This window comes from Notamacropus eugenii, chromosome 5 (genome assembly GCF_028372415.1).
Source record: "Notamacropus eugenii isolate mMacEug1 chromosome 5, mMacEug1.pri_v2, whole genome shotgun sequence".
In the NCBI taxonomy this organism is placed as follows: Eukaryota; Metazoa; Chordata; class Mammalia; order Diprotodontia; family Macropodidae; genus Notamacropus; species Notamacropus eugenii.
Genome location: NC_092876.1, coordinates 361,084,328 through 361,372,685, shown reverse-complemented (window position 1 = coordinate 361,372,685; position 288,358 = coordinate 361,084,328). Strand labels below are relative to the sequence as shown.

General features: G+C 37.8%; 1 protein-coding gene across 15 annotated transcripts; it reads right to left on the bottom strand.

Annotated features, from left to right (window-relative positions):
• Positions 1 to 172,054: 172,054 nt before the first annotated feature.
• On the bottom strand, positions 172,055 to 286,615 carry CD47 (CD47 molecule). 15 transcript variants are annotated; one of them, XM_072614094.1, is made up of 13 exons: positions 286,324 to 286,457; positions 285,714 to 285,816; positions 279,874 to 279,984; positions 275,650 to 275,997; positions 253,538 to 253,627; positions 235,580 to 235,687; positions 231,645 to 231,737; positions 230,232 to 230,324; positions 228,632 to 228,724; positions 223,110 to 223,141; positions 220,440 to 220,464; positions 219,785 to 219,817; positions 217,115 to 217,357 (listed from the first exon to the last, which is right to left on the bottom strand). In XM_072614094.1, the coding sequence occupies exons 4-13, from the start codon at positions 275,882 to 275,884 to the stop codon at positions 217,353 to 217,355; spliced, it is 807 nt and encodes a 268-aa protein (XP_072470195.1). In that variant the 5' UTR covers positions 275,885 to 275,997; positions 279,874 to 279,984; positions 285,714 to 285,816; positions 286,324 to 286,457; the 3' UTR covers positions 217,115 to 217,352. The 15 variants fall into 15 exon arrangements, with proteins under 15 accessions (XP_072470194.1, XP_072470193.1, XP_072470180.1 ...); XM_072614093.1 differs by lacking the exons at positions 217,115 to 217,357; positions 219,785 to 219,817; positions 220,440 to 220,464; positions 279,874 to 279,984 and adding exons at positions 172,055 to 172,160; positions 196,244 to 196,328; positions 282,712 to 283,024 and having other exon boundaries at positions 286,324 to 286,433; XM_072614092.1 differs by lacking the exons at positions 217,115 to 217,357; positions 219,785 to 219,817; positions 220,440 to 220,464 and adding exons at positions 172,055 to 172,160; positions 196,244 to 196,328 and having other exon boundaries at positions 286,324 to 286,405.
• Between the last annotated feature and the right edge of the window lie 1,743 nt (positions 286,616 to 288,358).

Genomic DNA, 288,358 nt, shown 5'->3' with positions numbered 1-288,358 from the left:
TATTTCTTAGCCAGTGACAAGTAGTTTTGATGATGGCTGCTTTATAATACAACTTGAGATCTGGTGTGGCTAGGCCACCTTTCCTAGCATTTCTTTTCATTAATTCCCTTGATATTCTGGATCTGTGTTTTGATTTTTCCCATTAGAGTATGAGCACCTTGAGCACAGATACTATCTTTCTTTTTCTTATTTGTATGCCCTGAACTCGGCACAGTGACTGGCACATAATTGCTTAATAAATGTTTATTGAATTGAATTGAATCCCAGTTTCAAAATTCTGTGATCCTATGACAGAAAAAAAAAGAGACCTGTATATTAGTCTGAGAGACTGAGATGCTAAAATATTAGAAACAAAATGGGAATGAACAAGGCCATGCACCTTGCTGGCACAAGAAAGATCAGTTCATTGTGGAACTATATACAACAAGGAGCAACTTGATCTTATTCCCTACACCCTTACTGGTGTTTTGAGTCTAACTGATTGAGAGCAAAAGAGACCCACTTGGGAGGAGTGTCTTTAGTGACCTGTGGAAAGGGGGAAGAGTTTTCTTGACAGTTGAAGGACTCAGATATGAAATCAATTTGTTTTTTAAAAATAAAAGCAGTCCAATATTTGATATCTTATCAATCAATCAACTAATCAATATTTATTAAGTGACTACTATGTGCCAGGCACTGTGCTAAGTGCTAGGGATATTTTTTTAAAAAGCCAAAAGGCAGTCCCTGCTCTCAAGGAGTTTATAATGTAATGTGGAACCCAATATTCAAATAAATATATACAAAGCAAGCTATATACAGGACAAATGTCAAATTAAAGGAGGGAAGGCACTGGAATTAAGAGGAATTGGGGAAAGTTTTCTGTAGAAGGTGAAATTTTAGTTGGAACTTACAGGAAGCCAGGGTGATCAGCAGCCCAACTGAAGACAAAACATTCCAAGGATGGGAAACAGACTGAGAAAATGCATGGAGCTGAGAGATAGAGTGTCTTGTTTGTGGAAACAGCCAGGAGGCCAGTGTCACTGGATGGAAGAGTATTTGTTTAAGAAAAACATGTAAGAAGATTAGAAAGGTGGGAGGAGAATAGATTATGAAAGGTTTTAAATGTCAAGCAGAGCATTTTATATTTGCTCTTGGAGGCAATAGGAAGCCACTGAAGTTTATTGAGGAGGGAGCTGGGACATGATCAGATCTGCATTTTAGGAAAAATTACTTCAGTAACTGAATGGAGGATGGATTAGAGTGGGGAAAGACTTGAAGCAGGCAAACCCACCAGCAAGCTATTGAAATAATCAAAATGTGAGGTGATAAGGGCCTGCACTAGAGCGGTTGCAGTGTCAGAGGAGAGAAGGGGACACATTGGAGAGATGTTGCAAAGGTGACATCAACAGCCTTGACAACAGCTTACATATGGGGGATAGGTTGCATAAGTTGCAAACCAAAGGAACTGGGAGAATGATGTTGCCCTCTGTTGTAGTAGGGGAAGGGTGAGAAGTGAAGGATGGGGGGAAAGGATGAAGAGGGAAAGATAATGAGTTTTGGACATATTGAATTTAAGATGGTTATTGAACATCCAGGTAGAGATATCTTAAAGGCAGTTGGAGATGTGAGATTGGAGATTAGGGCAAGATAGGTAGATAGATTTGAGAATCATCAGCATAGAGATGGTAATTAAATCCACTAGAGCTGATGAGATCATCAAGTGAAGTAGAATAGAAGGAGAAAGAGAAGTGAGCCCAAGACACAGGCTTGAGGGACACTTAGGCCCTGTCCCTTGAGGGACAGTTAGAGGGGTGATCTGGAGGAGGATCCAGCAAAGGAGAGAGAGAAGGAGCAGTCAGACAGGAAGAAGGGAATGCACAGAGAGTAGTGTCCTGAAAAACTAGATTATCAAGGGAAAGAGAGTGTCAAAAAATAGTGTCAAAAGATGCAAAGAGGTCAAGGAGAATGAGGTCTGAGAAAAAGTCTTTGGATTTGGAAACTAAGAGGTTAGTAACTCTGGAAGGAGTAGTTTTGGTGGAATGAGAAGATTGGAAGCCAGATTGTAAAAGGTTTAGAGTGAAAGGAGTGGAAGTGGAGGCACCTACTGTACAGGGTCTCTTGAGGAGCTGAGCTACAAAGAACAGAGAAGAGAGAAAAACATCTCAGATAAAGATGTTCCCAAAATTTCCCAAGTTGAGGAACGTCAGAAATTTCATGAGGAACTAAAGCTAGATATTGACTCTATTGAGGTTTTCTTTAAGGAGAGCATGATCCAGACAGATTTTGTGAGTGAGCTGTGCATAATTCCTTTTCTGAAATGTTCTGTGGCTTGGGGACTTGGAACCAACTGACAATCCACTGCATTTACGAGAAATGCATTCCTTAGAAGTGTTTCAGAGAATAGGAATGAGCCTAATTATTACAAATATAGTCCTTTGACATTAATAAAGGGAGAGTGATGAGTCTGGAGTCATGAAGACTCATCTTCATGAATTCAGATCTGATCTCAAGCTGTGTGAGCCTGGGCAAGTTATTTAACTCTGTTTGCCTTGGTTTCCCCATCTATAAAATGAACTGGGGAAGGAAATGGCAAACCACTACAATGTCTTTGCCAAGAAAATCCCAAGTAGGATCGCTGAAGAATTGTACATAACTGAAAAATGACAACCAAAAAATGAGGAGAAAGCACAGTCTTGGAATGGTGTTCTTCCTCCTTCATTAACAGTCACAATGCTTCTATGTTGCATGCTAATGACTCATTCTGCCATAACTTTGATAGTTTAGTAGATGATTATGGATTTAAAACTGAAAGGGATCTTTAGAGATCAAGGCCCATCTCTGCATTTGAAAGGTGAGGAAACTGAGGTGCGAAGAGGTTAAGAGATTATTGAGAACTCAAGTGTCTTGCTTTAAAGTCAGCAAAACATTTTACCCCTGTTCAGCCCTGGTACCAATCCTGCGAGGCAGGTGCCATTGAAAAGATGAGAAACTGAAGCTGAGAAAGATTAATGATGTGCCAGGGCCTCAGAGTATTTGAGGTAGGATTTGAACTCAGGTCTTCCTGAGTTCAAGTAAGGCCATCTGTCCAGCCCACCACGAAGCTGTTTGATGATTTGCCCAAAGACGCACAACTGAAGATGAAAGAGTTTGGATCCGAACTGAAGTCATCTGACTCTGATCCCAGCACCCCTTCGCATTTCAGAATGTTGTTTTAAGGATAATTCACTGCTCCAGTGAACTGAATTGGCTTTAATGTGCAACTTTATTCACAAAGCAAGAATTAATTTACTCCGTAAATTAATTATGGAAAATTGTCTAATGGAAGAGCATACTTTTCAGCAAATTAATACTATGTTTGCTGTGTTATATAATATTCTTTTGGAAAGTCATCTGTCACCTCTGTGCCTCACTTTTTCCATTTTTTTAACTAGGCAAATTATACTTTATTATGAGAATGAGAAATAAAAATAACACAAACCCTAAACAATTATTAAACTCAAAAATCCAACAGAAAATGTAAATATTTGTTTTAATTTTTTTCCTCTATTCATTTTTCTCTATTTGGCACTAAAAGCCCCAATAGTTGTGTAGTTTGTGGTATTATCTCTATTTTACAAAAGTAGTAGTAGAGGATTCAAAGGTTAAATGATTTGCTTGGAGTTGCAAATATAAGCAAAAGATCTGAGACTGGAACTCAGGTGTCCTCATTCCCAGTCCAATACTTTATTCATCACACTCGATTTCAGAGAAATGTTTTCTCATCAACAAATTGCCAAGGCTTTATAAGCATGATACATGAAAATTAGGGCAAATGCTTCTATATTTATCCAGAAAGCTGTTTGTAATGATTGAGGTGCTTCCTACTTCCAAGTGAAAGTTATAATACCTCCTCTGATTCAATTCTCTATCCCATTTCATATCTCCTCCTCTTTCAATCCAACTCAGGTCAATTCAATTCAATTCGATCAATTCAATTTATTAAGTATAAGTTTCTCTTGTATACCAAACACAGTGCTAGTCACTGGGGTTGCGAGAAAGATATTACCATCTTTGATCTAAAAGAGTTTGTATTCTATTAGTGAGAAGTTATGTGTTCACAGGTAAACACAAAATATACAAACAATGCAAAGTAATTTTGGAGAGGAAGCATTAACAAGCTGAGGAATCAGGAAAATTGTCTCGTAGAAAGTAGCACTTGAGTTATGCCTTGCACAGAGTCAGGCCAGTTTGGTATAGCCCCAGCACCCAAAGATGCATGTAATAGGCCAAGGCTAATAGTATCAGAGCCTGGGTATTCACTCTTCCTCTACCACTACCAGACATGTGCTAAAGACAGCTTAAACTGGGTCTCAAGAGCCAATTTTAAAAATATTCAAGGTAAGCATTTACACCCTGAAAATCAGCAAGACAAATTAAGGCTTGATTTATTGGTTGTTGATTGTCTAGACTTAAGAAAGAGAGATTATGAATGCATATTAAGTTTAAAAGTGTGCTATTGAAATTTTAATTTTGGAGAGCTGGTTGTTAAATATTTACCAGCACACTCATGATCCCCCAATTCTTGCTGAACTGGTAGAATCAGGTTTATTTCCCTAGTCTTAATTCCTCAATGTTTATTAAGCAATTTAGAGAATATTCTCACTTTATTGGTCCCTTAGATCCAGGGCAATCTTCCGTTTATGTTATAATGGCTCTTTGCCTAAAACTCTATTTAAGTTTGAGACTTTAGGGCTTCTGGACCTTTGACCAGTGCTTAAGTTACCACTCCCACTCACCCACCGTGCTTTCACTCATCTTCTGAATTCCAATGCACTACAGGCATCTTAGAGGGAGACATGAGGAGAGAAAGCATTTCAGGCATGGAGGACAGCCAATGCAAAGTCATGAAGGTGGGAAATAGAAAATGATGTACCAGTAACTCCAAGTAGGTTGATATGGCTAGAACATAGAATGGGTAAAGGAGAGTGATGAGTAATCATATTGGAAAGACAGCTTGGAGCCAGATTGCGAAGGGCTTTCAATATCACCCAGCATAGGCAAAATTTTCATTAAAATATTCTATATTTGTAAAGTTGTTGAGTTTTGTCTGACACTTCCCCCCATTTTGGGTTTTCTTGGCAAAGATATTGGAGTGGTTGGCCATTTCCTTCTCCAGCTCATTTTACAGATGAAGAAACCGAGGCAAACAGTTAAGTTTCTTGCCCAGGGTCACATAGCTTGTCAGTATCTGAGGCCAGATTTGAACTCACAAAGATGTCTTGCTGACTCCCAGCTGGCTCTGCGTACTATGGTGCCATGTAGCTGCCCCTGTATTTATATAGCAAGTTTTTAAATGGTGAATCTGAGGTGCCTATTTTTATATCTATTATATCTCTAATGTTTCTCAAATTATTAAGGATAAGCAACTTGCCAAAAGTCATACCTATGTCAAGAAGCAGAACTTGAATCCAGATCCTCCTGACTTCCAGGCTATTCTAGTGTTAACTCTCTGACACATAGTAGGTGCTTAATAATGTTTGTTGATTAAACTATGTTTAGAGGTGCAATTACCATTTGTTGTTATTTAGTCGTTTCAGTCATGTCTGACTCTTTGTGATCCCATTTGGGGTTTTCTTGGTAAAGATACTGGAGTGGTTTGCCATTTCTTTCTCCAGCTCATTTTATAGATGAGGAAACTAAGGCAAACAGGGTTAAGTAACATGCCCAGTGTCACACAGCTACTACGTCTGAGGCTGGATTTGAACTTAGGTATTCCTGACTGTAGACCCGTTGCTCTATCTAGCAGGCCACCTCACTGCCCTATTTCATTTTACAGAATCACATTTCACAGAAAAGGAAACATACAGAAAAGTTAAAGTGACATGCTCAATGACACATGAATAGTGCTGAATCAAGCTGGCACCTAAAATTCAGATTTTCCAGAACAAGGGCAGCTGCTTTTTCCCTCCACCGCACTTGGTCTGGGTCCCTTTGTAATATATATTCTTTGCCTCTTTCTGAGTTACTGTCAGTACCTTCTATATTGAGTCTGAGATCATGGGATGAATGTGCGCTGATCTTTTTCTTTTTTAAACCAGACTTGTGATTTCATTGGAGAACTCCCAGTGAAGAAACTCCTTCTGCCAAATGCAGATATATACTTGCTTTGCAACTTATATCTTTATCGTTTTGTTGTTTGTCCTTCATTCTCCAAGAGTACCAATGACATCAGGAGGGTGATGTCTTGACTTGAGAGTTGGATTTAAGTGAGGCAGAGTAGAGCAAAGTCATCAGCCTCACTTTCCTCTCCAGAGTCATCTAAGTCCTGTGCAAGATATACATCAAGATGACTAAAAATGACCAGAGTGGCAGGACAAAGAGAAGTTGAGTGACTTGCCCAGGGTCACACAGCCAATATACATCAGGCAGGACTTGATCCCAGGTGTTCCTGAGTCCAAGGATGGCTCTGTATTCACTAGTCCATTTTTGCCCACTTTTAACCTCACTATATTCCATAGTCACAAACTAGACTCTTAGGACACATCCCACTAAAAGTGGGTCAATAGATTCATTTTGGTTACATGACTGAAAATTATCATCTTCATTCCTTAATATCAAATAAATAATCTTTTTTCTGTTGAACCATTATGTATCTTATAATGAAATTATGAGAAATTAACATTAACCATTATGTATCTCAGATTTTGAAGGTCAGATTGCTGTTTCCTAATAGTGATATGTGGATGCTTTTAATAATTGCTTTTTGGGGGTCTGTATTAAGACAGTCTGGATGGTTTTGTTGCATCATCTCCCACATTATGGCATTTAGTTTTGTTCTGTTTGTTTGTTTGTTTGTTTTTGTCATTCTCCTCTGGGAGACTGTAATGACCTCAGTAGCCTTTCCATCTTGTTAAATGAAGAAGCCCCAGGGAAGCTTAGAATCCACAATCATCTCAGCTGAAATAAGAAAAGCCATCCAAGAGTCTGAATATCAACCAACTGCCAGTTACCCAGAATCTTTTCTCCTCTTTCCTCCTTACCCAAACATGAATTAACACCCAAACCCAGGTTCAGGTTCCTCACTCCCTTCCTCTAAATGCTTGCTCCTGCTCAGCTGAAGACCTTATGCAAAACCATAAGAGTCCACCAGTTTGGATGCCCTGTTTCATTTGGGGCACCAGCAAGATGTACCCAATTCCACTACGGCTCAGTGAAGTGTGCCCAATTCAACTGAGGTCCTGGTGAATCTGACCTACTTCCACCATGGTCCTTGACTACCTTTCTTTATCATAAGTATGTCTCCTCAATAAATTGTTTCCTGGTACTGGACTATTGGTCTTCCAAACCTTCCTAAATAGGTACTGAGACAGAAACTTAGTTAAATTAACTCTATATATCCCATCCTTGATATCAGTCACTTTTGTGTATGTAGAATTCATTATTTTTTTTTAACATGTTGATTTTGAGATTTGGACTTTTTTCTTTGTTTTGTTTTTTGCTAAATTTTCCTCTCTTTAGTATTTTTGTGTTTTCCAAATCTATTGGTCTCTCATTTCTTCAGAAAGTCTCCATCAGTGATTCAATTTTCCTACTCTTCTAATTGTGGTTTTAAATTCTGCATTGAGTGCACTATTTTCTACTCTGAGAGCTCTAATTTCTGACCTAAATTCATTCCTAATTTTTGCCTTTTTGAATTTTATTTCTCTTTTGAGCCATACTGAGATTTCTTGTTGTTCAATGGGGAGTGGGAGGGTAGGATCAAGATTTCATCTCTCATCAAACATTATTGCTTCATTTTCCTTCATATTATAATTTACTTTCTCTTTGTGATTTTTCTCATTTTCCCTTCTGAGTTTTAAGAACCTCACTGCTTTTTCTTCTCAGCACTATTTTTGCTCACTCTCTCCCTGGTGCCTCTCTTTTTACTGGATGCATAGATCACTCAAGACTGGACTATAAGGTTGTTTCAGCTTCCTTTCCTTGGATGATATGGGGTTGCCCAGTCTGAATCTCTTCTCTGCATAAATCCCCAGGGTATAGATCTGAACCCAGTTTCCTTTCCCTCTGGTCCAAGTAAGTCTCCCAGGCAAATCCATTTACAGCTGGCTAAACTCCTTACCCTGCTCCAACTTCCTTCAGCTGGGCAGAGGGTATTTCTACTATTTCTTACAACGTGAGGGAGTAGGGATGTGCTGATGATAAACATTTAATAACTGCTCTCCAAAAATGTTCTCATGACATACTTTTAAGTTTAATCTGCATCACTTTCCAGCTCTACAATCAATGAAACAATAAATCAAACACTGATTTGTGACATTTGCCTATTTCTGAGATGTAAATGTTAAACACTGAAAATTTAACAATAGGCTCTATTCCTGTGAGCTGACTCCAGCACACCACCTTGGAGGGAATCTTCCAGTAAAGTCACTTAGTTAAATTAGTCACTTTTTTAGTTACTAAAAAAGTCATTTAATCTCAGGGTTCCCTACCCTAGTGCCAGGCCCCCATCATTTTGTTGTGTTGTCATGTCTTACTGGGTATGACCCCATTTGGGGTTTCTGGGCAAACATACTGGAATGGTCTGTCATTTCCTTCTCCACCTCATTTTACAGATAAGAGAACTGAGACAAAGAGGGTTAAGTGACTTGCCCATGGTCACAAAGCTAGTCTGGATTGGAACTCAGGTCTTCCTAACTCCAGACTCAGTACTCTATCCACTATGCCACCAATTAGCCCCTACCATTGGGGAAAGTAACAATAATGTTGTAAGGATGGTCAACTGTGAAATACTTAGCTACTCTGCTAAAGACAATGAGCCAAATCACTTCCAAAGGAACCTATGATGGAAAACGTCATCCACCTCTAGAGAGAGAACTGATCAGTTTTGAGTGTGGATTGAAGCATACTTTTAAAACATTCTCTAATTTTTTTTTGCAACATGGCTGATATGGAAATGTGCTTTGCATGACTTCACATGTATAATTGATATCATAGTGCTTGTCTTCTAGAAGGGCGGGGGGAATAGGAGAGAAAATTTGAACCTCAAAATATTAACAAATGAATATTAAAAATGCAAGTGGGAAATATTTAATGAAATAAATTTTTAGAAATACTTTAAAAGAAAAAAAAAGAAGTAGAACTCAACACTACCTGATACTCCACCCTTCTTCTCAGAGCCTCAGAGACGAAACTACAGAAATCAACCCTGTAGCACCAGTGTTGGCATCTCTCTGAACTACTGATGCTGGACCAGAGGAAATGGGATAGGACACTGGAACAGGTTACTGTGGAAGTGTGGAGGGACTGTAGGGCACTAAAGCAGAGGGAAAGCACTCAGCATCTAGCTGGGACTAGTTCTCTGCTCAGAAAGTCATTTGGAGCATAGACCTTAGCTGATGAAATGTGAAATGCCCAGTGAGGGAAGAGGCTGAAACACTATGAGGTCCAGCCCCCTAGGAAGCCATAATGAGAAAGGAGGGATACAGAAAATGAGCAATAAGGGAAAATAAATGGGGTGGGTGGAGATTACAATTACCAAATATCTTGAGAAGAAGAAAACTCAAATACCCTGAACTAAACAGATAAATCAACAGGGAAAACATTAACAGCAGAAAGAAATATGGCCTCTAGATCCAATAAACAAGTTCTAGCATCTATGAATACAGTAAAAATAAAGGAAGAGGATCCAATTCTTGATAAGAAAGAAAACCCTATGAAATCTAAGGGGAATGTGGAACCACAATATGCCATTCCTGAGTGGTTTAAAAGAGAAACGAGAATTATGAGGGCAGAATTTATGGCCTGTACATTAAAAATAATTGACAGAAATCCAGTGCCAAGGTGGCAGAGTGAGAAAGGAACCCTCTGAAGCCTTCCCAAATTCCCCTCTAAACAATTAGAAAAATGCTTCAGAACTGATCGGGGATCAGGAAAGTAGTTTATCAGCCTGGCAGGAAATGTCTGTCTCGCTGGGGTAAGAGGGGAACAAGGTCTAAGAGCATCAGTAACTCCCAGCCTCACAACAGGGGGCCTGCAGCAAGCCTCCACACCTGGGCCAATCCTCTAGTGGGAAGCCGCCCTCCTGCAAACTTGTCCCCTAGGCAAGGGAGCAGTCTGTGCAGCTCAGCAATATCCCATCTCAGTGACCCTACCCCCAACATAAGCCACCAGCCAGGCCTCGACCCCATTGCTGACCATTGGTGAAGCCCCACCCAAGGGCTGGCCAACAATAAGACACGTCCCTGGGGTGGGGCAGACAGACACTGTTTCCCTAGTAACCCAGCAGCAGGGTCCCACTCTTGGAGCATTCCATCAACAAGATCCCTCCTCCAGGGCCTCCAGAAAGACTCTGTTACCTTAGCAACCCAGCAGCAAGGCCCCACCCCTGGAGCAAGCCAGCAGCTAAACCCCATGCTCAGGAGAGGCCAAGAGGGAGGCCTCAACCCCCAATAGAGGGAAGGGATGACTTTCTTCCAGACAAAGCAAGCATCTAGACCCTGAAGCCCAGGGTAAGTCAACAGTAAGACTCAGAGCCCCAGCACAAAAGCTTTGGACGGTGAAGAACAGAGGCCAACTCTCAGATAAAAACACTAAGTCACAAAAAAGGGAAGAAAAATTAGCAAAAAAGAAACAAAAAGGGATCTTGACTATAGAAGAGGACAATAGTGTCAAAATGGCTACATGTGAAACCTCAAAGAAAAATGTAATTTGGTCTTAGGCTCTCCAAAAATTCCTGGAAGAGACTAAAAAGGATTTTAAAAAGCAAATTAGAGAAGTAGAGGAAAAAATTAGGAAAAGATATTAGAATAATACAAGAGAATCATGGAAAAAAGTCAATAACAAACAAAAATTTACCAAGGAAAATAACACCCTAAAAAATAGAATTAGTCCAATGGAAAAGGAAGTACAAATAGTCATCGAAGAAAATAATTCTTTATAAATTAGAATTTAACAAGTGGAAACTAATGACTTTATGAAACATCAAGACACAATAAAATGAAATTTAAAAAGTAAAAAAAATAAAATTAAATGTGAAATTTCTTGTTGGAAAAACAACTGACATAGAAAATAGGTCCAAAAGAGATAATTATAAGAATTATCAGACTACTTGAAAGCCAAGATGAAAAAAAAAAAGGCCTGGACAACATCTTTCAAGAAATTATCAAAGAAAACTACACTATTAGAACCAGAGGGCAAAAAAGAAATTTAAAGAATCCACCAATCATTACCTGAAAGAGATCCCAAAATGAAAACTCCCAGGAACATCATAGCCAAATTCCAGAGCTCACAGATCAAAGAGAAGTATTGCAGACAGCCGAAAAGAAACAGTTCAAATATCATGGAGCTACAGTCAGGAATACACAGGATTTGGCAGCTTTCAAATTAAAGAATCAGAAGTCTTGGAATATGATATACCAGGAGGCAAAAGAATTAGGATTACAACCAAGAATCATCTATCCAGCAAAACTGAATATAATCTTTCAGGAGGGAAAATGTATATTTAATGAAATCAAGAACTTTCAGTCATTCCTGATGAAAAGACCAGAACCGAGTAAAAACATGACCTCTAAATATAAGACTTAAGGGAAACATGTTAAGGTAAAGAAACAAGAAAGAGAAAACATAAGAAATTCAATAAGGTTAAACTGTCTGTATTTCTATATGGCAAGGTAATATTTGTAACTCCTCATTACTTTATTACTACAACAGCAATTAGAAGGAGTATATATAGACAGAGGATGTGGGTATAAGGTGACATTGTTGAGATGAAACCATCCCCCCCCCCAAAAAATAAAGAAGTGAGAAAGAAAATTGCACTGGAAGAAGGAGGAGGGAGACTGAATGGAGTAAATTATCCCATATAAAAGAGTCATGAAAGAGCTATTAAAATGGAAGGGGAAAAGAAGGGGAAAAGATGAGCAAAGATTAAACCTTATAATCATCAAAATTGACTCAAAGAGGAAACAACATACAGACTCAGTTGGATATAGAAATCTGTCTTACCCAATAAGGAAGTGAAAAAGGGATGAGGGTAATAAAAGGGAGAGAGGGGACTGATAAAAGGGAGCCACATCAGGGAAGGTGGCGATCAGAAGTAAAACTCTTGGGAGGAAGGAAAGTTCAGGGAGTAAAAGAGAGAGGGCTATAAAAAAGCAAAAAATAGGATGGAAGGAAATACAGTTAATTGTCATAGTTATAAATGTGAATGGGGTGAACTCACCCATAAAACGGAAGTGGATAGCAGAGAGTATTAAAAACCCAAATCCTACAATATGTTGTTTACAAGAAACACATGTAAAGCACAAAAAATACATAGGGTAAAGGTAAGAGGCTGGAGCAGAATCTATCATGCTTTAGCAAAGAAAGCTGAGGTTGCAATCATGATCTCAGATAAGGCAAAAGCAAAAATAGATTTAATTAAAAGAGGTAAAGAAGGAAACTGTATCTTGTTGAAAGGTATCATATACGGTGAAGTCATATCAGTGCTAAATATATGTGTACCAAATGCTATAGCATCTAACTTTTTGAAGAAGTTGAATGAGTTTCAGGAGGAGATAGATTATAAAACTATACTAGTGAGGAATTTTAACTTTCCTCTCTCAGAACTAGATAAATCTAACCAGAAAATAAATAAGAGAGAAGAAGTTAAGGAGATATACTTCTAGAAAAGTTAGATATGACAGATCTCTGGAGAAATTTGAATGGAAATGGAAAGGAATGTATCTTTTTCTCAGCAGCATATGGAACCACACAAAAATTGACCATATATTAGAGCATAAAAACCTCATAACCAAATGCAGAAAGGCAGAAATATTAAATGCATCCTTTTCAGATAATGATGTAATAAAAATTACATGTAATAAAGGGCCATGGCAGGATAGATTAAAAGTTGTTGGAAACTAAATAATTTAATCCTAAAGAATAAGTGGGTCAAATAACAAATCATAGAAACAATAACTTCTTCTAAGAGAATATTAATAATGAGACAGCATACTAAAACTTATGGAATGCAGCAAAAGCAGTTCTTAAGGGAAGTTTTATATCACATAGTACTTACATGAATAAAAGAGAGAAAGAATAAATCATGCATACATGGGCATGCAACTAAAAAAGCTAAAAAAGAACAAATTCATAATCCCCAATTAAATGCCAAATTAAAAATTCTTAAAACCAAATGAGAGATGAATAAAATTGAAATTAAGAAAACTATTGAACTAATAATAAAACTAAGAGGTAGTTTTTATTGGGGGAAAAAGCAATAAAGTACATATGCCTTTGGTTAATCTGATTTAAAAAAAAAGAAAGAAGAAAACCAAATTACCAGTATCAAAAATAAAAAGTGTGAATTCACCACCAATAAAGAAGAAATTAAAACAATAATTAGCCATTTTGCCCAACTGTATGCCAATTAATTAGACAATCAGTGAAATATATAAATATTTATAAAAAAGAAATTGCTCAGATTAACACAAGAAGAAATAAAATACTTAAAAGCACCATTTCAGAAAAAAAGAAACTGAACACACCATCAATGACCTCCCTAAAAAACAATTTCCAGGGCCAGATGGATTCACAAATGAATTCTATCAAACATTTAAAGAACAATTTATTCCAATACGATATAAAGTATTTGGGAAAATAGGCAAAGAAGGAGTCCTACCAAATTGTGCTGATAACCTAAACTGGGAAGAGCCAAAAGAGAGAAAGAAAATTATAGACCAATTTCCCTAATGAATATAGAGGCAAAGATTTTTAATAAAATATTAGCAAAGAGATTATAGAATTTATCACAAGGATGATACATTATGACCAGGCATGATTTATTCCACGAATAGAGGGATGGTTCAATATTAGGAAAACTATCAGCATAGTTGATCACATCAGTAACAAAATTAACAGAAATATGTGATTATCTCAACAGATGCAGAAAAAGCTTTTGACAAAATACAATATCCATTCCTATTAAAAAAACATTAGAGAGAAGAAGAATAAATTGAATCTTCCTTAAAATGATAAGTAGTATCTATCTAAGACCATCAGCAAGCATTATATGTAAGCTGTAAGCATTTCCAATAAGATCAGGGGTGAAAAAAGGATGTCTATTATCACCAGTGTTAATTCAATATTGTATTAGAAATGTTAGCTTTAGCAATAAGAGAAGAAAAAGAAATTTAAGGAATTAGGATAGAAAAAGAAGAAACAAAGCTATCATTCTTTATAGATAATATGATGGGATAATGAGAGAATCCTAGAGAATCAAGTAAAAAACTACTTGAAATAATAAACAACTTTAGTGAAATTGCATGATATAAAATAAACCCACATAAATCACTATCATTTCTACATATTACTAACAAAGCCCAACAGTAAGAGATAGAAAGAAAAATTCCATTTAAAATAACTATAGATACTATAAAATACTTGGGAGTCTACTTGCCAAGACTATACCTTCCAGCAACTATATGAGCACAACTATAAAATTTTTTTTCACACAAATGAAGTCAGATCTAACCAATTGGAACAATATTAATTACTCATGGACAGGACAAACTAAAATAATAAAAATTATAATTCTATCTAAATTAATCTATTTATTAGTGTCATACCAATCAGACTATCAAAAAAGTATTTTATAGAGGTAGAAAAAATAACAAAATTCAAAATTCATATGGAAGAACAAAAGGTCAAAGATATCAAGGGAATCAATGAAAAAATGTAAAAGAAGGTAGCCTAGACATACCAGATCACAAACTGTATTATAAAGTAGTAATTATCAAAATAATCTGGTACTAGTTAAGAAATAAAGTGGTAGATCAGTGGAATAGATTAGTTTTAAATTCTATTATAGTAAATGAACATAGTAATCTAATATATGACAAATCCAAAGATCCAAGTTTTTGGAGCAAAAATTCATTATTAGACAAAAATTGCTGGGAAAACTGGAAAATGCCATGGTAGAATCAACATTTCATATCGTATACCAAGATAAGGTCAAAATGAGTATATGATTTACACATACAGAGTGATACCATCAGCAAATTAAGAGAGCATGGAATAGTTTATCCATCAGATTTATGAATAAGGGAAGAATTTAGGACCAAAAATGTAGAGAATATTACAAAATATAAAATAGGTCATTTAGACTATATAATTCAAAAGTTTTTGCACAAACAAAACCTATGCAACCAAAATTGTAAGGCAAGCAGAAAACTGAGAGGAAAAATTACAACAAATATCTTTGATAAAATCCTCATTCTCAAATATATAGAGAACTGAGTCAAATTTATAAAAATACAAGTAATTTCCTGATTGATAAATGATCAAAATGATGTAAACAGGCAGTTTTCAGACAAAGAAATCAAAGTTATCTCTAGTCATATAAAAATGTTCTAAATCACTATTGATCAGAGAATCGTATATTAACACAACTCTGAGGCACCACATCACATCTTATCAGAGTGTCGAATGGCACAAAAATGGAAAATGTTGAATATTGGGGATGTTGGAAAACTGGGATGCTAATGCACTGTTGGTGGAGTTGGGAACTAATTCAACCATTCTGGAGAGCAATTTGGAACTATGCGCAAAGGGCTATGAACTCATGCATACCCTTTGATCCATCAATACCACTAGTAGGTCTATATCCCAAAGACATCCACAAAAAGGGAAAAGAACCTATTTGTACAAAAATACTTATAGCAGCTCTTTTTGTGATGGTTAAGAATTGGAAATCAAAGAGATGCCCATCAATTGGGGAATGGCTAAGCAAGCTGTGGTATGTGATTGGAATGGAATATTATCACGCTATAAGAAATGACAAGCAAGATGATTTCAAAAAACCTGGAAAGACTTACATGAACTGATGCATAGTGAAATGAACAGAATTAGAAGAATGCTGTATACAGTAACAGCAATGCTGTTCAACAAAGAATTGTGAATGACTTAGCTACTCTGGGTAATACAATGATCTAAGACAATCCCAAAGGACTAATGATGAAGCCTTTCTCTTCCAGAGAAAGAACTGATATTGATTGAATACAGACTGAAGCATACTATTTTTCACATTCTTTCATTTTTTTCTTTTATTCAAGTCTTCTTGTACAAAATGACTAATATGGAAATGCTTTACATAATTGCACATGCATAACCTATATCTAAATAGCTCACTGTCTCAAAGAGGAAGGAGGGAAGGAAGTAAGGAAGGAATAGAATTTGGAACTCAAAACTTTAAGTAGAAATGTTTTTTTTTAATTGACAAAATAGAAAAACTGGAATCCGCAATGGCAAGTCTCACCAAAGAAACAAAAAAGAGAACAATAGATTGAGAATGCAACTACACAAAAGTAAAGAACAGTCTAGAAGAAGAGAAGCAAAAAACAAGAACATTTTTTTTAAATGCAGGATGTGCAGGGACAATTACAATCATAGGTCTTCCAGAAGACCACTACAGGACAAAAACTTTAACGCTAATGTGGAAAATAATTCAAGCAAACTGTTTAGAACTTCTAACACTGAAAATGAAAAACCAATTGAAATAATTCACAAATCACCTACAGAAAAAAAAAGGAAAAAACCCCCAAGGATGCAAAGTCTAAGACATATAGTGGTTAAATTTAATAGTTCAGTTAAAAGCAATACGTTTTGCAAGCAATCAGGAGATAGACTTTCAAATAGAAAGGAAAAGAAATGTGAATAACACAAAACTACATGCACTTGCCAGAAAACACAGGAGAGAAAAAGAGTAACCTGTTCAGAAGATCAATGGAACTCAGGAAGCAGCCCAGGGTGGCCTACCTTACAAATCTAAGCTTAATTATAAATGAAAAAAGATGGGCATTAAATAACAAAGCATTTGAAATATTCTTAGAAAGAAAAACCAGACCAGAAGAGATTATTTGCTTCTCAAAAACCCCAGACAACAGAACTACAGGAAGGATGAACAAATCAGCAGTCAAGGACAACAGCACAAGAACCAGAGCAGAGACACCAAGAGACTTGTTTCGAAACACAGTTATCCTTTCCACATGGCAATTTTGCCCTTCACAGTTTCAATGTATCGTGGGTCAGCATAAGAAATTAAATGGGAATTTTGAGAGAGTTTAGCAAAAGCCACAGACAGCCCACAAAAAAAAAATTTAGAAACTCAGAAATACATCAAATATAGCATTATATAATATAATGCATAATATTTTATTTTTTTAATACCGTAATAATTCAGACTTCTTCTCTGGCACAAAGAGAGGACCAAAAACTTTTATGAGGATTTTCCAGATCCAGGTGGGGGATAACTGTACACACAAAGAGACGTGATTAAAGATGGAAGCCAGATGAATGAAAGTGACAAGGAAGAGATAGGCTTGGGGCATTATGGCCAGAACACCCTGCCTACAGGTGAATCAGTGTTCTCGTTTGTTTGTTTGTTTATGGTGTGTGTATGTGTTTCTAACTTATAAAATGGAAAGGTGAATGAAAGAAGGGGGAGGAAGGAAGGGGATATGTGATGTGTATAGGTTAAATCTAGGTGTCTCAATGACAGGAAAGTCACCCTTGTGATTTCAGTAAGAGAAAAGCCCTGCAGGAGAGGAGGAAAGGGGAAAGGATTGAAAAAGAGGTAGAGGATAAGCAGAAAATCTTGCTTTGGTACTGGGAGGGAGTTCTGCTGATGAAAACTCTAGGCAACCCGCTTCCAACTTAATCATCATTTGTTGATTGATTTATTATCTAGGACCAGCATTGCCCACCTATGTACCTCTTCCTATTGTTAATTTTTTTAGGGTTTTCCCGACCTTACTAACATTGTATCCCCAAAAGATTTATAATTTGCTACCAAATCTCTGCCTCTTTGTAATGATCATCTCTGGACTGTTCCCTGACTCTACAACTCACTCAATATTGTGATTGTAGTAGATGGTCATAAGCACTAGATGAAGATCACAGAAGGGCAAATCACTGAACTTTTCTAAATGTCAGTTTCCTTTTCTGCAAAAAATGGGAAAAATAATAGTTGCGCTTCATAGGATAATTGTGAGGATCAAGTGTAGTAAAAAGTCATCAAGTCCAGCCCCCTCATTTTTCAGATGAGGAAACTGAGGTCCACTGAGATTGAGTGACTTGCCCATTGTCCCAAAGGTAGTTAAAAGAGTTAGAGTCAGAGGTAGGGACTGATACCACATCCTATGATCTCAAGTCTAGTACACTGAAGCCCATTGCTTCCTGGTCAATAAAAGTTTACTGAATTCAATTGAATTGGGGATACTGAGGGTCACTGCTTAGATCCAGATCCTCTCTATGGCATCGGTCAATCTGGGCAGACCTGGAAAGGTTTTATAATTGGATGTTATCTTGCCCTTTAGCTCTGTGGTCAAACAGGGCAAATTCTAGCATCCATTTTAAGTGATCTAAATAGATTACAGGCAGCAGCAGCTGGTGATTAAAGACTGCACTAAAAGGCTGCACAATTCATAGTTATCCCTCTTTCTCATTGCTTCTATCTTTGTTTCCTGATTTAATGAGTCTGTTATAGTACTTTCTATTCCACAAATGCAAACCCTCTGCTGAGAACTTCCATCAGAGGCCTTCTACAAATCTTAGTATATAATGCATCCTTCATTCCCAAGCCATCACTGCAGTAAACAACTCAGGAGTGAGGCTTTCTGGTGCACAGAGGAAGGGGGACAGAGGAGAAAGCCAGTTTGAGAAATTAGCAAGGTCAGTAGTATCATTCCCAAGATAAGAAGGACAGTGACATTTAACTGCGAGAAGGAAGAAAATGGAGTAAAAGTTCAGGAACTATAGGCTGTTACAAGACTGCTTTTATTTCTCCCTCTAAAACATAGCATTTGTAATTAATAAATAACCCACAAGATATAATTATAGACTATCTGAAGTCTTCAAACACTTAATCTCAATATTCCAATTCTAATGCTTTCCTTATAAGTTACACTAATTGATTTCAGTTCCTGTGCATGTTTTAATGATTTTCTTCTTGGGCAGAAAATAGAACTCAAGAATTTCAGAGCCATATGATTATAGTTTTAGATCTGGAAGGGACCTTAACAGTCATTTAGTCCAGTTTTTACAGATTACTAACTGAGGCCCAGAGAGGTAGAGTAATTTGTCCGGGGTTACCTAGGTAGCAAGTAATAGAAGCAGGACTATAACTCTGGTCTTTAAATTTTAAAACTAGGTCACTTTCTACTGTACCATGCCACCTATTGAAGGAAGTGTGATAAAGAACCAGCCTTGGAGTCAGAAAAACCACAGGATGATCTATCTCAATGTAGGAATATTTATAAAATATTTTTCAATATTTCTCAATACAGGAATAATTTTCCTCAATAAGAAGAAAAGTTACAGATGAGTGGCAGATGTCTATCAGTGGATGGAGCTGCCACACTGGAACCTGTGTTCCCCTTCACTCTCAAAAAAGGAATTAAAACCTAACTTGTACTTTCACCATTCTTGAGTCAAAAGAAACTAGGAAGTGAAGTCAGTGAAGTTGCCAAGACCCTCAAACTGTTGAGTAGGAGGCAGGAGCTATGTACTTCTTTGACTTTTGAATATGCCATTACAAAACTTAGAGGATTGAGGAAAACAAGATAAAAAAGTGAGTAGGATGGGGGTGGGAGGTATTCTCCCTCTTCCTACTTAGCAATATTCTAAAAATGCACCCAAAGGGAAGAAAAGCCTTCTGCCCACACTGGCAATGGAATGAGCTATCTGTTCCCTGGAGGTCTACTCTGCCACGTGGTTGGACAGAATGCATAATTCAAATAGACAACAGAGGCATAAGAATTTGGAGTTCTAGCCTTCGAAAACTGAGTAATAGTCCCTCACAAGCTTCTCCTCAGTGAACCTTGAGCCATATTACTTCCTGTTCTCATATATTTGTATTATAAGATCCCTAAAGATGGAAATTTTAAAACTCTGGTAGCTTAGTGAGGAAGATGCTTATGACCAAAGGGACTTCCCAGCACAGTTTAGGGATACTCTTAAGACCAGCTCTTATCCATGGCCCTCTTCCCATTTCCCTCTATACTATTTCATTTGTGAATCTCATCAGCTTCAATGGTTTCAAATATCATCTCTGTGCAAATGATTCTCAAATCTACTTGTCCAAGCTTAACTTCTACCAAACCTCCATTCCTTGAATTTCCAACTGCCCACTGGGCATCTTCTGTCATATCAGCCCCTTCAAATCAACATGCCCAAACCTGAACTTATTACCTTTCCTCTCAAACCCTTCCAATTTTCTCTATTACAATCGATATGAGATATTTATAAAGCACTTAGCACATAGCAGGTGCTTTGTAAATTCTTATTTCCTCCATCCTCACCCCTTGAGGGTACCATCATCCTCACAATCATCCAGGCTTAGAACCTAGAGATCATCGTCAACATCTCATTCCTTTTTGCTCCTCAATTCTAGTCAGTTGACAAGTCTTGCCATTTCAACCTTCACAACATCTCTCATATATGTCCCTTTCTTTCTTCTGACACTGCCTGATGAAGGTCCTCATCACCTCACATCTGGACTATCACAGTTACCTCATGATTGATCTCCCTCCCTTCAAGTCTCTCCCTAGTCCGACTCACTGCACTCAGCTGTCAAACTGAGGTCAACAGGACAGGTCTTATCATGTCATTTCCCATTCAATCAACTCCAATAGCTCTCTGTTACCTCCAAGATTAATTATAAAGTCATCAGTTTAGTTTTGAAAGCTCTTTATACCTTCATGACGCCTACCTACCTTTTCAGTCTTTTTACACCTCATTCCCCTCCACGTACTCTATAATCCAGTTGTCAAGGTCAGGGAACCATAATATTGAGGTTTGGGGTGCTCAGAATCCCAAAATACCAATACCCAAGGTCCTTCCCAAATGAATTCCACCCAAGCCTTCTTTCAGCCAAAGTAAAACTAAGTTCATTAAAGATTAGCCATATTGGGTTGACTCTTAGGAAGCCTCACCATTTGTGATGCTTGTATTGACAAGCTGGCCAGATAGAATCTGAGCCAAGTTGAATTGGAGCACCTTCACGGAGGCAAGATGGATCTTATATACAGAAAGACTGTGGGAGGGATCTGGGGGTGATCTAGAAATCTGAGGTGATGGGAGGAGGGGTTTAGGGAGGGTCTTGAGAAGTTCAAGGAGGATCCCAATGGGACTGGGGAGACAGATCAAGGTGGGAAACTAGTGGAGGCAATCGGGAGATAACAGACAATGGAGGGCTGAGGTGGGAAGCAGGCGGGGGAGAAATTCAGAGGTAACAGATAATGGAGGACAAGGCTAGGTTAAGGGTAGCAGATTTGGGTATAAACAGCCTGATTAAGTGGGAAGATTCTAGGAGAGTTCAAGGAGGTTCCCATCACATTAACAATGGTTTCCTTACTGTTCCTAAGTCAGGACCCCATCTCTTGACTGAGTACTTTCAGGGGTTGTCTCTCATGCCTGGAGTTTTCTTCCACCTGTCTCCTCCTCCTCACTTCCCTGGCATCTTTCAAGTCAGCTAAACTCTCATTTTTTGTGAGAAGCTCCCCTCAATCTTCCTGAATACTAGTGTCTTCCCTCTGAGATTTATCTCAGTTTATTTTGTACATATTTTGTTTGAACATAGTTTGCATGTTGATTTACTGTCCCTGTTAGACCATGGGGTCTTTGACATCAGTGGCTATTTTTTGCCTTTGTTTTTGCTTAGCACAGCGCCTGGCACATAATAGGTACTTAATGAATATTTGTTAACCAACTGTCCCTTCTTGCCATCTATGCTACTAAAATTCATGTCAGAAGTTCTCCCTGGACTCATTTGGCAAAGATACTAGAGTAGTTTACCATTTCCTTCTCCAATTCATTTTACAGATAAGGAAACTGAGGCAAATAGGGCTAAATGACTTGCCCAGAGTCACATAACTAGTAAATGTGTTAGACCAGATTTGAACTCAGGAAGATGAGTCTTCCTGACTTCTGGTCTGACACTTTATCCACTATATCACCTAGCTATCAATTAATTAATTCATCCATTTAAGTGATAAATAGGTGTTTTTATAGACCAAAGAAAACAAAGAAGTTCTAATGAGTGATAATAATAGACACTCCCTTCCTAGAGGTCTATATAACCTTAGTCATGCATAATCATTGTCCTCAATAGGATTCACAATGGGAGTCCCCTCTAAAGTAGCTACTCAGCATGTTTCTCCTCCTAAGATGCATATATATATATAGCATCTCTCATTGATCTGCCTGAATTTCCTATCTGTTTCCAGCAAATAGAATTTTTTCTGTCATGGACTCCAAAAGGAAGTGTTTCAGAGCTCCTGTCTGTGCAGATTGCATTGCAACTCCAACCTCAACCCCATTTCAGTGTCTTCCCTTTGACCTCTGGCCTCACTCCAGGAATCTTTCATGAATCAGGAACACCCTTTATTCCTCACCCATCTAATCAAGCCTTTGCCATTGATACTAAGTTGTGTCAAAGTCAAATTAATTCATAGTTTGATGTAGAGTGCTAGCTTAGCAGGGGAATGTAAGTTCTCTTCTTACATTAGGTTAGTTTCCGTGTCCCTGGCACCTAGCACAGTACCTTGTACACAATAGGTGTTTAATACATGTTTGCTAAGTTGAATTAAATGCATCGAGTTCCTTTCCCCACCAGGATGGCCCTCCTCACCAGCATTGTCTTTCTCAAATTAGCAATTCCAACAAGTCTAGATGCTCAGTACATCCCTACTTCCCATGTTCCTTCGCTATTGCCCCTTCTAGCCTTGGAACTGATCCTATCAAATAAACATTTATTGAGGCTTACTCATTGAAAGTATTTGTTTGGCCAGATGAGTTTCTGGGCAGCTACTAAGGAGCCTCCCAGCTTTAAAAATCCGGATGTTGGTGCTTCTCTCTCTGGTAACTATGGTCAGACAGTTGGATCTGCCTGGTGATCTGTGATGTATGTATTGCTTATGATCAGGCAGCTAGATGCCCTGTCTGTTGATTTTGATTTCTCTGTATTTTCTCTGAAGTTCAGGGTGCTGACTTTTCCCCCTGAACTAAGTGAATGATACATATGCATGATTAAAGTGATTGTTGATCACTCAAAAGAATTAAAAAAAAATAAACATTTATTAAGTGCCTACTATGTATCAGACATTGTGCTAAGCACTAGGAAAGACAGTGTCTGCCCTCAGAACTTATAGTCTAATGGGGGGTGGAGGGAACAACTCACAAAAGGAAGCAGGAAAGGGGGGAGACACAAGGGGGTACCTGGCATGGACAGGGGGCATCTTGCTCTATGGAACTGAAATCAGACAAAGCAGCAGATGCAAAGTGGCATTATCTGAGTGTTCAGTTTCTGCCCTCCCTAAAGGAAGGCTTTGGAAGGAGTTTGCTGCTCCCCCTCCAGCCACCTACTCAGAGAAGAGAGGAGGCTGAGAGAGATGGTGTCGATCAAGGCTTAAGTTAGCAGCATGGTGATGAGATTTGAAGTGATGAAGGGGCATCTTGTTCCATGGAAATATAACCAGGCAGAGTAGCAGACATAAGTGCAATATACAAGCACTAAGTTTGAGATGTGCTTGGAAGAGAATATTGTGCAGCTTCTTTTATCCTGCCCAGACACTTATTCCAGAGACCCTAAGTCTGAAGAAACTTCCAGATCTATTCTAGATCCCAGAAACCTAAAGGAAATGAAAACTCCTCTCTATGAACAAGAAATTATATTGGTTATTGGAAAGAAGCAATTTTTTAGAGAGAGAGATGAAAAGCATTTATTAAGGGCTCATCATATGCCAGGCACTGTATAAGAGGTGGAGATATAAAAACAAGAAAACAAGACAGGCCTGCTCCTAAGGATTCACATACTAACAAGAAGATAAAGCAAAAATGCAGGCTGGAAAGGGGGAGAGGATATTACCCTTAGGGGTCAAACAGTCATTGTGGAAGTAGAGCAGGCTAGAGGGGGAGCCTAGCAGACAGTGACAGCCATCTTATGATACCACTGTTCCAGATAGGCACTCAACAAGTACTAATTCAGGCAATAGCAGGATGAAGATGGAACAGAGCCTGCCATGTAGTGGGAGCTTCATACATACTAATTGGCTGACTGAGGAGCCTCCCTGAAACTACTTGCTTCATGTTCCAAACTTACCTTTGTTTATGAACATTCCCACCTGTACTTCTAGAGTCATCTCTTTTAATATGCAATTGCATTTATTAGGGTTCTAACATAAGATAAGTGGTGTAGTGGATTAGATTCAAGATATACCTGAGTTCAAATCCTACCTCAAATAATTACTGTCTGTGCAACCCTGAGCAAGTCACTTAACCTCTGCTTGTAAAGTGCTTAGCATAGTGTCCAGTACGTAGTAGGTATTCAGTAAATACTTCTTTTCTTCCTTCCCTCATTTTTCTTTCCTTCTTTCCTCCCTTCATTTCCTCCTTCTCTCCTTCTTTCTTTCATTTCATCCTTCCTTTTTTCTACTTTTTTCCTTCCTTCCTTTTTTCTCCATTTTCTCCCCTTTTCTCCTTCCTTCCTTCCTTCCTTCCTTCCTTCCTTCCTTCCTTCCTTCCTTCCTTCCTTCCTTCCTTCCTTCCTTCCTTCCTTCTTTCCTTCCACAATGTAGAAGATGAAGCCTATCAGAAGACTGGCATAGTATTACGTTTGACATAAGGCTTGAACGTGAAAAAGGAGTAAGGCTATAAATAAAAAGAGGATGGGAGAATGGGAAGAGACCTCAATAATGTATGAACCTTATCTCTTTTCTTTTTATCTATTTACCATGAAGTTAAACATTTATATATAAAATAGGGAGATAATCTTTTTCCCTGATCTCATTAGCATACGCAAAGAGAGATACAAAGCATCCTTGTGAGGACAGATAGGTCACACACTCCTGGTTGAGTTTCAGCTGAACTGTAGCTTTTGATGTAGTGGACTGATTTCAAGATAGACCTCAAGTTCAATTTGTGGGTCAATCTACTATCTTGAGTCAAAATCAGCAGAGGAAAGAGAAGTCAGTTGTCTTCTGACCATTTCTGGGAGATGTTAGGGTCATTATGTGTTGCCCTAAAGAATACAAAAGAAAAGTTTTGTAGAATTGTCCTCACTCTTAGGTAGAATAGGTAATAAACAATAAACAATAAAAAAGGTAATAAACAATAGAACGTGCTGAGGATAGTGAAGGGATTTGACAGCAAATCATGAAAAGTAGTTGGAAGAAATCAGAACATTTAGCACAGAGAAGACTTGGTGGAAGGAGGATATTGTTATTATTTTCTATCTTTTTTTAATATTTTAAAACAATCATTATTTATTTTGACATTCTTTTCTTTGTACATTTTGAATTCCAAATTCTCTCTCTCCCTCCCACCCTTCCACCACCCACTGAGAAGACAAGCCAAAATGATATCAATTATGCATGTAAAATCATGCAACGCATTTCCATATTATCTATTTCACAAAAAAGCAGGAAAAATAAAGAAAGTAAGAAAATTGTGCTTCAATTTGCACTCAGACTTCATCAGTTCTCCCTCCAGAAGTGGAGCGCATTTTTTCATCACGACTCCTTTGAAATTGTCTTGGATCATTGTATTGATCAGAAGAACCACTTGGTTCTTCTTTTACAATTGAACACCATTACAACATTGCTGTTACTATACACAGTGGTTTCCTGGTTCTGCTCACTTCACTTTGCATCAGTTCGTTTAGGTGTTTCCATGTTTGTTTTTCTGAAACTAACCCCCTCCTCATTTCTTATAGCACAGTAGTACTTCCATCACAATTACATTTCACTTGTTCAGTCGTTCCCCAACTGATGAACAACCCCTCAATTTTCAAGTCTTAGTCACTACAAAAAGAGTTGCTATAGATACTTTTGTACATATAGATCCTTATTCTTTTTCTTCTATTTCTTTGGGGGACAGAACTGTGGTGGCATTGCTGGATCAACTATATAGTTCTTTGGGCATCATTCCAAATTGTTCTGCAGAATGATTGAACCAGTTCACAACAAAAGTTTATGTCTGTCTATTTTCCCTCATTCTCTCCAGGATTTGTCATTTCTGGTAGGTATGAGGTGGTGCCTGAGAGTTGTTTTGATTTGCATTTCTTTAAATAGTCATGATTTAGAGAATTTTTAATATGACCATAGATTGATTTGTTTTTCTGAAAACTGCCTATTCAATATCTTTGGACTATATGTCAATTGGGAAATGTCTCTTATTTTTATAAATTTGACTCCGTTCTCTATGTATTTGGGAAATGAGGCCTATATAAAAGAAATCTGCCTAAACTTTGATTTTACTTATTGTCGGTAGCTCCTTTTAGCAAAATGTCTTGCTTATCTCTTTTAATTAGGTATGTTTTTGCACTCCCTTTGCCTGAGATCAGGATTTCTACTGCTACCTTTTTTACTTCATCTGAAGCATAATAGATTCTGCTTCAACCCCTTACTTTAACTCTGCATGTGTGTCTTTCTGTTTAAACTGTCTCTTGTAAACAGCATATTGTTGGATTCTGGTTTTTAATCCATTCTGCTATCTGGTTCTGTTTTATAGGTAAGTTTATCCCATTCACATTCGCAATCACATGATTATTAACTTAGTATTTACCTCTAGCCTATTTTTTTCTGTTTATCCTTCTCTCTCTGTTTTTATTTTGTCCCTCATCAAAAGTCTATTTTGCTTCTGTCTACCACCTCCTTTAATTTTCCCTCTCCTTTATGCCCTCCCCCCCTATCTCTTACCACCTTCCTTTCCTATTTGCCTATGGGGTAAGATAGATTTCTATACCCAAATGAGTGTATATCTGTATTCTTCCCTCTTTGAACCAATTCTGATGAGAGTGAGGTTCTAGCATTGCTCATATCCCCCATTTCTCCTTCCTCTATAAAATTTCTTCCCTGAACATCCCTTTGACATGAGAAAATTTCCCCCATTCCACCTCTCCCTTCACTCTTCTCCTCATGCATCCCTCTTTCTTACCCTTTCATTTTTTTATAGATCATTCCTACATAATCAAGTCACATCCATGTCCTCTGTCTATGTAGAATCCTTCTAACTGCTCAACTAGTGATGAAGTTCTTAAGAGTACAATATAATTTTCCTATTTAGGAATGCAAAGAATTTAATTTTATTGAGACTCATGAATATTCTTTCATGTTTACCTTTTTATGCTTCTTATATTAGTCTTAGTCTTATGTTTCAATGCCATATTTTCTATTTAGCTCTGGTCTTTTCATCAAGAATGTTTGAAAATCCTCTATTTCATTGAATGTCAATTTTTCCCCCGAAGGATTATACTCCATTTTGCTGGGCAGGTTTTTCTGGGTTGGAATCCCACCTCTTCTGTCTTCCAGAATCTCATATTCCAAGCCTCCCACTCCTTTTACGTGAAAACCAGTAAATCTTGTGTGATCCTGACTGTGGTTCCATGATATTTGAATGGTTTCTTTTTGGCTATTTGAAGCATTTTCTCTCTGATCTAAGAGTTCTGGAATTTGGCTAAAATATTCCTGGGAGTTTTCATTTAGGACCTCAAAGGAAGTAGTGATAGAGTATTTTAATTTCCATTTTACCCTCTGAGTCTAAGATATTGGAGCAGTTCTCCTTTACAATTTCTTGAAATATGTTGTCTAGGCTTTTTTACTTTGATCATGGTTTTCAGTCTAATAATTCTTACACTATCACTCCTCAATTTATTTTTCAGGTCAGTTGTTTTTCTGATGAGACATATTTTCTTCTGTTTTTTCATCCTTTTGACTTTTTTTCATGATGTTTCGTGGAATCATTAGTTCTACTTGCCCAATTTTATTTTTTAAGGGATTATTTTCTTCATTGAGCTTTTTGTACCTCTTTTTCCCATTTAGCCTTCTGCTTTTTAAGGAGTTATTTTCTTTAGTGATTTTTTTATTCCTCTTTTATCAAGCTATTAATTGTCTTTTCATAATTTTCTTTTATTATTCTTATTTCTTTCCCTAATTTTTCCTCTACCACTTCTATCACTGTCTTCAACTCTTTCAGGAATTCTTGTTGGAGTTGGGTCCAATTAACATTTTTCTCTGAGGTTTTAACAATATTGTCTTCTTCTGAGTTTATGTCTTAATTTTCACTGCCACCATGGTAGCTTATTGTGCCCAAGTTCTCTTGTTTTGCTTGCTCATTTTTTTCTAACCTATTTCTTGACTTTGGATGTTATCTTGAAGTTGAGCTCTGGTTACCTGGAGGTGGGGAGGACCAGGGCCCCTGTTCCTTTGTGACTGATCGCTAGTGCTTCTCTTTACCCTGGAACTGGGATCCAGAACTGCATATGGGCAATAGAGTTGCTAGTCACTGTCATCAGCTGTACCCAATGCCAACAAAGAGCCCCCATAATCTGTTTTTAACAGTTGTCTGCCCTCCTTACCACCTCTGGGCTGAGTTCTATTGAAGTTGCTGCTGCTGCCACCACCTTCATGACTCACGCTTACTGTTGTTACACTCTGAGCCAACTCTCACCCAGGGTATTACAGACCTCTTCTACTGACCTCCTAAGCTGTCTTAGACTGGAAAAATGTCTTCTTCTGACTTTTTGTTGGCTCTGCTACTCCAAAATTGATTTAAGAAATTATTTTACAGTTGTTTAGAAGGTAATTTTGGAAGAGTTCAACTGGCTGTTACCTCTAATCAGCCATCTCCTATTTTCAAATATTTAAAAAATTGATATTTAGAAGGATTGTACACTCCCTGTGGCTTTAGAGGAAGGAACTAGTATAAGGGACCCAGACACACCCTCTCTCCTTCCTGAGTTCCCTTTAAATTGCCAATTAAATATTTGTGGGCAGAGACCCAATGTCTACCCAATATCAGTACATCCGAACCAACAAATCATCTCTGCCCACAAATACAATATTTACCCAAATTACTTATTAGGTACTAGGATCCATCCAACATAGGCTCACCCCATTCTCATGCTCCCTATCCCACACACAAGGCTTCATCCTTGGAGGGCAGGATGTCACAAGGTGCCCAAAGCTCATATTGGTCACTTTCGTACTAATTACTCCCCTCTCATCACAGTTTCAGTGCAAAACCATTGACTCAGACAATTGAATTCTCAGTTGGAAACCCCCTGGTTCTCACAGAGTCACCTCTCAGTCCTACTCGTTGTGCTTTCTGCCAATACCAATGATTGCTCCCTGGCTTTCTTCAAGACGCAGTTCCAATCCCACCTCCTGTAGGAGACTGCTATTGCCTTCTCTTCTCAGACTCCCTTCCATCTACTCTGTATGTATTGTTTTCTCCCCTATAAGAATGTGAGCTCCTCTGAGGACAGGGACCACATTTATACCTTTCTTTTGTATTTCCAGCCCTTAAAACAGTGCCTAATTGTTTTAATGACCTAATAACAAAACATTGTTGTTGTTTGGTCATTTTTGAGTCATATCTGATTCTTCGTGACCCTATTTGGGGTTTTCTTAGCAAAGCTACTGGAGTGGTTTGCCATTCCCTTCTCTAGTTCATTTTACAGATGAAGAAACTAAGGTAAACAAGGTTAAGTGACTTGTCCAGATTTACACAGCTAGTTTCTGAGGTCAGATGTGAACTCAGGAAGTTGAGTTTCCCTGATGTCAGACCTGATACACTCTATCCACCTAGCTGCCCTGCCTTCGGTATAGCAAGTGCTTAATAATGTTTGTTGATTGACTGGCTGACTAACCAAAACTAGTCAAGGAACAATTCACCATTCTTACTCTACCACTGGAGATGAACAGTGGTCAGAGCTATCTGTGTACTGGTTGCATCTTTTTGGGGGCGGAGATGAGTGAAATAAATTACATATTGGCAGCTACAGAATCTTCTCATACAGTTGCTGACAGCTTTATCATAGCTATAGACAATAAGTGTAAGTTACAGAAAGATAGATTTGTGCTCAACGTAAGAAGTGCAAAACAATGAAAAAATAGTATGGATTACCTTGAAAGCAGAGACTTTCATTCTGGGGTTGCTGTGTCTCTGTAACCTTAAAGTCTAATGCAGAGCCTGACACATCGTTGATGCTTACTAAATATTTGTTGATCATGAGGCAGCCTAGTCATAATTAGGGTAGATCAACTGGGACTCTGCCTCAGGGTGCTGAAATTTAGATGCTGCTAAGAGACTTGCAGCCCTTCTGCGGTGGAAAAACAACTAAGACTGGCATCAGACTAGTAAGAGTATTTAATTAAAGCAGCAAGCTACAATATTAGGCTTTTCCCTGCTACTTCATGGTGCTCTGAGACCTTTTCCTCTATTCAGCCGAATTTGTTTTTAAAAGTCTACTTATTTAAAGCATTTTGGGGCATTTTCCCTGGACATATGTTGTATCTTTTGTCTTGGACGCAAAAATCACCAGTGATAGCCCTGTGATGCAATGAGTTTCCTGCCCTCAGCAGCATTCAAACAAAGATAACTTTTCCTGCATCGTAGAGGGGAATGGGGCATCAGGTAGTTGGGTCAGAGAAGACAACATCTGCATTCCTTCTCAACTTTGAAATTCTATGATTCAAAATACATTGCCTTTGACATGGTATTCTCTTAGTGTATGAACTTCTCTTAGTGTATGGACTACATTTATCTCTTCCACATCACTGGAGTTTAGGAGATGTGGTGCCCTTGGAATACAGAAAAGCCATTTGAGATTTTTTGGCCCTCCCTTCAAACCAGAGAAGAATCTGAATTATTATGATATTAAAAGATAAAATGCTGATATTATGTAATACTATACAGGCTTTTATGCATTTCTGAATATCTAAACTTTTTCTATGTTATCTGTTGGCCTTTGCATATTGTCTGCAACTTCCACAAAATTCCCCCCAAATTCCCATTTAATTTGTTATGCTGACCCATGATATATGGAAACCATGATGAGGAAAGTTATAATGTGGAAAGGATAACTGTATCTGTGTTTGATATACGATAGAGCCTTTGGAAGTTCTATTGGTTTAATCAGCCACAATCAGACACACTGTACATTGACCCTGACATCGTGATGTTATCTTGTTTCTCTTTAGTTATGAAGGACAATAATGAGTTCTCTTGGCCAAGTACCTACAATGATTTCCTGTTGCCTCTCAAATCAATTCTAAACTCCCTGACCTAATTTTTAAGACCTAAATGGCACACTGAAGAGTGTGCTGGATCCGGAGTCAGGAAAACCTAATTTCAATTCCAACCTCAGACACTTACTAGCTGTGTGACCTTGGGCAAGTCACTTAACCTCTGTCCTCCCTCAGTTTCCTCATCTGTAAAATGGAATAATAATAGAACCTATCTCTTAGGTATAAAATGAGATAATATTATTAGGAGAAAATACTAATTAATATAATTAGGATAAAATAAAATCATATTTGCAAAGTACTTTGTAAAATCTCACAGTACTACATAAATACAATTATTATTATCATCATTCTGTAATGTGACCCATCTTTGGCCATTCAAACTTATTATTTATTATTATTATTATTAAGTTATTTGGCTTTTTTCCCTTTGTCTAGAATTGCTCCTCTGCCTATCAAAACCTTATTCATGTTTGAAAGCCCAGCTTAACTTCTATCTCCTTTATAAAAGAAGAAAAATTTATGACAGCTCCAACCCTTGTTTATGCTCCATGACTTCCAGTGTGGTGATTATAATTCCTGTGTATATAATCCTTTAAGGTCCAGAGAACATAAATCTAGGACTAGAAGGGAACCTCAGAAGCCTTGTAGTCTAATACTCTCATTTGACATGTGGTGAAAGTAAGGCCCATTGGGGTCAAGGGACTTGGTCAAAATCATACAGACAGTAAACATGAGAGGTGAGGTTTTAATCTAGGTCCATTGACTCCAGAGTCAGAAAATCTTTCCTGTGTATCAATGAAAGCAAGTTTTCACTAGGGTTAAGTTATGGTCCCAAGATGCCATTTGCTTTTCGTTTCCAACAATATTTAAAACCCTTTAGATACATTATCATACAAAGATGTAAGATAAACTAAGAGGTTTGGGGGGAAATCAGTACTGTGTCTACAGACAAAAGTCCAGGTCTTAAATGGCAGAATTGGGTTAGGACCCAAGAGATCTGGATTCTTGTCCCAGGTATCTTTGAAACTTGGGTTAATCATTTTGCTTCTCAAGGTCACATTTTCATCCTCTCTAAAATGAAGAAATTGGGCTATGTGATCTCCAAGGTCCTTCTCAGCCATAAAATTCTACTTTTCTTTTCATGGCTTGGCCATAAACCACATCACTACTGAAACCCACAAGTGCAATAGCTGGCAAATTATGCTGGGTTACTTCTGGAGCCCAGAATCACAAATTTGATTTCTGAAGCAAATGCTCATGGCTCATTGCTTTCCTATTATTCCAGTTTATTCAAAACTTGCCCTGGTACTTATCTATTTGGCTGCATATGGAAGAAAACAGCCACTTTTCCAATAAATAATGAAGGTGAGCAAGACAAGCAAGTGAATGACTTCACTTCTAACAGTGCAGTGACATTCCTACCCTATCCTAATGAGAAAGACAGTCCCCAACTGTGCAAGTGCCCTGCCTGATGATTCCTATGATGTAACCCTATAACCCCACTGGTAGGTATAACCACTTCAAATTCTAAGTCATTAAATATAACAGGTACATTGCAGGCATTGTTCTCATTGACTCCATTTCATGAGAACTTGCCTCTAGCACTGAAAATATGACACCAAACCTCTCACTTGCACCACTGATGTCATTCGGTATTGCTGGTGCCTCCATGTGAGGTGTGAATTTCTCGTCCCTGCAACATCTCATTGGTTGATTCAGAGCCAAATCACACTCCTAAGCTACTTATGGACTTGGTTTTCATTTATTATTTCAGCACATCCTTATGGACTGGCTACTTAGCACAATGCTAAGCAATGGGAGGCAAAAAGGTGAAAGTCTTTGAAAAGGAATGGAGAAGCACAGGAGTCATTTAGTCAACAAGTGTTTATTACTTGTTTTCTATATGCTGGGCACTGTTCTAAGCGTTGGAGATACAAAGAAAGGCAAAAACAGTTTCTCGCCTTAATGGAGACGGTGGTCAGATTTGAATTCAGGTCTTCTTGAGTCTATGGGCAGCTAGGTGGCACAGTGGATAGAGCACTGGTCTTAGGATCAGAAAGACATCTTCATGAGTTCAAATCCAACCTGAAAGATACTTACTATGTGACCCTGGGCAACTCACTTAACCATGTTTGCCTCAGTTTCTCATCTATAATGTACTGAGTACATACAAGATAGATATATAGATATATGCTTATATACATATCTAGTTATTTGTGATTTATCTGTCTAGATATAGATTATTCATGTAAACATAGAAATTGCAAATCTACATAGATATAGATGTATCTACATAGATATAGATATATCTATCTCTGTACTTCTCTACAGTAGATAGAAGTAGATAGAAGGTAATCACAAATATGCAAGCTAGGTGGCTCAAAGGGTAGACTGCTGGGTCTGGAGTCAGGAAGACACACTTCCTGAGTTCAAATCTGACCTCCAATACTTACTTGCTATGTGACCTTGGGCAAGTCACTTAAGTCTGTTTATTCCAGTTTCCTTATCTGTAGAATGAGCTGGAGAAGGAAATGGCAAACCACTCCAGTATCATTGCCAAGAAAACCCCAAATAAGGTCACAAAGAGTTGGACATGACTGAAACAACTGATGAACAGCAACACCAACCATCCCAAAGAAGGTACTAGCAACAGGGGGAATGATGAAAAATCTCCTGTAAAAAGTGGGATTGAAGCTATGCTTTAAAGGGAAATTAAGAGGCAAAGGTGATGAGGAGTGCATTCCAGGCAGATGTGGAGGCTTAGCTAGAGTATCATGTGCAAGGAGCAGTAAGTAGACCAAGCCAGCATACCTGCAGGACAGGGAGGTCAGACAAAAGGAAGCCACTAAGGCACATGTGGACTTGTCATCATAAAGGAATGTCTGTATAGGCACATGGTCCCTAGAGGAAATAATATGACACCAGAGATGGCAGCAGAGCAAGAGAGTGGCAGAACAGCTCAAAAATTCTTGAAACAAAGCCTCTGGCCCAACAGAGGAGCTACTGGAAAATTCTGAGTTTCTGAACCAAGCTTGTGAACAGAAAAAGAATTCCAAAGAGGAGGAACAAACCTGGACTTAACCTTTGGTGATACTATGAGTTACATGAATTATACAGGGAAGGGAGAAAATATGCATTTATTAAGTACGTGCTATGTGCCAGATTCTATGTGCTAGGCACTGCTTTGCCAATATTATCTCATTTAATCCTCATAGCAACCTGGAGAGGTAGCTTCTATTATTATCCCCATTTTACAGACAAGGAAACTTAAGGCAGAGTTTAAGCAAGCTGTCTAGGGTCACACATTTTGCAACTGAGGCAGGATTTGAAATTAAGTCTTTGAAGTCACAGGTCTAAAAACATGAAAAAACACCCAACAATTTTTTTAGAATCTGTAAGACGTAAACAGACTGGGGGTGGGGGTGGCACTGAGCACATTGAGTATGATCCTTTTCCATCAACTTTCTGAGAAACTCAGAGGAATATCATTAAGAGGAATCCAAGGTCCATATTTCCTGGCCCCTGAAGACATAACTACCCCCTGTTGGAAATCTTCCTTCTGTCTGAAGAAGTATGTTGTCATGGAAGTATTGTCTTCCTAAGAGATCATCATCTGAACCCTTCATTTCTGAAACTTAGAGTTACCTATGAGGTAAGTCCAAAGCAGGTGCTGTGTGGAAAAATCTCCTTTCTCTGCCTAGAAGACTAGATTCTGGGATTTCATATATATACATATGTGTGTGTGTGTATATATATATATATATATATATATATATATATACACGTACATATATATATACATACACATGTATATATATGTATATACATGTATATATGCATATATGTCACTTCATGTATACTATTATAATATTTACATATAATATATGTATATAGCATATAGTTATATATTAATAATATAGCATATAATTATATTCCACATATAATTATATTTCATGTAAGTGGAATGTAATATAATGTAATTTCATGTATATATACATACAAACATATAAACAAGTTCATGGACCCCATGTAATTGTAATATAGTTGCATCTATATGAAATATATATGTATATAATTCATGTAATTCTATATGTGCAATATGTATATATTTCCACATAATTCTATATATGTATGTATGTGTGCATACACACACATACATACACAGAATTGCACGGACCCCAGATTAAACATCTAAAGGCTTCCCCCCCCAAGAATCCACGCCCCCTACTCTCACTCACCAATCATCTTGGACCTAGCTCCAATCATAGGGAGCCAGGTGTAGAATATCCCATGTCCTGTCAGCAAGCTGCCAGTGTGTAAGCCAACTCTCTGTGGAGAAGTGCTCTTCAGATACCTCCAGACCGAAGGTCACACCCTGTAATTTCTCCAGATTGATTCAGGGAACTCATCAAGTTATTCAGAGTTTCCCCTGATCAATACCTTTTACATTCATAAAACTTTTAATCAAAACTATAATTTCTTCATGCTAAAGTGTGACCAGCAAATGCCTTTGAAATCTATGGATTGTACATTGAGAGCAGGGGCCACAAAGCGTGTAAACAAGAGCAGAAGCCTGGCTAAGGACAGAGCACCCAGTGGGTTAAAAAGTTGTTCCTCCTCCTTGGCTTAGAAAAGAGAAACCTGGCAGGAGCTGGGGGTATAGGTGTGGGAGTGGCAGGAGGTCAAAAAATGAGCAGTGCTTTCAAGACTGGCTATCATCGAATCACTGACGTGTGGCTCTGCTTCTCTCTGACTTCCATGAAGGATGAGGTCACCCGAGCTCATGAAAATCCAACTTGTGTTTTTTTCAAGACCCATAAAAGGAGGCATTGTGCATGGTCCTAAACAGAGGGGTTGTATGCCCAGGGTCACTGGACAATGTGTTCACATGCCCTCTGGTGGTGAGATTGAACGGCTCGAGCACCGCCTCCTATTAGAGGGGGAACGGGGGTCATGATGTGGGGGACGAATCTGTGGGGGGAGGATGTGTGGCTGAGGGGGTGCCTGCTGAAATGGAAGTTAAAAAGAGCTCAATAGTCAGTGGGGCTCTCTCAATCATTGCTTTGCATAGAGAGTGTGCAAGCACATATTTATAAGCTAAAATCCACCATTATCTTCCTCTCTTAGGATGCAGAGATCCATTACCAGGCTCTGCAGGGGAGAGGAAGACACAAGGAGCTTCTCCGCCAGCAATAACCCAGTGGGAGAGTCAGGACGCCTCTCCAATCTCTTCCTTGCTCTGGCTTGTTCTAGCTGCCAATTTAGGCTTTAAGATAGTATGCAGTAACTAGTGCATACAATACACAAAACCCACATCGGTCCCTGTGACAGCCCCCAGGAGACAGAATGTTGCCTACTCCTTGCAAGTGTGGAATCTTCAGCCTTCTAACAAAACAGGCTCAAGACCTCTTGAGTGGGTCCCTCTTCTGACAACGTAAGTACCTTCTCTTGAGTGTAGTGGTATTACATTGGCAAGTGTGAACTGGAACTCTTTCTACCTGCCCACGGTTTCCAAACTTGCTTTCACTTAGGTAGGCATTCCTCCCACCCTGCCCCAGATTATGTTGTTTCTGAAAATAGCTGCAATTTTCTACTGCAGGAGAAATGATGGGAATGGATTTGATCTAGAAGCTCTGATTGCCTTTACTGTTAAGTACTTGATATTTTGTTGAATGAATTATATACTGGTGGAACTCAGGCAGCCCAAGACTGAAATCTTGTGCATTTATTTCACAGGCTTTTCACCAGAGGTCCTACCAAGGCCTCAGGCCCACACTGAGAGCTGGAAAGATAGCGACCTTGGCAAAGTCCTAAGTCGGGCCTCAGGCACCAGATTCAACACCAAAAGAACTACGAACCCTGGCACCAGGCATGATACAAAGCCAAATGTGTTTCATGTGTTCCTCATTCTTTTGGGATATACTTACAGAGCTGATGCCAAGTTATAGTTCAGTTCAGTCTCTGGGCGCTTAGATCTATGGACTGAGCTCTTTGCTACCAGTACCTGAATCTTCCTAGTGCTTGGAGAGCGAACATTTACATCTATTTGACCTTCCATCACTACAAGTCCCTGGATGATTGAATAGCATTCATCCTAGTGATACTTCTCCAGTTTCATGGAAATCTAATTGATTCCTCCTGTTTCCCTAATTGCCTCCTCCTGTTGCCTCTCTCCATATTAATATTCCCATTCAGTTCAGTCCTGATACTACCCACAATCCCCTTTTCTCTTCAAGCTTCCATTTCCATTGTGTCTTCTTTAATTAATTTCTCCTTAACTTTATCTCTTCTTTTTAATACTCATTCCATTATTTCATGTTCACAGAAACATGAAAATGTCTTTGGTAGACATTCATCCTTGGTTAGCCTATCCACCAGTCCCTTCTCCCCCTAACCCAAATGGATCTGGCAAACAGTGTTAAGTGACTTACTCAAGGTCACACAGCTAATTAGTGTCTGAGGCCAGATTTGAACCCATGAAGATGATTCTTTCTGACTCCACTCTACTCACAGTGACTTGCCAAGGATCATATAGGTAAGTATATATCAGAAATAGGACTTGATCCCAAATCTTCCCAGCTTCAGTCTGTCTTCTACTCCATACTGCTACCATCAACAATAATAATATGTTATTAGTACATATTGTAGTGGTCCTTATGGACTTAACTCCTTCTAAACAATCAGCAAAGATTTTCCAGGATTACTATAACCTCAGTGGTAGCTACTTCCATAGCATGGCACATATCAGAATAATACCATCATATATTGAGAGTCGGGCCACTAGGTGGTAGAGTGGTTAGCACACCAGGCCTAGAGTCAAGAAGTTCAAATCCAGCCGCAGACATTTACTAGCTGTGTGATCCTGAGCAGTTCAGTTAACTCTGTTTGCCTCAGTTTCCTCATCTGTAAAATGAGCTGGAGAAGGGAATGGCAACTCACTCCAGTATCTTTGCCAAGAAAATCCCAAATGAGATTATGAAGAGTCAGACACAACTGAAACAACTGAACAACAGAATATTGAGACCTAGAAGGGACCAAAAAAGGTCATTAGTCCAACCTCCTATATAGTTTTATAGATGAAGAAACTGAGGGTCAAAAAGTCAAGTGACTTACCCAAAGTCACACAGGTTTGGTGACAGAATCAGGATTTGAACTGATATTCTCTGACTCTAAATCTATTCTCCTCCCTCCTGTGTCAAACTGAGTGTAAAAGTGCTAGCAAATTATGAACATTTATAGAAAACCCTGTCTGAGGTCATCAGCAGGGAGGGGAGAAAGAAAATGGAGGAAGTAGGGGCGTAGGAACAGGGAGGAAGGTTGGTAGAGGGAAATGAAGCAAATCCATCCCCAAAGAAGGGGTTAAACATTCGCTGCGTAGAAAGCAGCTTGTTAGCAACTCAATAAGCTGTTTACAGGGGACTACCTTCCCAGTAGTTATTTCTCCAGCACTTCTAAAGAGTGAGAACTGAGTAAGGCTTATCAGCAGCACATGATATTTAATAGATTCTGGGGGAATGAAGGAGTAAATTACAGGAAAATGTAAAGCATAGTAGTGTAAATAGAAGGGATTGTTCTGTTTACTTATAGCAATTCTGCTCTAATGAGGTGGAGCAAAGACATGGTGAGGTCACTGCTAACTTCCTTGAGAGTAAAGTCGCAGATTGGAAGAATCTTTCTGGAGAGCAACCAGGCAAGGTAGACCAAGGCTAGTGAACTGCCCATCCTCTTCGACCCAGTCATCTCACTACGGAGATTATAAACCAAGGATGTAATTAGAAAGAAGGAAAAACCTATTTGTCTGCAGATGTGTGCGTAGCTGAACTATAATGAAATAGCAAATACCACAACACAACCTAAGTGCTAAACCATTGGGGACTGGTTAAAAAGATCATGGTGTATCTCTCCCTCTACAATTTTCCTTTGGCTCCACAGATATGTTTATTTTTAGTTTTCAACATTCACTTCCACAAATTTTAAATTTTCTCCACCTCCCTCCCTTCCCCCTCCCCAAGACGACATGCAATCCAATATAGGCTCTATATATACATTCTTATTAAACATATTTTCACATTAGTCATATTGTATAGAAGAATTAGAATGAATGAGAGGAACCACGAGAAAGAAAAAAACTAGACAAAAAAGGAGAACAAATAACATGCTTCAGTCTGCATTCAGACTCCATAGTTCTTTCTTTGAATGTGGATGGCATTTTCCATCACAAGTCTTTCGGAGTTGTTTTAGGTCTTTGCATTGCTGAGAAGAGCTAAGTCTATCGAAGTCATTCATTGCACAATGAGGCTGTTACTGTGTACAGTGTTCTCCTGGTTCTGCTCGCCTCATTCAGCACCAGTTCATATAAGTCTTTCCAGGTTTTTCTAAAGTCCACCTGCTCTTCATTTCTTATAGCACAACAGTATTGCATTACATTCATATACCACAACTTGTTCAGTCATTCCCCAATTGATGGGCATCACTCTGTTGCTTTATTATATATCTGTGTACATGCTATTATAGACTTCCATAAGCTGTAACAGTAAGCACCCCAACGTACACGGGGGGGGGCCTGCTATCACAGGTTCTTAGATCTGCATTCATAAAAGGAAAGGCAACTTTTGAGGGGTTAACAATCACTTTAATCAAGCACATGTATCAATCTTTTAACCAAGCACATGTATCATTCACCTATTTCAGGGGAGTCAGCACCCCAAACTTCAAAGAAAATGCAGAGAAATTAAAGATCAACAGACATGGCTTCCTCTGTCTGAATTCAACAGACAGTTGCACCCTAATTATATGAACACAGAGAGGGAAACACGACATCTGGGTTCTCAAAATGGGGGGGCTCCTTAGCAGCTTCCCAGAGTTCCCATCTGACACTCAAACCTTGTTACAAAAACTAAACCCCAAAGTAAAACCTCACCCTCAGAGTCTTTATATACTTTTTAGAGCCAGAGGGCATCACATCCCTTGAGAACCAGCGCCTCACTAGAAAATTAACAAAAGGCATGGACCTTCTTACAAATCTTCCCCGGCTAGACTTTGGATGGGAAAGATCCTCCTTAGTCATATTCAAATAGAGGCATTATACTTCTTGATTATATTAAAACAAAAACAGCAAAAGATCCTACTTTACTTGCCATTAGACACCCTCTCACCCCAAATAGTCTGTAAGCTGCCTGAAGAAAAGGATAGTGTCACTCTTACCTTTGTTTCCCCACCACTCAGAAAGGTGGCATTTACTATTGGTTAGAGCATCAGCTGCAAAGTCAATTGCCACCTGGAAACATACTGACCTGTGTTGCCCTAGGCAAATTTCTTAACCTTAGAGCCCCCAGTAGCTTCTTAGTATTATAACTTGTAGGATTCATCTAAGGTGGTAAAGGAAAAATCTCACATAGAGAATGCCTTGAAATAATGCAATTAAAAAGTCTTGATCCCCTTCCCCTTCAAAAAAATCTTAAATGTTTTATATTTAGTAGGTATTTAATAAATGTTTGCTGAATTGGATTCACTGGAGACTAAAGAGATTACAGGAACAAAGATTTAGAGCTCAAAGCCTTCTGAGAGGTCATCTAAGCCAAATTCTTTTTATAGTTGAGAAAAATGAGATGAAATGATTTGCCCAAGGTCACTCAAACAGCAAAAGACAAAACCAGGCTTCAACCTGACATCCTCTGACTCCAAACCCAGTGCTTTTTCTGCTAAACCACACTGAGTCAGTCGGTGAAATAATGCCAAGTCAAAGACTGACTTCAACTTGGGGAGGAGTGAGGAACTGCCCCATGTTCAAGGCATTTTGTAGGTCCACACTTTGAAAACTAGAGTTTACAAGCCCCCACTGGTCCATTTCTTTTTAGTAGTCAGTCGGTCAGCTGACAAAATTAACTCAAAACAAAGGCATTTACAGAGATGGCACTGTAAAAATAATAGCTACAAGACATTTTTCTACTGAACCTGGAGCACACTTGCACAAATAATCAAAATAATAGGAAAAGTAAACACATGTAGAGTATACTGATAGATAAATATGTAGGGAGTACACATGGCTTAGACAATTCATTCATCCAAAATGCAGGACCTCAATATTTTTTCTCTCTTTGTGGTGTCCTCATGCTGTACTCTATTACTCAAGTGAGATGCTCGAATTTATTCCTCCCCACAACTCAATTCTCAATAGCCACAGTCTCTGCATTCACAAACTTTGAGACTTTACCTACTCCTTAGAGAGTGGTTCTTTCTTTTTAAAGGATCACCAAAGGGTGCGGCTTGTCCTTTGGCCAGACAATGGCTAGCTACCTTCTAATTACATCAAATTTAAATGACTTTTTTAATGACATCAAATTTATGACTTTTACAAGTCATAAAATAGCTATTAAAGTATAAATACTTTTAAAATATTTAGTTAATACCTAATGTCTCTATTATTTGCACCTTATATTATGTAATTTCACCTCATATGTAGGGAAATAAATTAATTAAAGGTCCCTTGATCAATACCCACCCTTCTCCAACTCTTCCACCTCCAATCCTCTTCTGTCCCAACTCTATATATGTATATGAATACATAATAAGAAAGATCAGAAAAAGATACATAACAATTTAATAACATATTACAGTTGAGACTTGTGTTTTTAAGCTTTGTCAGAAGATTATTCACAAAATGCAAGAGGAAAAAATGATGGAAGGCTCACTCTACTAGAGCCTAAAAAGTACCTTTGCACAAGCATATATTTCTAAATGGGATTTTTTCTTGGTTGCTGCTTTATTTAAAACATAAGTTAAAAATACAAAATTAAACTTTAAATCCCAAGCATTTTAATTTTTGAATAGTTTAATGGAGAATATATTTGTTTGAACCTCTGGATTTCAGCATCTATTTGAGCTTTCCCCAGGGAAATTTCACATTCAACATTCTAAAAATGTATTTTCCAAAGGCATCGATTTTCCTTAGTAAAACAGAACTTCCCTGAGGCCAGGTATTGTCTCATGTTTCTCTTCGTAGACCTAGAATTTGACACAGAGTAGGCACTTAACCTATGCTTCTTGAATTAATGAGTGAATTTTTCTCCAGCTTCTTCATAGGTTGTTGCTTTTATTTTCTTACTAGGTTCATTTATCCACTCATCCAGTTAATAAAAATATATTAAAAAGTGAATGTGATATTAATCTAATACTAGGTCTGAATATTATCAAACAAAAAACACCAGATTTTTTTCTCACCAACTAATAACTCTAATCTTCCCTGACCACAAACCAATAATGAACATTAATGAGTATCAACTGGAGAGGTTTAAGTAATACAGCCTGCAGTATCAAGGAGAAAAATCACAGGTAAAAGGAGAGAGATTGTGTTGAGCATAAATTATGAACTCTGCCAATGCCTTACTGTGATGATTCATTATCTTGGAGGTGACCCTGGGGTCTCCAAGGATATACAAGCTCTAGAAAGTCTCCAGATGAAGAAAAGTTTCTAATATGGGCCTTTGGGAATTCGTTCAGCTAATTTTGAAGATTCTTATCACTGCAAGCTTAGAAAGCAGGTGATACATTCTCAGGTCACCATAATCATGAAACCATCTACTAGAGTGTAAAAGGGCTTTAATTAGCACCAATCAGTCAGTCACTCAAGCAACAAGTATTTAATAAGCTCTTACTGTGTGCCAGGGGGGCCACCTCTAGTTGTCCTGATCTATATCTTGCCTCTGAACCCAAATGGCTTTGGAGGAGAAAGCAAGTTTGGTGATCTTGCATAGTCCTCCCTCACTTAAATACACTTCACTTGCAAGTCAAGACATCACCTTTCTGTTGCCCTTGATCTTCTTCAAAAACAAAGGATAAACAATGACAAACAATCATGTTATATGGTGGAGACCTCCAAAATGGTACGATTGAGAAAATGCTTCATGAGTTGGATTGTGGAGAGATCAGCTATTTCACTGTCAATAACCTACCTGACCCTGCAGATAAACATTTATCCATGGTACAGTATCTCAATTTGGCACATGAAGGACATGTGCCAAAGCCCTGTACATGGGATTTATAAAGGATAAATTGGAGGTCTTCTCAGAGTGAAGGCACTAACATACAATGGATACTAGAAAAGGTTTCTTGCAGAAGGTAGGGATTCAGTTGAGACCTGAAGGAAGCCAGGGAAGAGAGGAGTTAGAAATAAGGAGGATGAGCATTTCAGGCGTGAGAGATAGCCATCTTCTTGAAGTCGTGGTACTCATTCAGTAACAATAACTCTGTGCCAGGAACTATGTTAAGCACTAGGGATAAAAACGAAAGGCAAAATATAGTTCCTGCTGCCAAGGATCTGAGTCTAATAGGAACCTAACATGCAAATAACAATGTACAAAGAGAATATATATACAGGATAAATTGGGGATACCCAACAGAGGGAAGGCATTAGTGTTAAGTGGAATGAGGAAAGGTTTCTTGCAGAAGTTGGAATTTTAGACTGGGCTTAGAGGAATCCAGGAGGCAGAGAAGGGAGAGAATTCCAGCCATGGGGACAGCCAATTAAAACACTCTAATATTGGAGATGGATTGTCATGTGAAGGGAATAGCCAGGAGGCTGGTGTCACTGAACTAAAGGAAGAGTAGGGTAGGGACAAGATGAGGGGAATCCAGGGAGAGGATACTGGAATGGTAGAAGGGGACCAGATCCCCAAGGGCTTTGGATAGCAAACAGAGGATTTTATATATGATCCTAGGGGTGATACTGGGGTTTATTAAATAAGGGGATGACATAGACTTGTGATTTAGGAAGATCAACTTGGTAATTAAATGAAGAAAGGATACAAGAAAGTATCAAGAAAAGGGTGATCAACAGTGTTGAAGACTTGTGGAAAGCTCAAGGATTGAGAAGAGGCTGTTGGATTTTTCAGTGAAGGGATCACTGGTAACTTCGGAAAGAGCAGCTTCAGTAGTGTAAGGACGTCAGAAATCAGATTGCAGAGAGTTAAAGAGATAGTGAGAGGAGAAGTGGTGGAAACACCTATTATAGGTGGTCTTCTCAAGGATTTTAGTCACACAAAGTGTGTTTGTCCTTCGTTGCCAAAGAAGACCATGCCATCAGAGAAATGATGACATGACTTGCACTTGACTTTGTTTTGAGTGAGGGAGGGCTGTGCAGATCACCAGCCTCACTTCTTCTTCAGAGCCATCTGAATCCAGTGACCAGATATTCATCAGGATGACTGGAGATGACCCAGGATGAGGCAATTGGGGTTAAGTGACTTGCCCAAAGTCGCACAGCTAGTGAGTGTCAAGTGTCTGAGGTGAAATTTGAACTCAGGTCCTCCTGACTCCTGCACTGGTGCTCTATTCACTTTTGGTATTGGTGCTGTATATCATTTAGTCCATTTTATGTGGATTATTATTTGTGAGTAATTTCATCCCTTCTGTTGTGGTCTTAATTTGGGAATAGCATTGGGAACAGAGAAGACCTGGGGCATCTGGTACCATAGATCCTAGATACATTTCATGAATTCCAGTTTCTGTGTCCTGTGGAATCTTTCAGTTGGGGATGATATAAGTACAAAGTAAGAGAGATATGAAATAATTGCTATCACACAGGAAAGGATCAAATGAAAGATTTTTTTTTGAGGAAGGAAAACATAGATGTATTTGTATTCAGTAGGCAAACTTCTAGTAGACAGGGAGAGATTGAAGATTAGTGAGAAATCAGGGACAGCAGTGCGGGGCAAACTTGTAGAGAAGATGGGATGGAATGGATCCCTTGAGCATGTAGAGGGATTAATCTGGATAAGGAGAAGTGTCACCTCTTCATGTGAAATAGGCATGAAGGAGAAGAGAGTAGTAGAAAGTATCAGTGATATGAGATGAGGAGGCAATGAGAGAGTTCTCAGCAAATGCCCTCTTTTTTTTCCCTCCGTGGAATATGAGGCAAGGTTTTCAACTAAAAAGGTGAGCCATTGGATGTTTGACTGAGTTGACATGGTTTTGTGATTTTCTCTGCTTCTTGCAGCAGCAACAGGTAAATTGAAGTGAAGGCAGTAAGTGGTGAGAGTAATACAAAGATTACTGAAATTTGGCAGGTCAAGATAAGTTATAAGATAAGAGAGCAAGGGACCTAAGAGAAGAGAGCAGAATGGAATTGAATTTGTTCAACAAAGGGTCAGGATGGGCAGAGATCAAAGCAGTCAGTGCAGAGGTGATGGTAGACGGGCAGAGGGATGGGAGTTCATGGTGAGGATGAAGAACAGGGTTTCGGATTCCAAGATAGGAGACAGTTGTACTGGCAACAGGTTATGATCATATAAGGAAAGGGAAAAGAAAAGATAACAAGGATTACAAATCTCTTTCAGGAGGTTCTGTAATGTTCCATGGAATTGAGTTAATCAGCACAATGTCATCTACAGAGAGAGGCACCAGGAGCAGGGCTCTTAAACTACAATTTATCAACTTTTAAAATTTTTTGATAATTGGTTTTCTTTGAATTGCCATGCATTTTGTTCTTTGCATTTAAAACATGATTCTGAGAAGAGAAACATAGGCTTTACCAGGTTGCCAGAGAGGTCCATGACACAAAACAAGGCTAAGGATTCTAGAGCTGAACGATCTCACCATCCACAGGGAATCCACCTTTGCCCTAAATTTGGTGCTGGATCTCCTAAAAGCTAGGGGCAGACTGCTTTGGTGAACAAACATCTCTCTGTTTTATGCCTCTTCGGATGATTGTATTCAGTGGGTCATTCAACAAGGTTATTTCTGTTAGAACATCTTCTAAGGCATCTCAAATGCTTTTGATGCATGGATGCAACACTTTACTCTTCAAAGATCTTGCAAGACTGTGTTCTGTTTTGTCAAATCAAATGATTTCTTCTAATCAACTAATAATAAGCACAGAGCTTATATTCTCTACATTTTCCAGGTCATTGTGAAATGATAAAGATGTAATTGAATATTGCTTGCAAAAAAAGGTTGCTTGTTCCCTGATAATACTTTTAGTAAGAATGCCTGCACCTTTTCCCACTTTTGCATCAGAGTTCTCAACTATCATAGTGCATGCTGATTTACTTTTGGAGAGATTTAGCTGCTTCATCCTCCACAACTGATATTGGTGCTTAAACTACAATTATTTTTGTGGGAATCTTTTGGCAAATAATTATCATCAATACTATTATACATGATGATTAAATATTCCATGAAATGATGTTTCTCGTTAACTTGGGTGTAGAATAAAATACATTTCTCCAACTTTTTTTTTCTCCTTTCCAAGAAATACTTATACCGTGCTCATAAGCCCTCCATTCATTTAACCACAACTTCCCTCTTTCTTCTAGCTTCTTTTATGGAAAAATGTCAAGATTTATATGATTCAGGTCCTCCAGCAGAATACCAACAGAGCCTTATTGGTCACTGGAAAAGGATCTCACACACATGAAATTTAAAACACGTACAAAATAAATATAAGGGAATTTGTGGGGAAAAGCATCTAGAAGCTACAAATCCAGGAAAGGCTTTACATAGAGGCAAGAATATGCTGGTAAATGTTTAACAACTGGCTCTGAAAAAATAAATGTACACACAATACACTTTAAATTTAATTTGCATTATTAGCATTAATCTAGACAATCAACAAAACAATAAAACAAGCCCAAAACAATAAAACAGCTGGGATTGTAGTGTTTGCATATTTTTGAGATATAAATTTCACAATGAAAATTTAGCAATGGGCTTTCCTCAACTGGTTTGATCTGACTCTAGCATACCCCTGCATATGGGATCTATCTTTCTTTCTTTCCTTTCCTTCCTTCCTTCCTTCCTTCCTTCCTTCCTTCCTTCCTTCCTTCCTTCCTTCCTTCCTTCCTTCCTCTCTTTCCTTCTTTCTCTCTTTCTTCTCTTTTTCTCTCTCTCTCCCTCTCTCTCTGTCATTCAAAGAAATGGAAATGAGGAAAGAGTATATTCTAGGCATGGGGAACAACCTAGAAATGACAACAGCACAGACATGGGAGATAGAATTATGTGTGTGAGGAACAGCAAGAGCACCAGTTGGGTTGGACTATAGAGTGCATGAAGGACAGTGATATAAATTAAGGTTGGATGTGGAGAGTGAAGCCAGGTAGTGAAGAACTCTAGCTACCAAATATTTGTATATTTGTGATCCTGGATGTACACTTGTTGTCATACTTCTGGAGGTGAATCATATCAATTCTGACATTCTTGCCATGGAGTAAGCCAGAAGAAGGAAGGAAGTTGTGGCTAAAGGAATGGAGGGCTCTTTTTCCACTTGAGTTGATTTCAGGGCATACTGCAGTGTGTGTGTGTGTGTGTGTGTGTGTGTGTGTGTGTGTGTGTGTGTGTGTGTGTGTGTGTGTGTGTGTATACACATACATACAATATACATTTTAGGGCATAGCACGCTTACATAGCAAGTGCTTAATAAAGGCTTTTTGACTGAATCATTTAAGGAAATCTTTTCTCTCATTTTTTTTCTTTCTCATCCATATGACCTTGGGCGAGTTGTTTAACTTCTCTTGTCTTAGTTTCTTTTCAAAATTAGAGGTAGCCGGGGGAGGCTGAATAAAATGAGGCCCCTTCCTGTTCTGACATGATATGATTCCAATTGCTATAGATATTCTCCTTCCTTGTCCTCTATTCTTCTTTCCTGTCCTCCTCTCCCTTTTTTTCCTCTCAGTTGTTCTCTTTTCTGAGAAAGAAATGCATTCCAAGCTAATCCCCCAGATTTTGATCCCCCATTTCATGCAAGATAAGTTCTGGTATGGATTGCACCAGTTCTCTAAGAGCGTAGTTGTGTATTCCTGGGCATTCTCCTGCTTCCTAGTGATCTATGAACTCAGGACATCAATTGTTTTCCCTTTCTGGCTTATCTGTGGTGTTGTTTACAATTTATATTCTTCAGTACTCCAAAGAGCCACGATTTCAATGGTGTTATGAAAATCAAATGAGATAATATATGTACAATAACTCATCAACCTTAAAATGCCATATAAATGTGAAGTTGTAGCAGTGGCAGTGACAACGGTAGCAGTAATGGTGGTTCTGATGAGAGGGTGTAAGGCTGGATTTGGATTCAAAGGACCTGGCTTTGAATCCTGGCTCTGTCACTTCCTATATGACCTTGGACATTTCATTTAACTGTTCTGGGTGTCAATTTTCTCATCTATAAAATAGGGGTGATAGTGCTAGATTATATCACTTATGAGGTCCCCTTCATTTACAAATCTATAATTCTTTGTTAGGAAGAGAAAACAGATTGATCATATAGTAAGAGCAAGAGATGGAAGGTGGATCACCAGAGTGTATCACTCTACCTTATCCTGACAGAAGAAAGGGAGGAAGACCTCTTTATCCATCCCTTCTACTATTATACATGATGATTAAGTATTCCATGAAATAATGTTTCTGGTTCCCTTTAGGTATAGAATGAAATCCATTTCCCCAACTCTTTTTTTTTTTTTTGTCTTTTTCAAGGAGTACTTTTATCTATGAGCACTCCATTCATTTAGCCATAACTCCCCTCTTTCTTCTGACTTCCTTTATGGTAAGAATGTCAAGACTGATGTGATTCATGTCCTCCAGCAGTATGACAACAGTGACTTATTGGTCATTGAACAAGTATCTCATGCACATGAAATTTAAAACTTGCACAAAATAAATATAAGGGAATTCATGGGAAAAAGCACTAGAAGCGAGAAAACTAGGAAAGACTTTACATACAGGCAAGGATATGCTGGTAAATGTTTAACAACTGGATCTCTGAAAAAATAAATGTACACACAACACACTTTTAAATATAATTTGCATTATTCACATTAATCTAGACAATCAACAAAACAATAAAACAAGTCCAAAACAATAAAACTAGCTGGGATTATAGTGTTTGCCTATTTTTGAGTTATAAGTGTTCTATAATGGATGGATTCTCCTGTGACTCCTATGAGACTGCCAAGGGTCAAAGACAAGAGTCACACAGGATAAGCAGGCATAAATATGCTACAATATATATATATAATTACAGAGAACTTCTACAGTGACCTTGTATTGAGATTATTGATCCATTTGAATATTTGAGGGTTTCTTAAAAAATGAATTTATATGTGTACATTGAAACAGCTTAGCATAGTGAACAGTTGGCCAGGAAACCCTGAATTTGCCTCATCTCTCACAATACTAACTGTATGAGTCTCTAAGTCATCCAGGCAACTTTCTAAGACCACCAACTGCAGCCAAGGTGGCAGCCTGCATTGGGCTCTCCCTCTCTCAGCAGAACCATAGGTCCAGTCGCTATCACTTCTCCTTCATCTGGGAACATGTTGTCTACTCTTACGAGGGTAAGGGCCATTTTATTTCTGTCTTTTTATCCCCAGTGCCTATCACAGCTTGCTCATTGATTGATGGGCTTCCTCTATTTCCATCTGCAGTCCCATAGCAGCTGTCATGACTGCAGCAGTCAATGGTCCCAGAGGGATACCTCCTATGCATGACTCCTTGGAGTGAGCTTCCACGTGGATGCAGCCTCTTAAGTCACCCATTAAATCTCCTGCTGACGAGGACTAAGTTGGGGCAGAAAAAGAGCAAAGGCTAAAAGGGGCATAAATCTTAAATGCAGCATAGCTGACTGTCAGGGTTTAAGTCTATCGAAATCTGACAAGCCTACCCTTAGCAGTGGAGTATGGAGAACAATATTGATGGTTTACAACTATTTCAGGGAACAGGTGTTAGGGGCTCATGAATTACTCTGACAAGCATAGCTGGCAGAAACAAAGGCTGGTCCGCAGTCTTTTGGAAATATCAACAATCTATGTTTTGATTCTTTCTGGCATATGGAATTTGTATGAGCAAATCAGGGGTTTACTATTCTGTCTCTCATTTATTACCATTTCTAATGGATTTAGGAAGGGTATAGAAGAGCAAGGCATTCCAGTGAAAAGGAAAGGAATAAACATTGCAATGTAATATTGTAAAATAAGTGATCTAAAAAAAAAAAAAAGTAGTTCCGCCAACATCTGGGAGCAAGAAGGGACATTAAGCCTCAACTTTTAGCTCACCCTCAAAAATATGTCTTATAGTCACCTCACAGATCCAGGCTAAGGGTATGGAGAAGTGGAAAGAATTCAAGATGGATGGTGTAATGGAAAAAAAACTGGGTTGGGAGTTAGTAGACTTGGGTGTGGTTCTTGGATCTGTCCTCAAGTAGTTTTATGACCTTGGGCAATGGGCCATCCTTTCTTTGGACCTTAGTTTTCTCATCTGCAAAATGAGGAACATGTGCTATGCTAGATCGTCTGTACAATCCTTTATAGTTCTGACTTTCTATACACTTTATTGTTATTTGCTCTGGCCTTGATTGAAGGCCATATGGCAAGAAAGAAACCTGGAATCAAGGGATAATAATTGTATTGCACTTTATAAAGTTTATCTAGTTTGATCCTCACAACCACCCTGAGAAGTAGTTGCTATTATTATCTCCATTTTACAGATGAAATCACTGAGGCAGATAGAGGTAAACTGACCTGCCCATGGTCACATAGCTAGTAAGTGTGTAAAGCAGGATTTGAACTTAGCCTTTTTTGACTCTAGATTCAGCACTCCAGAGAGTCATCTTGTTGACTTGGTCATAGAGTTAGAGCTAGAAGGGACCTTGAAGGTCATCTAATCCAACCCTTTCATTTTCCCGATGAGTAAACTAAGGCCCATGGAGGTCAAATGATTTGACCAAGCTCAATCAGGCAGCAAGCACTGGAGGCAAGATATGAACCCAAGTCCTCTGACTGTGGAGGCAACACTCTTTCCATTGTAAAGGGTTATCAAACAAATCCAGGGGTGGGGAACATGAGGCTTGGAGGCCACATGTAGTCCTCTAGTTTCTCTAGTGTGGCTCTTTGGTTAGATTCGATCAGAGTCACATTTGAGGACCTAGAGGACCACATTTGAACTCAAGGCTGCAGATTCCCCACCCCTGGAAACAAATCACTAGAAATGGAGCAGAGAGTACAAAAACAGTAGCTTGGGAGAAAGTACATGTCTAATCTGCTAAATATTTTGTTCCCTTGTATCTCTCCAATACACATATCATGTATTCATTTGAGTTATAGTTACTTGGAGATGTGTCATTTTTCCTTTACTAGATTATAAGCTCTTTGAGGATTGAGACTATCTTTATCTAAACTTTATATCTTCTCCAGCACATCCCACACTGCTTTAGACCCCAGGAGGCACCTAATAAATGTTTGTTGCATTTGTTGAATTAAATTGGTGGTAAGAAAGGGAAGTACATATTGAATCTAATTAAAGAACAACTTATTTTTTAAGGATATTATCATATTAATGATATGCAAATATATTCTACAAACTGCAAATGAGTCTTATCTATTCATTAAAACAGGACTGCACCAGAGAATTCAACACAGCAAACATTTATTAAGTTGCCTACTGGCCGAAGGCACTGTGCTAAGTTCAGAGCAGACCAACATGTGTAGCATCTATGCCCAGAAAGAGCCTAGTTTGATTAATGCCTTGTTCACCAGGTTATCAGTAATGAAAGGATGAAGGCTTTGTTCTGGCACTGAAGGAGTCTCCTATATCGGGTACCAATGTTCCACTGACAACACATTAAAGATGATTGATTCATGGACCCTTTCATATCCCTTGAATTTGGACTTCAAAGGGGATTTCAACAGGTGGAGAGAATAACCAAGAAGCTCAGAGAGAAAGACTATAGGGACCAAGGCTCCCTGGAGTGAAATCCTGAGCATCTGTGAGGCTCCTCCATGGGAAGAAGCACCCGGGGCCCTGGGCAGTGAAAGAGAAAACAGGGAATTCCTGAACAAAATGAGGAATTCTGGGACCAAATCTGAATCAAGAAGGAACTGGAGCCAAGGAGCAGCAAGGGGCAGAGCCACACTGTAGAGGGTAGAGCAAAGGTCTCAAACACACCACCTGCTCCTCAAATCTTTCCAGTTTGGCCTAAAACAGATTTCAGTGTAATTAGAAAATACTTAACAAAAGTACAATACAACAGGTTGTTCAGTCATGATCCTATTTGGGAATTTTCTTGGGAAAGATGGTGGAGTATTTTTTTCTGTTTCCTTCTTCAGCTCATTTCGCAGATGAGGAAACTGAGGAAAACAGGATTAAGGGATTTGTCCAGGGTCACATAGCTAGTAAGTGTTTGAGGCCAGATTTGAACTCAAGAAGATGAGTCTTCCTAACTCCAGACCCAGTACACTATCCACTGTGCCACCTAGCTGCCCTCATGATATAGAGATAATATTAATTTGTGGTTTTCTAAGTCAATATAGGGCTTGTAAGGATCTGTTTTGAGTTCAATACCAGTGCTGTAGAGGAATAGGAATGGGTCACAAGGTCATAGATTTAGAATTGAAAGAAAATTCTACTATTTTCAGGACGAAACAGGTTAAGTAACTATCTGTATGACTATGTGATACAGAAAGATAGCAGAATGTAGATTTGAACTCAAGTCCCCTTCTTAATCTATCATCTATTTCACCTTACCGTGCTGCCTTTGTAACAATGTCCTACTTATTTCCCTCTTCAAAGGAGCCCTAGTACTATAAATAGTTTGTTGATACCATAAATTGCTGGACCTGGAGGCAGGAAGACTCCTTTTCCTGAGTTCAAATCTGGCCTCAGACACTTACTAGCTGTGTGACTCTGGGCAAGTCACCTAACCCCAAATGGAAAGAAAGAAAGAAAGAGAGGAAAAAAGGAAGAAAGAAAGAAAGAAAGAAAGAAAGAAAGAAAGAAAGAAAGAAAGAAAGAGAGGAAAAAAGAAAGAAAGAAAGAAAAAGAAAGAAAGAAAGAAAAAGAGAAAGAAAGAAAAAGAAAAACTGTAAGTTTATAGGGCTACATAGATGCCTGGGCAAGTTGCAATTCATTGGGGAAAAGTTGCCTTCATACCAATCTCAAGCACTTTCTCCTGCAAGAGTCTCAACCTTTAAGTCTATAAACCTGGTGAAATGTATGGGAGCTGGGGAAACTCTGTCACTGTGAATGAGAGTTGTTACAGAATTTCCAGTCCTTGAGGTGGCACAGTAAATAGAGCTCCTGGGCCAGGAGTCAGGACTACTCATCTTCCTGAGTTCAAATCTGGCCTCAGACACTTACTAGCTGTGTGACCCTGGACTGCATCCAAGAACAAAGGATGGACAATAATCACGATTCATAAGCCAGGTGCTGTGCTAAGGCCTGGTCATTCAGCTAGTATGTGTCAGAAGGTACACTTGAGCCTGGGTCTCCCTGACTTTGAGGCCAGCTTGTTCTCCACTATACACAGGTGCCTTGTGATATTTAAAGGCAAAGGAAGTGTCTAGACAAAATGGCATGAAAAATATGAGGTGAAAGATATCACTTTTCACTGGGGAACATTAGTAATTTTTTAGTCAATCTATATAAAGCTACTGAAGGTATATTAAAACCACCTCTCTTGAAAAGCATTCTATGATTAAGAATATTCATTAACTGAGACTGGTGTTCTTTCAATGAATCCTAATTAGTGATTTAATACTGGTTTTGCAACAAATGCCCGATGTCTAATCAAAATGAACAACTCTTGCTTCTAGCTATGGGCCTGGCTGAGTTATTGGCCATGGATTTAGGGTTTTTGCAGGGTTTTTTCTCCCAGTCCACCTGGCAGCTGACACTGCTCAATGTCCTCATCTTTCAGTAATTCCTTTGCACCTATGTGTGATTTTTACTTCATATCAGCTATTAATCTGTCCAAAGCCTTAACTAAGACAAGGCAATGGAGGCTTTGACGCAGAGCACTGAAACAAAGGAGAGTGCTAGAACTTGCACATTTTGTGAAACAAGAGACTTCTGAGCTTAGTATGGATGGCTCATTTCTCTATTTCCCAATCACTCCACCAGCCCAACTTTTGCCCCAAGTGAGTTTCTCCTCAAACTTATCAGTCTCCTTATCAGAGCTTAGTGGACTTTACCACATGTACGCTGGACAGTGTGTACTCCACACATGCACTGGACAATGGTCCTGAAGTGTTATGGGACCTGTGTCTGCCCCTAAAGGTTCAATGTCCCGGGATCTCCTTCCTCTCCCCTCATTTGAATTTGTCTTAAAATGTCCATTTTAAGAGCCCTTTCATACTGCTTTCATTGGACATCCAAATTGGTAGTTATGAAAATCTACCTGCACTTCACAGATTTTCAGTCTAACCAAGCTTGTGCCACAATGAACACTAGGTCAACTTGAAATGCATCTATACTTGTCATCACCTGCTTTAGTATTTCTCATCTTCCCAGTGCTTCTCAAAACAGCCCTGTGAAGTATGCATTTGAGGTTGCCCTCCTCAGCACATCAAATCATCTCTTGGCATTGAAGACCTTTTGACATTAGGATTGCTTCTAAGGCTTCTAAAAATACTGCAGTACCATTGAAATATTCAGATTTGGAACTGTCTTCCCACTTTGCTGACATTTTTGAAAACCTGTCTTTGAATGAGAGAGGAAGTGCTGACAGTAAGTATGATCTGCAGTGATAAAATTGCTTTTCATTGATGAACCCAAGCCACTGGCCTGCAGGTGGAACTGAGAGACAGAGACAGACAGTCAGTCAGAGAAAAACAGACAGACACAGAGACAGAGAAAGAAGAAGCAATACAGACAGAGAAAGTGAGACAGAGACAGAGAGAGAGACAGAGACACACAGAGAGGGAGAGAGACAGTGACAGAAATAGTCAGAGAGTTGGGGGAAAGGAGAAACACTAGCTGGAATGACTCAGGGAGACTGAACATGCTGTGTCTGCTCCTAAAGGAGAGGAGGCTGTCTGGGTACATCTGCACACCTGGCCCAACTCTATGCATGTTTATCATTTTCCCTGGATTGATTGTCCTAAAAAGGAAATATTTGAAACAATACAGTTTAATTCAGTAAATATTTATTAAACCTTCTCTTGCCCAGCACTATTCTGCAGGCCATGGAAGATTCGAAAGAAGAAAGTATTTTTCTCAAGAAATATATAGCTTTATCAGAGCGGTAAGTCATAGATTTGAAGTAGTTTGCAAATAACAGAGCTCTGGACTTAAAATCAGGAAGGCTTGGCTGGCTACCATGCAGGACACAGAGTGAGGGAAGGGAGAAAGAAAGAGGGCGTCTTTAAAGGCAGAGGATCTAGGCTTAAATCCTAACTCTGAGGCTTACCACCTAATTGATCTTGGGCTAATTACTCAATCTCTCTGGTCTTCAGTTTCTTTATCTATAAAATGAGAGATTTAAATTCACTGACCTCTAAGGCCCTACCAGCTCTGAATCTGTGATCTTCTATGATGTTTATAAGTAATTGTATGACACGATCTAGGGTCTTGACTGTGTGTAGTGTTTATGTCAGAGACTCTTAAGACATAAAGAACCCAGACAGACTTCGAGATTTTTTCTCCCTTCTTTTTTTACTTGCAGCCCTCACTCAGGAAATCTGAGAAGTGCTGTATATGATGTCCCCTAATAGACTGAGACCAATTCCCCACTTACAAACACATCACTAGTAAAGAGAAATTTTACTAAAGGAAGGAAAACAAAACAAAGGCCTTCTAATCAATAATCATTGGTCCCTCAAATCCCATCATGCAAATCTGAACCATTTATGGTCCCTAGTACTAGAGTTCCTCTGCTGGATGCCCCTTACTTATTCCTGTTTTTTTCCTCTCCTCTCTTCCCCTCCCTGTCCCCACTTCTTCTTTCAACTCTTCTCCCCTCTTTTCCTTTCTCTCCCCTCCCTTCCTCTCCTCTCCTCTCCTGGGCACTTAAGGACATTGCATTGGTTATCCTGCTTTAGTTACAGATTTACTGTAAGATGTTTTATCTTCCAGTGTCACCTCCTGTGGGTCCTGTATGTAGTAAGTGGTCAATGTTTCAATTCAACTGAATTTTATAAGATGAAGATAAAATCCCCAGCATCTTCTCATTTCTACCTAATGCCATTAACCATCCCTCTTGCTTTTCTCTTTTCTCCTGTCTCCATCCATTCTTTACTATTTAGCACCTACCCCCACCTCATGCCATATATGCCTTTCTGCTATCTGTTCTCTTAAGAGTCTCAATGGGAGATGTAGAAAGGACAAAAATTTCAATATCTGCTACACGTTTAATGGGAGATAAAGGTTTGGAGAAGTCCCCATGTACTAGGACAGTCATTTTTGTGCATATGGTAGCAACCTGTCTTGTCTCATTTGGTTTTCATATCTATTGATTTATCCTTATGTAAAAACAAGGACATATTGCACCTTCTGTCCTGACCCCAGATATCTAAATGGTTAATAATCCAGAATAACTAATGACTTTTTAGAAATTGGGTCAGACTAGCTACCTAAGAAGGGCCTAAGCCTCTGAGAAACCCTAGGAAGGAGATCTATTTTAATTCTAGCAAAAAAAAGTGGAATTTTACTGGGAAAACTTGGAATTTTCCTTGAAGACAAGAATAGTCAATCAGTCTCTCTACAGAAGTGCTTTGCCTCTATCTACACAACTATAGTCGTGGAATGTCAGATTACAATAGAGTGCTAGAATTGGACCCCAGAAGATCTGAGTTCCAATCCTATCTCTGATACTAACCATGTGACTCTGGGCAAGTCACTCACTTCAGTGACCTGTAAGGTCACTTCCAGTTCTAATGATAAAATCTCATGGTCTCCTACTTCTATCCCTTCATTTTCTAGATAAGAAAACTCATCTATAAAATAATAAAAAATAAAAAGATTAAAAATAAAACTGACAAAGGTAAAGTAATTTGCCTAAAGTCACAAAAGTTCATTTATGAGAGACCAAGAAATTAGGTCTCTTGACTCCCCATCCAGTGTATTTTCCATCACATCGCACTACCTCTCAACTTTGAGTGAATTAAATGGTCTGTTCAGTCTAACAGTTATTTGATACTGTATAACATCTATCAAATTGTGATGAAATTTGTATTGGACTGGTCAAACTGCATTGACTAGTTACACCAAGTGGATATCCATACCAATCTAATAAGTATCTACCATTTATTAAACACCTACTATATGCAGCCAAGACCTTTGATTTCACCTTGGCAATATCTCTCAAATATGCTCCCTTCTTTCCTCTGATACTGTCACCACTCTGGTGTAGGCCCTCATCACCTGATTCCTGAACTATTATAACAGCCTGCCTGCCTCAATCTCTCCCCACTATAATCCCTTCTTCATTCAGCTGCTAAAGTGATTTTTCTAAAGCACAGGTTTGATTGTGTTACCTCTCTCCCCCACTCAATAAACTCCAGGGCTTCCCTATTGCCTCTAGGAATAAATACAAAATGCTCTGTTTGGCCTTCAAAGCTCTTGCTAATTTAATACCCTCCTACCTTTCCAGTCTTCTTACACCTTACTCCCCAACACGTACTCTTTGATCCAGGGACACTGGCCTCCTGGCTGTTACATGAATAAGACACTTCATCTCCTGACTTTGGACATTTCCACTGCCTCTCCTCTACATCTGGAACATTCTCCCTCCTTGTCTCTGCCTGCTGGCTTCTCTGACTTTCTTGAAGTCCCAACTAAAATCCCACCTTCTACTGAAAGTCTTTTTAGTGTCTTCCCTCCGTTAATCACTTCCTTTCTATCCTCTTGATAGTACATATTTGTTCGCTTGTTGTACTCCCCATTAGATTGTGAGCTCCTTGAGATCAGGAACTGTCTTTTGCCTGTTTTTGTATCTGCAGCTCTTAGCACAGTGCCAGGCAGAAAGTCAATACTTAATAAATGCTTGTTGACTGACTAACTGATACAAAAGACATTATGCTATGCCACAAAGACAAACTAGAAACGGTCCTCTTCCCTCAAGGAGCTTACATTTTATTAGGGAAACACTATATGTCAACAGATAACTGTCTGGTGCAGATGCAGAAAGATACTTATATGTGTGTGTGTATGTATATGTATGTATGTATACACACATTTGTATGTATGTGTAATAATTTGAGGACGAAGGAGAGAACACACAGCTAAGATCAGGAAAGATTTCCCAAAGGACATAGCACATAAGCAGAGCCTTGAAGGAAGATATGGGTTCTCAGAAGCAGAGGTGGGAAGGGACACATAGAGGACAGTCTTTGCAGAAGCACAGAGGTGGTAAATGTGCTGAGTTGAGGAACACAAAAAGGGTAGTTTGGCTTTAATGTAGAGTGCGTGAAGGGCAGTATAAGCATGGAACACAAAGTTGTTATTAGACTACGAAGAACTTCAAATGCCAAAGTGAGATGTTCATATTTTTATCTAGAAGCAGTAGGGTAGGGCAGCTAGCTTGGCATGTGTCAATATTAGAATAATACTATGATATATTGAGATCTGGGCAGCTAGGTGGTGCAATAGATAGAATGTCAGGCCGGGGGTCAGGAAGACCCAAATCTAGCCTCAGACACTTTTTAGCTGCATGACCCTGGGCAAGTCCCTTAACTCTATTTGCTTCAGTTTCCTCATCTGTAAAATGAGCTGGAGGAGGAAATGGCAAACCACTCTAGTATCTTAGCCAAATGAGGTCACTAAGAGTCATACACAACTGAAACAACTGAAAAATAACAAGAGATGGTAGAATTATAGAGTATTTCTTGAGCAAAAAGTGACATGATCAGACTTGTGCTTTAGGAATATAATATCGGCACTATGTGGAGCATAGATTGGAGACAGAGATTGTTGGCCTGGAGAAAGTCCAATTAGAAGCCTGCTGCGATAACCCAGGGCAGAGGAGAGACAAGAGCCTGAATTAGGGACATATGCAAATAGGGTGAACCATCTTCAAATTTTAAATAAAGCACCCCGGGATTTTTAGCCATCACATGTCACTAAGGCCTTGTCTCTAGCAAGCTAATCTAGCCAGGTGTGTTCAAGGAGTCCGTCAGAAGTACTATTCTCTGCACTAACATAATTACTTGTGACAAGGTTGCTTTGTGCATTATTTGTTGTGGGCTGCAGAATGCCAAGGCCACCCTCATCTCCCCAGTCATTGCACCAGCTCTGGTTTTACACTAGAGTTGCTGCAGCCTGCCTCCCTTCCCTAACATCCCCATTCTTGAGACTCCCCCTCCTTGTCCTCCACTATCTACGTGGCTCATATTGCTGACTTGTAGCCACCAGACAGGCAGCAGAGGATACAAGAGCGTGGTTTCGTTGTTCTTTTCCCCCTCCAGTCTGGCTGCTTCACTGATTTAGCTCAATGCAAATGCCAAGAGCAAGGTCAGTCTTTTTTCAGACCTCACTCTGAATATCAATTGAGTCTTGGAAAGACAGTCTGGTTCCTTTTCTTAGAACTCATACTTGTTTGCTCTTTTTCCCTTCAGTGTCTATTAAGATTGGGGTAGGAAGAGGGGATTGGTCTTTTTGTTTTGTGCTTAAAGTAACAAGTCAAACTATACTGTAAAAGAAAATTTTGGGAAGGAATTACAGGAGAGAATTTGATCCCTTGTGGGACAGCAGGACAGAGAAAAAGAAAAAAAATATTTATATATAATATCATTATGTCTAAAAAATTATCCCGAATTTAATAAATGCCAGAAAAGAGAGAATATTTTCATATACAAAGTAGAACAGAAAAAGAGAATTGTATGTGAAATTGTGGATACCTGTTTGCATTACTTGTTTCTTAAAAAGTGCATGATAACCAAGAGAATGCTGTATACAGTAACAGCAAGTTGTTCAAAGAACAACTAACTGTGAATGACCAAGTTATTCTAAGAATTAGAAATACTCAAAGCAAGGACAAAGGACCTATCAAAGAAGATGCTATCTACCTTTAGATGAAGAGCTGAAAAACAGAAGTGTGCGTAGTATGGTTTTACATATATATATATTTGACATATTTATTTGTATATTGTATATAACATATATTTATAAATCTGTGTTAAATGGCAGCCTTCTCTAGTGAGAGATGAGGAGAGAGGGAGACAGTTCAGAACTTAAAATGTAACAAAAAAATAAATAAAATTAGATAAAAAATGAAAAACATAAAATAAATTCAACATGTGGAAAAGTAACAATATCTTGGTTTTAACATTTTACCTACTTTGGAAAAAGCTGCATGACATTCTTAGACCAATATATTACAATGCAATGATTAAGAGACCTGCTTTATACTCCTGGTTTTGTCACTAAGTGGCTGTGTGACCTTGAGCAAATTACTCGATGCCTCTGGACCCCAGTTTTTGTATTCCTAAAATGTGGGGTTTGACCCAACAGGTTTGGCTCCAGCTTTTACTATATTACTTTAGAATGCAGCTCCAGGGAATGTTGAATAGAAACACTAGGAGGGGTCAAAATGAATTATTCATTCTCACAACTGAGGAAAGAATAGGAGGGCATGAACAGATGTACTGCACTTCACTCAGGGATAGAGTCACTTGTGACCTCCCTTGCCCCCACTTTCCAATGGGGAAGGTTGCAAGTTTCCATATCAGCTCTTGTGGAAGGCATAGGATAACCTCTAGACTCTCCTGGTGTATCTAGCATTTCCAGAAAGAGGGCCTACCCTGCCAGTCATCAGTGCTCAGGAAGGTGATGGGAATAAGAGAACATAGACCAAAGGCAACCAGGTGGTAGCAGCAGTGGCCCTGGAGTCAGGTGGACCTGAGTTCAAATGTGGCCTCAGATACTTACTAGCCATATGACCCTGGATAAGTCACTTATAAACTTGGAAGAAAGAAGAAGAAGAAGAAAAAGAAGAAGAAGAAGAAGAAGAAGGAGAAGAAGAAGAAGAAGGAGGAGGAGATGAAGAAGAAGAAGAGGAAGAAGAAGAGGAGGAGGAAGAAGAGGAGGAAGAAGAGGAGGAAGAGGAAGAGGAGGAAGAAGAGGAGGAAGAAGAAGAGGAAGAAGAAGAGGAGGAAGAAGAGGAGGAAGAAGAAGAAGAACCAGGAAGGTCAATTCAGGATGAAGAATAGTCATAAATGGGCCAAGTTGGCAAGACAGAAACTGCTAGGAAAGATAAATATGTCATTGGGAAATCAGTATAGTGCTGGGTACCCTGTGGGTAATCTATAAGAATTTGTCGACTGCATGACTTACTTTGTTACGTTTATTCTAGCTGTTTAGATGTCTTTTACACTTCAGGCATATATGCACTGCATGGTGTCCCAATGGTGTGGTTTGGAAAAATTTCTCTTTTTCCTCAAAGGATCCTCATTGATGTAGGTTCTCCCTCCATTGTTCTGTATAACCATAAGCTTAAAGTACAGTGGGATCTTGGGTTATCTACAATTCTTAATTGCATGCATGACCATAAAATTGTGCTTAGCGGTAGAATATCTTTTGTGAAAGCCCATTTATTTCCTTCTTGTACTTTTATTAAGGATGCCCTGAACACACACATACATATACATATAGCTAATATTACATAGTACTACTATACGCTAGGCACTGTGAGAAGTGCTTTACAATGCTTTGATTTGATTGTCGTAACAACCTTGGGAGATAACCAGTGCTATTATTATCCCCATTTTATAGATGAGGAAACTCAAGTAAACAGAAGTTAAGTGACTTGCCCAGGGTCACGCAGCTAGCATGTGTCTGAGTATAGAATTTGGTCTCAGGTCTTTCTGATTCCAGGCTGGCACTCTGTGCCACCTAGCTGATATATAATACATGCACACACACATATGTATATATACATAAACACATATGTTGTTCAGTTGTTTCAGTTGTGTCTAACTCTTCATGAACCCATATGCAGTTTTCTAGTAGTGGTTTGCCATTTCCTTCTCCAGTTCATTTTACAGATGATGAAATTGAGGCAAAAAGGGTTAAATGATTTGTCCAGGGTCACACAGCTAGTAAGAGTCTAAGGTCAAATTTGAACTCAAGTCTTTCAGACTCCAGGATCAGTGCTCTTTCTACAACACTATCTGGTTACACATACATACACACACACACCTTCACAAACACACACTCCATTTTCCTGTGTCTGTGCATTGTTCTTCTTCCCATTTCATTCTTAAATGCCCTCGATATGATCTGACTTAGTTGAATCTTTTGCCAAGCTTTCTATAAACTTGTTTTTTTTCCCCTTCCCTCCACTGCCTCTCGCTGTTTTATGAGGCAATATTGCTCATAATTTTCCACCATCGTACTCTGTAAAGCTTTAGAAACAAGTTTATATTCTAAACTGGTTTTGCCCTTGGCTGCCATATCTCTCTGCTTGGCAAGGGGATCAAGTTGTATAATAATGTCTTTAATACACAATAAACAGACCCAACTATCATGTTGCTCAGCAGATCCATTGTGTGGCAACTCTCCAAGATAACACTTGAGTTGAAGTGCTAACTCCCCTAAGAAAATGTCATATTCAGTACACCAGTGTGCATACTTTGTCAAACTTACTGTCCCCAGTAATTATTTTTTACCCAAACCCAGAATTGTCACAATCAATGCACAAGTATTTGTGAAGTACTTTAAGTGATAATAGTACAAAGACAAAGAAAAAAAAACACTCCACCTTCATGGAGTTTACATTCTCTTGGAGAAGACAACATGTATACTTCCTGGCAGTCTCATCACCGTGCTGTCTACTCATCAACCATTATCCTTATCCCCTCCCTCCAGAAACTTGGTTCTGCTGCTGGGTCTGTTGGTCATGAGAGGAGGGCTTTTGCCTTATCTTGTTAGGGCTCAAGCCTCCTCCTTCCTTCCTTCCTTCCTTCCTTCCTTCCTTCCTTCCTTCCTTCCTTCCTTCCTTCCTTCCTTCCTTCCTTCCTTCCTTCCTTCCTTTCTTCCTTTTTGGAGACAATCAGGGTTAAGTGACTAGCTTAAGATCAAATAGCTAGTATCTGAGGCCAACTTGAACTCAAGTCCTCCTGACTCCAGGGTCAATGCTCTATCCGTTGCATTACCTAGCTGCCCCAGATCTCCCCACTTTTTAACACCCTCTGTTTTCATCTTCTCCCATTAGAATATAAGCTTCTTAAAGGCAGGGTCTGTCTTTCTTGCATGTATTTGTATCTCTACAGCTTAATGCCTGACACATAGCAAATATTTAGCAAAGGTTGTCTGTCTAATTATCTGTTTCCCTATCTATCTACCTTCTACCTATCTATCTATCTCTGTCTGTCTGTCTGTCTGTCTGTTTGTCTATCTACCTGTCTGTTTGTTTATCTAACTACTAAAAATCTACCAAAAAAAGGTAATTTTGGAAGACATTGGCAGCTGGAGGGAATCAAGAAAGGACTCAGATAGGATTGGCATTTGAACTGAGTTTCACAGAACTCTCATGCTCTCTCTGTAGTAGATGTTCCAAAATTTTTTCTCTGGTCTTAAACCCCCACTGGCACTCCTCCCAAATCCGTTCACAGCAGTTGACCTTACCTTCCACTTCACTGAGAAAATTGAAGCCTTCTGTAATGAGCTCCCTCATCTCCCCTACTTTATATAACAACACTTTTCTATCTTCCCCTGTTACTACCTCCTTTGCTTCAGCTCCTAAGGAAGAAGTGACCCTCTTTCCAGCCAAGCCTGACCTCTCCACTTGTACCTTTGATCCCAACCTCTTTCATCTCCTCTGGAATCTTACCCAATCACTCTCTTCCTCCCATCTTATACGTCTCTTTATCTACTAGTTCCATCCTTCTGCCTACCAACGTACCCAGGTCTCACCTGATGATAAAAAATAAAGAACCCTCCACCTTGACCCTACCATGACTTTATCCTATCATTCATTATCACCGCTTTCTTTCATTACTATACTAGTAGTAAGAATTATCTACTAATCTCCACCACTTTCTATATTACTCATTCATTTTTCCATTCTTTGGAATCTTGCTTCTAAGCCTAGGCCTCTACTAAAACAACTCGCTCAAAGGTTACTCTTGATCTTTTATGACATTCTCTCTAACCTTATCTTTCTCTGCACTACAGATCACTCTTACTTCCTCAATATTATCTTTCTCCTGCATTGCAGATTCAACCACCTTCTCCTGCTGTGCCCATTTCCTGCCTAATCTCTATCCTTTGAAGGGAAAAAAAGTAGTGAGGTAAGGACTGCTATCTGGCCATCTGACTGTGTCCCTCACGTCTTTATGCTGTACTATTTCCTAACTCTGAAAGAGTAGTGTCCTCCACTCTATGATGACCATTTTCATACCAGGTCATATCCTTCACATCCCAGGGATTCTGAACCTCTGTGGATCATCTTCCAAATACCATTTCCCTCAACCTTCCCATCACTTAATTCTTTATTCTCATCCTCCTCAACCCTTCCACTACAAAATTTCAACTAAACTCTAGCCAGCCCTTCCATTATGCTCTGTGGAATGACTGTTCCCTAGGTAACAAATTTCCCTTCATCCTAAATCTTTTCCTCTCCCACTCCTTCCATCTACTAGCTATTAGTGAAACCTAGCTTCCCTCCCCTGCCAGATGAAACAGCCTCCCTGGCCACTCTTTCCAGCATTGGCTATACCATCACTCTTTCCCCTTGGACCATTGGTTGAAGCTAAGGAATTGGAATCCTCCTCACTTCTTATTGCCCCTTCCAGGTTTTCCTCCTACCTTTGTCACTGTGACTTCTCTACCTTTGAGAATCATGCTATTTATATCTACCACTCAATCAAAATCCTGGTAGCTGTTGTCTACGGACTCCTAGGATACATCCTTTCCTTCCTCAATGGGTTTGGCACATGGCTTATAAATTTTCACTCCTCTACAACTTCTGCCCTTGTACTAGGAGACTTCAACACACACTCACACACATTAACTTTTAACTAGTTGTATGCTGATAAGGTTTATATTACATATATTATATATATATATAATTATATTAACTAGTTATACATTGAGAAGGCTTATATGTTATTATATTACATTATATATGTATATATATATCATGTTACATTACATATATAATATTATATTAACTAGTTATACACTGAAAAGGTTTAATGAAATCCCACATCACAAAATAGGTTAAGAATCCTTGCCTTACTAAGTATTCTTCATGAGTTGCTTTGGTCAAAAAACTAATGACCTTTCATCTAGCCTCTTGATGAACCCCACTCAATCTATGGCATAAGCCCTCCCAGAAACCTTTGAGGCTTGCACAGATCATCCAAAGCTCACACTGGACCAGCACAACCTTTCAGAAGCTCCACTACAAGGAGGTGTTGAAGTTGGATTTACTGGGGGATTGGCTGTTATTGATAGTATTATTGCCTACCTTACAGGAGTATTATGAGGTTTGAAGAAGATCATGGCTCCAATAGTGCTTTGAAAAAGGCATCAAGCGCTGTACCAGGGCAAGGTTATGTCATCATTGCATTAATATCATCCTATCCTAATCTCTGGGAGCTGGGGCGGTACCTGTGATCCCCAGAGAACAGACCCTGATGAAAAAAGGAAGCTGGCAGACAAACTGAAAAAAAACTACTGAAATAATGAGGGCTGAGATTTAAAGGTGCCAGCCCAGCTAGAGAAGTTTAAGGCTTCTAGACAAGAGGTGAAGAAGTAGGACTCTCAGTGCCAGCCAAGGCTTCGAGCAAACAGGCAGTCAGCTGTTGATGCTCCAAGACTTATGGGAAAGTCCAAGACTTGGATGAAGATTTCCAGAAAAAAAGATGCATGAACCTTCAGGTTTTACCTTTTTTCTCCCTTAAAACCACAACCAATTTTTAGGGTTTACGTTTTCTCTCACTTTGCCTTCCAGTTCTTACCTGTGAGAGATCAAGGATAAGAGATTTAAGGCTAGAACAAACTCTCATTTTGGATGTGTTTTTAAGTCTTTTATAAAAAGATTTTACTGAGAAGATATGTATGGCAAGAACAAAAGTACAAACATTTCTCCCCAGTCCTTGGAATCATAGCACACTCTGTCCTCTACCACTTTGGTGTATGAGGAAAGTGGGCTCAAACTCAAAGGAATTTCTACATACCATTTGAGACAGGCAGCTGGGTGGCTCAGAGGTTAGAGTGCTGGGCCTAGAGTCAGGAAAACCTGAGTCTAAATCTCGCTTTAGATACTTACTAGCTGTGTGACCTTGGGAAAGTCACTTAACCTCTGTTTGCCTTAATCTACTGGAAAAGGAAATGGCACAGCAGTTCACCATCTTTGCAAAGAAAACCCCACGGACAGCACTGAATCTGACACAACTCAACAACAACATGGCATGCATCCCACCAAGTTCATTTCCAAATGAGACATAGCCAATGGATGGATGAGTCCACTTCTCTGTTACCCCTGGGCTGAATCAAGCAGATTGCTCTTCAGGGCTTTGGCCACCCTCAGATCTGGGCTTGGCCCTCTGCCAGTCTTGGCCCAGACTCCATTCTGACTTTTTGAAGATCTCAAGGTTGTAGCCATCTCCCATACTTCTGCACCTAAAAGCAGGAGCAATAGACACAGCAGGGAGAAGAAAAACAGTAGGGCTCATTTGAACATATCTAGCAGGAAAAAGAATGCCCTCAACCCAGTAAGCTTCGGTGATTTACTCAAGACCATGCAGAACTAGGATTCAAACTCACCTTCTGATTCCAAAATCAGTGTTCTTGCCATTGTAATACTTGGCACAAGGACAAGGCCATAACGTACATTCTAACTAGGCCCAGTGCTCTTCCTCCTTCTAAAAGAGCTCACTCACTCTCCCCTTTTGCTTCCTAGTGTTGCTCTATGTGAAGCATCCCAGCCATGTGGTCCCAGAAAATTAGGCCCGTCTTCATCACCTTTGAAAATATCAGAGCAGTCACATATGTTTCATCTTTAGAATCACGGATCAATACAAGGTAAATATCTCTATCTGTGGCACAAATGTTCTACTTATAGAAAGGAAGATTTAATTGACAATGCCATATGTAAGAATATAAGCAACAGAATGTAATTTTCAGGGGACTGTAATTCCCTTTTATTTGTGAGGAAGTAAAGGCCCTTGATATTTAAAAACCCAAATCTGTTTCCTTAAGGGATTTTCTTTTTTCCCCTACCACTTATACCTGTCACCTAGTTGCTCCCATTGATTTTTTTTTAAAGAAAAATAGAGCTATTGAAAAACTCACTGCATGGTAGCACATAATTAATGTTTGCCAAGTATTTTGAGATTTTTTTTTGATGAAAAGTGTGAGATGCCACTCATGAGCCCAAAGCACAATTTGCCAAGCAATTGTTAAAGTAAAAAAAAATGTAGAATAAAAGTCAATCTTATCTGAAAGTACTGCAGACATACATTTTTTTAAAAGAAGCCAAGAAATCCTAAGTCCCATTCAATCATGAAAGGATATAATATATCTAGTATCGGTAACAGTACAGGCATAGGTAACCTCACACATCTGCATGGGAGAGAACATTAAGTGGTTCCTCACCAATAGATGATTATGTTGTTCCCTGTGGATTTCATACTCAATTCCTTGGAGGCTACCATATTTAAGGCATTTTATGCAGGAGAGCTGGCTAAGGAGAAGTATATTACATAACAGATGTAATATACATTTACATGCATATAACCTATACATTTATATGCATAAATACTTCAAGGGCTCATAATTTCATCCATGTAGGTGGTCCTTCCACTAATGTACATCACTCAAATCCCAACTCCGCAGTCTTTAGGAGGTAGTTTTATCAAATGCTATCTTAAAAAATATTCATCACCTACTGGCCAACACTCAAAGAATGAACCTCTCCAGAGTAAGACTGGTCCTCAGATGACAGACATATAGTCTATTGCCAACACCATCCTAGAAGCCTTTTGGGCTTGATAGGATTGATTAGGACTTGCATTCTGTTGGCATTGCCTTTAAAAATCCTGCGCACATCTATGCCATCATGAAGCATGAAGGAAGAACTTTAGGCTAGGATATGCATTTGTATAAGTCTGGTAAACTAAATTCTCATTGATAATAGAGATTAAAACCCCATCAAATAAAGCACAAGTGCTTTACTCATAGATGTGCACCCATTCTCCATCCACCCACTCTCTTCAGTTAAAAGAGCTCTAGTAGTATCTCATAGTATATTAGTATGTCACAGTATATCAGAAGTATATAAGCAACACTCTTGTTTAAACTCACTTTAACCAGCTCAGTTACTTGATTTTTAGTCTATAGCAGACTGGCAGCAATAACTAGATGAAGACTGAAAATAGTTAGATAGGCACGCTGACCGTGAATTGGTACCTAATAGTCTGACAGCATAGGAGATGACAGAAAAACTATATTGAGCCAGAAGATCTCCCAAAGCACAACAACAGTATGGGGTCATTTACTATCAATAAAAACAACCCTATGTACTTCAATAGCTCCAAAAGGTATTATAACAATATAATGATTGATGCTTATGATGATGACGCTGAGTCATTGAAGTAAGACTACATTATGCTCATCTTGGGTACACTTTATTCAAGACACAAAGTAAGAGCATAACATATTATGGAAAGCTTTTTTTTGTCAAATGTGGCTAATGTTGAAAAATACTCTTATCAATTAAAGGGATGAGCTTCATTAATCTGGAAAATTCACTTTTATGAAATAGCTGACCATTTTCTAATAATACCAACAGGGATGGTCAGACACAAGTAAGGCAGCTTGTGAACAAGAAGTCATGGAAACTTCATCGCTATTTAGTGAGGATTCCAAGGGAAGTTATATTTCCTTTAACCACTCAGGGAATGTTTAATGGAGAAAGTGAGATTCCAGGAGGTGCTTGAAATGTGGGAAAGAAAGTATGCTAGTGAATCATTGAAGGAGACAAAAGGGCCTTGGAATTGCGCATAAAGATCTTAGAGGTGATCGGTAGGTCAAGGAGAAGTCACCAGTAGGATCTTAAGAAAGACAGCAATGTGATCAAAATTGCAGATGACCTTGTCATGTCTGTGAGTCTAGCCCATGCTAGGCACTTAATAAATACACATAGACTTGACTTATAAGCCTCATTTCTTCTGTTAGTACTTTGAAGAATGGGATCAGAGCTGTAAGTCATCTAGTCTATTTTACGTGAATTATTATTTGTGAGTAATTTAATCCCCTCTATGGTGGGCTTAACTTGGATAAAGCATTGGGAAGGGAGAAGACCTGGGGCCTTTGGTACTACAGATCCCAGATACATTTCATGAATTCCAGCTTCTGTGTCCTGTGGAATCTTTCAGTTGGGGATGATATAAAGTACCATGAATGAAAGCAAGGATTTATTAAACACTTGCTATGTCCCTAGCATTGCACTAGGAGAAGGAAATGGAGAAGGGAAGTACAAAGGAGGATTGCAAAGGTGTGGTGGAAAAAAGGTTAACAGAATTAGAATCATTTAGTTAAAGGAGGTGACAGTAGCAGTCTTGAAGTAGATGAAGGGTTATTTTGGAGGAGAATGGTCAATTGTTCTCCCCTATCTCTGAGGACAGAACAAGTTATATTTCAGGAGTAATATGAGGAATGCTTAACACAGTAAAGTGTTTCTGGAAGAGAAAATCTCCTTTCCTTGGAGACAACAGAAATAAGTTGGGTCTAGTTACAGTTTTCCCTGGAAAAGGGATAATGAACTACACAAACTGCCCTTCAGCTCCAAGACTCTTCACTAGAGAATGAACTTATCATATGCACTTTCAAGAATTTCTTCTTTTTGTTGTACAAACAACAACAAAAGCAGAAGTACTGTAAAACTTATTTCTGTTACCCAGAACTTGACTAAACTGTTGTTCAGTTGTTTTTAGGTTGTGTGTGACTCTTCTTGACCCCATTTGGGGTTTTCTTGGCAAAGATAATGGAATGGTTTGCTACTTCTTTCTTTAGCTCATTTTTACAGATGAGGAAACAAACAGGGTTAAGTGACTCACCCAGGGTCACACATAGTATGATAGTAAGCGTCTGAGGCCAGATTTGAGCTCTCCAAGATGACCCTTCCTGACTCCAAGCCTAGTGTTCTATCTCCTGTGCTACCTAGCTGCTCCATATACCACCTAAACTGATCCTCCAAGGAACTGTACTCCTTCTTCTGCACTTTACCTTCAAGAGAAAAGAGAAATGAGAAATAAAGATCAAGAAAAATAAGTTCCTAACAAGAGTCAACTACAAAACAACCAAGGAAGCAGCAGGTTCTGGGCTCTCTTCTGCTCAGCTCCTCATCCCTTCTCCATCTACAGTGTCTCGCATTGTAGTAGTTCAATGAGAATGAATGTTTCTAATGAAAAGACTGTGCACTTCAAATATTGATGGTTTTCCTGTGCATACTTTCCTGATTATGGGAAGCAAGTAGAGTTGTAATTTTCAGAAAGATCTGCGACAATGAAGATCAAATACATAGCAAGGTATGGTGGATAAAGTATGGAACTTGGAGACAGGAAAACCTGGGTTCAAATCCTACCCCCAGAAATTTACAATGGAACCCTGAACAAATCTCTTAATCATTCTCAGCTTCAGACTCTCTATCTATAAAATGGGTATAATAATAGCACTTATTTCATAGTGAGAATTGAAGAAGATAATGGATATAAAGCACTTTGCAAACTTTAGAGTGCTGTATAAATGTCATCTGCTATTTTTACATCATCCTCAGAGCATTCCTAAGTATTGAAGCTTTATTAGGACCTATTTATCCCTTATCATTCTATTTCTTCCCTTCTATCTTTGTGGTCTCCCTAACTTGATGGCAGAACAATTTCATTCACTTCCATAAAGGAGGAAGAAGCATCCTTTTATTCCTTAATCACAAAGACAAGGATCTCTACTCTCTGGCTAGATGTCTGCATTTCTGTGAAAAGACAAAAAGAGGATAACACAGAAATCTGGAAACAAGGTTGGGAACAGACCACTTCAGACCAAGGAACCAGCCAGCAGCAAGATGCCAGCTGCAACAAAAAGTCTGCCTAATAAGGAAATTAGATGCTGATCATTTCTGGATATGTGCCTGAGATTCTAAATGGGTTTTACAAATAGATGGTGATTGAAGTTGGAAATGTAAATACATTGACTGCACGGAATAAAGGCTGTGCAACATTTTGGACTGAGAATTCAAGTGTTTTTTATTATAGGCACTCAGAAACAGTGTATAGCTTTTTTAATTGCAGCATATGAATTTCTAAAAAGAAAAAAAAAGCATGGGCTCCAGTAGCTACCCTTGGGGACTGAAGCAGGACAAACTTTTCAGAAGGGCTTCTAAAACAGGCTACCTAAGACCAACACTGGAAAAAAGCTTGAGAGAGGGTCTAGGTGCATTTGAAATTTCCCATGTGGTGGCTGGTCTAGGAAAAGTAATTTCAAATTAATAAATTTTAAAATATCAATGGCTTAAAAAATTCCAGTCAGCTGCCTCCCCTGGATATTTCTCTTTGTCTCCCTGAGAGTTAGGAATAAAGGCATTTTAAGCTCTTCTAATATATTTCCACTTGTAAGTATGCATGGAGTGCTTAGTTGCTTCTCCCTCCTGAGTTAGGCCAGAATCCTCAAGCTATTCAGGGATTCAGGCTGGAGAAGATGCTCAATTTCTAATGAGGCTTCAATTCATCTTTGGACTACTTGGGGCCTTTTGAAAACCCATATGATTTTTCACTGGAGATAGCAGGTCATTAATGACAGCATGTCCCTGCTAAATATCACATGAGAGGATTACCTTTTCTCTTCCTCTAACTCCCCCTGTTGTTATAAGTAGGCCTAATAGTGTTTGATTCTTTCTCCGCACAGTGCAAGGCATGGCTTTGCCTGTTAAAAAGTTGGTTTTTTTTTATTCCAGTGGTGACTCTAAAGCCTGGCTCATTGTTGATGAGTAGAATAGCCCCTGGCAATCAAATGCTGATTCACAATAAAAAATAGGATGTCAAAGTTGGAAGAGACTTTAAGATTATTTAATTCAGCTTCCTCATTTTACAGATCAATTAACTGAGACCTAGGGAGGTTAGATGACATGCTCAAGGTCACACAGCTCATTAGCAGGTGGTAGAGTGGACAAGCACCAGATTCAGTCAGGCAACCTGAGCATGTGCCAGGCTCTGCTACCTTATTAACCAGGAGGTATTAGGTAGGATGCTAAAATTCACTCACTGATTTAAAACTGAAAGGGACCTTGGAGGTCATCTATTCTAAACTCTTCATTTTATAGGTGAAGTAACTGCTACCCAGAGGCATCGAGTGACTTACCAAAAGTCACAAATTAACAGCAGGAAAGTCAGAATTTGAATTCAAGTCATCTAACTCTCATTGCAGAGCTCTTTTCTTTGAATCATGCCTCTTCTTCAATTCAACTCAACAGGATCATAGAATTTAAAGATGGAAAATTACATTATCTAGTTCTCTTAGACCAGTCATTTCATTTTACAGATGAATAAATCAAGACCTAGACATATATACACACACATGTATACATACATACATGTGCTATGCATATTCTAGACAGCCACGTCACTTATACAAAGTCACCCAGTTGGCACTGGAATTCAAACCAGGCTCTCTGATGCTTGCTGGGGCACTCTTTTCACTGGACCATGTATCCCCTAATGCCATTCATCAAATATTTATTAAGCACACACTATGTTCAAGGCATTGTGTTAGGGGCTGGGGATTCAAAGGTAGATTATAAAATAGGCTCTTCTTTTAAGGAACTTAAAGTCTAATTCCAGGGCCAAGGGTAGTTGCCCATGCCTGTCATTCCAGCTGCCAGGGAGGCTGAGGCCAATGACTATGTTTGGCTTGGGAATATTAAGCTACAGTGGGTTAGGCCAATTGGATATCTTCGCTCAGTTTAACATGAATATAGTGAACCGTTGGAAGCCTGGGCCACCAGATTACCTAAGGAAAGGCAGCCAATCCAGTTTGGAAACAGAAGGTCAAAGTTTCCTTGCCAATGAGCGTGGTATCTGCTGGTGAGCAGTCCCTATACTGATATGAGATCTGGAGAGGTCCAGTTTTTAAAATTAATAATTACAATCGTACCAACAACAATAATAATTTTTAAAAATCTAATGCTAGGAGAAAATAACAAAGATACAAGGGGAATAGTAAGCTAAGCATGGGAACAATGTGCTATGAGAAATTTAAGAAGATATTGGTCACTTTTGATCAATTTGACATGAGAAAACTTCTTGGAAGAATTCGCCCCAAGCAAATTCCTGGATGAAGGAAGGAGCTTCAGCAGACAGAAAGCAGAGGGAAAGGGCCCATTTCAGACACCAAGGACTACATGAGTAAAGGCAGAGTCAGGTGAGGGAAAGAATGAGAAATGGAATATGTAGAGAGGTCCAGTTTGCCTGGATCATGAGAATAAGTAGTCCAAGAGAAGGATGGAAAGATGGGCTGGAGCCAGATTGGATGGGTAGTGGGGAGTAGAGGGGAGAGGGTTTCAGTACTAAGATAAGGAGTTTATGTTTTACTTGGTAGGAAGTCCTGATCGAGGAGTGACAAGATTAGGGAAGATTACTCCAGTGAATGAGTGAATGATGGATTAGAGAAGGGATAAACTTGTGTCAGGAAGAAGGATTAGGAGGTCCTTTCAAGGAGAGATAAAGACCTTAACCACAGCACTAGAGCAGGAGTAGAGAGAAGGGGATAGATGAAAGAGACTAGATGCTGCCACTAGAATTTATAGGCCTTAGCAACTCCTTGGATCTAGTAGGTGAGGCAGAGGGAAACCCCAAAGTAACTATTAGTTTTGGAGATTGGGAGGGCAGTTGTGCCAACAAAGGAAATAGAAGAGTTTGGAAAAGGGACAACTTTGTGGAAGGAGGTGGGGAGAGGATAGGCTTGGACATATTGATTTTGAAGTTCAGATGGAAATATCCAATGGCTACGGGCAACTCATTCAGCTTTTGTGGCCAGAACCTAAGGTTTCCAATCCCTAGTTTCTTGATCTTTGTATTACATTATACTATTTCTTATATATACATATACTTACATATATATTTATATATCTCTACATATACTGTTCTAATCAACCAATAAACAGACATCTCTGGGGTTTTTATTAATTTGTTTGATGTTTTGGCCTTTACATCAGGGAAATGACATATATGCTATAATTTTCTTTTACTCAAATAATAGAGAAATAAGCTATGCCACATAAGTATATTCTTCCAGAAAAAAATAATTTATTTAATAAATATTTTAGCTATTTCAAATATAGACCACATTTTAGAATGTGGTCTATATTTCTCTGTCTTCTTGTTTCCTGATTATAATTTAATTTATTTTGAAAATTTAGGCCACCCTTACGTACACATCAGTTATTATGCCATCATATCATATAGTGATGCCCTTAGGGGCAATCAAGGTAGATAGCTTGATAATAAGTTGTATGATGTAAGGCATTTTGTCTCTATCTTTAAAAATTCTAGACTGGTTTAATTGCTGATTCATCTGCCTGTGCCCTCTCGCGTAACACTGTCAGTGCTTTAGCCTCCAGTTATGCCCTTTCTCTCTGGGTGAATTCATTATCATTTACATATTTAATTATCATATCTATGCTAATGACTCCCAGATCTATATATCCAGCTCTAGTCTCTCTCCTGAATTCCAGTCCCACATCACAAACTGTCTTTTGGTTATTTTTTAACTCTTTGTCCTATAGACATATTCAACTCAACAGGTTTAGAACAAAATTCATTCTTTCTACCCAAACTCTCCCCTCTTCTAAACTTCGTTATTTCTGTCAAGGGGGTTTCCCATCTCAGATTCATCCTTAATTGCTCAAGTTTCCTCAATGCTAAGTCTTGTCCAGTCTCCATTCCTAATATCTCTTGCATCCCTCTTCTACCCTTCTAGATGAAGCAGCAAGACCCCCTTATGGACAGCCAAGCAAGTCAAACCACTACTTCCACTTCCCTTCTGACCCAAATGGAGACTGTCCATTGCCTCTAACACAAAAGCCTCATTTGTGGCAGCATCCTTGCCCTTACCTGCCTCCAGTCATTCCCCCATAGCCATTATCCAGGGAATCAGCCTTTGTGGAAATGAAAACTAGCAACAGCTTCCATGGATGTTGGAACCATAATGATCTTCATTGGTGACCATAACTATTGAAGACTTGGAAAAGACATTCTATCCCCTCCCCCATCCCAAATCCTTGACACTGGAAAATGGTTCAGCATCAGAAATTAATATGTTTTATTGGTGGAGATAACATTAGAGAAGAAGTATCACCATCTGCTTTACCACCTAACCCTATGGACCACTGGGCCTTTCCAGCTGAAACCACCTATATATCCCCTGTTAGAATGTGAGCTCCTTGAGGAGGAGTCTGTCTTGCTATTCTATTTGTATCTCTAGCTTAGCACAGTACTTTGCACATAGTAAGAGACAAGTAAATATTTTTTTCATTCACTCTCTCCACTCCTGGTGCCTCATATAGCACCTGGCATGTAGCAGGCACTTAGTAAATGCCTATTGACTGAATCTCACAGGCCACTGTCTTAAAGCTTCAGGTCTCCATCACCTCTTGCCTGAACTACTGGGATAGCCTCCCTAATTGGTGCCCACGCCTTAAGATTTTCCTCTCTGCAAGTCCTCCTCCTCACAGCTACCAAGGTGATTTTCATGGAGTCGAAGATCAGAAGAAATCTTAATAACCATCCCAGGGGTGGAGAACCTGCATCCACAAGAGCACATGTGGCCTTCTAGGTACTTTGGTATACCTTTTAACTGAGTCCAAGTTTTACAGAACAAATCCTTTTATTAAGGGCATTTGGGTATTTGTTCTATGAAGTTTGGATTCAGTCAAAGGGCCACATTTGAGGATCTAGAGGGTCACATATGGCCTTAAAACTGCAGGTTTCCCACCCCTGATTCTAGCCCAACTTAAAAATGAAAGGAATTTTCACTATAATATAACCAACTAGTGGTCATCCAACTTCTACACTAAGACCTTCGAGCAGGAACATACAACCTCTCAAAGCAGTTCATTTGACTTTGATGGTTCTAGTTGTTAGGAAGCCTTGCCTAATTTTGCTTCTTTGTAAAAGAGTTATTCCCCTGTCCAGTAAGATCCAGTGGTTTCCAATTGCCTCTACAATCAAATACACACTCCTCTGTTTAGTATTCAAAGCCTTTAACAATTTACTTTTAGCCTACATTTCCAGGTTTATAATACATAGCTTACCTTCACATACTCAATGGCTCAACCCAAGGGGCCTTCTGTCTGCTCCTCACACACAACATTCCGTCTCCCCTCATCCATCTCCATCTTTGCCCAGAGGCTGTTCCGCCATGCCTGGAATGCATTCCCTCCTCAGCTCTGCTTCTTAGAATCTCTGGTTTCTTTTAAAGTTTTGCTTATGTCACCTTCAATCAGAAACTTTTCCTCATTCCCCAGCTGCTAGTGCCTCTCCTGACTCCCCAAAAGTACTTTGTATTTTGCATATACCTAGGTATATGTTGTTTCCACAGCAGCATATAGGGACTGTTTGATTTTGTTATTCTCTGAGCCTAAGGTAATGCCTTCACCTAGCTGATATTTAATAAATGCTTATTGATTAGTTGATTGATTGATTCCATCTTCCCCACCTACTTCTACTGCTCTACCTGCTTCTGATCTGTTACTTTCTATAATTGAAGAAGAAATAGCATACAAGTAACCACACTGTTTAAATCAGCTCAATTCAATTTTACAATAAATCTAAAGACCCCTCTGGTCAGTTTCATGCTTTTGCCTGGAGAAACCTTTAGACTTTGGGTCATCTATTTTCCTCAGGGAGCTTGTGCATTTATTTCTGAGCTCAGAACTATTTCCAGAGTGCTAGGTTTGCCAGGATCATAGAATCAGAGACCTAGAACTAGATCAAACCTGAGAAGCCATCTAGTTGAAACCTCTCATTTTATAGATGAGGAATCTAAGACTGCTCACTGACCTGCCCAAGGTCATTCAGGCAGTAAATGTCAAGGAATGGATTTGAATCCAGCTCCTCAAATTTTGTTGCCCAATTAGAAGGGCATTGTAATAGAATGATTTCATTTTTATACAGAAAGTCTAGGAACTAGGGTAGTAAAATAATCTTATTAACTGCTATTATATAAAAATTTCAGTCACATGGGAAATTAACTTACATGGCACAATTTATTTCTCCATTATAAGGATAAAATGACATTTATAAGATAGGTATTATATATTACATATAATTCTACATTACACATTATAACACATTTTATATATTATACCATGTAATATATTATATGCATGTAGATTATCATACAAATATAAAATAACAAGTTTTCTCTAGACACATGTATTATATATCACTGTTTGTCTATCTAGGAGCAACTAGGTGGAGCAGTGGATAGAGGACTTGATAGGAAGTCAGAAAGATCTGAGTTCAAATCTGATTTCAGACACTTCCTAGCTATATGAACCTCTACAAGTCAATTAACCCTATTTGCCTCAGTTTCCTCATCTATAAAATGAGTTGGAGAAAAAAAAGGCAAACCACTCCAGTATCCCTGCCAAGAAAACTCTAAATGAGGTCACAAAGAGTGAGGCACAACTGAACAATAGTAACATTTTTCTATCTATTCCACTACTATAATTTCATCTAAGTAGATAATCTCTCCATTTCTCTACACATCTTGAAGAACTCTTACTCATATCCTCTTACAAAGTTGTGATCACAAAATTCAGTCAATTTAATATACATTGGTATATTATAGTCAGTGGATAACTGGCTTCAGAGACAGGGAGACTTCAATTCCAAGCTTTCCGGTTAGGCAGTTAGGTAGAAAAATATATAGAATGTATGACCTGGATTCAGGAAGACATGAATTCAAATCCTGCCTCAGACACTTACAAACTTTGGGACCATGATCAAGGCATTTAATATTGGTACTCAGACAACTCTCTAAGACTACTGGCTACACAGTAGTCGCTGAACCATATTGATAGAGGGTATTTCTTCTCCGGGAACTGCATATACTGCCAAAATTGCAGGTGCAAAACATGTAGACAGAGATGAGGATCAAAATGATGTGATGCACAGAAAACTAACATTAGAAGTAAGAAGAAAGATCCTTGTTCAAGTTCTGCTTATGACATACTGACTGTGAACCTGGGCAAGGAATTTATCCTCTCGGAGGCCAGGGGCTGGCAAACTCCTGCCCGTGGGCTAAGTACTGACAACCTGTTTTTGTGTGTCCTGCAAGCTAAGAAGAGTTTTCATGTATTGAAATATGTTAAATGTGTTAAAAAACCTTATTTTAAAATATAAAAACTATAGTTTGCAGGCAGTACAAAAACATACAGTAGGCAAGATTTTGGTAAACTGGAAGTAGTTTGCCAATCCCCTTTTTCCAGCTAGCTCTCTAAGACTAATTTGCACAGAAAATACAGACCTACATTGTTGAAATTTAATAAAATTGATGTAGCTAGACTCCCATGTGTTGCAAGGGGTTATCCCCTATATGTAGCATGGGGGTGTCTTTGTGACTGGAAGGAAGGCAGAGTAGACATCCCTAGCCTCTTCTTCCTTAGTCGAGGTTTTACTTCCTTCTAGGTGGGCAGAGGCTTAGCCACTCTGATCTCAGAGAGAGAGTTTACTGAATTCGAATTATATCTACCTGTTCCTTTAAATATTATTAGTCTAGGGGATGTGAATTTCTAGTTCAAGCTAACTTACGATCACTATTTCAGTATCAAGGAGGGGAGGGGTGGAATATGAATCAGTGAATTGTTTTGGGTCCTCTGGTCAAAGTACCTTTTATTGGCTTTGTCTATAACTCCAAAGAAGCCTTCTTGCAGCACGATTCATAAAAACGGCCCTTGGCAACTTCCAGACTGCCACCTTTTTATCCTGTGAGAATTCTACTGTTGTAAAGGCTCAAACCATGACCAAAGGTCTGTGATTTGGCAGTGTTGCCCACTGTTGCTAATTACCCTAGTCTAGTGCTGCCCTTCTTTGGGAAATGGGAAGGGAGAAATGGATGCCAGGTTCCTGCTCAAGGTCATGTATATGTGTATATACACACATATATGTGTGTGTGTATATATATATATACACGTGTGTGTGTGTGTGTGTGTGTATACACAGCAGGAGGAAGGGAGCCAAGGTTTGGATAAACAGTGAGAATAAGGTGAGAGGTTGAATGAAAAAAAAGAAACCTGAAGAAGAAAAGGCAACAAATGGTGATGGCAGTAACAAAGATCACTAGTGTACTGCTCTATTTAGAAAGCTGGACACTTCTCATGAGGCCATACACAGAGTTTTTCTGTTATTGCAGGGCTGGAACAAGATGAGAGGGAGGAAAGAAACCTGGGAACCAAATCTTCTTGGGTATTTAGCATGGTTCTTTATTGAAAGCAAAATTCTGCTATAGGAAAGAGGAAGGAGGAAATTTTTGCTTGTTTTCCATTAAGGCTGGTAATCATTGTGTCCTTTAGCTTGAATCAATATTGAAACAAAGTGTATGGATACCCTTATTGGGCAAAGATGAGACAGGTGCTTAGAAGTCTTAGATGGCACCCTATTTGCTTTTCGTCTATACAACTAGAAGATACAGGGTGTTTTGGGAAAGGAGGGAAAAAGGCAAAAGTGGAAACAAAATCTCATTCCTTAGGGGATATCTGGAATAATGGAAACAGTGGTGGATTTGGAATCAGAGAACCTGCATTTAAATCTTATCTTGGGAGCAGCTAGGTGGCTCAGTAGATAGGACACTAGCCCTGCAGTCAAGAGGACCTTAGTTCAAATCTGACCTCAGACACTTGCTACTTACTAACTGTGTGGCCCTGGGGGCAAATCACATAACCCCAATTGCCTCAGGCTCCTCCCTGCCCCCTCCCCAAATCCTTTCATATATTTACTAGCTATATGACTCTAGGTAAGTCACTTGAGTACTCTGGGTTTCAGTTTTGTCATTGGAAAAAATTAGGGGATAGGACCCGACCCTCTAGAGCTAGGGTTATTAATCTTTTCTGCGTCACAGATGTCTTTGGCAGGCTAAGGAAGCCCACATTATCCTTCTCAGAATAATGTTTGTAAACACATAAAATATACTGAATTACAAAGAATCAATTATATCAAAATATAATTATAAAAATATTTCTTAAAACCAACAAGTTCACAAACACAATGTTAAGAACCCTTGACCCATCCTGCCCTAAATCTAATCCTCTGGATGGAATAGCTATCATAGGATAGATTTTTATTTTAGTTTTCCAGTTATAGTGGCATAAGACAACTCCTGAACACTAAATCAATGAGTGGACAGTTCATCCCATCCGGTTGTCTTAACAACTAAAATAATTGAAATGTTAAAGTGTCAAATCAGATTGATCATTCTATGCAATCAGTGGGTGGTTGAACCATGAATAGTCAACCCAATCATGCTTAAAAACAAAACTGTGTCAACAAGATGACAAAAATGGCCAGAAGACAAGGGACAAATTTGATCTGTCCCAAAATGTGTTTCGTGCACAAGCTGCCAAACTTTCAGATAGTTAAAAACATCCAAATGAGTTGTGTTTCTTCTAATGTTTGGATTTCACAGATACTTCCATTCTCAAAAATTATTAATTCTCCATTTTTAAATGTTTTGGAAGAGGAAAAGAAGAAAGAGGAAAGAGTGCCCAAAATACAAAAGAGAATGTAGATAATAAAAATGTGCTGAATGAGTAACTGACTGGCTGTATCAATGTTTAGATACATGGAGTCATCTGTGAAGTTAGCTGAGAGGCCATGGGCCAATGATGTCATCATCTCCTCAATTCACCCTTCTGGGTAAACCTGGAGATTCTGATTTACCAAGTTTCTTAAGATGCCCATTTATAATTATGCTGACCCTCGGATCAAAAGGCAATTTGATTGTTTCATACTTGTCTTTGGCATCTACATGGTTAACTGAGCAAGAGGAAAAAAGACATATATTTCAACTTTTTCCCTGTTTGGACTTGACCAATGATTTCACTGGCTTACAGAACTGCAACTGAGGAACTGCCTTTTCTAAGGCAGATCAGCAGTTGTTCAGCAAGTGATAATCCTAAAGAGTTGCCTGGGTCACTGAAAGGGTAAATGACTTTCCCAGAATCATACAGGGATTGTTTATCAGAGATGGGACTTGAACCTCTGTTTTCCTGACTCTGAGGTCAATTCTCTATTCACTAGATAAGTCATACGTTTTGGCTTACAAATGGGGGAAATGGATCTGTGAGGAATTTATGATTTAGTATATACCATCTAATGGAATGGGATGGGATGGTACTATGCCATTTGTGATTTAGCAGATGAATCCTAGGGGACTGTCTGAGTCATAGAGGTTAAGTAACTTGCCCTGAGCCTCAGAAGCTAGATTCGAACTTCCGTCTTCCTGACTCTAAGCCTAGCACTCTACCCTCTAGGCAATGCTCTGTCTGCATTTTAAAGAAAAATCACAGATCTCAAATTATAAACATTTCAGTTCTAATTGGGCATGTCTATCTGGACCCAAGAGGGTGCAGGAACCCAAATGTAGATGATTTTTTTTCTTTTGAACATGCAAAAAGTCTCATAAACATTCATGTTCCTTTTATAAAAAAATCTCTAAAAATTACAGTTAGATAGATTGGTAGCAATGCAGCCTACCCTGTGTGAAGAAAATAGAAATTGATTAGGAAGTGAGAGACTGTGAGAGACTGCAAATGAGTGAAAATAGCACATAAGACATTTCCAGTACAATTTTCCAATACTGATGTGAGTAGATACCACATGGTGTTAGAACTAGATGCATTATCAATACATTTTTATTTAGCTGAAGGGTGATTTCTACAGGGTTTTTTTCTCTTCTTTAAAGAATCCAAGATCTGTTAATGCTAAAATCCATATTAGTGGGACATTCATTTGTACTGCTAATTGTATGAAACCTTAAAAATTCAGTTCCATCCTACAGTGATTACAAACACATCTACTATGTAGCTGAATCCTGAGGAAGAAAGATGGCTATCACCCCCTAGGGAAACAGAAAGTAAATCTTGAAAAGTCATTTTTTTTCTCTGTACAAATTAGGTAAGCTGAGAGCTTGCAAGTGCAGCAAAGTGAGAGCTGGTGGAGGAAAGTGCACTAAATATGCTAGACGGTTAGGAGCATCTAAATATTTTGGCGTATCTGGTCTCCCATAGACATCTGGAACCTTCAGAGAATCATAGTTTGAGAGCTGAAAGAGACTCTTACAGGACATTTAGTTCAAATCCCTTTCCTCCCTATCATCTTATAGATAAGGAAACTGAGACAAAGGTTAAGTGACTTACACAGGGTCACATAGCTAGTGTCTGAAGCAAGATTTGAAGTGTTCTTCCTGACTCTAAGCTTATCATTTTATCCACTGCACATCTGGGTTGCCTTTATATCTTAAAGATAAACTTGGAATGTGGGAGGGGAGGAAATTCCTTTTTGGCCCAATTATAAATTGACAGTTTAAGACACCTGGCAGTTCAGAATTTCCAGATTTACCCAGAAGGGTGAATTGATGAGATGAAGACATCAGTGACATAGCCTGTGGAGTCTCAGCTTGGACCACATATGACTTAATACATATACTGACCTTTAGATTTACTTCTGAAGTCATTTCAAGTCAATTTTCCAAGTCCAAAATAATACAAATCACCAAAGAGTCAACATAATTAAGTTGCTTTAATAAATGAAATTAAAATTGTCTTGATGAGTAGAAATGGTTCAGTTAGAAGAAGCCCTGGATAGGGAGTTACAGAGACCGGGTTTCAACTCTACTGATGTCACTTACTTTTGTAGCCTTGCATAATAATAATAAATATATTTATAAGCATAAATTTTAATAATATATAATTACATTACATTATATGTATATTTATGAATAATCATTTAACCTTAAGAGCATAGCTTTAGGGGTGGAAGGGACCTTAGAGACCAACCAGTCCCACAATCCCAGAAGTTAAGCTTTAGAAGGGACATCAGTTCATCTAGGCCAACCCCTCTATAAAAAGAATCCCCACTATCACATAGCCAACAAGTGGTCTTTCATCCTCTGCTTGAAGACTTCAAGGAGGGGAAGCCCATCAACAACTGAAACTACTGTTGGACAGCTCTAAGTATTAGGAACATTTTCTTGATCTCAGGCATAAATTACTCCCTTCGCTGCTGTTGTCCGTTATTCTTGAAGAGGACCAAAATGATGTCACTATGCTAGAGTCAAATTTCAATGTGTCAGACTGTGGCTGATCAGACCAACATGAGCTTGGAACACTCTACCACAGGTTGGGCATGAATAATCCGTGTGAACATTTGGGGTGGATTCTCTAAATTTGTGTATCCTCTTTTTCCTTTGAGTTGTTTCAGTTCTGCTTTGCTCATAAAGCATAGCACCATCTCTGATGAGGGCATATCATGCTGAGAGTGTCTCCCATGTCACACAATGAATTCCAAAGTTCTTGAGAGCATCCTTGTATTGCCTCTTCTGACCTCCATGTGATCACCTACTCCATGCAAGTTCCCCATGAAATAGTCTTTTTGACAAGCATACATTTTGCATTTGAACAACATGGTAAACCCATCAGAGTTGCGCTCTGAGAAGCAGAGTTTGAATGCCCGGCAGTTTAGTTCTAGTGAGGACTTCAATGTCTGGTATCTTATCCTACCAGCCTTTTGTTACTTCCACTCAAATAGTATAATAACCTCACTTTCATAGATGAGGAAACTGAGAACAAGAAAGGTGAAATAACTTGTTGAAGCTCATATAGGTGATAAGGGGCAGGATTGGGGGTTGAATCTGGGTCCTTTGACTCTAAACTCAAGACCCTTAGCTACTCCTCTCAGGGTGTTCTTGTCCTTATGTAAAATGAGGTTGCTAGACTAGATAAATGACCTCTAACCTTCCTCTCAGCTCTAAAACTTGGAGATGATAATCAAAGCTGCACAGAAAAGCCTCTTCTTCTTGCTTTCTGTATTTCTTTTTGCATGAATTTGTGGCACTCCTGTCCAGCACACGCTCGATCTCCATGAAAAAGAGGTGTTTTCTTTTTTCCTGTTGGAAGTTAATTTAGACATTATTTACTGTACTTGGAATGCAGATGGGAGTCTGCTTGATTATTTCCTATTTGTTCTTTAAAGCCCAACTCAAATGCTATGTCTATCTTGATTACTCCCATTGATAATGATATTTCTTCTCAGATTTTACACGCACTTTCTTTTGTAACTTGTATGTGTAACATGTATAACACACAATAAATACACAAGTGCCTTAGACGGTCGGTATCTGTGAGGGACCATATCTCATATATAATGTTTATCTGTCCCATGACCTAGCACAGTGTCCTTCACACCACAGGTGTTTTACATGTATTTGTTGTATTGAAAAATATCCATGTGGTCAGATTCTGACATACAAGCTAGACAGGCCTTTCCAAATAGGTTTTAAACATGTTTACCTTGGGAAAGTGCTTCTGGGCCCAAAACTAAGTAGGAAGAAAAGATCAAGCTGAATTAATTACATCTGGGAAATTGCACAGGGCTTTTAATGAGTGCAGACTGTTCATTGCTGCAAAGACCCAAAGATCTTGCTCCAATGGATATCATATTACTGTGAATCTTAGGATATCATAACAATGAAAGAATAAAAATTACACTAAGTCAAAGAGTAATGAGAAGATGGGTATGAACAGGCCAACATATTGGTAACAAGTGACATGTTAGTAACAAATGAAGTAATAAAATGAGGAACAAATAAAACAGTGTAGAAGGCATGTTTACTGCCAATCTGTAATAATGGAAAGGGAGAGTCAGTTATGTCTCAAGAATGAGAGACAATAGATGACCAAGTACTACATTGGGACACTCAAGATATTTAAAAATATAAGAGTAAACTTACCAGTTCTTCATATCAATCAGTGAAGAATACTTAGTGTGTTTAAGGACTGAATCAAGCAAAATGCAAAGAGAGGAGACAATATAGAGAATAGACTGCCAACCTGAAACTTATCACATACTGGAGGAAGGCAAGGCACACATTTTTGAAGACTCTAATGTTACAATAGATCTGTGACCTTCTTAGATTTGGATATTCCCTCCAGTGATTCAGATGGCAACCCCTCCATATGTCTACTTTTTAAAAAATGTTTTATTTTTTCCAATTACATGTAAAAATAAATTTTAGCATTCTTTTTTTTTGTTTCAAATTCTCTCCCTCCCTTCCCTATCCCCTTATTTAGAAGGCAAGCAATTTGATACAGATTATACATGTGCAGTCATCAAAAACATATTTCCATATTACTCATGTTGTGAAGAAAAGCACAGATAAAAATGAAAAAAAAAAAACCAAAGTTTTAAAAAACTTCAATTGGCATTCAGACTCCATCAGTTCTTTCTATGGAGGTGGATACAATTTTTCATTATGACATTATAAGACACTAAGAAGTAATAAAAATAGAAAAAATAGAAGAAAATCTGTAACAGCTCATGAGTCCTTAGGAATTGTCTTGGATCTTTGCATTGCTGAGAATAGCTAAGCCATTCACAGTTGATTATTGTACAATATTATTGTTACTATGTACAATGTTCTCCTAATTCTGCTCATTTCACTTTGCATCAGTTTATGTAAGTCTTTCTGAAAGCATCCTGGTCAGCATTTCTTATAGAACAATAGTATTCTATCACAATTAAATGCCAAACTTTGTTCAGCCATTTCCCAATTGATGGGTGTCCGCTCGGTTTCCAATTCTTTGTCACCACAAAAAGAGCTGCTATAAATATTTTTGTACATATAGATCCTTTTCCTTTTTTTAAGCTCTTTGGCATACAGATCTAGCAGTGCTAGTACTGAGTCAAAGGGCATACAGTTTTAGAACTCTTTGGATATAGTTCCAAGTTACTGTCCAGAATGGTTGGATCAGTGTTGTAGCTACCAACAGTGCATGAGTGTCCCAATTTTTCCCATATCCCTCCAACATTTCTTATTTTCCCTTTCTGTCATTTTAACCAAACTCATAGGTATGAGGTGGTACCCTAAAGTTGTTTTAATTTGCATTTCTCTAATCAATAGTAATTTAGAATATTTTTCTCATATGATTACAGTTTTGATTTCTTCATCTAAAAATTACCTGTTCATATCCTTTGAACATTTATCAATTGGGAAATGATTCATATTCCTATAAATTTTACTCAATTTTTTAGACATTTGAGAGATGAGGTGTTCATTGGAAAAACTTGCTATAAAATTCCCCAACCTATTTTCTATTTTCCTTCTAATCTTGGTTGCATTGGTTTGGTTTGTACAAAACCTTTTTAATTTAATGTAGTAAAAATTATCTATTTTACATCCCATAATGCTCCCTATCTTTTGTTTGGCTATAAATTCTTCCTTTATACATTGATCTGATAAGTAAACTATTCCCTGGTTTCCATGTGGTGTTATCTTTTATGTAGATATCTTGAACCCATTTTGACTTTTTCTTGTTACACGATGTGAGGTATAGATCTAGAACTAGTTTCTACCAAACTATTTTCTAGTTTTACTAGCAGTTCTTGTCAGATAGTGAGTTCTTATCTCCAAAACTTGGATATTTGCATTTATCACATACTATATTACTATGGCCATTACTTTCTGTATATTGTGTGTCCAACCTATTCCACTGATCCACCACTCTATTTCTTAGTCAGTACTAGATTGTTTTGGTGATTCCTCTTTGTAATACAGTTTAAGATCTGGTACAGGTAGATCACTGTCCTTTACATTTTTATCATTGATTCCCTTGATATTCTTGATCTTTTGTTCTTCCAGATGAATTTTGCTATTTTTTCAAGTTCTATAAAATAATCTTTGGCAGTTTGATTGGTATGGCACTAAATTAGTAAATTAATCTAAGTTGAATTGCCATTTTTATTATATTGGCTCAGTCTCTGAGCAATTAATATTTCTGCATTTGTTTAGAACTGACTTTATTTGTGTGAAAATCATTCTGTAATTGTGCTCATATAGTTTCTGGGTTTGTCTTGGCATCTTGTCTGAGTATCTCTTCCAGTTGGACTCTGTTAGTAATATATAGAAATGCTGATGGGTTTATTTTATATCCTGCAACTTCATTATTTCAACTAATTTTTTTAGTTATTATCTAGGATTCTCTAAGTATACCATCATATCATCTGCAAAGAGTGGTCATTTTGCTTCCTCCTGGCCCATTCCAGTTCCTTCTTTTCCTTCGCTTTTTGCTATAGCTAACATTTCTAGTATGATATCGAGTAATAGAGGTGATAGTGGGCATCCTTGCTTCACCCCTAATTGTGTTGGAAAGGATCTAGCTTGTCTCCATTATAGATAATGCTTGCTAATGGTTTTTAGATAAATACTACTTATCATCTTAATGAAAGCTCCTATTCTTATGTTTGCTAGTCCTTTTACTAGTAATGAGTGCTATATTTTATCAAAAGCTTTTTCTGCATCTATTGAGATAATCATAAGCTTTTTTTATTGATTTTGTAATTGACAAGGTCAATTATGCTGATAGTTTTCCTAATGCTGAACCAGCCCTACATTCCTTGTGTGATCCTTTTGACATATTATCGTAATCTTCTTGCTAGCATTTTATTTAAAATTTTTGCATTAATTTTCATTAGGGAAATTGACCTAAAGTTTTCTTTTTCTGTTTTTGCTCTTCCTGGTTTAGGTAGAAGAACTATTTTTGTGTCATAAAAGGAATTTGGTAGGACTCTTTCTTTACCTATTTTTCCAAGTAGTTTTTATAGTATTGGAATTGAATCCATCTGATCCTAGGGATTTTTTCTTAGGGAGCACTTTAATGGGTTGTTTAATTTCTTTTTCTAAGATGGGATTAAGTATTCTATTTCCTCTTATGTTAATCTTTGTAAATATTCATCCATTCCACGTAGATTCTCAGATTTATTAACATATAGTTGGACAAAATAGCTCCTAGTAATTGCTTTAATTTCCTCTTCTGAGAGGGGAATGTTGAGGTTGTCCCAGGAGTATAGTTTTACTATTTCTTCCATCAGCTTATTTAACTTTTCCTTTAAGAATTTGGATGCTATACCATTTAGTGCATGTATATTTCATTCTTTTGATTTTTGATTCTGTTTTTGTTTCTTGATACCTCATGGACATCTCTTCTACTTGCTCAATTCAAATTTCTAAGGAAAATTTTCTTCAGTGAACTTTTGAGCCTCAATTTCCATTTGGCTAATTTTCCTTTTAAGGGGGTTATTTTTATTACTGAATTTTTGTGCATCTTTCTCCTTTTTTTGTGCTTTTTAAACCAAGATGTTGGTTCTTTGTTCATGATTGTCTTGCATTACTTTCATTTATTTTCCTATTTTTTCCTTTGCCTCTCTTATTTGGTATTTTAAATCTTTTTTGAGTTCTTCCAGGTATTCTTTTGGGTCCTGACACCAATTTGACTTTTTCTTTGAGGCTTTGTATGTGGCTATTTTGACATTGTTGTCCTCTTCTAAGTTTGTGTTTTGATCTTCCCTCTCACCATAGTAACTTTCTATAACCAGACTCTTTTTTTCTTGTTTGTTTATTTTCCCAGCCTATTTCTTGATTTTTAATTTTATGTTAAAGTTAGGCTGTGTTCCAGGGATAGTGGGGTCACTGTCCCAAGCTTCATTTTTAGTAATGCTGTTTACAGAGTTAATTGTGTGGGGACCTGTAAGTTTTTATTTCTTCCAAGGTGATATGATCTAAGGAGAGGTGTGGTTACTGTTGTCCTGGACTGTGCTCTAGTTTGTGAGCAACCATAACTGTAAGTTCTTATATGTTAGTGCTCCCCTCTCTGGGACTGTGACCTAGACCTGCAATTCAGATCCCTGTATGGACAATGCAACTGAGTACTGCATCCAGTGCCAGAAAAGTATCCCCTGTAATCTTCTTTTGACCAGCTGTCCAGTCCTCTTATAGTCTGTGGGCTAAGAGCTCTGGAAATCGCTGTTGCTAATTCAGTTGCCCCCAAAAGCTTAGGCTGGTTTGCCAGACTCTGTCTGAGCTAGTCTGTACTCAACCAGAATCAACTGTGCTCTACTTTTACCCCAGTCAAAATTCTAAGTGGTCTTAAACTGAAAAATTATCTCACCCCTTTCTTTTGTTGATTCTACCACTCCAGAATTCATTTTCAGGCATTATTTTTTAATTTATTTATTTTTAGTTTTCAGCATTCATTTCCACAAGATTTTGAGTTCCAAATTTTCTCCCCATCTCTCCCCTCCCCCACCCCAAAACATCATGCATTTTGATCACCCCTTCCCCCAATCTGTTCTCCCTTATATCATACCCCTCCTTTCCTTTATCCCCATCTTCTCTCTTTTCTTGAAGGGCAAGATAGATTTCTATTCGCCATTACTTGTATTTCTTATTTCCCAGTTGCATGCAAAAACAATTTTCAAAATTCATTCCTTAAACCTTGAGTTTCAACTTCTCTCCCTTCCTCCCTCCCCACCCATCCCCACTGAGAAGGCAAGCAATTGAATATAGGCTATGTATGTGTAGTTTTGCTAAAGACTTCCATTAATAGTCATGTTATGAAAGACTAATTATATTTCCCTCCATCCTATCCTGCCCTCTATTTATTCTATTCTCTCTTTAGACCTTGTCCCTCCCCTAAAGTGATTACTTCTTATTACTCCCTCCTCCCATTTGCCCTCCCTTCTATCATCCCCCCACCCTACTTACTCCCTTTTCCCTTACTTTCCTGTAGTGTAAGATAGATTTTCCTACCAAATTGAGTGTTCATGTTATTCTCTCCTTAAGCCAAATGTGATGAGAGTAAGCTTCACTTTTTCCCTCTCACCTCCCCCCTTTTCCCCTCCATTGAAAAAGCTTTTTCTTGTTGAGGCATTATTTTAAAGTTGTTTGAAGGGGAATTTGGGAGACCTTAGGAGAGTCACTGCCAGAGTAAACTGCTGTCTTGGTTTCACCACCAAGGCTTCTCCATTCTTCTTTTTAAAATAATTTTAATTTACATTTTCTCTTTCTTATATCACCATAGTATGCATGTATCGCTCCCCTTCTCCCTCCCTAAGAGCTATGCCACATAATAAGTAGTGTTGGTTTGTTTAAAGATGAAAAAAAAAATCAACATAACTGATCAATACATTGAAAAAGCCCCAAAATATGTGCAATGAGTAGCACTTGTGGACCTCCCACCTCTACCAAGCAGTCTCTCTTCATTTCAATCCCACTTGATCTTCATAATTTGGTTACGTTTACTTTTTATTTTTGCTGTATTCTTGTTTTATTTACCTCCTTGTAGTTATTTTGTATTTTGTTTTCTTGGCTGCTCACTTCACTCTACATCAGTCCTTATAAACATTTCCATGCTTCCCTGTATTCATCACACAGATTATTTCTTACAGAGTAGTAATCTTCCATTACATTCATACAACACAATTTGTTTAGTCATTTCCCAATTTGTGGGTATCTACTTTGTTTGCAATTCTTAGCTGTCACAAAAAGTGTTGCTATAACCATTTTGGAGTATATGGGAAGCCTGCCCATTCTTTATCACTCTTATACATGTCCTGTCATAAATTAGTCATAGGAGATTCACACAACATACCAGGGGCCTCTTTTATTTGTTCAATTCTTGCTAGATAAGAGACCAGCCATTCTTTTATTTTTCTGGTCATACATTTCTCTGATAATGTACTTTTCACTGCTCCTTCTGTATAATTACTTAATTGCAATGTGTTATAGCCTGGTCATGCCCACCATAAGTCTTCCCACTGTTCTGTAGGTGATTTTAAACTTTGGTTCTTTCAAGACTATAATCTTTTGTAACTAACACTCTTGCAACTTCACCAAAAGAAGATTCACTGTTAAATTATATGAGTCTTGATCTTAGAGAGAGATGAATTTATTAAAATAACATATATTTGAGTATTCTTCTGGATTCAAAAGAACATTTTAAGTATGGATGCTCCTTTAGTGATATGAATAGTCAGTCCCTCCACAGACACAGATCACAAATTAAGAGACAGTGTGAGTTTGGAGCCAGAGAACTTGAGGTCAAATCCTAGCTTTGCCATTAGCTAGCTGTGTGACCTTGGGCAAGTCTCATCTCTGAGCCTTAGTTTCATTATACATAAAATGAAGCAGATGGATTTGATAACTGCCAAGATCTTTTCCTACTCTAGACCTCTGATCCCGTAAAGATTCCCAGGGTATTGGGTGCATCATGAATAAAAGATCTAGGGAAAACAGGGATAAGAATTCACAGGATGAGAAGATCTGAAAGGGTTGTAACCTGAACACATGGAACCATCAAAATAAGTAAGCTAGTTTGGGATTTTCAGTTTTTGGATATCACTCCTGAAACTTTATTTTCTTTAGCATTGTGCCCTGACCACTTGAGCAAATAAACAGTTCCAAAAAAGGGCATACATTGGGTCTGGTTTTCAGCAATGTTCTTAGGAATATAGAAATAGAATGCTCTTTTAGGAGAGGAGGGTTGATAGTCTTCTTAAGCTTTTTCCCAGACTCTCCAAGAAGACTTCTTAAGCATGAGTAGCCACAGCTATGTATTCCATTCAGACCAGTAAAGTCAAACACTGACCACCAGGCTGCATGCATCCCAAACTAGATCAATTTGTCATTGGGAAATGCTGAAGAAGATAAATAGATATGCAATCAAATATAGATAATATTACATTTTAAAACTAAGTTAATCTGTAACCCACAGGAATTCTTGTGTATGGATCTGCATCCTTTGTTTCCTTCTGAGTTTGACAACACTGCTCTAGATTAAACTCTTTGAGGACAGGGATCAGAGTTTCTTTCTCCTTATTTGCCCCACAGTGTCTAGTAGGGGAATACTCTGCCCACACAGTTCTAGAAGTCTCAGAGGAAGAAGTAGGGGTGGAAGCAAAAGTCTAGTGACCCACAAAAAGAAACTTTCTAGGTCTAGGCTTTTCTATCCCAACTCTATCATATTTACCACTTCCCCCTCTCTAAAGACACAGAAATGGCCATTCTACATTGTACCTCCACCAGCGCCTGTGCTAATTCTGGGGAGGACATTCCATTCTGCAGAGAGTACTTCTCAAATTAGATATGTTATATGAATCTCATGGGGTGTGTGCTGTGAAGACAAGATTGTAAATGCCATGAGAATTTCCTCATTGGGGGAAGACGCTATTTCTTTTTTTGTCTTCTGGTGTTTGGGCCATTAGCAAAAGCTAGGTGGCCCAGTAGATAGAACACAGGGCCTGGAGTGAAGAAGATTTGAGTTCGTCTGGTCTCAGGCACTTTCTAACTTCATGATCCTGGACAAGTTACTTAACCTTAGTTTCCTAATTTATAAAATAGAAGTGCCTACCCACCAAATAAGTATTAAATGAGATAATATTTATAAAAATGCCTTGCAAGTGTTAAAATGTTATATAATGCTATCATTATTATTGCAATATCTTAAACGTAATAGACACTCTAAATATTTGTGGAGTTCAAGTCACAAAGTTGTAGAATTTCAAAGTTGTAAGGGACTTCACTGGCTTTCTAATTCAACCCCTACCTCAACAGAGATACTTGAGAATTGCTTCTGCCTGAGGATATTCAAATATGTTTTTAGTAAAAGGACTATTTGCTTGAACCTTCTGGCTCTGAGTGATCCATTGTATCAGATGATTAATAGCTGCCCTGATATTTCTACAACATGGACCAACAAGTGATCTTTTAACCTTGGCTAGTAGACCTTCCACTCCCTCCTAGGGCAACCTATCCAAGGTTTTTGATAGTTCCAACTGCCTTGATCCTTGATTCATCTGGGTCTTATCCTTGCTTTCCAGATGCATGTTCTCTATGTATTATTTTTTTTAAGTTCTTGGAAAAGGTTTACTTTATTAAACCTATGGGGGCTAGAACCACTGCCTAGTCAACATTTCCAAACTCTCCTTAATCTTTGAGCCAAAAGTACATAAACTGTCTCTTTAAACTAACAACACACACACACACACATACACACACACACACACACACACACACACACGGACTCCAAGCAAATGTTTCAGTAGTAAAGCAAGAAGATTTCCATTCAAAAACAACAACCTGCTAATGTGATTTCCCCAATGATCTTTCCACTGCTGGGGTGCATGACCAAGGAATTATACCAGAGAAGTCCTCAGTGAGAGGGCTGCAGAGAAAAATCATTAAGATGCTCTATATTTCAATAAAATGTTTCTTCCATGACACTTTATATTTGAAGAGATTTTTTTTCTTCATGGATTTCCAAACATTTTACAGACATTAATTAGACTAATCCTCCCATAACCTTTTGAGATTAAGTAGGCTACATTATCATCTCTTATTAACAAATGGACGACCTGAAGACCAAAGAGTTTAAATCACTTGTGTGAGGTAACACAATGAGTCAGTGATGAAGAGGAAAACTGGGACCTGGGACCCTTGATTTCCTATCCACAGCTATTAGCTGCTAGATTTTACTCTTCAGTGTCACTTGGGGCTTTTGTTGGTATTTCTGGAACAAAAACCTTGAAAATTCAGTTCTGTGAAAGAAAGAAGATATGATCTTGTGTCCCCATATTTGCTTTGGAACAAAGGGGAAGGCACATCCAGGTCTGATAATGTGTTTCTGAGGCAAAGCAATCTACAACACAGAAAAAGAAAAAGAATTCCTTTTTTTCAAGAAAGACATTGCTGTTCTTTGCAAGGCTGAATGCCCTTTGAATCTGATTCTAACAGCAAAGCCCAGCCTGCAGAACAGAACGACCCCATTCACTTCAAACTCGAGTATTTTTGCTAAACCTGCTTTGGAGAATTCCCAGCTTTGTTTAATAAATCACCAGGGCTTCTCTGCAAACCACCCAGCAGCTGACCCTAGTTTATCTCTAGAGTATCCTCAATGTTGCCAGGAGAAACAGAACATTCTCACTGAATTAACTACTGCCATGGGATACGAGACTATTTTGCATCTAAAGAAACGCCCTCAAGAAAATGGTTTTTTAAGAAAGAGAGAGCTTTAAGGTGGTTAGATAAACAGAAAGTCTTCCAGTCAGTAAGAGCATGCTTATTTAGCCATAGTCAGGCCTTGACTGCAGTATGCGTCAGTCATGACTCATAAAATGATAAACATTTCACACACTGAAAGTTACAGCGGAGATATTTTCATCTGATTTAAACTGTGTGTGTTTCTTTGTTTTTCCTGATGCTTTCTGCAGCTACGGTGACTCCACTATCAGGTTTCTGAAGAACTTGCTATACTCGGTGTGGACAAGACCAGAGATTCTGGTGAAGGGCCAACGGAAATAAAGACCAGCTGCCATGGGGCCAGAAGTTGAGAGAACCTTAGATATCATCCTAACCCAACGGTTCTCAAAGTATGATTTGAGGACTCCCAGCCCCTTTCAGGAGAAGTCTGTGAGGTCAAAACTCTTTTCATAATAATAATCCTAAGATGTTATTTGCCTGTTAGAATACTCCCTTTTCCAATTATTTTCTAAGGGGCTTGAATCTCTTCATATGCTTCAACCATAACAACACATCACAACAGATTGAATTCAGAAGCAGATATGAGGATCCAGCTGTCTTCTATTAAGCCAGATATTAAAAAATTTTGCAAAAATGTGTAAAACAATGCCATTCTTCTCACTAATTCTATTGTATTTTGGAAAATATGGTTATGTCTTCATAAAAATGTTATTAATGTTAACATGTAATGGATTTATTACTTTTATTTTAAATGGATTAATAAATATTTCAAAAATTTATCAGTTTTAATTTCTAATATAAACAGTAATAGATATAACCCACATAAGCAAAACCTCTTTAGAGTTTTCTTTAAAAGGGTAAAGGGGTCTTGAGGCCAAAAAGTTTGAGAATTGATGACCAAGAGGTTCACAGCCAGGTGGTGAAGTGGACACAGTGCTGGGCCTTGAGTGAAGAAGGCCTAAGTTCAAATGCAGTCCCAGATACTTAGTAGCTGTGTGATCCTGGAAAAGTCATTTAACCATTACCTGCCTCAGTTTCCTCAACTGTAAAATGAAGATGGTCATAGCACCTACCTCACAGGTTGTTGTGAAGATTAAATAAATCATATTTGTAAAGCTCGTGGTATAATGCTTGGCACATAGTAGGTATTTAATAAATCCTTAGGCATATTCGTTTTATTTTATTGTTTTAAAGACTTATTTTCCTTATCTTGTAGGACCTACTCACTGTCCTAATCCCTCTTTGATCAGCACAGGAGGTTTGACCTGTTCCATGATCAGATCTGGGATGGCCTGTCCCTTTTTAGACAACCTAGAGTCCCTGCCTCCACAGTGTTCAGCACATGAATGATGAACTTTCAAACCCCTGAGTGTCTTAGCCAACCGAAGCTCAGAACTCCCAAGCTACAGAGATCCACCAGCTTCAGTCTCTACTGTAGCAGGGATTGCAAAGTAGACTAATATGCCTGATAACCTTCTCATTTCAAATATAAGGAAATGGATGCCAGAAAATCACTGCACCATAGATTTAAAACTGGATAGGAAATGAAAGCTCATTTAGTCCAATACCTTTCATTCTGGGGCAGCTAGGTGGTGCAGTGGATAGAGCAGGAGTCAGGAGGACCTGAGTTCAAATCTCACCTCAGACACTTGACACTCACTAGCTGTGTGACCTTGGGCAAGTCACTTATTTCCAACTGCCTCATCCTGGGTCATCTCCAGTCATCCTGATGAGTTCATCAGGCTTCAGATGGGTCTGAAGGAGAAGTGAGGCCAGTGACCTGCACAGCCCTCCCTCACTCAAAACAAAGTTAAGTACAAGTTGTGTCGTTATTTCTCTGATGGCATGGTCTTTTTCCACAACAAAGGATGAACACACACACACACACACACACACACACACACACACACACACACACACACACACACACACACACACACACACACCTTTCATTTTACAGCAGGGAAAACCAAGGTTCCAAGGTGAAGTACCTTGGAACATACCACTTAGGCAATAACTAGGATATGAATCCAGGTTTTCTGACTCCAAATCGAGTAGAATGGACAGAGGGTGGGGCTTAGAGTCTGAGGACCTGTGTTACATTCACGCTGACACCTACTTTGTGACCAGAGGCAAGTCACCCTCTCTAGGCCTCAGTTTTTTTCATCTGTAAAATAAGAGAGCTGGGACAGATGACCTCAATGATACCTTCAGGGTCCATACTTGAGATTTTTATGATCCTAAATTACACACTGTCATCAGTAACACAAATGAGGACTCAGAGTAATCCTATCATAAGGAACATAAGAGCTATCTCATAAGAACAAGAAATATTGTCCCTGTGTAAGCATGCTTTCAAGTACATCCTACAGCGGGTGGAGTTTACATCAAGGATTTATGAGGTGATCCATAGTGATGGAATACTTTGAGAGCTACTGCCCAGCGAACATTTAAGATTGAAGAAAGCGTGTGACCAAAAAGAGAAAACAGTCTCTGAACTGGTGATTCACAGTGTAAATGGGGATTCACAGGTTTTCACCCTTATTGTATGAGGGTCTTCTTTTTGTTTTTAAACTCTATGAGGATTCAATCACCTCCACTCAGGAGGTGAGTCTTGTGTTTGTATGCACATGGGTAAAAGAATTCCAGAAAGTCTACTGGCTTTTGTTTGTCAGGGACTGTGGGAGTAGCTAAGTCAAAATGGGTAATGCCAGTGATTCATCATAAGACATACTCTAGGCTGGGCTGTTAGTTGCATATTCGATAGAAAGTTTCGGTGAAGCTTTCTCTTTATGCTTAGAACAGGGTTGTCATAACCTCTGTTGGAAATCTAGTGAAACCTATGAATCCCTCCTTGGAATGACACTTTTAAATGCATAAAATAAAACACATAGAGTGACAAAGGAAACCAAAGGCAAATGAAAATAAAGATGTCATTTTCTTCCCATCCAAGTTGACGTACCCCCTTAAATCTATGGACCTCAGATTAAGAAACTGTATGACTTGTGCTCAGCATGTCATTAACAAAGAAGGAGAAATTGGAGGTGGAAAGGAGACAGGTGTGGAAATTTTTTGTGATTTTAGAAAAAGATGAATAATCCTAATATGGTCAACTCCTGTTTGCTATTGTCAGTAAGGAATCACAGATAAAACAAAAGCCTCATTTTACTGGATTAAACTACTTCCAACTCCTTTTATCAGAGCCATTGGCAAGCAGTCAAAATGACCAATTTGTTTTCTAGTCCTGAGAATGTAAGTTACTTGAGAGTAGAAGTCCTTTCTTTTTGTCTTTGTATCTTCAGCCCCTAATATAATACCTAGTGTATGGCAGGCACTTGATAAATGCTTATTGATTCATTGATTGATCGTACAGCTTGTGGTTCAGTATGGTAGATCCTTCCGAGCTGGCACTATGCATTGCCAGCAATTTTTTATTTCCCTTTGTATAACTTGGTCTTCCCCAATAAATGTGCTACTGTTGTCATTGAAATATGTATTCCAGTATCCCTACACCAAAATTTCTACTTTTTCCCCCCTCTTTCATAGCATGTTTATTTTTTAAAATTTATCTTCTTTTTAAATTGTGGAATAAAATAATCATTTCCATAACAAAATATAATAAAAAAAGATGATTACACATGAAATTACAAATCTATTACATACAACTTGCTCTTTCTTTTAAATATAAAGTTATCATGGAAATTTCTTTCCTTCTTCCCTCCTCCCCCTAGAAATGGCTACCATTATACAAACAGGTGTGTGTATGTGTGTGTGTGTAAAATTATTCTCTCTCTCTCTCTCTCTCTCTCTCTCTCTATATATATATATATATATATATACATATATATATATGTATGTATACACGTATACATATATATATATATATATATATATATATATACTTCTATTTATCAATTCTTTCTCTGGATGCAGATAACACCTTTCTTCATATATCCTTCATTTTTAATTGTGTATTTAAGTCACAATGACTTAATTGTTCAAAGTCATTCTTAAAACAGTACTGCTGGGGCAGCTAGGTGGCACAGTAAACACAGCACCAGCCCTGGAGTCAGGAGGACCTGAGTTCAAATTTGACCTCAGACACTTGACACTCACTAGCTGTGTGACCTTGGGCAAGTCACCCAACCCCAATTACCTTGACTTCCCCCATCCAAAAAAAGGAAAGTACTATTGTTGCTACTGTATCTGATGTTCTTTGGTTTCTTCTCACTTTGCTCTTCACCATTTTGTGGGCTCCAGGCTGCATGGCTATGAAGGTACTTAGTAGAGCACACCTGAGAGAGAACAATGCCTCTACACATGCCCCCCTTGACTTCAGACTTGTTCAGAATAAATGTTCATTTTGCTGAAGCAGTTCTTAAACTTTTAGCAACTGACATGCATATTCCCATTCACAACACAGCCCAAAGCTGGTTCCAGGCAATGATCCTCTAGGGACACAGGGTACATCAGGGATGCTGTGCATGTGTCCAGGGGCCCTGCACGGGTAAATAAGGGCTCTCACAACAGCATATATCTCTGCCTTTAATTTAGTCACAACTCAGAGCTGCTGCTGTCTGGCATAGGGATACGGTCCTTTAGATTCAAACAATGCCATTACTAACAGTATTATATTCTGCTTTTATGGAGACAGCTGAATACAGGAATGTTTCACAAGCAAATCAGTTATCATCTGGCTTTTGTTTGTGCCATACTACTGTGCCTGTGGACTTACTGATCTCTGGAGATAAGGTCTGAGGCAATCAGAAAATAAAAGTTTTTTTTAAATGTTTTTCAGGGAAAGATTTTAAGAAATCTAGCATATATCCTTACATAAGCTATGAATTAAGAGGGCAGGAGAAAAAGATTTCCTATGCCTCTAGTTTTCATTTTTGTTCTTTTAGCCTTGTTGAATCTTAGAGTTCTTCTGGAATCTGGAGAATAAGATAGGAAGGTGAGGGTAGCATAGATCACAATGTCTATATCACTTTGGAACTTTAGCGTATGCACTAATTCACATTACATCCTCTTCTTTTGCATGTCTTATGCACGCCATTCCACAGAGAGTCTATCCAATGAGGTGTCTTAGGGGGGTACCAAGGAACCGGGTAACCCAGGCATCTGTTTCTCCCAATTCTTTTTTTAAAATTTATCTTATTTTCAATTCATGGAACAAAATAAACATCTCCCATAACACAATATAGTTAAAAAGATGATTGCCTATGAAACTGCACATCTACTATGTACAGCTTGCTTTTCCCTCTAACTATACAACAAAGTTATTGTGTAAATTTCTTTTTTTTCTTTTTTTCTCTCTAGAGATGGCTACCATTAGACACAAATAGGTGTGCACACACACACATACATACACACACACACACACACACACACACACACACACACACATATATATATATATATATATATATATATATATATATATATAAAATTATTCTACACATACTTCTATCTATCAGTTCTTTCTCTGGATGCTGATAGAATCTCCCTTCATATGTCCTTTATTTTTTTAATTTGTATATTTGTTATAGTCAAAATTACTTAGTCACTCAAAGTCATTCTTAAAACAATATTGTGGTTACCGTATACAATGTTCTCTCGGTTCCTCTTCATAATTTTGTGCAAGTCTTTCCAAACCTTTCTAAGATCACTGAGCTCATTTCTTATAGAACAGTAGCATTCTATCACTCTCTTAATTCTTCATTCGTAACCAGGCCACCTCCTTTCCCAGTCACACACATTATTGATAAAGATTTGAATGCTCTTTTCTGAGCACAAGTCATTGTGGCTAAAGTTCCATAAGCTACTTAACTCCATCATTGGTCTTTCCACTGCCCTGGAGGTAATTGTCCTTTTGATTTTTTTGAGAAATTGATATTTTGTGATTTATAGCCACAAAATATCCCTATTGTGTAAAGGACATGAGATTAGGGGAGTGGGTTATAGCAAGGAATTGAGAATCATGAAAATATGGTGAAATTTTCCAAACGTAATACCACCTGATCTACCACTATTCAATTCTGTCCCAGGAGAATGAAAATTCTTTGAGAGTTCTTTGGACTGTACTATTGCTTTGTGTCTATATTCCCTGTACCTTGTAGGTACTTAGCAGGTACTTATTGAATTGAACTGAATCTCTATCAACTGTCCAAATTACACATATTGATGAACCAATCTAACTGGACTTGAATCCAAGTTGAGTGTGTTAGCCTGTACAACAAATGTTTTTTATTCACTTTGTTTTTCTGTCATTAATAGTTCAATAAGTCTCTTTCAGAAGGTATTCAGCTGCGACTTGGGTCTGTCTCACGTCATTTCCTTGGTAGTTTAGATTTGGTATCAGAATAAATAAGATACTCCTGAGTCATTCAGCAGTTTACAAAAAGAAATTTACTTATGCAAAGCAGGAGATATTCAACAAGCATCTTTAGGGAGGATATCACGTTGATTCAGCTAAACACAAATTCTCAGTGTTAGTCGTGGTGTCTGTCTGCAATCAGCAACTTCAGAGAGAACGGTGGAGATACACTGGGTAGATATCCAGGAGATAGAGAGGATAGAACACTTGACTTAGAATGAGGAAGACCTGAGTTTGAATCCTGGTTTTTTAGTCATTTATTAATTGTGTGATGCTGGCTAAGTCCCTTAACCTCTCTCACTCTGTTGAATGGTACCTACCTTATAGGGTAGTGGTTGAGGACCAAATGAAACAATATAGGTAAAGCACTTCGCAAATTTTAAAGTGCTCTGTAAAAGTATTTGTACTCAAGCCACCTGGAAGCCATGGTAACAACTTAAGCCATTCATCTTAGCCAATCAAATTTCAAGAAGAGTTTCAATCTCCTATGGGAAAGAACTAACCCAACCTAGAAAGGGTAGGAACTTAGAAAAAACTGACTCAGCCTACACGTCAGGGCACCAGAAAATATTGCTATGGCTATACATTTCAAAGTGTCATACAATTAACAATATAATTTGTGAATAGTAACATTTGGAGAATAATAGAAGTAGATATTGATAGTTTGAGAACAAGACATGTGACTTAACAGTTTAGGGAATTCCCAGATTAAAAAAAAAAAACAAACCTCCCTCTACTAGTCAATTAATATATCAGTAAACATTGATTATAACCCTACTGTGTGCCAGCCACTGAGCTAACTGCTAAAGATACAAAAAGAGGCAAAAGGCAAGTCCCTGCCCTCAAGAAGTTTACAGTCCAATGCAAGTTGTCACTTTCTCTACAAGCCTTACAGACTTCTCAAGGTCACTGAGAGGTTAGTTGAATTGTCCATAATTGGGAAAAATCCATGGTGGGACTTGAATCCAGAGTTTCTTGGCTCTATCCATTATACATACTTTAAACTTTACAAAGCACTATTACATGCATTCTCTCATTTGATCCTCAAACAACCCTGTGAGACAAGTACTACAGTTATTATTATTCCCATTTTGCAGATAAGGAAGTTGTGTCAAAGAGGTAAAGTGATTCTGATTATGTATTTAATATCAGTAGCAAGATTTGAACTCAGGTCTCTCCTAACTCCAACTCCATTGCTTTTTCCACTGCTACCATTCACTCTACCCTCCCCACTGAGAGAAAATCATCTTGTTTGGACCCTCTGCTACCCTCCTTCCATGAAACTGGTAAATAACTTATTTAGCATCTCACTTGACATCAATATTTTTCAGATCAATGAATAGCCCTATGTGGCTTAACTAGAACTATCTGTTAATATTCTATAATTTTAAGTGTGCCATAACATACCACAGACCTCATGTACTAGGAGGGCTTTCAAGACTATATTTTGTTCTACTGAGCCAAAGTGGTTTTTAAATCAATAAACAATAGACAGAGTAGGATTTTATATTTTCTAAATGTCTCAGACAGTTTTGGGACCATAAATGTGTGCCCTGCTGTAGAAAATTATCTGTGACAGCCTGCTTGCTATCTCCTCATTTTTCCTTCATGGATATCTTACATGTATGGATCATTTTCATAAAGATTTGGGGAGAAAACAGGCACCTGGATGAATCTTTCCTGATAAATTCTAGGTTGCCTCTTTTCATGTGCAGTAAAAATATGGTCTGTGATTTTTTCCATTCTTTAAGAGTCCCTTTTCTTTAAGAGAGCCACAACTAGGCTGGAGCAATCAGACCTTTGTCTTAGGGTGGAAAATTTCCCAAGAGCAGGAAATTTGTCCCAGGATGAGAAATTAAAAGGTTCTCTGATAAGTGATTTGTTCCTCTAAGGAAGAAAGAAGGGGCAATGCCTAGTGGTAGTTGAACGAACCAGTCATAAGGCAGAGGCTAATCATGGTGCTGGGTAGAGAATTTAGTTATAGCCAAGTTGACCTGATGATGGTGTGGTGAGAATTGGAGCAGCTCTAATTGGGGAAGCAGCTTGATCATTTCTTGAGGTTCCTTAAGCAAAAGTTGAAGGTAGCTGGGACTCAAACTCTGGCCCTGCCTTGGAATGACTAGTGACCTGATTGATGATTTTCTTATCCACACCACCATTTCAGAAGGGTTCCTCATGTTTCACCTCGCTCATGCTTTGACTCAGTCTCCAGAATTCTTTCCTCCTCCTCTTCAACCTCTGTGATCCCATATATAGACTTCCTTGTATTTGTATCCTTGGTACTCAGCACAAGATATTTTATCTTTATCACTTTATACTTAATACTCTATCTGTCTTTCAAACTCTATCCTATCTATCCATCCTATGTCTGTCTTTATCATTTATTTCTGTCCTATATATCATTTATTTCTGTCAGACAGATATATGAGACCAGAGGCCTGGCCCTGGTCCAATAAGTCAATTCCCTTGGTGCCCTCTTGAGGGACCACCTAGCAGTATTTCTAGCATTCTGGGAAAAGTGGGTAATATGGGGATCACAGGCAGGCTGGGGAAAAAAAAAATCCCAGTGTGTGTTGGGGGTGTGGGGAGGAAGGACAGACATCCCAATATAACAGCACCCTAAATTCAGATGGGAAAAAAGAAAATCTTTGAGACACATCAACTTATAATGACTAGTCTTTCCAAAAGAATTTGGCTCTAATGAGATAGCAAATGATGAGACTGTATGATGCAGCAGGTCCAAAACATTGGCTCTAGATTCCCAGGATCTGAGTTTGAATTCTGTCTACAACTTACTACCAGAGTGAGACTGGATAAGTCAATCTGGTTATCCTGTCCTCTGTTTCTTCATTTTCCAAATGAGGGCCTCCTATGAGGAGGGGATAGGGTAGAATTCAATGGGGGTACAGTATGTATCTCAGAAATGCTTGAATTCTCCAGCGTTTGAGTTTTCAGCATCTTCTCAGAGTGATCTACTGAGGGATAGGAGTGGAGTGGAGGACACTACAGAGAAGTGACTCTTCCAGAGAACCATTCCCTATAAAATAACAACAAATTTTAAAGAGTTCAGCAAGTCTAACAAGCACATCAGAAAAGAATGATCAAATATGCAGTGTTCCACACTCATAGTTCTCCACCACTGCAAAGAAGGAAGGACAATACTTTTTTTTTTTCCCTTACAGCTATAATCAACCAAGTGTTTGTGGTCTCAGTCCCATACTAGGTGGATGTGATCACTGAGAAGGAACAGTGCTAGTCTTTCTTTAGAAGTTCTTTCATCATCATAGACTCTCCATTTATTTCATGGACTATCTCCTCTTGGACTTCCTTTATTGATGGTGTCCACTATAGTGCTCCCTACGGGGTTTGCCTTAGGCAAAATTAGAAAGTGTCCTCTTTGTTTCCTTCATATCCTTCCTATCGCTTTTCTTCTTTTTTTAAAAAAAGTTATTTATTTTATTTTTAATTTATCTGATAAAACATTCTTCCTATCTCTTTCCTTCTTGCCAACACTTCTGACCCCACCCCACAATCACTGCTACCTATTCCTTGTCCCATTCCTGATAATTCCTGTTAAAGAGTCAGCCAATTAAAGAGTTTTTCAGAAAAGAGATTTATGATGTGGGTCTTCCTAGGAATATTTCCATTTTGATAGGGTAATTCAGAGGACAAAATAGAAGCCTGTAGACTCCAAGAGTCTATTTATAATTCTGCATGTGCCGCTGCTGCCCCCTGAGAACTATGTCATGTATCCCTTGCACCTTTGACAACAGACCCATGATGATGCCTCATTTTTCTGCTAGCCCAAGAACCAGACAGCTGGAACTTTCTATTGGGTTTTACTGTCCTATTTCCCAGGTTTCCCAGATAGCTCACCATAAAAGCCCCTACAGAAGGATGACTCCTGGGTTTCTTCTTTATAGATTTCCCTCCCCCACTTCATGATGATATCATACCAATGCCTTAGGTCTTTTAAAAATATTCTTTTCATTGTGGTGCATGAACATCATGGAACACTACTGTGCTGTAAAGAAACGATAAATATAATCAGTATAGAGAAGCATGGACAGACTAACATAAACTGATAAAAGAATCAAGAAACCGATCTCCAGATTGAGTACAGCAATTTACATGGATTAAATAAGTCACAAAACGATAACAAAGAAATGAGGTAACATTACAAAGACCAAGAACAGATACGTAAAATGAAATAGGAACACAACAAAGCAGGATCATTACTTATGCAACTTTCTTTTGGAAAGGACAGCTAGTTCTAAGAGAAAAACTAAGACGGCTAGGAAGATTTAACATGCATGGAGTCTCTGCACCAGATCCAATTCAGATGCAAATGAAATACTGAAACTACCATACCTAGCTGCATTTACTTACCAACCAACTTGAATAACAAAATAAACTCAATAAACCTGCTAACCTTTTACTAATACCAAAAAAAAGAATAAAATCTTTAAAACTTAAAAAAAAAAAAAAAAGACCAAGAACAACCTCCAAAGAAGACACAATGACACATATCTCCAGATTCCTTTTTGGAGGTAGAAGATCCATGGTTCTGGAACATTATGTACATCGTCAGATTTTTTTTTTTTTTATGTATCATTTGGTGTGGTTGTTTTTTCTCTTCTTATTTTTGTTTAAAGCAAAAGGGAGCTAGTAAAGGATAGACATGACAAAACACAAGCAATATAAAAAACAAAGATATCAATAAAATATATTCCTCCAAATGGCATTCTTTTAACAAAGCAACAGGGGAAACATATAAGGTGGAATGACTGCAAGGCTAGAGGGCAGAAAAGATGATGGTACAGAAACGGATGGAAAGGATCATGGTTTTACAAGTTGCAATGGTTCTTACATTTTAAACCTTGTCCTTAACACTAACTAGAGGATCTTAGATATCTGCTGCCCAGTCTCCTACACTTTTTGATGGAGAGCCAGATGGTTTCAAAGGCCTTTCCTCCTACATTCCATTTTTTTAGCAGAAAATTCATACACCATACACCCAGTTTTCTTCCCTGCACTCTTCATATATTCTTCTCTTACAAACCCAAGATTGTGTGTTGATCTCACCCCTTCTTTCTTGAAAGGGAAAGAGTTTCCACCTGGAGCTAAATTATAGAGTACCACCTGAGCGTTTGGCCAGAACCATGAAGGGAAGGCTTATTGTATTTACTTCATAAACTACAAAACATGAAGAACTAGTAAACCTAGAGAGAGGCTGAACTGTTTTTTAAAAAAGGGTTTTGTTTTTTATCACATACTGGTTTGAAATGCTGTTCTTCCTTATGTATGGAATGTGCTCCCTACTCTGCTTTGCATCATCTGTCAAGAGGCAGCTCAACCATCCCCTTCTACATGAGGCCTTTCCTGATTCCTTCAGCTGGGAGTGCCTTCCATTCCAAACCTCCTCATTTAACCACTTTTTATTTATATTTAATCTATAGATATTTATATATGTGATGTAGTCAGGGGCAGCCAATAAGCTTCTGGACTTGGAGTTGGGGGAACCTGAAATCTAATCTCGCGGTCAATTGTGTGTGTTCATCCTTCGTTGCTGAAGAAGACCCTGCCATCAGAGAAATAATGACATGACTTGCACTTGACTTTGTTTTGAGTGAGGGAGGGCTGTGCAGGTCACCAGCCTCACTTCTCCTCCACAGCCATCTGAATCCAGTGACCACATATTTATCAAGATGACTGGAGATGACCCAGGATGAGGCAATTGGGGTTAAGTGACTTGCCCAAGGTCACATAGTTAGTGAGTGCCAAGTGTCTGAGGTGAGATTTGAACTCAGGTCCTCCTGACTCCTGCACTGGTGCCTTATCCACTGCACCACCTAGCTGCCCCTGTGGTCAATTACTTACTAAGTAATATGACCCTGACAAGTCATTAAACCTCTCTCAGCTTCTGGGTTTTTTTCTTCCTTTCTTTCTTCCTTCCTTTTTTAATTTATGAACTGTACAGCATAATAAACTAATAAATCTAGACAGAGGATAAGCTGTTAAAAAAAAGGCTTCTTTTCTTTTTTTATCATGTGTTGGTTTGAAATACTGTTGTTCCTTATGCATGCTTTTTTTCTTCCTTCCTGGCAATCAGGGTTAAGTGACCTTCCCAGAATCATGCAAGAAAGTATCTGAGACTAGATCTGAACTCAGGTCCTCCTGATCCTAGAGCTTGTGCTCTATCCACTTCACCACCTCACTACCTCCACCCTCAGTTTCTTCATCTGTAAATTGGGGGTAATGATAGCACCTGCCTCACAAAGTTGTAAAGATCAAATGAGATAATATATATGGAAATATTCTGAAAACTTTAAAGTGCTAGAAAGTCAATAAAGGCAAGTTCTAAGTAAAGGCTTGCTGGTATTTAATATTCTCCAAATATGCAACACGAGTTGGTTATGATTTTCTTTGTACTCATCTGACATTAATTTTTCACTCTTTGGCAACATCTGCAGTCATCTTAGACCAGTGGAATTGGTTGTTTGCCAACTCTCAGGTCCCATATGATCAAAGTCATCATAGCTATTGAGTAATATGCTTTGGATAGCACCAACTGATTCTGAGGTCATGATTGCTACCCCTGCCTTTTTTGCTTCCTCTAAAGCATAATAGTTTCTGCTCCAGCCTCTTATTTAAACTCTCTGTGCATCTTTCTGTTTCAAATGTGCTTATAAACAACATATGATTGGATACTGGTTTCTAATCTATTCTACTGTCTTCTGTTTTATGGCTGAGTTCATCCTATTCACATTCATAGTTAGGATTGCTATGTATTTTCCTCCATCATATTCTCTTCTACTTATTCTCCTCTTCCCCCTCCCCCACTTCCTCTTTAAGAATCTGTTTTCCTTTTGACCACTGCCTCCGTTACTATACCCTCCTTCTTATTCTCCACTCTCCTTTTTTTTTAAAGCCCCCTTTTCTCTTACTTTTCTGCTGGGTAGCATGAATTTCTTTACCTAGTTGTGTATATAAGTATTCTTTCCTCTTTGAACCAGTACAGATGTAAGTGGGGTTCAATTGCTGCCCTTTCCTCCACTGTTCCTTCTATCATATAAACTCTTGAGAATCCCATTTATATGAGGTAATTTCTCCCATTTTTCCTTTCCCTACCCCCCCTTAGTGCATTCCTCTTCCCCACCTTTCCATTCTTCTTGTGAGATCACCCAAACACACCCAGGCTCTCTTAATTAGACTCCCTCAAAGAACCCTGGTGATGATAAAATTCTGAGTGGTGATATGCATCATCTCCCCATATAATAATAAAAATAATTTAACCACAGCCAAGTTCCTGTGTGCAGTCATAGCTACTCCTTTCCTGCCTGGATCTCTGATATGGAACTTTGTAATGGGAGGCACCAGTTCTTGCTTGCAGCACTAGTTCAGGGTTCCCTTAATATCTCTCTGCCTTGGTGTTTCCTGCTGTGGTGCTCCATCTCAGTTCCTTTTCCACCCCTTGGTGTCAGAATGCTCCTGGTCCACTGGTGATACTATGCCATGCTCCTGGACAGTCCCCAGTCTGTCTACAGACCTTTCTGAACTGCCTTGGCCTGGAAAAAGACTCACTTGGAATGTAATCAACTTGGAATGTAATCTAGATGTTTGCTGAGGAGGCATATTAGAGAGAGCTAAGCAAAAACGCTGATTTTTATTCTGCCATTTTGACTGCTCCTGAAGCAATCATTCTTCCCCTCTTCACTTGTATTCTGCAAAGAGGCTTGGGCTCTATCTATAGAGCTCTTTCTATCCAATAGATCCCTCAAAGGATCCATGGATCCTAGATTAAGGTCCTCTATTTTAGAGCTTACATTCTGGTTTTGAAGTTCAACAGCACTGCCACACCTTCATCAAATACTGGAGTAGGAATAGAAGACTTTATAAGTATAATCATTATGTATTTTTAATAAAGAAACTTTTTCATGTAAAAAATTCACATTGGCAATCTGATATTCAGCCCTATAATAAAATGTCACCCATTTCAACCTGATAGCTGTATACTCTAATTTCAGAAAAGTACCCAAGAGCTTCGTATGTAATGAAAGCAGAAAGTAAATTTATAAAAGTTATAACCAATTTCCTAAAGTAGCCATAGATGGGAGTAGGCCTCAATAAAATTGTCAAGTAGATGGAATTTGCCATTGATCAGCTGTCTGACCTTGTGCACATCATTTTCACCTCTCTAGATCAGAGTTCTTCATCTGTATTATGGATTTTGGAGACAATAGACAGAATAATAGAATAGAAAGAAGGAAGAATTTTAAGTTATAAGACCTGAATTCAAATCCATGTTCAGCCACTTACAACTACATGACCTTGGGTAAGTCTTTAACTTCACTGGGCCTCAGTTTCCTCATCTGTAAAATGTGAGGGTCTGACTGGATGACTTCTAAGATCCATTCCAGCCAAAAGTGTTCTGGAGCCAGTTGGTAGATTGTTAAATTTTCAATTTGAGCATTTATACTTTGGAAATTGGCAAACAATACAAATAAGCGCTTGATTTATTACTTTCTTGGTTGTCTAGACTTGGGAAAGCAATGGAGAAAATTTTAATAATGTTGATTAAATTTAAAAGTGTGTCACAGGGCAGAGCTAAGATGGTGGAGTAGAAGGACAGACCTGTAGAAGCTTTCCCTACTAGCCTATAAAATACCTGTAAAAAATGACTCTGGACAAATTCTAGAGAAGCAGAGGCCACAAAATGACAGAGTGAAAGAGATTTCTAGTCCAAGACAGCCTGGAAAGCCAATGGGAAAGGTCTATTGCACTGGGCATGGAGTGCAGTGTAGCCTGTGAAATGCTGCCCATGGAGTGCAGCCCAGCCTTGGCTATGCAGCACCAGTAGGAACAGAACTGGAGCAGAGTCCCTGGCAGCAGCTGCAGTTCCCAGATTGCTCAGCCTGTGAATACCAGACAGCTTCAAAGGTCAGTGAGAAAGCTCTTTCACCTGGGTAAGAAGGGAACGTAGTCTGGCCCCACCAGCAGCAGTAACTGCAGTGGCAGTGTTCATTTTTGGAGCCCTCAGCCTAAAGACCCTGGGGAAATTGAGCAGCTGATCTGGATCTCAACTCTGAGTGACTCTCCTGGGGTGAGGAAGAGTTCTAGCAGTGGAGCTGGTGGAGGCTCTGGAGAGAGAACCCTGCTGGCAGATCCTGGGGGCAGAACAGAGTGCTTGTGGTTGCTCACAGACAAGAGAACAGGCCAGAAGAGGAGTAAACTCCTTGAATGTGCCACCTTGGAGGAACTGAGAACTTACAGGTCCTCAGAGTGTACCTTTCTCTTGACAAAGGACTCAAAAGTCAAGTAACTGACTGGGAAAATGCACAAAAGAGTGGGACAAAATAAGACTATAGAAGATTACTTTCTAAGTGAACAGGTATTTTCTTCCATGCTTTTGGATGAGGAGAAACAATGCATAACATCAGAGGAAGACCTAAAAGTCAGGGCTTCTGCATCCAAAACCTCCAAAAAAATACGCAATGGTCTCAGGCCATGGAAGAGCTCAAAAAGGATTTTGAAAATCAAGTAAGAGAGGTGGAGGAAAAATTGGGAAGAGAAAGGAGAATAATACAAGAAAACCATGAAAAACAAGTCTGCTAAAAGAGACCCAAAAAATGTTGAAGAAAATAACACTTAAAAATAGACTAACTCAAATGACAAAAGAGGTCCAAAAAGCCAATGAGGAGAAGAATGCTTTAAAAAGCAGAATTAGCCAAATGGAAAAGGAGGTTCAAAAGCTCACTGAGGAAAACAGTTCTTTAAAAATTAGAATGGAGCAGATGGAAGCTAATGACTTTATGAGAAACCAAGAAATTACAAAACAAAACCAAAAAAATGAAAAAAATAGAAGACAATGTGACATATCTCATTGGAAAAACAACTAACCTGGAAAATAGATCCAGGAGAGATAATTTAAAAATTATGGGACTACCTCTAAGTCATGATCAAAAAAAGAGTCTAGGCATCATCATTCATGACTTTCAAGCATTCTTGATGAAAAGACCAGAGCTGAATAGAAAGTTTGACTTTCAAACACAGGAATCAAGAGAAGCATGAAAAGGTAAACAGGAATGAGAAATCATAAGGGACTTACTAAAGTTGAACTCTTTATATTCCTACATGGAAAGATAATATTTGTAACTCTTGAAACTTTTCTCAGTATTTCAGTAGTTGGAGGGATTATATACCCACACACACACACACACACACACACACACACACACACAAACACACACACACACACACACACACACATAGACAGAGGGCACAGGGTGAATTGAATAGGAAGGGATGGTATCTAAAAAAATAAAATTAAGGGGTGAAAGAGGAATATATTGGGAGGAGAAAGGGAAGAATGAAATGGGGCAAATTATCTCTCATAAAAGAGGCAAGAAAAAGCTTCTTCAATGGAGGGGAAAAGGGGGGAGGTAAGAGGGAAAAAGTAAAGTTTACTCTCATCACATTTGGCTTAAGGAAGGAATAACATGCACAATCAATTTGGTATGAAAATCTATCTTACACTACAGGAAAGTAGGGGAGAAAGGTATAAGTGGGGTGGGGAGATAATAGAAGGGAGGGTAAATGGGAGGAGGGAGTAATTAAAAGTAAACACTTTTGGGGAGAAACAAGGTCAAAAGGGAGAATAGAATTAATGAGGGGCAGGATAGGATGGAGGGAAATATAGTTAGTCTTACACAACATGACTATTATGGTAGTCTTTAGCAAAACTACACATATATAACCTATATTGAATTGTCTGCCTTCTCAATGGGGATAGGTGGGAAGGGAGGAAGGGAGAGAAGTTGAAACTCAAAGTTTTAGGAACGAATGTTGAGAATTGTTTTTGCATGCAACTGGGAAATCAGAAATACAGGTCATGGGTAATAGAAATCTATCTTGCCCTACAAGAAAAGAGAGAAGATAGGGATAAGGGAAGGGAGGGGTGTGATAGAAGGGAGGGTAGACTGGGGGAAGGGGTAATCAGAATGGATGGTGTTTCAGGGTGGGAGAGGGGAGAGACGGGGAGAAAATTTGGAACTCAAAATCTTGTGGAAATGAATGTTGAAAACTAAAAATAAATAAATAAACATTAAAAAGTTTGAAAAAAGTGTGTCACAGATAGTTAAGAAGCACAGTGTTATCTGGCCTCAAACACTTACTAGCTGTGTGACCCTGGGCAAATTATTTAACCTTGATTGCCTTTTAAAAAATGTGTCAGGTATACATATTTTTCCCTGAGAGCTGATAGTTAAGTATTTGCTAGCATACCCATGTTTCCAGCTCTAAACTTAGGAATTTCTCAGCAGAGAGTGAGAAGACCATGGGACCAGTACTGGGTCCTCTATTTTTTATTTTTGGTTAATTGTTTTTCTTCATTACAAGTGATAGTTCAGTTATATGGGTGGATGTAGGGCAGAAGTTCAGAAATAACTGTGAAGTAAAAACAGAAGTCACCAATAAATCTTATTTTTTTAAAAATAATAACAAATCTTCTCAAGGAAAAGTGTGCTAATGACAAAAAAAATATAAAAAATAAAAAAGAACCTCCAGAAATTTAAGACTTTAAAGTGTAATACTCAGCTATTCCATGAAGATCTAAGACAAATACATGAAGGGAAGAGGGAAAATCGTGAGTGAGTCGTAATTGTCCAAATAAATTCTCTTGTGTTGAAGTCATTACTGGGTCACCAGTCAACTCCATGCATTGGAAGGTATGTGTGCTACTTAGTTCCTAGAAAAGAGAGGATAAGGACTTTTTTCTGTAGACACTGTAAAGGAGAGTACCAAGTACCTTCCCTAGAGATAGCATCGTCTAGGACTGAGAAATAGTTAAGGGCTGAGTTAGGGTAATTTGAGTAAGCAAGTAATTAATTCCAGTGATAAGCTTTCACCAAAGGTCCAAAGCCTGGGAGTCTCAAAGTGCTTTGAGTCACTAGAATAAGGTTTTCGTTATGAAAAGAAGTTTGTAAAGTAAGAGAAGCAAATGGAAGGATAGATAGGCCTCAAGGGTGAAAGATGGTCAAGACCTTTCCTGAGAATAGCAAGGAAAGACCAAGATTAAGTTCAGTTACCAATGATGGTCAAATTTTAGTTGGGAATCTGTGTGTGGCATATCTTTTGTTGTTGTTCAGTCCCTATCACATCTGACTCTTTGTGGCCCCATGGACCACAGTTTGCCAGGTCCTTCTATCCTCCATTATATCTCAAAGTCTGTCCAAGTTCCTGTTCAGGGTGTCCGTAGCACTATCCATCCATTTCATACTCTACCATCCCCTTTTTCTTTTAAGGGAGGAGTATTTTTTTTAATCAACAAACATGAACATTTTCATATACAAAGAACAGAAAAGATGACTAGATATGAAACCAATAACCTCTTATTACGTACAGCTTGTTTTTAAAGTATGTATTCAATTTAGCATAATACTTCATTGCTTTTCTATGTCCTCTTCTGAACTTCCTTCTGCTCTCTTTGGACTTTTAAATGCTTTGTTGATGTTCTCTCTGTTTTCTTCTTTTACCATATCATCATTATTATTATTGCCTAATCTCCTCCTGAAAACTCTCAGTTCCACCTCAACTTCCTCAAATAGAAGCCTTTTTCTGAGGTAGCTGATGGTGCAGTGGATAGAATGCTCATCCTGGACTCAGGAAGACCTGAGCTCCAATCAGGCCTCAGACACATAACTGCTGTGCGACCCTGAGCAAATCATTTAATGTCTGTTTGTCTCTGTTAACTTCAACTGTAAAATGGGGGTCATAATAGCACCTACCTCACAGTTATTGTAAAGATCAAATGCAATTTAAAAACAGCTCTACATAATACCTGGCACATAGTAGGCATTTTATAAATAAATGCTTATTCCTTCCCTCCCTTCTTGTAACAGATAAATATAGTCAAGTGAAAAGAAAAAGAAAATCACACATCATTCTATGTCTCTCATCCATCACTTTGCTGTGAAGAGGTAGGAAACATGATTCATCAGTCTTCTGGAGTCCTGAATGACCAATGCATTGATCCAAGTTCTAAAATCTTATGAAGTTGTTTTTCTTTACAGTATTGTAATCATTGTGTAAATTATTTTCCTGGTTCTAATCACTTCACTCTGTATTATTTTGTATAAGTCTTTCCAGGATTCTCTGAATCCATTCTTGTACTATTTCTTATGGCACATTCAAATACCATAATTTGCTAAGTCATTCCCCAGTTGAGTAGCACACACTTTGTTTCCAAGTCTGCTATTGAACATATTGTACATTTTTGTACACAGAGGTCCTTTCCCTCTGCTTTGATCTTTTTGGAAATATATGTGCCTACTTGGGATATAGCTCCAAATAGTTTTTAATAGCAGTTGGATTAATTCTCAACTCTACCAATAATTCATTAGTGTACTTGGTCTTCCAAATCCCCTCCAACTATTACTTTTTAAAAAATAATTAATTTATTTTAGTTTTCAACATTAACTTCCATAAGATTTTGAGTTTTAAATTTTCTCCCCCTGTCTTCTTCCCTCTTCCCCAAAATAGCATTCAATCTGTTACAGACTCTACTTATACATTCATCTTAAACATATTTTCTCATTAGTCATGATGTAAAGAAGAATTAGAACTAATGGGAGGAGCCACAAGAAAGGAGAAACAAAACAAAATTACAAAAGGAGAGCAAATAGTGTGCTTCCATCTGCATTCAGACACCAAAGTTCTTTTTCTGGATGTGCATAGCATTTTTCCTTGTGAATCTTTTAGAGTTGTCTTAGATCTTTGCATTGCTGAGAAGAGCTAAGTCTTATCAAAGTTGGTCATCATACAATGTGGCTGTTACTCAACTATTACCTCTATCATTTATCTATTGATAATGGTTCCTGTTTTTATATATTTGTATCAATTACCTTTGTATCTTGAATGCTAGATCTTTATCAGAGACTTTTGCTATGAAGATTGTTTTCTGAGTTAGCTGGAAAATTCTCATTGTTTTTATTTTTCTTGTATAAAGCCTTTTCAATTTTATGTAATAAAAATTCTCCATTTTAACTTTCGTGAATATCTTTACACCCTTATTTGGTCAAAATTCTTCCCATAACTATAATTGAGAATATTATCTCCTTCTTGCCTCCTCTAATTAGATTATGTTATGACATTTTATATCTAGGTAATGTACCAATTTAAATCTTATTGTTGTATATGGTATAAGATATTGTCCTAAGTCTAATATTTTCCAGATTCTGCATTCTCTCAGCAGTTTTTGTCAAATGCCCCAACAGTTTTGTCTTTGCCCCAACAGTTGATGCCCAAACACTATGTTATTATGTTCAATTGCTTCTGAGTCTTGCATATTTAATCTGTTCCCTTGATCAACTTTTCTTTTTTTAACTAACATCAAATTGTTTTGAGGATTATTACTTTATAGTTAATATTGTTACTGTTCTCTCTCACTTTATTTTTCATTATTTCCCTTGAGATTCTTGACCTCTTCCTTTTCTAAGTGCTGCAAAGTAATCTTTTGGGAGTTTAATTGGTATGATACTAACTCTGTAAACTAATTTAGATGCTATTTTCATTTAAATTATATTAACACCACCTAACCATAAATAACTAATATTACTCCAAATTTTCCCTTTTATTGCTTTCCTTTATTTCTATAGAGTGTGCATATTTAATTCCTATGATATCTTGATAGATGGATTCTCAGATATTTTAAATATTCTATAATTATTTTTAATGGATTTTTTTTCTTTCTTCCACCTGGGTTTGGTGGAATAAAGTGAATGAATGGCTGATGATTTTATCACTTTATTTTGTATTCTGAAATTTTCTCAAGTTATTATTTGGAAAATTTTCATTTGATTCTCTAGAGATTTCTATCACCTGCAAAAAGCAATACTTTTGTTCCTTATATTTGCCTATACTTACCCCCTCAATTTCTTTTTCTTATCTTATTGCTAGAATTTCTAAAACTATATCAAAAGAGAAATAACAATAGATATTATCTAGTTAACTCTAATCTTATTAGAAAGTCCATTAATATTTTTCCATTCCAGATAATGATAGGCTTTGGTCTTAAATAGGTACTATTTATCATTTGGAAGAAATATTCACTTACTCCTATTTTAAAATTTTTTAAAACAAAAACAAGTCTCTCTGTCTAATTAGATTTTCTCTATGAGCCCTGGTGAACATAAAGTTCTGAGGGGTTACATGTATCATCTCTCCATTATGATTTCTCACTTGTGTTTATCTTTTTATGCTTCTCTTGACTTCTGTGTTTGTATGTCAAAATTTCTGCTCAATTCTAGACTTTTCTTCAGTAATACTTGGAAGTCTTCTATTTCTTTAAAGATCTTTTTTTACCCCAAAGGACTATACTTGGTTTTCCTGGGTAGGTTATTTTGGGTTGTAAGCCTAGACCTTTTACCTTCTGGAATATTGTATCCCACTACTAAAAAGTGGTGGCTGCTAAATCTTATGTGATTCTAATAGTAGTTTCTCACTCGAATTCTTTTTTATTTTTCTGGTTGTTTACAGTATATATTTTTCTTTGACCAGGGAGCTCTAGATTTTGGACATAATATTCCAAGGAGTTTTCAATTCAAGGTTTCTTACAGGAGGCTTTCAGTGGATTCTTTCAATTTCTACTTTGCCCTCTGGTTTCATGATTTCTGGATAATTCTGGGTGATTTATTTTATGATTTCTTGAAATATAATGTCTAAGTTCTTTTTTATTTATTTTTTTTGTTTGTGACTTTCAGGTAGTCCAATGATTCTTATATTAGTTCTTCTCCTGTTTTCTATGTCAATTGTTTTTCCTATGAGATATTTCACATTTTGTTCTAGTTTTCTTTCACTTTATTTTTATTATTTCTTGATGTCTCACAGAATCAGTAACTTCTATTTGGCCAATTCTAATTTTCAAGGAGTTATTTTCTTCAATAAGACTTTGTACCTCCTTTGCTAAGCTATTAGCGCTGTTTTCACATCTTTCTTCCCTAGCTCTTGTCTTTTTTTCCCTTTTCTCTTTTTTAGAACTCTTATTTGGTTTTCAAAATCATTTTTAGCTCCTTCCTTAACTCTTGCTTTAACTTTCCTAGGAATTTTTGTTGGATATATGTACAAGCTGCATTGGTCTAAGAAGGTTTGCTTTTTGGTTTTATGGAATAATTCTCTTCTATGTTTGTTTCTTAAATTTCCCTATCATCATATTATCTTTTCATAATCAATTTCTTTTTATGTGTTTGTTTGCTCATTTTTCCAGCCTACTTCTTGACTTTGGCTTTTGTTTTATTGCTGGGCTCTGCAACATTCTTGGCAGTGGGAGGTCACGGGGGAGAGCAGAGCTGGGAAAATGTCTGTCATGAGCTTTTGTACTCTTATGTCCTCCTGCTATTTTCAAAGTCTTCAGGCTTTCAGTGCTCCCAGAGTAGGACGATCTGGGGGTAGGTCTCTTAATTCCCATCCTGGTCTGAGTTCTGAAAGCTCCTGACCCAGGTTTGGGTCTAATGGCTTATTTCTTACTGGGAGCTTCAGCAGACAGCTGTTTGACTCAGTCACTATTGATCAGATGGGAGGCTCACCAGGTTTAAAGCACTGAACTGTTGGTTTCCCTCTGATCTGGGATTCTGTGCTCTGCTCCTGGGATTAAGGTACCATTTGCTTCTGGAACTTGTTCCTTGATCAATTCACAGCAAGGGCCAATGCTCACTACTACTCATTTCTACTCTGGATCTATGGTCTGGCGCATGGTGGGTCACAGGCTGTCAAGTGGCACCCATTCCTGTGCCCAGAACTTGCTTGGGAATCTCTTTCTGGTCCCTATCTTGGCCCTCTCTCAGTCCCTGGGTAATGAAATGCTCCCCACTATATTTATTGTGGTCTCTTGCCAGTCCCCATCCCTAATTTCTATAGACCTCTCTCAATATCCCTAAATTTTAGTGGGCTGGAAAAAATGACTCACTTCTTTGTTTTCCCCATCAAAATTGCCTGGTGTGGAAGAGCTGAACTCTAATATTTCCTCTCTGCTATTTTGAATCTGTTCTCTCCAAGGCCCTTTATTAATTATAATCATTGTTATAGTCGGAAAAGGATGTATTTATATTTCTGCTTTTCTGAGTTTTGAATGTTTATGCCCACTACAGGGTCAATTTTTTAAAGACCATTCCCAGCTGAGATATATCTAAATTTCTTTTTATCCTAGTTCAGTAATTGCCAGAGATAAATCATATCTCACTTTTCTAAAATTATATTTATGTACCTTAACTTTTTTCTTGTTTGTCTTTTTTGTTGTTGTTAATAAACTGACCTAGTTCTGAAAGGGCTACATTAATGTCTCCAACTATTATAATTTTGCTATCTACTACTCACTATAATTTGATTCACTTTGCTTTAAGTACTTAGGTGCTATGCCATTCAGTACATATATATTACGTAATTGACTTTATTTCATTGTCAATAGTGCCTTTAAATATAATGTGTTTGCCTGGCTTATCTCTTTTAACCATGTCTATTTTTATTGTTGCTTACCTGAGATTACAATTTCCAGCCCTGCTTTTTTTGAATTCTTGTAAAGTTTGAAAAATTCTGCACCAATTTGTCATTTTAACCCTTTGAAAATCTTCATGTGCAAGTTTGTTTCTAGTAAACTAGATGCAGTTGCATTCTGCTTTTTAATCCATCATTTAATTTCATTTTATTAGTGAATTCATATTAATATTAATATTTATTAATAATCAGCCATATTCATCATTATGATCATTAGTTGAATTTTCCCCTCCATCATATCTTATGCTTGTCCTCTGTTGTTGCTCCAACTATCCTCTTTACAAAGAAGAAGTTGGTAACTTTTTTTTAATGTGATCAATACTAGTTCAATGACTAAATAGCTCTGATCCCCTTCCTCTGTCTCTCTTTTATTCAGTCGCCTCATATAGATGGCTGGTTCTCACACTTTCATGCTTTCTTTTTAATACCCCTCTTCATGTTTTACCCCCTGAAGCTGAAATTCATTTTGTGTGTAATATTCCTTCGCTACTTTATCCTCTCTCTTGCTTCCCTGTTGAATTTAATATATTTCTACACCAAACTCTTTGTAAGTATATATGTTCAACCCACCTTTGTCTGGTTCAGAGAAGATAGAAGTTCATAAGATGCCTACTTCTCCCACTTTAATTTTGGTATAATCTTCTTGAATAACCCATTTATAAGAAACAATAATTTCCTCCCTCTCTTCCCTATTTCTTTCTTAGTCTGCTACTTTTTTTCTGTCTCTTTCTAAAAAAAATTCAAGATAAAACAAAATCACTCCCTGGCATAATCAGCAACAAGAATTTATTAAACATCTACTGTGTGCCAGGTACTGTGCTATGTCCTGGGAATACAAAAAAAAGAGGGGAAATAGTCACTGTTCTCAAGAAGCTCATGTCTAATGGGGAAACAACAATGTACAAAGCTATATGGATAAACAAGGCATGTGCAAGATAAATTGGAGGTAGTCTTAGAGGGAAGGAAATAAAATTAAGGAGTGCTGGGAAAGGCTTCTTACAGAAAGTGGGACTTCAGCTGCAGCGAAGTCAGGAGGCAAAAATGAGAAGGGACAGAGATCCAAGCATAGGGGATGAACCAGGCCTCCATGAGTCAGGAAATGGGGTGTCCTGTACCAGGAGCAGCAAGGATGCCTGCCTGTGTCACTGGATCACAGTGTGTGTGGAGGAGGTAAGATGTGGGAAGAAAAGTAGGAAGGGCTGGTTTATGAAAACAGAAGAATTCAAAAAAAAGAGAGGACTTTATATTTGGAGTGAATTGAATAAAGAGGGAGGTGATGTGGTCAGGTCTGCAATTTAGGGAGATCAATTTGACATCTGAGTGGAAGATGGACTAACATGTGGAGGGATATGAGTCAGGGAGACTAATTATTAGACTATATCTATAGTCCAGGTGTGAGGTGATGAGGGCCTGCATCAGGGTGGTGGCAGTGGTAGAAAAGGGAAGGGGGAACATAGGAGGGATGTTAAAAAGGAAAAATCAACCAGATTTGACCATTGATTAGATAGAGGGGAATGAGAGTGAGGAGTCAAGGATGACACTCAGGTTGTAACCCTGGGTGACTGGGAGAATGACAGAACCCTCAAAGGGAACAGGAAAGTTAGGAAAAAGGAGGTGGCAAGGCAGAAGACAGTGAGTTAGGTTTTGGATGTGTTGAGTTTAAGATGTCTATGAGCCTTCCAGTTCAAAATGGCCAATAGGCAGTTGGAGATACAAGACATCCAGCCAAGAACAAAAGAAAACTTACAAGGACGTGAAGAAAAGATGGACAGCTCAGAAAACAATGTGCAGTATTTATTATATAGATTTTCTTAAAATGGAAGTTTATTGCTGTATGTTTTGAATTCTCTCCTATGTTCTGCAGTGCACATAGCAATTTTTTTCTTATTTTGTGTTTCTTATTTTGTGTTTAGTATTTAAGTTTATAATATGTTTCTTTTTCTTGTCTTATTGTGTATTTATGTTTAAAATAAATGAATAAATTAAAAAAAAACCCAGATGTCAGACTGATGTCAGGGCTGAACAAGTGGATCTGAGAGTTATCTGTACAGACATGGTAATTGAATGTGTGGTAGCTGATAAGATCACCAAGAAAAATATTACAGAGATAGGAAAGGGCCAAGGACAGAGTCTTGGGAGATACTCATGGTTAGCAGGTATGACCTAGATGAAGAACAAGCAAAGGAAACTGAGCAATGGTCAGAAGGAGAACCTGGAGAGAGAAGAGTGATGAAAACCTAGAGAAAAGACAGCATCGAGGAGAAAGGGGGATTCAACAGTGTCAGAGGCTGCAGAGAGGGCAAAAAGAATGAGGACTGAGAAAAGCCAGCTAGGCAATTTAGAAATCATTGGGACTGGACTTGTGATTTTAATGGAATAAGACAGTTCCAGATGAATAAATTCCCACAGGTCAACCCCTCCTCTGCTCTTATCCTCTCAATCAGTTTCTTAAAGCACTGACAGGTTAGGTGGCTTACTCAGGAAGGATGTGTGAGAGACAGGACTTAAATCTACATCTCCCTGGTTTTAAGGCCAGCTTTCTGTTTGATTGCTTCTTGGAAGTCTAATGATTCTTAAATTATCTCTCCTCAACCACTTTTCTAAGTCTGTTGTTTTTAATGATAAATATCTTACATATTCTTTTAATTTTAGTTAATTAATTATTAATTAATTTTTTATTAATTTCCCTTTATTATAATATTTCTTGGTGTCTCATGAAATCATTTATTTCTGTTTTTGCTCCATTCTATTTTTCAAGGTTGCTGCTTCTTGGGTAAGGTTTTCTACCTTTTGTTGTGAGCTGTTTATTCTCCTTTCATTTTTTTTTCCTTCAATAGCTCTACTTACACTTTTTATTTCTAAATGTCATTTCTTCTAGCTTGCCTTGAATTCCCTGTTGACAAGCCATTCTTTTCTCCACTACCCTACTTCTATTTGTGGTGGATTCGTTCTCTTTTTCATTCTGTAGATTCATTCTCTTGGGTTTCTCATAGTCCAAAGTATATCCCCATTGTAGTTAGTTATCTTCTGCTTATTTTTCTTTCTAGCCTCAGTTTCCAGATTGAGACTTTGTGCTATGGCCAGGCCCCTCCCCCATTTCTGGACAGAATGGCCAAGGCCCTTTTTTTGGCCCTCTGTGATCTGGATGCTCTTGCTGCTACTGTTCTGGATGGGGTGGCAGGGATTAGGCCTTCTGCCACAATCCTTGGAGTGTGCCTCTATTTTCTGGTAGCCAAGTAAAGGGGTTAGTCCTCGTCTGTCTCTGTCTGTTTCTCCTTGCACAATTTCCAATTGGGATTTGGACCCATTCTCTGCTATAGCCCTGGCAAGCCCCAATTGGATGCCAGAGATGACATTGGTATCAGGCTTCTTGGTACCCTCTCTGCCTAACCCCCCATTCACACCCAATGATTATCCTATCTTTCTCTGGAGATTTGAGTCCTCTGAGGTGCCCACTGTCAGGTCTTCTTTTCTGGTACAATAACCTACTAGGAATTGACTATCCCCTACTGCTGCTCCAACAAACCGTTAGGGTCTGATTAGGCAGCTTGGGAGCTTCACCAGGCTTCTTTCTCCCCCGCATGTACCACCATTCAAACCACCCTCAGGCTTCCCATTTAATGGACCTCTTGTGGGTTTCCACATCCCTTAGAGTATACCTTCTCCAAACTTCAGGAAGAAGAAGCTTATTCATTTTTCTCTTTGGCCTTCTTAATGATTGTTCCATTAGGAGACCATTTAGATGTTTGCTTGAATGTTTGCAGGAGGCCTCGGCTACTCCAGGACCTTTCACATTACCATATTAACTGAAGGGACTTTCAAATCTTAATCCTTATTTTTCCCATCTCTTAGGCTGAGCAGCTAACTAATCTTTTCTTATGTTTACTTTAAAAAATAATGTTTTGGAAAAAATTTTGGATATAGGTACTTAATAGCTCATGTTTACACATTGCTTTAATATTTGTGAAGCACTTTACATATCATCTTATTTCATCCTTACAACAATCCTATGAAAAAGGTACTATTATGATTCCCATTGTATAGATATAGATTATGATCCCCATTGTATAGATAGGGAAACTGAAGTTAAGTGACTTGCCCAGGGTCACATAACTAGTGTCTGAGGTAAGAAGTGAACTCAGGTCTTCTCGACTTCAATTGCATGATACAATCCACTGTACCCCCTAGCTATCCTATGCCTTTTGTCTCTTTTTCTGGGGACAGGCCCACCTCTAACCAAATTACCATTATATATTATCCACCATTGGCCTGATGACTTCTACTGGAAATATACATATAGGATATAACAAATCTTTACAGTGCTGTCCTCAAAAATCCAACCCAATTATATGACAGCAAATGTCACAGCTTTTTCATTAGAAGCATTTTTCTCTCAAAGGAGGTTATAATTAGCTAAAGAGAAAATAATCCATTTTCCCAGCTAAACATGAGTCTGTCACTACAATTCAATGCATTAAAGCTGATAAACTTTTTTCAGTGATCTTACTCATCTCTCAGACCTTCAGTTTGAAAATTCTCATAATCAATGTAAAAAATCCTTAAAAGAACCAACCTAGACTATAAGTCCTATACTAAAAAGGCATTATTCTCACTTAAGGATTAGATAAGAACAAACACATTGGTTATGCCACTGTATGTGTGTGCAGTGCTGTGAGACCCTCATATGAAACGTAATGACAGAAATAATATAGATTATTATGGGGTTGGGAGTTCCCATACCAATGAAATCACAGATCCTAGATAAATTGTTGTTTTGATGTATTAGTATTTCTATAGTACAAGTCTTGGTGGTTATTATCATAATTGAACTGGTCATGAGGCTTATCTGTGTCTTTCAAAGAAGGCAACACTACCAGCCAGATAGAGTTCTTCCTCCAATATAATTGTGGGCCAGAATCATATTAAGCTGATGTATGACAAGCCAATAAAATGGCCACTCTCATTAAGTCTGATATTTATAGCTTTAGCTTGGATGGTACAACACCTCCTCCTGTGAAACATATAACAGGGATGTCAGATTTTCTCTTATGGTATTAGGTAAGTCATTTATTTTCCAATGTTACATAAAGGGGAAAAACCTGGCTTCAGGCCCATGTTCCAAGTGCATTCTGATTGGCTACTCAGCATCCAATAGAAATTTCACTCTAAGCATCCAGAGCCAGGGCAGGAATACACAACACTATGGTCATTAGTAACTTGTGGCTCCAAGTATTCATTGAGTGCCAACAGTTTTCTAGGCACAGCAGAGACGGCAGAGGTTGACAGGGGACTTGGCTAACTTAGAATTTGAAGAACAGCTAATTATCCTAATGATAATGAGAAAAGGGCAATCAAATCAAACCAAGGCATAACAGAGAAGCAGACAACTAACCAGTTTGCTTCTAAGAGGTACTGCATATCCTGCCCCTCCACTAATAAATAACAGACTGCTTTATCTCATCATCTTCTTGGGCAGCATTTCATGTGGCTTAAGCCATTGGCTGTCACAGGACCAAAGAGAATTTACCTCAGCCTCTTAGAACTCCTATGTCCGCATTTCCAAGTTCTTATGCCCAATTTCAAGATTCAGTCCAAAGATCACCTGATTCATGTCAGAAGACTTTCCTCACTCCTCTTGTGGTGGTTACTTCCTATATACCAAGAAATAACTTTGCATTGATTTTGTATGTGTTATATTTATTTCTCTGAGAGCATGTTGTCATTTCCTTTCTTCCTCCCCACCCCCATGAAAATATAAGGTCCACTTATATTTTTTCTTTTTATCTCAAATATCTAGTATAGTTCTTGGCACACAATAGGTGCCTAATATATGTTGATTGAATTGAATCATTTATTTTCCAGTCACACAAACCAGTCACATCAGTGAGAATTATGGCATAAAAATTATGCAACAATTCAATTCATCAAGCATATATTAAATACCTATTATATATAAGCACTGTACTAGGAACTGAAAATACAAAGAAAAATTGAGCCGGCTGGTCCTGAAGTCAGAAGTTGTAGGTTCAAATATTGCCTCTGACATTGAAATACCTGTGTGACTTTGGGCAAATCACTCAATTTCTCTAGGTTCACAGTTTCCTCTTCTATAAAACTAAGAACAGCTAGGTGGCATAGTAGATAGAGTGCCAGAAGACTCATCTTTGTGAGTTCAAATCTGGCCTCAGACACGTACTAGCTGTGTGACCCTAAGCAAGTCCCTTGACCCTGTTTGCCTCAGTTTCCTCATATGTAAAATGAGCTGGAGAAGGGAGTGATAAACCACTCCAGTATCTTTGCCAAGAAAACCCTTAAAGGGGTCATGAAGAGTCAGACATCACTGAAATGACTGAACAAAAAAACAAGACAAAACAAAAAAATCTGGGTGGGTAGGAGGTGTTGGCCTCTGAAGATGGCCTCTGAGTTCCTTTCCAGTCTATGGCTAAAAAAAACAATCCCTGCCTTCAGGACATTTTTTTTTAATCATAGGTGTTCTAAATACCTATCAATAGTATAATCTACTTTGCTCAGATTGAGAAATGGAGGACATGTAGCAGTGACATAACTTCCATAGGTGGGGAACCTGTGGCTTCAAGGCCACATGTGGCCTTCTAGGGCCTTGAGTGTGATCTGTGGACTGAGTCCAAGTTTTATAGAACAAATCTTTTTATTAAGGGGATTTGTTCTGTGAAGTTTAGATTCAGTTAAAGGGCTGTACTTGAGTTTCTAGAGGACCACAAGTGGCCTCTGGGATGCAGAGGTAGAATCAGAAATATAAATGTTGATCAATATTTTATTCAGTTGTTTCCCTTACAGTGATGTCCAGTTTATTTGAGGTAAAGATAATATTTAATTTAAAAATAAAATGTCTAACTCACAGGCATGCAGAATCCAAGGAATTTTGATTTCTTTATCGTGATCAATACTATGGCTGACATCTCCAAAAAATTTTCCTTCTGCTGATTTGTGCTCTACTACTATGTTAAATTAAGTCATCAGTCTCCATTATTCATCATTCATGTCTTATCAGTCTACCTGAGTGCAGCAAAATCAGACATAACTGAATGAGGTAGTTTGTCCTTACAATTTGCCACGGCCACTTGACAAGGTCCTGCCACAGATCATCATTCCTTTGCTCATTAGGCAATTTTTAATACAATGTCATATTGAGACCTACAGAGGTTTTCTTTCATGGTAAATTCTGTACTAAGTGGAAAAATCAAACCTCAGTTTCCTATCCTGATAAAACCAAGGGACTCTTCTAGGGACTAACAAATAGAATGTTATGGACATAATTTGAATATTTAATGAGAAGGGACCTTAAATGTTCCCTAAGGGCAAGTAGGATAGTACAGTAGATGGAGAGCTGAGCCCAGAGTCAAGAAGAGCTGAGTTCAAATTTGGCCTCAGAGACTTACCGTCTGTGTGACACTGAACAAGTCTCTTAATCTCTGTCTGCCTCAGTTTCTTCAGCTGTAAAATGGAGTTAATAATAACACCTACCTCCCAAGGTTGTGTGGATCAAATGAAATAGTATTTGTAAAGCCCTTAACACAATGTCTGGTACATAGTAGGCACTTAATAAATGCTTATTCCTTCTCCCCCACCTAATGGCTTCCAGTTGGATAGAGCCTTGAACTTGGAGTCAGGAAGACCTAAATTCAAATTCTGCCTCAGATACTTGCTAGAATTGTGCAAATAACTTAACCTCTCTCAGTCTCAGTTTCTTCATCTTTAAAATGGGGATAGAAATAGCACCTCCCCAATAGTTCCTCATCTGTAAAATGGGGATAATAATAACACTTCCTCAGTAGTTTCCTCCTCTGTTAAATGGGATAATAATGGCAACAACTGTCACAGAGCTGTTGTGAGGATCAAATGAGATGTTATATGTAAAGTGGCAGATATGTAAATTTTAGAGTGTTACAGAAACTTCAGCTGTTATTACTATCTGATGGAAGTGCCTCTTTTTTCAGATGAAGAAACAGAAGCCTAGAGAAATCTAACAATTTCCCCATGGTCCCTCAGGTAATCTAAGTAGCAGAGACAGGATTAGCATCCTCTGACTCTGCTTCATTGCCTATCCACCCTGACTCGTTATTCCTGAAGACAGCAAAATCTTAACTTTGCTTTGCTCAGTGGGTCAGTCAGTCAAAAACACAGACGTGCTAATGAGGAGATAGGTTTTCACCACTCTCTTTCTCCTGTTGCTAATTATCTCATTCCCAGAATCCATGGCCTTCTGATGCTTTGTCTGTCTCCTGGAGACAGAGATACAAGAAGTTTGCAGTCAGCTCACGTCTCTGGTGTGTGCCCTGGTTGTTCCCCAGAGTCTTTCAGGATTGATTGTTTAATATCTAACAATAATTTAAACACAACTCAATGCATCCTGCACCCCATCACCAGAGTAATCTTCCCCCAATACCTCTTTCACGGCCCTGTTGCCTTTCTTCAAATGTAGAATGGCACCTAGAGGATAAAACCCCAGCACTGGGCCAAGTCTGGTTTTCCACAATCTGGCTCTCCCAAATTATCAAGGATCATCTCCCCAACTATACCATCTGCCTTATGTATGGTGGCATTCTCTCTGTCCAGCGGATGTGCCAAGCTTATCATTTTCTCTGTTTCCAAACCAAATCTTGTCCTTTAAAACCAGCTCCCAGGTAGAACCTCCTCTCTTCTGTTCCAGCCCATCCTGCTCTTCCTAGCTCAGAACAAATACTATGTGTACCACATCATCTGCATTTGCTCGTTCAAGCACTTTTTCCTCCTTTTTTGCTGTTTTATTTTTTGTCTCTTGTCTTACCAAGGAGATTGTAGTTCTTGTAGTATAGACAACATGGTGGCTACAGTACAAGACCCTCACTCAAGAAGTCCTGGGTTTGAATCCTACCTCAGAACTTGTCAGCTGTGAGATCCCAGACATGTCACACCCTCTCTAAACCTCAGTGAACTAATCTCATTAGAATGTCAGCACCTCCTCAGGAGTAGGAATTGTTTCTTTCATCATATTTGTATCTCCAGCAACTGACACAGTGTCTGGCATATGGTAGGCACTTAATAAATGCTGATGGCTTAGCCTTCAAAATATAATTATATTTAGAGTGCTTACCTCAAAATTATATTTAGAATTAAATGAGAAAACATATAATAATTATTGCATAATTATATTACATATGCATTATATGTATATTACATAATAATATAATTAATCAAATAATGAGTATTTAAAATGCTGTTAATAGTAATAGCATTTTTATAACACTTAAGGTTTTCAAAGTATAAATATTATTTTAAATGTTGTTAACAATAATAGCATTTTTATAGCACTTAAGGTTTGCAAAGTATAAATATTATTTCATTTGATCCTTACCACAGCCCCAGAAGAGTTATCATCATTATCTCCATTTTATAGATAAAGAGACTGAAGCAAACAGAGGTTAAGTGACTTGCCCAGGGTCACATATAACAACAACAAAATAATGACATAGAATTTATATGCTTTCTATTATGTATCAGACACTGGGCTAAGCATCATACAAATATTATCTCATTTGAACTTTTTAACAGCCCTCGGAGGTAGGGGCTATTATTATCCCCATTTTACATTCGAGGAAACAGGCAAACAGAGATTAAGTGACTTGCCAGGGCACACAATTAGTAAGTATCTGAGGCCACTCCAGGCCCAACACTCTGTAACGATCGAAAAAGAAGGGAGGCTGAGGCACAAAGTTCTGAATATGTTCAATTTGCTAGTAAAGTGCAAATTTACCAGTAAATAGGATCTCAGCTTCCTCAGCAAAACTAAGACCCCAAATGAGGGGGACAGCTCTCTTTTACAGTTCTGCGGAGTACAGAACAAAGAACAAGACTTTGTAGGTGGGGAACAAATTAGAAAGAGACATCATGAATGGTGAAGTCAATATGATTGGTTACAGAGCTCAGGGAAAGGGAATAATATGATGGTTTGGAAATTGGAAATAAGGGGCTAGCAATAACCACCTTCTTCCCCCTGTCACTAAGAAATATTCACTGTTTGAGTCCACCTGCAAGGTTAGAGATAGTGGACCAGACTTCTTTGGATAACAAACCAGACATCCTTGAAGGATGACTTGGTGGTGTAAAGATACTAGACCAGAGTCACTGGTGTTCATCTGCATCCCTCAAGGATGACAAATTTCCTTTAGGCAAGAATAGAGCAGTGATTAGCAGGACTGGATTTCTAAATTTAACTCATTACAGATTGGTTCAGAGACCACAACTTCAACAGTTAACAGAGAAAGACCAATTGACTATAAATAGGATCAATTTAAAAAAAGATAACAGAATCAATCTGATCATTTCAACTCTATCCATTGGGTCATTTGTGAGTCATTTATTCTAATTATTTTGCTGCCACCAGGCAGTCTACTAGACACAGTTGGCCATTGCACTTCTGGATTTCATTACAGTCTCCAGAAGCTCAGCTTGCTATAAGATCACATCAGCCCTGAAAGGTATATCTTCTGTTTCTGCTGTCCTAGGAGCTCCCTCCCTCCTTCTGAGAGAGTGGCTGGTAAACAGTGAGGTCCTTCCGAATTCTGTGTTTAAGAAGGGCACACAGCGCAGGCTTCTGATCATTTTCCACCAGGTTCCACTTCTCTGGATTTCATAATGTCCCATTCTCTCCTCACTTTTTTCAGCTTGTCCTCTTACCCTTTTCAGAGTCTTCCCCATTAGACTGTCTCCTTGAGAATAGGGACTGTCTTTTGCTTTTTTTTTTTGTATCCTCCATTCTTAGCACAGTGCCTCACACATAGTAATTGCTTAATAAATGTTTATTATTGACTAAAGTTGTTTTTTTATAATGTTGTGCATGTGTAAATTATTCTGCTTCTTCTTATTGTACCCTGCCTCAGTTTATTACTCCCAATGTTATCTGAAATTATCTCTTTTGTCATTTCTTCGGTAATAATAAAATTCTATTTTATTCATATAACATAATTTGTTCATCTATGAATGAACTGCTTTGCTTTTTTCCTTTTAATCCCCTCTTTCAAGATCAGAAAAAAATTTGTTTTGCTTACCTTCCTGGTATCCTTCCATCTGAATGCTCTAACTTCCCTGTTTCCTTGTTGAGAATAATGTATTGCTACACCAAACTCTCTGTGTGTATGTATGTTCAACCTTTCTTTGTCAACAACAGAGAAGAGTGAGGCTCACCTGATACCTGCTTTCCCATCCCTCCTATCATTTATATACTCTTTCTCTCATTAACTTCAATTATGCAAAAAAAAAAAAGATAGTTCTATACCATTCTTCCTTCTTTATACACTACTGCAGCCCTTTTGCTCTCTCTTCTCTTTATTCTCTTCAAACCCACAAAATGGAACCAATTCACAACCAGGACCTCTGTTTTTCTTATTTAATTCCTTCAATAACCTTTGAAGACAATATTGTGAGAAAATACATAACTTTTCCCTCTACTAACATGTTAGCACTACATCATCACATAGCTCCCTTCTAAACTGTTCAAATAAGTTTACCTTTCCATGTTTCTCTTAAGTATTATGGTTTAATTTCTAGGTTCCTACTCAGCTCTGGTCTTTTTTTTATATCAGAAATGCTTCAAAGTTCTTTATTCCACTGGCCCCCACCCCCAATAAAATTTTACTCAGTTTCCTAGATTACATTATTCTTATTAGTAAATCATAAGCTTTTAACCTTTCAGAATATTTTATTCGAAGTTCTCCTCTTCTTTCCAACAGAAGCTTCCAAGTGACTTGGAAGTCTTGTGAGATCCTAATTCTAGTTTCTTGGTATTTGAATTGCTTCTTTCTAGATGTTTGCTGTATTTTTTTACATGGACATTTTGGATTTGAGCTATAACATTCCTAGAACTTTCCCATTTGAAGTTTCTTTGAGGAGGTATTCAGAATTCTATTTATCTTAACTTTGCCCTGTGATTTCGATAAATCTAGGCAGTTTTCATATGATTCCCTGAAAAATGGTGTCAAAATCTATTTTTTTAATCATGGTTTTCAGAGAGTCCAATGACTCAATCATTCCTTGACTTGTTTTTCAGGTCAATTGCTTCTGCTGTAATATATTTTATATTTTTTTAGACTTTTCAGCTTGTTCTAATATTTTTTGCCAGGTTTACCACTTTGTGTTCACAGCTTCTTTTTCTCCTTCCAATTTTTTCCTTCAGAGTTTTTATTTTACGTTATTTTCATCTATTTTTGGATTTCTTGTATGTCCTTGTGAGATATCAACATTTTCCTTTGAGCCTCTGTTTGCTATTATTATGGAGCTACTCACCCCTTCTTTTGAGGGATTTCTAGATTTGCAATAATTTTCAATACTGGTCAGAACTTTATTTGATTTGCTAATCTCTCTAGATCAGTTTCTGAATTGGGATTGCATGTTAGGCCAGGCTCTACCCCTTGTTGTACTATTTGGTGGGGTGCTGGACCCTCCTTGGTCTTGACTTGGATCACCTGGGTTTCCATACATACCTCCTTCTCCTGAGGTTAGTATTCTGCTCCCCATCTTTAGGGTTCAGCATGTTGGATCTTTAGGATCATGTATGGCGTCTCAAGAGAGAGCACTGGGGATCTCAGAGCCCTCGAGTCTCCCTGTCTTGTCCCTCACATAAACTGCAATGGTCCTGCTATAGGTTTCTAACCACCCTTGGGCTTTCTCCATTATTGCTGCATCTGAATACATGGTTTTGGAGGTCACAAATCTTTGACCTATCTTTTGATAGGGAGTCCTCCTTTCCCATTGCCCATGAGTTTCTAGATGCCTTTTTGTGCAGTTTTGGGGTAGAAGCAATCATTTACTACAGCTTCTCATTGGATTTATTAATCACTATTCATTTTGGTGTGATTTTCAAGCATTTTTCTGGAATAGGTAGATGGGAGCAAAGTGGTCTCCCTCTATTCAGTCAGCCATCTTATCCAGCAGTTCTTCCCTGCTACACTTTGTTCTTGCCCTGCTCAAAATCTGACTAATGGGGAACACTTTGCTCCCAGGCTCATATAGCAGTTCTGTATTGCCCTACAACCCTCCAGTACTTGTACAGCTATTTTGTTTGTTCATTTTTCATTCTGCTAATCCCTGGCAAATCTTGCTTTTAAGTTTATTGACAGTTAACATCCCTTCTGTTTGAAAATTTGCTTTGGTGACACCTTGGACACTCACTATTGATAGTTTGCTTTGAATCTGCTTAATTCCATTTCACTGGTGTCAAGCTAGCTCTCTCTTATTTGTTTTGCATTCTGATGAGTTCTTTCAAATATTTAACCAATTCCTCCCTCCCCCTTTCCAGGAAGAGAGAAAGAGAGAGAAAGCACATCAGAATAAAGTCTGTTTTCAACATAGGATAAGAGGAAAGATCTATCAACAGACTGGTTTGGAAATAATAGTTTCCTAGCTCTTTGTGAATCAGGTTTTCCCTATGTGACTTTATCCTTTTTGCTTAAAGGGAATTCCCAGACCTTCAGTCACACTTACTCAAAAGTAAATATGGAAACGTTCAAAAACCAAATATAAACCAGCTGTTTGGAACTTTCCACATCTCTGTTTCCCTGTATCCCTCAGTGTGAATGATCAGATGTTGATTATTTATTACTTCAAAGTCATCTTTCTGTAATTTTGTAAATGTCTTATTTTAGGAAAGTCACTTAAATTCTTCAGGTCTCAATTTCCTCTAATATAAAATGAATGATCTAGATGTGAGTGATCACTGATGTTCCTTTTAGTTCCAACAATCTATGATTCTCTGTGTATACATCTCCACTAAAAAAGCATAAATTCCTTGAAGACAGGTTTCAGGGTTCTCTCTGCCAAAGGTTCTTGACCTCTTGAGTAACAAGTTATCCTATAATAAGAATTCTTCACCAGGGGGTTTGTCAACTTATTGTCATCATTTTTTAATATTTTGATAATTCTATTTCAATATATTGGTTTCATTTGTAATGCAATATACTTTAATTTATGCATTTAAAAAGCTTATTTTGAGAAGAGGTGCACAGGCTTCACTATACTGCCAAGGCGACCTATGATACAGGAAAGGATAAGAGCCTGGGTCCTCCAGCAGAGGTGCCGAAATGGCCTGAAAAAAAATCCCAAGTGAGACTGAACCAGATTAAAATGAAATTGGGAAATGTTTTATGAAATAAATAAAAATACAACACAACACAGTTAATGCTAATTCATGATTTTCTAACTTAAATGCAGCTCTTGGGAATTCTTTCTATTTGAGTTTGATAGTATTTTTCTAGAGGAACTCTAAATTGTTAACAGTCAGAGAAATGGGCAGAGACAGTATTGCGGTGGAAACCACACTGGATTTTAAGTCAGAAAACTTAGGCTCAAAGTCCTGGCTTCTCTGCTTACTGACCATTGACCTTGAACAAGCATTTCATCTTTTTGGGCCTCAGTTTCCTAATCTATGGGGCAGCTAGGTGGCTCAGGGGATAGAGCACCTGAGTGCTCTATCAGCGAGTCAGGGAGACCTGAGTTCAGATGTGACCTTAGATACTTACAAGCTGTGTGACCCAAGGCATGTGGCTTAGCCCTGTTTGCCTCAGTTTCCTCATCTGTAGATTGAGCTGGGGAAGGAAATGGAAAACCACTCCAGTATCTTTGCCAAGAAAACCCCAAATGGGGTCATGAAGAACCACACATGACTGAAATGACTGAACAACAGCAAGAACACGGTCCTTGTCTATAAATTGAGGGGTTTGGGCCTCTAAGGTCCTTTCCAGCTCTATATCCTGAGGCTCTAGGACAGTTGAAATTTGAGAACAAAAACATAAGTGCTTCTCTCAGTAACCCTAAGGAGGCCACACTATGAGACTGCCGGCAATCAATCTATCAAAAGCATTTACTAAGTACTTGTTAGGTGCCAGACACCGTGCTGAGGCCTAGGAATACAAGGACAAAATGAAACGTTCTGTGACCTGAAGTTGTATCTGTACTAATGGGGGGAGAATATGTATAAATCTATATAATAATAATATATATATATGTAAGATATATAGGTATGTGGATTTTATATATATATGTATATAGATATATACATACACACAATATAGGCATGTATATGTGTATATACATGCGTACATGTTTATATACACCCATACATATGTATAGGTATACCCATATACATCTACATATTTGCATATGTATGGAGATGAATGGATAGATAGATAGACAGACAAATGGATAGATAGACTCTTGTGGTGGAATGGTTAAAGATGATCTGAGTTCTGAAAGAAGGAGGCACCAGCAAGGTCCAGAACCACCAAAGTAAGATGATTTTCCTTCTGTTTTCCAAGAGACTTTGTATTAGGCTAGAATTGTATCTGTTTTCCACCCTTCAAATATCTCTAGCATAAGCATATGATTCTTAGGGGTTCAGAATGAATGTTGCCTCCCTGATTATTCCCAAGGCAAAAGGTTTTAGCTTGTACTTGACTGCTTAGTCCATTCCCACCAAATTTCAATTATATAAAAGGCAACATCAAAAGCTAGTAAACTTAATCAAAGAAAGCAGCAAACAGAAACCAGAGAAATTATACAGATTTGAATCGAATAAAGAATGTCTAAGAGTAAATGAGTTCTACACCTGAGAAAGAGGTAAGACATTATCAAACCCAAAAGGTGGGAATGATCTCACCATAGGGAATCCACTCTCATCTTTCTCTAGAATTGCAAGCCTCAGAAATCAAGAGACATATTTGGGACTGGCTTCCCCACATGTCTGTAGCTCCAGGGCTCAATCAGTCTTCCAAAAGTTCCTGCCTCATCTTCCATAACCCTTCTCTGACCAGATCCTTTAAATGTATCTGCAAACAACTCAACTCCACAGGTACATAGCACTATGCTCAGAATTCTCTAAGCCAATTAGAAGTCATGTCTCCTTCTGTATGTGAAGCACAATCAGTCAGTCAACAAATATGTATTAAGTTCCTGCCAAGACAGCAAAACAGAGAAATAAGGAGGGATAAGAATAGGAACAAAAGGATAGTGAGGAAAAATAGGAAGGAGGAAAATACACAATAAATAATTACAGCTTAGAATGTGAATGGGATGAATTTACCCATAAAGTGGAAACTGAAAGCAGATTAAAAAATTTGAATTCAACAATATGTTGCTTTCAGAAAATGCTATAAAAATGAGAGATACACACAAAGATAAAATAAAGGACTGGGGTAGAATTTATTATTTCTTTAAAAGCAGGGTTAGTAATTATGATATCAGGAAAAATTAAACCTAAAATAGATTTAATCAAAAGAGAAAAATAGGGAAACTATACTCTGTGTCCACAATATTATTCAATATTCTTATAGACCATTTAAAATAACTAAACAGTGTAAAATACCTGAGAGCGTACCTACCAAAACAGGTCTAAGGACTACATGAGCATTTTTTATGCAAATAAAGTCAGATCTAAATAATTGAAGTAATATTTGGTGTTCATGGGTGGGTAAAGCCAATTTAATTTTTTAAAAATGAAAATTTTACCTAACTCATCTATTTACTCAATGCCATCTCAATTAAACTACAAAGAAAAGTCTTACTGAGTTAGAAAAAAAATTAGTTAATTTGGAAGAACAAAAGGTCATGAACTTCAAAGAAACCAGGGGAAAAAGAGCTAAAGGAAGCAGATTCAGCAGTATTAGACCTTAAACTATATTATAAGGTAAGAAAATTGTTGAAGTGTAAAATGGATAATTTCAATTATTTTAAATTAAAATTTTATTGTATAAGTAAAACCATGTAGCCAAGACTAAAAGTAATGCAGAAAACTGGGGAAAATCTCATATACAATCTCTCAGATAGGATGAGATTGGATTGGAATATTGCTGTGGTATAGGAAATGATGAGCTGGTTGATTTAGAAAAACAGAGAGACTTGGACTTATGAAGATGCCATCCACTTTCTGAGGAAAAGATGACAAGTAGAAATAAGCTTTTGTGTGTGTGTGCATGTAATATGTGTGTATGTGCATAAATATCTATATCTCTCTCTATATATTTACATGTGTATGTATATCTGTATTTAATTGTAGCCTTCTTTAGGGCAGGAGTGGGAAGGGAGGGGAAAAATAAAGTAAAAAGTTCATGGAAGAGAACAAAAGAAAACCTAGAAAGAAGCAAGGAAAAGCTGGGCAGCTTTGAAAACAGTTTATTATATAGGTTTTCTTGAAATGGAAATTTATTGTTTTATATTGAATCCCCTTTTGTGTTCCTCTGCATACATGGCAATTTTTTTCTTCTTTTCTTTTGTATTTAAGCTTAAAATAGAATTTAGAAAATACAGTAATAATGATAATTGTTTTAAAGCTCCTATCAAGGGCCAGACACTGTGCTAAGAATCTGGGGTAGAAAAAGAGGCAAAGATAGCCTCTGTCTTCAAAGAGCTCACAATCTAATGGGAGAGATAACAATAACCAAATACATAAGATCTATATATATATAGAATGAAGAGGAAATAATTAAGAGAGAAAAGACATTAAATTAAGGGGGATTGGGAAAGTATTCCTGTACAGGATGGCATTTTGGTTGGGATTTAAAGGAAGTCAGTAAGCAGAGATGAGGAGGGAGAGCATTCCAGGTATGAGAAACAGCCAGAGAAAACACCCTGGTTGAGAGATATAGCATCAGGAGGCCAATGTCACTGGGTCAAAGAGTATGTGGTGATCATAAGGTATAAGAAGACTGGAAAAGTAGAAGAAAGCTAGGTTATGAAGTGCCTTGAATTCCAAGCAGAGGGTTTTGTATTTCATCTTGGAGGCAATAAGGAACCATGGGAGATTATTAAATAGAGGGGTGACATGGTCAGATCTATGCTTTGGGATAATCATTTTTGGTGGCTGAATGGGGAATGGATTGGAGTGAAGCAGGCAGATTTACCAGCAGGCTATTTCAATGGTCCAGGTGATACAGTGGTAAAGACATGCCCCAGAGTGGTGACAGAGTCAGAGGAAAACAGGGGACATATTCAAGAGGTGTTGCAAAGGTAAAGTTGACAGTGCTTGACAACAAATTGGATATGAAGGATTAGAGATAGTGAGGACTCAAGAATGAGATCTAGGTTGTGATCCTGAAAGACTGGAAAGATGGTAGTACCCTCTATAGTAATTGGAAAAGTGTGAGGATATGATTTAGGTGGAAAGATAATAAGTTCTTTTTTGAACATATTGAGTTTAGTATGTCTACTGTATATCCAGTGTAAGATGTTGTAAAGGCAGTTGGAGCTGTGAGTTTGGAGGTCAGCAGAGAAGTTGAGGCAGGATAGGTAGATCTGAGAATCATTAATGTAGAGATGGTAATTAAATCCATGGGATCTGCATACAACACAGGGCTTTCTCTCAGAAAGACTGCCTTTCTTGCCTGAGTGGGAACCTATGTTTCATATGCATGATTTACAGGTTCTTTAAAAGAAGTGTACTAGCAGTTAGATCAGGCATGGGGAACCTGTGACCTCCAGGCCACATGTGGCCCTCTAGGTCCTCAAATGCAGCCCTTTGACTGAATACAAACTTTACAGAACAAATTTGTTTGGATTCAGTCAAATGGTCACACTTGAGGACCTAGAGGGCCACATGTAGCCTGGAAGCCGCAGGTTCCCCACTCCTGAGTTAGGGGAATCAGAAAAATTGTCATGTAGAAGGTGGTGCTTGAAATGTCTTGAAAGCAATCAGGGATTCTAAGAGGCAGAAGTAAAGAGGGAATGCATTGCAGGCATGAGACAGTCAGTACCAAGACATGAGAATGGCAGATGTGTGTGCATGTGTGTGTGTGTGTGTGTGTGTGTGTGTGTGTATGTACATAAAAGCCCTTGAGGCAGTATGATTGGGTCACAGAGTATCTGGAGAGAGGTAATATGTAGGGAAACTGAAAAGGCAGATAGAGCCTGGTTATAAAGAGATTTAAATGCCAAAAAAAAAGGAATTTACATTTGATCCCAAAGGTAACTGATGTCTATCAAGTTAGGGAGAAGTATGGCATGATCACACTTCCATTTTAAGAAAATCACTTTGGAATTTTTATATAGGATAGATAAAGTTGAAAAAGAAGTAGGGAAACCAAATAGGAGATTATCAGAATAGTCTAGGCCAGAGGTGCTGAGGGCATAAGCTAAGGGGATGGCTGAGAAAACAGAGAGAAGAGGATATATTTGTGAGATGCTATGGAGATCAAAATGACAAGATTTGCCAACTAATTGGATATACAGTGTAAATGAAAGAAGAGTAAGTGTAACAATGCAGATTATAAACTTGGGTAACCAGAATGACAATACCTTTGCCAGTGATCATCTCAGAAAAGACAGGAGTTTGGAAGGAGAGATGAGTCATTTTTTGTACTGTTGAGTTTGAGATGCTTATGCTAAACCTAGTTCAAAACAATAGACTGTAATTTGGGAATGGCACACAAGAGTATATGGTTAAATCTGAGAGTCAGCAACATTAGAAGTAATCATTAAACCCATGGTAACTAGTAGAACAGTTAGGAATATTGATGTGGTCACCAAGTGGGAGAGTATAGACAGAAAAAAGAGAAGTGGGCCTATGACAGAGTCTTGGGGAGCACCCACAATTAGTAGACATGAATTAGGTGATGAATGAGTAAAGGAGACTGATAAAGAACATCTAGACAGGCAAAAAGAAAACCAAGAGGGAGCATTGTCACAAAAGCCCAAACTGGAGAATATCCAGGAAGAGAGAGTGGTCAACAGTGTCAAATGTATCAGAGGGATCAAGAAAGATGAGGCTTGAGAAGCAGCCATTAGATCTGGCAATTAAGAGATTATTGATGCCTAGAGAGAGCAGTCTTAATTGACTGATGAAGGTGCAAGATAAATTTAAGAGTGCTTAGAAAGGAGTGACAGAATAAGAAGGAAAAACGCGGAATGTAGACGTTTTTGGTTTTTTTAATGGAGCTAAGTGAGAAAGCAAGAAATTCTACAGGATATTAACAAGAGATAGTGGGATCTAATGAAGATTTTTTTAAGGATAATGGGACCTGGATATATTTGTAAGCAGTAGGAAAGTAATTAGTAAACAGAAAAAGATTGAAAATTTGGGAGAAAGAGGGGATGATAGTGGGGGCTACCTCTTCATCAAAGACGGGAGTAAAGGAAGAAATGGTGTGGGATAATGTCAAGAGATTATGAAATAAGGAAGATGGGTTGTGAGAAGAGGAAGAAGAGAAAAAGGGAGTTCTTGGCATAGCGTCTCCATTTTTTTGGTAAAGTGTGAGATAATGTCCTCAACTGATAAGTGGGTGAAAGGAATATCCTGAAAGGCCTGTTGTTCATTCTTCCTTCTCAAAGAGGACCCGTGACAACAGGAAGGTGATGTACTGTCTTGCAAGTGAATTGGATTTAAGTGAGGCAGAGCTGTGCAGTCATCAGCCTCACTCTTTCCTCCAGAGTCACTGGAGTCCAGTAGTAAGATGTAGATCAGGACAAGTGGTGATTTCCACCCACCCCCCTCCCCAGAAGGCCTAAGGAGAAAAGGAAAGATTTGAAATAGTCACTACAATAAATGGAATAGTAAAAGGAATAAAAAGATTGCCTTGCATCGGTGAGGACCCAGTTGAGATTAAATAGCACATATGTGTAGTGTACTCAGTCAGCATGGTTGCATATCTCCCTCCAGCAATATCATGTGAATAGGGTCAGGAGTAACTCAGGTTTAGGGTATAGCAAAGGTTGGACAATAATAGGACAAGCAAGAGATTCAAGAGCAGAGGGTAGTATTATATTTAAGTGGTTCCCTTAAGGTGTCAAGATTAGAAATAAAGAGAAGTATAACCAGCCTAAGGGTGATGGGTCTGGCAAAGTACAAGGTACTGAGGGTTTAGAAGGATCACAGGTTGTGTCAAGGACGAAAAATAGGTTTGAGATGAGTAAAGCATAGAAAGTGATGGAAAGATAGGACACTGTGATCAGATAAAGAAATTTTATGTTTAATGATGGAAGTGAAACAATTATGAACAGTATTAAAGTCAATGGAGTTATCATTCCCTTTTGTCATTAAAATGAATTGGAGGAGTAGGGAACTGAGTGGGAACTTAATAGATTGAGGAACTTGGAGTTAAGGGTATATTGAAATCCTCTAGTATAAGGATAGGTGCTAGGGTATAGAGCGAGACTGCAAGTTGGGCACTGCACTCAGAAGAAGAGAAAGGAAAAGGAGGAGGAGGAAGAGAAAAAGAAACTGTTAGCCACCAGATTCTAGATTGGCTGATAAATTTGGAAAGAGCAAATCTAAAAGATCTAGAATTAGATAGAGATTGGCTACTGAGAGATGGCAGTCAAGGTCCGGGTTGATAGAGGTGATGGGGATCAAGCAGTATTCTGCGGTATAAGATAGGATGCAATCAGTAGTAAAAAGTAAGTCCAGGGATTGAGTCAATGTCTTCTGAGGGAATTCATTAGATAGAAGATCAAAGGGATATGAAAGGAAGAGGTCTAAAGTGAAGGGAAGTGAGAGAGAGTGAGAGAGGGAAAGGAGTTTGCTAATATTCCAGGAATGAGTCCAGCCAGAGTATCAGTGAATGGGAGAAGTTCCAATGATGAAAGCAAGTGAGTAGAAGTTCATCAGTAGATATTTCCCAAACCTCTGGAATTGTATCCCTAAATTGTCTCTCATATTGTACTTGCAGAACTATTTATGTTGACAGAAAGAAGTCAGGTGAAATGTTTTTGGGAAGGAGCAGTACCATTCCCTGGTAATGTTGTGGTACACCTTTAACAATACCTTTGGAATCCTTTCCTGGTGCCACTATTAGAGATTTGGACAAGTTGTCCCTGAGAGGGAGGATACTGACGGAGGAGGTCATTTAAAAGGGCTGTCAGAATAAGACAGACTGGGATGGGAACTCTTAACTCTTCTTCTATCAAAAACCAGAGTGCTGCTAGGTTCCTCTCATGGATAGTTTCTGGCTATTGTCACCCCAGGAACTCAAGAAGCCTACGTTTGTTTCAAATTACAATTGGTGCTACTTCCCAGAGCATTTTCTGGGAACTATCATGGACCCCTAGACTAAGGACAGGTCCCTCTTTGACCTCATCAAGTCGTCTGGCTTCAAGGTAACCAACCCCACCTGTCCACCTGAGTATGTTATATTGCATTCGTCGTCGTGATTGACTAACTCCTGGAGACTCTTGATCACAACTTTTCTTTCTACTGGTATTATCTGGCAGCTAGCCCAGGTATTTACTTATATGGTATGTTTTACTTATTTATAAGTTTTATAAAAATGCTCTGCACATTGATCAACATATGAAGTGTAAAGTTAAACATTTTAATCTAAACATGAAGTCAGACTTGAATAAAATTTTAAGCTTGAGAGCTTTCCTTGCAGTCTCCATAATTATGCAGTTGGAAATTTATTTTGCTCTTTTGGAAGCAATGTGATTCACTGGAGAATTTGGAGGAAAATGTTTAGAATTTGTAATAATAAAATATAATTGGGAGGAACACCAGTCAGTGAAATGAGCATAACTGCACTTTTTGGGGGGAGGCAATTGAGGTTAAGTGACTTTCCCAGGATCACACAACTAATACGTTTTTGAAGTTATTTTTGAACGCAGGTCCTCCTGACTCCAGGGCCAGCACTCTATCCATTGTACCACCTAGCTGCCCTTCACCTGTATGTTAGCCAGAGACAAAACTTCCAACAGGGGTGTTTCCCAGGGAGGGGATGGGATGAGAGAGGGTAAATTTGATTTATATTGATTTGATTTTCCAAAATGAGTAATATGAGGAATTCTGAAAAACACAGGAAATTTTGTATGAACTGATACAGAATGAAATAAACAGAAATGAAAGGGAAAGAAAAAAAATTATATGTGCACACATATGGAAAGAAAAAGAGAGGGGGAGGAGGGGAAGAGAAAGAGAGAAAGAGAGAGAGAGAGAGGGAGAGAGAGAGAGAGAGAGAGAGAGAGAGAGAGAGAGAGAGAGAGAGAGAGAGAGAGAGCAAACCCTGCAAAAATGTCATAAATCCTGTTGTTCCCAAAGAAGAGACGACAAAACATATCTACCTTGACAGAGAGATAGAAGACAATGGTACATAACACTGTCGGATGTAGTCACTGATTGGTTACATTTGCATAACTGTTTTTCTTTATTACGAAGAACAACTTAATTCAGGTTTAGGTGTTGAAGGGGAGTTAAAACAAAAAATACTAATAAAAATTATTTAAAAAATTTTAATATCCATAAACATTTTGATAGATAATTGTCAGCAGCGCTCAAAAGCAAAGGTAGAAGGGGGATGGGGAAACAAACAAGCAAAAACTTGGGTTTCTTTCTAGACTGAAATTTTTCTTATTCTAACAATCCTGTGCCCTAGAGGATATCTGACCATGTCAAAATCAATTCTTGAGCAGTTGGCAACTTATAAATATCTCTCTGGTGTCTTGGAAAATAACACAATTGTATCTATTTTGCAAGCTGCTGAGCAGAAAAATCACTTGTAATTATGAAACGTATTTATGACTTTTGTTTCTGTTCAGTCAAGAAAGGACCAGTGTATGTGTGTATGTGTGTGTGTGCGCACGTGTGTGTGTATGCATACATATAAGAGAAAAACAGAAAAAGGGAAGGAGGAAGAGAGAGAGACAGAGGGGGGGGAGGGAGGGAAGGAGAGACACACAGAGAGAGACAGAGAGAGAGGGAGGAAGAGAGAAACAGAGAGAGAGACACACAGAGAGAGAGAGAGAGAGAGAGAGAGAGAGAGAGAGCATGTGGTGGGAGAGTGGTAAGGAGAAGGAATAACAGAAATTTTGCTTCCTTGTCTGCCTAGTGACAGAAATAGAAACCATTTGATCTGGAAAGCCTGACTATATTTCTCTCAAGTCATTTGTCTATTGCTAAGTGATTTGCACGCTGATGGGGCCACAAGGTCCCTGAACTGCATTCCCAGAAGTTTCTCTTCCCTTCCTTCCCCACCCCTACTTTTACCTCTGTGAATACTGCAATAATTAAAGGAGCAGAGAAAGACAAGAATGACAGAATCTCAAAGTCACAGTCAATCTCAAAGTCATCCTCCTTCTTTGATCTCCTTAAAGATGATCTAGAATTGCCTCACCACTGCCACAAGCAAGAGGTAGACCATTTTTTCTTCCGTCTAAAAAGGAAACCCATTCTTAGGCTTATGAATGTTTCCTTGTGTCTCTATCTGTGCCTTAAATCTCTTCAAGCATGTTGTTATTAAGATGCCAAGTTGCCTAACTTAATTACAGCCTTTATTATGGTATTGAATACTTTAAATGAACTATTTATCACACCTGAGGAGAAGAGCAGCTCTCTCTTAATGTACTGTTCTCAGTAGGCCCTCTATTGATTATCTTCTCTGCTGAATTAATTCCTGGTAATAACCTAGTAAGCAGTCATTAAGTCTAGCTCCTCCTGAGCATCTTGACATGGGTCTAGATAGACTTTCGGTGTTTAAGACAGTCAAGTCTTTTGTCCTTGTGCATAGACCTTGTTTGGTTCAAAGCCTCAAAGTCCCAGATGACTACTGTCTTTGAGACTCCAGGGATTGTGTTGATTCCCAAACTGTAGGAAAGTTTTCCATTTGGTCCAGGAGCTCAGGCAGGAAGGGAAAGAGAAACTACAAGGTCATTGTTTCGGGTTGCTAATGCTGGACTGCAGGGATCACGAGCCTTGAAAACACAACTCCACATCTACCTCAGTGCTCAAGTATATGTGGACAAGCCCAAGCAGGTCCAAGAGCCTTCAGGTCCCAGGGAAGGTGAGGCAAGAAGTTAGAATGGCCAGCTAGGGGAAACAGCATGTTCTAATGGAAACAACCCTATGTCTGAAGTTAGAGAACCTAACAGGAGGAAAGCCCTGCTCTGAGATTTAACAGAGGTTTGGATTTGTTAGCCTCTAAAGTCCCCTTCCAAATCTAGAATCCTATGAACGAAGAAGGATTGCCTTTGGGGAACTCGTTGCCCAGTCTAGCCTACCGAGAATGTGGGATATTTGAGAGCACTTACCCTGTGGGTCCAGACCAGAGATGACTCCATTAAAATAGGTCATAGGTTGAGGTATGGGAGGAGCCAGAGTACTGGAAGTGTGTATGGGTGGAGATGTGCTATACAAATGTAACTTCTCTTTCTCCTTCTCTTCTCATTTTCCCATTCCTTTATGACCATTACCACCATCACCACCACCACCACCACCACCACTACTACTATTATTACTACTACCACTAATAATACTGTTACTACTACTGCTACTGCTGCTATTATTACTACTACCACCACTATTACTACTTCTATTATTAAATGACGGTGCTACTGCTACTATTACTACTACTACTAAACTGTAACTACTGCTACAACTACTATTATTACTACTCCTACTTATATTGCTGACTGCCGCTGCTACTGCTATTACTACTACTACCATTACTAACTGATGCTGCTATGGCTACCATTCCTACTATACCATTCCTACTACTACTAAACTGTTGCAAGTACTGCTACAATTACTACTGATTACTGCTACTGCTACTACTATTACACCTACTACCATTAACTATTACTTCTATTACCAACTGCTGCTGCTGCTGCTAGTACTACCACTAATAAGACTGCAACACTCCTCCTATAACTACTACCTATGTGAAGAAGTATAGACCCTCTTCATGTCTCTGATAGTAACCTGGCTATTTGGAGGATGTGCAAAACGCTCCCAAACTCCTTAGAACCATCTATAGGCTTCTGTAATGATAAACTTTGATGACTTAATAGCTTCCATTTTAAAGTGCTTTAAGGTTTTTTTTATAAAGTGCTTTCTTCTTGCTCTCCCTCACACATGACAACCCTCTCCTATTTCTCTTCATCTCTCAGGTTGCCCAAGTGCCCAGAACGTTCTCCTTCCTCATCTCTACTTCTTAGAATCCCTAGTAAAATCTAGTCCTAGCTCTGGCATTGATATATTTTGTGTGTGTGTATATATGTACAAAACTATTTAGCTTCTCTGAAGATGGATGAAAACATGTTCCTGTCCAATCTCAACTTGGAGTTAATTAATCTAGTTAGGGTTGCTACGGTAGAAGTATTCAAGCATGAAAAGATGTGAGAAGCCAGTGATGAGATTAAAGTTCTCAGTGAGGGAAGGGTAAATCAGGAGAAATGGATAGTGCCAAGTACAAAATTCCCTATGGAGAGTGAAAGTGTTGAAATATCAAAGTAATGAACACGTAATTACGCTGCTTGGGTCTAATCACCCTCCTGGCTTATCAGCCACTGAGAAAGTAACCAACTCCTATGGATAGAGGGAGGAATAAAGAAGGATAGAAAAGGAAGAAAGATGGAAGGCAGTGGTACATGAAATGCATCATTGAGGGGCAATTTGGGTAGTTTCATTGTCAAGAGAAATAGGAAGTCAAAATCCAGAACTATACTCACTTTGTCCTCTCCCTATCTCCTTACATCATAAGAGAGGAATAAGACTTCTAGAACTTACGCTTTCCACTTGTGTGAGATTCAGCAGGTCCAGAAATCCCCAGGTGACAAGTCCTTGCTTGTCTTTTGCAATTTTTCTTCAGGAGTTAGTTTGCAAGCATGAGGGATACATTCTTTTGCCAGTTGTACCTCAGGCTTTTATATAACTACTGTCTCTTCTAATTCAATTTCATCAGTATACCCAGAAGCCAATAGGGCAGGAACACAACACAGAACTGAAGTCTACCACTTTGGTTAAGTTTTCCACTTTAAATCTCTCCTTTTTTTTCTGAACCCTAGACATCAGTGACTTTTTTTGATATACATTTTTCCTAACCCCACAACAAGTAGTTGATGATGTAGACTGAAGGGAAATCCAAAGTGGCCATGCATGAAATTCTGGATTGAGACCCTTGAAGACTGAGAGGCTCCTTGGGGGATAGCCGGGTTGGTATAGAATGCCATTCAGAGGCCACCTTGGTCATTGTGGATCTCATGACAGTATGTTTGACATCTATGAAAGATTAAATAGTCTTTGAATCTGGAATCTCTAAGTTCAAGTTCTTCTTCTGATATATACCAGCTGGCTGACCATGAGCAAATCATTTAACCTCTCAGTGCCCCCACAGCCACTTTCTAAGATGCTAAATTACAGAAAAGTTGCTGATCCGCCATATTTGAAGGAATTCCTACAATAAGAGTTTTATCCACTTGCCAGCTCCCTTATGTCCCCCAAAGTCCAAGATTGTGCTATGTGTTGGAGATGCAAATACACACACACACACAGACCTCAGGAACTTGGGGTCTTGATGACCATTGACCCCTTCCAGATCTCTGTTCACACCCCCTCCCCATGTCTGCACTTCTCTTCTGTGTTCCCTGGGAAATAAATCTGAAACTAGAGTCACGATATTAGCAGGTGATAAGCCCTTGGAATCGTAGGCAGTTCTCAACAACAGCATGTAGATTTTTAAAGTCAGTATGACAGTGTTTCAAGGTCCTGTGGACTTGCATTTTATCAAGCATCTATTTGGAGATTGGGGTAAAACTTTACTAAAAGAACTAAGGCTTTTTTTCCCCTAATAACTGAAATTTACATAACACCTCAAAGATGGCAAAGTGCTCTATGTACACAATCTCAATTGATCCTCAGAGCTGAATGTTCATGTATTGTTCTTCAATAATTAGAGATTATTCTCTAATTTCTCTAATATTCCTATTCTTGTCTGTTACAGACCCCACTATGTTTGACAGGAAGATTTGAACCGAGCTCTTTAAGTTTCACTTGAACCAGGTGAATTCAAAGTACTACAGCCACCACACTAGTTAAAGATGAGGGTGCAAATGATGAAAAAGTGAACAGAGCATTGGTTCTAGGAGATGGTGATGTAACATATTTACTAAAATATTATCCTCCATGGTATATTTCTTACATTTTCCCTTTGGAGAAGAAAATGTCTCCCCATATTTCCTATCAGAAATACTTATCTCTTCCTTGAAACAGCGAGCAAGCAACCATCAGAGCCTCTTCTAAAAAAAGGCAACAAGCCTTTATTAAGTGTTGTGTGTCAGGCACTGACTTGCTGTCCTTTTTACAACAGAGTAAGAGCTAAATTAAAGGGCACTGTTTTGGCCACTAGCTGAGAGAGGGAAAGAGGAGAGAGAACACTTAGTTTCCCACCTCTACTAAAATGTCTCTCACCTACTTCCTCTCTTTATCTCTAGGAGTTAGGGAAGGTAGAGGGAGAAGGAGCACTGACTAGTTGGATCCTTTATGTATATATCTTCAGTCTTCTGGGAAAATGCTGCCAATGAGACAAAACTACAGCAGCTTCTAGGTCCTTTTTCTCTTTTGTGGTTGCTCAGCCATTTCAACTATGTCTGACTCTTTGTGACCCATCTGGTGTTTTCTTGGCAAAGATACTGAAGTGGTTTGTCATTTCCTTCTCCAGCTCATTTTACAGATGAGGAAACTGAGGCAAACAGGGTTAAGTGACTTGCCCAGGGTCACTCAGCTAAGTGTCTGAGGCTGAATTTGAACTCTTATCTTCCTGATCCCAGGCCCGATATCCTATCCACTGTAGCATTTAACTGCCCCTAGTGACAGTTTATCAGGACCTAGATCCTTGATGATTTATACATTCACAAACACACACTTTAGAATGGAAATATAATGTGGGGGGGGGGGAGTATGATATTAAATGAAGAAATTATGCTAGTAAATGCTAATGTCTTTAAACACATATAAGATAGGAAAATGAAACTTAAGAGAGTAAACAAAAAACTGTACACCTCACTTCTGCTATTTTCTCCTTCCTATTTGATATGCAGGAATTCTTTCCTATAAGGATTCTAAGCACTAGGCTAGGTATGGAGTGAGGCCAGGTAGAAAGATAGCATTTTGCATTTATAATCAGAGGACCTGAGTTCAAATACTAGCTTTGTCTCTACCTCTTACATCCTTGGGTGAGTCACTTAACCTCCTTGGGTTTGAATTAAAGGTTTGAACTAAAATACCTCTAAGATCTTTTGTAGCTCTAAATCTAAGATCCCATGGTCCTACATTTTATCCTTCCCTGCCTCCTGTCCCCCTTTCTCCTACTTCTTGCCCTGTAGGACTGAAATTATAATCCCTCTCAAGTCTTGGACACATATAAATTGTATGTTGAAAAACTAAGTACTATATCTTAGGGGTATCTGCTTTTAACCACCTGACTCCCTATTCTTGCATCCCTCCCAAAGGGACCCCTTGAGACCTATGTATAGGCATAACCAAGCCTCAGACCGTTGAAACAGCATGTTCTCTTTGGAAAAAGCAGCCCCTCAGGCAGAGGACACCATTGCTCTGGGGATGTGGTTTTCTAAGCAGGTGATGCTGGCATTGCGACCTATGCTCCGTGAGTTCAGCCTTCGGAGATTATAGAGGAGGAGAATTCAGGAGATCTAATTCACATGGAAAGAACTAACATCCTGGTAATATCTCCTAGGCAAATCTCTATACCTAGGAGGCCACAGGAGATGCTAATGCTGATATATAAATTACCTGGGGCAGAGGGGAGTTGCAAAAGATTCTGCTGCCCTTTTATTTTCCTCTGTATGCCCTTACGCTTCTGTCTGAATTAAATGCTTTGCTATTTGACTTGCTTCCAATATAGTCTGTAAATAGAAAGCAACCTTGCCATAGGATGGGGACTTAGGTTATATTTGCATAATTAAGATTGTCTAAAACATCCTGATGGACCTCAGATAGCTGAGGCTCTATGACTGCAGACGACCTTGAGTTACGTATGCAAAAGAGGGTTTGGACTAGATGATCTCTGAGCTCCCTTTTCAGTTTTAAATCCTATAATCCCTTAAACTGAATTTTTCTGTCACTTTATAAATTTTAATGCCTTCTCACTCTCCTTGTCCTAAGATTGCCTGTATCTGATTTGTCTATTGGGATCCAGGAAAGGTAACATCGTGAAATACCTGACGTTTGTCTTCACAGACCCTAGCCTCCCTCTTTTTGCTCCCATCCTCCATGTCACCTTTTTCTCCCTTATCTCTGTCTACACAGAATCCTAATGCTCCCTCTTCTCTCCTTTCTATCAAAACCTGCTTTCAGGAAGGATCTAATATCAGTCAATTATACCTATTTAAATTGCAGAATTAAATAACTGTATAACCTCTACCAGGGTAACAGAGATTTTCAACTTTCTCTCTAATTGTGGAATAAAAGATTGTCCTCTGTTAAGGACATTTCAATCATCACTGACTGAAGGAAGAGTGTTTTTTCCAGGGCTCTCAACATCATTCTTCGGTAGGCCTTCTCTATCCCTGAATTTCTTCATCTGTAAAGTGAGAGGGTTGGTTTAGATGATTGCTAGAGACACTTCCAGCTCTGACATACTATGTGCATTCACATAATGCTAGCCCTGATGGTAGTCATTAAAATCCCAGTATCGGACAGCAGTAAAAAGAAGCAATTGTCCAGTCAGCTTGATTCAGTCATCCCTAGGCAAGTTCTCTGGTTAGCAGGGATAACTTATATTCCAGTTTAGAGTTTTCTGTCTTTTGTGTTTTCATATATTTTCCATTTGTGCTTCTGGCATCTAACCTATTGAATTGTAGCTTCTCCTTCTGGAAATAGACACTGAATCCTCTCCTTCCTTTGCAAATCTCCACAGTTTCCAGTACATTGCCTGTATTACTGACTGGTAATGATGAGATGGACTATGGGGAATCTCCAAAGAGAATGCATTAAAATGCAAGATGGCCCTCATTTTTTATATTTGTGCCCCCAACTCTTAGTACAGTGCTTGGCACATAGTAGGCAGAAGACATTAGTTCACACACAGCCTATAACACTTAGCTGTGTGGTCCTGGACAAATCACTTTACCTTCTGTCTACTTCGGCTTCCTCATCTCTAAAATAAGGATAGCACCTACCTCCACCCCAACCCCAAGTTGCTGTGAAGTTCAAATACGATAATATTTTTAAAGCACTTAGCATGGTGTCTGCCATATAGTAGTCTCTATATAAATGCCTGCTCCATTCCCTACAGAGTAAACATTTACTACATGTTTTTTCATTCAAGTTAGAAGATAATTCAATTATTTCTACCACCTTGGCAATTTTATGCCCCTACTTCCAGGAACGGGAAGAAGTTCTCCTCCAAAGGTCACTCCGTAGCATCCATGGCCCTCCCCTCTTTATTTATTTTGTGCATCCATCCCAGTTAAGGAAGTGTCCCCTGCAGTGTAGCACCACAGGGTCCACCACCAAGAGTGCAAAAACTACCTCGTATTCCAAATAGCTCCCTAACTCTGGGCCCATAGTTTTCATTTGATTCTCTGTTCAGTGAAATTATATAGAGTTCATTCTTTTCTTTTCTTTTTTTCTTTTCTGACATAAAGCCTAGGACAAATTTCCAGAGCTATTTTACTTTCACTTTAATCTCCATTTTTTCATGGTTTCTTTAAAATTCTATTTTCCAATAAAGTTCTATAATGCTTATTATTCCTCCCCCAGATCTTAAATTGCCTCACCTTAATTCCTTGCATGACTCCTGTATCTGGGCCTTCCAGGCTCCACATCAGGAAGTCATGTCCACATTTTTAAGACTTATCATTATCTACCCAGCTTGAAGATGAACATAAACATGAAGATACCTGCTTTTCAACTCTGATAGCACTTCCCCCAACCAGACAAGTATTTTCCAATCACATGATGGAAATATGGGAGAGATTTTTTTTTTGCTTGTTTCCCTCTCTTCCCACCAGGCAAAAATACAACTTCCAACCAAGCTGGATGTTTTTGGCTATGTCAACCTACAGCAATTTACTTGGTCCAGTTGATCTTATCTATATAGGCTCATCTACTCATAAACCAACAATTACAGAGGTTCTAATTCTGATATACATTCAATTTCAAACTGAAGTGTTTTCTTATAGTATTTATCAGTGACTGACGAAAAGTGAAGTGAGCAGAACCAGGAGAACATTGTACACAGTAACAGCAACACTCTGCAATGATCCACTATGAATCACTTAGCTCTTCTCAGAAATACCCAAGTAATCCAAGATAACTCCAAAAGACTCATAATGGAAAATGCTATCTACCTCCAGAGAAAGAAATGATGGAATCTAAAAGCAGATCAAAGCATATTATTTTTCACTTACTTTATTTTCTCATGGTTCTTTTGTTTCTTTCACATGACTAATATGGAAACATGTTTTACATGATTGCACATATGTAACTTACATCAAATTGCTCACCATCTTAGGGAGGGAAAAGGGAGGAAGAGAGAGAGAAAATTTGGAACTCAAAATTTTATTTAAAAAATGAATGTTAAAAATTGTCTTTGCATGTAATTGGAAAAAAATACTTTTAAAACATTATAAGTTACCAGAGCTATATTTAGGAATTCTAGCACCTGGGACAAATTTAGTTTAATTGAGCTGAGGTGGAAAAAAGAGGAAAGATGAAAAAATGCACCATCTGATTGTCTAATAAACTCTCTTCAGGTCTGTGCTGGCAAATGTTTAACAAATGACTCTCCAGAAGAAGAAATTGTATGCATGACATACTTTTAAGTTTAATCCAAATTGTTAATTATTTCTTCTACTACTTTAGTAAGTCTAGAGAGCCAACAAAATAAGAAATCAAATCCTAATTTGTAGCTTTTATGGTTTCAGGTGCAAATGTTCACATTGAAAATTTAACAAGGGGCTCTCTCAAACCAATTGGATATGGCTCCAGATTTTTACTCTATTTATTTGTTTGTTTGTTTGTTTTTTGCTCTTTTCTGAATCCTGCAATTCACAGTTGTAGAATGCCTAGGCAAAAGCTTCACCCTTACCCTGCTACCACTTCTCAATCCCTCATCTTAATCACCTTAACTCTGTCCCTCTTGATTCCTTATCTTGTTCTGCCTGATGCCTTCTGATACCTCCATTCTATCATTAACAAACTGCCCTTTGTCTTCAACCTCTTCTTCTTTCCATCTTCTTGCACTCACGGATATGTGGCTCACCACTAGACTCCTCTAAAACTGAGCACACCTTTCCTCATGCCCCTTCACACCCTGTGCCAGGAGGAGGGGTAGGTATTCTTTCCCCTCACTGCCACTTCCAGACCCTCTATCACTATCATTCTTCACTTTCTCCTTTGAAGTTCTCTCCATCTGACATCATTTAGATAACAATATGCCAAAGATAACCAACACTTTTGTAGTACTTTTACGTTGACATAGCAGTTTACACACATAACTCATGGCCCCAGGGTCCTCAAAAGCTCTGTGCTCACAAGGACTAGGTCTAATTCTGGGGGCTAACAAATGAGAGCCATTTTTCCTGTTTAGCTCACTATTTTCAGCTTCAGGATTCCAGAAAACTCTCTAAATATAATAAAAATGTAGCATGTAGTTTTCCCCAACTCTTACAGGCAGTCAAGATATTCAATTCATATACGTTACGCTCAGTCATTTTTCAGTCATGTCCAAATGTTTGTTACACAATTTGGGATTTTCTTGGTAAAGATACTTGGAGTGGTTTGACATTTTCTTCTGCAGCTCATTTTATAGGTGAGTAAACTGAGGGAAACAAAGTTAAGTGACTTGCCTTAGGTCACACAACTAATAAATATCTGAGGCTGGATTTGAACTCATGAAAATGAGTCTTCCTGACTCCAGGCCCTGCACTCTATATCCAATGCCCCACCTGGCCACCCATATATGATATGACACAGCTTTTATTTTACCTCAGTGAAAACTCATGAGACACAAAAGACCCATGAATAGATACAGAAATACATGTAGCCCTCAAATGGTTCATTATAATCTCCAAGAAGGGCAAACACATGGTGGTGTTTTGGGGGTGCTGTTCAAGCAACCATCTCCACACGGGACCTACAACTCATAGAAATAGTGGAGAGAGATGCAAAGGTCCTAATTTTCTCACAGCTGGAAGAGCACTCTCCCACATGCCCATGGTCTTTGTCCATTTCTTGATCTCTTTTTCTTCAGACAGAACCAGATTGAGAGAAGCCTTTTCCCCTCTCTAGAGAAGCCAGACCCTATTGGCCAGCTCCTAGAAATATTCTCTCTATCCTACTCTTTCCTTGACCTCCGACCTCATTGACCCTGCTTTCTTATCTTCTCTTTCAGTTTGCTTTCCTCTCCCTCCACCACCTTGAGGACACTGGTTGACAGGTGAGGAGGAGAGAACGTGGAGAGACAGACAGAATATTGTCCTCTTCATGGTCTATATAAAGTAAACCGTGAGACCACCTGTTACATTCTCCCAAATGGCACAGAAATGATGGTCTCTGGATTACAATTGGAAGGAAGGAACACATTCCTCACCTAGGGCATAAAGGGTCTCTGCCCACCTCCACCAAATGTTGGTACCTGGGTAAAAGTCTCAGGTGCCCTGTCTTAATTATAACTCTGTCAGTTAGTAAACATTTGATTTACTTCCAAAAGTTAAAGCCAACAGGCTAGACCGATATGAACTTTTCAGTTCTAAATGATCCAGTTATCCTACATAGATTTCTCTTCTTTCCCTTCTTTTCTTATTCTGTTTGTCTCAATCTTTCTCTCTTCTGCTTTCTCTTTTTTCTCTTCTCTACTACTCTTATTCATTCCTCCCCCCCCATTTTCTTTTTTTCCTCCTCTCCTCCATTATATGCATATAGATGAGACTCTAGAATTGCTTCTGCTTGCCTGTACATTTTATAGTGGGACTATAATACTTGATACAACATAACTATAACTGAATACTTCTTTATGGACTATGACCAAATCAACCATAAGTGGAAGATTTGGACTAAATGATTAACTGAAAACGTTTCAACTCAGAGAGTAGAAATACAACCAACTTCTGATTTTTGTGTGGATTACTGGAATAAGACGAGAGCTAACATCCAGCACAAAATATCCTGCTACAAACTTTCCATTTCCTACGTCCTATGATGAAAGGCAATAATTCTCTGGGATGATAGTGTCATGGGATTTTAGCCATGGAACTCTTTTGTTCTTACAATGTATATATGTGTACATGACCTGCTAGCCCTGATTGCATCATCATTCAAAGCTTTCTGCTCTAAAAGATACAGTGAAGACATGTCTGTACAGAATATCTACCCTTTCATTTGGGCAATGTAATTGAGTGATTTCATTGTGAGGAATTCATCATTACAAGTGTGTGCTTATGAATTACAGAGTCCAATGAAGACCTGTTCCTCTTTCAGTAGCTCTGACTATTGACCTTTCTTTGGTCCCATAACTACTTTCTGCAAATGAAACAGCATTATTTTGAACAGCTAGGTACTTCCATTCTTCAGGCATCTAATTCCTTTGGCAAGATAACTATAGATCACAAAGGAAACCCAAGATGATTCATTGTTCCCTAATAATGATGGATTTTTCCACCCTCATCTGAGTATCTTGACCATCTTCTGTCAGGGCTAAAAGGCAATCTTGAAGCATGAAATTCACCACTTCAAGAACTTTTCTCTCCTCTCAAGAAAAATGCAGAAGTACCTTTTACTAGACTGTTAGAGGAACACCAGAAACCCTCCCCAGGGAGGATGCACAGGTCTGCACAGGTCTCCCCAAGGAGAGAGAACTGGAAGGAAACAAAAGGAGGACTTTCTCCCCCTTTCTAGTGGGGAATAAGTATTATAAACTCTTTGAAGGCAGGTCCTATTTTTGCCTACGTCCCTGCCCACATCTCCTGCCCTTCAATTGCTTGACTGAGTTAGAAAAAAATATATATTGTTTTGGGCCTCAAGATCTATAAACAAAATTGACACAGACATAAATCAACATAATTTTCACTTTTCCAAACCTCTTTGCTCTCTAAACACTCTTCTTTGCTCAGTTAGATAAAGATCTAACAGATTTAAAAATAAAAAGCAAAACTCACATACAAAAATGCAGGCTTTATTTTATTTTATTTTGATTTACTGAGATCTTTTGTTTTTACATCAGTTATTTTAGAACTCGCATCTTTTCCCCCAGTGAAGCTTTACTTGTAACAAAAGAACAAACCTAGAACAACAATAAAACACAAATTAAGTTAAACCAAACTCCAGTGAGCACGATGATGATCAGCATTTCAAGTCCAGAGCTCTTAATCTCTCCAAGAAATGGAGGAAGGAGTCCTTCCTCTTTTCTTCCCTGGATTGAATGATTGATTACACATTTGAATTTCTTAGTGTGCTTTTCCGTTATATCATTGTAGTCATTCTGTGTATTGTTTTCCTGGATCTTCCCTTTGGACTTTTCTTTTTAAGTCTTTAACAAAACAGGTTTTCCTAAACCAGGAATTGAGGCTATGTAACTATCTTCCCTAATTCTAGCTTCTGAGTATTAAGGCATAGTCATTAGTTGGTCTCAGCTACTCCAGAGATCCCTAAGGAGAAAGTCTGTCTTGAAGATAACCAGGTCCTAAATCAGATACTAGATTGTCATGATTGAAATGTTTGGTATAATAGGATTTTGTATAAATTAATTATTCATATTGTAGGAAATCTTATAAATAAATACCATCTCTTTATGCTCATTGCTATTCTAAGTTGTCCACCAGTCATCTCCTTTAGGGGAAAAATAGAAGAATTAATGTGGTACTGAACAGTGATCTGCTTTAATGATTTCAAGGTTTTTATTTGGAGAGGATTTCAATAAACTACTTTAAAAGGAGTAGAGCACAAAAAAAATGTGTGAAGGACTCATATAATTGCTAAAAGGTTGGATCTCTAGGGTTGAAAATCAGCAAAGAGGGGTGAACATTATGAAAAGATTTTAAGTACTATTCAGGAGAAACTAAATAGAAAATCAATCAGAAAAATAAAAAATTCATAAATCCAATTGCTTATAATTGACTGAGAATACTGTATGGAATTTAAAATGTTTGGCTATGGATGGTTCTCTTCCTTGTAATTATGTCTTGTGACAGAAATAAAGCTTTCAGTAAAAAGAACTTTTTTCTTTCATCAAAGGCCCACCAGTGTCCAGAGTGGCTGACAGTTAATGGTGGAACAGATGGACTCTAGACTTGGAATGGGAGATTTAACTGACCTGAGAACTAGGGGTTTCTTTGTCTGAATAGAACACTCCCTTCTGGTGCACAGGTCCACACAGGAAACAAAGTTAACATCCGAAGATTGTCTTTGGAATCAGAGACACTTGGTTCAGATCTTACAACTACCACTCATCACCTTTGTAATTTCTGACAAATCACTTACCCTCATTGAACCTCATGGGCCAGACTAGATGATTTATTTCTAAGGCCACTTCCTGGTCTTAATAGCTAGCTGATCTGACCATTCATTTGATTGAATCTGCAAAGATCTAACCTCAACCACATCCATACCTCTTTTCGGTAACCTAGACAGTGCTAGCCATGGCAATATGAGGAGGTAAGTAAATGTTGAGTGGTATTTTTAAGGTTTATATACTTGAAAATAAAGCTACGCTAAAATCTCTCCTCTTTCCAGAGTTCAGATCAAGGCACATACTTCATTTAATCTTGTGTTCAGAGGGTTACCAGGAAGAATGACTGTTCATAAACCGGTCAGAACCCAAACAAGAGACTAGGACCAAAGAGACAGAGCTGGAAGACCTTTTGAGTTGGCCCAATCACCCTATTTTATGGATGAAGAAAATGAGACCCAGAGGAGTTAAGTGATTTCATCAAGCCAAACACATAGAGGTGGGATTCAAAAATATGTTCTTAGGGTTCAAATTCATCATTCTTTTCATCCCACCATGACTGAAGTGGTAGGAGCTTTAGACCTTTTGTACAAAATTACAAAAGTTTCTAGGAATACCAAATACAAAACCCAGTTCATTTCTGCCCTTAATGGGCTTATAAACCAGTTGGAGAGACAAGACATGTGGTCCTGTATGTGGAGAGATAATAATCCAAAATTGCCTAAGCCTAAAGGTGAATGCTAAGTCCCTTCTACACTTTCCTTCCCATCTCATGGTCCCTATTCCCCCAGACTACCAGAGATCTCTTGCTGCCTCTCTCTGTTCTGTTATGAAGGAAAGTAATCTGACAACCTCATCGCACTAAAGTGGTAATTATTTAATGCATTACCCTTCTCAAGGGCATTTGCCATTTGAAAGAGAGTCATAAGGAGGAGGCCATGCTAAACTCAAAGGATTTGATCTAATTTCAAGTACTGTATAATACTATATGGGAAAATATCTTCAAGGAGGGGTTTTCTGAGTTCTCTTCCAATCAGACAGTGTAAATAGCCACCTATGGCATCTATTTGGAAGGTTGTCACTGAACAGAGATGCTCTAATACTGTCAGCTTCAATACATACAAACATCCTAGGCATTTGAATTCTATTGGGTAGATGGATGTGAGGAGTTGAGGGAATTCTGGTAATGGATGAGTGGAAAATAGGAAGCAAATTTCAATATAATAATACATTAGGACTGGTTACTTAGGAAAACATTGGAATAACTCTGCATTAATATTCCATGATCTTTCTGAAGAAAGCAAGCACTGGGGCCCACTTATCCTGGCATATGTCATCATCCCCTGCCAGAGAAATCTTTCAGTGCTATTCTTATTAAAGCATAAATACCAACAATACCATCCCAAGGCCTGATGAACTACACATAATAAATGCTCATGAACCTGACCTTATTCCACTATGCACAGGAGAATTTCCAAATACCTTTTATCAGCTCTGTAAACTAGGCCTCTTTTCCTAAGCGTGATGAATGAATATATTTCAGGGAGATTCTGGAACTTTTAGCACAATATTTGTTCACAAAACATACTATTGCTGTATATAATTCAAAATATTCATGTCAGCACAAAAATTGAACAGACTTAGAAGAGCTGAGCTATTTTTTCTTTTTCTATCAGGTTGGAATTAGGTTAGTGATTCAAAAGGAAGGTGAATCAATTAAGTCAGTGAGAATGTTTTTACTTGAGACCTAGATTGACACTAAACATATTCTATCTTAGATTTTTTTTTATATCTTCTCTGACCAACTAGACAGTAAGTCCCTTAAAGGTGAAGAATGGACTGTCTTATAAACCTTTATATTCATAGGTAGCTTCTAGTGGGTGCTCAGTAATTGGAGGGAGAAGTGGTAGGGATGATGGGTGAAGAAATATAAATGGAAGGAAATGTGATATTTTCCTATCTACCTATCACCTTGAACTCTCTACATCCACTTATCATGATTTTAACAGTCAGTATCAAATTTGGCACAAATCAAAATAAATGAAAAAGGCTGGGGCAGATGAGGAAGAGCTTCTTATAATCATGGAATGGTATATATAATCATCTTAAGGTCATAGATTTGAGCCAGATGAAACCATAGAGGTCACCTAAGCCAGAGATGACCAACCTAGAGTCACACTGGCCTAATAAGTGGCAGAGCTAGGATTTGAACTCAGATCTGCTGCCCCCAACTCTAGTCCTTTTTTATACTCTATCAAGAGGGTAAAAGACTTGAATTAAAAAAAAAAAAAAGTTGGGGTAGGTAGGTGGTGCAGTGAATAGAGCCCTGGTCCCGGAGTTAAGAGGACCTGAGTTCAAATCTAGCCTCAGACACTTGACACTTTCTAGCCGTGTGACCTTGGGCAAGTCACTTAACCCCAATTGCCTTGTCTTCCCCTGTTCAAGGAAAAAAAAAAAAGCAAAGAAACAAACAGAAAAATCTGTGTTTAAATTCTGCTGCTGGTATTCTGTGACCAAGGGCAAGCCACCTAACTTCTCCGACCATTCTTGGGAGTAAGGGAATAGACAAAGGGTGGTACTCTGGGCCAAGCTGGTAATTTTTCTCATCTGTAAAGCGGAGATTAAAATACCTGTAGTACCTACATCCCAAGGCCATTGTGATCAGGGATGCCATGTACTTTGCAAGCATTAAAAGGCCATAAGAATTTTGGCTACTGCTACCTTCCACCTCCGTTCTTGGGGGAGGGTCCAGCAGAGTTAATGATCAGGTAGACTCCTCCAACTTTCCCTATACCATTTTTCTCTCCCACACCTTTTGAGACTCAGCCATTTGGCCAGAGTCCCAGGGAAAGCTATCGATATAGGCCACCATGTCCTAGAAGTAAAAGAGGGATTTCCCTGGACTCACCTCAGGAAGCTACAGAGAATGTTAGTCCTTTGAGCAAAGCTAGGCTTTTATTTCCCAGTAATTCCAGGGCAAATGACCTAATATGTCTGACAATTTCACATGGGCCAACTTTTCTACAGATATATAACAAGATTCCTCAGAATGGATGAAAAAGGAGGGCACTCTTAGAATAGAATGCCATCCTCTTTAGAATTCCCTTCCTCTGAAAACGTGAAAGGCAACATTGTCTGGCATCTCAGTGGCTCTAAGAATACTGAGCTTTGTTTTCCCAATTGTCTATTTTACAAGAAATAAAACCTGGTTCTTTTTTATAGAGCAGAAGTGGCCCCTCTGCTGCTGTTCTCCTTTCAATTATTTTGAGCACCAACGAAAATACTCTGTCTGAAGGTCAAGAATCGTCCCAAGTTGCTCAAAGGAATTGAATCATGACCTGGCACTAAATTAGAGGGACCCATAGGCTGAGGCTCAGTGTTTTCCATGAGAATTTATACTGTCAAGTGGCCATCTGGAAGGAGTATCATATTTGCCTGTTAACTTAGTTTTAAAAGATGATGATACTCAGAAAAGACAATGTTTCCAGTATCCTTTGAATGTTGTTTAGTATTAATCATGATTGTATCCTTTTTCTCTATCTTCTATTTTTAATAGACAGTTAAGCAACTTTATAAGATTCAGAGTTGATTAGAGGTCACCATCTCCAGCATTTTTACTTTACAGTTGAGGAAACTGAGACTCAAAAAGGTTATGTGCTTGCAATGTATGGGTCACACAGTTATTAAACGTCTGAAGTAACATTTGAACCCAAGTCCAGTGGTTATGTTAAATATGTGGGCTGATTGCGCAGGACCTTGTGAGTTAGTTACTACCCCTTGGTAAGGTTACCATAGATTACAAACTCATGCTCCCTCAGACTTACATAAGAGTATATTTATATAACACTTTACAATTATAAGAGGTCAAAGGATATGAATAGGCAGTTTTTTGGATGAAGAAATTGAAGCTATATATAGTTATATAAAAAATGTTCTAAATCATTAGTGATTAAAGAAATGAAAATTAAAACAACCTTGAGGTACTATTTCATGCCTAGCAGATTGGTTAAAAATGATGGAAGCGACAATGATAAAGCGACAGTGATAAAGCAACAACTGTTGGAGAGCATGTAGAAAAATTGGGACCCTAATTCAATGTTGGTGGAACTGTGAACTGATCCAACTATTTTGGAGGGTAATCTGGAATTATGACCAAAGAGTTATTAAACTACCTGTACCTTTGACCGAGAAATACCACTATTAGGTCTATTTCTTAAGGTGATCAGGGAAAAAGGAAAAGAACCTATATGTTCCAAAACATTAATAGAAGCTCTCTTTGTAATGGCAAAGAACTGGAAAGTCAGAGGATGCCCATCAGTTGGGGAATGGCTAAACAAGTTATGGTATATGAATGTGATGGAATACTACTGTGCTGTAAGAAATGATGAACAGTTTAATTTTAGAAAAACATGGAAAGACTTGCATGGAATAATAAAGAGTGAAATGAGCAGAGTCAAGAGAACATTGTATAGAGTAACAATAATATTGTTCAAAGAGTAATGTGGATGACTTATTCTGAGTACTATAAATATTCAAATAAACTATAAAGGACCTTCAAAGGAAGATATTATCCACCTCTAGAGAAGGAACTGATAAATAGAAGTATGCATAGAATGGTTTTACAGACATACATGTACATACACACATATGTAAAACCATACTATACATAGTATGTGTGTGTGGTGTGTGTGTGTGTGTGTGAAATGATGCCTTTCTCTAGTGTATGGTGGGAAGGGAGGGAGATAGTTGGGAACTTAAAATGTAACAAAAAATAAACTAAAATTTTAAAAAACAATTATAAGAGAGGTAGTCTGGATTAGCGGATAGAGGATCAGTCTTAAAGTCAGGAAGAACTGATTCAGATTTGCCTCAGAAACACTGGCTAAATGAACTTAAATAAGTAGCTTAACCTATCAATATCCAAAGCAGCACTCCAAGACTGTGTTTCAGACGAACTGATGATTGACAACGATAAAGGGAATTACCAAAACTATAGTTCTCCACACTCTCCTCACGGCCCCAAAAGAGAGTGGTAAAGCAATAGGTTTGTCTTTTCTTATACTGAATCAGTTACAGCTAAGCAAATCAAGTCATTAGTTTTTCTGGCTCCACAGTCAGTAAAATGATGGGGTTGGACTAGGTGACCTCAAAGTCATGTCAGAATCAGTCCCTGAATCAACATGGGCAAAAATAGATCCATCCCAGGCTTTCACATGGTTTCTTGACCTCGATCTGGATTAGGAATGTCTACACATATTCTAAAGACTGACTAATTGGCCAACCTATTCATACTACATATGGGTGATGGAAAAAGTAGAACTAAGAAGTTAAATAATTTGTCCTAGTTCACACAACTAATGTTATAACCAGTATTTCAATCAATCAATATTTATCAAGTGCTTATTATATACCAGGAACTGTGCTAAGTTCTAGGAAAACAGAAAGAGACAAAAGACATTTCCTACCCTCAAGGAGCTCACAATTTGATTCCAAATCAGTGCTCATTACGTGTCAGACTAAGGTAAAGTTGGTTTAAAACAAAGAGCAATTCCTTCACTTATTACAGGAGACATACCTGACCTTGTCTGCATAGAGCGTTTCTACTTTGTGGACAGTTCCACTAAGGAAATGAAAGGAAGGGCAGAAGGTAGCTGGATAAATAAAACATCAGAGCAAAAAGGAGTTGGATGCTCATAATCTATCTTTGCCAAATCACAGTGTTTTGATGAATCACTTTACTTTCTGGATGTTACTACTCAAAGAACCAGGATTGGTCATCTAGAGCACCCTCTCCCTTTAGAGTTACCAGTCATATGTGAGGACAAATTCTGATCCTCTGCCTTTTATTTTTATAATTTTTCCATTGAATCACACCTTCTGTTTGCAATACAGTAGGGCAGCAAGGCATAATGAATAGACTGACAGATTTGGAGTCACGACAATGTGGTTTTGAATTCCTACTTCAGGTACCCAATATTGGTATAACCCTGGGTAATTCTCTTAATTTCTCTGGGCCTCAGTTTTCTCACCTGGAAATTTAGAAGAAAAATAACACCAACTTCACAGGGTTTTTGTATGCCAAATGCATTATAAATTTTAAAATGTTATATAAATACCAGCTATCACTGTTATATACATCTAACTGAATGATATTGGAGTACTTTACTATATATTACTATACAATACTATACTATACTATACTCTGTTAGACCTTGAGGGAACTACACATGAAACTAACACAAAGAACCTGGTCTTTCTCCTGCAGTCCAGTCCTGCATCACCAACCACCTAGTGTGCATTTCTAACTGGATATCTTATAAGCATCTTAAGCTCAACAAATCCAAAGAGAGTCCATAATCTTTACCAAAAAAAGATCCATATTTCTTTCTGACCTCTCTAATTCTGTCAGGGCACCACCAACCTCATCTACGTTCTCACTCTTTAAGTCATTCTTGACTTTTCACTTCCCTTTAGGCCATATATCTATTTAGTTGTCAAGTATTGCTGATTCTACCTCCACAAAAGCTCTTCCCTCTGTCACCTTTTCTTTACTCACACAAACCATCACTCTAGTTCAGGATCTCATCAACTCTCATGTAGACTACTGCATTCACATTCTCTCCTCTTCAATTTATCTTCCACATAGCTGCCAGAATACTATTTCTTTCATTTTTTAACTTTTATTTATTTTTTAATTTATGGGATAAAACAAGCATTTCCATAATATAGTATAATAAAAAAGGTTGCACATGAAACTGCACATCTATATAATAAAGTTATCGTGTAAACTTTTTCTTTTTTCTCTTTTTTTCTTGCCCCGACCAGGCTTTGAGATGGCTACCATTAGATACAAATGTGTACATGTATGTGTGCATGTGTAGATATATATGTGTATATGTTTGCGTGTATACATACACATATATACATATATATGTAAAATCATTCTGTACATACGTCTATTTATCAGTTCTTTCTCTGGATGCAGAGAGTGTCTGCCTCCACATGTCTGTTGTAGTTAATTTAGTGAATAGTCAGAATGACTTATTCACTCAAAGTTATTCTTAAAACAACATTACTGCTACTATATACAGCATTCTCTTGGTTCTGCTTGCTTCACTCTGTTATTTCATGCAAGTCTTTCCATGTTTTCCTCTAAATTTTTAAAGTACTAATCTGACCATGTTACTCCCATGTTCAATAAGCATAATTAGTAATAATAATAACTAGCCTTTATATAGTGTTTTAAAGTTTATATAAAGCATATTACAAATATTATGTCATCTGATCCTCATAACATCACTGGGAGGTAGGTGCTATTATTATGCCAATTTTACAGAAATATTGGTTAGGAAACTAAGATAGATAAGAGATTAAAGTAACTTGTTTAGGGTCCAAGCTAGTTAAGTGTCTGAGGTAGGATGTGAACTCTAACCTCCCTGATCTCAGGTTCAGAGCTCAATCTACCATGCTGCCAACTTCTGTTGACTTTAGGATCAAATTCAAACTCCCCTGTTTAAGATATAAATCCCAGCACAACCAAATTAGTACATTAATACCTTTACAACCTAGTTTCAATCTACCTTTCAAACTTGCTGTATGATGCTTTCCTTCGCATACACACTCTGTAGCCTTACCAAACTCCTTCCTGGATGTCCCCATTTCTGCCATTCCATGACCCACTTCCATACTTTTGCCTGGGCTGGCCCTTCCCAATCCTGGAAAGTATCCCTGATCTCCACGTATGTCTCTTAGCTTCCCTAGCTTCTCTCACACCTTAGCTCAGATTCTGGTTACTGTATAAGACCTTTCTCATGCTCCAATTAACAGTATCTCCCCACCAAAAAAAACTGTCTGGTGTGTATTTTGTATAGAGTTCTATGTGTATGAGTTGTTTTGGTAAAGTGTTAGCTTCTAGAGGACATGGACTGATTCTTTCTTGACTTTGTGTATCTACTTACTAGTACATTACCTAGTTTAAGCCTAAGGATTAGTAATTGCCTATTGACTGATTGATTAAATAGTGTACAGTTTTTGACTTATCAATCCTACTAGTGGACTTTTTTTTTATCAGGCCCAAGTTAAATTAGTTTAAGGAGCTTCTGATGAATAACTTGTTCTAGCGATGCAAATCTCTCCTACTTGTAGTCTGAAAGAAGTGTCTGGAGCATTGAGTGGATAAGTGAATTGCTCTGGGTCACACAGCCAGGATGTGAGAAATGGGAATTAAACCTAGTGCCTCCTGATTTTGAGACAACTCTTAATCCACTACCTCACTCTGCTTTTCCAGAGATATATGGCTAAAGGATTCAAAGACAGACATGAAAGTCACATATCTACCAAAGAATTTGCAGACACATTCTTATTTCAGAGTAAGGAACTGGAAATCAAGAGAATGCTCATCAACTGGGGAATAACTCAGGGAAAAATAAAGCAAAGCAAAACTATGGCATCTGATTGAATGGAATATTAATGTGCAGTAAGAAGTGAGAAATTCAGAGAAACTTGGGGAGATCAATATAGACTGGAAAAATAAGAAGAAGAAAAGTCCAACACACCAACTGATTACAACCATGCAAAGAGAAAAGTCAACGAAAGGAAGATAGCTCTGAGTAGAGGAAGAGCAGAGAATAAATAATAGAACATAACTCCTCCTCTACGGCAAAAAGGGAGAGGACTAATAGGAAAGAATGTTGTATCTATGTAGACTTGGAGATGTATGGTCACCCAATCAGATGTTTTTGCTTGATATTTTCTTCATCACAAGGGAGAATTTCATTGATCAGAGGGGATTAAAACAACTAAGTAAAGACGAAAGTATCAATATAAAGATTTTTGTCTTTACGTTTTTTTAATTTTATGTATGATATATAATACACGTTATGTATTATGGTACATGTATTAGATAATAGATCATGATACATCCTATACTATTACATATCGAGTATATATATATATATACGTATGTATACAAGTATATATTAGTATATATAACATACAGTACTGATTCTATATTATGTATTACACACAATATGTGGTATGTGATATAAGATAACATGATATATAATAATATATGTAATATATTATTATAATATACCTAGTACATGCTAGGATGTATATGCTGGTATATATAATACATCATGACATATAGTATACATTGTTACATGTAATATCTAATAATACTGTATAATATAATTGTATATATTGTATTGTATATATATACAATACAATTGTATAATATTGTATAATATAATATTATAATAACATAACATTATATACTATGTTACATGTAATATATAGTTATAATGCTATATATTATATATATTTGGTTTTTAAATTTATTTTATCAAAAAAACTTTTTTAAAAGAAAGAGTAAGCTGGAGAAATGAAGCCAAAATTGAAGCTAGAGACATAAGTATAAACAATGCTAAGTGAGACAAGGCAATAAGCGCTTATTACGTGCCAGGCTAAGCATTGAAGGATCTGACTAAAAGTAATTTAAAAAAAGATAATCCCTGTCCTCAAGGAGCGTACATTCAAATAGAGGAAGACAAACAAAAGGAAGTTGAAAGTCTTCGGGGTAGAGGAAGGTGTCCAAGTGGGGACGAGCTACTAAAGTCTAAAAAGTCCGAAGCAGAACAAGGAGCGCAGTGAAGGTTGACCTTCTTAGAATCTTCCCCCAAAATGGAGGCCCTGGGAGGAACTCATAGTTGGAAGAAGGGGGCCAGAGCGGCAAAAGATAACCCAGGATGAGAAGGCCATGGCCAAAAAGGATGTTTCAAGGTGAAGGCCCCACGTGCTGAGAGAAGTTCGAGGGTGACATAGCAATTAAAGGGCTGGTTTGATGGAAGCTGAGGACCAAGTATGACAGACCATGAAAAACAGGTAACATCTGATTAGCTGAAAAAGCAGGAAGAGGGAGTCCTAGATGGAGGGCACAGCTTTAACAAAAGCATAGAAGTAAGGATATGCATGACATTTCCTTTGACTAAAATGTAAGGGTTTTATTTTTCCTTTTTTCTTTTAAATTGGGGGAGGTATGGGAGGAAGAAAAACAAATACTTATTAGTCAGTCAATCAGTAAACATATGTTAAACACTTTTTGTGTGCCAGGTATCCTAAGTACTGGGGATATAAATAGAGGGAAAAGAGAGTCCCTGCCCTCAAGGACCTGACAATCTAATGGGGAGACAAAATGAAAACAAATACATAGGAAGCAAACTATATGTAGGATAAATAGGAAATAATGAGCAGAAGAATGGTACTGGAATTAAGAGGGGTTGGGGAAGACGTCCTGTATAAGATGGGATTTTAGTTGGGACTTGTTAACTGAAAAATAATGAAAAAAAAATAAATACTACTATGTATTTGAAATTTGGTGAAGAGGCTGGACCTGCCCCTCAGTGAAGGGTTTTCTTTGGGAGTGGTGGAAGATAATATTAGATAATGGCACAGTGGATAGAGTGCTAGACCTGGAATCAGGAAGACTCATTTTTGTAGATTCAAATCTGGCCTTAGACACATACTAGCTAAGCAAGTCACTTAACCCTGTTTGCCTCAGTTTCCTCATCTGTAACATGAATGGAAGAAGGAAATGACAAACTGCTCCAGTGTCTTGGCCAAGAAAACCCCAAATGGGGTTACGAAGATTGGACTTGACTGAAACGACTGAACAACAAAAAATATTGGGTAGAGAAAAATCGATCGCCAAGAATGTTGAAATCCATTCTGATGAGTTTGGACTTTATCTTACAGGTCTATAGAGCTACTAAATTTTCTTGGCAGGGGAGCAACATAAAGCAGTGGTACTTTAGCAAGATCAATCAGAGTAGGGCATAGGGCATAGGGAAGGAAAATGCCAGACTCAAGGATACAAATTAGGAGAAAATTATAATAGGTGACTAGGGTGATGACAGTAGTAGCTTTTTGATTGATAAGAAGATTAAAGAGAGGAGGAGTTAACAGTAATTTCATACTTAAGGACCTGGGATAATGGTTGAACCCCTTATAGAAATGAAAGTTTGGGAAGGCAGAACTGGTTAGGGTGGAAGATAATGAGTCCTGTCTTTGAGGTGATATGAAGACATTCAAGGAGGAAAGCCCAGCAGATTGCTCATTCCAATACTTTCCTATTAGACTTGTGGTTTCAATACTCTATACAACAGTAAATACATTTTTTTAAAAATTTAGCATTTTTATTTAAAGTTTTGAGTTCCAAATCTATCCTTCCTTCCCCTTCTCCCTTTCTTAGATGGTAAACAATCAAATATAGGTTATACATATGCCATTATATGAAACATTTCCATATTAGTACATTTTCAATGAACTATCACCTGATTGCTTATAAACTATAATAAAATCTCATCCTGTTAGCCACACAGGAGGGTTTCCAACAGTGAGGGTTTAGTCTTTTCCTTATGCTCCATTTTTCAATATCCGTCCTGGGCATCTTGAGTTGGCACTTCCTACACTTTAATTTGGTATTCTGGGTCATTTTGATAGCTAAAATCAAGGAACTAACTTTGGCACTGAGCCAGGAAGAGCAATAAAACCCTGACTCACATATTTAATGGCTATGTGACCCTGAACAAAGCACTTCATCTCTCTGTTGTCTCGCTTTCCTTTTCTGTAAAAGGAAGGGGTTAGATCTGATTGCCTCTGGGGTCCCTTCCAGCCCTAAAACTATGGCCCTAAATGTTGCTGGTGGATGAACAGACTCTCTCTCTCTCTCTCTCCACACACACACACACACACACACACGCATTTATATTAGTATGTATACACCTACACATATGTAGACATATATGCATATGCCTACGTGTGTATATATGTGTGTGTGTGTATGTATAGCACAAGACCGCTGTGGTCAATGTAGTTATTATAGTCCATTCCATGGCAAAATAATTGGGTCATGCCTAATAAAATCAGTTTTTCCTGACTTTAGCTACCTCCCAGTAGGGTTGGAAGGCTTCTCAGAGAGTAAATCTGAATACAGACACTATAAGTGAGCAAGTGGCAGAACTAATATTGTTGGAACTCTTACCCCACCATGTTGGAAACTGGGAGCTTCCCCCTTTGTGGGGCTTAAATACATGAATCCTGTTCCCTTGCAAGGATCCATTTATTTTCCATGTTCCCTGGGAGGAGCTCCCCTATGGATATGTGTCAATCTCTGTCTCTTTGTAAAAGAGTAAAAGGAATCAGAAGTGTTTCTAAAATGGGATGAATTGCTGAAGGGTATAGATAGATATCATTGGTTAAAGGTTAGCTTCTCTTTTGGTTCATGCTGTCGGATCCTGCCAAAAACTGGGTTCATGAATGATTAGGAAAGTATCAGAGTGGGGCAAGGTAATTTAGAAGGGTTGGGGTTTGAATTGAGGAATATAAACCAAGAAATCAGGCCAGGTTGTTACCAAGGACTTAATGAGGCAGCATGACATAGTGGATAGGGCACAGAACTTGGATTTAGGAAGACCTGAGTTCAAATTCTGCCTTCGGTACTTATTAGTTGTAGGACACTTAATTTTGCTGTACATTTCCTCTTACCTATAAAATAAGAGAGTTGGCCTTAATAGCCTCTAAGGTTCTTTCCAGATCTAAATTTCTGGTCCTATAACTCAAAAAAATTCTGAACTTTAAGAGAATTGAGACGTATGAGAAAGCCAATTGTCTGAACACAAAATCAGGGGATCACTTGGCAAAAAGCAGCAATGACCACAGAGCACACCATTTAACAAGATCTATTCATCTACCCAAAGTCTAATTTCCTTTTATGACAACTGCAGTCATATCTTGTCCCCTCCTTACACCAACATGCTGATGAAGTTAGCATGAGGTTCACTATGCATCAACTTGACTTAGCTGAGTCTATCAGACATGTGTGAATTTCGTGGTTACAGGATCCTACCACCTGTAATCACCATTAAAAAGAGATTTTTCCCTCTCTTGGGGAGAAACAGAATATATCACAACATATGGGGCAAGATATAATTTCATCCAATTGACTGGGTGGAAATCAACTCTTACTATAGACAGAAAGAAATAATTCATGGCCCAGATGCAACTCAACTCATGTCTTAAATGTCGTTACAGAGCCAGGATTTTAATTCACCTCTCCAGAGATCCTGTTCCATGCTTGCACAGTGTTCATGGTCTCTGCCTAAGATCTGTACCAACTCAGCCTGACCCATCAATCTCTACTCTTACCTAGCCTTCAATGCCTCCAATCCTGCAAGCTAGGTAGCTGCTGCAGTGAGTAGAGCACAGAGACTGGGGATCAGGAAGACCTGAGTTCAAATCTGGTTTCAGACATTTGCATGACCCTGGCCATACCCCTTAACCACTATTTACTTCAGTTTCCCCAAATGTAAAATGGGGATAATAATAGCACCTACCTTGCAGGATTACAGTGAGGATGAAATGAGGTAAAGTTTAGAAAAGCACTTAGGTATTATGTGAATGCATATTCCCTTCTGCTGTGGTACAGCTCCTGCCTGACCTTTTCCCATCTATTTATTGATTGTTCCATCCCTGCTCTCCACTGCCTTTGGCTTTCCAGAATGTGTTGGGGAAACCTCAGATCTAAATGGGCAGGACCAAATACATGAACTTCTCTTGTATTTGGATTATCTCTGCCTTCCAAAGACAGCAAAGAGTTTGATTAAAATGCTCATTGTGTCTTTTGTAATTGGTGATTCCTCTTCTCCTCCTAAAATACAATTTCCCTGTCATCTGAGCTTTTCTCTAATCCCATAGCCCCCTACAGAGCAAATGCAAATTCGACACCTCCTTTACATCTTTGTGTTCAGATCAACTCAACAGGAGCCCGAAGCAAGATGAGAAATGGGTCCAAGATTCTCATCATGATGCAGGTTTCGTATCAAAAATGCACAATCAACCAACTGGAACAGGAAATAATTAATCAGGACATTACAGAACAGTTAAGTATAATTAATGCATACAAAGGGAGGGAAACGTGTGGCTTTGGTTGCTGGAGCAGTTATCTTTTCTTTACAAATTCAATACATGATAAACAAACATCAGAATAATCTTTTAAGTGCTTTTTTTTCCCCTTTCAAATGATTCATGAGCTATTTTTTCTTCCTAGTTCCTAAATATTATTAAACTGGCGTATTAATAACTTCAAATTGATTATCACTTCCCCACCCCTGAAACCATCTCCCTAATAATGAATAAATGGACAATTAAGTAGTTACAATGGGGGAAGTGGATCTGTTTCCATATATGCCAGGGGTGGACATCTCATGACATGCTAGTAATAGAGTGCCACTGAATAAAACCCACATTACTGATCACATATTAATAACAAAATCCATACTATCCAGCACCCTCTCATTCCCTCTATGTTTCAGCCAAACTAACCTACTTGCTTTTCCCCCATGAGTATTCCATCTCCTGCCACCGTATTAAAAATGTCCCTTTTCCTCACTTTCATCCCTTGGTTCTTTCTAAACCCAGTTATAGCACTGGCTTCTTTGGGAAGCATTTCCTGATGCCCTGCCCCACCCCACACCAACTCAGCCCCAGCTGCCAGTTCTTTCTCTCTTCTCAAATTACCTTACATTTATTTTTTGTACCCTCATGTTGTCTCCTCCCAGAATATAACTCCTTGAGGGGAGTGTCTTTATTTCACCTGGGTCTTTGAATCTCCAGGGCCTAGCACAGTCCTTGGCATATGGTAGATACTTAATAAATTCTGGCTAAATGATTGTCTCCTGTGCTTGTGATGCTGCTGGTCCTCCTTCCACCCTGCACAATCCCTAACTTCCTTCAAGGTACCTTCAGGGACCATGCAGCCTCTCCTGGGCCAAATCTACATTCCACTGGCTCTTGCTTTCCTCCTCCTCCCCAAAGTTGTACATACTATAAATACTGTATGGGCAGTTAGGCAGATGGGCCCTGGAGTCAGAAGGATTTGAGTTCAAATCTGATTTCAAACACTTATTAACCACATAAGACTAGGCAAGTCATTTAGCCCCAATTGCCTCAGTTTCCTCAAAAGAAAATGGGTTCCCAAATGGGACTGAACAACAACAAAATATTTCTCCTCAGGACAACATACACTCTTTGAGGAACGGGACTATTTATTTTCTTTGTTTCTCTAATATCTAGTACAGGGTCTGCCACATAGTAGGTGCTCAATAAATACTTATGGAATTAAATCTAGAAGAAAGTTGGGTTATTTCCAAGCTGCTTAAAACCCATTAAAGTTATGAAAACGCCATGTGACTAAAGCCTAGTGCAGAATTATCAGTACCATGTGTTTTCTCTCATCTCTATTTCATGTTCCATGAGCTTTAGAAGAAAAGAGAATTATGAATCTAGGTATCATCATCAATAGCTGCTTTGGTATTGCTATTCAACACAATTCTTCTGTCAGGGAATAGAAATTCATAAAATGAAAAGGGGCAGCAGGGAGCAGCTTTATGCAAGGGCTAGAGAATCCATCATGTTGGATTGATGAAGGGGGTGGGGGAGGGAGGCCTTCCTCCTTTGTGGATCCAGCCAGAATGTTGCCATGCCCTGTATAGCCAGAGAAGGAAGTCTGCTTGGAAGTACACTAGATTAGCATTATTTAGGACTAGGAATTCATCAGAGCAACCACTAAAAGGACAATATTTCTAGTCACCTGTCATAATTTGAAGGGCCTATTCTCAAAAGAGATGGGGATAGAGAATGGAACTATGATTTCATTCACATAGGGAATTCCCAGATAAGGAAATTCCCTCTTCAGGAAACTGGTACCTTCTTAGCAACTAGTTGTTCAGTCATTTCCAACTTTTCTCCACCCCATTTGGGGTTTTCTTGGCAGAAATACAGGAGTGGTTTGCCATTTTCTTCTCCAGCTGCTTTTACAGATGAGGAAACTGACGCAAATAGGGTTAAGTGACTTGCCCAGGGTCACACATCTAATAAAGGTCAAACCAGGCCCAGCACTCTATCCACTGTACCACCAAGGTGCTCCCCAGAGTCATAGAAAATTACCCAAAACACTGAGAGAAGTAGCTGGCCCAGGTCTGTGTCAGAGACTGAACTTGATGCCTAGCTCCAAGGCCAGCTGTATATCCACTATGCCTAGCCATCTCTCTAGACCATTGTAAGTACTATAATTTCTCAAATTAACCTGATAATTAATCAGAACAATATAGCCATTATGGTAGCCTGTGGTGGAAGTATAAATCCTTCTGGTTTCCAAAGTACTGTCCCGTGAACAAATGCCAGAGGAAAAACAATCTGCAGAGCCTTAAAGGACCTAGTGTAAGTGAAACCAGGCCCAAGGAACAAGATGGAAATCTGACTTTGTCTCCATGCCCCTGTGTGACCACATTTGTTTCAACAAATCCGTGTGTTTGTCAATGATGAATGTGTCTGCTTATTGATATAGTGATATCAATACACCTCTCTATTTTATTAGGGTTACCAAACACATGCATATCTGATCATCTGACCAGAATTTTATTTCCTTTTCTGCTTTGTATATCTGTAACATGATTGATCACAACAGCTGAAGCCTCAGTAGGGGAAACACTCTGCTCTGACTTAAATCTGTTTGTATACTTTATATTTCAGATTACATTTTCATTTCCTGGTATGTCATAACCCAGGCACCATGGTGAAATGAATTCATCCCACCACACCACTAAAGAAGTGTGTCTCCTTCACCTGGGATAAGATACCAGAGGAAAAGGGACTTCTGCATATATACTCTTTTATAATAGAACAGAAAATCAGCATCCATCAGTCTCATGCCTTGAGGAATCCAAGCAAGAAGACAGGAATGAAATTCCTATAGGGAATGAGGGTTAAAGTACCTATTTTCCTTTGATTCTTGTCTCCTAAGAGGCAGTTATGTAGTGCAATGGATAAAGTGCTGGGCCTGGACTAAGGAAAACATGAATTTGAGTTTGTTTTCAGATACTAACTGTGTGACTCTGAGCAGGTCCCTTAATGTCTATCTGCCTCAGTTTCCTCAACTATAAAATGGGTGTGAAAGAAGCCTACGGATCTAAGTTGGTACTAGGCATCACCATAAATAGCAACTTTAGTATGGTTATTCAACAGAATTCTACTGGGGATAGGAATTCATAAAATGAATAAGGGTAGCCATTTCTGCATGTCCGGAGAATTCATCATCCTGGAGAGATGGGAGTTGGGAGGACAGAGAACATGTTGTTTCCCTTTGTGGCTCCAGAGTTCATGTTGTGGTGATCTACATTGCCAGAAGAAGCCTCCACCTTCCTCCCAATGTCACTGTAAGGATCAAATAAGACAATACTTGTAAAGTGTGTAGCACAGATTGGTACATAGCAAGTGCTTAATAAATGTTTATTTCCTTCCTCTACCTTCCCAATCCTGTCCCTAGATAGTTGAAAAAAATTTTATTGATAATTTTTGTCTTTTACTCCACAGTTACTTGCAAAATAATTATGCCCCTGTAGAACCCTCCCTTACAACATTAAAAGTCAAAAATCAATTGACACAGCAGCCACATTGAGAGAGTATGCTGTGAGCACATGCACTTGGAGTCCACCACCTTTCATTATTATTCTTCTGAAAACTATCAACCAACAATCATTTACTAAACCCTTACTATATGCCAACCACTATCCTAGATACTGAGGATAAAGACAAAAATGGAACAATTCTTGCTCTCGAGAAACTGACATTCTTTGGAAATGGTTCACTGATATCTGTCTCCCCATGGCTTCTTTATAATAGAGGATTGCCCACCATATTCTGAGATTCATGAGTTGCAATTCTAGGGACTGCAAACCTAAATCCCATCTGTCATTGAGGAATACAATTGAGGACATGGTGACTCACTGGGCAATGGAAAGAAGGTAGGATCTAAAGAAAAAAGATACATCTTAATCTCAACTACCACTTACTATCTGTGTTACTCTGCAAAGCATAATCAAGGGGTGTGTTGGCGAATATTTAACAGCTGGCTCTGAAAACAAATTAATATACCCCTGACACACTTTAAAGTTTAATCTGAATTAGTAACCTTTTCTCCATCATTTTCTTAAGTCTAAATATCAACAAAACAATAAATCAAGCCTTGATTTACAGCATTTGCTGATTTCTGATGAGGTATAAATGTTCATGCTGATGAGGTATAAATGTTCATGCTGAAAATTTAATAATCAATCCTTGGTGCCATTGGGCTGACCCCAGTATATCCTTGTCATAACCTCTCTGGGCCTCAGTTTCCTCATATACAAAAAGAGGTGATTGAAATAGATAGCCTCCAAGGTTCTTTCCAGCTCTAAATGTATGATCCTATTAAATGAGCTCCTTGAGCTGTCAGCTTCCCCAGATCTAATTCTATCCTTGGCAAATATGATCAGTTTGTTTTGTTCTATACCCCAGGAATAATGGAGAAATATTTGCCACTGATTTTGACTATGGAGCCCTAGAGATCATTTATATCCACATTAGTGATACAGGATAGCAACTAGAAGCTGCCATGCTGAATTACTACCAGGGTACAGTCTAGTAATTCATGTATGCCTGAAAATAGTCTGTGTTTGATTGGAGTTAGCTCTGACCCCAGTCACCAGGGCAAAAGTAAGCATATATTCTAGGACACTGAGGGAGCCATCCTAAGCTCAGGAATCAAGATGATAAAAATGACTCAACACAAGCAAGGAGTGTAAAAGTGTTTTTTTATTTATATTCAGTCGGTCTATAAACAATTGTTAGATGCCTGCTATGTGTCCTGTATTGAGTGCAAGGGACACAAAATAAGGCAAAAGTCAGCCCCTGCTATCAAGAAGCATACAGTACAATGGGGCAAACAACATGCAAATGAGTTAAATAGGTATTATCCAGGAGAAGTTCAAGGTAATCAACAGAGAGAAGATGTTACCATTAAGGAGAATCAAAGAAAGGCTTCGTGTAGAAGATGGGATTTTGACTGGGACTTGACGGAAGTCAGGGAAGTCAGGAAGTGAAGAGGAGGAGGGAAGAGTATTCTAGGTAAAGGGTACAGTCAATGAAAATGCCCAGATCCTGGAGACAATGTCAGGCTCAAGGAACAGCAAAGAGGAGGATGGCACTGGATGGCACAGTACATAGAAAGAGATAGGATGGTAAGTTATAAGAAGACTGGTAAGGCAGTAGGGGGCCAAGCTCTGAAGGGCTTTGAATACCAAATGGAGGATTTTATATTTCATCTTGGAAGACATAAGGAGACACTAAAGTTTTTTGACTGGGAGTCAAAAAATAATTTTTATAATTATTAATATAGTATTTCCTATATTATTATGTTAAAAATGTATGTCTACATCTATACATCTATACCTATCTACATACACACATATGTAGTTTACTTGGGTTGCAAGGATATAGTCATCAAACATAGGGCATGGATACATGATGGAAAATTGGACCCATTACCAGTTAGTCATTGGTTACCCATTCCTCCCTCTATTTCTCCATGGAGAGGTTCATCCCCATCTCACAGCATCCATTTCAAGGTGAGGGTCTCACCTGATTGGAGGAGTAAATACCCCTCTTCCTTCTATTGCTTTTATCCCCAAATTCTGAATGGGGGCTGCTTGGGTAATTGTAAAGATAGGGTCTATATGATGAGGTTTGCTTATTTCATTTTTCACCATCTTGTGGAACCTACTCTTCTAGTTAAATTCTTACCATGTCCAACACCCTTAGGGTTCTTACCTGTGAGAAGCAATCAAATTTTAGTGGGAAGTTGCACCAGGGACCAGAAAAAGTCTACCAGGACAGGCCAGCAAGTGATGGTAACATGTTTATAGAAACATATCTAAAGTATCAGAGTTGGAAGCTCTGGCTGTTAGTGACAAGTTAGCATAAATAGACAGTCAGGAGATCTGAATGATGGTGCTGGGGTGAGGAGATCAGATCAGAGGATAGGTTAGGCAAAGGACAGTATGAAATGAGCTTAAGACTCCTTACTGAAGGGAGTGAACCAATACTCAAAGAGAAGTTCCCCTGGATGGAACTTAGGTTGGGTGACAGGAAAAATAGAGGAATAGGTCAGTGATTAAGGTCAAAACTGGAAATGATGAAGCAAGGAACATGAAGATCAGAAGTAATAAAAATATGACTTGTACTATCATAGATTTCTAATGAAAAGCAACTCTCTAATGAAAGAGTCACTGAAAACTTTCCGAGCCCAGATTCTGGAAAGTGTTAGTCTGTGAAGAAACCTGAGGAAAGTCAGGCTCTGTTAGAGTAAAATCTTATTCCTCTGCTCTAGGAATCTATGGACTAAGAGGAAGCTTGAGGCAACATTTAATTCTCAGGGTAAACAGGTAACTCTGCTAGGACCAGGATGAGCACAAACTCTCCCTAATCCTCTGATCTTCAAAGTGCTCTCTGAAAGGCAAAGTTGGGGGATGAGAAGTTCAAAGAGTTGGAAATAGTGCTCCAAATTGAGTCTCTGATACTAGGCACCCCCAGGATGGCAGGATAAAATTCTTGTTTAGTAGGGTAGCCACAAGGAAAAGGCTTCACTCATGTAAGGGCATGGAAGTGAATAGCTGCTTTCTATGTCCAGTCTTCTTGCTAGAGTCCTTTTAGTCTATGAAGACTTTAGTTTAGGATGGCGACAACCTTTCATTAGAACATTAAAGTGTTCTAGACCAACCTCCTCACTTCAAAGATGGGGAAAGTGACAGAGACATTTAATGACTTATTCAAGGTTAGACAGAAAATGGTAGAGCCAGGATTTGAACTCAGATCTTGTAGCTCTAAATTCACTGATTTTTCTCTTATGTGGTTGAGTATTTTTTTTTCCTTCTGTTTGACCATCAATCAAGATTGATATGTTAAAAGCAAGAGAGTTTCAGCTTGGAGGACAGAAAGGATATCCTCCCGAAAATGAACTCTTCTGGTGAACATTTTCATGATAACTTTCTAGTACTGAAACACAGGGAACGTAGTGATAGAATGTAGAATGATCATGGCCTATGGGCTTTAAGCCATAGTTAGGAGTTACAGTAGGCCTTTTAGAGCTTTCTCAAGAAAATATTTCATAGATGTCTATATACTTACATGCTCTATGGTACTAATATTCACCAGAATTCTCAATATGTGATGTTCCAGGTCTGAATAAGTCAAAGAAGTTAGAGGGCAGGGTATTATGTGGATCTCCAAAGTAGAATGTAAAAGTAGGAGAGATCAAAGATCCTACCTCATAGAGATATGCCTCCATATAAAAAATGATGGCCAAATTAAGAATTTAGAGATAATCTAAACTAATCTCATTTTTAATTTAAGTGGTTTCAAATAAGAAAAAAAATTCTCTTCCTGTCCCTTATTGCCCCCACTGGGAGAAAAAAAGGAAAACAAAATTCTTGTAACAAATATATATAGTCAAGAAAAGCAAACACCCATATTAGTCATGTCCAAAAATGTATGTCCATCTCCTGTCAAGAGGTGGATAGCATGTATGTTTCACCATAAGTTCTCTGGAATTTTGATTAGTCATTGCCTTAATGAAAGCTCCCAAGTCTTCCTTTACAATGCTGTTATTGTATAAATGCTTTGCCCAGTTCACTCACTTTTCTCTACATCAGTCTATACGTTTTTCCTTATCTCCAAGATGAGGGAACTATGATTTTACAGAATCTTCATCTTGTTGTTATTTGTCTTTTGTTTTTGAAGAGAACTAATGACATTATGGATGATATCTTGAGTTGTGCCTGAATTGGGTTTAAGTAAGGCAGAGTTTTGCAAAGTTACCAGCTTCACTCTTCCAGAGTCCAGTGGTAGGACAAAAATCAAGATGACTGGCAATGGCCCAGGATACAGTGAGTGACCTTGGCATCTTCAATGTCTGACCAAGCTCTAAATGTTCCACGGTGCCTGCTTCAGCTACCTTCATGGCCACTGGAACAAACTGTTCTCATCTGCCCATTCCATGTTCTCATCCACCCATTCCATAGGGGAAAATCTCTACATCTGGTCATCTCCAGCCATCAACTTGCCACTCCAGATGTTTCTGGAGGAGAGGTTGAGGCTGGTGACTTTGCTCACTTAAATCCAATTCACTTGTAAGTCATGACATCATCTTCCTGATGTCATGGCCCTTTTTGAGAATGAAAGACAACAACATGCTTAGAATCTCAGAGTTGCATGGAAGCTCAGACAGAGTTCTTCTAGTCCAACTCATATATGAACTATTCTACAACATACCCAAGAAATGTCCATACAAACATCTGCTCGAGGATATCTAGTCAGTGGGAGCCCAATACTGCCCAAGGCAGCCCCTTTCACCTTTGAATAGCTCCAATTGTTAGGCAGCTTTTCCTTAAATCAAATCTACCTCTACATAGCTATCACCTATTACTCTAAGATCTTTTCTGTAGCCTGAACAGAACACATCTAATCTCTCCTCCACACATCAGCCCTTCATACTCTTGAAGGGAGTTATGATGTTCCTCCTAATCTTCTCTTCTCCAAGCTAAACATCTCCAGTACCTTCAACTACTCATGACATAGCATGATCTCAATGTTTTGGTTGGCTGGCTTGTTTTTATCAGTCTTGAGCAGCCTTCCTCAGGATGCTCTCTAGCTTATCATTTAAAGTGAAAAATTAACAATAACTGTATCAGCAATATTTATATATATATTGTTTTAAAATTTATAAAACATTTTACAAATATTATCACATTTAATTCTAGTAACAACTCTGAAAGTTAGATGCTATCATTATGCTCACTTTTACAGATGATGAAACTGAGGTCGACAGAGGTTAAGTGTTGCCCAGGGTCACACAGCTAGTAACTGAGTCTGGATTTGAACTTAGATTTTCCTAACTCTAAGTCAAGTTCTGTACTCACCGAGCTACCTAACAGTCAAATGGCACCCAAAACTGAACATCATTTTTCTGATGTGGCCTGACCCAGGGAGGGTTCAGTAGAACTATTACAACAACTCCCAGTACCTAGTTTTTACCACTCCATTCCTCTTTTCATACAAGGTAGCAATTAGCAGAACTAACTCTAAATGTTGTCTCTATTATACCAAAGTGTCTCTTGTGGTAGTTCTGACTCAATAATCTAGTAAGTTTGACTACTTTAGGACAAATTTGTTCAGGTTCATTCCTAGCACACACACACACACACACACACACACACACACAGACACACACACAGACACACACACAGAGGGCACCAAAATTGGAGAATTAGATGACCACAAGTAATGTGATCAGATCCATATTAGTATCATTTATCTAAATTGAAAAAGCTTAGTTTGATTCTAATTTTCTACATAAAGGTTTTCTTTGTAGTGGTAACAGAGGGCATACACAGGAGTTCTGGTCCTACACCAGAACAATAAAGCCTTCATAGCAGTAGGACATGAGAATGGCTCAGTGAGTGGCCCACCCAACTAGGAGGTTAATTGAGAAGCTCACTTTCACTGATTCTCCAAAGAAGTCTCTGTTTTCTTTGTCATTCGACCATATTAAGAAACATATCTGTAATTTCAAGTTCCCATAAAATTGGTTTGCAAAGATTAATGAGATTTTGTTTTTGAGTGTGAGAGAACAGTAGCCTGGATGGTACCCTATGTCAGGGTCCCATGACCACTGACTGGCAGGGTTCTATATCTTCTAACAAAGAGAGACTTAGAAGATTTTATCCAGAATGTAACTGTTGCTGACCTTATGGCACAATATCATCATCACCTAAAGAAAGCATATATCTTTTACCTCCCATTTTCACTGTACACATTTTGCCTATACATAGATGTTTACGTGTTGTCTAGCCCATTAGAATGTGAGTTCATTTAGGGAAGGAAACATGTTTTTGCCTTTCTTTGTATCATTAGCACTTAGCATAAAGTCTGACCCAGAGTAAATGCTTAATAAATGTTTATGTTGATTGACTGAGTGCTTCACCCTGAGGTCTTCAGTAGCTTACTGAATAGTCTTCTCTTCTCACAGCTCAGGAGCATAGACACATGGGTACCCAGAACAGCTATCCAGAGAAAAATCTCCCCAGAGCTGCATTGCTCTGCCACATAGAGATATTGCTTGGCTCTCTTATTCTCCCCCCTGCCAGCATAGTTAGTTCTTCAGAGTGAGGGCTGGCATCAAAACACCAGCCAAGAAGTGTGGGGGTAGCTCTCCTTTTATAGGCTGGCAACAGGAAGCCTCCAAAGGGAACAGAAAGTGATGCTTTAATAGGTGATTGGCAAGAGTTCCTATCTTTCTGCACCAACACATCATCACTTCTCTGCTTTCCTGACTGTGAGAACTTTGGAGTTGTGACCACAGGTTCCAATTCCCCCAAGTCAACAGGAGTTCCTAGCGTTACCTCTCCTTTCTGCAGTGCCGAAATGTCAACCAGGATTACTGAAGAGAATTGGAATAGGAATGGCAACCTGGAATGTGCTAGGTTTGCTTGGGCTCCAAGAGTGAATTTTGGAATTCACCTACCAGAGTAGAGGGAGGGTGTCATCAAGCTGGCATTTGGCAGGAACGGATAAGAAGCTACATTGACGAAGCTAGGCCTGGAGCGATGACTTGGCTGACTAGTTTGTGAAAGGTTTAGGCAGATGAAGAAAAGTATCTTGACTCTCTAATGAGAAACGTGCTCCAGAGACCACAATGAAAAGGAACAGAAGAGGAAGATAGGGTCTGGGGAGAAGTAATCTGATCTGAAGTGGGGAGAAGTGAATGCCAAAAAAATCTCAGCAGAAATTCAGATAGATTAAGAAAGAACCACTGTTTCTCCCTGAAGTAAGAAACAAAAGGACAAAGAGGGATTTCACAGGTGGAAATTGGGCCTAGGTGATGAGATACATGAACTAGGGTGAAATCAAAGTAGTCAAGGGGCCATGGAAAACCACAGAGAGGTCAACAAATTATGCCAACTGAATTTCAATGAATTGCTGTCTTTTAAGAGGTAGCTCAAGACTTTCTAAGCAGACTCCATAGGGAGTGGATTGTTGAATCCCTAAAGAAGCCTTGCCATTTGAAAGAGGTCTGAACCCTGTGGCATTTAAAAAATTCAAGAGACAGCTTCTGGGTAACTTAATCACTTTGTCAATAAGGTTAGCATGTTGGTTAATAAAAAGAGGTCAGTGACACTCTCAAATGGCAAAGACCCTTCTGGTGGTGATGGAGGAGTGGATGTTCCTGAGGGTGGCAATCAACTCTGATTGGTTAACAGTTAATAAGAGAATGAATATTATGATGGAGGGTGGGTTATATTACAATGAGTGTCTTGGGGAACGTGACTTAGATCACCCAAGTCTTGGTCAAAGAGACCTTTCAATTTCCCTATCACCTGTCTGACAAAAGGGAAAATCCATATTTTCCCAGACCTGAGTAAACACAATGAGCAAGAATCCTCCCATTAGACTAAACTTAGAATTTCTTTTACTCTCTGATTAGATCTTAGTCTGGATAAGTATTTGAGCAAGATTTCCCACACTGCGTGATTTCTGGATAAGGAAGTAGAAAAGGGGAAAAACCTTGGTCTCAATGCAATAATTAGTTATTAATATGAGAAATAATCATTCTCTCAGTCAATAAGGGTACTATCTTTATCCCTTTTATCCCAAGAATTCCTAGCATCATATGATGAGGGCAATACATGGGAAAGAGTTCTAAATGTGGGATCAGGAAGACCTGGCTTAAATCATAGTACCCTTCTAATATGGACTGTCACCATTGACAAGTCACTTAGCCTCTCTGAGCCTCAGTTTCCTTATCTATAACATGGGGATTAAAAATAGCACCTACTTCATAGTGTTGTTGTGAGGAGGATCAAATGAGATGGTATCTGTAAAATGCTTTTCATAATATAAATGTCAGTTCTCATGATATAAGTGACATCTCCCAAATTTAGAGTTTTTTCTGTCAGGCTCATCTTTCAGAGATGGAATGAGATCACCAATAACAGGGCATTCTCTTACTTGAGTCCTTAAGACTAAGTGATAATGATTTGGGGCTATTTTTTCAACAAAATGTTACACTGGGGGACCATAGCATTGCTTTATTTGTGCCTTTTCTTCCCAACTTTTCCTTTCTGTCTTTACAATGTATTTTTGAGCAGTGGAAGTGATGCTCCCTCCTTCTTTCTCTGTCCTCACTCACACCACCATGGCTTGGACAAGCTATTGTGCTATTGGAAGCTCTGGGCAGAGCCCACCTGCACCTTGTCCCCACCCACTGAATGAAAGGCCAGCATTCTGTCCTCTGCCAACCAGACAATGAAAGCCATTCCCTCTATAACAGTTCAGGGTTGGCAGGGGCTCTAATATTAGCCACTGGGCACACAGTCACCCACTGGCTCTATTCCCTATGCCATTCCATCTGCTAGGTCAGGAGTATTATGGGAAGAAAACAGCTAACTTACTAGGAAGGTCATCTGGTTCTTGGGGCTGAGTGTAGGAGACATTAGGAAGAATATTGCTATTACTGAGAGTGAGAAGAAAAGGAAAACCCTCCTCCCTCAATCTCCTACTCTAGCTTGGAATTTCTTGGAGAAAAGGTACACCAGCTTTCTGGATCCTCCTGAAGATTCAAGAGAGAAAGAGGAGGGGAGAAGAAAGTTAAGAGAATATATTAAGCACTTATTATGGGCTTGGTGCCAAATATGGAGAAACAAATACAAGGAAGAAAAATGGTGTCTGCCCTCAAGGTGTTTACATTCAGCTACATTCTAGATCAAGGGTGGGGAACCTATGGCGCTGAGCCCACATGAGGCCTTCTAGGTTCTCAAGTGCCACTATTTGACCGAGTCCAAGTTTTATAGAACAAATCTTTTTACTGGGGGATTTGTTCCGTAAAGTTATCCCTCATTTCTGCCTCTTGACATCCTACAGAGTCTTTGAGTTTTATCTGATAAGCTGAAGCTGAAGCTATCAAGGTATACAAATTAGTCAGCAGGACATAGACAGACAGGTGATATGTGTCAAGTTCAAGTCAGGCAATAGCCAGAAGGCTGGAAAAACAGGTAGCAAATTAGATGACAATCAGGTATGGCAAGTAAATATACTTGGAAACATTAAGCATTTATTAGGCATCTACTACATGCAAGGCATTTGCACTGGGTGCTGGGGATGAAAAGAAAAACAAGACACTCCTTACACTCAGGACCTCAAATTCTACTGAACAGCTTTGTTAGAGAGCAGTTGTCTGATGGAGGTTGGTGGCTGATTACTGGCTTTTATCCTCAAAGTTAGATGACAGTCTTAGTTGATACTGCTCACCCAGTTATGACAGGACTTGCCACTATGGATATTTTTTAAGTTTTTGAGATTGAATATAAAGTATCTTTAAGAAATGTTTTATTCCTGCTTTTGTTTCTATGTCAGAGTAATATATTACATATTACAAGTCTCTCCTCCCTAATACACATTTATGTTCTTTAACGTTTTTTATTTATATCCAATTCTTTGTGAACCCTTTTGAGGTTTTCTTGGCAAAGATACAAAAGTGGTTTGTTATTTCCTTTTCAAGTTCATTTTACAGTTGAGGAAACTGAGCCAAACAGGGTAAAGTGACTTACCCAGGGTCACACAGCTAGTGAGTATTTAAACTCAGGAAGAAGAGTCTTCCTGACTCCAGGCTCAGCACCCTGTGCACTGTGCCATCTAGCTGCCCCCTAATACATATACATATCCACTATTTAGGTAGTCCCTAGTACCTTGTAAATTGAGGTTCAATATCAGGATGAAATAAGGCATGGATACTTCATTCAACTATTAATGTAAGAAATGATATGATAGTCATATCACAGAAATGATAGTCAACAAAAATATTCTAGCATTTATCTTGGGTAGATCCTATATCCCCCTCCCCCTATATCTCCATGAGGAAACACATCTGGTCATCATCTGAGGATAAGCTGAAATGGGACATTTACCATGTCTGAAGAGCCCAAATCAACATGGGTTGGTAGTTTAAGATTCATGAGCCTGTGATTCCTGTGGTTCATATAATCCAAGTTAGGAGAGAGGACTATGATAGACCATATATGGGATTTGAATTCAAATATATATCACCTGCATAATGAATTTTCCTCATGTTGAAGTAAAGTTCAGCTATGCTTGTGACCAAAAAATACAAAATGAAATAGAGTACACAGATTGAAACAATGGAGGATTATTAGAAAAAAAGAGTCAAGAGAAAGAAGTCCAGACCTGGATGTCTTTGATGTGGACATAGTCTCTCCTTTTTATTCTTGGGTAGTGATAACTTGAATCAAAACTGATAACTTGGATTAAGAACTTAACCTAATATTTGCCCAGTGAAGTCAGAGATACTGTGCTCTGTTTTTGTTGTGATTGTTCTAGGACAAGCAGTCTCTGTAGTGCCCATCATGCCAAAATGCAAGTTTGAACCTGAGCAACATTTATCTATCAAATATTTTTAAATGGAATTTCTGCGAGTTGAAACACAACTCATCTGTTCTTCTTGTTTGTGGATGATGGAAATTTATTATTCCCATCTCTCAGTTCTCAGCTCTCCATTTCCCTCATGGTGATTCCCAAAACCTATAATTCCATGTTGTTTTATTTGCTTGAGGTTCAAATCTGCAACCTCACAACTGAACTTGATGGAGTGTGGTCTGGCAGTTAAGGCTTGGCTTAGAGAGCTATGAGTCCTGTGGGTTCTGATCTGTGGTCTGCTACTTAATCCTAAAACCTTATTTTAGTCCAAAGCTTTAGCCTCTTCTAACACCACGTTTTGGTTTTTTTTTTTTTTCATTTTTCAGCGCCGCTAAGAAAAAAGAAAGTGTAAGGATTATACATTTGTGCATTTCCCTGATGCTCATCTCCTTGTTCTCCAGGGAGAGGGAGAGAGGTCTTTGTTCCTCTTCTCATCTTGTTTTTACTTCCAGAGGATTCTAATGAAATTAAAATCAGCTGAAAGCTTTGCAAACAGTGCTGATTCATTCTTCCTGGGACTTACACTTGATCAATTAATTAAGCAAGCACCTACTATGCTGGGGATTCAAAGACTAAAATGAAATAGTCCTTGCCTTCAAGAAATATAGTACAGGAAAACTGAGGTAAGAGTATGCATTCACACCTGGGAAGACAGCAGTGAAATCAGGAAAGTCTTCATAGAAGGTGATACTTAAGTAGAATGAATTCACCTTGAAGGAAGAATAGGAGCCTAAATAGTAGAGATATGTTAAGAATATCCTCTTTCTAGAGCTATTTTATACTTATTTGCTTTATATGTATTCTAGATTTACTTATATAGTATGTCCCAAAACTCTCGGTGCATTTTCAACTTATTAAAGAGCTATGTAAGCTAATTACAACTGCACTAAGACTATACACTAAGTATATTTATTTCTTTTCTCTTAGAATGTGAAGTTCTTGCAAGTGCGGATGTTTCATTCATTATATTTGTATCCCCAGTGTCTAATTATAGAGTGTATTCCAGGCAAGGAGAAATGACTTGTGTGAATGAACTGATACTGACTTTGGAAATGACTAATTGTCCACTTTATACAGAACATAAAGCTCATGAAGGGAAAGGGTAGAAATCCTCCTCACAACAACACTATGAAGTAGGTGCTATTTTTAATCCCCATGTTATAGATAAGGAAACTGAGGCTCAGAGAGGCTAAGTGACTTGTCAATGGTGACAGTCCATATTAGAAGGGTACTATGATTTAAGCCAGGTCTTCCTGATCCCACATTTAGAACTCTTCCCTTCTGTAATGCAAGATATACTTCCATACCAAACTGAGTGAGCATGTTATTCCCTCAAGCCAAATGTGAAGAGAATAAGCTTCCTTTTTCCCTCTCACTTTTCTGTTCCACTGAAGAAGCTTTTTCTTGCCTCCTTGATGCATGATAATTTACCCCATTCCATTTCTCCCTTTCTCCTCCCAATATATTCCTCTCTCACCCCTCAATTTTAATTTATTTTTTAAGGTATCATCCCTTCTTATTCAACTCACCCTGTGTCCTGTGTGTGTGTGTGTGTGTGTGTGTGTGTGTGTGTGTGTGTGTGTGTGTGTATAATCCCTCCAACTATGCAAATACTGAGAAAAGTCTCAAGAGTTACAAATATTACCTTTCCACGTAGGAATGTAAACAGTTCAACTTTAGAAAGTCCTTTATGTTTTCTTTTTCCTGTTTGCCTTTTCATGCTTCTCTTGATTCCTGTGTTTGAAAGTCAAATTTTCTCTTCAGTATTGGTCTTTTCATCAAGAATGCTTGAAACTCCTCTATATCATTGAATGATCATTTTTTCCCCTGAAGTATTATACTCAGTTTTGCTGGATAAGTGATTCTTGATTTTAATTCAAGTCCCTTTGACTTCTAGAATATCATATTTCAAGTCCTTAATGTAGAAGCTACCAGATCTTGTGTTATCCTGATTGCATTTCCACATTACTCAAACTGTTTCATTCTGGCTGCTTGCAATATTTACTCCTTGACCTGGGAACTCTGGAATATGGCTACAATATTCCTAGGAGTTTCTCTTTTAGGATCTCTTTCTGATTGGTGGATTCCTTGAATACTTATTTTTCCCTCTAGTTCTAGAATATCAGGGCAGTTTTCCTTGATAATTTCATGAAAGATGATGTCTAGGCTCTTTTATTGATCATGGCTTTCAGGTAGTCCCATAATTTTTAAATTGTGTTTCTTGGATTTATTTTCCATGTCAGTTGCTTTTCCAATGAGATATTTCACATTATCTTCTATTTTTTCATTCTTTTGGTTTTGTTTTATAATTTCTTGGTTTATCATAAAGTCATTGGCTTCCTTCTGTTCCATTCTAATTTTTAAAGAACTATTTTCTTCAGTGAGCTTTTGAACCTCCTTTTCCATTTGGCTAATTCTACTTTTGAAAGCATTCTTCTCCTCATTGGCTCTTTCACCAATTGAATTAGCCCATTTTTAAAGGTGTTATTTTCTTCAGCATTTTTTGGGGTCTCCTTTAGCAAGCTGTTGACTTGCTTTTCATGCTTTTCTTGCATCTCTCTCATTTCTTTTCCCAATTTTTCCTCCACCTCCCTTACTTGATTTCCAAAATTCTTTTTCAGCTCTTCCATGGTCTGAGACCATTGCATATTTATTTTGGAGGTTTTGGATACAGAAGCCTTGACTTCCTGTGATGTTATGCTTTGTTTTTCCTCATCCAAAAGGATGGAAGAAAATACCTGTTCACCAAGAAAGTAACCTCCTATAATCTTATTTTTCTCCCTTTTTTGGGCATTTTCCCAGCCAGTTACCTGACATTTGAGACCTTTGTTGAGAGGAGGGTATATTCTGGAGACCTGTAAGTTCTCAGTTCCTCCAAGGTGGCATAATCAAGGGAGAGGTGTTTGCTCCTTTTCTGACTTGTGCACTGGTCTGGTAGCAACCAAAAACTTTTTTGCCCAGAATCTGCAATTGAATTTCCTCTCCAGAGCCTCTGCCAGCTCCACTGCCAGTGCTCCTCCTCACCCCTGGGTGGAGCTCAGGACTGAGAATCAGATCAGTGGCTCAATTCCCCCAGGTGCTTTAGGGAGAGGTCTCCCAGGGCTGCCACTCAGGGCTGAGATTAGATCAGCTCTTCAATTCCCCCAGGGGCTCTGGGTAGAGAGTTCCAAAAATGGCAGCTGCTGGAGCCCTCCCACTGACCTTTGAAGCTGTCTGTGGTGTTTGTAGGTTGAGGAATCTGGGAACTGCTGCCAGTGGCACCCTGAATCCTGTTTTGGGTCCTCTCCCTGCTGCTCCATGCTGGTTTGTGCTCCATGCTGGTCTGCCTTAACATTTTTCTTGTGAAGAAATTTTATAAAGGAAATTTTTGAAAGACTGGCTGGTCTCCTGAAAATGTTGAATTGGTAGGACTGAATTGCAGCAAAGTCACTGGTGAACATGATTAGAGGTGATCTTTCTCACAGCAAGTAATTATTTATGCCTTTGTTTTATTATTTGTTGGACTGTCAACAAATCATACAGCCAGTAACTTTGTTTCGTTTAAGTCTAAGATATTAGGGGTATGTGTCTATGTATATGTGTATGTTATGTTATGTTATGGAATATTGTCAAGTCATATCATATCATATCGTGTGAAAAAGAGAAACTTTACCTCTTATATGAAAATAATTTTCTCTAATTAAATATTATTTAATAGATTAAATTAATAGATCAGTAGATATATAAATTTCATGTGCTATTACAGTATATTATAATGTAAGAAAATATAATATTTACATAATTAGGTGGTACTGTGGATAGAGTACTAGGTCAGGAATCAAAAGTACCTAAGTTCATCCTGGCCTTACATACTTATGTGACTCTGAGCAAATCACTTAAGCTTTATAAGTCTGTTTCCATAACTATAAAATGGATATAACAATAGCACATATTTCCCAAGGTTGTTGTGAGGATCAATGAGATCTGTAAAGTACTTAGTGTGGTAACAAGTACTTAGTAGGTATTTGGAAAATGTTTGTTTCCTTCCTTCCTTTAAGTCAGGCCTACACAACTTGCCAGTAGGTCGGGGCCCAAATTAAAATAGGCTAAATTTCTTCAGGCTGCAGATAGGCTTTCAGAGGCTCATTTTCCAAGTGAAGGTTAATTAATGACTAAACTATTTTGCAAATAAACCATATCTTTTTAAAAGGTCAATTTCAATTAATATAAATTAATTACACTTATTACTTGAGATTTTTATTTATCATGAAATCACATTAATGTTAAAAAAAAATACTTTGCTGAATGGGACATAATCCAGAAACTGCAATCAGCAAACTCTTCTTTAGGAAGTCACTTTCAGTAAAAGACTTCCTAGCAGCAGCAAATTCTTTAGAAATCTGAAAACTAACTTTAGTAGCTGCTTTATTTCCTAAGTTTCCTTTCTTGAAAAACTGTTGTTCCTCACTGAGATTTTTCAACAATTTGGATGCTTTAACTGGGTTTTCATTGGTGTCCAATTTGCTTAAGTCAGGATGTTTTGATTCAAAATGGAGATGATTGTATTCCTTCAGAATGGCTATTACTTCTCAACAAGAAAGGAAGAATATCACTTATTTGTTTACTTATTTTTAGTCTGGAGCACTAGCTTTTATAAGATTTTGAGTTCTAAATTTACCTTTTCCTCTCCTCCCCCTTTCCCAAGACAGCTTGCAATCTGATATAGGCTGTACATGTACAATCATCTTAAACATATTTCAACATTAGTCATGTTGTAAAAGAAGATTCAGAACAAAAGGGAAAAACCATGAGAAAGAAAAAAAAACAACAAAAGAAAGGGAAAATAGTGTGCTTCAATCTGCATTGAGACTCTATAGCTCTTTCTCTGGATGTGGATAGCATTTTCTACCATGAGTTTTTCATAATTATCTTAGATCATTGCATTGCTGAGAAGAACTAAGACTAACAATGAACATCATCACACAATTTTGTTGTTATTGTGTACAGTGTTCTCCTGGTTCTGCTCACTTCACTCAGCATCAGTTCATGCAAATCTTTCAAGATTTTTCTGAATATCTACCCACTTTCCATCAAGAGATGGAATAATGGAATGAAATAATAGTATTCCATTACATTCATATACCACAACTTGTTCAGTCACTCCCCAGTTTATGGGCATCCCCTCAATTTCTAGCTCTTGACCACCACAAAAAGAGCTGCTATAAATATTTTCGTACATGTGAGGTCTTTTCCCTTTTTTATGACCTGTTTGGGATATAGACCTAATAGTGGTATTATAGAACCAAAATGCACAGTTTTATTTATAGTCAAATTATTCTCCAGAATGGTTGGATCACTTCAAAACTCCACCAACAATGCATTAGTGTTCCAATTTTCCCACATCTTATTCAACATTTATCATTTTCCTGTTTTGTAATGTTAGCCAATCAGATAGCTGTGAGGTGGTTATTTTAATTTGCATTTCTCTAATCAATAGTGATTTAGAGCACTTTTTCATATGACTACAGATAGCTTTAGTTTCTTCATCCTAAAACTGCCTATTCATCTCCTTCTACTATTTATTAATTAGGGAATGACTTATATTCTTATACATTTCAGTTTTCTATATATTTGAGAAATGAGACCTTTATCAGAGACATTTACTGTAAAAAATGTTTCCCAATTTCTTTTTTCCTTCTAATCTTGGTTACATTGTTTTTGTTTGTGCAAAAACTTTTTAATTTAATGTAATCAAAATTTATCTATTTTGCATTTCATAATGTTCTCTATCTCTTGTTTGGTCATAAATTCTTCCCCTTTCCATTGATCTTACAGGTAAACTATTCCTTGCTGTCCTTTGCTTATAGTTTCACCCTTTATGTCTAAATCATGTACCCATTTTGACCTTATCTTACCATGCATACAGTGTAAGATGTTGGTCTATGCCTAGTTTCGGCCATACTTTTTTCCAGTTTTCCCAGCAGTTTTTGTCAAAGAGTGAGTTCTTATCCCAGAAGCTAGAGTCTTTATCAAACAATTATAGAATACTATAGTCATTGATTACTGTGTCTTGTGTACCTAACCTGATCCACCACTCTATTTCTTAGCCAGTACCATATAGTTTTGATGATTGCTGCTTTATAATACAGTTTTAGATCTGTTATCATGAGTCCACCTTCCCTTACATTTCTTTTCATTAATTCCCTTGATATTTTGGACCTTTTCTTCTTCCAAGTGAATTTTGTTATTATTTTTTCTAACTCTATAAAATAATCTTTTGGTAGTTTGATTGGTATGACAAGGCATAATATTTTGTCTCTCATGTAAGTAAACAAGTATCTCTTTGTTCACTCTAGATTAACCACTCTATGTTCTGATTCAATCTTCCATTTCTTTTTATCACCCATTTTACAAAGTCACTCCAAAAACTTTAATGGTAGAACCAAAAAATCTCGACAGCAACTTCTCACATACAAAGAAATGCTAAACTGATTGTCCGACCTTAGAGAGAGAACCAGACATTCATGTAACTTGGAGGATGGCTGCACAGCAAGGGAGCTGCTCATTGCACAGTGGGCATCAGCTGCAGTGAGGTGTAGCTGCACTCACTTTGTCCCTGTTCAACTCTAGTAATGATCGAAAACACAGCAAAAAGATATGGCTCCTCTCAGAGTAGAGGAGAATTGACAATGGTTGGTTGCTGTGGGTCACATGACAAAAAAGAGGGAGTGAGCAGTAGCAACGCACCCACCAAGTTACATGACAGAGACAACAGTGACAGGCAGAAGGCAGATTTAGTGGGGCACAGACAAAGCACTCATTACATCTTAATTTTCTTTTGCGTCCTCTACATTTTCCATGGGCCACCTAAAATCCTTTGGTGAGCTGCAAGTGGCCCACAAGCCATATGGTGCCCAGGCCTACTTTAAATGAATACATTAAATATCTTATACTTCTTTTGATAAATTGGAGTGGGGCTTCAGAGCTAATTGATTAATGAGAGACAATGAGGGATTACAATTTTATCAATTAATTAGGAAATATCCAAGCATACTTCTGGATCACCTTACATCTAATGATAATGAAAGCAATATGGCAATGAGCGCAGTAGCTAGTAGAAAGTGGGCTGATCACCCTACTTAGGCTACATATTGGTATGATTGACCCTAAACTTCTGTTATAGTTGTAATAAGTCATAGAATTTATTGGACCACTGTTTTGTACATTTAGTGTATTCCTTTCACTTTCTGGTACTATGTTGAATTAAATGTTGTTGCTTTCCTTTTGAATTGGTTTTACATTCTCCAACTCCTCTTTAGTGATTTATATATTGAAACTTAAACATCCCAGAATCTGAGTGTTGAAAGAAATCTTGGAAATCATCTGGCCCAATCCCTGCCTGAACAACAAGTCCTTTACAGCATCACCAGTATCACCATCCCTATCCCTTGGTTCAGGCCCTGTGGTGAGAGGAACCTGTTACTCCTTGAAACAGCCCATTCTACTCTGGCTTAGCTCCCATAGTCAGTAAGTTAGTAAGAGTTTTTCATATTAAGCTGAACTATACCTTACAGTAATATGCTTCTAATTCCACCCTCTGGGATCAGGGAAAACAAGCCCAAATCTTCTTTCACATATTGGTCCTTCAAATGCTTGAAGATGAAGACCATGTTCCTCTTTAGTCTTCACTTCTTCTAATGGGGGCCATCTCTAGTCATCCTAATTGATATCTGGCCACTGGACCCAGATGGTTGTGGAGGATAAAGTGAGGCTGGTGACTTTGTACAGCCCTCCCTCACTTAAATCCAGCTCACTTGCAAGTCATGCCATCACCTCCCTGATGTCAAGGTCCTCTTCAGGAATGAAGGACAAAGGACAGTAACAACAATAGTTCTCCAGGTTAAACATTTCCAGTTCCTTCCATTGATTCTTGTCTGGTATGATCACCAGTCTCCTTACCACCTTGCTTATCCTCTGGTGTGGTACCCAAAATGGATTCAATGACTTAGATTAAGTGTAACCAGCAATTATTTTCTGTTCTGGTCAGAAACTCTGAGGGTCTTCCCCTCCCAGATTGAAATCTTAGTGATGGTAAATTGGGTCAGCTTTTGTCTCAGTTCTTACATAGGCCTTAGTCATTGAATGGGTGTGACCTCATATAAACTGAGCCCTGGGAAAGACCTTAATTTAGAAAGGCCAAGATCACCCATTACATCCTGGGCCATCACCAGTCATCTTGACCTTTGTCTTACCAGTAGAACTTCAATGATTATGTGAGGCTGATGACTTTGCACAGCTCTGCCTTATCCAATCCATGTACAAGTGAAGGTCTCTCACCTTCATGATATCATTGATCCTCTTTGAAAATGAAGAATAAATAACCCCAAACTGAACACAATGCTTTGATATGATCTATTCAGAGAAGAAAATGGGTGGTAACATCCACTGTTCTGGATATAATATATTTAGTAGAGCAGGCATATGTTGGTAAATGTTTGACAACTAACTGACTCCAAAATAGCAGGACACACTTTTAAATTTCATATGATTTAAAAACATTTTGTCTACCACTTTCTTAAGCCTAGATAATCAACAAAATAATAAAGGAAATCTCAATTTATAACATTTGCTGATTTTTGGAATATAAATGATCACATTAAAAATGTAAAAATCAGCTTTCTCAGGTGATCTGAGCTGGCTCTAGTACACCCCGATCCTAAGATCAAATTAGCTGATTTTTGACTTTCACTATTGACTCATCTTGAGCTTGTAGGCCCCAAAGATGCTAGATCTTTGTCAAATGAACCGCTTTTCCAGACCTACTTCAACCATCTTAAACTTATGAAGATCAGACTCAAACATTAGTATCAACTAGATTTAATCTCATTTTAGCTCAGCAGTCTATCCTATTGAGATCTTTTCTGCATCCTGTCTGCTCTCCAACGTGACTGACTCCAACTTTCAGCATGACCCACCTATGTAGTATCTTTTAATACAAAGTCTTTAGAGACTTGTACATGAATCTTTGACTTACAACCCATGCAAAAAACTTCTCTTCTCCTATTGAACTTCTTGTTTTTAACATAGAATTGCTGGTTTCTATTAAGTCAGGGGCGTCCCGTAAGTGTATCTTTTGCGTCAGAGATTCCTACTTGGTAACCACAAAGTTGTTGCTTAATTTGCAATGTTATTAAATTTTTCTTTAGGCACACTAACATCCTTGTTCAGTTGCCTTCAATTTCCACTTTAATTTTGCTAACAGACTGAATTAATTTATTGTGTACCCTGGTGTGCTTCCATGATTCATACTGACTTTTTTTCTTTTTTTGTCCACAAAATGCTCTATTGAGGAGTGCAGAGTGCAGAGTGAGGTCTGTCTTGACCACACAAAGGACACAAATGCCTTGTGATTGGCTCTTTGTATCATTCTTTACTCCCACAAGACAGATGACAGGACTAAAATAATACTCCTTTGTACAGACTTTGCATTTCTAAACACCAAACACAAATAGCAAAGCTTCTTTTAATGAACTCTGACATATGGATTTGCCATACATCTCTGACCAAGCATGGAGACTCAACACCTGTGATACTAAGGATAGGAGAATATTTTCATTTTCTTTTTTATGGAAGAGCATATCAGATGCTAGCCATTACAGGCTTATGGTCAAACTAAGCCTTAGGAAAAAATATGGTATTCTTACTCCATCATCTTACAAAATGAATTCATTATAAAATCACATTTCCACACCCAGTTCAAGAGCTTTCTGCCAGTTAGCTCCTCTCTTCCTGCAACCCAAACAGGATTTTTCTTTATGTCAGAGATATCATTCTCCTGGTTCTACTATTTCTCTAACAACACTTTCTTTGAGTCCTCTTCTTTCGGGTTTCATTATGTGAATGCTTCTCAAATGCCATCTCTCTAAGCCCTTTCTCTTGTTCATATCCTTTACTCTCACAGCTTCAACTACAATCTCTTTATAAATAATTTAAAAATTTGTAACTTCAGCCCTGACTTCCCTCCTGAGCTCCAGATCTGCATCTCCAACTGCTCAACATATGTCTCCTCCTGGGTTACCTGCAGGGATCTTTGGTGCCTTGAGAGGAGTGCTACATTTACAGCCAGAGGAACTGGGTTCAAATTCTGGCTCTACCACTTAGTGTCTATATGGCCTTGGGCAATCACTTAACTTCTCTGGGCCTCAGAGGTCCCTGGCTACCTCAAAGGTCCCTCCCATTTCTAATTCTATGATCTTAGGCATTCTTTTCTACTAAAAATTCATTTCTTCTGACTTCACTATTTCTGGTAGTTGTAACTTCCAGTCTTAAATGCTTGAAATCTTAATGTTATCTGTCCTTTGGAAAGTGTACCCCTCAGATAAGCTTTCTAGTGCAACTGTCTTTCTTGGAGACTGCAAAAGCCCTTCAGTCAATAGCAGCACATGTACAGGTCAGAGCCTGCCTAGACACACTCCAAAACACCAGTGTTCCAAGTTCTCTGACATCTAGGACAGATTAAACGGGAACATCCTCTGTTGGTTAAATTCTGCCAAGAAAATATGTCCCACCAATCTATCTTCTGTTGTTCTGATTTTGGTATTCCAATCATGTAATTTGATTATCTTGGGTACTAGTGGTATGGCCATGCTACCTCATCCCAACCTCACATCCCTTTTCCAATCAGTCCTCTTCTCCAAACCCACTTCTACACAATTGGTCTGTTTCTTAGACTATTAATAGCTCAGTCCAATAGTTCTAGTCTCTGTCTGAACAGAGAATCACCTTTTCCAGGAGGCTTTTCTTGATCCTACCCCCTCTTAGTTGCTGGTACCTTTCTCCCAAGTTTATCTTGTGTTTACTTATTTTAAATTATATTTCGTATGAGCAATGTGGTATAGTGGATAGAGAACTGGACTCAAAGAAAGGAAAACCTAGGTTCAAATCCCACCTTTGAGACATATGGCTGTGTGACATTGGGCAAGTCAATTAACCACTCAGTATTCAAAGTATTCAGTATTTCAAAGAAAGAAAGTAGCCTCCTGTATTGGTAGAGTTGACTCCTCTGGAATTTCACTGTATTGATAAAAGCCCTGGTCTATTCCTATTGCTTATCGCTATTTTGTAAGAAGTCATCTCCAGCCATCCTGATCTATATCTTACCACTGGACCCAGATGGCTCCAGAGGAGAAAGTGAGGTTGGTAACTTTGTACACTTCCCTCACTTAATCCAGTTCACTTGAAAGTCATGACATCATTTCCCTGATGTCATTGGTCCTTTGTGAGAATGAAGGACAACAGCAACAGTATTTTGTATATATTTGTATATGTTCATGCTGTCCCTCCTGATAGAATGTAATCTCCTTGAGGACAGGGATTTTTTTCTTTTTTTTTGTCTTTGAATCCAAGTGCTTAACTCAGAGGCTCATACTTAATAAAAATTGTTGAGTGAGTCTCAGAAAACTTCCCTGCATCCTCAAATATTCCTAATAGCATTCCTTCTACCCCCTTATCAACCTAAATTTGTCTCTCCCTTGAGGATGCTTTATCCCTTGCAACTTTCTCCACTAAAGAGTCTTAGTTCTCCTGCTTTGCCTGAATCATGGGACCAGAGAAAAGTTAGGCATTCTTAGACATTGTTCTTTTGGACTATTCTTCTGCCCCTCTCTCTTAAATATCTTTTCCACTTTTAATGAATCTATTTTTTACCAGCCTCTCCTCATCTTTGCTAGTATCAGCTGATGACCTCCAAGTAATTCTCTCCAATTTTTAATTTACTTTAGCATCCTCTGATCTTTCTTTCTATCTTTTCCTAAAAGATAGGCATTGTCCTCAATACTCTAGCTGACTATATCATTAACAACTTGAATACTCTGTGAGAAATGATTATTTCTCTGTTTACTCATAACTAATTATTGAATTAGGAACAAAGTTTTTTTTTCCCTTTTCTACTTCCTCATCCAAAAAACAACCAGTGTGGGAAATCTTTCTAAAATACTTACCCAGCCAGGATGGCTGAGACCTAATCAGAGAGAGTAAAAGAAATCCTAAGTGTGGGCTAATGGGTGCATTCTTGCTCAATGTGTTTGCTCAGATAGGTCTAGGAAAGTGTGGATCCTCCCTTTTATCAGACAGGTGATACAGAAATTGATAAGATTTGAGTGATCCAAATTGTGTACCACAAGACCCTTGTTGTAATATAGTCTATCTTCTCATTGTAATTCTTATTGTACCTTTCTCTCATTAATTGTTAATCAGAGTTGATTTGCCACCATCAAGAACACCTTCTCTTCAAAGGGCATAGAAACTATGAGCCCACTGCCCTGAGGGACCTTGGTCTAAGAGAGATGGCCAAATGACCATCCCTTTATACATGCTGACCTTATTAATAAAATGATTAAATTACACAGAAACTATGTCTCTCAAACATTTTAAATGCCACACCCATTTCCTTAACATCCTCAACCCTGAAAACTTTGTTCTCTGTTCCACTTTAACCTGGCTATAAAGTATGTGTGAACAGACTTTAAACTTTTCTCTCTCTCTCTTGGATTAGCACCACTTATAAAATCCAGAACTTTGAAACTTTATTTTCTGACCATAACCTCTTATTGTTTCACTTTTTCCCATCTCTCATTTACAGTAAGCCCATCCTCCTCTGTCATTTACTTGTGTGATCTTGAACAAGTCATACAACCTCTTGGGACCTCAGTTTACTCATCTATAAAATGATAAGATTCGATTAAATGGCTTCTCAAGTCTCTTCCATTTCTAAATCTATGATCCTCTGATCATCCCATTCTTTGCTCTTATTATGATCTCAGGTATCTTGAATCACCTCAATTTTTCCAGGACATATACCCAGTTTTGACTTCAAGTCCATAACCAGTCATGAGTTGGTACTTTAATGTTGAAGTAGTTGCCGTTTAGGAATCCTTTTCCCCTCTGACCATCCATACCTTAATTCCCGAATTGCCAGTCCTCATCCCTGGGCAATCTCCACCATTTGGTTTCTCTGTTCTGCTCCACAGCTACTGAACAGCCCTGGAGAAAATAATGAAATCAAATTGATTTTCACCCACTGCAAACTGACAGTTGTCTTCAGCTGAGCCCTTGCTGCTACTTGATAATCCTTCTGTTCTACCTTTATTGACTCCCTGTCTCATTCCCTACAACAAACTGTTCCAAACCTTATGAGAGCACCCCCCACCTCCTACTCCTTGTGCCTAACTCCAGATGGCCTAGCCTCCTACCTTACTGAAAAGATTGAGCCCAATCAATGTGAGTTCCTTCAATTCCTCTCCTCCATCCTTCTTCTCTCTCCCATTCAACAAAAATTTATTGATTTGGATGCTACATACCAGACTTAGAGCCACATGAGTGTACAAAAATTGAGAAAGACACAATTCGGCTGTTAAGGAGGTTCCAATCAAGTTAGGAGAATAAAACCAACCCACAGATGACTAGAACACAAGCCTGGGTATGATAAGCATCACAAGAGAGTCACAAGGACATTGTTCTGCAGAGAAGGTAGCAATTGCAGCAGGCCTGGGGAGCAGGGATAAAGAATCAATAAGTTTTCGTGAGGAACGTAGTGGTTTATCTGAAATTAATTAGCTGACGGTAGCAGCAAAGGGAGCTCTATAGTTGGAGAGAATTTGGACTAAACTGGAGGGCAAGGTCCAGCCACCCATTCCTGAGTTTCCTGACCCACTCTGTTCTTCAAAATTTCTCAGCATCATTACCCATTTGTACCGTCTTTCTTCTAGTTACTAAAACAAAGGTATCCTTCACCTCATTAAAGCTAGTCCCTCTACTTATGACCTTCATTCTCTTTCCACCCCAGAAGATTCTCCTGATTTTCAGAATTTTCAGCCTCTCCTCCAGCAGATCCATCCCTTCGCCTTCCAATCATAACCAAGTCCCCTCTATCCTGAAAAAAAGTCTTCATTTACCTTTCTGCTCCCATTCAAGTACCATGTCATCTCTTGGTAAAAGTTAAACTTCTTAAGAATGTGTCTATAACTGAAATCTTCTTTAGGGCAGCTAGGCAGCATAATGCCCTGGAGTTAGGAAGACCTGAGTTCAAAATCAACTTCAGACACTTAATTAGCTATGTGATAGGGCATTTCCTAGAGTCTATCTATTAGGCAAGTCACTTGACCTTATTGGCCTTAGTTTTCTCATATATAAAAACAGTTGGAAAAAGAAATGGCAAATCACTCCAGTGTCTTTGCCAAGAAAACTCCAGATGCGGTCATAGAGAGTTGGACATGCCAAACAACTCAATAGCAACAAACTGAAATCTGTATTTCTTAACACCTACTCTCTCCTGAATTCCTTTCAACTGGCGAAAGTATAGCCCCGCCACTCTATTTAAACTCCTTTCTTAAAGGTCATCTGTCACCTTTCAGTCACAAATCCTTAGTCCTCATGTTCTTTGAGCTCTCTGTAGCTTGTGCCATTGTTAATCACCCTCTCCACTGGAGACTGTCTCTTCATGTGACTTTAGAGACACTGTGTTCTTACTTTCCCACCTACCTACACAGCTACTTCTTCACTAGCTCCCCAGGCTTTTCCAGTCCTTGAATGTTAATGGTCTCTAGTCTTTTCCGTTCTCTCAGCATTCTCTCCTTTACCTATCTCATTCAAAACCATAGCTAATGCTGCCACTCTATTATGAAGATTCCCAAATCTCTATCTCTAGCCCTGACCTCCTGGGTTCCAGACTAGCTTATCAGATATCTCCAACTGGATGCTTCATTAGTGTCTCCAATTCAACTTGTCCAAAATGGAGTTTATTATTATCTTTTCCCCTACCCTGACTCTCCCTCTGACTTCATTATTTTTGTCTGGCATTGTCATTCACCATGCTAACAACCTCGGTGTTCAGTTTGATTCTTTGATTCTGGTGTTTCTACTACTAAAAGTATCAACCCCTATTAACTCTTACCTCCATGATACCACCCTAGTATAGGCCCTCCCAACCACTTAACTAGATTATTATAGTATCCCCCAAACCAACCATGACCTGTGAGCACCTCACAATCAATTCTCTCTTCTCTCCCTCAAATAGATCTTGCACAAAACTATCAAAATAATATTTTTATACATGAATCTGATCACCTCAGTCCTTTTCTAAAAAATGTTCAGTGACTATTGTTTACTGAAGGAAGTAATAGAAAAGTCATCTGTATTTAGAGTCAGAAACCTTGTATGGAGTTCCAGATTTGATGATTCTTAGCTATGTGGAAAATTCATTCACTCTCTCTTTTATTCTCAGTTTCTTTATCTATTAAGTGTGGTAAAGGATACTCACAATACTCACTTCACCAGTTTGTTATGAGGAAAGCACTCTGTAAACCTTTAAGCACCAAAATCTATGTACATTTATGTATACATATATGCATATGTGTATATAGATGTGTATATACATATATGTATGTGTGCATGCATGCATGTATTTAAACTGCTTAGTATTCAAGATCTTCCAAAATGATAGTACCATGATATCTTTTAGTCATGTCTTGACCTGGCATTTTAGTAGCTTCTTTGCTTCCTATGTTCCAATCAAACTAAACTTGTCTATTGTCTCTGCTCCACATATTTTCTGTTCTCTCTTGTCTCCATGCTTTGCTAGTGCCATACCCTCTGCTAGATGTTCTCTCTCCCCTTCAACTCAAAGGGTATTTCCTCTATGGAGTCAAAGTCCTAACTAAGAATTCCATTACTTGGGACACATTCAGTGTTTTTTTTTCAGGGGTACAGTAAGGGGTAGAGAGAGTGGTACCAGGAGAATGAGAGCCTTATCCTTCAGAAAAATGGCCAAGGACACTTGATCTCCAGGCCTCCTCCCCAAAAAATAATCCCAGGAGGAGATAGAAGGGGAGAAAGCAGCAGATGAGAATGCATCAGCAGGGGAAGTCAAGACCTTGGAGAGGTGGGAAAGTAGGACCCTTAGGAGGTGGGAGTCTAGGGTCAGATGAAAGTTCAAGGGTGGTAGTGCTGCATGATAAAAAGCTGGCAGATGGCAGGGAATCATGGGGACAGCAGGTCAGAGGACTCCCATGCGGAAGTACTATGCCTATGAATATCAGAGCGCTATGTCAAAACCCTGTTTTCATCACCCTAATGATAGCTTATATGAAGACTTCTTGATTTTCCAGGTAGTAACTTTCTCTCTCCATTGTTTTGGAACTCTCTGATGTGCTTACTGTACAATGTTGTATATTACAATTATTTCTGCGTACCTATTATTCCCTTTACTAGGCTGTAATCTCTGTGAGGTCAAAAAACATGTATTTTTAAAATTTGTAACTCAAATTCAACATGTCCTAAATGGAATTCCAAATAAGACTCAGTCCTTCACTCTCACCTTATGGATTGCCAAGAACTGCAGATTCAGTATCCACTCTCTTGCATCTTTTGCAACTGCCCTTATTTCTATTAATGTGGCTATCTTTCTAGTGCAGACGCTCAGAGCCTCTCTCCTGAGGGATTGCAACACTCTCCTGGAACTCTCCTCTTCTAGTTATTCTCCTCTTCAATCTACCCTCCACCTAGATGTCAAAAGTAATCTTCCTTTAAGAATATCTCTGAATATATTCCTCTGCTGCCCAAGAAGCATCAGTAACTCTGCTGCTGCTAGGATAAATCATACATTATAAACTCCTCAGCCAGGTGGCTTAACACTCTTAAAAATCTATCCCTAGCCTCCCTTTCCATATGTACCGGGGAGGACCAGCCAACGATGTCCCACTCCTGTAAGCATGCACTAGGCTATTTGATGAGCCTCTTTCTGGAAGTTTTAAAACCGTAGAGGGGAGGGTCTCTACACCTCACAGCATTCACAGGTGTCTCTGACTATTTCCCATCTGCTTACTGCATAATGACTCAAAGGTGTTTTGGTTGGCTGCTGAGTCAGAACTTAAACACTCCGAATAGAGATATTAATTTTTTTTTCCTTCTTGTTGGCCACGTGGTGGAAAGACATTTCCCTGACCTCACAAGATGAACCAATGTATGCATGTGTGGAGGAGGTAGGGCATACTCTCCTCCCTATAACTTTGGTCCCTGGGGGAGAGTGGGCTCAAATCTAAAGTGGTTGCTTTCAGGTATTCATCTCATCAAGTTTGCTTCTGTATGGCCAATGGACAAAGAAAATCTCTTGCTTGCAGAAAATGTCTTGTTGGCTGTCAGGTTGAAGTACTAATGGGCTGGGTCATGAAGGCTGATCCTCAGTCATGTGCTAGCACATTAGGTTTGGCTGCAGGCAAAGTCTCCTATGGATTCTTGTTGCTGGATCTCTAATCTTCTGACCTTGCAAAGTTCACAAGGCACTACATATCAAAGAAAAGAAAGAGACAAAGAGGAGGTGCCCCCATTCAAGACTCAGGCTTCTCTAGGAGCCATGTATGCAATTGCCTACCTGGTGTGTATTTAAGGGGAGCATAGGTAAGAGCCTACTCTCTCTGGCCTTCAGAATTTAGAGAGCTGTCTTTATGCTTTATGGGCAGCAAGAGGGAAAAGTAGTGAATTTTTCCACTGGGATTCTTTTGTATGCACTCAGTTTAAGCTCAGCAAACAACCAAAAGGCCTTTTCTTTATCATACAGTAATCAGACAGGGAACAGAGAATACCTGCATATATTTTGAAGCAGAGAGCTGGGCCCCTTCCATCCACATTCTCATGAAATTGCCCACATGGGTCTCTTGTGTATGCTCCCAGGATTGGGCCCTGATGCCAGTTTCTTCTACCTCTCCCTATCATATAGATATTTCATGTTATTTCCTTTCATGCCTTCTATCTTCTAGCCAGTCTGGTCTATTTGTAGGCCCCCTAATCCAGTATTCCTGTCTCAATGCTCTTCATGTCTAGAATACACTCCCTCCTCCTTACCTCCATGTCTTAGAATCCTCAGCTTCCTTCAGATATCAGTTCAAGGGGCAATTTCTTCAAACTGTCTTTCCTGATCCTTATGATCTCCACCACCCCCTCCCTCAGTTGCCAGTATGCTCTTCCTCTTAAAATAATTTTGTCGGTTTACATGTTATATAATCTAGTAGATTACATAAAAAACCTTGAGGGTAAAGGGCATCCCATTATTCAGTTTTGTGCTTTGTATTCCCAACATTTGATAAGTAGCTTTCCATTGTGGATAGTCACAAAGACCTGGGTTCAAGGCCCACTTTTGACACATACTGACTGTGTGACTTGGGGCAGGTCGTTTAACCTCTCAATGCTCCTCGCTAATTCTAAAGTGGGGGTTCTTAACCTGGAGTCCATTAATTTTTTTAATTGATAACTGTATTTCAATAAAAGGGCAGCTAGGTGGTACAGTGAATAGAGTGCTGGGCCTGGAGTCAGGAAGACCTGAGTTCAAATCTGACCTCAGAAACTTACTAGGTGGTGACACTGAGCAAATCACTTAACCTTGCTTGTCTCAGCATCTTCATGAGCTGGAGAAGGCAAACCACTCTAGCAACTTTGCTAAGAAAACCCCAAATGGGTTTGCAGAGTTGGTCACAACTGAAATGACTAAACAACAAATTCGATAAAATCAGTTTCCTTTATAATCCTATCGATTTTATCATCTGCATTTAAAACCCTAGTCCATGGGCTTCACCAGATTGCCAGAGGTCTGTAAGAATCCTTGCTCTACAAACAGAGCCAGGAGAACACTGTATACAGTAAGAGCAAATATTGTATGATGATCAACTGTGAATGACTTGGTATTTCTCAGCAATGCAATGATCCAAGACAATTCTGAAGGACTTATGATGAAAAATGCTATCCTTTTCTAGAGAAAGAACTAAGTCTGAATGCTGAACAAAGTATTTTTTTCTTTATTTTTCTTGGGATTCTTTTTTGTCTGTATTTTCTTTCACAACATGGCCAATATGGAAATATGTTTTACATGATTACATATGTATAATCTGTATCAAACTGCTTGCCTTCCCAATGAACAGAGGGAAGGAGAGAAAAAAACCTGCAACTTAATTAAAAGAAACAAAACTTTTTTTTTACATGTAATTGGGGAAAAATAAAATATTAAATTAAAAAAAAGAATACTCACATACTACAAATTTCAAATTTCAGGGAAGGTGCAGATCTATAGACTGAAGGAGTTTACCACTGGGAGTTCCCTATTCCAGTGAAATCACAGGTCAGATAAAATTCCCACCACTGAGGACTGAAGCTTACACTGTCCCTAGTTGATTGTTGCTTGTTAATTTGACTTGAATAGTTTATAAACTCCCTTTAGAGTCTAAACTGAAGGAAGGAAGCATTTCAGCTAGATTTTCCACCTCCCTCAGAGCTTGGCACAGTTCTCCACATACAATAGACTCTTAATAACTCTTTCTTAAAGAGAATTGAGGCTGCCTGGTATGATGGCAGGAGCACTGAATTTCAAATTCTGGCTCTGATATCAGCTGGGTGACCTTGGAAAAAAAATCACTTCATCTTCGTAAAATGAGTGAATCCGAGTAGATAGCCCTTAAGATTCCTTCTGTATCTACTTGTATATGGCTTTGTGTCTCCCTCAGTACTCTTCGTGAGTAGGGATTGTTTCATTCATCATATTTTTATCCTGTGGACCTAATCTAATACCTGGTTCACAGTAGATGCTAATAAATGATTGTTTGTTACTCAATTCATTATGGCTCTACATCCTGCAAAGATAACTTTCTTTCTAGTTCATAGCTTGTGTTTCTCCTGAATTTTTCAGTTTGTCCACCCAAAAGGATGTATACAGTAGAGCTTCTTAAACTTTTTCCACTTAAAATCCCTTTACCCTATTCACAGTATTCACTGGCATAGCATGTCCTGAGGCCATGCACAATGCAAAGTGCACATCCTATGTGTTCAGAAACAAGGCTGCAGTGAAGGTCTGCAATGCAACACAGGCAACAGATTCATTAAACATTTGATTTTTAATTAATTTTTGGTCATTGCACTTTCAAAAACCTTTCACTGTTGCCAAATATTTTGCCACCCCATAAAGGGTAGCAACCCTCAGTTTAAGAGGCGTTGGTATAGAGCAAGGTTTCAATATTTTGTTCCCTCAGACTGCTTTAGAAATAAATGTATGTTTCATTAATAATTGTACTTTGAGGTTTTGCAAGACACTTTACACATCATCTCCAATGATCTTCACAACACCCCTATGAGGCAGGTGAAATTATTATCCCTCTTTTACAGATGAGGAAACTGAGGCAGAGAGGTTAAGTGACTTGCCCAGAGTCACAGAATGTGTGTATCTGAGGCAGGATTCCCACTCAAGCTTTCTACCCCCAGGTCTAGCAACTCTATTCACTACATTGTTTAGGGGCCTCATACTGTCTATCGATACCAGTAAATATGACGGAGAGGTGGTAATATTTGAGTTCATATTGCTTAGGCCTTGGCATTTTTGCAATATCTTGGCTCCTATGTAGCTGGATCTAATAATGATGGTTTATTTAGATAATTAGTTTCCAAACAGCCTAAGGCACTCACTTTTATCTTCCCTAGTGTGACTGAAGGGCTTGTTCTTTATGGATCTTCAGACAGTAAGGAGATCATCAGTCAATGAGATGAATGAATGATTCATCTCAGTCATATTGGCAGAAGGGAATTCCAAAGACTCTCCAGTTTAGGGAAAGTGTTGTCATTCTAGGGAAGGGCAAATGGGATTACCTAAATTTCTTTCTTTGATGCCACTTTATTCATGCCTCTGGCTTTTTTTTCAAATAAAGTATTTGAGAGGGCCTTGGGAGATCAGAGACATAGTCAAAATATTGTGAATGGATAGGGTGCATTGAAATTTGACAGGTCCTGTTCCATGTTAATGTAATTTTTCTGGCTTTACCAACATTTTTTCTGACAAAGGTCCAACAAAGGAAACTGCATTTCAAGTTGTACCTATGTACTTTTATACCTATCTCAGGCCTCATGCTTTTTCTTCCTTATCACTGACCACTGGTTCTTAAGTATATTGGCAATGCCCATGAATGCCAGACTGGGCCTCCAGGAGATACAGTCCTCATGTGACTTTATGAAATGGTCACTCACATCCACATAACATTTTCATGTTAAAAAATGCTTTCTTTCCAATAATCTTGTAAAGTAGGCAGTACAAACATTATTACACCCATTTTAGAAATGAGAAAAGGGAGGTAAAGATGTTAAGTGACTTGCCTGGGGTGGTGGTGGTTGTTGTGTTCATCTGTCTGTTTTTGAAGAAGACCATGACATCCGAGGAAATAGTGACATGACTTGCACTTGACTTTGTTTTGAGAGAGGGAGGGCTGTGCAAGGTCACCAGCCTCACTTTCTCCTCCAGAGCCATCTGGGTCCAGTGGCCAGATATTCATCAGGATGACTGGAGATGGCCAAGGATGCAATGGGAAACCTGTCAGGTACTCACTTAGAGGAAGGAAACGCCCATTCAGTGAATAGCCTCTTTAAGAAATAGTCAGGGAATGGCCCTTTTAAAGAGCAAAAAGAAAAAATAAGTAAATCAAGCTAGGAGGGAAAAAGAAACTGTTACTATTGATACTCACTGTAGGGCAGCTATGAAGTGGAGCTTGGGCAGGGACCTATTGTCCAATCTATGGGCTTCAGGGTGCACAGGAAGGAAGGAAGGAACGAAGGAAGGAAGGAAGGAAGGAAGGAATCTAGCCAGTCCAAATTTACCTTCCTTTGGAGAAGAGAAGGAAGGGGAGATGGCAGCATGGTTGAAGGAATGCTAGATTTGAAGCCAGACCAGTATTTCAATCCCAGTCATAACATTTATGGATTGTTCTGGGTTAGACCTTCCTTCCTCAGTCCAGTCTACTGGTAGTTTAGGCTTGATATTAGGGGAAAGGTGAGACATTCATACATCATCCTACAGTTAATAAAAGGAGCCATACTTAGTGACAGCAGGATGAAGATATTCAACAAGGGCAGGCAAGGATAGACACCTCAAACTGTCAGTGAAATTCAACCTTGAGTTGGCTCATTGTGACCACTAAGTATCAAAAAGAGTGCCAGGTGCTCCTCAGAGCTGTTTTGTACTTAGCCAACCAGGAAGTGATGTCAATAGCCTGAGCCTCTAATCCCCTGAGTCAATCAATATTCAATGATGGTCTTCCCTACATTTTGAGGAAAGGTTGACCTAACTCATATGGGAGCAGGGTTAGGCAATTTAATTGCTCCTATGATACTACTACCATGAGACTTATGATGAAGAGAACATGGAGGTCATCTACAGAGAGTCCAATCTCAAATGATTTACTCAGGGTCACACAGTAAGTGTGAGAGGTGGGGCTTAAACTCAAGTCTTCCTGACTTCATCTTCCTATCCATCATTAACCATTACAACAAGCTATAGTCACAGGCAAATCGCTTAACCTATGTAGGCCTCACTTTAATCATCTGTGAAAGAGGTCTTTGGTCTAACTATAAATGGAAGAAATAGTATTTGAGCCTAGGTAAAAAATTCAAAGCCAGCGTAGCAACTCTGGGTAACAGGCCAAGTCTTTGTGCTATGGTTTTGAGGTTAGAGGAGAGAACATTTGGAAGAAACCTGGGACTCTTAAAGACTCCTCTAAAACACCAACTATTATCAGAAAATGTAACCTCTCTGGCCATCTTTCAAGGGCAAGAATAAATGTGCTGAACTATCCATTAAAACTTAATGACTAGGCTGCTGTGCTTGGCTTGGGCTGCTATTGTTTTCCAGGGTGACACTTGCTTAGTTCTCTCACTTCTTTACTCTCAAGCTAATAATTAGATTTAAATCTCTGACAGGACTTTAACCAGCACCCTAGGGAATTCTTGATATCTTTACCATTTCTTGTAAAGATTTTTATTAAAAAAAAAAAACAAAACCCAACCAAACCTTTTGAAAGCCTGGGTAAGTTATAGTTGGAAAATAGCTCTATTTCCCCCTCCACGATCTTGTTAATGCTTTTGAAGAATACCGACTCATGTTTTCCTTCCTCTTCACCTTTTGATATCAACCCTTATTCATCCTCATTAATGAGTAAAGGACCTAGGAGGGAACTAGGAAAGGAAGACTAACAAATTTCTGTTGTCATCAGCACTAGTATCCCTGACAGATTAAGTTGGATGGGATCCAAGAATACTGATTGCCTTGCTGCAGGAGAATTTTTTTTTTGCCTACAAGAATGGTTTTCCCAAACATGTACTCATTCACCCTCTTACCCCAGGCCCCCTTGTGACACACAGTATAAGCATTGTTGTTCAGCCATTTTCAGTCATGTCTGACTCTGTGATTCTATTTGGGGTTTTCTTGGCAAAGATACTGGAGTAGTTTGCCATTTCCTTCTCCAGCTCATTTTATAGGTGAGGAAACTGCGGCAAAAAGGGTTAAGTGACTTACTCAGGGTCACACAGCTAGTATCTGAGGCCAGATTTGAAATCAGGAATTCTTCCTGACTCCAGGCCCAGTACTCTTTCTACTGCCCCACAGAGCTGCCCTAGCACCAACCATGCCAGCCTGAATATAGCTCACTGGTTCTGTTAAAATTCCTGAGGCCAAACTATAGAAAAGGGAAGCAATCTGTTTTATAGAAACTAAAATGGAGAGATAAACAGAAGAGAAAAAAAAAACCTGGCCTTGCTATTTACTACTTGTGTGACCTTGGGCAAGGATCTCTTTCAGGCTCAGTTTCCATATGTCAAATGAAGGTGAGGGTGGGGTGGGGGGTGGGGGGTGGGAGGAGTATCCTCAGTTCTGAATCTGTTTTCACATAAACAGTTTGATATACTAAGCTTCTTTGGGGCAGGGACTATCTTTTGACCCATTTTGTATCCCCAGAGCTTAGGCCAGTGTCTGGCACAAAATAGGTGATTAATAAACATTTATTGACTATTACTGACTACAGTAGAAAAAGCACTGGATTTGGTGTCAGAAGAACTAAGTTCAAATCTCAGCTTTGCCATCACCTGTGTGATCTTGGGCAAGTCTCTTGACCATTCTGAGCCTCAGTTTCTCACATCTGTAAAATGAGGGAAAGTTGGTCTAGACAGTCTTTAAGATCCCTTCCAGCTCCAAATCTGTGATTAAAAAAAAAGGAAAATTTCCAGTTCAGTAGAATCACTTTTTTTCCTCCTTTCTCTTGTGAATAATGTTTTCAGAGAATGTCTAAACAACATCATCCGCAGAGTTTGATAATCATGTATTTGCTACATAACACTAAAGGAAGTTAGAGGTAGAATATAGGGTATGTGTATATTCCTCTGTGTGGTAGTTGGCTGCACTGTTACTGTTGAAAGGAGGAAATGTGTATGTGTAAGAGAGTGTGTGTGTCTGTTTCCTGGAAGCAAAGATAACTATCCCAGGTGGGGAGTGAACCGGCAATGCTGGCCTCATTAGCACATGCTACAACCAACTGAGTAATATCCCTCTGGGCCTAGCTGTTCGGGAAAAAATCTGTTCTGAGACTATTCAGTCACTTCTATATTATCAGCTGTTTTGGAGTGTCCCTGTTGTTTTGAAGCAGGAGGCAGAATGCCTGTGGTAGCTGTATTAAGTCTAGTCTGAATTTAGGCTAAGCCAAGAAATGTTTCCACAGAAAGGTAGGTTTCAGGTCTAAACATGCTCCTAGAAAGCACTGTGCACAAAATATGGGGGAGGAGTTTTTAGGTTAGAGAAAGGATTTTTCAAGGGAAATGTTTTTCACACCTTCCAGTTGACTACATTAGGATTTATAACCATGATAAAGCCAGGACTGAAAAATGAGTCAGTTTTTTTTCTGTTTATCAGATCTGTTTAAATACAGGTGTGTGTGTGTGTGTGTGTGTGTGTGTGTGTGTGTGTGTGTGTGTGTGTGTGTGTGTGTGTGTGTGTGTGTGTGTGTAGAGCAAGAGCAAGCGTGAGCGCGTGAAAGAGCGAGACCTCTTTGGCATTCTGGTGAAACCTATTTAATACTGAGTCTCCCTATCTCTCCCAAGCTGGAATTAAAGGGGCTTCCTGGGGCCTGTTCCCACTCTGAAAAGCACAGGTGCTTTGACCTGGGCTAGTTCTTCACTTCCTAGGCAACCAAGTGGCCCTCCAATTGTGGGAGCTTGTGATATTAATGTCAAACTTAGCACAGAAAGCTAGCACATGTGCTTAGTTCTATTGGCTTAGCCCACTGAAGCTGAGAACTTTTTTTCTTTTTTCATGTTTTTTTCCCTTTTGTTCTGTTTCTTCTTTCACAATATGACTAATGTGGAAATATGTTTAACATGATTGCACATGTACAACATATCAAATTGCTTGCCCTATTGGGGAGGGGTGAGGAAAAAAATTTGGAACTCAAAATCTTATAAAAATGCATGCTGAAAACTATCTTTACATGTAATTGGGAAAAAATAAAATACTATTTACAAAAAAAAGGTAGTTGCTAGTGATATTTTGATGTTGATCTTGATTGAAGGCCCTTATTCATCATTCTTACAAAAATCATTTGCTAGGATCACAATGTTAGAATTAGAGGGATCTGCTGGTGTTACCTAATCCCACCCACCCTTATTTTACAGGTGAGGAACATGAAGACCAGAGGTTAAACGGCTTACCCCAGTTCACAAAGGTATGAAGAAAACAGCTGGGCATGGTGCAGTGGTGCACACCTGTAATCCCTGCTATGACAGAATTTGAGGCTTGTGTTATCTGTTAGAGATCAGGAGTTCTGAGCTGCATCAGGTTAAGTTTATGGTCTCAGCATTAAGGTGAGCTACCAGGAGTGTAGGCCATCAGGTTGCTGAAGGACAGGTGAACTTCAAACCAGTACAGGTTGGACACAGAACAGGTCAAAGTTCTGAACAAGAGTAGGCCTGGGCCTGTGAATAGCCCCTGTAACAGAGGAGGAAGGACAAAAGAGAAAGGGAAAGGAAGAGGATAGTAAAATGTGGATTGGAATTTAGGTCTTCTTACTCAGTTCTCTGTTCTTTCTTCTGTACCTCACTCAATGCAGGTGTTCCTAGAAGATGTAGAGTTCCCATAAAACAGGATCTCTGCCCATATAGAACTTAGTTGAATAGGGGAATAAGACACAATCAGATGATTCAATAGGTGCATTAGAAAGTTGCAAAACAAAGAGCTCTATGAGATCCAAGAAGAAACATTGTGATCGATAGGGGGTGATCAGGGAAAGGCTCTGTGGTAGAAAGTAACATCTGAAATGGGCTTTAAAGAGTGGAAAGTATTATACAACAGGCAAACAGATACAAGGAAGATTTTCCACATATAAAGGACAGGGTATGCAAAGGCCCAAAGGTAGAAGAATATGGAGGATATATTGATAAATAGAACGCAGTTCAACTTTAATGCATAAGTATGTTGAGGGGGAAAAATAAAGGCTGGAAAGGTAGACTGGTACCTGATTAAGGACCTGGAAAGCTGGATACATTACATTGTGAGCTCCTTGAAGGTAGGGACTGTCTTTTATATCTTTTTATATCCCTGTCTCTTAGGGATGCGCCCGGAATGCTGCAATTGTGCTTAATAAATACTTATCAACTAACTGATTGACAAATGAGTCTGAACTTTAGATGGACACAAAAAGGAGTCATTTTTGAATCTAATACCACAGAATCCCAACTCCCAATCAAAACAATGTTATGGTGACCTAAGGTTAGAAAATCGGTCCACAAAAGCTTACTGAACTTCTTCTGATCTGAACTTCCTGAACCATAGTGCTAAATACTAGTGAATTGCTTCAATTATACCACTTCTATGTGGAATCATTCCAATCAACCCACTTTCAAATGCACTTTTCATACACAACTATTTGTTACAATGAAGTTGGCTTTTGGCTGAAAATTTAGAAGTTTTGTTAAATAACCTAGCATTAGGTTACACCTTGAGGTGGAAGGCCAGGCTTTCCCAACTCTGGGATGGACTTCCATCTACTGCATGGTCCTGGTTATTTTTATAGTCTCTCCTGTTAGAATGGTCTCTGCATTCTAAGCTTCTCAGAGGCAGGGATCTTGTGTTTTGCCTTTCTTTGACTCTCTTGTGTTTAGCAAAATGTCTGGCAGAACAGGGACTCCCTAAGTACTTGTTGACTAACGAAAGTGAGATGCAAAAACCTACAGTTTTTAATGACAAGCAAGCCTTTTGAACATCACAAAAAAAAAACCAAAAACTTTCAACAGAAGCCCCTGGGAAGTTTTTGTATCACCCCACATTTATCCAGAGTGCCTAACTCCATTACAGTGTAATAGCACTTTAAAAAAAAGGCTACAACAAAAGGGTCTATTTGCAGGGTTTAGGATAAAAGAGTGTCATCTGAGTTGAGCTTTTTGTTTGTTACCTAACAAGATCTAGGCAGTTTTTGAACTAAGACTAACTCAACCGAGTTAAATTGCATCATTTTCAATGAGGCAATTGTTGGACTGCCTTTTGATGTTCCTGGAACTGTGAGCATTCAAAAGCTGCTGCTTTAAAGTCAAACTGAAGTAAAACAAGACCTTCAATTATTAAGTAATGTGTTCTAATCATTAAGAGGCCTTTCATTTCTATTCACTATAGTTCTGAATTAGTCTTGAAAAGTAATCCAAGGAGATGTAGTTTGGTATAGTGGAGAGAAAGCCAACCTTGCAGTCAGGAATACCTGGGTCACTATAAGGCCTTTGCATACTTAAGCAAATTCCTTAAGCTCAGTACTCCCATCCCCCACATCCCACTATAACTATAGTTGGTAGAAGTTGCTAATCTACACAAGTGGAGGGAGTTGGCTCACCTGGTAGCTGGCAAGACCAATGAAATCATAGGTCTCCTCCCCCAAAAGAAATGATCAAAAGAAACTTCTAAGTTGGAAATCATTTGTTTTTTTCTGGCAGTGAAAATGACAGGCTCTAAATGTTTTGCTGAGCAATGGACTGATTAGCATGAGCCTTACTTAAAACAAAAACTAGAAGCCAGAGTCCTAAGGCACCTTCTTCTGACACTCAATCCCATTTCCAATTTTGCTTAAATCTGTGTTTGAGTAATTGGTGAAATCATGTCCTACATGATCAGTGTTATCACAATCTATTATTTTCTGAAGCTGTCATACTTGATACCTTGAGTCTGAAAGGTGCTACCCAAAAAATCCAATTCAGCTGCATTCAAAAAGGCCAACGCCCCTGTGGGTGTTCTAATCATGTTGAGTACAGTTCTGTGCTACACATAGCAACTTTCAGGGCAGGAGGTAGACCATTAAATGCTTTCTGAGCTCCATTAGAGCCACCCCTGCTGATAGTGAAAAAGTTCTCAGACACAAAAATTAAATTGCCTACTAGGTAAGGAGTAAGACAATTTCTCTCCAAATATTTTTCTGTTGAAATCATCTAAAAAAATGCACATACAGGACCAGGAATATAGGAAGAACATGACTTAGCAAGCTAGAACCAAGATTAAGAATTCACTGCCTTAAACTTTCATGATGTCTCTGCTAATAGCCCATAATCATTAGCAGTTCACCTCATTTTTCTTTTAAAATGGAGACAGGAATTTCAGAACTGAGCAGAACCTTAGATGTCAGTCCAACCTCTGTCTCTTATAGAAGGGAGAATCTAAAGCCCATGGAATTTAAGCAATTTAGTCAAGGACTGGAACCCACATCTTCTGACTCCCAGTACAAGTTTAAAAAGCCAGTTTAGCTTTAATAGCTTAAAACTGCACTAAGAACTTTTGGGACATACTGTAGAGTATCCCTTCCAATAGTCCACAGGATCAGAGAGTAATAAAATGAACCTCAAGAGCACTTTTTTTCTTCCTTTGTAATTTGCTATTTGCCCCACCCCATTTCCATCTATTTTCCAGCTTATTTATGAGGGTGAGTCAATAACTAAGATGTATTTGATCTTCAAAATACTTTATTTTAGGAACATGATCAAAAACATTGCCATTTTTATAATGCAGCAAATATAAGCATCACACATTCAACAACAATGAGGTAATGTAGTAAATACATACATTATGTTTATGAAAAATGGAGATTCACCTTGGCTATTAACTCTCCCTCATACATTTTGTAATGATATCTAGAAATCAATAATCATTCCTCCCCCCTCTAACCACTGTCTCATTCTCACCATTTAAACCTTTGAAAATTCACATCCCTTCAAATTACACAATTATATTTTTGCAGTCTACTATAGCGGCAATATAGGCAGCTCACCAAAACAGCTTAAAATGTTTTATTAAGTATATATAATATTACAGGGTAATATTTACAAAGTTATGGGTTTTTTTAAATAAAAAAAATACCTTGGCAAAGATTGCAGATTTTCAAAGCTTCAAACAGTGATAAATCGATTTAATACATAAAAAAAAACCTCTGACAGTAACAACACAGCTGTAAAACAACTTTGGTTTTTAAATCACTGTAAGAATGGCTACTGACAAATAGCACACCTTTAACTGCTATCCAGAAAAGCCCCCAGAGGGCCTTTGTACATAGCAAAACTGAAGTTTTCTTCATTTAGAATGGTTAATGGATATTTACAACACGTGGGATCCAATTTTTGACAATGGCTTTTTGTAAATGATGCTCCATTTAATTAAAAATAAAAATCTGCTTCTCATCCTTATCAACCACCATCACAAGACTTTAAGGTTTCACTGCTGTTGCCTTACAAGGGAAGTCCATTAAAGGTGATTTTCTTTTGAAAAGTCTGAATGTGTGAGAAACATTTTAAATAAAGTCAAAGTATATAACCACTATGATCAAGAGCTCAGGCACATGCTTCCCCCAAAAAGGTGGGTACTAACATTTTAGCATCAGGGAAACTCCCTGTTCATTGCTGTCCCTTTCCATAGATTAACTGGTTTATACTCACTGGCATATGAGAACAGCCAAACTCAGGATCCATATAAGTTTGGGGGCAGTAGATGATTGTTATTTGTGATTTTTCCCCACAGTATGCACATAAATACAAGACATTTCAAAAACAAAAACAAAACACTGAACAAAACACAAATAAAATCATACAGAGCTGCCTTACAAATGTTTTATTTTTTTTTCTGGTTTTCACAAACAGTTGAATGAATGGGTACATATATAGCATTTTTCCCCCACAGAGACCACAAAAACTGCCACTGCCTAATTATTTTTTAGTTAGAAAAGTGAAGAGAATTTGGAAAGAATAACACAGAACTCTACCACCACTCTCTCAGATCTCAAGGGAACTACTTAAGTGCTTTGAAATTGGCCACTTAGTAAATGGAGAGTCATTTATCTCCTTCAAACTGACAAGAAAGCTCCTACATTTTTAAAAAATTTCTAACATTTTGAAGAATTTTTTTTCAGATTTGACCTAGACTTTCATGTTAAAAAAAAGGTCACCTTTAAGATTTCCTTAACACAAAATTTGTCAAAAGAGAAAACTCTTATTTACTTTAATAAGAATACTAAGGGAAAAAATGAATTATAGCCAACTCTTGATTACTAACCCAAAACATTATAATATAGTGTGGAAAGCACTGAACTAGGCACTGTGGGGAGAAAGGAAGAAAAAGTGTGTTTATTTTCCTGAAATATCTAGTGGGAGATATAGGATACAAATCTAAAAGTGTATGCACTTGTATGGGCATGAGTATGTATAATACAACATGCAGTAGCTCTGCCTGCACCTAAAAAGTATGGCCATTGAATTGTTCTGAATTTACCAAAAGGAGCTTCCTATTTAAATGAAACTAAGGTGATGAATAATTTCCACATTTACTTTCTGAATTTCATATACTGGATTTACTTCAAACAAGGTACACTTTGGATTTACTTAAGACAAAGTACACCTATAAACAGTTGTACAGACATATACACATAAGGACTAAGCAAATGCAGAATTTATTAGTAAGGTAAAGAAAAGAGATGATAAGAGTGAATGGTCTGACTGAGACTTGAATAGATGTGTGAATCTGAAGAAGATTCTATGGGAGGATGAATATAGGGAAGGAGGAGAGTACTTCATAGGTTAAAGGCTTAAATGCTAGAGGGGTCAGAAAAGGGAATGAAGGAATTGTACTCAGGGGTATAGTAAATGGGTGTTCCCAAGGATAGGCTGGATACAGGATAAAAAAGAAAATGACTGATAGGTAAAGAGGGTGGGAGAAACCATTAGGTGCTTTGAAGCATTAAGATAATTGGCAACATTGTTCTCTGTTAAGAATAATTTGATCAAAATGATGACTGAGGAAGATGATCCCTGTTGAGGTATACAGATCAAATAAATGGGAAATGTTAAAGATAGCCAAGAAGACGGCTGGGAAGCTGAGTAAAATTTAGCTGAAGCCAGTTAGACTATGGGAGCTAAAAGAAACCTCAGCATTCATTTCATCTAACCCACCCCCCATTTTACAGATGAGCCAACTGGGGCTCAGAGCAATCACTTCCCTACAGTCACACAGTGGCAGGCTAAAAACTGAGGTCTCATGGTTCCCAGGTTCAGTATTCTTTCTACTATATGACTCCTTCATGGGGTAATGAGCTTAATAAAACTGAAAGATACACAGTAGGTGCTTAGTACATGTTACTACTTGAGTTGTAGTCATGTAGTTAAGAAATAACCACATGGAAATGGAGAGACGAGAGGGAATCTGGAAAATATTATGAAGGAAGGAATAAAAAAACTAAGTGATGAATGCAACATGGGAAACTAAGGAAGACAATAGAAGTTTTTTTTAATTAAATACATGAAAATTTAAAAAACCCATCAACCTACTCTGGCTGGTGGTTTCAATATTCTCTCTACAGTATGTGAAACTTTTTCCAGAGCTGCTAGCAAATCAGCTAGCAAGCATTTATTAAGCACCAGTGTGCCACTGTACCATACACCTTTGGAAAACATGACTGGTTCATTTAGTTTCCTTTTCATAATCGTCCCCCTGCCACTTTCTGATGAAGTTGCTTTGGTGGCAGAGAAAAGCCCCAAAGGCAGGCAGAAATAGGGAGAATATAAAAGGATACTTCCTATACAAGTGTCCCTGAATTACTGAGAGTTTAATGCATATTTAAAAAAAAAAAAGACAATGGCAATTCAGTGAGGAATTCACTGGAAAAGTCCTCATACTTGGCTATTTTCTTAAAAAATAGAGATTTGGATTTTTACAATTTCATCTGCTTTAGCTATTTTTTAATTTGATCAATATGGATTCCTTCTTTATCCTCTCAAAATGTAAATGATTCAGGAGGATAAGAAGAATAGCAGGAACTGATGGAATTCCTGAAACAACCCAGCTCCTCTATTTATACCAATATTTTGAATAATACCACAAAGAGTGGGAGGGAAAAAAGCAAAGTACAAAAAAAAAATAGAGTTGGCTTTGTAAAAAGTATCTTGACTTTTTTGTGAGGCATCAAAAGATCATTAAATTTTGGTTTGCCTAGGACAAACCACTTGGTCCCAACATGAAATATGAAAATTAAGTTGAGTAGTATTGAACTAGCATATAAAAGAGGCACATGGGAACATTCAGTGGACTAAGAAATAATTATCATCAATGCAGCCACAGATATGACCATTGTATTACACAAACAGAAAAATGGCTGGTACTTTAGTGTATTATTGATGAGCACAAAGCTGGACAATTGACTTTTTTTTAATAACCAAATTACTTTAATGACCAATTCTACCTAATAAACACCTTTGTTTTAAATAATTCTACTAAAAGTAGAAAATCAATATTTGCTCTGTTCACCCCAATTGTCCACATGAAACAAGCATGTGCCTATCACACAAACACACACACACACACTCACAGACACATGAACAAGGTAGAAAAACAAGTGCTAATAATCTAAAAGTACAGGCAAACACAGCTGCCATAATGCTAAATTTCAAACCAGGGTAGGAAAGATTTTGTGTGGTTTTTTTAAAAGTTTTTAGTCTTAGAGAAGGGAGAGGTTGAGGTGGGAATACAAGAGGATGGTGATGATAAGTTGTTTTTCCATGCAACATAGATACAACAGTAGTTTAAAAGAAAAAAAGGCCCTCTGGAGGAGCTGGTCTGAAGGTGATGCACTATACTGTACTGCCATGCAGGGGATCAAAGCTCAAATCTCAATCTTGGTTTTTCATGCCCCAGACCAAAAAATATGTAAAATAACACTGGAGGATACCCTCAGTTTAGAGGAAGGGAATGTTGATGTTATTTTTTGCCAAAAAATTTTAGACTGGAAAGCAGTTCTCTGGAAACAAGACTTGTCCCTTTCAGCAACTAGATTGAAGTGTGTCACAGGACCTGGTTCAAGGAAGAGAAAAGACTCAACATCTTGTAAGACAGAAGCAATTAACAGGAGGACAAGACAGTATTTAAAAGGTTGTGGGGACAAAGAAGAACAAAAAACAAACATCAAGAAAATTACAAGGTTAAGCTGCAGGGCCTTACTTAACACTCAGAATCTAGATAAGTTTTTGACCATTATATTTCACATTTAGTGAAGATGCAAGAGTGGTAACCTCTCCAGAAAAAAGGCCTCTATCCACACATGATAGACATTAGGTAGTAATGCAAGATGCAAGGTACTTTGACCTGACTCTAAAAGAACTATTTCCCTTGTCCCCAGAAGTAGCAGAGATATTCTGTGGCCCAATAAACACTGCCTGCCAAATATGCTCCTGGGAATGCTATCCTTCAAAGTTAGATGGAAACTATCGATTCTCATGTCTCATAGACTTCTTGGAGCAGCCACAAGGTGGTACTGGGTCAATTTTACCTTTAACCAGTTTTTAAAAACCCAACAAATTACAGAAAATAAAGACATGGGGTTTGATAAAGGTATCAAAGATACAACCTCTACCTTTGTCCCTACTGAACAATAAACCAAAATAATTCCCCCAAAACTAGTTCTCAATTGGGCAATACAATATACATTTTTATAAATTTTTAATTAACTAAATTACAGCTGTTTTGAATATAAACTTAACTGTAGCAATCACTTAAGGGTGGTGGTAGGTTTCCCCCACACACACACACACAGATGCAAACCAGTGAATTTCTTCCTTTTCTTCTCTTTAGATAGTGAATCCAGGCCATTGTGTCTAAGTACAAGTATATTCCATTCACATCTACCATCCTCCAAATCAGAGCCCATCATTCCTTTTCAATTACTCTGCAGAATTAAAGAGCAAACATGCAGTCAGTGTTCAAGTCCATTTTCATTCAGCAAGTTAATGCATCTATTCCACAGTATTTAAATAGTAACTGAAGAGTCTTTACAATCAGGTACTATATGGTACATGAGGACCAGTGAACTGCTCACTCAGCAGCAACCTGCAGCCTCATTAGTTTCAAGAGCAGAACTATTAATGATTAATGATTATATTTAAAAATCATTGAAACATCAATCGAGATTTGTGGAAGATTCACGTTGAAATGTTCTAAAGTATCAAAAATTCTAATCAGTTTTTAACTTAATTAAGAGAAATTATGTCCAGAAAAAATATCTAATTGTCATTGATTCCATTCATTACATATCTCTAAAAATATTGGCTAAAAAGGCAGTAAATCATTAAACAAAAGATGAGATGTAGTACTGAAGACTCAAAGTTCTCAAACTTGTCTTCTAACAGCTTAGTATCTTTCTAAAACTATAAAGAAATAAGATATAATAGGAAAAAGGCATGAAGAAAGAAAAAGATATAGATCACCAGAATGTAGGTACAGGTAACAAGGGACTCCACATTACCATATTTCACTGAAACCAGGTCCCTTTTAAATAACTTTCTATCTATTCTTAAATTACAATTAAGTAAAAATTAACGGAACTTTCCCCATTCTTCTCCAAACAAATGAACAAGTGAAGCATGTTAGTAAAAAAGGCTGTGAAATAAACCAATACTAGTAAGAAATTTTTGTGATCCCTACTGTACAGAGGCTCAACTGCTATTTTAAAAGGTTTCAATGACACATAAGAAACTTTAGAAATGAGCCAAATGCTATCAATACCAGGGAGAAATTAATTGAAAAAGAATCAAGGCCCTCTTAATTCAGTATTGCCTTTTGTTTCTACAATGATAAAAAAAAAAAAAAAAGGGACACTGACATAGCACTTGACATGCATGATCTATTTGGGCTGCTTAGGTCATTATTATTATTATCAAAAACAGGATTCCAAAAACCAGATCTTTCTGAATCTAAGCCCACTACTCCTCCTTTTAGGTCACAGCCTTTAAAGCAACATAGGAAAGACCAATGATCTACAACATTAACATATCCACTCTATAATTTCATTCTCTTTCATGCAGGACCAAGGAAACACTGTAAATATTTACCATGTAAATCTTTTTTAAAATATGGAAAATCATAAACACATAGGGAAAAAATGAGTCAACAGGACATTAATATTTCAGAATTTGTATTTTCAGGAAGGAAAAACCAATAACATGTTTATGAAAATGTAAAAAATGAAAAAGTCTACTTGTAAAAAATCAAAGAGTATTTATTAAGGGCTTATTGTATGCCAAGCACTCTGTTAAGTGGCTGGGGATACAAAGAAATGTAAAAATAGTCCCTGCCCTCAAACAGTTCATGTTCTAACATGGGAGACAACGTGTAAATAACTAGATTTATTCAAGATATGTACAGAGTAGACGGGTAGTAATCACAGAAGAGAAGGCAGCCAGGAGGAACTTGGAAAAGCCTTCTGTAGAAGGAGGCATTTCAACTCAGATAGGAAGGAAGCCAGAAAAGCTAAGAGGTGGCGGTGAGAAGGGATCAGGTATCAGGACAGCCAGTCCCCATGGGAGGGGGAGGGGGTGGGGCAAGATCGTAGGAAGAAGCAAAGTGATGAAGGGTTTCACAAGCCAAAGACAGGACCTTATAGTTGCATGTTGAAATAACAAGGAGCCACTAGTTTATTGAGTGAGGAAGCGACATAGGTAGACCTATACTTAATAAAAAGGTGTGGGAAAGAATTAAACATCATTACATTGGGGATCTTTTGTTTTTAATTCTCCTTCAAAAAATGTGAACAAAGGTCCTGCATGAAAGCATAGACATTAAGGACTCAAAAATGATGATACAAGGATAAAAGGGATTCTATCAAGATAAAGATAGACCTTAGATCAGCAGTATCAAACACTCAGACTGCATATGTAGCCCATAATATGTCTGAGTACAGCCAGAACCAAAATAAAATATAATTGGAAGATATTTACAAGTACAAATATAACAAAACGTGGATAATGTCAGTTATGTGGTTTTTAAAATCAACATGGGCTAAAGGGATATTTATGAATGATCTAGTGGCCCCCCATTTCTATGCCTGGATCATTTGTGTGTTTTATAAAAACAAGAAATGTTTTTGACAAAGTTCAAGGAAAGTCCTTTTTTTTTTTCTTCTGGCAGAGGGTAGGAGATGATCTGAAACCATGACTCCACAGAAAGGAAGGTTTACATCTTAAAAGATTTTAGCATCTTCATGACATGATAGCATCCCTTTTATCACAGCAATGTTACTAGGATCAATGCAAAAATATATTTTTTTAAATTTCTAGATTGAAATAAGTCTACAGTTGCAACTGAGTTTAATACTCACCATCATTCATCATTCCTTTTGACTCTTTAAAAGCTAAGAATTAGTAACAAGCCAAGCAAGCAGTTAGAAATTTTACACAATTAGGTCCAAAAAAAAAAAAATGTGAAATATCATGCCAACTATCTAACTTCTATAGAACCTATTTAATTTTGAAGGGTACTTTCAAAAGACTGAAAAACTTCAACCAGGTATGGTTGGGTTTTTTGGATCCTATGCTTACTCCCTCCTCCCTCTCCATCCCCCATCCCAGTAGCATCAGTCTCAGTTTGGAACATGAGCCCAGGGGTCTAGGTTTTAAGAAAGTCAGAAATGTGGCCTTGCCCCATTATGAAATCTTAAGGTTTTGCCACTAAAATCCACAACTTTGCAAAGTTCACTTTGAACCACTGTGGCAACAAGTAAATAGGAATGTTTTCTTTTTAGCTGCTCTTCTTGATTTGGACTAGAAGAGGCAAATACAGTAGTGACAGAAGATACTACATTATCTCAGAGTTGAGAGCATCATGATAGCAATGACTTAGAAAAAAAGGTCAAGAACTTCAATTTTCCACAAAGTATGGTGGAAGCATTCTCTCTATACTACTGAGCCAGTCCGACTTAGGAACTGGTTTTTGGGGAAAAGAAAAGGAATAAACAAGTTGACATAAACACCTACCATTAAGGGGTTCCTCTACAGCTTTCTGGAAAATTTAAAATACATTTATATAAAAATTGTATTTATTTCATGCCCCTTCATACTTAGGCTACTTTAAGCTAATATTTCATAATAATGGATTCTAACATCTAAACATGCAAGAAAATAACACTCAGCTCATTAACTTAAAGAGTAAGTGCATTCTTATTACTTATTTCCCATCAAGAGTTATTCTTTCTGGAAGAAGTGATTTATTATATTCTAAAAAATTCTAAAAATTCTAAAGCCACAATAAAATTTAAAAAAGTTAAAATATTATTTTTGCAAGAAAAGGAAATGGATAGAATCATCTTAAAAACCAGCCAAACTGAACTATGAAACATGGAAGGAATATTTGTTAAGTTTTATGGGTCAACAGGTACCAGTCATCACTAAATTATATTATATTCCATATATAATATATACTATCATAGATCACAGAATTAGAGCTGCAAGAACTATAGAAGTCATCTGGTCTAACCCACTCATTTTACAAAAGAAGAAACAGAGGCCCCAAGAGACTGAGTAACATTAGCTTAGCTGCTGATTCCAAATACCTTTGGGGAATAAGGAGGTACACGAAAATAGATTTTTGTAGCATTTCAGACATATACAGTTTTTAGACAAAACATTTAAGAATGTGTCTTTAATCTACTGTCACCAGCAGATCTTGACTTGGATCATTTCTGGTGAAACGAAAATGGTCAAGCTTTGAATAAATCTCTATAATGAGCTGAATGAAACAGCTTTTTCCCATGCAATGTCTCTTGGGCCTAGCACTACTTCTGGTATACTTGATTCAAAGTATTCCCTTTTATTTTCTCTCCCCAGATCATTTCTGTGACCTTGACGACTATTTTTATAATATGTGGCAAAATTTTTTGAAATGAGGTCAGGAAGAAAAACTTACTGAAATGGAAAAGAGAAAGAAACTAAATAATTCACAAGATACAGTTTAAAAATTAGTTTTACAACCATATCTTTTAAATTTTATTTTAAAACAAATTTTAAATTTAATTTTTATTTTCACACCAAAAAAGAAAAGTTGCAAATGATTACATAATAGTGAAATTTACTATTTTTTGACTGTTTGATAGATCATCTGGCCCTAGGTTGTTTTTTTTCTTTGTGAGTTTATTTATGACTTGATTAATCTATTTTTTTCTAAGGTTAGGTTAAGTTCTCTTTTTTATTCTGATAACTTAGATAGTTTTATATTGATGTAAATATTTATCCATTTACATTGTCAGTTTTTTTGTCATATAATTAGGCAAAATACTTTCTAATAATTTCCTTCATTTCTTCCTTATTAACTGTGAATTCTTTTTTGATACTGGTGATTTGGTTTTTCTTTCTTAATCAAACTAGCTATTTATTTTTGTTGAAAAAACTAATATTATTTATCCATTTAAGTAAGGTACTTTTGTTTTCTATTTTATTAATGCTTTGATTTTTAAATTTTCTCTATTGATGGTTAGTTGGAATTTTTTGATTTGTTTCTTTTTTAGTTTTTGTTTCCTCACTGCATGTCTAATCCTTTATCTGTTCTTTCTCCCTTATGCAATGAGTGTTCAGAAATAGGAATTTTCCCGTAAGGACTGTTTTGATGACCTTTCAATTTTTTTTTAACATAATCTCATTGCTGACATTTTCTTGAATGAAATTAACTATTGTTTGTATAATCTGTTCCCTGACATATCAATTCTTCAGGATTAATTTAGTCTTCAATTAATTTTTACTCTTTTCTTCATAGACTCTCTATTGAATATCATTATTATTGCACTATGGTCAGTAAAGGATGTATTTAATATTTCTGCTTTTCCATACTTGTTTATGAAGTTTTTATAAACCCCCAAAAAGGTAAATTTTTCTAAAATTGCCATAAGACAGCTGATAGTCCTTTCTATCCTCATTATGTCATGGCCCAATATCTACCATATAACTTTCTCTAAATTTCATTTAGTTCCTTAACTTATTTCTTATTAATTTTTTTGTTAGATTTTTCTGAAGCGAGTCCCATGATTATCACTGACTTCAAGGCTGAAGCTTTCGCAGGCTTCCTGTATCTCTGTCTCTGTCATCTTTCTGCTCCAATGCCTATAGATGAAGGTTATTGGTTTCCCTGGCTTGTTCTTGTCCTGGTGTCTATAGGAGAAGCCTCCTACTTTTCCTGGAACACTCCTGTCCTATGACCTATAGCCATAGGCTCACAATGTCCCTGACTAGCCCCTGGTTTGCTCTTTTCTACCTGAAACAAGATCTAAGAAAAAAACTGAAATTATATTCCTGTTTCAACTACAATTGGTCATGGTCAGAATTGTATACTGGTCTTAGTTACTGTCATGAATAAACAGTTAATAAGCAATATTTGTAAAAGTAAATTTCCTACTCTGGGTAAGAGACATCAATATAATTTTTAAAGTATATTCAATCCATTTCTTTGCTACTAATACTAGTTTCATGGACAAAATTGTACCTACTCGTTAAGAAATACAAAACCAGAAAAGTGAGCAACATCAGCTTCAACTGAGTGTCATAAACTTTCTACCACTTGGTAAAACTCTTGGTAGAGAAGAAAATGCTCAAAATGCATCATTAGCAGTTTCTTCATTCATCAGAGGCTTGCAACTCATTATCTAAATAGAAACTTACCCTAGATGGTGGTATAGTCTTCTGATTGGAAGCTGAAATCATTAAAACATCAAAAAAGAGAGGATCAGAATTTCACAAAGAAGCTAAGACAAATGGTACTTAATTTTATTAAGTTCAAAATAGTACAGTTCCTAAACTAAAGACGTCAGATACTACCTAAAAAGCATTCTAGCTTTGGTCTTCTACTAAAAAATTGAGGGCATTATTCAGCATTTGTGCTGATGGAAGAAATAAATAACAATAATCTACCAGAATAGGGAATATATATACATATGTATACACCTAAATACATGTAGTCTGTCACTTAAACCAGTTGAGCCATCCAACGGATGCATACATAAATGGTCATTCACCCCACCCTACCCCCAATTTGGAGAGTGTATGGTGGGAAGGGAGAGCAGAGTCTGTTCTTCATTCTATCTCCTTGAGTTTATTCCTCTAATTCTTGAGATCTACTTATAACCTCCCTAATCTTCCTGATTTAGAGTGTTCCAGAATCCTAACTAACAGAAGAAAATACAGTGAATTGGAAATGATTTTAAAAAAGATTAACTCTGCTAGGATGCCCTGAAAAACCCTTCCAAAGGTGATGATTCAAAGAATTATTAGCCATTCCCAACAGGTCCCATCCATGATAAATTTCTTTGGCAATTTCTCTTTTTAGTCTTTGCTAAACTTTTTACTAGTTTAATATCAGCTAGGTTGAATTGGTTAGAGGAAAAGGAGAGACAGGTGTGAGTAGGATGGTGAAGTGCAGAAAGGAAAGAGAGTTAAATGGAAAGTGAAAGAACAACTTTGACCTAAAATGCCAAGAGAGGAAGAAGACACCAGAGTGGTTGAAGCCATTTCTAGAGCAAGTAGTCAGAATTGCAATTTTGAGAATAACTTTGCAGCAAGTGTCAGTTCAACATTATACAGATTATTTATCACTTATTATTTTTTTACTTTAGGTAATTCACAGTCAAATCAGTTTGTAGTTAATTAAGAATAAACTATTGTAATGTTTTTAACTGAAGCTCTTTCATTTGTATAGAAATGTTGCTACCAAGGATATTCCAAGAAAAAACTCATCCTGAGTTTGGTGGTGTGGTTTTTTTGGTTTGTTTTCCTTACAGTAAGTAGTCTTTTGTCCTCCTACTATACTTTCTATAACTGACTTTTATGTAAAAGCCATATGAAAGCTCAGGAATGGAATTAATGAATAAAATGATATCTCCTGGGCAAATTACCATGTGCAGAGTTCTTTCTTGAAGGCAACACAGTTAAGACTCTCTCAAGGATAGGGTCACTCATGTTGGGAAAATCTTACTTAACTGGAAAGTTGAAGGTAAGAACTCTATCTAAAAAGGGGAGGAGAGTATTAAGGAGGTGGTAAGCTCAAATAATATTTGCTTTCTTCTTGACAAATAAGAAATACAGAAATTTATGAGACATTTACACTTCCATAAAATTACACTGATAGCATGCACCTTCAGTTAAATCCTCCTCTTGCAGGGTCCCTTCTCAACATACACATACGACAAATTACAAAAGGAGTAAGGATTCTATCTGAAATTTTTGCTAGGGGTACAAAATTTAATCTTAAGCTGATGAGTTGTATTTCTTAATAGGATTATGGTTTTGTGTGGGCACAACACCTAACTTTTTCCTCCAAAATAACATTTAAAGAGAATATTTTGGTTCATGTCCCCATCTCCTAAGTATCTGATCCTTAATTATTTTTAGGGAGTTACTTTTAAGACTATCTTGCCTGGGCACATTGACGAAACACATCTACAAACGATGGAAATACAACCCTATCTAATGACCAGACAAATCTAAATACATAAAAGTCAGATATTACCAGATGTTGTTTCTACCTTAATCTCACTTAATAAGGTTCTTGTAAGAAAAGTGTTTTGTAAATCACAGTGCTCTATGTAAATGAAAATAATTATTAATCCTTCCTAATAGGCTGTATCAGAGTTAAATGTTGCAGCCAAACCCATAGAATTTTGAGTGTCAAGTTCTTTTTAAGCTTAAGTTAAACCCTTATCCATACAGATAGAGCCATGTTTCCAATGCATCTCTGTAAGTGACCCTAGAATTTCTCTTCTGCTCTTCAATCACCTTACAATTTACTTTCTAGTTTCAAAATAATCAGTAAAAACTTTGCCATTACTTCACAGTCCAGAAGTAAATCTGATAATAAAATGGCTTATATCAACCTAGATTTGCTTATATAAAAATTTGACTGAACACTAATATATAAAGAGGGTAAAAGTGGCTTTTTTTTAAAATAGGGAGACTTTCCAAGTGATACACAGAAACCCTAAGAAAGAAACAAGCCTTACTTCAAGTGATTCTAATTAGCCCCTTTTAACCTTTTTTATTCTATCCCATTAAGTTTTTATTCTCATCTTTGTCTCCTTTTGTCAATATCAAAACACCTCCCTATTTTAAAAAAAATCCATATTCAGTTAAAAAAAACAGAAAATGAATGCTAAAATTCTACAATAACGTTACAATTAAGGCTACAAGTGTAAATACTTAATGGAGAAAAATGCACAACTTTAAATTTTCATAAGAACAGTATACTCACCACCCAGGAGAAAGCACAAAATTTGGGAATTAAGTAATTTAATGCTTAATAATATATAAACAAGACTATTCTAAAGGAGAACATGGGTAATGGTGAGAACTGATGGAAACATTTAGTTTTTACTTCCAGATCATTAAATTCAAATTTGCAACCTTAATGTTACATTATGTATATGCATAAGGAGACACATAAACGCTCAAGTGTATAGCGCCACCACCTAAATAGAAACTCCCCTGTACCTTTTCTCTTCATGCCCATCAATTGCCCGAGGGTATGCCTCTCAATTCTGGCATCAAATAAATTTGTTTGAAAAGTTAATTTAAGAAACTCTCAGTAAGATGTAAAACTATATTCTTAACACATTATAATAAGTCCAAAATTGTGTAAAGTTAAAAAAAATCATAATTCTATGTGCTTGTTAGAAATCTGCTATCAGGAAAATGTAAGTTCCTTGCAGGCAGCAGCTGTTTTGTTATAATGTTTTCTGTCTTTCTGTTAACAGTGCCTTGCACATGGCCTTGCACCATATTAGACTGGTAATACAAACAGCTTTTTTCCAAAGTTGAAATTTTTAATCTCCCAGGTCACATCATTCCCAGTGTGGGCAAACAAAGAAGGTGAAAAAGTTTACTAAATTCACAATTACTGTAAAGTCTGAGGTTAGAACTACAGAATACAAAACTATACTAATGGAGGCTAAAAAAATGCTCTCCTCACTAACAGAAGTATTTCTGAGTCCAGTGGCAATTATCCTATAAACTAGAGGTATCAAACTCATTGTCAGCCTGCAAAACTCCCCAGTGCTTCCAGAACAAGATAAAAATATAATTGGAAAATGTTTAACAAGATAGACAAAAATACAACATAACACAGATAACGTTAACCTGTAGTTTTCTAATATGCTGCTACAAGGATCTGTTTATAAACCACCAGGGCTGTGGCAGACAGAGGTTAGAAGCAAAAAGCCACCAACTTCTAGGGAGGAATAAAAGGGAGGAAGAGAAATACAAATGGTAACACATCACAGGGGAGGTCAGCTAGGCTATCAGGGAAGAAAAGAAAAAGGGCTCTTCCAGCTAGAGACAACTCATACTATTTGATCACAGCAGTATAGACATTTTAGGTTATGAAACTGTTCTCAAGTACATTTGCTAAATCAGCAGTGTCACCTCTAAATTTTAAGAGCCATATATGTGATTACTCTTAATCCAAATAAGATAGATTCATAAAAATAGAATCTGCATCAAGCCTTTGCATATATCTAAAATTACCAAAGAAGCTGATATTGCCTTGAGATTATTAGTCATACTTTTCAGATATGAAAAAGAAAGGTTTGAACAACATGACTGCGAAAATGCCCAGTGAAATTAGAAATGGATTCTAGTGAGACTAGTTATATAAGGGTTTCCTTTAAATAGTGAGGGTGTGTGTGTGTGTGTGTGTGTGTGTGTGTGTGTGCGTGCGTGCGTGCGTGCGTGCGTGCGTGCGTGCGTGCGCGGGTCACTAATTATATGGCTGAAAATCCAGAATGGAAGGAACTTACTGGGATTCACTGACAGCTGCCATATCACAAAGGAAGTTAACACTTCCAAATGATAATATGTCACTTACAAACTGATCTGCCTTACAAAAAAAAAATTCGTTTCTAAAACTTTCAATGACATTCATATGGAATAAAGTAAATCTCAGTATACTAAGATCTCATCAACTCTTAACTTCACTAACATGAAATCTAAAATAATCTAAATGGAAGTTGGTTTGGGGTTGTTCTTATTTTTTTTTAATCTGTTTTCACCTGTGGAAAAGATGTTGATTAAGCAAATAAATAGTGTAAACCAGATGGGGGTGGAGGGGATGTTAAATCCATTTAAAAGAATAAATTGTTTCTAAACCCTTTTGAAAAATTGATACAAAGTAAATTTTTCTCCTTTATCTGTGAGTGTATAACCAGAGCAATGAATAGAGTGAGGAGGCAGTTTTTAGTTTAATATAAGGGAAAGCCTCTTAACAATTAGAACTGTGCAAAAATGACATTAGATTGTGATATCGGACATCTTCAAGCAGAGACTACACAATCAGTTGTTGAGGATCATATAAAGGAAAAGCTTATTTTGGGTGAAGGTTGGTATGCCTGGCACACACCCAGTACTTAATAATTGTTTGCTGACTAAGATGACCTCTGAGATGCTATTCTATAAGGCGCTATCATTTTATCTCTTGGAAGGACCCAAATACAAGTTAAAAGTCATTTGCAGAAATCAGGTTTTCCACAAATTAGTATATAAGATTTGGCTCAAGTGTCAAGTTTAGAAGCAATAATTTAAAGACAAAGTAATTTAAAACCCTACGAAGTTTGAATTTCAAAACATTAAAGGTAAAAAAACTATTTTAGAGCAAAATGTAATTCCACATTTAATTAAATTAATTTTAAAAGCTTTTAAAACATTCACTGCTTTTTAAACTAAACGAAAATAGTATTTTAAAAGAGTTTTAAAGTTTTGTATTATTTAAGTTATGTATTCTCTGCACATGAGAAGCCATCACGTCTACTAATTTGTGGGTAGATTGATCTGAAAATGGCTAGGATTCTACAAGTATACTTTACCAAACACAAATTATTATTCTGATTCAAAATTATTCTTTTCTGTTCATTAAAACAGGTACTGACTCATCTCTAACCAAGAGGACATTTCTTTAAAGGTAGACTATGATACAAGCTTCCTATTAATTCCAACTGTTTCCTTTCTCTAAATGTTCTGAAATAACTGAAATTAGTTGTGAAAAGAACTCCAAGACCCCAAAATTATTATTCTCTTTAAATCCTTATTTTTAAACTCAAAGCTTCTCCTAATCCTTTCTGCCCCTAAGCTGAATAAATCAGGCAGTTTTTAAATTCCATAATTCAAGATTTCAGAATAAAGTGACAGAAAGTTCTACTTACCCATAAATTTCATGTAAACTAGACCAAGCAATTCTGCAAGGGCAATGATACCCAAGCCTGAAATCATGAGAGGACCCTGCATAGGGGAACACTCTGCCAAAAAATAAATATTACTTCACATTAGAAGCTTACATGTAACAATTTCACCTATTTCATAGAGATATATAATAACAATAATAGTAAGGTAGTGCAGCAGGTGGAATGCTGGACTTGGGAGTCAGGAAGACCTGAATTTAAAATTCTATGTGACCCTAAATAAGTCATTTATCTTCTCTCAGTCTCAGTTTCCTTAGATGTAAAAATGGTGGCAAAAATATCAGCTACCTTGAAGAACTGTTATGAAGATCAAATGAAATGATGCAGGTAAACTGTTTTGCAAACCATAAGTAGTAAAAAAAAATGCTAGCTATTGTTACTATTATTATTATCAGCAGTAGAACGAACAGAAGTTCTATTACTATTCTCAGTTATCAAGAAAAAAGAATGACCTACTAAATCTCATTTAAAGGACAAATGCCAAAAACACCATGAAAGCTTTGATAAATGATTTTATTTTTATAACTTAAAGAAAGTTATACACAACTGATTATTATGCTATAACATAAGCGCCTGGGTTTCTGGAATCAGTTATTTCAACAAAAACAGTTGCAATGACTAAATTTATTATTTTAGATAGAAATTCAATATCAAATGTTCTTAATTCCTCTATGTGTAATAGGCAAGTTTTTCAAGGCAACTGCATTCTTGTCTTACTGATTATTCTGTTACAACTTCACTGTCAAAATCTAAGAGAATAATGCTATTTCACATACCTATGATTATTAGCCTCTCAGTTCCATGAGGCAGGAACTATCATGTAAAAAAAACCTGGTGTTGTACCTAGGACCCAGCACAATGCCCCATTTATAGAAGTCTCTATTAAAATGCCTGTTGAATGGAGTAATGTGTTTTGTTTTATCTATTTGCATTGGTCTGCCTTTTCATGAAAGGAGGAAAATTCCTGGAGAATAAGGGGCACTTGAATTTTTTAAAAGCTGCATGATATGCCTAATTAACTATGATTGCTTTAAGTGCTAAATAACAGGAATACTGATAAATGTTATATAGACTTTAAGAAATGAGAAGAATCCGTGCTTGATGGATTTGTAAATACTTGTAAACTAGCATTTTAGGAATGGTGTAAAAATGTGAGACCAGCATTGTTATAACACTCTTAGCTCCTTTAATGAAATGGCAAGAAAATATTTTAAGAAAAATAAATATCTTTGCCATATAACAAATGTCCCATTACACCAAGAAGAAAATAACACCATTCCTATTTGGCTTCAACAGAAACCAACTTTTTTAGAAGTCCTCCCAGATAGGTACTAACTACAATTTCATTCCTAAACCAATGATCAGGAAGATCAGGAAAGCTACCTACAGTAAGTGTTGTCCTAATAAAGGAGAAAGAAATTGTTCTTGTTGGGTGGAAATAAGTTTAAAAAAAATTTTTTTTGAATCCCACTTAGCACAAGAGAAATTATTTCAATGTTACAACACCACTAGTGCAAATGAAACGAAACATAACTATTCTATATATAAAAAATGTGTTTCTTACTTGTGATGCACAGGCTTAGTCCAATTATAGCAAGTATGTAACCCAATAATTGCAGAATCAATATCCCAATGGCAAAGAGGGTCATCCCAAAAGCTGGAAAAAAAATTATAACAAAGAATACTAAAACTTTTTGAAAAAGAAACCTTTAAAGCTCTTATTGCTCTTTGGGTATTTATGATCAAAGAACTAACTACTAATTCTTTGGTTCCTTACTTTGGGAAATTACAAGCAAAAGTCATTAGAAAAATAACAGGAAATTTACATTTCCTGGAAGTCTAATAGTCTTTAGAATTATTAAACCTAAGTACTAGTGCTCTGTTCTACACTCATTCCAAAGATTAACAATTTATTTCAACAGGCAGGAGGCTAAGCCCAACGTTTTTTAAAACATGTAATATCTTAAAGAATGACACTTTTATAATTCCCATGTATTTTATATATTTTTCTTTCCATCTGGCTTTTTCACGGTCCTACAAAATTGCTCTGGTGAAGAATTTCATTATGCAAATGTGTTCGTTCTTATAAACATTGCAATGTCTACCAAATAACGTGGCCACCTAATGAGGTTCTTGAACTTATAACAAATGAACCCCCTCTGTTCTCAAAATGCACTAGACTTCATTTACATGACCAAAAGAATAACAGATAACAAAAAGATTAGAAGGTTTATTAATAAACCTATCTTGGTAATTTATCACCAAAGGAAAATAAATCAGTTAAAATGACATTTTATTACATTGTGAAGTTTCATGGAGCACATTTTTTTAAAAATTTAAACACTAAAGATGGATGTATATGTGGTCTATTCATCTCTCTCTCCCTGTTAAATTATAAAGTTCCAAATTTACCAATAAAAGACCAAAGGACATTTTCTGCTTTATTAATTAAAACACCATTTTGTAGAACTTTTTTTTAATAATGCAAATAGTAAAGAAAGAAGTGGAAAAGGGATTAGCTTAGCATATCTATCATAACTTTTTTTTGAAAGGCCATTAGAAAGTATGTATTGACCATATTATTTTTATTTCTTATATAAATCTAAGACATAGAAATCCTTTGAGGTAAAGGTTTTACTTTGCTTTTTTCCTTTATGATGACAAAACTGTGATAAGAATAAAAAGAAATATCAAGCCATTACACAGCATGATTTCAAATCCACTGACTGACATCAAATACATATGAAAATAGTTCATGAAACAAAACTATCTTTTTCAAAGTTCTGAATGACTCCAAAACCTAAAGCAGCTTTAAGATTATATCACAGTTTAGAGGTTATAATGCCAAGAATAACTTGAAAAATATTTGAAGTTATTTTTGCTTAAAATTTTTAAAAATTGTTTCCAACAAAGATGAAAAACAAATAGATAAATGGCAGGTGGGAGAATCATGTTATGACAAGAAATGAATCCTTACCTGTCATGAACACACAATACTGGAGTAGCACTAATGTCACAGTCGGGATTACAATTAAACCAAGCCCAGTAGCATTCTTTACTGAATATTCACCTGTTAACACCAAAAATAATTTTAACTTTTTAGTTACATTAAATTATACCTACATTAAAGACAAAATATTTTATAGCTTTTAAAAATATATATTACTTTCTAAATTATTTTAGTGAATAGAAGAGATATTATTCTCATATGAAGAAAGTTAGGAAACAAGTATTTTAAAGTGGCAAGATTAGTAATTAAGCCTCAACCAAAGCCCAATTCACCTCAGATTCAGCTCTTCTAAAACTGAACTCAACATCCTGCCTACTCCTAAAACTGATCTTCTACTTCCAGCTACTGAATTTCTGCCTGTAACTTGCATTCTTGCATCACTCTTTTCTAAATTCTCTGTATCTTATCTATCCCTAAGTTCTGTCTGTTTCTCATATTCAACCTTTCTCTAACATTCTCACTGTTACTATGCTAAATCTAAGTCTTTTATCACCTCATGCCTAGATCACTACAATAGATGCCAATCTGTTCTCTCAAATTCCAGTCTCTTCCCCGTTTAATCCAATCTGCACGTTGCTACAAGATTAATTTCTCCTAACACTTTCAAATATTCCTCAATTCAAGAGCCTGTGACAATGTTGTCCTGCCCATTATATCAAATTCAAAATCTTCTGGCTGGTTTTCAAAGTTTTCCATAATTTATCCCCATGCTAACTACCAATCTTATTTCTGACTACTTTCCAAACATGTAGAGTGCTTGAGGTTTATCTTTATGGAAAACATGCTCAGAATTTCCCTTAAAATGCAAAACAAAAAAAACCAGAATCATAGAACTTGGTAACACCTCAAAAATGGCCACCGAAACTAATTCACACACAAAAGGAGTTCTTGATATACCCACCAAGTGATCATTCAGTCTCTACCTAAAGACATCCCAGGAGGGAGAAATCACTGCTCTCACAGCCTTTTCCTGTTCTGGACAGCTCTGATTATTATGAGGTTTTCGTGACATTAAGCTGCCTAACAATTAAGTTACCACTACTTTGCAACTTTTATCCATTGTCTCCTGGGGCCAAACAGAACAAATCTCTCTTCCACATGACAGCACTTTAAATATGTGAAGGTAACTATCATGCTTGCCCTAAGCTTTCTCTTTTTTCTTTTTGACTTTTTAAAGTTTAATATTCATTTTTTTAAATTTTATTCAAATATTTATTTTATTATTTAATTTACTTTCTGTTTTCTACATTTACTTCCATAAATTTTAAATTTTCTCCCCCTCCCTTCCCAAGATGGCATGCACTCTGATATAGGCTCTACGCATATAAACCTATTAAATACATTTTCACATTAGTCATGTTGCATAGAAGAATTATAATGAATAAGAGAAAGCATGATAAAGAAAACAAAAGAAAAAAGAGTCTGCTTCACTCTGCAATCCAACTCCATAGCTCTTTCTCTGGATGTGGATCTAAGCCTTCTCTTTTCAAAGCTAAACATGACCAGTTCCTTCAACCAATCTTCAAACACTCCAGCCTTCTTAAACCACAGCAACAGAACTGAATACAATAATCCAGAAGAGGTAGAGTACAATGGAACTATGACCTTGTTATTCCTGAAAGTTATACCCCTCTTAAGGCAGCCCAAGATCATGGTAGATTTTGGGGGTAAAGGTGGGAAGGGGGGTTAATTAAAAAAAAATTATAATGACTCATACTGAGTTTAAAATCCACTAAAACCCTTTTAATGCAAACCTTCCCTTGAACAGTCAGCTCTACCTGTTAACATCCTATAACTTTCTAGACAGCTATCTCTAAAAACCAGTATCTCACCACTGTCCTTAATCCCTTGAAATCTGACTTCTAGCACTCTACTAAAACTGCTTTCTCAAATGTCAATCACTACTTCCACTGACAAATCTGGAGTGTTTTCCAGTTTTCATCCTCCTTACTTCTCTGTAGCACTGATACTACCAACTCACCAGCTTCCTTCTACATTGCTTTCTTCTCCCTTGGCTGACTGTTTTCTTCCATGGCTCCTTGCCCTCTTCCCAACAATTTAAGGTAGGTGTTCTCCAGCGCTCTCAGTCCTTGACCCACTTCCTTTCTCTCTCTACACTTGATCCCATGGCTCCTACAGCTTCAACTATTAACTTCTGTAGAGAAGGCTCTCAAATCTCTACCTCCAGCCTGTCCATTCCCTAGAGAACTTTCCCTTTTCCTTGACTTTCATCTCCCCCTGCAAATTCTACAAGTACTTCAAACTCAATATGCCCCTAAACTGATCTCACTGTCTTTCTCCAAAAAACTTTTGTCTGTGGCACCAACATTCATTCAGCCTCTTACCTGTGAAACTTTATGTGTCACTTTAACTCTACCGGCTTTGTGTACAACTACCAACTACAGATTCTAGCTCTGAAATGTGTTTCTCTTGATTTGCTATCACCCCAGTACAGTCTTATTACCACCTGCCTGGACTATTACAGTAACCTACTAAACAAATCTTTCCACCTCTCACCTTCCAAACCACACTTCACACTTTTGTCAGATTAATCTTTACTAAGAAATTTAGTCAAGTACTCTTCTGCTCAAAATCCTGGAATTCCTAATTATGATTAAGTGAAGTTGAAACTCAGCCTTGCATTCAACATCTATTATAATCTGCTATCAGTTTATTTTTCAAACCTTATATTCTCATAGTACTTCCCTCTACTCTTTCCAAGTCAGTGAAACTGAACTATACACCATTCCCCATCAAGTTCTGAATTTTCTATCACACAGTTATCTACCCATTCCTAGAATGTTTTCCCATTGCCCTTTTACCTGTTCAATTCCTACCAATACTTTGAATCTTAACTTACATACCACCGTATCCATGAAGCCTTCCCTTGGATTCCCTATTTAGTAACAATCTTTTCACCTCTAATCAATAAATGTTTACTAAACACAATCTCTCATAGCATTTTGCTTTCATCCCCCTGCACTTCTGGTTCATAATACTTACATATGCCCACGTACCTGCCCCTCTAAAATGTAAAAGTTTTTAAGAAGCTTGCAATTTAATAAGAGAGCATTTTAATTAAACTTTTTATCTTTTCCCCCTTCCCTGCCCCCCAATTCCTAATATAGTATATTCTGCTAACAACATGTGTTTAGTGTTGGGCTAAAAAGATGTCACCTGCCCACTCCTTTGTTCAAGAAGTTTTCCCTAGCAAGAATACCTCCCCACCTATCCACTCTTATCCACTCAATTCTTCAAAGGTCAAATCAAGCCTCATCTTTTCCCCAGAAGCCTTATAACTACATCAGTTCCTACTGATGTTTTCCTTCTGTTAATCCTTTCAGAGATATCAGTTTATTTAGTCTTTTATAAGGATATCACACACACACACAATTCTGTGTATATATGATTAATAATTCTGTGTATACAAAATATATGTGCACTGTGTACATGTATATATGCACTGTAAACACATGTGCACTGTATGCAGTACTGTGCGATACAAGCACACACTCAGACAGAGATGATTTATGTGAAATACACTTATCTGTACACATATGCATATAAAGATGTGCATACATATGTAAAATTTATATGAACCTATGTGTGTGCATCTAAAAACAAAGTTTTTGTAATAAGAAAATAAGCAGGCAGTAGGTCTTATAATATTTTTTCTTCTCAAATATTAAATCTTAAATATTGCTGGGGATACAGTAGGTGTTCAGTACTTATTAACTAATTAACCTTAAAATTGAGCCTCATGTGGTCAGTATATGCCAGGGCCCAGAGCACTTGAGTTGATGCCACTTTAAAACACACTGTACTAAATTAATGCAATGAGGATAAATCAGTCGTAACTCTATACCCTGAGATACTGCCTTCTGTTACCTGGTATGACTTACCTGGTACAAAGAGAACGGCCCCAACAATCACTACCACGGTAAGGGCTAATCCAGCAATAATTAATCCAATAGTTTTCTCACTTGTACAGTTGGATTTATATTTAAGAGCTTAAAAGAAAAAAAGGGATAATTACTTCAACTTAATCTTAACAAAGGAGCATTTTGCTCACGCAACTTCTTGCATCTAAATACAATGACAGTAACTAACTGTCCAAGTGAACTACAATGTCTTAATACTGGGCAGTTTCATTCCCTCAGACTTTTAATTCAGATAGAGAATTATAGCTAAATGCTGACCCTTTGGGCCAGGAAGGATCTCTGATCTCCAGTGTGGCCATCGTGCCATACCTTTTTGGCCAGCTCATCCCATGAATCCGACACAAGACGGGTGGGTGACAGCCAAGCTAACAGGACTGCCAATGAGTAAAAAGAGTGGAACCATACAAATTCCATAACAGCAGGCTCTGTGCTACATTAAGTGAAATTATCAAGTAAACCAGGAGTTTTTATAACAAAACAGGAGATAAAATGTACAGAATTGGAGTTTTCATATTCAAAAGAAAATTAAAGGAAACATTTTTTATATTCATTCCACATTATTTTTATATTTAAAAAAACTATGGAAAGATTAAGTTATCATCACAACTTTTTTCTGACAATAACTATGCAGTCAACTCAAAGACAGCAAATTTATGGATTTTTTAAAAATAAAGATTTACCTTTCTAATGATGTTTTGGTTTGGCTATGACAATTACTTTACGAAAAGAAGCACAGCATAATAGATGGAGATTCACCCTGGAGTCCAAAAGATCAAGGTTCAAGCCCTTCCTCTGTATGTACTGCTAATGGGTCAAGTGACCCAGATAATGGAAGATTAGATGTTTTATTTTCTCAAGGCTTTGTGAACTCTCAAAAACTTCCCTGAAATAGGAATTATGTGCAAGAGGTAAAGCAATTGCAATTGTCTCCACAGGCCAAGATATCAAGAAGTCTAACAAGATTAAGACCTGATGAATTGATAGCAGAGAAGGCTAAGATCACTCAGCATCCCTTCCCCCCACTAACCTACCTCACTCACTCATGCTCTGCCATCCTCTTGGCATTCCCTTCCTGCTGCTGCAGTCTCTGCCAGCATACCCCTTCCCTATTTTCAACCAACCAATTCTGTGGCAACAATCAGCAGACATTAAATTTCTGTTCACCCCCTTGGGGAGGAAGAGGAGGCAGAGATAAGTGGAAATTCTTCATCCCAGGGCAGCAGAACACTGCAGCAGTGGTGAGTCAGAGAACTAAAAGACACAGGAAAATGGAGCAGGATGTGCCAGTATGTGAGGGAGAGGCAAAGGGAGAAAACTGCGTGAAGCCAAAAGGGCCTGGAATTCAACTGGGCCCAGTTTTGTACCCCCAACCCCAGAACATACATGAAACTGGTGAAAATGAATTTCCCATTGTGGGAGGAAGCTGAAAAAGCTGCAACACTCATCTCAACAGGATCTGCAATCAAAGGGGGAAAGAATCAGAAGGTCTGCAATAGGAGAAAACAAAAGTGGGAGGAAAGACTAAAACTACCAAAGAGTTTAGGAGGAAGAATTTTGGTTAAAAATTTAGAGCACAAGAGAAAAATCAAAAGGAAAAATATTAAAACCAAAGGGAAAGTGACCACCAAGATATCTAAATAAGTCAAAACTTTCTAAATAAATATTCCAAGACAAAGGAAATTGAACCAATACCTGATGGGAAAAAGAAACCTGTGCATTCCCAATAGAAAACAATGGAGTGTTGAAGAAGAATTCAAGAGAGAAATAAAAATCCTAAAGGTAAAAGCTAAAAGGGGAAAAAAATATATAGAATTTACAGCTTACACAGCAGAATAAACTGAAAGGAAAACCTGGATCTGTAGTGGTAAAGTTTCTCTACAGAAGCAAAAGAAAAAACAAGTGATTGGGAATAATAGCTACCAAAGCTAGTATTTATATATCATTTTAAGGTTTGCAAAGAGCTATACATTTATTATCACTTAATCCTCACAACAACCCTGTGTAGTAGATATTTTACAAATGTGGAAATGATGCTAAGAGAAGTCAAGTTACTTGCCTGAGATCACATTGCTAGCAAGTGTCAAAGGACAGAATTTGAATTCAGTTTTTCACGATTCCTAGATTAGGGCTCTTAGCTACTATAACCCCAACCTGCATGTATAAATGCATTTAAGTAAAAGACAATGGAGAATAAGAGAAGCAAAATGCAAAAATGTTAAAGAACATATTGTGTTTATATAAACAAAATGCAGAGATCAACAGGATGCTTAGAGACAATTTAAGGATCATGTCACCTTGAAGAATATAAGTTTTTTTTTTTAAATCTGAACATCATAATATAAGAAACAGTCACAAGAAAGTTGACAGAACTTTTGAAAACAGAAAACAAAATGTCAATAAAAAAAGAATCCACAGATTGTCTACATGTGAAAAACAAAAAGCCTAAAGTGCAAACCCCAAGACCTATAGTGGTTAAATTTAACAATTCCAATGATAAACAAGAAACTCTGCAGATGACTAGGAGAAAGATCTTCAAATATAAAATAAAGGAAACTTGAATAACACAAGATTATTCTGCATGAAGAAATAATCACAGGAGGGTATAGGATAACATATTCCAAAAACCCCAAGACCTCAAGATGAAACTCAAAATGACATACCCTGAAATCTGGGCCCAATCATCAATGAAAACAGATGGACATTATTCAATATAAAAGAGGCATCTGAAGCATTCCTACTGAAACAACGACAGAAATCAGCAGATTACTTAATTTACAAATACCCTAGACAACACAAACATAAGTAAAGGTATAAATAAATACATCTACTAGGAAAAGGACAAATGATGAAATGTTTTACCTTTTGTAGGAACTCTCCAAGAGGGGGGTAAAACTAGAAAAAAAAAGACACCACATCCAAGGACAACTGAACCCAACTGTCAGTCACAACAAAGTAACAACAGAGGGACCATCAAGAAATGTCTTTCTAAAACACACAAGGGGATAAAGATGAAACTGGAAGTTAAATAGGAACAATGCGAGTAGAGGAGGATGCTTATGGACTAAACTTTACATGCACACCTTAAAAAAAAAAGAAAGTTTTTTTTGTTTTGTCTTAGTGGAAATAATTGTTATCTGTTGTTGTTTTTCCCCTCGAGAGCCAAAGACATCAGGAAGGTGATACCATTACTTGTAAGTGAACTGGATTTAAGTGAGGGAGAACTTTGCAAAGTCACCAGTCTTACTCTCTCCTCCAGAGTCTTCCGGAAGTCAAGTACGGAATGGGAGGCTGAATTAAAGGGTAAAAGAGAGTAAGAGATAAAAGAAGATGGGTAACTAATCAAGCCAAAAGAAACAATTAAAGGAAAAGAACTGCAGTGAGGATGGAAGGGTTATGGATACGGTGTCAAACGGAAGGAATGAAACAGGGAGAAATCTAAATTTAGTGGTGAAAAGGGGCTGCCCACTGAAAAACTTTCCCATGGTGTGGAGCTGGGGTGAAGCATCAGGGAGATACTATATAATGGAATAGAGGACCTTAAAATGCTTATAATCTGAAGGGATTTGGGGCTTAAAGACCACAGCCTCAGAGGGGGTATTATGCCTCCATGGACAGCACCCTACCTCAGGAAAAAGGGAATCAGATCAGACCTCATGGGGGCAAACTGAATCCAGAAGATTAAGAGGGTATGAACCTACAAGTCATATAGAAAAGAAAATCACCACAGAGAAAAACAAAGGGTAGAAATGAAATACATGATCAAGGAAACAGGAAAATTTAAATTTCTACCATGAGGTAATACTTCTACTCTCTTTCTCACAGGAATTGATACTTCTAAGAATGAGGCACAACTGAAAAAGGGGGAAGGGGAACCATCTACTAGGTAATAACATAGAAACTATTTAGAAGAAGAAACTCAAAACAGGTACTCGAGAAGCTGAAAATAAATAAATATAAAGACTGTGAATCAAAAAATAAAAGGGAAGAAAAGAAAGAGAAAAGAATTAATGAAGAGGATGACAAAATAAAATTCTTTTTAGGAAAGGATGCAATTTTTTAAAAATCTTAATCAACAAAAGAAGTTGAAAGGAAGAAGAGGATGGAGCAGATTTTATTTAAATACTTAATAGAGAAAATGAAAAATGTATAAAAGGAATAAAAATGAATAGAATTATAAAACTAGAGAAAGGAGTGACAAATGAAAGGAAGTAGGGCTTGAGGATGACAAGAAGAGAGTTTAAAGGACGAGGGTTGCATCAGGCAGATCAAGCAAAAAATAACTGAAAGGAGGAAGTGTTATCTAAAAACAGGAGAAATTTTTTAAAAAATCTAATTCAGAAAAAAGTAACATAAGAGACCCAAATAGAAGAAAATATAAAATGGATTAAACAAAGTGAAGATGACAAACTGGATCAGAAAACATAACGCCATAAAGTGTTGCTTTTAAGTACAAAAATATTCACAGAGAGGCTAGAATAAAATTTACTATGCACCAACCAAATCAAAAAAAAAAGTAGCAGTTGCAATGATGCTATCACAAGCAAAATCAAAAATTCATAATACATAAAAATGAGGAAATTAAAGTGAAAGGAATGCCAGACAACCAATATCAAAATTAAACTTATATGTTCCCAATGCTACCCAAAGTTATAAAGTAAAATTAACTGAATTTTAAAAAACAGCAAAATACTAGGATATGCTAATATTCTTCCCATAGATCTGGACAAATCTAAAAGAAAAAAAGGGAAAATATAGATTTGAAGAAACTAGAGCTTATGGAACTGCTAAAGAATTATACACACACGTGTACACACACATGTGAATCTTAACCATGTATTAGGATATAAAAACACTGCAAATAAATTTTAAAAAGCTAAAGTAGCAGACACACAATTTACAGAACATAATGCAATAAAAATTGTAATCCATTCAAGGAATGCAACCAAGAAACACAGATCCAAATGGAGATTTGATGAAATCTTAAATGAATGGGTCAAAGAATCAATCATGGAAATAATTAATAATTATGTGAAAGAAAACAACATAATGATGAAAAAACACACCAAAAATTTCAGAATAAAGCTAAAGAAGTCCTCAGACAAATTATGTCAGTAGGAACATACATTAACAAAATAGAAAAGAGGAGGATTATTGAACAGAGTGTACACTAACTTTCAAAACTTAGAACACCAACAAATAAAAAAATAAGCACCAAAGAAGTGATTTAAGATTAGAGAAATAGATAATTTAGAGAATAAAAAGACTATAGAAATATTCAAACTAAAAACAAAAGCTTCTTCTTTGAAAAGCATATTGGCTATATGACCACAGACAACTCACTTAACCTTTCAATGTGCCCAGACAACTCTCTCAGACTATGTATGCAGATAATGTGCAACTCTCCATCAGGGAGAGGGAATTTCCACAGTGGGAGGAGGTTCCTACATTGCTGAAATCATAGAAGATTCAGATAGTCACATACCCTTTCCCTTACATACACACACCAAAAAAAATTGTTTTGTACAGGATATTCAGTACATGCTATGAGACAGTCGTGAAGGGACAGCCTAGGAGCACACTGAATGTCAGAAGGAAAACCAGAAATGTAAGATGAAGAACTTTCTGTGCATGATCTAGTAGGTGAATAACCTATATAGCAGTCACTGACAGGTAATTAATGCTAAAATATTTTATATCCATGTTATATTATGACTGCCATAAAAATGACAAAAACATGGGAAAAGATATGTTTCAAAGAACTCTGGAAAAAACTATTTAAAGTATAAAATAGCCATGAAAAACAGTCACCTCTCTTCACATTTCAGAAAGGTTACCTGGCATAGCAGATGCATAGAAGACTTGGAAATATAAAGACCTAGGTTCAAGTATCTACCTCTTCTGACACATAAAGGCTGTAGAATGCTGGGCAAGTCCCCTTAACCTCCCAGGCCTTCAAACAACTCAAAAAGATTCCACAAAGCATTAGTGGAGGGAATTTGCTCATAAGGAATTCCCTACACCGATTAAGTCACAGGTTCAGTCCCTATGCCTAATGTCTTCCATGACATCTAGTTATGAAAGCTTTAAAAGGTTGCAGCTACCGTTCTGAAAACTATCAATGCTAGAAAGAACTGAAATCAGTCAACTGATAAACATTTAAGCGCCTATTTTGGTCCAGGCACTATACTAAGTGCTGGGCATACAAAAAGAGGCAAAAGATGGTCCTTGCCCTCAAAGTGCTTACAATTTAATGGGGAGAAAACATACAAACAAATGTACACAAAGCATAGACAGGATAAAATGTAAATAACAGAGGTGAGGCACTGGAATTAAGATGGATTGGTCAAGGGAGTTAGGAAATGTTCCTTCTCTACTCAAAATAGCACTTTGGATTTTATCTTTGCCTCTATCACACTTTGGTCTTGGAACATAATTGTTCATTTGCATGTTGTATCCTCCCCAGTCAATAACGAGTTTCTTGAAAGTAGGAACTATTGTTTTCATCTTCAAATTCCCTGTACTTAGTGGCATCTGGCACAAAGGATGTACTTAATAAATGTTCCTTGAACTGAATGTGGAAAATTTTCATAGTCTTTCTCCTGCCCACACTCTCTTGGAGCTTGAGTGGTTACTCCCCACTGTTTTTTTTGCCAGGAAAGATACCAAAAGAAGAAATCTCACAATTCCTGTTTTCCTAGAATTACCAACATCATCTGAGAGGGTAACTAAGTGGAAGGACCCAAAAGCAAAGAAAACAGCAACTTCACTGCGTATGAAGGAAGTATACTGCATACTTCTATAGCAATTTTTTTTTCTGAATGTATTACGTAAACAGTTTGAGAAGGTTGTACAGAGCTATAAATCAGAGCCTGTCAATTGCTTCTCTTAACCTGTGAATGAGCCTTAAACCTTTTTCAGACTTTAATTCAATGGCTAAAAGACCATACAAAGAAAAACTCACTTAAGACTATTTCAAGCAGAAGTGACCATTCTTAAACCAACAAAAAATGTTAAATTTATTTGAAATTCAATTTCTCCAGACTTAGAAAAAATGTGGGGGGAAGAAGGGGAGGAGAATAATCATTTATTAAACACCTACTATGCACCAGGCATGGTTAAAAATATTTTAAAACATCATCTTGTTTGAGCTTTAAAACAACCCTGTGAAGGTAGGCATTATCCTTATCCCCATTTTACAGATGAGTAAACTGAAACATACAGAAATTAAGTGATGTGGCAGGTCACATAACTAGGAAGTTTTGAAGGCGGGATTTGAACTCAGGTTTTCCTGATTTCAGGCCCAATGCTTTAACTAATGTGCCGTCTAGCTGTGTCTAAAATCCATGAACTATAATTCTCCATATAACAGTATTCAACTTGTTGGTCAGTAGCTATGGTTAAAGCTGTTTCTTTCCTTGTAAGACTAATTATTCTTGCTCAAATTAAACAAAAATCTCCAATTTATACATTAACATGATCTGCCTGATGCCCTAGCAATCAGTATCTTTGAAACACAAGTTCAAATTTTGTCAGTTTACTTCACAAAAATTTCCTTGGTCAACCCTGCACAAAATTGCTGCACTTTTGATATATCTCTTCTGTGGCAATTATGTGGTGTACTGTTAGCTAGCCTGTTCATATATTCTGACAGTGTAGAAAGTATAAAAAAATGTAGTTTTGATAAACAGTAAAACCTCTAGGGCCTTTATATCTGTGATCTCTTCCTGTGCTAGATAAGTGTATCTAACTGATAAAAAGTGGCCTAGAAGTTAAAGGTGGCAACTGTAACAAATAAAAGTAACCCACAAACATCTAGCATCCAAGCAAAACTTAGACTTAAATAAAGAGCTTAATACACTAGGCCAGCACATGAAACACTTATCTAATTTGTTGGTGCTATATTCTAGCTGCTTGATGGCAGAATCTATTTCTCAATTTTAAAAACTATTACTTTTAAAAGATGACTTCAGAGTCAAAGTGCAGAAAAATCAGTATCTTAAAGTAAGTCGTTAGAAAACAATAGCTATAACTTGCTTTTAATATCATATTATTACAGTACTATTTTATTTGAGAAGACAAAAAAACAGCCAACAGGCATTGGTTAAGCATTTACTATGTACTAGTCACTATGCTTAATACTAGCAGTAAAAAGAAAGGCAAAAACAGTGTCCAGCTACACTGAAGAAGCCCTGACATTCTGATGGAAAAGAAAATATGTAAATAATCATGTATACACAAAATATATACTGAATAGGTGGAAGGATATTGCAGAAGGGAAGACATGGGGGTGTATGGGAGGGGAAGGGAGAAGGGTAGAAGAAAAGGGGAGTCTAGGAAAGAGATGGAAAGTACTGAAGGAAGCCAAGGAAAGCTAAGAGGCAAAGATGAGGGGGAGAGTTTTCCAGATACAAAGGACAAAAAGTACACTGCCACAGTGCTGGAAGATGGAGTGCTGTTTGAGAGGAAGAAAGCAGGCTGCTGTTAATGGATTTTGAGAGAAGAGTGACCGAGTAAGAGGTGAAGAAACATGATTTCAAAGGGCTTTAAAGACCATTTAATTCTAGAGTTAACAGAAAGGTATTGGGAGTTTACTGAGTAGGGAGTATAACATGGTACTGTTATTAAATAAGCGTAAATAAAATGATATTTCATTTATATAAATAAAATATAAATGAAATATTACTCCATTTTATCTTAACAATCCTTGGGAAGAAAGTGGTATTATTATTTCCATTATTCCCAAGAGGCTTGCCCAGGTGAGGGGGGCAGGGGAGAAATCTGAATTCAGATCTTCCTGATTCAGGTCCAACGTTCTATCAAGTGCACCACTCAGATGCTTTGTTGGACTTATTCTAATTCCATCTCAGACATTTAATACTAAGTGACTTTGGGCAAGTCACCTCTCTCAATATGTTTTTTCATCTGTAAAATAGAGAAAATAATAACATTTAGTTCACAAGGCTGTGATGAGGATCAAATGAGTTAACATATGCCAAGCACTTTGCAAACCTTAAAGAGGTATATAAATGGTAGCTATTAAAAGCAGCAGCTGCCTGCACAGGAATGAAATGAGCAAATTATGGATTTCACCTTTTTGGTCACTAAAGTTAATCACAAAGAGGGAGCAGAAACTTTTCTAATTTCTTCATTAAAAGAAAGAGGTCTAGAAAACCCTTTCATGAATAACATTTCCAGAATCACAAAGTTTGAGAGTTGGAAGGGACCTCAATGGATGTCCACTCTAATCTATACAAGACACAAATGTCAACTAGAACATATTTAAAGAGTCTCTGCTGTAAGACATCCAAAGAGGAAGAACTCATCACTACTCAAGGCAGCTCATTCCACTTCTGTACAGCTCTGTTAGGAAGTTTTCCCTGAGGTCAAGTTTATATCTTACTGCACAATCCCAGAATAATGGAAAAGAGAAGCAATTAAAGACATTCATATCTCAGTCACTGAGGAGTGAGATAAAGACACAAAGACTGACTCCTAGGATGAAAGAGACACAAAGGAGAGTTAGGAAGGCAAGGTGGGAGAATAAGCTACCATAGCCTCAGACAAGTTCTTGAGAAATTCTGATTGTCTTAATTACTATCTGCTCATTCAAAAAAAAACCCTGGACCCACAATCATAGCATTCTAGAGCTAGAGGTGGAAAGGACCTCATAGACCATCTAATTTAACTCCCTAATTTTATAGATGAGGAAACAGAGCCCAGGAAGGTCAAGTAACTTGCCCCAGGTCACATAGGTAGTACCAGGAATGGGATTTAAGTCCTCTGACTTCAGGTGCTGCCTTTTTTCCTCCTTGTACTACACTGTTTCCCTACTTAGGGCTATTTAAACAGTAACAGCATCCACTCACAACTTTCTGCTATATAACTAGTGAATTGCACACACACACAAATTCAAAATGCTGTGATAGTACTGGGGAAACTCCACGGTCACAAACATAAAACCAGAAGAAAAAAAAAATCCTTCAAGTTTCGCTCTCTCCAAACATGGCATCCAAGATTCTTCCGCAGAAGTCATGATATTAGAAATAGCTATCAAATTCCATCATTTTGATAGATCTATCCCTTCCATATTAACTGATATGTGAGCAACGGAAAGAAGGAACAAATAAATGTATCAAAGAGCAAGTCACTTCACTTCATTTGCCCTCAGTTTCTCTATGTATAAAAAAAGGTAGAACTGGATGACCAATAAGATCTCCTAGCTCCAATATCTGATCATTCTAAAACCAGTGTACCGTGGCTTTATAAGGATGGACCTCAGAGACTAGAATGACAAAATTCAGAAAAGGATCTAATACCATAAAAGCAATATGCTATTACAGAAAGAACTAGGAGTCCAGAGACTGATTCTAGTCTTCACTGTCACTAACATTTTAAGTGACCTTGAGTAAGTCATTTCCATTTCTCTAGGGTTCAGCTTCCTTAAGTTTAAAGTGAGAAGGTTAGACCAAGCAACTCCTCTCTTAGGTCTTTCCTTGCTGTACAATTTTATGATTTTATGACTGAATAATTGAAAGCAATGATCTAGCTATGGAAAAAAATAGATAGGTCAAACCTGAGGTTAGAAAATAGATTGGCAATAGTAATTATAATAATGATGATGTGAAGATGGTATTCTTGGAAGATTATCAGTAGGGCATGCCCTTGGAGCAGTCTCTTGGTGGTTGTGATGAATTTGTATTACTCCAGTCATCCACTCTCACCTCTTTACAACTGTTCAATGATTTGTGAGACAACAGGCAAAGGCTGGGATGTAAACTAGGGGATGAATCAAATCAAGTAAATCAAATCTAAGTGGTCAGCAAGGAGATCAAACCTATGGCCTTGGACTAACATAGTTCTCTAAACAACTGAACTATGCAGCCACATTTTTTCAAAGTCTATATTTAGTCTATATATTGTGAACTGTAGTACATGTTATAAAAAAGAAGTTAAAATAATTCAGTGTTTAAAAAGAATGCAAGGTGGGTTCAAGGGAAAAACATACCTAGATGATTAGATGATCTTTAAGGTCCTTTCCATGACTAATGAATACACAGAGAAAGTTCTATGAACACAGGAAAGAGGAGCTTAATTTGGTGGCAAAACAAGAGGGAAATATTATTTTATTTTTATTTTCTGATACTGATTTCTGATTTTAGGACTACTTTCTGATAGTCAAAAGAGAAGAGACAGTTAAAAAATATTCTGGTCTTCTGATTGACTAGTTTTCTGTACTGTGCTTTTATAAAGAATAAACTTAAATGAAATGAATGAATATTTATAAAAATACAAATACCCAGATTAGCAGAACAATAGAGAATTTATATACTCCAATCTCAGAAAAAGAAATTGAACAAGTCATAAATGAGCTCCCAAAGGGTTTAAAAAACTTCATGACCAGATGGAATTATAAGTGAATTCTACCAAACTTTCAAAGAACAATTAATTTCAATATTGTACAAACTGTTTTCAAAAAGAGCAAAAGAAGGGAGTCTCTGCCAAATTCCTTCTATGACAGAAATATGGCCTTAATGCCAAAACCAGGAAGAGTTTAAATATAAAAAGAAATAATACACCAATAATCCCAGTGATCACTGAGGCAAACATTTTAAAAATTAGCAATGAGGCTACAATAACATATCAAAAAATTATGTAATATAACCTGACTAAACTTAAGTCATGAATAGAGTCGGTTTAATATTAGGAAAATTATCAACATAACTGATCATATATTATGACAGTAACAAAAATCATTCTATCATATCAACAGATACAGACAAAACTTTCCAAAAAATGCATTTTATATTAAAAACAAAATTAGAAAACACAAGACTAAGTAGACCCTTTCTTAACGAAGTAAATAGTATATATCTGAAACCAAGAGCCAGCATTATATGTAATGCCAATAAATCAGAGTCTTTTTCAGTATGATCAGGGGTAAAGGGCATGTCCACCGTCAAACTATTTGATATAGTATTAGAAATGCTAGCTATAGCAACAAGACAAGAAAAAGAAATTAAAGTAATAAGCATAAACAAAGAAGGAACCTAATTATTGCTTTTTGCAGATGATGTAATGTATATTTAGAAAATTTCATAGTCAAGTAAAAATTGACACAACTTCAGCAACGTTACATAATCCAAACAAAATCACATGAAAGAGACAGAAAAGGAAATTCCATTTATAATAACCACAGAAAGTATAAACAAGGCCTATGAATACAACTAGAAAATACCACTTAAGGAAATAAAGACTTAAATAACTGAAGAACTTTAATTGCTCATGGGTAGGCCAAGTCAATAAATATAATAAAAATGACAAAACTATCTAAATTAATTTGCTAAGTGCCATACCAAGCCACCAAAGGATTATAATAACAGAACTAGAAAGAAGGAAATATGCAAGAATAAAAAGGTCAAGAATCTCAAGGTGATTGACAGGAGGGAGAGAGGGGAGAAACGGAAAAGAAGGAGGCCCAGTAAACTGCAAAGCAGTAATCATCAAAACAAGTAGGCACTGGTTAAAAAATAGAAAAGTCAATCAGTGAAAGAGATTAAGTATATGGCATATCTAATCCTAGTATTTGACAAACCCAATCCAGCTACTTTAAGTAAGGATTTGACAAAAACTATGGAGAAAACTTGGCAAGAGTTTAGCAGGAATCTAGACCAATACCTCACACCATATGCCTCCAAATGGATACATGGAAAATACATAAAAGGTCATAAACAAATTAGAGAAACAAGGAAGTAATAAATTATCTTTAGACATATGGGTAGGGGAAGAGTTCATGACCAAACAAGGCATAGAAAGGCTCAAAGATGACTAAAATGGACAATTTTGATTACAAAAAAAATCAAAAAGTCTGTGCACAAACAAATATGATGTAACTGAAATTAAAAGGAAACTAGTTAAATGGGGCAAAAAATTGTAGCAAATGTCTCTAATAAAGGTCTCATTTCCAAGACATATAAAGAATTTATTTACACATTTAAGAATAAGAACTGTTTCCCAATTAATAAATTTTCAAAGGACATGAACAAGCAGCTTTTTTAATCAATGAAATCCAAACTATCTATAGCCATAAGAAAAATGCTCCAAATCATTTATAATTAGAGAAAATCATATCAAATCAACTTTGAGATTCTGTCTTACACTCACAATACTGGCAAAATTGACAAAAAAGGAAAATGATACACGTTGGAAGGACTGCAGGAATGTGCCTTATTGATGCATTATTGGTGGTGTTATGAATTGGTCTAACCGTTATGTAAAATAATTTGAAACTATTCCCAAGAAGTTATTAAACTGCATAGACTCTTTGAATAAAAAATACTATTATTAGAATTATAACTCAAGGAGAATAAAATAAAAAGGGAAATGCCTTATGTGTACAAAAATATTTGTTATCATCTCTTTTTGTCATGTCAAAGAACTGGCAGTTAAGCAGGTATCTGACAGTTGGGGAGTGACTGAACAAATTGTGATGTATGAATGTCATAGAATTAACAGAATCTGAATTTGTCTTATGTTCTTATAAATACTATTATATAGGAAATGAAAAGGAAGTAATTTCAGAAAAACTTGGGAACACTTGTATGTGATGATGCAGAGTGAAGTGAGCAGAACTAGGAGAACAATTGATACTATCCATCAACATTATAAAAGCAAACAATTTTTAAAAGCCCTCAAGTGCTGAGGGATCCAAAAGAGGCTATATTTGGGCATTAGACTAACCATAAAGGAAATCAAGAAAAGGAAAATTCAAGGACGTTAGGCTATGGGGAAATACATTAGAAAAAGCACCGTGCTAAATCATCTTTTCCCCACTTTAAATAATTCTGAAGTTTACAACCATCAATTACAATGAATACCTCCATATTATAGGAGAATAGAAAGGGCTGTATACGAAACTGTGAATCTTCACTTACATACTAAATCTTAAAGAGCAAGTGCTACTACCCCCTCAGCTCCAACATCCTTTGCAATATGACAGATCAAATGTTCTAGTCATGTGAAAAAGGAAGGGACTGGCTCCAGTCAATAAAAGAAAATTCCCCAAGGGACTACATATTAAGGAGACAATTTTCTATCTTGAATAGATGGGATACCCTTGGGTTCAGAACTGTGGTCCCCAATTGGTCATGTAGACAGGATGAAAGGAAACAAATTTTTATGGATTTAACTAAGTCAGATGTTTAATATTCACAAATGATCTCTTCCTCTCTGAGCTTGCAATAGGAGGTCATGTCATGCTTGGAGCTGAGTTGAAGAATAGCTATGATCTGATTTGACATAAGGCTTCAAGACACAAGTTTCTAATGGACTTTCTTCTTATTCCTCTGTTAGGCAACAAGAGAACAGACCTCATGTCCTACACTGATATTTTCTTTCTTTTACCTTCCAAGTCATCATGAAAAAGTCTGACCTTCCTATAATGGCCATATTCTAATCTGGAGCTGAGCCAAGGAGTGGAGGTTGGGTGTTATAATCACACTGTCTCCTTTTCTTTCTCTACGAACTGGGAATTCTGTGGTTTTCTGTCTAGGCCCAGCACCTGGGCCTACAAGAAGTAATCTATGGCTGCCTTCTTTTCAGAGATAATTGTGTACCTTAAACTTTTGTGATTACTGTTAAAGATCCTATTTTTTAACATAAAAAATCATTTAAAAATAGTCTACATAGTAATCAGAAATTCCTATTAACTGTTCCTTGAGAAAAACTGTGTTGCTTTTGTTCAGTTCTCCTTTGCTAAGGTTTTGTACCAAAGCCTAAAAATTCTATTTTTTTGAGTCATTATCTCTAACAGATTTGGAGTACAGCAGACTAATTAACATGTACAAAAGTCAAAGGGCACGAAGTACTTAATAAATACTTGTTGAAAAGGGATTTAAACTGAAAAAAAGAGAGAAAACTACCTCTAGGGATGTTCCAATAGAGATATACCAAACTAGATAGCACAGAGATGAGCTACAATGAAGGAAGAATACAGTTAGACACCTAGAAGTAATAGAAAATAAAATCCAAGAAAGGAACCAAGAAAAACAAACGAACAAACAAAAAACTCCATCAGTCACCTCTGAGAGCCATAAACAAAAGCATGAAGAATGGAGCACAAACAAGACTAATGAGAAAGCATAAAGCAAGGAGATCTGAGGATGAGTTTGAGCCTCCGCATCTTCTAATTCATGGCTCCTGATTCGGACCTCTGGAGCCAAAGAGAATAAATCTAATCACTCTCCCATTTGAGAGTCCCTCGAATACTTGGGTTATCATTGAATCATTGACATAATAAGTAGAATTTATGTCGCATTTAGATAGTGAGGAAATTAAAGCTAAGAGAGGCTATGACTTGCCCAGGGTCAGGTGAGTAGAGGTGAGATTTGAACTCAGTTCTTTGTTCTCCAAGTCCAGCACTCTGTCCACTCTTGCCCAATGATTTAGAGCTAAAAGGGACTTCAGAGACCATTTAGTCAAACTCCCATATCTTATAAATGAGAAATCCAAGGCTCAGAGAGGTAAAGTGATTTGCCTCCAGTCACAGACAAGTAGCATCAGAAGTGGGATATGAATCCACTGGTCACATTCTCTTGAGTCTTCTCTAGGCTGAACAACACCAGGCCTTTCAAATGATCCTTATGTGACATGAACTACCTCAAGGCTCACCTCTTCCAAGCTGCTCTCTTCTGGATGCTCTCAACATGTCAAAATTTTCCCTAAACTACGGCAGCCAGAACTAAACTTAATACTTTATGTTCTCTCTTAATACAGGCTAAAACTGCATTAGTCTTTTTAGCTACAACATCTTACTGCTAATCACAGAGTTCAAAGTCAACTAAAATCCCAGATTTTTTTCAAATACAGTGCTACCTAAGCATGTCTCCTCCATCTTGTACTTACAAAGTTGATTTTTTTTAACCCAAAAGTAAAACTGCCCATTTACTTCTACTGAATGTTATTTAGTAGATTCAGCCTAGTAATATCCTTTTGAATGCTATCATCTTATACTAGCTTTTTATTCCAGCTCTACGTCATCTGTAAAGCTGACAGACATATCATCTGTGCCTTTAAACATATCATAAATAAAAAAAAAATGAAACAATGAACTGCACAGAAACCAAAGACAAATTTCTGAGGTGCTCCACTGAAGACAAATGCTTGGGCTCTCTCTTTGCCAAAAGCTGAGCACACAGTAATTTCCTGAGTTGCCCTCATAATAATTTAATCCTTCAAAAGACAGAGGAACCAACAAGGGAAAATTAGATTTTGGTCCTGACTCTCACCAACAGGTAGCATCTGGCTGAAGGGGTAAAAATGATGCTGACCTGGGGGGAAATGACCACTCCACCTTGCACTTTGGGATAGAGGAGATGAAAACTGGCTACAATCTGACATGCATCCTTAACTTTGGGAGAAGGGAATTCAGAGGGTTCAACTGAAAAGACAGGTAAATTCTGATGGATCCACAGGAGAAGTCACCAACAATGGATGGGTACCTCTAAGGAAAGAAATTCTGAAGATAGGAAGTGAAATAATTCTGATGAGAAGGAATAAAGGGAATGCATAGGGAAATGCACAGAGAAGTCACTAACCAACTTATATATGAAGAAGACAAAAGTAGAGAAGGTCACTGAGAAACAATGCAAAAACTTGGCAAGAAGAGTGTCAGGATGTTTACCATGAGCTGGTGAACAAAACTAAAGATAACAGAAAGTGATTTTTCAAAAGTTATACTGGGGAAAATAGGAAGGTCAAAGAATGGGGCCAAAGAAATAGGATCACTGTTTTGAATAAACAGGAAAATACTAACTTCAGAAAGAAGATAGAGCTGCTTCATTCTTTATGGGTTTTTTTTTTTTGCTTCAGGGGAAGAGCAGATTAGGACAGCTGTACACAGCAGAGATCAATGCCAGAGATGACACAAGGTACTAAGGAATCATTTCACAAGGTATCTGAAGGAGGCAAAGATAGCAAAGATTTGAAATCTTGATTCATCTCAATGAGTAGCAACTCAAATCTAATATGTGCAAATGTATTTTTTAAATTGACCCTATCAATACTTTCAGACATGACCATGTACAAGATCTATTACTACCAAAACTTTAGAAATTCTCATTTCCATCACTAATACGTAAAACCTAATTCACAGAATTACCTTAAAAAATAATTGCATAAGCATAAAGAAATGTTCCCTAAACTCCAACAAACTCAACAAATATTACTAAGATCTCACTACATGCAAGGTACCGGGCTAGATGCTAGAGATATAAAGACAAAAATAAAAAACATAGGGAACCTAACATATTCTACCCACAGTAAAAATGAATAATAGTCAGTGTTAAATGTGATGCAACTGAAGGTCAGTACTCAGTATTAATGGTCCTATGATTAGGATTTTCCCCTGTGGCTGCTAGGGATACAGAAGAAACAATATGTCACTAATCAATGACCTTTGATTTGCTCAGCACAGAAACTTCCCAAGGGGGAAAATGCTTTCACTAATATAAATCTCACCTTTCAATAACAGTCTTCAGAGTGTTGCCTAATGTTCACAGAGATTAAACGACTTTTCTTATTACATGGTTTGCAAGTGTCAGAATCGAGACTTGAACCCAGGTCTTTCCAAGGACCTACTATTAAAACTCATCGTGCTGTCTCTTTATCCTTAAAAAAGTGGAGGAAAACACTGACCTTCACTCTGGGCTAGGGAAGGGAGTGGCCTATTGAAAAGATTAAGTAAAGCATAAACATGATGTGTATAATTGTAAAACACATTTTTAAAAATCATATCAGCACTATTTCAGAACCACATTATCATTAGCACAATGGTTTCATCGAATACTGTCTCAAAAGAACTAAGCAATTTTGTTACCAGAATGTACATAAATAAAAAAAGTATTGACTTATATTGGTACTTACTCACAATACCAAATTGACCCCAGGAAAGCAGTATAGCCAAAATCGGGAAGATAACGATGAGAATGTTTTCTTTTGGGTAAAACCATGAAACTTTGAAGAAAAAAGAGAAATATACATTAAGTCTCATACTCAATGTAAGTACTTTTAATTAATTTATACGACCAAATATTAATGTAGTAAAGTAGAAATGACTCAAAATCCTTAATGTTAATATGCAAAACTTGTAAACTTAGAAAATTGTGGTACAGTTCATTTACAATTAGTTATGTAACTTTAGGTAAATTACTTAGTTTCACAGTATTACAGCTCTATAGCTAAAAGAACCTTGGGGTCTAATCTGTTTCCTTATCTATAAGATGATCTATCTATAAGGTCTCTCACAGCTCTAACATTCTATGATTCTATGAAAATGTCTTAATTTCTAAAAACATATTTTAGTATACTTTCCATAACTTTTGCTTGAAGAATTATTAGCTCTCAATCATTTCATTTATAAAGAAGAATAAACAGATTAATCACAAAGCCAGACAAGAAGAACATCTATACTTGACTATGAATTGTTTTTATCTTTGCTTTTATCTATTTTATTTATAAAAACATTTTCATATTTGCTTTTACAGAGCCATACAGATATGCATAATATTGCAGGAAGTCACAAAGTAATCAAACTATACTATAAAAATCTGATTATGGAAGAACTAAGGAACAAGACAGTTTTCTCTCCATCCCCTAAGCATAACTCCTCCCTGCAACTTACTCCATGCTAGGAATAGATTACTCTATTTCAAAACAATGCTAGGAATATGGATAAAGAGATTTTCTACTGCTAAAGTATATGAAGGGAGTAGGAATGTCAAAGTTGAAATGAAGCACATTAGATGCATGAATAAGTGCTTTCTTCCATCTTTCTAAATGAAGCACAAATCAAAAATATAGTGAAGTATTTCAACACACTAGAAATAATTTGTATGGAATTTTTTAAGACATTGAATATTAACTTGAATAGCATCTAATAAATTCTATACTTCATTAAATCTGCCTATTATAAAACTATTCCTCAAGCAGTAGAGTATAATAATAACAAAAACTGATATTTACATGAGTTAAGGTTGTAATATAATGTTTTTGTTATCTCATTTGAGCCTCACAAAAGAGTACAGAGGTAAGTGCTATTATCCCCATATTATAAATGTGGACACTGAGGCTCATAGAGGTTGTATGGTTAAGCAGCTAGTAAGAGTCTAAGAAAGTATTCAAACCTAGGTCTTTCTATTCCACATCCATACTACTAACACTATCCACAATGTTCTTCCAAACTCTAATATTTCCACATGGAAGCATCTGGTACTTTCCAACAACCGCTGCCAGAAATCACTAACACCTCACTGAAACTCACTCTGCTTCTTCCTCTACCTCACTGTCCTCCATTATCAACATGAGCCAGTAAAAATTCCAAACCTATGGGTAACTGGAAAGCTAAGCAAATAATCCTGTGGCTTTTTAAACAACATAATAAACCTTATCTTTTAACATCAAAGTTACAAAATTAAAAAACAGTGAAATGCTCATATTAATCATAAAATACTAAATATACTACCACTAGAAATTCTAACTCAGAAAGTACTTGGTTACTTTTTTTTAAGAGTGTCTACTAGTATCTTTATTAACCTAAGAAGGTGCTCAATAAGTGTGTGTAATGTTGGTCATGAGTACTGTCCAATAACAGTTTAATGACTAAAAAGAGAACAATGTTGCAAAGCTGTCTGATTATATGCTGAATATCTATACACTAAGAAAGATGTTCTAGGATACCAGAATTGTTTAATGCCTTGACTTTCTCCATTACTCCATTGTATATAACTGAAGTGAAAGCTGTACAATTTTTTACCCAATTAAAGTCCTACCAGAAAAATAATAATGAAATCTAGAAATTATGCTTCTATTTATACCTGTCTTCCCACAGGTAAACTTATTTTTAAAAGCCCTGTGCCTTGATTATTACATGAAATAGAAATATTAACTATTCCAGGGTGCTAAATGATGGATGAATGAAAGCAATCTGTTAAGCCCTAATATTTAGCAATATATTTTCACTGACTGATAGACAAAACTGGGCTAGTAAGGGAAATAAAGTCTTGTCCCAAACTATTACTTTTGAAAAGATTACAAGTAATAAATTAATAATAATGACAATTTTAAATTTTTGTATCTTGATGGGATAAGATACAGGACCAAAGAAGATAAGAATTGGACCCTGGCAAAAAGGAGAAGTCAGGGAGTCAAGAACTCTGAATTAGGGGGTAAGAGTCTCAATAGGGATGGAAAAGAAAAATGCTTCTAAACCTGAAAGATCCATCTGCAAAGTAAATACGAAAAGAGCTGGGTTATCTTGTTCATAATTAGTCAGTGGGCAAGCATTATTACTCTCAAGGAGTCTAATGGTGGAGACAACATTCAAACAATTATATACAAACAAGCTATAAAGTATAAATTAAAGATATTCTCAGAGGAGGCACCAAGGAGGCACCAAGGAAGGGACTGGGTCTTGAAGTGGAAGCCAAGTGGAGATGAGGAACAAGATAGTTCTAGGTATGTGGACGGCATGCGGACATGTGAAAATGCTTAAAGACAGAATATAGTGTGCAAGGAAAAACAAAGAGGCTGGCTTCACTGAATTAGAGAGTATTTAGGGGGAAGTAAAGCTTAAGGGCCAGGTTATGAAAGGCTAACAAGAGATTTTATATTTTATTCTAGAGGTAACAGGGAACGATTCAAAGTTATTGAATAAGCAGGAGATAGGTTTAAGGAAGATCCCTTTGATAGTTGAGTGGACAATAGACTGGAGAAGGGAAATGTCTGATTGAGCAGGCAATTCTAACAGTCCAAACATGAGGTGATACGGGCCTAGACTAGGAAGGTATCAGTGTCAAAGGAGAGAAGGGGGTATGTGAGAGATGTTATGAACACAGGATCAGAAGGAATCCACTGCTGATTGGATATGGTAGGGGCTTGAGGTGAGGGAGTAAAAAGTTGAGGGTAACACCTAGCTTGTGAACCTGGTGATGGGAATATGGTGGTACCCTCCACAAAAGTAAGAAAGTAAGGGGAAGGGGAGTTGAGGGGGAAAGAAAATAAGTATAGCTTTGGTAATGTTAAGTTTATGACGTTTAGAAGACAGCCAATTGGAGATATCCAATAGGCAATTGGAGGTCAAGACAGAGGTTTCGGTGGGACAAATATATCTGAGAATCACCTTCAGAGAGAAATGAATCTGTGCAAGCTGATGAGATCATCAAGCACAGTTTCATAGAGAGAAAAAAAAAACCCATAGTTAGTGAGCACGACACCTAGATGACAATTCAACAAGGGAAACCAAGAAAGATCAAGTGAATCAGGCAGGAGGAGAACCAGAAGAAAATAGAGTACCAAAAACTTAGAAGAAGTGTAGTGGCAGCATCAAATGATACAGAGGGTCAAGAAGGAGGAGGATTGAGAAAAGGCCATTATATTTGGCACTTAAGTGATCATTGGTGACTTTGGAAAGAGTAATTTCAGTTAAATAATGAGGCTGGAAGTCAGACTGTAAAACATTAGGAAATGAATGAGAAGAAAAGATGTCAAGGCTCCAATTACAGACAGATTTCTCAAGGAGTTGAGCAACAAAAGAAGGAGAAATATGGGACTATACCTAGTGGGGAGAGGATAAGGAAATATGGGCATGTTTATAGTGAGTAGTTCACTACAAACCTTGTAGACAGGGAGAGACTAAATATTAGTGAGAATAGGGATGATAGATGGTTCAATCTGATGGAGAAGATGGTATAGAAGGAATCATTTGTGCTTGTAGAAGGGGTTGCTTTAGTAAGGAGATAGGAAACCTTTTCATGTGAGACAGGGGTAAAGGAGGAGAGAGTGGCAGAATCACAATGAGTGATATGACATGAGGAAGGGAGAAGAGGCAGCACTTGCCAAATGGTCTTAATCTTTTTAGTGAAATACGAAGCAAGGTTCTCAGTTGAAAGCATAGAGAGATGGAGAGAAATGGGAAGATTAAGGATAAAAAGACCTGGAAAAGTCACTATGGTGAGTGGGAAACTGAATAATTAGCAAAGTTTCAATGGATTGCCTTGCTGCAAGGATGGCCCAGTTGTGATTCTATAACAAAAGTTCAGAGTGAACCTAGTCAGCATGATTTTGCAGTTTTCTCCAGTTTCAGCAGCATGTAAATAAAAGTAAAAACATTGAGAGAATAATCCAAGGCTGAGGTTTGTCAAGGCAAGATCTTTAATAGAATAAAAAACCAAAGGACATTAGAAAAGAGAGTAGTACAGAGTTGAACTTGTTAACCAAGCAGCAAAGACGAAAAGAGGAGAGTGTGAACAGTGCAGGTGTGATAACCCATGAAAAAACTCAGGGCTAGAGTGACTGGAGGTCCCAGTGAAAATGAACTGGGTTTGGAGAGGTGGAATGACAACAGAATGTGAACAAATAAAGGCATTTCAGAGTTCATGAACTTGGAAATGCAACATTTATGGGTGATGGTAAGATCACAGGTATAATCATCTCAGCGTGTAGTTGTAATGGGGTGGAAAAATAAGTCATATGAAATTAGAAAGATAAAGAATTAGGAAGTTAGGATATTTGAAGGATTATCATTATTTATGTTCAAGTCTTAGTAGTGGGAGATGAAAATAATTGTGAGCCAGACACTGAACTCATTGAGGAAAGAAGGGGAATGTCCTGGAGGTCCATGGATAACAACTAACAGAATTTTTATGTGTGTGATAAATACTGATTGAACAACCCTCAAAGGAGAAAAGATTACTGAAAGAAGGTAGGTGGTAGAAGGAATGCCTGGAAACTGCAAGAAGGATTCCAACTAACCTACCAGCACCAGTGAGTTGAAAGGTATGAGGATTTCCAGTGCTGGAAGCAAGAGAAGCTGTGTCACCAGAAAGGAGTCAGGTCTCAGTGAGGATAAGAAGAAGTAAGGAGAAAGAAAGGAAAAGGTTTAAGATGAAAGCTAGTTGGTGGCCTATGGAGCAGGCATTCTAGAGAGCACAATGAACAGGGTGAATAACTTCAAAATAGGGACATTATTAAGAGGAAGGGCACAGTTTACAGGGGATAGGAATAAGTGAAGGATGGAGAACAGATTTTGAACAATGGTAGATAGGGGTTCAGAATCTCTGAGAAGGGGAAGGTCTGACAAGATAGAAGTAAATTCATTACTGAAGAATGACTTCAAGCATTTAAACATTGTGCCTAAAGGTTCAGCCTCTGAGCAGAGTTGTCCCAGGTGACAGGAAGCTGCGTACAATGAAAAAGAGGGTAAGGGGGAGGTGTCTCAGAGATATAGGTAAGACTGGAGAGGGTGTACAAACACATACACACACAATGTATATGTATATGTCTATAACTTGTCTACAATTACACACACACACACACAGTTCAGTTGCATGACTCTTAGTGACCCCTTTTGGGATTTTCTTGGCAAAGATACTAAAGTGGTTTGCCATTTCCTTTTCCAGCTCATTTTTACACTGGTGCACATGTGAACACACACACACACACACACACACACACACACACACATACTCTTACTCTCTCTCTCTCTCTCTCTCTCTCTCTCTCTCTCTCTCTCCCCCTCAACACAACATCTGAAAGCAGTAAGGCAAAAACCAGCCTGTGCAAGCGATTTTGACTGGTCTGAATCTGAGTATCATTGGAAACTAAAAAATGAACCAGGAAATGAGGCAAGTCATAAAGGAAACATCTCTATTAGTCAGTGTCAAATGAGCAAAGCAGAAAAATGCGATGCACAGAAAAATGGCTACTGCCTGTGTAGAGGTAAGTGCAAGGTATAACTACCTGTGATGATGATAATTAGGAGACAGTCTTCAACCAGAGATTCATTCAACCTCATTACTGTAGTTACAATGTCAGAGTTTCAGAACTAGAAGAAACCTTACAGACTGTAATCTTAACCTCTGGTTTTCAATTGTAAAGATGTGAAAACTGAGGTCCTGAGGCATGAAATACTTTATATGAGGTCACATAACCAATTAGTGGAAAAGCTAAAACTAGAAACCAGGTCTCATGGTTCCTAATTCAATGTTCATTTTTCCTAACTGTACTGCCTCTCTTTATAACCTACCAAAGGATGTTCAGATATCTACAATGAATCAATGACAGTAATAAACTGTGAAATTTACTAAACAGCTATCTTTTTGTCTCTTAAAAATTTCTAAGTTTCACCATGTAACAACCACTTAAAAAAAAATTTATTCCACACTACTCCTGCAAAAAAAAAAAAGCCCTCCTGCATCACATTTGTACAAGAAATCTTATTTATAAAGTACACGTTAAAATACTATAATGCTAAAAACTAACAAAGCTGAATAATATTAAATTTAATGTATTATTAAAAAATTCTATAGCTAGTGAATTTTAATTAGCAAATGTTTTAAGTTTAGACATTTCTTTTTTTAAAAGTTCTTTCCTAAACTTTAAAAAAGTGCTTAATGTTGCTACATTAATACAACTGAAGCAGTTACTAAACTACACAGATAATCATCATCCTTATTGTCAACATCATCATTTACATAGTACTCCAAGATCTGCAGTGCTATGATTCACTCCTCATAACATCTGTAGGAGGCAAGTGTTCTATTATTTCCATTTTGCACATGAAGAGACTTGTCTAAGGTTACAGGGCCAATTAATGTTTGAGGCAAGATTTGAACTCATCTTTCTGACTCCTACTTCAACACTCTTACTCACTGTGCCATTTTGTTGCCTTAAAAAGGGGGCAATGAAAGTTGTACTTAAACTTTGAGCCAGGGTTAGAAATACTTTGGTACAACAAAACAAAAAGAATCCATACAGTGTCACAGTTTTGTTTTGATAAGGACAACATGCCATTGCAGACTGAACACAGGACTTGAAGCCAGTGAGAATGTGTTCCACTCCAGCCCTTGGCACTGGCTGAGTAACCTTAATTTCTGTATGTCTATTTGGGGGAGACAGCTGGTACTGTGAAAAGAGTAATGCCCCTGAAATCTGAGAATGTGCGTCCAAACCTGCCTATAATCCTTACTACCTGTATAACTCTGAACAAGTCTCTTAACCAACCAGGGACTCAGTTCTCTAATATGAAAACTGAGTGGGGGCGAATAAAATAGTTCCTTTAACCCTAGGTCAATCATCTAGACTATAGTCTACTAACCCTGACAGTTGCTGTGAAATGCACTGCTAGATTCAATTCTCCAAGCTAATGGATGGAATCATAGACCATCTGCTGGTCTATCAGGGCAATGCCACAGATACTATTCACTTTAGGTATAGCAAAGTCCATGACAAAATCTTTCACGATATCCTTGTAAATAACATGGCCAAATATGGTCAAGTGGGGTTAATTAACAACTTACAAGTATACCTAAAGAATGTTGATTAACAACTTACAAGTATACCTAAAGAATGTTGATTAGCACATAGACAAACAAATCTTGAGTACCAGGTCACCATGGTATTTATTATTTTTGATAATAATCATTTGATAGTAGAACAAGAACACAAGGCATGAGATTCAATATTAAACCATGAGCAACCAAATTCTTATTAAATATTTGAGGCATTATACAGGAACCAACTCTTTCAGGTACAGAAGGAAGTATACAGTAGTCAGAGGTGTTTGGCTGCCCCTTAATCTTACTTTTACAGAGGCTAAGAAGCGATGCCATCCAACTCTGCCTATTCTGGGGCCATTAAGCCTGAGTGAAAATTCCATTGGAACAAAAGTTGTGTCTGGGGGCTTGGATGAATTCTTACTATATTATCATTCCACTGAGGCCCATTTCAAGTCACATCTTATTCTATTTAACATCTTCATGTCTCTCCAAAAAATACTTTCCCCATCAAAAAACCTATATATCTTTAAAACAGGTGCCATTTCCTCACCCAATTCTGACCATCCCTCATCCTCCAGACCTTCTAGTTGGCCAGAACTGCTAGTTACTGTGTTTTGTACTTTGGGGAAGGAAGGGAAATCTACCTAAGGGAGAGGAAATTTCACTGTGTTGACAGATTGCAAAACAGTCTAGGAGCCTCTCACTCCTCCCAATAAATTTCTGGGGATGGGAGGGGAAAGAAGAGATCAAAATACATTTGATCATTTGAAAGCATATTTAAGGATCACTTACTGAATATATTTCACACCTAAAGTTTCAGTCAGCCACCTAGATTTGAAGCAAATTTGTCAAGACCTACACTGGATTAATGTCAACCCAGAGGAAGGTCTCTGATGTCCTGCCAGAGTTCTGCCCTTGGCCTTGTCTTGTTTAATATATATATATATATATATATATATATATATATATATATACATATATATATATATATATATATATATATATATGTGTGTGTATATATATATATATACACACATATATATATATATACATATATATATATATACACACATATAATTTTTTTTAATATTGGATTTTTATAACTAGGAACAACACACTAAAGTTGTGCTTATTAAATCTGCAGACAGTATGAAGTAGGTTGGGCTGAATGACAGAGTGTGGATTGAAAGAGATTTAGGTAGACTAGAAAAATGGTATGAAACCAGCTAAATAAAATACAATATAAATAAAAATAAAGTCATGTAGTCAGGTTCAAAAAAATCATCTGTATTTGTATAGGAAAAGGGACAATCTGACTTGGCAGCACTTCACATGAAAATCCTTAAGGGATCAAGTGGAACATAAAGCCAAGGAACCAAATCTTCCAGTTAAAGGCTGCCAAAATAGCTAACTCTAAGACTAGTGGTATTATGCTAAAAATATAACATCTATTTTTTTGACAATATGAATCCAGTTGTGCTGTATGTCTGAGTCATGGAATATCAGTCTCCAAAAAAATTTAATGTGAAGGGTTATCCAAAAGACAATGGAGAAGTACATGGTGGATAGAAATAGGCTGCAACAGATCACAAGAGACATGCAGGAGAAGTGGCATCAAGGATCTCCTGAGAGATGGATCTTTTTGTCATTGCCATTTGGTCCAAACATTGGTTTTCATCAGTGTAGGAACTCCAAATGTGGAAATTCCTTCCAACAACACAGATAGGAACCCATCTATACCTGATAGATTATCTTAGCTGCCTGGGGTTTTGAGAAGTCAAGTGTCTTGACCATGGTTACAGTGGTAGTACTAAAGACAAGAACTAAACCCTGACTTCAAGGTTAGTCTTCTATCCCCTGTGCCATACTTCCTTCTCCTCAGATGTATGACAGAAGGAAAGGTAGACTAGTCAAGTAGTGAGGGTTAACCAACAAATACCTTGCATAAGTATTGGTATTCTTTGAATTTCTTTAGAAAGAAAGGCCTCTAGCACATAGAGTAGACATCCAAGGAAGGAATTATTTGAGGGCATGGATGAGAATCAGACAGGGTAGGCAAGCATGAAAGAGTTAGGATGTGCTTCACTGGAGGGAATGCTCAGATAAATGAAATCACAGATCTTTCAAAGTACTTCTAAAAAGAGGTGAGGATCCCATATTTTGTAATGGTCACACTATGTCTGGAATATTGTGGTTAGTTAGAATATTCTATGTACAGCAAATCTCTCTGATAAAGGCCTCATTTCTCAAATGTATAGAGAACCGAGCCAAATTGATTAAAATGGAGCCACTCCCCAATTGATAAATGGTCAAAAGCTATTAACAGGTGATTTTCTGAGAAAGAAATCAAAGCTATCAATAGTTATATGAAAAAAATGCTCTAAATCATTAATTATTTTGTTGTTTTTCAGTTGTGCCCAACTCTTCATAACCCTGTGTACTATAGCACACCAATATCACCCTAGTGAGTTTTTCTTGGCAAGGATTCTGGGGTGATTTGCCATTGTCCTCCACTGAATTAAGGCAAGCAGAGGTTAAGCACTCAGGGTAAGCGTCTGAGGTCACATTTGAACTCAGGTCTTCCTGACTTGGGGGTCCAGCATTCTATACACTGAGCCACCCAGCTGCCTCCATTAATAATTAGAAAAAGGAAATTAAAATAATTCTGGGGTACCATCTCATACCTATCAGGCTGACTAAAATGACAGAAAATAAAAATGACAAATGCTGGGGGGGATTATGGGAAAATGGGTATTCTAATATACTATGAGCTGTGAACTAGTCCAACCATTCTGGAGAATAATTTAGAACTATGTCCACAGGGCTACAAAACTGCATATCCTATGAACCAGAAATACTGCTAAGGAGATTAAAAGAAAAGAAAAGGATATACATGTACAAAAATATTTACAGCAGCTCTTTTTGTGGTGGCAAAGAATTGGAAACCAAAGGGATGACCATCAACTGGAGAAAGACTGGAAAGTTATGGTATAAGGATTGTGTTGTGAAAAATGATGAGGGAATGGTTTCAGAAAAACCTGGGAAGGCTTAGATGAATTAATACAAAGTTAAGTGAGCAGAACCAGGAGAACAATCTACAAAATAACAATGATACTACAAAGATAATCAACTGTGAAAGACTTGGTAATTCTGATCAATAAAATTCCAAAGGACTCACGATGCACAATGCTATTCTACCTTCAAAGAGAAAAACTGACAGACTCAGAGTAGAGACTGAAATTATCTTTTTTTTTTCCTTTTTTTCTGGAACATGGTTAATGCAGAAAAGTATTTTACATGACTTCAAGGGTATAATGGGTATTGTATTTCTTGCTTTCTCAATGGTTGAAGGACAAGTGGGGAGAGGGGAAGAATTTGGAATGGAAAAGAAAACAAAGGAGAAAAAGAGAAAGAAAAAGGATATTATATTTTATGAGGTATTTAACAAAACCATGGTGCTTCCAAGAGATACTGACCAACATGGTGAAAAGTCTAGAATTCATTATATGATTAATGACTAAATAAATTACTGATGTCTGATTTCAAGAAAAAGACTTAAGAGAAAGCAATTTGGGAATGGCTAGCAAGTGGAAAGTGAAAGAGATACTGCATTTATCACATTTCCAGGGGATAGAGCTAGTAATAATGAGTTAAAAGTTATATTTTGGCCAGTTTAGAAGCAACATAAAGAAATACTTTCTGGCAATTTTTATCTGTGCACCAGGCAAATAATACACAATGACAAAACTGTCTTTCTGGGAAGACTGTTAAGCTTTCAGTTCCTCAGAAAATGACAGTTAAACCATTACTGTACAGGATTCCACTGTCATCTTGGCTACTAAAACTGCTTTTACAAATGTAAACAGAAAGAACAATGCACCAAACTAAATGTTATTTAATTATACTGAATAAAGTTGGTCCTAGAGAAGAGTTGAGAAAATATACCTCCCATCCATCTTTGCAGAGGTGGTGGACTATGTATGAGGAACATTGTACATACTGTTAGACAAAATCAAAGTATTGGTTGGTTTTATCCGACTGACTTTTTTCTTCTCTTTTAAAAAAATCTTTAGCACAGGCTTAATCCCTCAGTAGGGCGAGAGGTAGGGTTATATTAGAAATAAAGGTTATATAAATGAAATGAGACAAAAATTCCACCTGTTTGATAAAACAATGGGATACTCCATTAAGTAATGAGCTCATTAAAGAAATTGTTTCAGTAGAGGCTAGGTGAAATCTGTTAGGGAGGCACAACTGCATGGAAGGTTGAACTAAATGATGTCTAGGAATACTACTAAGATTCTCTAATTCTAGACAGAGAAACAACTTAGAAAGTATTAGGTATACCTTAAGGAGTTCAGAAAATAAGGATTATAGTATGAAAATGTTATTTTAGGACAGATTACTATTCAAAGTAAATGTTGAATCAATAACTGTTTTTCTATTCCCAAGCTCATCTATTACATAAATAAATCATGTACTAGATAAGATTCTTATTATCTATCTTTTCTGCCCCTTTCCAGTTCATCCCATAACCTCTAACTCTGGACTCTATCTTCCAACAACCCCAGGATAGCAACCTCACAGACATGACTAAAGCTGTTGATTCCAATCTAAAGGAAGAGTAACAACTGTCATAATATTGTGGGAAATGGAAGCGGAAGCAAGTTATCACTTTGTTTTACCATCCTTGACACATTGATAAACACAGTTAATGGAAATTTAGAGATCACTAGTCCAACTCTCTCCAGAGATGGGGAAAATAAGACTCACAGACTAAATGCCTTGCACAATGTCATAATGACAATGATATAAACTCAGGGTCACCAATTCCAATAAAATTTCCATTACACACTGGAGAGCCACCTTGTACAGAAGAGTAAAATGTGTTCTGGGGAAATAGGGCAGAGAGAAGGCTAGGAACCTTAGTATCCTGCTCCTTTCCTCTAGTAAGAACATCCCAATCCTATTGAGAGACATTAAACTCTGCAAAACAACGGAATAGGAAAAACACCAGATCAATTCAGGAAAATTAGAGATATCAAGGGAAAATTTCATGCAAAAATGGGCATGATAAAAGACAAAAATGAAAGGGATTTAACAGAAGCAGAAGAGATTAAGAAGACGTGGCAAAAATACACAAAAGAACTATAGAAGAAAGACCTTAACATTGCCAGTAACCACAATGGTGTGGTTACTGATCTAGAGCCAGATATCCAGGGGAATGAAGTCAAGGGGACCATTGCTAACATGAAGTTAGTGGAAATAATGGAATTCCAGCTGAACTATTTAAAGCCCCAAAAGATGATGCTGTTAAAGTGCTATACTCAATATGTCAGTAAATTTGGAAAGCAGTGCCCACTGGATTAGAAAAGATCAGTTTATATCCCAATCCTAAAGTAGGGCAAAGTCAAGAAATGTTCAAATTACTAAACAATTGTGGTCATTTCAGGTGCCAGTAAAGTTATATTTAAGATTCGGCAAGCGAGGTTTCAGCAATATGTGAACTGAGAATTATCAGAAGAGTAAGCTGGGTTTCAAAAAGGAAGAGGAACTTGAGACCAAATTGCCAGCATTCATGGGATTATAGAGAAAGCAATGGAGTTCCAAAAAACCATCTACTTCTGTTTCACTGACTACACTACTAAAGTCTTTGGGTAGATCACAACAAAATGTGGCAAGTCTTCAAAGAGATGGAAGTAATCAAATCACCTTACTTGTCTCCTGAGGAACCTGTATGTGGGCCAAGAAGCAACAATTAGACGCAGATATGGAACAACTGAATGGTTTAAGATTGGAAAAGGAGTACAACAAAGTTACGTATTGTCACCTTATTTAACTTACATGCAGAGTACATCATGTGAAATGACAGGCTGGATGAATCAAAAGCTGGAATTAAGGTTGCTGAGAGAAATATTAACAATTTCAGATATACAGATGTTACCATTTTGATGGTAAAAAGTTAAGAGGTATTACAGGAAGCCACTTGATGAGGGTGAAATAGGAAGGTATAAAAGCTGGTTTGGAGCTTAACATCAAAAAAACCAAGATGCTGGCAACTGGTTCCATCACTTCTTGACCAACAGAGGGAGAAGAAATGGAAGTAGTATCAGATTTTTATACTCTTGGGCTCAAAGATCAGTAGAAATGGCAGCTTAACCATGAAATTAACAGATGCTTGCTCCTTGGAAGGAAAGCTATGGCAAATCTGTTCAGCAGACTAAAAAGCAGAAACATCACCTTGCCGACACAGGTCCACATAATAAAAGTTATGGTTTTTCCAGTAGCAATGTATGGCTGTGAGAGCTGGATTAAAAAAAAAAGCTGAGCACTGCAGAATTAATGCTTTCAAATTTTGGGGGTGAAGACTTTTGAGAGTCCTTTGGACAGCAAGGAGATCAGGCAATACTTATAAATCAATACAATAATTCAAAAGAAATTAATTCAGCCTAATCAAGGGAAGGATAAATACTGAAGTTGAAGCTTAAATACTGTGATCACATTACAAGAAGCCTGGACTCATTGGAAAAGATCCTGATATTGGGAGAGACTGAAGGCAAAAGGAAAAAGGAAAGGCAGAGGATGAGATGGATAAATAGTGTCACAGAAACAACGAACATGAACCTGCACAGACATCAAAAGACAGTGGAGGATAGAAGGGCCTAGGTATGGTTCATGGGGTCACAGAGTCACACACGACTCAACAACAACAACAAAACTGCCCAACTCTCAATCAGCAAGTTCTCCAAAGTGCTAAGAACAGTTCAATCGGTCTCCTATCTCTTCAACCAATCTCTCCTTTTCTCTTGTTCTATACCCAATAGGTAGGGATTCCCCAAGACCATCTCTCAGCAATCTCTTCCACTCTATGACCGCAGCTATCATTTTTTTGTGGACTACTCCAAAATGTCTCTCTCTAGCTATCATGATTTTTCAGAGTTCCAGATCTTTATCTGCAGCTGCCTATCTCCAGTTGCCTCCCTCTGGTACTGTGGAGGAGTCTAAATCGTGTGATCATTAAAGATATCTGTCCTCTAAAATACATTTTTAGATAACCAAGATTGTCACCAAAGAGATATGAGAAAATATGATATTCTAGTACTTCCTCCCTTTTTCACAGAGGCACAAGGCAATGGTACAGAACCCTGTATAGCCTCTCAAACTTAGGTAATATTTTGTTTAGTTTGGCTTTTTCTCTTTTTTTAATTTCCTTCTTCCTTCCTTCCTTTCTTCCTTCCTTCCTTCCTTTCTTCCTTCCTTCCTTCCTTCCTTTCATTACAAGAGATGGTTCACCTGGATAAGGCAAGGGAACTATTTTTTTTAATGATGGCTATATAAAAGTAAAAATAGGAAATATTTTAAAGATGAAATTGCATTTTGAGAGACTATTTCATGAGTCAGCACACTCCTATTTGTAGGAATACCACCTATATGTAGGAATCCACTCAGCCGGAGTAGCTCTTTTCCAGTGCTTTTATTTCCTATCTAGTCTAGATAAGATTTGTCCTCCCCACCAACATCAAGTAGATAGTACTTAATATAATATTACATGTATTATATTATATATTGTATTATATGTAAGATCTGCCTTAACGGTGAGTGACTATAATTCTGTAACCTACTTGACTAATAATTTTATAAGATGACTGGTTTATCTGTAAAAACTGCAAGCAGACACCCTCATTTAATATCTCACTAAAACATTCTGCAGAATCTTTGTAGGATAACTATGTTCTATGATGCTAAAAGGCTTTATATTGCTATACTAAAACTTGGTTGGTTCAAAACAAGTAAGTTTTACTGATTCTTGCTAGAAAAAACGTTACAAAAATCAGGTTATTCAGCTATGCCATTCCATCTTCTAAACCTGGACAATGGGGCTCCTAAATTATATAACAGAGTTGGAGACAAAAGCCCGATAATGGTGACCAGACCAAAATATATCACCATCTGTGCCTCTTCTTAGAACCAGGGCATCACTATTACGAAGATCCAAGGAGTAAGAGGTGACAAAAAAAGTGACACATGTCTTGTTTGAGTATCCTTGCCAATAATCTTTTTTTCAGGCTTTTTAAAAATTAATTTTTTTTTCAGTTTTCAACAATCACTTCCATAAGTTTTAAATTTTCTCCCCTTCTTATCCCCTACCTCCCTAAGACTAACAGCCAATAATCCTGAACAAGCAAACGATGAGTCTGAACTCAAGTCTTAACCTGGTATAAAAATATGACTTGGTAAGCATAATTAGCTCTTTGTGACCTGACTGGCTGGGAAAATACACCTCAATTTAAGATGTTCAAAGTTATCTTATCTTTCAAACAAAACTTTTTATTTACTATTAACTGGGAGAGACAGATTAGAGTTGCGCTAAGGAAGATTTCCCAAATAACGTCCAAAAGTAGATTGAACTGCCTTTGAAATTAATGGAAAGCTCCCCCTGAGAGCTCCAAATGAGGGCTGGCTATCCAATTGTGGGATGTTTTTGTTTACAGGTTCAGGTTGAACTAGATGGCTTCTGAGGTTCTTACCAATGCTGAGTTGCTGTGACTCTGAGAAATGATTTTTGCTCCAGATACCTAGAGTAAACCTCAGAGTCATCTTTGACTCCGACCTATCCCCAAAGCCTCAATATAATCATATCAGTTTTCTAAAAATCTCTAGCATCCATTTGTTCCTTTTCACTAATACTGTTACTACTCTTGTTCAAATCCTTATTATCTGTCACCTGAAATACCTGTAAGAATCTCCTGACTTCATCTCTCTTCCCACAATTCAACATTGATTAAGCACCTACTCTGTGAAAGGCTACATTTGTAGGCCTTATATCCCATCCTATATTCAAAATTAGTATTTCTCATGTATAAATCTTACCATACAACTATACTGCTTAACAACTTTCTGTGACTGTCACCACTACCACCAACAAAAACAAACTCCTCAAGGACTACTACAATCTGGCTCCAAACTACCTTTCCCTATTTTACCCTACTTTTCTTCATGACTATATGAGACTATTCAAAGAATGTCATGTGCTTTTTGTGCACTCCAACTGCTATCCCTCTATAAAACCTCCCTTAATCTCTTCTCTACTCCTGACCCTCAGCCAGAAGTCATGATCTCTCCTACCTCACTACTATAATAAGCACACTGTATTGATCTGATGTGTTAATATTCTATACTGTAGAACATCATCTCCAGGTTTATCATAAACTTCTTGAAGGGACTCTCTTGAAAAGAATATGTCTTCTTTTCTTTGCAAGTCCTTTGCATCTGGCATGGTGTTTTGGATACAGTAGGCACTCACATGTCAAGCTGACTCATGACCCTGTTGAGGGAGGGCCTGTGTGTCCCAACACCAAGACCTCATTCTAATTCAAGATATGTGTAAATATGACTACCACACTCTCTCTCTCTTTCTGATAAATGGGGCCTAGATGTTGAGAAGAAAAAGTTATTATAATGGATGAGCTTTCATAAATGTAAAATAAAAGTTATTATATGGATGAGAGCTTCTATAAATGATTTCTGTGCCTAGGCATCAGTATAACTTGGAATAATAATTATCTATTACATCCTTAACCACCATCACCCCTCCAACTGATGGAAATAGTCCAGGATTCTAAATAGCAGCTTTGGGAACAGCAATGTCTCCCTCCATGCCCAACCCTAGAAGCCATCATTAATTGAGAGAAATCATTGTGGCAAAAGGGCAAACCTATCTCCTCTCCAACCACAACCAGGGCTAACCAACTGCCACCCATAGAAAGATAAGAACAGGAACCCTGGGAGTAGGGTAGGAGTACAGTTCAGATCACAGGTCCAGCTTCTAGCCCAGCCCTCAAGTCCACTATCAGGGATGATACTGGTAGAGAAAGGGGTTAGCCACCTGTAATGTTAATGAGAGTTAAAGATCTTCCCCACCCATTAATGGGGCCTGCCATAAAGAGAAGTTTGATTAGAGATTTGTTTTTGTAGGAAGGCACACACCTTTAGTTAATTTCTAATGAGGCACAGGTTCTCAAGGGTTGTAATACCCTCTGGCTCTAAAAAGTGTATAAATACCTTCAGGTGAGGTTTTGTTTTGGGGCTTAGTTTTTGGAAGATTTGTGTACCAGATGAGACTCTTCCAAGCGACGAAAGAACCCCCAGCTCTGAAAACCCAGATGATGGTGCTTATCCCTCTGGTAACTATGTATGTATGGTCAGATAGTTGGATCTACCTGTTTATCTGTGATGTATGTATTGCTTATGGTCAGGCAGTTGGAAGCCCTGTCTCTCTTTATTTCTCTGTTTGTATTTTCTCTGAAGTTCAGGGTGCTGACTTTTTCCCCTAAACCAAGTAAATGATATATGTGCTTGATTAAAATAGATTGCTGATCACTCAAAAGTTGCTTTTCTTTTAGAAAAGCAGATCTAAGAACCTGTACAGCAGGTCCTCTGTGTATGTCAGGGTCTTTGCTGTTACACCATCCCCTACAACTATGGCACACAGGGCAGGCAAACTGGTCTAGGTAAAGAAGTAACGCATCATGAGAGAGCATGGAGGCAACATGTATGAGGCAATTCAAGCTACCACAGCCATTTTGACTACCATCTCCCTTCAGATCCTGATGGAGATAGCCAAGGACCATGAAATCAAGAACCTTGAGAACAGCAATGCTTCCAGTGTAGTATCCTCAGCGATTATCCTAGGATATAACCTCTGTGAAGAAGACGTGCTGGCAACTGCAGGTGCCACCACCATATCTACTGAAGTCCCAGGGAAAAAATATTCCTTTCACCAACGTCTCTGCTTCTATCAAATGGTTCAATAAAAGAATTAATATGATTTTATCATCTATGATATGACACTAAAGAGGCATTACCATCTGTTTTGCCACCATGGGACATTTCTATCTGCCTTGTAGCTGAAAACCTCCATATGTGTTATCTCACCTATTACAATGTGATCTCTTTGAAAGCAGGGATTTTCTTAATTTTCTTTCTGTATCTCCAGCATTTACACAGTGCTTTGCACATAAGTGCTTAATAAATGTTTCATTCACTCATTCATGTAAATTTTACCCAGAATAGATGAGGCATGGGTTATCTGCTTAAATACTCTTATTGAGAATGCTCAAATAGATCACCACTTTCAAACAATGAGAATACAATAAAAATATACATCTTAAAAATTATATTCAACATAATTTAGTCTTTGATGATTCAGAAGGCACTTCATACTACTTCAGTCATCATAAACAACAACTATTATATAATTATGTATATATACACATATATATAACCAGAAGGTATATCTTTCCAGAATGTATATCTTTCATGAAAGAAAATAATATAAAAACAACTTTTTAAAAGCTACTTTAGATTTTTTTTTAGCTTTCCAAATAACTGTATTTCAGAGAAAAACAATTCACCATATATGTTCCATTTAGTCACTACATTAACATAATAATAAAAATGACTAAATATAAAGCATTGTTTTCTATATTTCATGGAATTTTTCCATATGTGTATTTCTCTGCCAAATAAAACTACAAACTCTATTATTCCCAAGTTTATCAGTTATATCTCTCTTAACCATAACTTCTACTTTTATTTGCACCTTTAATTATAGTTATGCAAAATGGAAAAAAGCTATGGATAGTATCCCAAAAGCCCACAATTGGGATCATTTCCCCATCAAATAAATTTTCCATGCTTCAAAGCAAGATACCATCCTACTACATATTTCAGAGCAAAAAATTGTATTTTTTCATTGTTACTTTAAGATCTTAAATTGAAGAATACAAATCCAGTGGATTCCGGAAATAATTTAGGGCGCTCTCTTTATTTTACACATGAGATCCAAAGTGAAATTATTTAAACCCAATTCCAATATTCCTTCTCCTGCATCATGACAATTTAGCATCATAGGAGGGAAGGGACCCAAAAACACTCATCTTGCAGTCAGAAGATCTGAATTCAGTGTGGTGAGTAACTTACTGGATATATGACAATAGAAAAGTGATGAAACATTTGGAGTCTCAGTTTCTTCTCTTGTATTATGTGCCTAACAGAACTCATAACATCTACCTAACCAAGTTATTGAAAGGTTTTATAAATCTAAGGTAACACATGAATGTTACTACTATATATTCATTTAATGAGTTAGAAAAGGGAAGTTTCTAGAAGTTATCCATTTTTATCTAGATCTTTTAAACTTCCTCCCAAATTACAATGAGCTGTTAAAATAGCATTTCACAGTGCATTCATCAATCAAAGAAATATTAAATTGTTAAAAAAAAGTTTAACAGATTCTGATTCCTGAAAAATGATCTGAGGTATGTGCACACATATTTGTACACGTAAGTTACAGTATAAATCATGCAGATTATGCAGATTATGTACCTGTAAATAAGCATACATATATTGAGGGGTGGCGTAGGAGGGGTACATAAGAACACCCTCTTTTCTGTACCAAAATTCAGTACACTGCCTACCTCAAAGAGCTGTGAGGAAATCTTTTTGGAAACGTTCATTAACATGAATTACTCTAACTCTGCCTTGAACCCTAGACAAAACTGTATTGAGCCTTTGGTCCCCTTCTACTTCCTCTCTACAATTCCACCTCCACAAACAAGCAATCAGTGACCTCATGCTTCTCACAGGTTCTCAAAAGCTATCCTTACAACTCCAATGTCCTACCCCTACTCAAGTCTACATTCCCTGAAGTGACCCACGCTTCAAAATGTAGCATTCCTCTTCTTGGCATCTTTCTTCCTTTCATATCAAACTTCCTAATCGTAATTCCCATGAAAATGTAGTTGGCTTATGGATTTTAGCTCCTGGGTAGTACTGTTGTTGTTGTTCAATCATTTTAATCATGTCTAATTCTTCCTGACTCTGCTTGGGGCTTTCTTGGTAAAGATTCTGGTATGGTTTGCCATTTCACTCTCCAGCTCATTTTACAGATGAGGAAACTGAGGCAAACAGGGTTAAATGACTTGCCCAGGGTCACATACTAAATGGTAAAAAGATTTTTTGAAAAAAGAATTCCTCTGGATATTCCTTGCTGTCTCCTTCTTATCAGATCCTTCCCCTACCCACCATCACACAAACATTACTTTCTAATTAACTAGAAAATTCCACTTCAAATGATAAAATTCACTATAGTGAGGTATATACAGAAAAAATAAAAATAAACAATTACTGTTACAGAATAATTTCATTCCCAGATCTAAAAATAATAGCTCTCAAAATCCAGCCCAGGGACATTGTGGTCTAAAAACTTGCCCAAAATACAATGAAGACCCACAATGACCAAGTCTGATTACAGAGCACTGATGAGACATGCTCCCCACCTCCTGACAAAGAAGTAATGGATTATGAGTGTAGAATAAGATACATTCTTTGACATGGCTAATCTGTGAATTGGCTTTGCTTAACTATGCATAAGTGTTATAAGGGTTTTCCTGCTCTCTTTTATATATTTATTTTTTCAGGTCAGGGGGAGGCACCAGATAGAGGATTATAGATAAAGCAGCCAAGACAATTTTTTTAAAAGACAGAAAAAGGAAAGATCATTTGATTATTTTTAAATGTATAGAAGGGAACAGAAAGAATCAGAGATAAGCAGGAAAGCTTTGAACATTAGTTATTATAATTTATTACATATTTTAAAAGAAAAACAAACTGCACTTAACAGATGTGTAGTTTCATGTATAATCCCTATTTTTTGCTCACTACATATATGGAAATATTAATTTTATTTAGCATTTCAGTTTGGCATTTTTTTTAAATCCTAAAAACACCCCCAGACCAAATGCAATTTGAAGATATACTCATACCTAGTTAAGTTAGTCAAATACTAAAGAAAGGAATTAGAAGGCATGAGGGCAGGGCCTACTTCTTTTTTTTACCCCTCGAACTCAGCATAGTGCCTACTATGTAGTAGGTACTTAATAAATGCTTGTTGAGGAAATGATTTAACTGCCAGAAGTTCATTAATCACAGCAGACTACCATAGGGACCATTAGCAGAGGGGGAGAAGGGACAAAAGGGGATGAAATGTGGCTGTAACCATTGTCTCAGTGCTGGATCATAGGAAGTAAGACATTATCTTGGCTAATACTTGTAAAAGCTAGCATGCAGGCAGCATGTGTGGAAAGAAAGCAGGAAGAAGGGGAGGATGGAGAGTGTTGACAAGGTTATCTTTCCTAACATTTGGTTCCTACTTTCAGATTCTACCCTTCATGGAGAGTCCAAAGCCTTGGCACCACCTTTCCTCCATCAAATTGCAAAATTTGCAAAAGGTCAGGCAACTGAAAATAGAACGTGGGTCCATGGAGAACTGTAGTTTCTTTTGGGTTTTTTGGTGGTTACAAATAGGTAAAGCAGGTGGATTTTCTACCCTGAAGTCATTCTGACCAAAAAGTTTGAGGGTTATTTGTCCAAAAAACATAGGCTTCACAATTTAAATTCTATTTAAAAAAAAACAAACAAAAAACCACAGTCAGAAACAAGTGTACTTTCAGTGTGCAATGTCTAACAGGAAATAAAGCAAGACTCCCAATCCTTAATGCTATAAAACATAACGTGAAAATATATTAATATCCTGCTTTGATTTCAAGGAGTTTTCTTTCAAATTCATTCAATACTTGTCTTTATTCTATGAGACTTGATTTGCTGCAATATGAATAAAGTAGAAGCTTTTACACAACTTACCCACATGATATTTTAATTCCACTGTTGTTTCCCCTTCTCTGTTGGATTCTGTAACTTCACAAGTGTAATTCCCAGGGACAGCATCACTCTTTTTCATTAGCAAAGAGGCATTTCCTTCTTCTAAGAGTGAACGTACAATTGTTGCACTTTTAAAATTATCACTGGCATTGTGCTTTTTTTGATATCCATCAAACGTGAAAATTTCTTTTCCTCTGTGTTTCCATTTTACATACATGACTCCAATGTTTTTTATTTCTAGATTATTGACAATGCAGGGAAGCACAACAGTTTCATTGCAAATAGTTTCTTCTACAAATCTGGTTGCATTAAATGTCAGCTGTGCAGAACCTAGAAAGGAAAAAAAACTTTTTATTTAACTTCTAGAACTGTGCAGTGTATAATGCTAAATATGCTAGGAATGCTTATGATTAATGTTTTAATTGTTGACAAAACTAAGCAATGAGATAATGCAGCATGAGGCAAGACAAGCATAAACCAATGATTTTTTTTAACAGTAGCATACACTGTTGAAGTTTCAGAGTATGTTTTTCCATATTCTTTCGTAGTAAGAAAGAGTGTATCATAATACATTTGGGGTAGGGTAGGAATCATAGAAGAGAATCAACTATTGTGATAGGTCATGCATATTTAGTATATGACTCTGAAAGCCATGGAGCAAAGTGTGCTGCTGCGGGCTGATGACACATAAGTGTCATATCCTCACTATGAACAAATTCTGAACAGAAAAGCAGGCCAAGTATTAAATTCAGCCTCAACTTCTATACACTTTCTCTAAATAGAACCTGCTAAACTGACATGAAGTTTATCTCTACCCTTATGCTACATTTCCAGGAAAGTGGCTGATCCTACTTTAATATATAAAATAAATTGGATGAATCACATCACATCTTTCCACTAGGTTGGAAAGTCTTAGAATGCTAACAAGAAAAACTGATTCTATGTGGCTGTTTTTCACACTGCTAAATACAGACTGCAGTAGACATTTTGTATGCAAAGGGTTATATACAACTGAATGGCATTTTCCACCCTCACACTTTACTGAAAACTGTTCAGCAATGGATTTCCAAAATCACTGTCTCAGGTATTCCTTCCTCTAAGACACATATTAAAAAAAAAAAATACACAAGAGCCATTTACTCTAATGAGTGAGATATATGGTATCCAAAATTCCATTCTAACAAGTTGTCAATTGATTCCTTCTAATAGAAGTTGGGGAGGAAAATAATAATCAGCCATTAGCTAGTTATACAAATTCCTTATGTCTTCAAAAGCCATTAGTCTAGACCAGTATTTCTCAAACCTTTTGGTTTCAGAACCCCTTTACACTCCTAATAATTACTAAAGACCTCAAAGAGAGGGGATTTGTTTAAGTGAGTAATGTTTACTATATTAGAAATTAAAATGTCTTAGTATTATTATAACAATTCTGACCTCACAGATCCGCTGAAAGGATCTCTGGGAATCACAAAGGTCCTCCTATCATACTTTAAGAACCAACAGTCTAGATTATTTATAACAGATGAAGAACTATGTAACTGTTAATTGAGAAACAAAGCCTCAACGTAATCATTCATGCCAATATCTTGCCATATCATATCATGCCATCTTATAGCATCTTTGAAAAATAGTATCCCAATTTTACAGGTGAGAAAGCCTGTATCCAGAGCACTTAAATGACTTGACTAAGGTATAGGCAGAATCTGAAGCTATGTCATCTGACTTAAAATGTAGTACTTTTTTTCTTGCTGAAAAAGTGGACCAGTTCTCAAGGGTATATAGTTGTTTCATTGCTAGTATCACAGAAAGTACTCAGTAAGTACTTGTTGAATTGTCGGGTCATAGATTTAGAGCTAGAAATTACCTTAAAGGTTATCTAGTCCAATCTTTGAACTTTTTTGGGAGGGGAGGTCTTAAAGGCAGGGAGAGAGGGAGAGGGGGAGAGAGGGAGAGGGAGAGAGACAGAGAGAGAGAGACAGAGACAGAGACAAAGAGAGACAGACAGACAGGCAGACAGACAGACAGACTGGTTCTTGCTCAGGTTAGATGGCAGAAGCCACTACTGATTGGCATGGTCTGACCTGCTCCATTTTGCCCCTCCTTACACAGCCTGGTGATACTACCTCCCCTCTTTTAGGTGCTCATCATACTACTGGCAGGCTAGCATGGACAGCCAATAAATTTTAGTCCACTGTAGTTCAACTCCCAAGCTCAAGTGACCCTCAGTTGATCCTCAGGCTCCTGAGGCAGCAGGGATGACAGACCTGTGACACCGTATCTGGCTAACCTTTGCATTCTACAGACGAGGAAATTGAAGCCCAGACAGGTTAAGTAGTTTGACAAAGAACATGCAAGTAGTAACAGAGTAGGATGCCAAACCTGAGTCCTCTGGCTCCAAATAAGCATTGCTTCCATTGCTATTTCCTGCTGCTTTTCTAGTGACCAAATAGTACTTACAGACATGAACTGAATACTTATTAGAGAGGTATGAAAAAACATGAGGCATAAGTGATGAGATTAGCCCCTGCCACAACGTCTGCCTTCAGTGTTTTAAAGAGAAATGTTCTCGTATGTTGTCTCATGCTCCCTGCTTAATTTTTCTTTATAAGACTATTTATCCTAGGTTCTTCTCTTATTTCTCCATTGCTAATGGTGTCTGTGTGTTCAGATCTCTTCGTGGGTTAGACATCCAAAGTCTAGATTCTCTCTGTACTTTTTTAAACTTATATTAAATTGGATTTCTTGGTCTCACTACTCACTTTGGAATCCTTCTTTTCTAGTTTCCTTATTAATTCAGAATTTTATTTCCCAGTCAAGTATTTGTAAAATTATAACAAGGACTGAGAGTCTGAAGTCTTATGTTCTATCCTCAACTTCACTACTTGCTAACAATTTGACCTTGGCCAAGTTATTTAACCTGAGCCTCAGTTTGCTTGTTTATGGAAAAACAGGGACAAGACCTGCCTTGAAATCCTCACAGGATTTTGGGAAAACCATGAGGGAATGCACATAGAAGTTTATGTAACGTAACAATGAATTATGTTGTTGCTCTGGGGCTTTTGGCCCCATAAGTCTCCATAGGTCATCTCTTTCTCAGTTCTGAATTACCAGATATTCCTTCAAGCATACATACATTCTCATCCTCCTTCAATTTTAGCTCTCCTGGTCTCTTTACTTCCCCTGAACAACAGGGTTTCAGAGGGAGGCTGCAATGGTTTATTCATTCAAAAAACACATAAGTACCTACTATAGGCATAAGGCTAGACACTAGGGATGAAACAATTACAAATCAGGCATTGCCCAGTACATGAGAAGACAAAGAAAAGAAAGCAACTGGGATACTGAAGAAATAAATGAAGAGCACAACTTGTCCTTCAAAAGTTTAACTTTCCTAATGTAAGTAAATAAGGAATGGTGTGCCAGCACCATGGAATCTAGTGTTTCTTCTTTAACTGATTTACAGGGGGTAAGAGCAAGTTTTAATTATACTGGATTATTTATTATAATCAGATAGTTTATTATAACTGAAGCAATTAAGCAGAACAAATGTCAATAAATGAAAGCAAGACTAACCTGAGTAAATCATTTGGATAATCCACCCACTAATAACCTGAATTTCATCATTAATAACTTTTAGTTTCTGCCTTCTCCACTACCTAGCAATATGTCTTGAACACAGTAAGCACTTTATCAATTTGTTTGCTGAATTAATTACATCAGTGCTCTACCTGAGTTATTAAGTAGCCAAAGGACCCTATTGGCTTTCCTTTCCTATGCCTTCTTTATTCCATCTTCAGATACATAAACAGTAAAAGAGAAAAAAAAAGACATCATGGGGGGGAAAGTCAAAGGAGACATGGATAATCACCAAATTATTTAACTAGTTTCTGAATATTTAAGATTTCGCAGCAGCAGTCAAAAACAGCATCACCTAATCAGGCAGAAGTATACAAATGTAACTGACAATGATGTCAGAATGACACAGGAGTATTCAGATGAGCTAGGAAAGAACTGTTAAGGGTCAACAAATAAGCATATTTGGTCCTAAGACCTCAGTGAAGATCCAAGTATGCACCCCAGGAACAACTCAAACCTCTCCCTACTACCCTGAGCCTAAAATTTACCCTGGAGTGTCAAAGGAAGCTCAGTGAGTTAGATTTACACTAGACAGACCTTGTTTATAAATTTCCATTCTTTACTCCTTACCTTAAGATTAAATGCAGTAATATCTACAGTGGCATTACTATCATAATTATTATTATCGACAGAAATGTCTGTTGGCTCTAGTCTCCTCAAACCTTATGGATTAAAATCCACCTGTTAGGAATCAATCAAAAAGAGGTTTTGGTAAGCCTAGATCAAGGAACCTTTCTCTACTACTCCTATCAAAGCACTGAAATTAAAAACATTTGGGAAATTAAATAACAAATGGACAAATCTTTACTATTTGAAAATCCAGAGATGACTCAGCCTTATCTAGTTTCAATAGCACAAGTGCTCACCAAGGCTAGACTTCCACAGTACTGTAATTATGAGTTAAATATTTACTGTAAAGCTATAGGAGGAGTTGTAGAGGCTCCCAATTCCTACTCCACCCTAGTTCTCTCTCTGCCCTCCCAACATCTTCTGACAATTTAGGCATTTAATGAATGTCAGTGATACAGAGCTCAGTAACTCATATAGCCACCTAATTACTTCTGATCTGGAACAGATTCATGTAGATGGAAAGATTAGAGTGGAGCAGCCCTGTGTTGACATGCCAATGGTAGAATGTCAACTCTCACTTTAGAGAAACAGATGGAGGGCCAAAGGCAGATCAGATATGAATTCTAAGGTTAATAAGTTTTCTCCTAATCATTTTTAGCCACTCTCTTCTTGGGAATCAGGATAAAGAGACCTGGGATTGGTGAAAATTGACATCTTTCATTTCCTTTTTGTTTTGGACACTTAAGTGCCTCCTATTCCCTTTTATCTAAAATGCCTTTGACCTTTTGAATTCCCACTCATTCTTTAAAAAGCCTAACTCAAATGCCACCTTCTTCATGATGCATTTGCCCCTTCCCCCACCAGTAATTACTCTTTGCATCTTCTAACTACTACAGGACTTTAAATGCACATCTCATCCAACATATGATTCAGCAATATGATTAGCTGTATATGGGTCATAGCTTTTATTAAACTGCAAGCGCCATGAAGACAGGCATCTTTTCTTAATTTAAACATCTCTTCATGCAGGCTTCAGTGAACATTTTACAATTTTAATTTGTTAAATAAATCTAATCAAAAGTTAAGACGTACACAAATAGGATGTGATAAAAACATAGAAGGTACACCATCATCATTGCTAGTATTTACATAATGTTTTAAGATGTGCAAAGCATGTTACAAGCATTATCTCACTGGATCCTCACAACAATTGTGGGAGGTTAAGTGCTATTATTATACCCATTTTACAGACACAAACAAAGGAAACAAAGGATTTGAAGATTGAGAAGGGAGGAATTATTTACAAAGGAGAGAAGATGTTAAGCAAGTAGGCTTCAGAGGAGAATAGAAAGCACCCAAACTGGATTTAAATGAGTGGTGATTTTCATTAATATTTCTGTCAGATCCTTAAGACATCTCCTTTTTATAAGACAATTATGGTGCAGTGGTAAAAGCATATTTATCACCAGAAGACCTGGATTAGAATCTCATCTCTGCTATTTACTACTCTACATGTGACTTTGGGCAAGTCATTTTCCAGCTATGGGTCTCAGTTTCTTCATTAGCAAAAGAAGTGAGCTTGACTACATGATATTTAAAGTTCTTAACACTAAATCCTGTGACCTTATGAACTTAGAAGTTAGAGTGGCACGATCACACAACTATAGAATGAAATAACTGTCAATATTTATCCAACACCCAAATGGCACCACACTGAAAAAAAAAGAATCTCAACATCTGTACTACCAAGTTTCTATGTACTAATGACTTCAAATTATTCTCTGGCCCTCACTTTGTCTTGGAATGTGCCAAATACACAGCAGAAACTCATTAAATGTTTGTTGATTGATGACTCAAATGGAAAAAACAATGAGACACAATCCAATACATGTTAAAACTTTGCTTTCTTTCCCTACATCCATCCAAAAAAAGAGATGACGATATTCAAGAATGTACAATGGCCCCATTTCCAAATAATTTTTGTGCTTGTCCAAAATCTCTGAGATTCCTGATGGCATTCTAAAGGTTCAAGTCATGACAGGTAATGGGCCATAAAAATAAGTTTTGTTGCACTTTACATTTTACATACATCCTCACAACTCTATGAGCAGCATTCCCATTTTACCAACAAGGAAATCAAAGTTCAGGAAAGGTAAGTGACTTGTTCAAGGTCATATAGTTCCTAAGTGAGATAGTAAAGACTTGAACCCAGGTCCCTTAACTCCATGTGCAATGCTTCTTCCTCTGCATCACACTACCTTTCATTTCACCATGTTGGCAAGAAGCCAGGGTGTTCCATTTTCTTTACTTCCATTACACTAAACCATATTTGCAAGAAGCAACGTGAAATAATGGAGAGAGATTTTTATTTTATTCTGGGTTCAAGAACTGTCCCTGATTTAATTCACCTCCCAGCCCCTACCTAAGACTGTAAATTGAGGAGAAGTTGCACATATGGATTAGTATGGAGTTCCACGAGCACAAGGTATCTAAGGCAATGAAACCAAAACAAAATCCCACTTGCCATAAACCTAGAAAGAAAAATCCAGGTCATGTTATATGGTATATGTTTCTATACGTGAAATAAATTTTTTTTTACTTATTTTACAAAGTTATTATGAGGCTCAAATTAGATAATATATATAAAGTGCTTTGCCAACTTTAAAGGATTATATTATGTATAATTGTAAACTTGCTTTTTTTAAAAAAAATACATATATATATATAGCTAAGTTAGTCAGCTCTAACATGCTTCTTGTTTTTAACAACATAGAAGAATGTCTGCAATAAAGCATGAAGTGCTAATATCCATTACATTACAATATGAAAAATGCTTACATCAGTATTTCAAGGATCTCTTCTTTCACTGGTATGGGCAAAGTCTTTACCAACACAGATCAACCTTCAAGGCAAAGTAGATGGTCTCAGAGGGTTACTATGGCTGAAAAATTCATTACCCGGAGGCCAAGCTCAGAATTAACAAGGCTGGTCCTTGGAAGACAGGTAGTCTATCACCAAGCTCACCATACTCAAAACCTTTCCACTAGGGGTAGGTCTTGCCAGAGTCTGTGCTCTACTGACATAGCTTTTTGTCACTTACAGTCCACTCCAAATCATGATTAAGATGTCACTGGATGATGAGAGAAATGAACTGAAAATAATATGGAAAATTTAGCTTTAAGTAATCTCAATGGAAGAAAGATACTAAAAAGTGATAAAACACTTATAAGGATTATCACTAAAATAATTTATAATAAAGTCTTAATACTGCAATAGTAGCATTAATACTGAGGAACTAGAATTGACGCTTTGTTGTGTGAATGATTTTGGAGCCTATAGATTACTTATCAGTTTGAGGGGAAACATATATCTCTCATAACCTATCCTCTCAAATCTCCATTTCCAACTCACTGGCAAAGATAAAACATCTGCCAAAACAGAGTTGATAGCATGAATGAGTGTCCTAATGGCAAGCATGAAGTATAATCCTTTAACACTACCTCCAGATCACTAGGCCATCCTCAAAAATGTACTTTTAAATAGGCATTTCATTCTTTAAAATGGCAACTCATGTTTAAAAATAATATATTTCTTAGAGAAAAAAAGTCATTTGTTTTGAACAAACCAAATTACTATTTTGCCCAGACAGTAAAGATTTTTTGTCATATATAAGCCTGATTTTTAAAGCTTACAACAAAGAAAACTCCTGAACATGGCAGTTTATATACCTGTCATCATCTATTTGAGGTTTGTTTGGTTTATTTATCAATTTTGCATTAAATAAATGCTTGACAACAAGAGTAATGATGCCCTTTTAGAGGAAGTGCAATAGATCATGGGTAGGCACAGAAATAAGGAAGAAATAAAAACACACTTGTTCAGAGAAAATAACTCATTATCGGAGGGTGTATCTTGTAATAAAATGCCACAAGGTATAATGCAGCTTTATTGTACTTAGAATGTAGGAATTTTTAAGATCGGAATTTGACAGTGATATTGTGGAAAAGTTTCTACACTACAAGGGGAAAAAAATTACCTACCAATTAGAAATAAAACTGAAAGCAAGCATATCTTAGTGTTAAGCACTCTGAACTAATGTATGTCCTGTTAAACATTTGAACCAAATTTTATAGGCACATTGTCTATAAAAACTCAAAGCTTTCCATGATAATTGTCCCCTCCTCCGCTTCTTCCCTTTAAACTACATAAGAAACGTAAGTTCAAGAATGTGGTTAATTACAAATGGGTCTTTTCTATTCATTAAAGCAGGTCCACAAGGGCCTCTACCTGGAAGCTACTTTTATAGTGCTTGTTTCTAACTATATGCTCTGAAGAAAGAGCACCATTTTAAAAATATTCTTTAATTCACCTTTTTTACTAACTAGACTTCACAGAATTAAGTCTGAATTAACAATTCGTCTGAAATGTTGATATTTTATATTACATCGTAATCACTCTCTTTCAAATTAAAATTCAAAAGCACAGCTTTTTGAAAACATACCAAGGTGGAATTATTACAGGTATAATGATTTTTAAAACTAGTAATTGTTACATTTATAAAATGAAATATTTAGCTGTTAGGACTCTGGATAACTTAACTACTCCACATTGCAGTATGCTCATGAAAAGGAAAGCGAAACATATATACTGGCATCTTATATAAAGTCACATACACATTATCAACAAGACTTCCAAAGGCAGTACTCAGTTCACAGTCAAATTACTTCAGGTCTCCAGAAATCAACTTCATTGTTGCACATGCAGAAATGTGTAACAACAGTAAGAGTTTGCAAAAAGGTTGACATAAAGAAATAAAGTAGACTTTGGATATTAAATGTAGCAGGAACTACATAACCGCGGACATTTTCAAAAGTGTAGTGAACCTTCAAAGCTTTGGTACAGAAAATCTAAACACACGGTTTGGTCTGAAACTGTATCCCTATCCCCACGCAACTGACTACTGGATATTATTTTTCGTATTCGGAGCACATGATGTGGGTAGTTAAGGAAAGAATTTTCCAAATAAAGTAATAGAGTTTGAGTGCAGAATGGGATATTACAAAGCGGTTAAGTGAGGGGTCGAGGGAGGGATTATCTGGGCCTCTTTACGTGTCAAACAGGCAGCCGGGAAAAGGTTTCTCCCCTAAGGTTAGCTCGGGGAAGCAACGCGAACGTGTCCTTTATGTCCTCTTTCTACTAAGAACTGTGTGGACCCGGTTTTCCCCACTTCGCCAGGATGCGTACTCCTCCAGTAAGAGAGAGGCCCATGTTTTCCACTCTACCCCCCAAATACATCTAAAGCACAGAGACCTGGGCGGGGGAAAGGGAGGGGAGGGGAGAAGGGGGGAAGAGTGGAGGAGGGTGAGTGCAACTACCCCGCCCCCATCTCATTCTTTTTTGGGGGGGAGGAGTGGGAAACGAGTGTTTTGACGTCTCTAGGGTGTCTGCATTCGGGAAGTAGAAGGGGGAGTTAAGACCTGCGTCTGCACGGGGGAGGGGGCAGAAGGGAAAGGGGTAAGGGGATCCCTCCTAAGACGTGGCGAAGTAGGGGGTGGGGAAGAGATAGTCGCTCCCACGTTCACGTTCTGGACGGGAAAGTGAAGGGGACCAGGGTGGGTATGGGTTGGCATAGGACAGACAGACGCCCGCCCGCCTCGCTCCCTCCTCTGGCCGCGGCCACGGCCAGCCCAGGGCGGACACACCCGCCGCCCGGCAGCCCTCCCTCGGGGCGCAGTCCCCAGGGGCCGCCGGCCAAAGGAGAGGTGACTGGAGAGGGGGCTCGGCCAGATGCGGGGCGGGGGCGGGAGGACGCTGGGTCCCGCAGCCGGAGGGGCACTTACCGCCGCACACGGTGCAGAGCAGCAGCGCTGCCACCAAGGGCCACATCTCCGCCAACAGTCGCGACCGCGGCGGTCTCTCCGCCCGCTCCTCCTGCTCAGGTGTCTGGAAAAACACGCCGCCGCCCGTCACCGCAGGACCCCGCTGCCCCGGCCGCCCCAGCCGCCCCTGCCTCCGCCGTAGCTCCTGCCGCCGCGCGCGCGCTCCCTCGCTCTCCGCTTCCCTCCCGCAACTGGAGCCCTGGCGGCGCGCACGCGCTGCCACCCCTCCCTTCCTCCCAGCCTCCCCGCCCCCCTCCTCCAGCGCGGGCCCCGGCTGCCGTCAGCGCTGCTCTCCACCTCCTTCCCTCCCTGCTTCCTCTCCTCCGAGCCCCGCGCCGCCTCCTCGCGCCTTCCCCGGCCCCGGGGGCCGGAGCGCGCGGCTGCTGGTGCTGCGGCGGCGGCGCTGGCGAGGCCGGGCGGAGGATGCAGACGCAGCAGCTCGTGGGGCTCTGCCGAGCTGGCGGAGATGCCCGAGGGTTCGCACCTCCGCCCTCTCCCCCCCTGCCCCCAGCCCCCTAGATAAAGTAAACTGGCAGAAGCCAAAACAAAGCGAAACGATCGCGCCACGCACTCCGGCCGTGTTATCTGCACTTTCCGTGCCTTGGGGTGCTGTGCGTACGTTCACGTGGCTGCCTCTGCACTTGCTAATTTTCCTTCAGCTTACGAAACCTTTTACTCTCTGGCTTTTTCTCCCTCCGGTCTACTAACCGTATCTCCCCGCCACGTCCCCCATTGTCTCATGACGCCACCCATACTCAAACACCCGACGTCTCCCCGCCTATCCCACTACACGCCTAGCTCTTTCCTCTTTCTGACCCACGCTCCCCCAGCACCCATTGCAGGCGTTGCTTGCTCTAGCTTCCTGTCCTTCCTTCTTTGTATTAAACCACCCCCTTCCTCACCTTGACCCTAGTCCCCTTCTGGCTTCCCTCTTCTAGATCCTTCCTTTTTCCTCTTCCTCCTCCCTCGTACACAGGTCTTCTCCCAGAGAACCTTTACCACACACACTCCTTCCAGTCTCCTCTGTCCTTTATCTTTTCATTTTCCCCTACTAGAAGCCTTTACCGATGCCACTTAATGCTGGCGCCTTCCCTCTGCTAATTATCTCCTACCTTGTATGTATCATGTTTGTACATGGTGGTTTGCTTGTTGTCTCCTCTAGACTACTCCACTCTGAGATCAGGGATTGTCTTTTACCTTTCTTTGTAGGCAATTAATAAATGCCTATCGACTGACTGTCAGTCCTAGGATGCTCTATTCTCTTCTGACTTTCTTTTTCGCTTTTCTTTATTCCATCCCTGCCCCAGTTCCCTTGGCTTTATTCACCTTTCCTAGACTGTTTCCTCAGCACCCCTGTTTTTCTGAAGAGGGTCCATAAGAAAAGTTCTTTCCACTATGTTAACTGGATTTTTCCAATGTGATTAAAACTGACAGTTCAGTAGGGACTATATGCCTGGTCACAAACAAATGTGTTAGCAAAAGTCTAGTGGAAACTCATTCCCTCAAGCACTGTTATTGAACATAGTTTATGACTGTGCTGAATTTGGGTTTAGCCATGATTGAAAAAACGGGTTTAAATATGGCACCAAGCTGTAATGTTGACAAGGCCCTTGAATGTATCATTGAATCATATGGTACAAAAATCAGTCATCCTAAAGCAAATACCCTTAAAAGGGTATTTTTTTAAAAGTACCTTTAAGGATTATCCAAAAATGATGAACTCTTCTCAATGAAGTGAAGTTGGTTATTATAATAGTATCCATATGATTTTGTTCACTAGCTTAATTATATTTCTATTTTCCACCTGCTTATCAGAAAAGGACTGTCTCCTTTTGTTGACCTCTTTTTCCCCCTTAACTCCCACTTCACCAATGATAAAAAAAAAAATTCACCTTATAAAACTTACCATAGTAGCTACTATCACTTCATTTCCTGTTGGTACTGCGGTTACGTTTTACTATACTATACACAGTGTAACAATTTGTTACATATTATATGTGTACATCCATTTCACTGACTCCCCACCCTTAATACTATATTTTCTTTAAGGGTAGAGACAGTATCATATGATACCTAAACTTTTGAAATTGAAAGGGATGTGTCTTGCCCCCCTACCTCCCAATCCACTCCCAGCTCCCACCAGTTTCAGATGAGGAAACTGGACCTACAAAAGATAGTGACTTGAAGTCAAAGAATTAGTGAAAAAGCCAGCACTAGACTTTAGGACCTTTACTTCTCTAGTGCATTCCGTAGCATTCACAGACTAGCACAGTTTCAGGGACACAGTGGTGCTGAATAGATCATTATTGACAACTAATGCATTTAAAAGAATGTTGGATCTGATTCCTTGTTCTACTGCTTATTGCCTATGTGACCCTAAGCTTATCTCTGTAGGCCTCAATTTTTCACAAGTAAATTGCAGAGGCTTCAGAGAGTGAGTTGATGACATCTAAGTTCCTTTCCAGCTCTAATTACATGCTCCTAATGAAGACTGATTTCAGTCAATACTCAGTAAACATTTATTAAATGCCTACTATGTGTGAGGCATTTTGCTAAGTACTGGGATTACAAAAAAGGACAAAAGACAGTTCCTGCTTTCAAGGAAT

Bases quoted from the DNA above. Each gene is read 5' to 3' on its own strand.
- CD47 (XM_072614079.1), bottom strand. From the start codon at position 286,505: ATGGGTGGCGTCATGAGACAATGGGGGACGTGGCGGGGAGATACG. The intron at 230,325-231,644 runs GTAAGGATTCAT...TTTTTTTTCCAG, and splicing joins GTATTGTGTGTTCATGACAG to CTTTTGGGATGACCCTCTTT. The intron at 228,725-230,231 runs GTAAGAAACACA...ATTTTTTGGCAG, and splicing joins ACTAAGCCTGTGCATCACAA to AGTGTTCCCCTATGCAGGGT.